Source organism: Coturnix japonica, chromosome 6 (genome assembly GCF_054131305.1).
Source record: "Coturnix japonica strain WE chromosome 6, WE-NBRP24, whole genome shotgun sequence".
Taxonomy (NCBI): Eukaryota; Metazoa; Chordata; class Aves; order Galliformes; family Phasianidae; genus Coturnix; species Coturnix japonica.
This window is the reverse complement of record NC_140668.1, coordinates 1,601,110-1,882,678: the sequence shown is the minus strand read 5'-3', so window position 1 is coordinate 1,882,678 and position 281,569 is coordinate 1,601,110. Positions and strand designations below refer to the sequence as shown.

General features: G+C 48.4%; 13 protein-coding genes, 5 long non-coding RNA genes and 4 pseudogenes across 69 annotated transcripts; 11 read left to right on the top strand and 11 right to left on the bottom strand.

The window, feature by feature from the left end:
• Positions 1 to 56,231: 56,231 nt before the first annotated feature.
• LOC146760229 (uncharacterized) lies at positions 56,232 to 75,734 on the bottom strand. The gene is made up of 3 exons (XR_014947378.1): positions 75,627 to 75,734; positions 74,896 to 75,096; positions 56,232 to 56,345 (listed from the first exon to the last, which is right to left on the bottom strand). It is a non-coding gene; the product is annotated as an uncharacterized LOC146760229 (long non-coding RNA).
• LOC146760231 (uncharacterized) lies at positions 63,287 to 65,433 on the bottom strand. Its single transcript, XM_085550749.1, has 2 exons — positions 64,254 to 65,433; positions 63,287 to 63,881 (listed from the first exon to the last, which is right to left on the bottom strand). Exons 1-2 carry the CDS (start codon positions 65,431 to 65,433, stop codon positions 63,784 to 63,786), a joined length of 1,278 nt encoding a protein of 425 aa, XP_085406875.1. The 3' UTR covers positions 63,287 to 63,783.
• LOC146760230 (negative elongation factor E-like) lies at positions 65,052 to 68,729 on the top strand (annotated as a pseudogene). The gene is made up of 7 exons (XR_014947367.1): positions 65,052 to 66,065; positions 66,286 to 66,358; positions 66,584 to 66,730; positions 67,193 to 67,267; positions 67,367 to 67,401; positions 67,844 to 67,898; positions 67,973 to 68,729. The product of XR_014947367.1 is annotated as a negative elongation factor E-like (transcript).
• Positions 75,735 to 80,981: 5,247 nt separating the features above from the next.
• LOC107324645 (uncharacterized) lies at positions 80,982 to 86,790 on the bottom strand. 10 transcript variants are annotated; one of them, XR_014947369.1, is made up of 8 exons: positions 85,254 to 85,347; positions 84,924 to 85,026; positions 83,422 to 84,570; positions 83,059 to 83,248; positions 82,878 to 82,985; positions 81,731 to 82,761; positions 81,486 to 81,555; positions 80,982 to 80,996 (listed from the first exon to the last, which is right to left on the bottom strand). It is a non-coding gene; the product is annotated as an uncharacterized LOC107324645 (long non-coding RNA). The 10 variants fall into 10 exon arrangements; XR_014947368.1 differs by having other exon boundaries at positions 81,486 to 82,761; XR_014947372.1 differs by lacking the exons at positions 80,982 to 80,996; positions 81,486 to 81,555 and having other exon boundaries at positions 81,838 to 82,761; positions 83,422 to 83,600; positions 84,398 to 84,570.
• On the top strand, positions 85,350 to 93,528 carry LOC146760228 (negative elongation factor E-like). Its single transcript, XM_085550750.1, is given in 10 exon segments — positions 85,350 to 85,559; positions 85,807 to 85,845; positions 85,848 to 85,878; positions 86,105 to 86,232; positions 86,234 to 86,251; positions 86,714 to 86,788; positions 86,888 to 86,922; positions 87,365 to 87,419; positions 87,494 to 87,596; positions 87,684 to 93,528. Coding segments are annotated over 10 exon segments (693 nt in total). The 5' UTR covers positions 85,350 to 85,484; the 3' UTR covers positions 87,818 to 93,528.
• Positions 93,529 to 107,667: 14,139 nt separating this feature from the next.
• Positions 107,668 to 110,596, bottom strand: LOC146760227 (negative elongation factor E-like; annotated as a pseudogene). Its single transcript, XR_014947365.1, has 8 exons — positions 110,467 to 110,596; positions 109,763 to 109,835; positions 109,391 to 109,537; positions 108,854 to 108,928; positions 108,720 to 108,754; positions 108,202 to 108,256; positions 108,025 to 108,127; positions 107,668 to 107,937 (listed from the first exon to the last, which is right to left on the bottom strand). The product of XR_014947365.1 is annotated as a negative elongation factor E-like (transcript).
• On the top strand, positions 110,540 to 114,190 carry LOC146760226 (superkiller complex protein 2-like). 5 transcript variants are annotated; one of them, XM_085550746.1, is made up of 7 exons: positions 110,540 to 110,773; positions 111,001 to 111,104; positions 111,248 to 111,630; positions 112,428 to 112,606; positions 112,780 to 112,969; positions 113,043 to 113,150; positions 113,267 to 114,190. In XM_085550746.1, exons 1-3 carry the CDS (start codon positions 110,540 to 110,542, stop codon positions 111,255 to 111,257), a joined length of 348 nt encoding a protein of 115 aa, XP_085406872.1. In that variant the 3' UTR covers positions 111,258 to 111,630; positions 112,428 to 112,606; positions 112,780 to 112,969; positions 113,043 to 113,150; positions 113,267 to 114,190. The 5 variants fall into 5 exon arrangements, with proteins under 5 accessions (XP_085406872.1, XP_085406870.1, XP_085406871.1 ...); XM_085550748.1 differs by having other exon boundaries at positions 110,704 to 110,773; positions 111,458 to 111,630; XM_085550744.1 differs by lacking the exon at positions 111,248 to 111,630.
• A 7,335-nt stretch (positions 114,191 to 121,525) lies between these two features.
• Positions 121,526 to 129,800, bottom strand: LOC146760225 (negative elongation factor E-like; annotated as a pseudogene). Its single transcript, XR_014947364.1, has 6 exons — positions 129,683 to 129,800; positions 129,313 to 129,459; positions 128,776 to 128,850; positions 128,642 to 128,676; positions 128,145 to 128,199; positions 121,526 to 128,070 (listed from the first exon to the last, which is right to left on the bottom strand). The product of XR_014947364.1 is annotated as a negative elongation factor E-like (transcript).
• A 17-nt stretch (positions 129,801 to 129,817) lies between these two features.
• On the top strand, positions 129,818 to 136,031 carry LOC146760224 (superkiller complex protein 2-like). Of its 16 annotated transcripts, none has more exons than XR_014947352.1 (11): positions 129,818 to 129,929; positions 130,160 to 130,789; positions 131,587 to 131,765; positions 131,939 to 132,128; positions 132,202 to 132,309; positions 132,426 to 133,188; positions 133,375 to 133,456; positions 133,632 to 133,701; positions 134,215 to 134,451; positions 135,349 to 135,494; positions 135,746 to 136,031. XR_014947352.1 is itself a non-coding variant. In XM_085550743.1 (3 exons), exons 1-3 carry the CDS (start codon positions 129,911 to 129,913, stop codon positions 130,719 to 130,721), a joined length of 228 nt encoding a protein of 75 aa, XP_085406869.1. In that variant the 5' UTR covers positions 129,818 to 129,910; the 3' UTR covers positions 130,722 to 131,496. The 16 variants fall into 16 exon arrangements, 1 of the variants encoding a protein (XP_085406869.1); XR_014947354.1 differs by having other exon boundaries at positions 135,349 to 135,502; XR_014947353.1 differs by having other exon boundaries at positions 133,636 to 133,701; positions 135,349 to 136,031.
• A 1,304-nt stretch (positions 136,032 to 137,335) lies between these two features.
• Positions 137,336 to 138,670, bottom strand: LOC146760223 (uncharacterized). Of its 3 annotated transcripts, none has more exons than XM_085550740.1 (2): positions 138,620 to 138,670; positions 137,336 to 138,270 (listed from the first exon to the last, which is right to left on the bottom strand). In XM_085550740.1, the coding sequence occupies exons 1-2, from the start codon at positions 138,623 to 138,625 to the stop codon at positions 137,716 to 137,718; spliced, it is 561 nt and encodes a 186-aa protein (XP_085406866.1). In that variant the 5' UTR covers positions 138,626 to 138,670; the 3' UTR covers positions 137,336 to 137,715. The 3 variants fall into 3 exon arrangements, with proteins under 3 accessions (XP_085406866.1, XP_085406867.1, XP_085406865.1); XM_085550741.1 differs by having other exon boundaries at positions 138,551 to 138,623; XM_085550739.1 differs by having other exon boundaries at positions 138,573 to 138,623.
• Positions 138,634 to 141,628, top strand: LOC146760222 (uncharacterized). Its single transcript, XM_085550742.1, has 2 exons — positions 138,634 to 139,451; positions 139,896 to 141,628. Exon 1 carries the CDS (start codon positions 138,649 to 138,651, stop codon positions 139,009 to 139,011), a length of 363 nt encoding a protein of 120 aa, XP_085406868.1. The 5' UTR covers positions 138,634 to 138,648; the 3' UTR covers positions 139,012 to 139,451; positions 139,896 to 141,628.
• A 5,081-nt stretch (positions 141,629 to 146,709) lies between these two features.
• LOC146760220 (uncharacterized) lies at positions 146,710 to 200,970 on the bottom strand. 4 transcript variants are annotated; one of them, XM_085550735.1, is made up of 38 exons: positions 200,241 to 200,823; positions 199,178 to 199,292; positions 198,751 to 198,924; positions 198,533 to 198,639; positions 197,965 to 198,102; positions 197,072 to 197,220; positions 194,213 to 194,263; positions 191,819 to 191,852; positions 191,669 to 191,738; positions 190,373 to 190,427; positions 189,823 to 190,007; positions 180,981 to 181,128; positions 180,184 to 180,245; positions 179,340 to 179,442; positions 177,597 to 177,658; positions 176,477 to 176,579; positions 174,737 to 174,798; positions 173,617 to 173,719; positions 172,021 to 172,049; positions 171,856 to 171,919; positions 171,731 to 171,766; positions 168,825 to 168,910; positions 166,446 to 167,360; positions 165,376 to 165,593; positions 163,614 to 163,797; positions 161,881 to 162,027; positions 160,340 to 161,296; positions 159,948 to 160,100; positions 158,505 to 158,680; positions 158,243 to 158,309; positions 156,924 to 157,001; positions 154,350 to 154,462; positions 153,801 to 153,942; positions 152,741 to 153,034; positions 151,819 to 152,051; positions 151,187 to 151,431; positions 149,215 to 149,260; positions 146,710 to 147,706 (listed from the first exon to the last, which is right to left on the bottom strand). In XM_085550735.1, exons 1-36 carry the CDS (start codon positions 200,441 to 200,443, stop codon positions 151,188 to 151,190), a joined length of 6,060 nt encoding a protein of 2,019 aa, XP_085406861.1. In that variant the 5' UTR covers positions 200,444 to 200,823; the 3' UTR covers positions 146,710 to 147,706; positions 149,215 to 149,260; position 151,187. The 4 variants fall into 4 exon arrangements, 3 of the variants coding, with proteins under 3 accessions (XP_085406861.1, XP_085406862.1, XP_085406863.1); XR_014947347.1 differs by lacking the exons at positions 146,710 to 147,706; positions 149,215 to 149,260; positions 151,187 to 151,431; positions 151,819 to 152,051; positions 152,741 to 153,034 and adding an exon at positions 155,382 to 155,516 and having other exon boundaries at positions 153,918 to 153,942; positions 200,241 to 200,865; XM_085550736.1 differs by lacking the exons at positions 146,710 to 147,706; positions 149,215 to 149,260; positions 151,187 to 151,431; ... (1 more) ...; positions 152,741 to 153,034; positions 153,801 to 153,942 and having other exon boundaries at positions 156,868 to 157,001; positions 200,241 to 200,864.
• Positions 181,653 to 184,123, top strand: LOC146760221 (uncharacterized). Its single transcript, XM_085550738.1, has one exon. The coding sequence runs from the start codon at positions 182,290 to 182,292 to the stop codon at positions 184,120 to 184,122; it is 1,833 nt and encodes a 610-aa protein (XP_085406864.1). The 5' UTR covers positions 181,653 to 182,289; the 3' UTR covers position 184,123.
• A 24,247-nt stretch (positions 200,971 to 225,217) lies between the features above and the next one.
• LOC146760219 (negative elongation factor E-like) lies at positions 225,218 to 227,233 on the bottom strand (annotated as a pseudogene). The gene is made up of 7 exons (XR_014947651.1): positions 227,119 to 227,233; positions 226,749 to 226,895; positions 226,212 to 226,286; positions 226,078 to 226,112; positions 225,581 to 225,635; positions 225,404 to 225,506; positions 225,218 to 225,316 (listed from the first exon to the last, which is right to left on the bottom strand). The product of XR_014947651.1 is annotated as a negative elongation factor E-like (transcript).
• Positions 227,234 to 227,323: 90 nt separating this feature from the next.
• Positions 227,324 to 230,804, top strand: LOC146760218 (superkiller complex protein 2-like). Of its 3 annotated transcripts, XR_014947335.1 has the most exons (7): positions 227,324 to 227,388; positions 227,620 to 227,723; positions 228,077 to 228,249; positions 229,047 to 229,225; positions 229,399 to 229,588; positions 229,662 to 229,769; positions 229,886 to 230,804. XR_014947335.1 is itself a non-coding variant. In XM_085550733.1 (4 exons), the coding sequence occupies exons 1-3, from the start codon at positions 227,370 to 227,372 to the stop codon at positions 228,179 to 228,181; spliced, it is 228 nt and encodes a 75-aa protein (XP_085406859.1). In that variant the 5' UTR covers positions 227,324 to 227,369; the 3' UTR covers positions 228,182 to 228,222; positions 229,047 to 229,185. The 3 variants fall into 3 exon arrangements, 1 of the variants encoding a protein (XP_085406859.1); XR_014947336.1 differs by lacking the exon at positions 228,077 to 228,249; XM_085550733.1 differs by lacking the exons at positions 229,399 to 229,588; positions 229,662 to 229,769; positions 229,886 to 230,804 and having other exon boundaries at positions 228,077 to 228,222; positions 229,047 to 229,185.
• Positions 230,805 to 232,091: 1,287 nt separating this feature from the next.
• LOC146760217 (uncharacterized) lies at positions 232,092 to 234,698 on the bottom strand. Its single transcript, XR_014947345.1, has 3 exons — positions 234,573 to 234,698; positions 233,847 to 233,897; positions 232,092 to 232,225 (listed from the first exon to the last, which is right to left on the bottom strand). It is a non-coding gene; the product is annotated as an uncharacterized LOC146760217 (long non-coding RNA).
• Positions 234,699 to 234,981: 283 nt separating this feature from the next.
• Positions 234,982 to 236,356, bottom strand: LOC146760216 (uncharacterized). 3 transcript variants are annotated; one of them, XM_085550729.1, is made up of 2 exons: positions 236,274 to 236,356; positions 234,982 to 235,924 (listed from the first exon to the last, which is right to left on the bottom strand). In XM_085550729.1, exons 1-2 carry the CDS (start codon positions 236,277 to 236,279, stop codon positions 235,370 to 235,372), a joined length of 561 nt encoding a protein of 186 aa, XP_085406855.1. In that variant the 5' UTR covers positions 236,280 to 236,356; the 3' UTR covers positions 234,982 to 235,369. The 3 variants fall into 3 exon arrangements, with proteins under 3 accessions (XP_085406855.1, XP_085406857.1, XP_085406856.1); XM_085550731.1 differs by having other exon boundaries at positions 236,227 to 236,300; XM_085550730.1 differs by having other exon boundaries at positions 236,205 to 236,294.
• An 87-nt stretch (positions 236,357 to 236,443) lies between these two features.
• LOC146760215 (uncharacterized) lies at positions 236,444 to 239,308 on the top strand. The gene is made up of 3 exons (XM_085550732.1): positions 236,444 to 237,137; positions 237,569 to 237,869; positions 239,041 to 239,308. The coding sequence occupies exons 1-3, from the start codon at positions 236,971 to 236,973 to the stop codon at positions 239,053 to 239,055; spliced, it is 483 nt and encodes a 160-aa protein (XP_085406858.1). The 5' UTR covers positions 236,444 to 236,970; the 3' UTR covers positions 239,056 to 239,308.
• Positions 239,309 to 240,730: 1,422 nt separating this feature from the next.
• LOC146760214 (uncharacterized) lies at positions 240,731 to 242,235 on the top strand. Its single transcript, XR_014947346.1, has 2 exons — positions 240,731 to 240,975; positions 241,806 to 242,235. It is a non-coding gene; the product is annotated as an uncharacterized LOC146760214 (long non-coding RNA).
• A 2,154-nt stretch (positions 242,236 to 244,389) lies between these two features.
• Positions 244,390 to 256,400, bottom strand: LOC146760213 (ankyrin repeat domain-containing protein 26-like). Of its 5 annotated transcripts, none has more exons than XM_085550726.1 (11): positions 256,184 to 256,400; positions 255,899 to 255,971; positions 255,528 to 255,674; positions 254,551 to 254,684; positions 252,033 to 252,145; positions 251,484 to 251,625; positions 250,427 to 250,720; positions 249,505 to 249,737; positions 248,871 to 249,117; positions 246,899 to 246,944; positions 244,390 to 245,388 (listed from the first exon to the last, which is right to left on the bottom strand). In XM_085550726.1, the coding sequence occupies exons 1-10, from the start codon at positions 256,256 to 256,258 to the stop codon at positions 246,903 to 246,905; spliced, it is 1,500 nt and encodes a 499-aa protein (XP_085406852.1). In that variant the 5' UTR covers positions 256,259 to 256,400; the 3' UTR covers positions 244,390 to 245,388; positions 246,899 to 246,902. The 5 variants fall into 5 exon arrangements, with proteins under 5 accessions (XP_085406852.1, XP_085406853.1, XP_085406851.1 ...); XM_085550727.1 differs by having other exon boundaries at positions 254,607 to 254,684; positions 256,184 to 256,374; XM_085550725.1 differs by lacking the exon at positions 255,899 to 255,971 and having other exon boundaries at positions 256,184 to 256,390.
• Positions 256,401 to 256,420: 20 nt separating this feature from the next.
• On the top strand, positions 256,421 to 259,953 carry LOC146760212 (superkiller complex protein 2-like). Of its 7 annotated transcripts, none has more exons than XR_014947337.1 (7): positions 256,421 to 256,490; positions 256,721 to 256,824; positions 257,176 to 257,348; positions 258,199 to 258,377; positions 258,551 to 258,740; positions 258,814 to 258,921; positions 259,038 to 259,953. XR_014947337.1 is itself a non-coding variant. In XM_085550734.1 (3 exons), exons 1-3 carry the CDS (start codon positions 256,472 to 256,474, stop codon positions 257,278 to 257,280), a joined length of 228 nt encoding a protein of 75 aa, XP_085406860.1. In that variant the 5' UTR covers positions 256,421 to 256,471; the 3' UTR covers positions 257,281 to 257,786. The 7 variants fall into 7 exon arrangements, 1 of the variants encoding a protein (XP_085406860.1); XR_014947338.1 differs by having other exon boundaries at positions 256,966 to 257,348; XR_014947341.1 differs by lacking the exon at positions 256,721 to 256,824.
• LOC146760211 (uncharacterized) lies at positions 259,952 to 261,413 on the top strand. Its single transcript, XR_014947344.1, has 3 exons — positions 259,952 to 260,068; positions 260,244 to 260,313; positions 260,827 to 261,413. It is a non-coding gene; the product is annotated as an uncharacterized LOC146760211 (long non-coding RNA).
• Positions 261,414 to 281,569: the final 20,156 nt, after the last annotated feature.

The following is a 281,569-nucleotide window of genomic DNA, read 5'->3' as shown; positions in this document are numbered from 1 at the left end:
TGCCACCTCCTGCCCAAAACCTGCCACCTCCCTCCCTACAATGCCACCTCCTGCCATATTAATGCAGCCTCCTGCCCCACAAGTGCAAACTCCCGCCCCAAAAGTGCCACTTCCTGCCCCTCTATCGCCACCTCCTGCCCCAGAAGTTCCACTTCCTGCACCACAAGTCACACCTACAGCCCCACAATTTCCACCTCCTGTTTTACAAGTTCCACTTCCGCCCCACAACGACCACCTCCTGCCCCACATCATCCACCTCCTTCCCCACAAGTTCCAATTCCTGCCCTACAAGTGCCACCTCATTCCCCTGAAGTGCCAGCTCCTGCCCCACAAGTGCCACATTTTGCAACACCACTGCCACCTCCCTTCCCAAATAATCCACCTCCTGCCCCACAAGTGTCACTGACCGCCCAGCTTCCTCCTCCTGACACACAAGTGCAACCTCCTGCCCCACAAGTGCCAGCTCCTGCCCGACAAGAGCCACTTCCTGCCCCACAAGTACCTCTTCCCTCCCAACAAGTTAAAAATTCCGCCCCACAAGTGCCAACTCCTGCCCCACAAGTGCCACCTCCCGCCCAACAATTGTGGCCACATGACAAACAAGTTCCACTTCCGCCCCACAAGTGCCTCCTCCTGCCCAACAAGTGCCATTTCTTACCCCACAGGTTCCAAATCCTACCCCACTGGTGCCATTTCCTGCCCCACAAGTGCCATTTCCCCCCCCACATGTGCCAACTCCTGCCTTACAAGTTTCACCTCCCACCCCACAAATTCCACCTCCCACCCCACAAGTTCCACCTCCTGCCCCAAAAGTGCCAATTCCTGCTTCACAAGTGCCAGCTCATGCTTCACAAATGCCAGCTCATGCCCCACATCAACTTCCTGCCCCACAAGTGCCACCTCTAACCCCACAAAGACAGCCTCCTGCCCCACATCATCCACCTCCTGCCCCACAAGTGACAATTCCTGCCCCACAAGTGCCAGCTCATGCCCCACAAGTGCCACCTCCTACCCCACAAACACCACCTCCTGCCCAACATCATCCATCTCCTCCCCCACAAGTGACAATACCTGTTCCACAAGTGCCACCTCCCGCCCCACAACTTCAACATCCCGCCACACAAGTGCCGACTCCTGGCAACGTGTGCCACATCCTGCCCCACAAGTGCCAGCTCCTGCCCCACATGTTCCACCTACCACCCCACAAATTCCACCTCATGCCCCACAAGTGCCAACTCCCAACCCACAAATGCCAAATCCTGCAATGCAACTTCCACATCCTGCTCCACAAGTGCCACCTCCTGCCCCACATCGTCCACCTCCCACCCAACAAGTGCCACCACCTGCCCCACAAGTGCCAATTCCTGCCCCACAAGTGCCACCACCTGCCCCACAAGTGCCACATTTGTCCACACCACTGCCACCTCCCCCCCCAAATAATCCACCACGTGCCCCACAAGTGTCACTGACTGACCAACTTCCTCCTCCTGACCCACAAGTGCCAGCTCCTGCCCCACAAGAGCCACTTCCTGCCCCACAAGTACCTCTTCCCTCCCAACAAGTTCCAATTTCCGCCCCACAAGTGCCACCTCCTGCCCCACATCATCCACCTCCCGCCCCACAAATGCCACCTCCCGCCCCACAAGTGCCACCTCCTGCCCCACAAGTGCCACCTCCTGCCCCACATCGTCCACCTCCCACCCAACAAGTGCCACCACCTGCCCCACAAGTGCCAATTCCTGCCCCACATGTGCCAGCTCATGCTTCAAAAGTGCCAGCTCCTGCACTACGTCATCCACTTCCTGCCCCACAAGTGCCACCTCCTGACCGACAAAGACATCCTCCTGCCCCATAAGTGCCAATTTCTGCCCCACAAGTGCCAGCTCATTCCCCTGAACTGCCACATTTGTCCACACCACTGCCTCCTCCCCCCCAAATAATCCACCTCCTGCCCCACAAGTGTCACTGACTGACCAACTTCCTCCTACTGACCCACAAGTGCCAGCTCCTGCACCACAAGTGCCAGCTCCTGACCCACAAGAGCCACTTCCTGCCCCACAAGAGCCACTTCCCTCCCAACAAGTTCCAATTTCCGCCCAACAAGTACCACCTCCTTCTGCACAAGTTCCACCTCCTGCCCTAAAAGCTCCATTTCCTGCCCCAGAAGTGCCACCTCCCGCCCCACAAGTGCCACCTCCTGCCCTACAACTTCCACCTCCCGCCCCACAAGTGCCACCTCCCGCCCTACAACTGCCAAACCCTGCCCCAAAACTTCCACCTCCTGCCCAACAATTTCCAACTCGTGCCCCACAATTGCCACCTCCTGCCACACAAATGCCACCTTCTGCCTCAAAATGCCACCTCCTGCCCAACAACTCCAACCTCCCGCCCCACAAGTACCACCTCCTGCTCCACAAGTTCCACCTCCTGCCCCACAAGTTCCACCTTACGCCCCACAAGTGCCATCTCCTGCCCCAAAAGCTCAATTTCCTGCCCCATCAGTGCCACCTCCCGCACCACAAGTGCCACCTCCTGCCCCATAAGTGCCAATTTCTGCCCCACAAGTGCCAGCTCATGCTTCACAAGTGCCAGCTCCTGCCCCTCATCATCCACCTCTTGCCCCACAAGTGCCACCTCCTGACACACAACATCAATCTCCAGCCCCACAAGAGCCGCCTCCTGCCCGCAAGTTACACCTGCTACAAGTTCCACAAGTGCCACCTCCCTGCTCACGAGTGCCACCTCCCGCCCCACATGTACCACCTCCTGCATCACAACTTCCACCTCCCGCCCCACATGTACCACCTCCTGCATCACAACTTCCACCTCCCGCCCCACATGTACCACCTCCTGCATCACAACTTCCACCTCCCGCCCCACATGTACCACCTCCTGCATCACAACTTCCACCTCCCGCCCCACATGTACCACCTTCTGCATCACAACTTACACCTCCCGCCCCACATGTACCACCTCCTGCATCACAACTTACACCTCCCGCCCCACAAGTTCCACCTCCTGCATCACAACTTACACCTCCCGCCCCACATGTACCACCTCCTGCATCACAACTTACACCTCCCGCCCCACATGTACCACCTCCTGCATCACAACTTACACCTCCCGCCCCACATGTACCACCTCCTGCATCACAACTTACACCTCCCGTCCCACATGTACCACCTCCTGCATCACAACTTACACCTCCCGCCCCACATGTACCACCTCCTGCATCACAACTTACACCTCCCGCCCCAAGAATGCCACATCGTGCCCCACAAGTGTCACCCCCCCCCACAAGTGCCACCTCCCACGCACAAGTGCCACATCCTGACCCACAAGTGTCACCTCCTGCCCACAAGTGCCACCTTCCGCCCCACAACTTCCACATCCCGCCCCACAAGTGCCCCACCTGACCCACAAGTGCCAACTCCTGCCCCACTAATACAACTACCTGCTCCACAAGTGCCAACTCGCGCCCCACAAGTGCCAACTCCTGCCCCACAAGTTCTACCTCCTGCCTTACAAGTGCCACCCCCTGCCTCACAACTTCCACCTCCCGCCCCACAAATGCCACCTCCTGCCCTACAAGTGCCACCTCAGGCCCCACAAGTGCCCCCTCCCGCTCCACAAGTGCCACGTCCTGCCCCATAAGTGCCACCTCCTGCCCCACAAGTTACACCTCTTGCCCCACAACGTCGACCCCCGCCCCACATGTGCCACCACCTGACCCACAAGTGCCAACTCCTGCCCCACAAGTGCCATTTCCTGCACCACATTTGTCGCATCCTGCCCCACAAGTGCCGGCTCCTGCCCCACAAGTGCCGGCTCCTGCCCAACAAGTGCCACCTCCCGCCCCACAAGTGCCACCTCCCGCCCCACTACTTCCACGTCACACCCCAAATCTTCTTACCTTCCACCCCACAAGTGCCACCTCCTGCCCCAAACCTTCAACCTAATGCCCCACAACTGCCACTTCCCACCCAGCAATTGCCACCCCCCGCCCCACAAGTGCCTCCTCCCACCCCACAAGTGCCAACCCTTACCCCACAAGTGCCAACTCCTGCTCCACATCATCCACCAACCGCCCCACAAGTGTCACCTCCTGCACCACAAGTGCCACCTCCCGCCCCACAACTTCCAGCTCCCGCCCCAATAGTGCCAGCTCCCGGCCCACAATTGCCACCTCCTGCCCCACAACTTCCATCTCCCACTCCACAAGTGCCACCTACTGCACAACAAATACCATCTCCTGCCCCATAAGTGCCACCTCCTGCCCCACAACTGCTACCTCTTGCCTCATATCATTCACCTCCCGCCCCACAATTTCCACCTCCTGCTCAACTAGTGCCACGTGCTGCCCCACAAGTTCCATTTCCCGCCCCACAAGTGCCACCTCCCGCCCCACAACTGCCACCTCCCGCCTTAAAAGTGCCACCTCCCGACAAACAAGTGCCTCCTCCTGTCCCACAGTTGTCACCTCCCGCTCCACAAGTTACACCTCACCCCCCACAAGTTCTACCACCCACCCCACAAGTGCCACCTGCAGCCCCAGAAGTGTCAAATCCTGCCACACAACTTCCACATCCAGCCCCACAAGTGCCACCTCCCACCCCACAACTTCCACTTCCCGCCCAACAACGGCCTCCTCCTGCCCCCCAAGTGCCACCTCCTGCCCCACAAGTGCCTCCTCCTGCCCCACAAGTGCCACCTCCTGCCCCACAAGTGCTACCTACTTTCCCACAAGTGCCACCTCCTGCCCCACATCATCCACCTCCTGCCTCACAAATGCCTCCTCCTGACCCACAATTGCCACCTGCCGCCCCACAACTTCCACCTCACGCCCCACAAGTGCCACCTCCTGACCCACATGTGCCACAACCCGCCCCACAAATCCAACTCCTGCTTCACAAGTGCCACCTCCCGACCCACATATGCCAACTTCTGCCCCACAAGTGCCAGCTCCTGCCCCTCAAGTGTCACCTCTTCCCCACAAGTGCCACCTTCTGCTCCACAAGTGCCACTTCCTGCCGCACAAGTGATACCTCCAGCCCCACAACTTCCACCACCCGCCCCACAACTTCCACCTCCCGCCTCACAAGTGCAACCTCCAGGCTCAAAAGTGCCACCTCCAGATCCACAAGAATTAACTCCTGCCCCACAAGTGCCACCTCCTGCCCTTCAAGAGCCACTTCTTGCCCCACAAGTAACATTTCCTGCCCCGCAAGTGCCAACCTCTGCCCAACAAGTGCTATGACCCAGCCCACAAGTGCCAACTCCTGCCCCACTAGTGCCACCTCCCGCCCCACAAGTGCCATCTCCCGCCCCTCAAGTGCCATCTCCTGCCCCACAGGTGCCACCTAATGTTCCACATCATCCACCTCCTTCCCCACATCATCCACCTCCTGTTCCACAAATGTCACCTCCTGACCCACAACTTCCACATCCTGCTCCAAAATTGCCACCTCCTGCCCCACAAGTGCCACCTTCCACCCAACAAGTGCCACCTCCAGCCCCACCAGTTCCACCGCCCGCCCCACAAGTACCACCTCCTGACCCACAAGTGCCACTACGTGACCCACAATTGCCACCTCCCGTCTCACAATTGCAACTCTCGCCCAACAAGTGCCACCTCCTGCCCCACAATTGCCACCACCCCCCCAACAAGTGCCACCTCCCGCCCCACAAGTACCACATCCCACCCCACAAGTGCAACCTCCTGCCCCACAAGTGCCAACTCTCGCCCCACAAGTGCCAATTCCTGCCTCACAACATCCACCTCACGCTCCAAAAGTGCCACCTCCTGCCCCACAAGTGCTACTTCCTGCCTTACAAGTGCCACTTCCCGCTGCACAAGTGACACCTCCAGCCCCACAGCTGCCACAACCCGCCCCACAACTTCCACATCCCGCCTCACAACTGCAAGCTCCTGCCCCACAATTGCCACCTCCTACCACACAAGTGCCACCTCATGTCCCTCAATTTTCACCTTATGCCCCAAAAGTGCCACCTCCCGCCCAACAAGTGCAACATCTCGCCCCACTAGTGCCACGTCCCGGCCCAAAATTGCTACCTCCTGCCCCACATCATCCACCTCCTGTTCCACAAATGTCACCTCCTGACCCACAACTTCCACATCCTGCCCCACAAGTGCCACCTTCTGCCTCACAAGTGCCACCCCTTGCCCCACAAGTGCCACATCCCACCGCACAATTTCCACCTCTTGTTACACAAGTCCCACCTCCCGCCCAACAACAGCCTCCTCCTGCCCCACAAGTGCCACCTCCTGCCCCACAAGTGCCACCTCCCACCCCACAAGTGCCACGTCCTTCCCAATTGCCACGTCCTGTCCCACAAGTGCCACCTCCTGCCGTACAAGTGCCACCCTCTGCCCCACAATTGCCACTTCTTGCCCCACAATTGCCAATTCTTGCCCCACAACTTCCACCTCCCACCCCATAACTTCCACCTCCCGTCCCACAGCTTCCACATCCTGCCCCACAAGTGCCCGATCCTGCCCCAGAAGTACCACCACCTGACCCACAAGTGCCAACTCCTGCCCCACAAGTGCCACCTCGCATCCCGCAAGTGCCACATCCCGCCCCACAAGTTCCACCTCCTGCCTTACAAGTTCCAATTCCTGCCCTACAAGTGCCAGCTCATTCCCCTGAAGTGCCAGCTCCTGCCCCACAAGTGCCACATTTTGCCACACCACTGCCACCTCCCCCCCCAAATAATCCACCTCCTGCCCCACAAGTGTCACTGACCGCCCAACTTCCTTCTCCTGACACACAAGTGCAACCTCCTGCCCTACAAGTGCCAGCTCCTGCCCGACAAGAGCCACTTCCTGACCCACAAGTACCTGTTCCCTCCCAACAAGTTCCAATTTCCACCCCACAAGTGCCACCTCCTGCCCCACAAGTTCCACCTCCTGCTTTACAAGTGCCAATTCCTGCTTCACAATTGCCAGCTCATGCTTCACAAATGCCAGCTCCTGCCCCACATCATCTACTTCCTGCCCCACAAGTGCCACCTCCAACCCCACAAAGACAGCCTCCTGCCCCACATCATCCACCTCCTGCCCCACAGGTGCCAATTCCTGCCCCACATCATCCACCTCCTGCCCCACAAGTGCCAGCTCTTGCCCCACAAGTGCCAGCTCTTGCCTCACAGGTGCCACCTCCTGCCCCACAAGTGCCAACTCCTGCCCCACAAGTGCCAACTCCCGCCAAACAACTGACACCTCCTGCCCCACAAGTGCCACCTCCCACCAAACAACTGACACCTCCTGCCCCACAAGTGTCACCTCCTGCCCAACAAGTTCCACCTCTTGACCTACAAGTGCCACCTCCTGCCCCATAAGTTTCACCTCTCGCCCAAAAAATGCCACCACCTCCCCAAAAAGCGCCACCTCCTGCCCCACAGGTGCCATTTCCTGCCCCACAACATCCACCTCCCACGCACAAGTGCAACCTACTGCCCCACAACTTCCACCTCCGGCCCCACAAGTGCCAACACCTGCCCCACAAGTGCCAACACCTGCCACACAAGTGCCACCTCCTGCCCCACAAGTTCCACCTCCTGCCCCACAAGTGCCACCTTTCACCCTGCAAGTCCAGCTCCTCTCGCCCCACAAGTGCCAGCTCACGCTTCACAAATGCCAGCACATGCCCCACATCATCAACTTCCTGCCCCACAAGTGCCACCTCCAACCCCACAAAGACAGCCTCCTGCCCCACATCATCCACCTCCTGCCCCACAAGTGCCAATTCCTGCCCCACAATATCCAGCTCATGCCCCACAAGTGCCAGCACCTGCCCCACAAGTGCCACCTCGTGCCCAACAGGTGCCACCTCCTGCCCCACAAATGCCAACTCCTGCCCCACAACATCCACCAACCGCCCCACAAGTGTCACCTCCTGCCCCACATCATCCACCAACCGCCCCACAAGTGTCAGCTCCTGCACTACGTCATCCACTTCCTGCCCCACAAGTGCCACCTCCTGACCGACAAAGACATCCTCCTGCCCCATAAGTGCCAATTTCTGCCCCACAAGTGCCAGCTCATTCCCCTGAAGTGCCACATTTGTCCACACCACTGCCTCCTCCCCCCCAAATAATCCACCTCCTGCCCCACAACTGTCACTGACTGACCAACTTCCTCCTTCTGCCCCACAAGTGCCAGCTCCTGCCCCACAAGTGCCTCTTCCCTCCCAACAAGTTCCAATTTCCGCCCAACAAGTACCACCTCCGTCTGCACAAGTTCCACCTCCTGCCCTAAAAGCTCCATTTCCTGCCCCAGAAGTGCCACCTCCCGCCCCACAAGTGCCACCTCCCGCCCTACAACTGCCAAACCCTGCCCCAAAACTTCCACCTCCTGCCCAACGATTTCCAACTCGTGCCCCACAATTGCCACCTCCTGCCACACAAATGCCACCTTCTGCCTCAAAATGCCACCTCCTGCCCAACAACTCCAACCTCCCGCCCCACAAGTACCACCTCCTGCTCCACAAGTTCCACCTCCTGCCCCACAAGTTCCACCTTACGCCCCACAAGTGCCATCTCCTGCCCCAAAAGCTCAATTTCCTGCCCCATCAGTGCCACCTCCCGCACAACAAGTGCCACCTCCTGCCCCGTAAGTGCCAATTTCTGCCCCACAAGTGCCACTACCCGCCTTACAAATGCCACCTCCTGCCCCACAAGTGCCACCTCCCGCCCCACAACTTCCACCCCCTCCCCTCAAGTTACATCTCCTGCCCCACAAGTGCCAACACCTGACCCACAAGTGCCACCTCCTGCCCCACAAGTGCCACCTCCCGCCCCACAACTTCCACCCCCTCCCCTCAAGTTACATCTCCTGCCCCACAAGTGCCAACACCTGACCCACAAGTGCCACCTCCTGCCCCACAAGTGCCACCTCCCGCCCCACAACTTCCACCCCCTCCCCTCAAGTTACATCTCCTGCCCCACAAGTGCCAACACCTGACCCACAAGTGCCACCTCCTGCCCAACAATTGCCATTTCTTACCCCACAGGTTCCAAATCCTGCCACACAGGTGCCATTTCCTGCCCCACAATTGCCACCTCCTGTCCCACATGTGCCATCTCCTGCCCCACAACTTCCACCTCCCGCCCCAGAAGTGCCAGTTCCTGTCCCACAAGTGCCACCTACCACGCCACAAATTCCACCTCCTGCCCCACAAGTTCCACCTCCTGCCCCACAACGACCACCCCCTGCACCACAAGTGCCAATTCCTGCCCTACAAGTGCCAGCTCATTCCCCTGAAGTGCCAGCTCCTGCCCCACAAGTGCCACATTTTGCCACACCACTGTCACCTCCCCCCCAAATAATCCACCTCCTGCCCCACAAGTGTCACTGACCGCCCAGCTTCCTCCTCCTGACACACAAGTGCAACCTCCTGCCCCACAACTTCAACATCCCGCCACACAAGTGCCGACTCCTGCCCAACGTGTGCCACATCCTGCCCCACAAGTGCCAACTCCTGCCCCACATCGTCCACCTCCCACCCAACAAGTGCCACCTCCTGCCCCACAAGTGCCAATTCCTGCCCCACATGTGCCAGCTCATGCCCCACAAGTGCCAGGTCCTGTCCCACATCATCCACCTTCTGCCCCACAAGTGCCACCTCCTGCCCCACAATGACCACCTCCTGCCCCACATCATCCACCCCCTGCACCACAAGTGCCAATTCATGCCCTACAAGTGCCAGCTCACTCCCCTGAAGTGCCAGCTCCTGCCCCACAAGTGCCACCTCCTGTCCCACATGTGCTAACTCCTGCCCCACAAGTGCCATTTTCTGCCCCACAACTTCTACCTCACGGCCCACAAGAGCCAGTTCCAGCCCCACAAATGCCACCTCCCGCCCCACAACTTCAACATCCCGCCACACAAGTGCCACCTCCTGCCCCACAAGTGCCAAATCCTGTTCTGCAACTTCCAACTCCTGCTCCACAAGTGCCACCTCCTGCCCCACATCATCTACCTCCCACCCCACAAGTGCCACCTCCTGCCCCACAAGTTACATCTCCCGCCCCACAAGTGCCACCTCCTGCCTCACAACTTCCAACTCCCACCACAACAATTTCCACCTCCTGTCTTACAAGTTCCACTTCCGCCCCACAAGTGCCACCTCCAGCCCCATAAGTGCCTAATCATGCCCCACAACATGCACCTGTGCCCTACAAATTTCCGGCTCCACATCATCCAACTCCAGTCCCACAAGCGCCCCCTCCTGCACAAAAAGCTCCACCCCAAGCCCCACAGGTGCCACCTCCCGCCCCACAACTTCCACCTCCCGCCCCACAATTGCCACCTCCTGCCCCACAAGTGCCACCTCCCGCCCAACAATTGTGGCCACATGACAAACAAGTTCCACTTCCGCCCCACAAGTGCCACCTCCTGCCCAACAAGTGCCATTTCTTACCCCACAGGTTCCAAATCCTACCCCACTGGTGCCATTTCCTGCCCCACAAGTGCCATTTCCCCCCCCACAGGTGCCACCTCCTGCCCCACATCATCCACCTCCTCCCCCAAAAGTGACAATACCTGTTCCACAAGTGCCACCTCCCGCCCCACAACTTCAACATCCCGCCACACAAGTGCCGACTCCTGGCAACGTGTGCCACATCCTGCCCCACAAGTGCCAGCTCCTGCCCCACATGTTCCACCTACCACCCCACAAATTCCACCTCATGCCCCACAAGTGCCAACTCCCAACCCACAAATGCCAAATCCTGCAATGCAACTTCCACCTCCTGCTCCACAAGTGCCACCTCCTGCCCCACATCGTCCACCTCCCACCCAACAAGTGCCACCACCTGCCCCACAAGTGCCAATTCCTGCCCCACATGTGCCAGCTCATGCTTCACAAGTGCCAGCTCATGCTTCACAAGTGCCAGCTCCTGCACTACATCATCCACTTCCTGCTCACAAGTGCCACCTCCTGACCGACAAAGACATCCTCCTGCCCCATAAGTGCCAATTCCTGCCCCACAAGTGCCAGTTCATGCCCCACAAGTGCCACATTTGTTCACACCACTGCCTCCTCCCCCACAAATAATCCACCTCCTGCCCCACAAGTGTGTCATGGTTTAATAATGTTGTCATTTTGCTATCAGTATTCCTCATCATAACATCATATAAAGCATGAATAATTTTACTGAATCTGCAACTTACAGAAGAAGACTACATCTCCCAGGGAACAACACGATAGGTCATGGGACCTGGACTCTATATTAACTCTGTCGCAGAACAGACTGACGTCTTTCGAGTTCTGGCGTTCAGGGCAGTGTGTGGGAGCCTTCAGCCGTTCGCCCAGATTCACAGTAGGCCTCGGTTACGGGACTCATTCTCTCTCCTATTTTGCTTGATTCATTAGCTCAATTTTCAATTATATTGTATTCTATTGTGTTATCCTGTATTTTGATATAGTATTTAGTAAATAAGTGTGCCTCCTTACATCGTTGCCGCTGTTTTCTTTTCCTAATTAATTTTTTCCTTTCGGCCCAGGGCCCCTCCGGGGCCCACGGCCCCTGTCACGGACGCAGGTGGATTTTTAGTTCAAACCGTGACAGATTTTGGTGGAGATGCCGGGGAAATTGAGTTGCTGTTTTTCTGTGTTTTCTTCTGTTGCTCTTTTAGCTTTTAACAGAGCTACGAGTTTTTTTTCCCTGTTAAGGAGCTATCTCATGTTTGCAGTTCTGCACCTGCGAGCTTGACCTTGAAAGTCCAGGCGGACTGCCAATACTTTGGTATATTTTATAAACATTGCTGAGCTTTGTTTTCTTTTACTTTTTTCTCTCTATTGGAAAAAAAAAAAAAAAAAAGTTTTCTCTACTAAATTTGTTTTACCAGGGACTGTGTGCCATTGGTTCCTTTTTTGAGACGCTCCGAACATATTGGGTCATGTTTAAGCTAGCCACTTTTTCTTATGGAGCTATACAATTGTATAACGGATTGAAAGCATGGTTAGCAATGCTCACTTCGTATCTGTATACAGCTCCAGAGGGAGCAACTAATGCAACTAATTATACAGAAATGGTGATTTTTAAGCGTGCTCCTCTTTCTTTCTATGAATCCTTTATGCAGTTTTTGAATGATCAGTGGGCCAAACTCTTAATCTCCCTGATCTTACTGTTGATTATTGTAATAATCTCACTCAGTATCTGGATTTATAACATCCGGAGGAAGTCTTCCCTAGAACCAGAGAATACTGAGTGGCAGGGAGTGTGGAGAGGCTTTGAAGAGATTCTCAAAGGACAGACATCTTCAGTGTTATGGAGCTTCACTCCTGAACACTTGAAGAATCCTGAGAGTTTGATTGCATATTTGAGGCAGGAATGTTGTGGCTCAGGCAGATCTCAGGAGGCACAAATGATTTTGGGCCTAGCTAATGCTTATCGGGCCTTAGTCAATACCATTCCTGAGAGGGAAGTTTTTGAAGCTGAGAGAGAGAGTCTCAGGGCCGAGAAGGAGAGTCTTAGAGCTGAGGCAGAAAAACTTTGGACTGAGAAGGTAGAGAGAGAAAAAGCTTTTGAAGCTGAGAGAAAAGATCTCCTGTACCAACGAGACTCAATCTGGTACGAGAAAGAGAGTCTTAGAACTGACGCAGAAAAACTTTGGGATGAGAAGGTAGAGAGAGAAAAAGTTTTTGAAGCTGAGAGAAAAGATCTCCTGTACCAACGAGACTCAATCTGGTACGAGAAAGAGAATCTTAGAGCTGATGCAGAAAAACTTTGGGATGAGAAAAGCTCCCTGCAATCCCAACTCAACACTCTCCAGTCCGAGCACAGCGTCCTCCGGTCCGAGTACAACACTCTCCAGACTGAGCGCGATGCCCTCCGGACCGAGCACTATGCCCTCCAGACCGAGCACAACACTCTCCAGTCCAAGTATGACGCCGTCCAGTCTGAGTGCGGCACCCTCCAGGCCAAGCACGATGCCTTCCAACCCAACTGCGACACCCTCCAGTCCGAGCACAACACTCTTCAGTCTGTGCATAACGCCCTCCGGTCCGAGCATAACGCTCTTCAAACTGAATACAATGCCCCCCGGACAGAGCACAATACTCTCCAGACTGAGCACAACGCTCTCCGGTCCGGGTACAATACTCTCCAGTCCAAGTATGACGCCCTCCAGTCTGAGTGCGGCACCCTCCAGCCTAAGCACGATGCCCTTCAACCCAATTGTGACACCCTCCAGACCGAGCACAACACTCTTCAATCCGAGCATAATGCCCTCCAGTTCGAGCATAACGCTCTTCAGACCGAGCACAATGCCCTCCAGACCAAGCTCAACACTCTCCAGACTGAGCACACTGCCCTCCAGGCCGAGCATAACGTCCTCCGGTTCGGGTACAACACTCTCCAGTCCAACTACAACAGCCTCCAGACTGAGCTTGGTGCCGTTCAGTTTGAGCGGAACGCTCTCCGAGACCAGCTATGTGCCCTCCAGGGTGAGTTGAATATATTTAACCAACTACCAGGGGCACATGTAGTCCAATTGGGCCAGCCACTGGGGGCGCATGTAGTCCAATTGGGCCAGCCACTGGGGGCGCATGTAGTCCAATCTGACCAGCCACCGGGGGCACATGTAGTCCAATTGGACCAACCATCCGGGACACCAGATACAATGTTGGTTGCCCCTGTAAGAGGGCGAAAGACAAAACAAGTTTCAACTCAGTTAGAGAAAATGCAGAAGGAGTTAGAAGAGCGGAGGGAGTTAGGAGAGCAGGACTCAGGAGACTCAGGGGACTCGGGAGAGCAGGGGAAGTCAGAAGACCAGAAGAAGTTGGAGGAGCAGAGGATGTTAGAGGGGTATAAGAAGATGATAGAGGAGCAGAAGATGATAGAGGAGCAGAAGATGATAGAGGAGCAGAAGAAGTTAGAGGAGCAGAGAAAGTTAGGAGGGAGGAAAAAGAAGGAGGGTTACCTGGAGGAAATAACACAAGCATCAGGGTCAGGGTCAGAGTCAGAAGAGGAGCCAAAAGCTACTTTTTCTTTACGAGAATTTCTCAAGTCCAAACTTGTAGACGGGGCAGCCTCATCAACACAGTTGCCACCATCAACACCTGGGACTCTTGATAGAGCAAAAGGTGAGCAAAGTATTACGACCATTATTGATCGATCTTTTAAACTGAGTGAAATTCGAGATCTAAGAAAGGATTACACACGTCAGCCAAAAGAAAATATGGTCACTTGGTTACTTCGCTGCTGGGACAATGGTGCCAACAGTGCATGGCTCGATGGCAGTGAAGCTCGCCAACTGGGTAGCATTTCCAGGGACCCACGTGTGGACAGAGGTATTGGCACATGCCAAAATCGGTCCTACACCCTCTGGAAGCGGATGTTGATAGCGGTAAGAGATAGATTCCCCTTTAAACGGGACTTGGAGCCTGAGAGAAAGAAATGAACTGATATTGAGAAAGGTATCCAATTTTTGAGAGAAAGTGCTCTGGTGGAAATGCTATACAGCCGCGAGTTCAATCGTAATGATCCAGACCAATTACATGATCCTGAAGCAGTCCGCGTTCCACGACAAATGTGGCGTGACTTTACAAAGGCAGCTCCAGAAAAGCATGCCAGTGCACTTGCATTAGTATATGGCAAAGGGGACAGGAAACCCTTTGTGAATGAACTAATTGGCAGACTTCAGGAACTTGAATTATTTATAAGCGCCACAGAAGTTAATCTGTATACTTCAGCCATTGTCAAAATTGTGGAAAGGTTAAACGAAGTGGAGGGAACACAAAATGATATTATTGACAAATTGGCTAATGTGCCTGATGTAGATGAATCCACGGTGGTACAAGATGATGGAAACCAGGATTTCCACAATCGCCTATTGAGGAAGCTAAACAGCATGAGTTCCTCTCGACCTGTATCATCGAAAATCTCAACCATTAAAAAGAGACGTCCTCGTATTCAAGCAAATGACGATGATAAGTCACCTCGAATCAACAATGAGACTACACGTCTTGCCTTGTTGCTTTTCCTCTGTAGTCATGGGGAGGACATGAAGAAGTGGTGTAATTCATCCACTTCTGCACTTCAGGCACGAGTGAAAGAATTACAAGGTGAAACAACTACCAAGGTGAACTCTTCCAAAAAGGGGAGAGTTCCAGTTGCTGCAAGTCAACGAGGTAAACAATAGAGGGGCCCTGCCCCCAGCCAGGGGGGGGAAAGGGACAACAGAGTATACTGGACTGTGTGGATTAAGTGGCCTGGCACATCTCAACCACAGAAATATAAAGCTTTGGTGGACACTGGTGCACAATGCACCCTAATGCCCTCAAGTCACCAAGGGACACAACCAATATATATCCATGGAGTGACTGGGGGTTCCCAAGAATTGACTATGTTGGAGGCCGAAATAAGCCTCACTGGTAAAAACTGGCGAAGGCACCCTATTGTGACTGGTCCAGAGGCTCCATGTATACTGGGAATCGATTACCTTATGATGGGATATTTCAAGGATCCCAAGGGGTATCGATGGGCCTTTGGGATAGCTGCTGTAAACACAAACGGTGTTAAGCAGCTGTCAACTTTACCTGGTCTGTCAGATGATCCTTCTGCTGTGGGGTTGCTCCAGGTAAAAGACCAAGAGGTACCAATTGCCACCAAAGTGGTTCACAGACGGCAGTACCGCACCAATAGGGACTCATTGCTCCCCATTCACAAGCTAATTCGCCAATTAGAAAATCAGGGAGTGATTAGCAAAACGCACTCGCCTTTTAACAGCCCCATATGGCCAGTGCGTAAAACCAGTGGGGAATGGAGGCTGACGGTAGATTACCGTGGCCTGAATGAAGTTACACCTCCATTAAGTGCTGCTGTACCAGACATGCTAGAACTCCAGTATGAACTGGAGTCAAAAGAAGCTAGGTGGTATGCCACCATTGACATTGCTAATGCCTTCTTTTCCATCCCATTGGCTGCAAAATGTAGGCCACAGTTTGCTTTTACCTGGAGAGGTATTCAGTATACCTGGAACCGTTTACCCCAGGGGTGGAAGCACAGCCCAACAATTTGCCATGGATTAATCCAAGCTGTTTTGGAACAGGGTAATGCTCCTGAACACTTGCAGTATATTGATGACATTGTAGTGTGGGGCCATACAGCAGCAGAGGTTTCCAAGAAAGGGAAACAGATAATCCAAATTCTTTTGAAAGCTGGTTTTGCCATTAAGCGCAGCAAGGTGAAGGGGCCTGCCCAGGAAATCCAGTTCTTAGGTATAAAATGGCAAGATGGACGTCATCACATCCCAGCAGATGTGATTGACAAAATCACTGCTATGTCTCCGCCCACAAATAAAACAGAGACCCAGTCTTTTCTGGGAGTAGTGGGCTTTTGGAGAATGCATGTCCCAAACTACAGCCACATAGTGAGCCCTCTCTATCAGGTAACACGGAAGAAGAATAATTTCTCATGAGGTCCTGAGCAGCAGCAGGCTTTTGAGCAGATAAAACAAGAAATAGCCCGTGCCGTGGCCTTGGGACCAGTACGGACAGGACAGGATGTGAAGAACATCCTCTACACTGCAGCTGGAGAGAAAGGTCCCACCTGGAGTTTGTGGCAAAGAGCCTCAGGAGAGACCCGAGGGCAACCCCTAGGATTTTGGAGTCGAGCATATAAAGGGTCTGAGGAGCGCTACACTCCGACTGAGAAGGAGATCTTAGCCGTGTATGAGGGGGTTCGGGCTGCTTCTGAAGTAGTTGGGACAGAGGTTCAGCTTCTTCTAGCACCTCGCTTGCCAGTAATAAACTGGATGTTTAAAGGACAGGTTCCCTCCACCCATCATGCTACTGATGCCACTTGGAGTAAGTGGATTTCATTAATTACTCAACAAGCTCGAATGGGAAAACTCAGCCGTCCTGGAATTCTAGAAGTGATCATGGACTGGCCTGAGAGTAAAAAAATTGAAAAACCACCTACAGAAGAGGTATCACGTGCTAAAGAGGCACCACCATACAATGAGCTACCAGAAAACGAAAAGAAATTTGCCCTATTCACAGACGGATCATGTCGTATTGTAGGGAAGCATCGCAGATGGAAAGCTGCTGTATGGAGCCCCACACGACAAGTTGCAGAGGCCACTGAAGGTAAAGGAGAATCAAGTCAATTTGCAGAGGTAAAGGCTGTTCAGCTGGCTTTAGATGTGGCTGAACGGGAGAGGTGGCCAATGCTTCATCTTTATACTGATTCATGGATGGTGGCAAATGCCTTATGGGGGTGGCTGCAACAGTGGGAAGATGATAATTGGCAACGAAAAGGGAAACCTGTTTGGGCTGCTGAACTGTGGAAAGACATTGCTGCCCGAATAAGGAACATTGTTGTAAAGGTGCGCCATGTAGATGCTCATGTGCCTAAAAGTAAGGCTACTGAAGAACATAAAAATAACCATCAAGTTGATCGAGCTGCCAAAATTGAGGTGGCTCAAATAGACTTGGACTGGCAGAACAAGGGTGAATTATTCCTAGCTCGGTGGGCCCATGAGACTTCAGGTCATCAAGGAAGGGATGCAACATATAAGTGGGCCAGAGACCAAGGGGTGGACTTAACTATGGACGCTATTGCTCAAGTTATTCATGATTGTGAAACATGCGCCATAATTAAACAAGCCAAGAGGATGAAACCTTTTTGGGGGGAAGGGCGATGGCAAAAGTATAAATATGGGGAGGCATGGCAGGTTGATTATATCACCTTGCCACGATCTCGCAATGGTAAGCGTTATGTACTCACCATGGTGGAGGCAACCACTGGGTGGCTCGAAACATACGCAGTACCCCATGCTACCGCCCGAAACACCATATTAGGGTTGGAAAAGCAAATCCTGTGGCGGCATGGCACTCCAGAAAGAATTGAATCAGATAATGGGACCCATTTTAAAAATTCCCTTGTAACCACTTGGGCCAAAAATCATGGCATTGAGTGGATTTACCATATTCCCTATCATGCACCAGCTTCTGGTAAGATTGAACGATTCAATGGGTTGTTGAAAACTATGTTGAAAGCAATGGGTGGCGGAACGTATAAAAATTGGGAGAACCATTTAGCAGAAGCCACCTGGTTGGTCAACACTCGAGGATCTAGTAATCGCAATGGTCCTAACCAATCCAGCTCCCTACGTACCGTGGAGGGAGATAAGGTTCCTGTAGTACACATAAAGAGCGTGTTGGGAAAGACGGTTTGGGTCCTTCCAGCGTCTGGAAAGGGCAAACCTCTCCGGGGTACTGTCTTTGCCCAGGGACCTGGGTGCACGTGGTGGGTGATGGACAAAAATGGGAATGTCCAATGTGTACCACAAGGGAATTTGATGTTGGGGGAGTGCAGCCAATGATTTTCCTGTAAATATATAGGTAGAGTCTCAGAAAATATTTCAATTAGGTACAGAATAGTTCAATTAGGTATAGGACTTAAGATAGAGTGGATTAATGTTAAGGAAACACTTTTTCTCTATATACCTTAATTAGGCATTCTGTAAGCAAGTTTTCCATCTGGACTCTATATCCTGCACTGGCCATGCATGTGTAGAGCACACATGGAAAGAAGTATAAGTCAAAAGGAAATCTGCTGTGGTGGCTGAGAAAGGATGAGTGCACCTTGATGTGGGGGATGCCCTACTAGCGCTGCCTTTCCCCTCTACCGCTGACACGTTTTCCTTTTTCTGGCAGTTTTGCCATTTTCTCAAAATTAATAAATAGTAGGTTAGGTTATAGAGTTTTGTTCTCAACTTAGGGATTTGTATGGAATAAATATAAATTGTTGAGAAAAAAATAAGGTTGCTGATTATTCACAATTATACATATGAGTGTGTATGTATGTATAAACATAATGTAATGATGTAGAATAAGGGGTGGAATGTCATGGTTTAATAATTTTGTAATTTTGCTATCAGTATTCCACATCATAACATCATATAAAGCATGAATAATTTTACTGAATCTGCAACTTATAGAAGAAGACTACATCTCCCAGGGAACAACACGATAGGTCATGGGACCTGGACTCTATATTAACTCTGTCGCAGAACAGACTGACGTCTTTCGAGTTCTGGCGTTCAGGGCAGTGTGTGGGAGCCTTCAGCCGTTCGCCCAGATTCACAGTAGGCCTCGGTTACGGGACTCATTCTCTCTCCTATTTTGCTTGATTCGTTAGCTCAATTTTCAATTTTCAATTATATTGTATTATATTGTGTTATCCTGTATTTTGATATAGTATTTAGTAAATAAGTGTGCCTCCTTAGATCGTTGCCGCTGTTTTCTTTTCCTAATTAACTTTTTCCTTTCGGCCCAGGGCCCCTCCGGGGCCCACGGCCCCTGTCACGGACACAGGTGGATTTTTAGTTCAAACCGTGACAAAGTGTCACTGACTGACCAACTTCCTCCTCCTGACCCACAAGTGCAACCTCCTGCCCCACAAGTGCCAGCTCCTGCCCGACAAGAGCCACTTCCTGCCCGACAAGTACCTCTTCCCTCCCAACAAGTTCCAATTTCCGCCCCACAAGTGCCACCTCCTGCCCCACAAGTGCAACCTCCTGCCCCACATCGTCCACCTCCCACCCAACAAGTGCCACCACCTGCCCCACAAGTGCCACATTTGTCCACACCACTGCCACCTCCCCCCCCAAATAATCCACCTCCTGACCCACAAGTGTCACTGACTGACCAACTTCCTCCTCCTGACCCACAAGTGCAACCTCGTGCCCCACAAGTGCCAGCTCCTGCCCCACAAGAGCCACTTCCTGCCCCACAAGTACCTCTTCCCTCCCAACAAGTTCCAATTTCCGCCCAACAAGTACCACCTCCTTCTGCACAAGTTCCACCTCCTGCCCTAAAAGCTCCATTTCCTGCCCCAGAAGTGCCACCTCCCGCCCCACAAGTGCCACCTCCTGCCCTACAACTTCCACCTCCTGGCCCACAAGTGCCACCTCCCGCCCTACAACTGCCAAACCCTGCCCCAAAACTTCCACCTCCTGCCCAACAATTTCCAACTCGTGCCCCACAATTGCCACCTCCTGCCACACAAATGCCACCTTCTGCCTCAAAATGCCACCTCCTGCCCAACAACTCCAACCTCCCGCCCCACAAGTACCACCTCCTGCTCCACAAGTTCCACCTCCTGCCCCATAAGTTCCACCTTACGCCCCACAAGTGCCAATTCCTGCCCCAAAAGCTCAATTTCCTGCCCCATCAGTGTCACCTCCCGCACCACAAGTGCCACCTCCTGCATCACAACTTCCACCTCCCGCCCCACATGTACCACCTCCTGCATCACAACTTCCACATCCCGCCCCACATGTACCACCTCCTGCATCACAACTTCCACCTCCCGCCCCACATGTACCACCTCCTGCATCACAACTTACACCTCCCGCCCCACATGTACCACCTCCTGCATCACAACTTACACCTCCCGCCCCACAAATGCCACCTCCTGCCCTACAAGTGCCACCTCAGGCCCCACAAGTGCCCCCTCCCGCTCCACAAGTGCCACGTCCTGCCCCACAAGTGCCGCCCCCAGCCCTGCAACTGCCACCCCATGCCCCACAATTTCCACCTCCCACCCCACAAGTGCCATCTCCTGCCCCACAGGTGCCACCTACTGTTCCACATCATCCACCTCCTTCCCCACATCATCCACCTCCTGTTCCACAAATGTCACCTCCTGACCGACAACTTCCACATCCTGCCCCACAAGTGCCACCTCCTGCCCCACATAATCCACGTCCTGCTCCAAAATTGCCACCTCCTGCCCCACAAGTGCCACCTCCAGCCCCACCAATTCCACCGCCCACCCCACAAGTACCACCTCCTGACCCACAAGTGCCACTACGTGACCCACAATTGCCACCTCCCGTCTCACAATTGCAACTCTCGCCCAACAAGTGCCACCTCCTGCCCCACAATTGCCACCACCCCCCCAACAAGTGCCACCTCCCGCCCCACAAGTACCACATCCCACCCCACAAGTGCAACCTCCTGCCCCACAAGTGCCAACTCTCGCCCCACAAGTGCCAACTCCTGCCCCACAACATCCACCTCACGCTCCAAAAGTGCCACCTCCTGCCCCACAAGTGCTACTTCCTGCCTTACAAGTGCCACTTCCCGCTGCACAAGTGACACCTCCAGCCCCACAGCTGCCACAACCCGCCCCACAACTTCCACATCCCGCCTCACAACTGCAAGCTCCTGCCCCACAATTGCCACCTCCTACCACACAAGTGCCAACTCCTGCCCCACAAGTGCCACCTCATGTCCCTCAATTTTCACCTTATGCCCCAAAAGTGCCACCTCCCGCCCAACAAGTGCAACATCTCGCCCCACTAGTGCCACGTCCCGGCCCAAAATTGCTACCTCCTGCCCCACATCATCCACCTCCTGTTCCACAAATGTCACCTCCTGACCCACAACTTCCACCTCCTGCCCCACAAGTGCCACCTTCTGCCTCACAAGTGCCACCCCTTGCCCCACAAGTGCCACATCCCACCGCACAATTTCCACCTCTTGTTACACAAGTCCCACCTCCCGCCCAACAACAGCCTCCTCCTGCCCCACAAGTGCCACCTCCTGCCCCACAAGTGCCACCTTCTGCCTCACAAGTGCCACGTCCTTCCCAATTGCCACGTCCTGTCCCACAAGTGCCACCTCCTGCCGTACAAGTGCCACCCTCTGCCCCACAATTGCCACTTCTTGCCCCACAATTGCCAATTCTTGCCCCACAACTTCCACCTCCCACCCCATAACTTCCACCTCCCGTCCCACAGCTTCCACATCCTGCCCCACAAGTGCCCGATCCTGCCCCAGAAGTACCACCACCTGACCCACAAGTGCCAACTCCTGCCCCACAAGTGCCACCTCGCATCCCGCAAGTGCCACATCCCGCCCCACAAGTTCCACCTCCTGCCTTACAAGTGCCCATTCCTGCTTCACAAGTGCCAGCTCATGCTTCACAAATGCCAGCTCCTGCCCCACATCATCAACTTCCTGCCCCACAAGTGTCACCTCCAACCCCACAAAGACAGCCTCCTGCCCCACATCATCCACCTCCTGCCCCACAAGTGCCAATTCCTGCCCCACAAGTGCCAGCTCATGCCCCACAAGTGCCAGATCCTGCCCCACAAGTGCCAGCTCTTGCCTCACAGGTGCCACCTCCTGCCCCACAAGTGCCACCTCCCGCCAAACAACTGACACCACCTGCCCCACAAGTGCCACCTCCCACCAAACAACTGACACCTCCTGCCCCACAAGTGTCACTTCCTGCCCAACAAGTTCCACCTCTTGACCTACAAGTGCCACCTCCTGCCCCATAAGTTTCACCTCTCGCCCAACAAATGCCACCACCTCCCCCAAAAGCGCCACCTCCTGCCCCACAGGTGCCATTTCCTGCCCCACAACATCCACCTCCCACTCACAAATGCAACCTACTGCCCCACAACTTCCACCTCCTGCCCCACAAGTGCCAACTCCTGCCCCACAAGTTCCACCTCCCGCCCCACAAGTGCCACCTGTCACCCTGCAAGTCCAGCTCCTCTCGCCCCACAAGTGCCAGCTCATGCTTCACAAGTGCCAGCTCCTGCCCCACATCATCAACTTCCTGCCACACAAGTGCCACCTCCAACCCCACAAAGAAAGCCTCCTGCCCCACATCATCCACCGCCTGCCCCACAAGTGCCAATTCCTGCCCCACAATTGCCAGCTCATGCCCCACAAGTGCCAGCACCTGCCCCACGAGTGCCACCTCTTGCCCAACAGGTGCCACCTCCTGCCCCACAAATGCCAAATCCTGCCCTGCAACTTCCAACTCCTGCCCCACAAGTGCCAACTCCTGCCCCACAAGTTCCAGCTCATGCTTCACAAGTGCCAGCTACTGCCCCACATCATCCACTTCCTGCTCACATGTGCCACCTCCTGTCCGACAAAGACCACCTCCTGCCCCACATCATCCACCCCCTGCCCCACAAGTGCCACCTCCTGCCCCACATCATCCACCCCCTGCCCCACAAGTGCCACCTCCTGCCCCACAACGACCACCCCCTGCACCAAAAGTGCCAATTCCTGCCCCATAAGTGCCAGCTCCTGCCCAACAAGAGCCACTTCCTGCCCCACAAGTACCTCTTCCCTCACAACAAGTTCCAATTTCCGCCCCACAAGTGCCACTACCTGCCCCACAAATGCAACCTCCTGCCCCACAAGTGCCACCTTTCGCCCCACAAATGCCACCTCCCGCTCCACAACTTCCACCTCCTGCCCCACAAGTGCCACCTCCCGACCCACAAGTGCCACCTCACGCCCAACATCTACCACCTCCCACCCCACAACTTCCATCTCCTGGCCCACAAGTGCCACTTCCTGCCTCAAAAGAGCCACCTCCCGCCTAACAACTTCCACGTAACGTCCCATAAGTTCCACCTCCTGCCCCACAAGTGCCAGCTGCTGCTCCACATCATCCAACTCCCCCCCCACAATTGCCATGTCCAGCCCCACAACATCTGCCTCCTGCCCCAAAAGTGTCAATTCCTGCCCCATAAGTTCCATATCCCGCCCCACAAGTGCCACCTCCCACCCCCCAAGTGCCACCTCCTGCCCCACAAGTTCCAACTCTCGTCTAACAAGTGCCACCTCCTGCCCAACATTTACCACCTCCCGCTCCACAAGTGCCACCTCCTGCCCAACAAGTGCCATTTCTTACCCCACATGTTCCAACTCCTGCCCCACAGGTGCCATTTCCTGCCCCACAAGTACCACCTCCTGTCCCACATTTACCAACTCCTGCCCCACAAGTGCCATTTCCTGCCCCACATCTGTTGCATACCACCCCACAAATTCCACCTCCCGCCACACAACTTCCACATCCTGCCCTACAAGTGCCACCTCCCGCCATAAAATGCCACCTCCCGTCCCTCTATCACCACCTCCTGCCCCACAAGTTACACCCCCACCCCTCAGGTACCACCACCTGCCCCACAAGTACCACCTCCTGCAAACAAATCCCATTTCTTAAACCACAGGTCCAAACTCCTGCCCCACAAGTGCCACCTCCTGTCTCACAAGTGCAACCTCCCGCCCCACAACTTCCACAACCTGCCCCACAAGTGCCACCTCCCGTCACTCAACTTCCAACTCCCGCCCCACAAGTGCCACCTCCCGCCCTACAACTTCCACCTCCCGCACCACAACTTCCACCTCCTGCCTCACAAGTTCCACATTCTCCCGCCCCACAACTTCCAACTCCTGGCCCACAAGTGCGACCTCCTGCCCCACCATTACCACCTCCTGCCCCACAATTTCCACCTCCTGCCCCACAAGTGCCACAACCTGCTCCACAATTTCAACGTCCTGCCTTACAAGTGCCACATTCTGCCCCACAAGTGTAGGCTCCTGCTCCACAAGTGCCACCTCCCGAAACACAACCTCAACCTCTGGCCCCACAAGTCCCACCTCCCGCCTCACAAGTGCCACATCCCGCCCCACAAGTGCCACCACCCGCCCCACAAGTGCCACCTTCTGTTCCATAACTTCCACCTCCTGCCCCACAAGTGTTGCATTTTGCCCCACAAGTGCCACCTCCCGCCTCACAAGTGCCACCTCCCGACCCACAAGTGCCAACTCCTGCCCCACAACTTCCATCTCCTGCTCCACAAGTGCCACCTCGAACCGCACAATTGCCACCTCCTTCCCCATATCAACCACCTCCCATCCAACAAGTGCCACCTCCTGCCCCACAAGTGCCAATTCCTGCCCCACAAGTGCCAGCTCATGCTTCACAAGTGCCAGCTCCAGCCCCTCATCATCCACCTCCTGCTCCACAAGTGCCACCTCCTGCCCCACAATGACCACCTCCTGCCCCACATCATCCACCCCCTGCACCACAAGTGCCAATTCCTGCCCTACAAGTGCCAGCTCATTCCCCTGAAGTGCCAGCTCCTGCCCCACAAGTGTCACTGACCGCCCAACTTCCTCCTCCTGACACACAACTGCAACCTCCTGCCCCACAAGTGCCACCTCCCACCCTACAACTTCCACCTCCCGCTCCACAACTTCCACCTCCTGCCCCACAAGTGCCACCTCCCACCCTACAACTTCCATCTCCTGGCTCACGAGTTCCACCTCCTGCCTAAAAAGAGCCACGTCCTGCCCCACAACTTCCACGTAACGTCCCATAAGTTCCACCTCCTGCCCCACAAGTGCCAACTCCTGCCCCACAAGTGCCACCTCCTGCCCAACAAGTGCCACCACCCTCCCCAAAATGCCAACTCCCGCCCCACAAGTGCCACGTCCCGCCCCACAACTTCCACCTCCTGCCCCAAAAGTGTCAACTCCTGCCCCATAAGTTCCATATCCCGCCCCACAAGTGCCACTACCTGCCCCACTAGTGCCATCTTCATTTCCATAGGTGCCACCTCCCGCCCCACAACTTCCACGTAACGCCCCATAAGTTCCACCTCCTGCCCAACAAGTGCCACCTCTCGTCCCACAAGGACCACCTCCTGCCCCACAAGTGCCAGCTCATGCTTCACAAGTGCCAAATACTTCCCCACAACTTCCACCTTCTGCCGCACTAGTGCCAACTCCAATTCCACAAGTGCCACCTCCCACACCACAAGTGCCACCACCTGACCCACAAGTGCCAACTCCTGCCCCAAAAGTGCCATTTCTTGCCCCACAAATGCCACCTCCTGCCCCACAAGTGCCATTTCCTGCCCTACAACTTCCACCTCCTGCCCCACAAGAGCCAGTTCCAGCCCCACAAATGCCACCTCCTGCCCACAACTTCAACATCCCGCCATACAAGTGCCACCTCCTGCCCAACGTGTGCCACATCCTGCCCCACAAGTGCCAAATCCTGCCCCGCAACTTTTACCTCCTGCTCCACAAGTGCCAACTCCTTCCCCACATCATCCACCTCCTGCCCCACAAGTGCCACCTCCAGCCCCACAAGTGCCACATCCCTCCCCACAAGTGCCACCTCCTGCCCCACAAGTGCCACCTCCCGCCCCACAAGTGCCACCCCCTCCCCTCAAGTTACATCTCCTGCCCCACAAGTGCCAACACCTGACCCACAAGTGCCACCTCCTGCCCCACAACTTTACATTCCGCCCCACAATTTCCACCTCCTGTCTTACAAGTTCCACTTCCTGCCCCACAAGTGCCAGCTCAGGCTTCACAAGTGCCAGCTCCTGCACCACATCATCCACTTCCCGCCCCACAAGTGCCACCTCCTGCCCAACAATTGCCATTTCTTACCCCACAGGTTCCAACTCCTGTCCCACATGTGCCAACTCCTGCCCCACAAGTGCCATTTCCTGCCCCACAACTTCCACCTCCCGCCCCAGAAGTGCCAGTTCCTGTCCCACAAGTGCCACCTACCACGCCACAAATTCCACCTCCTGCCCCACAAGTTCCACCTCCTGCCCCACATCATCCACCTCCTGCCCCACATCATCCACCTCCTGCCCCACAAGTGCCAATTCCTGCCCTACAAGTGCCAGCTCATTCCCCTGAAGTGCCAGCTCCTGCCCCACAAGTGCCACATTTTGCCACACCACTGCCACCTCCCCCCCCAAATAATCCACCTCCTGCCCCACAAGTGTCACTGACCGCAACTTCCTCCTCCTGACCCACAAGTGCAACCTCCTGCCCCACAACTTCAACATCCCGCCACACAAGTGCCGACTCCTGCCCAACGTGTGCCACATCCTGCCCCACAAGTGCCAACTCCTGCCCCACATCGTCCACCTCCCACCCAACAAGTGCCACCTCCTGCCCCACAAGTGCCAATTCCTGCCCCACATGTGCCAGCTCATGCCCCACAAGTGCCAGCTCATGCCTCACATCATCCACCTCCTGCCCCACAAGTGCCACCTCCTGCACCACAAGTGCCAATTCATGCCCTACAAGTGCCAGCTCACTCTCCTGAAGTGCCAGCTCCTGCCCCACAATGCCACCTCCTGTCCCACATGTGCTAACTCCTGCCCCACAAGTGCCATTTTCTGCCCCACAACTTCTACCTCACGGCCCACAAGAGCCAGTTCCAGCCCCACAAATGCCACCTCCCGCCCCACAACTTCAACATCCCGCCACACAAGTGCCACCTCCTGCCCAACATTTACCACCTCCCGCTCCACAAGTGCCACCTCCTGCCCAACAAGTGCCATTTCTTACCCCACATGTTCCAACTCCTGCCCCACAGGTGCCATTTCCTGCCCCACAAGTACCACCTCCTGTCCCACATTTACCAACTCCTGCCCCACAAGTGCCATTTCCTGCCCCACATCTGTTGCATACCACCCCACAAATTCCACCTCCCGCCACACAACTTCCACATCCTGCCCTACAAGTGCCACCTCCCGCCATAAAATGCCACCTCCCGTCCCTCTATCACCACCTCCTGCCCCACAAGTTACACCCCCACCCCTCAGGTACCACCACCTGCCCCACAAGTACCACCTCCTGCAAACAAATCCCATTTCTTAAACCACAGGTCCAAACTCCTGCCCCACAAGTGCCACCTCCTGTCTCACAAGTGCAACCTCCCGCCCCACAACTTCCACAACCTGCCCCACAAGTGCCACCTCCCGTCACTCAACTTCCAACTCCCGCCCCACAAGTGCCACCTCCCGCCCTACAACTTCCACCTCCCGCACCACAACTTCCACCTCCTGCCTCACAAGTTCCACATTCTCCCGCCCCACAACTTCCAACTCCTGGCCCACAAGTGCGACCTCCTGCCCCACCATTACCACCTCCTGCCCCACAATTTCCACCTCCTGCCCCACAAGTGCCACAACCTGCTCCACAATTTCAACGTCCTGCCTTACAAGTGCCACATTCTGCCCCACAAGTGTAGGCTCCTGCTCCACAAGTGCCACCTCCCGAAACACAACCTCAACCTCTGGCCCCACAAGTCCCACCTCCCGCCTCACAAGTGCCACATCCCGCCCCACAAGTGCCACCACCCGCCCCACAAGTGCCACCTTCTGTTCCATAACTTCCACCTCCTGCCCCACAAGTGTTGCATTTTGCCCCACAAGTGCCACCTCCCGCCTCACAAGTGCCACCTCCCGACCCACAAGTGCCAACTCCTGCCCCACAACTTCCATCTCCTGCTCCACAAGTGCCACCTCGAACCGCACAATTGCCACCTCCTTCCCCATATCAACCACCTCCCATCCAACAAGTGCCACCTCCTGCCCCACAAGTGCCAATTCCTGCCCCACAAGTGCCAGCTCATGCTTCACAAGTGCCAGCTCCAGCCCCTCATCATCCACCTCCTGCTCCACAAGTGCCACCTCCTGCCCCACAATGACCACCTCCTGCCCCACATCATCCACCCCCTGCACCACAAGTGCCAATTCCTGCCCTACAAGTGCCAGCTCATTCCCCTGAAGTGCCAGCTCCTGCCCCACAAGTGTCACTGACCGCCCAACTTCCTCCTCCTGACACACAACTGCAACCTCCTGCCCCACAAGTGCCACCTCCCACCCTACAACTTCCACCTCCCGCTCCACAACTTCCACCTCCTGCCCCACAAGTGCCACCTCCCACCCTACAACTTCCATCTCCTGGCTCACGAGTTCCACCTCCTGCCTAAAAAGAGCCACGTCCTGCCCCACAACTTCCACGTAACGTCCCATAAGTTCCACCTCCTGCCCCACAAGTGCCAACTCCTGCCCCACAAGTGCCACCTCCTGCCCAACAAGTGCCACCACCCTCCCCAAAATGCCAACTCCCGCCCCACAAGTGCCACGTCCCGCCCCACAACTTCCACCTCCTGCCCCAAAAGTGTCAACTCCTGCCCCATAAGTTCCATATCCCGCCCCACAAGTGCCACTACCTGCCCCACTAGTGCCATCTTCATTTCCATAGGTGCCACCTCCCGCCCCACAACTTCCACGTAACGCCCCATAAGTTCCACCTCCTGCCCAACAAGTGCCACCTCTCGTCCCACAAGGACCACCTCCTGCCCCACAAGTGCCAGCTCATGCTTCACAAGTGCCAAATACTTCCCCACAACTTCCACCTTCTGCCGCACTAGTGCCAACTCCAATTCCACAAGTGCCACCTCCCACACCACAAGTGCCACCACCTGACCCACAAGTGCCAACTCCTGCCCCAAAAGTGCCATTTCTTGCCCCACAAATGCCACCTCCTGCCCCACAAGTGCCATTTCCTGCCCTACAACTTCCACCTCCTGCCCCACAAGAGCCAGTTCCAGCCCCACAAATGCCACCTCCTGCCCACAACTTCAACATCCCGCCATACAAGTGCCACCTCCTGCCCAACGTGTGCCACATCCTGCCCCACAAGTGCCAAATCCTGCCCCGCAACTTTTACCTCCTGCTCCACAAGTGCCAACTCCTTCCCCACATCATCCACCTCCTGCCCCACAAGTGCCACCTCCAGCCCCACAAGTGCCACATCCCTCCCCACAAGTGCCACCTCCTGCCCCACAAGTGCCACCTCCCGCCCCACAAGTGCCACCCCCTCCCCTCAAGTTACATCTCCTGCCCCACAAGTGCCAACACCTGACCCACAAGTGCCACCTCCTGCCCCACAACTTTACATTCCGCCCCACAATTTCCACCTCCTGTCTTACAAGTTCCACTTCCTGCCCCACAAGTGCCAGCTCAGGCTTCACAAGTGCCAGCTCCTGCACCACATCATCCACTTCCCGCCCCACAAGTGCCACCTCCTGCCCAACAATTGCCATTTCTTACCCCACAGGTTCCAACTCCTGTCCCACATGTGCCAACTCCTGCCCCACAAGTGCCATTTCCTGCCCCACAACTTCCACCTCCCGCCCCAGAAGTGCCAGTTCCTGTCCCACAAGTGCCACCTACCACGCCACAAATTCCACCTCCTGCCCCACAAGTTCCACCTCCTGCCCCACATCATCCACCTCCTGCCCCACATCATCCACCTCCTGCCCCACAAGTGCCAATTCCTGCCCTACAAGTGCCAGCTCATTCCCCTGAAGTGCCAGCTCCTGCCCCACAAGTGCCACATTTTGCCACACCACTGCCACCTCCCCCCCCAAATAATCCACCTCCTGCCCCACAAGTGTCACTGACCGCAACTTCCTCCTCCTGACCCACAAGTGCAACCTCCTGCCCCACAACTTCAACATCCCGCCACACAAGTGCCGACTCCTGCCCAACGTGTGCCACATCCTGCCCCACAAGTGCCAACTCCTGCCCCACATCGTCCACCTCCCACCCAACAAGTGCCACCTCCTGCCCCACAAGTGCCAATTCCTGCCCCACATGTGCCAGCTCATGCCCCACAAGTGCCAGCTCATGCCTCACATCATCCACCTCCTGCCCCACAAGTGCCACCTCCTGCACCACAAGTGCCAATTCATGCCCTACAAGTGCCAGCTCACTCTCCTGAAGTGCCAGCTCCTGCCCCACAATGCCACCTCCTGTCCCACATGTGCTAACTCCTGCCCCACAAGTGCCATTTTCTGCCCCACAACTTCTACCTCACGGCCCACAAGAGCCAGTTCCAGCCCCACAAATGCCACCTCCCGCCCCACAACTTCAACATCCCGCCACACAAGTGCCACCTCCTGCCCAACATTTACCACCTCCCGCTCCACAAGTGCCACCTCCTGCCCAACAAGTGCCATTTCTTACCCCACATGTTCCAACTCCTGCCCCACAGGTGCCATTTCCTGCCCCACAAGTACCACCTCCTGTCCCACATTTACCAACTCCTGCCCCACAAGTGCCATTTCCTGCCCCACATCTGTTGCATACCACCCCACAAATTCCACCTCCCACCACACAACTGCCACCTCCCGCTTCACAACTTCCACATCCTGCCCTACAAGTGCCACCTCCCACCATAAAATGCCACCTCCCGTCCCTCTATCACCACCTCCTGCCCCACAAGTTACACCCCCACCCCACAGGTACCACCACCTGCCCCACAAGTACCACCTCCTGCAAACAAATGCCATTTCTTAAACCACAGGTCCAAACTCCTGCCCCACAAGTGCCACCTCTAGTCCCACATGTGCCACCTCCTGCCCCACAAGTGCCACCTCCCGCCCCACAATTGCCACCTCCTGCCCCATAAGTGCCACCTCCCGCCCAACAATTGTGGCCACATGACAAACAAGTTCCACTTCCGCCCCACAAGTGTCACCTCCTGCCCAACAAGTGCCATTTCTTACCCCACAGGTACACCCTACCCCACTGGTGCCATTTCCTGCCCCACAAGTGCCACCTCCTGCCCCACAACGACCACCTCCTGCCCCACAAGTGCCAATTCCTGCCCTACAAGTGCCAGCTCATTCCCCTGAAGTGCCAGCTCCTGCCCCACAAGTGCCACATTTTGCCACACCACTGCCTCCTCCCCCCCAAATAATCCACCTCCTGCCCCACAAGTGTCACTGACCGCCCAACTTCCTCCTCCTGACGCACAAGTGCAACCTCCTGCCCCACAAGTGCCAGCTCCTGCCCGACAAGAGACACTTCCTGCCCCACAAGTACCTCTTCCCTCCCAACAAGTTCCAATTTCCGCCCCACAAGTGCCACCTCCTACCCCACAAGTGCAACCTCCTGCCCACAAGTGCCACCTTTCGCCCCACAAATGCCACCTCCCGCTCCACAACTTCCACCTCCTGCCCCAAAAGTGCCACCTCCCGCCCTACTACTTCCATCTCCTGGTCCACAAGTGCCACCTCCTGCCTCAAAAGAGCCACCTCCCGCCCCACAACTTCCACGTAACGCCCCATAAGTTCCACCTCCCGCCCAACAAGTGCCACCTCTCGTCCCACAACTTCCACCTCCTGCCCCACAAGTGCCACGTTCTGCCCCACAAGTGTAGGCTCCTGCCCCACAACTGCCAATTCCTGCCCCACATGTGCCAGCTCATGCTTCACAAGTGCCAGCTCCTGCACCACATCATCCACTTCCTGCCCACAAGTGCCAATTCCTGCCCCACAAGTGCCAGTTCATGCCCCACAAGTGCCAGTTCCTGCCCCACAAGTGCCACATCCTGCCCCACAAGAGCCACCTCCTGCCCCACAAGAGCCACCTCCCGCCAAACGACTGACACCTCCTGCCCCACAAGTGCCACCTCCTGCCCTACAAGTGCCACCTTCTGTTCCACAACTTCCACCTCCTGCCCCACAAGTTATAACTCCTGCCCCACAAGTGTTGCATTTTGCCCCACAAGTGCCACCTCCCGCTCCACAAGTGCCACCTCCCGACCCACAAGTGCCAATTCCTGCCCCACATCATTCACCTCCTGCCCCACAAGTGCCACCTCCCGACCCACAAGTGCCATCTCCTGCCCCGCAACTTCCATCTCCTGCTCCACAAGTGCCACCTCGAACCGCACAATTGCCACCTCCTTCCCCATATCAACCACCTCCCATCCAACAAGTGCCACCTCCTGCCCCACAAGTGCCAATTCCTGCCCCACAAGTGCCAGCTCATGCTTCACAAGTGCCAGCTCCTGCCCCACATCATCCACCTCCTGCCCCACAAGTGCCACCTCCTGCTCACGAGTGCCATATCCCGCCCCACATGTACCACCTCCTGCATCACAACTTCCACATCCCGCCCCACATGTACCACCTCCTGCATCACAACTTCCACCTCCCGCCCCACAAGTTCCACCTCCTCCCCACAAGTGCCACCTCCTGCCCCACAAGCGCCACCTCCCTCTCCACAAACTCCACCTCTCACGCACAAGTGCCACATCCTGCCCCACAAGTGTCACCTCCTGCCCCACAAGTGCCACCTTCCGCCCCACAAGTGCCACCTCACACCCCAACAGTGTCAACTTCCGCCCCACAAGTGACACCTCATGCCCCACAACTTCCACATCCCGCCCCACAAGTGCCACCACCTGACCCACAAGTGCCAACTCCTGCCCCACTAATGCATCTACCTGCCCCACAAGTGCCAACTCGCGCCCCACAAGTGCCAACTCCTGCCCCACAAGTGCCAACTCCTGCCTTACAAATGCCACCCCCTGCCTCACAGCTTCCACCTCCCGCCCCACAAATGCCACCTCCTGCCCTACAAGTGCCACCTCAGGCCCCACAAGTGCCCCCTCCCGCTCCACAAGTGCCACGTCCTGCCCCACAAGTGCCATCTCCCGCCCCACAAGGGCCAAATCCTGCCACGCAACTTCCACCTCCTGCCCCACATCATCCACCTCCCACCCCACAAGTGCCACCTCCTGTGGCACAAGTGCCAATTCCAGCCCTAAAAGTGCCAGCTCATGCTTCACAATTGCCAGCTCCTGCCCCACATCATCCACCTCCTGCCCCACAAGTGCCACCTCCTATCCCACATGTGCCAACTCCTGCCCCACAAGTGCCATTTCCTGCACCACATTTGCCACCTCCTGCCCCACAAGTGCCACCTCCTTCCCCACAAGTGCCACCTCCCACCCCACAAGTTTAACCTCCAGACACACAAGTGCCATCTCCCGCCCCACAAGTGCCAAATCCTGACGCGGAACTTCCACCTCCTGCTCCACAAGTGCCACCTGCCGCCCCACATCTTCCACCTCACGCCCCACAAGTGCCACCTCCCGCCCCACAAGTGCCACCACCCTCCCCACAACTTCAACCTCCTTCCCCAAAACATCCACCTCCCGCCCCACAGGTGTCATCATCTGCCCCACAACTGCCACATCCCGCCCCACAAGTGCCACCCCCTGCCCCACAAGTGCCACCTCCCGCCCCTCAAGTGCCACACACTGCCCCACAAGTGCCGCCCCCAGCCCCACAAGTGCCACCCCTTGCCCCACAAGTGCCACATCCCACCGCACAATTTCCACCTCTTGTTACACAAGTCCCACCTCCCGCCCAACAACAGCCTCCTCCTGCCCCACAAGTGCCAGCTCCTGCCCCACAAGTGCCACATTTTGCCACACCACTGCCTCCTCCCCCCCAAAATAATCCACCTCCTGCCCCACAAGTGTCACTGACCGCCCAACTTCCTCCTCCTGACGCACAAGTGCAACCTCCTGCCCCACAAGTGCCAGCTCCTGCCAGACAAGAGACACTTCCTGCCCCACAAGTACCTCTTCCCTCCCAACAAGTTCCAATTTCCGCCCCACAAGTGCCACCTCCTGCCCCACAAGTGCAACCTCCTGCCCACAAATGCCACCTTTCGCCCCACAAATGCCACCTCCCGCTCCACAACTTCCACCTCCTGCCCCAAAAGTGCCACCTCCCGCCCTACAACTTCCACGTAACGCCCCATAAGTTCCACCTCCCGCCCAACAAGTGCCACCTCTCGTCCCACAACTTCCACCTCCTGCCCCACAAGTGTCAACTCATGCTCCACAAATGCCACCTCCTGCTCCACAAGTTCCACCTCTTGCCCCACAAGTGCCAAATACTTCCCCACAACTTCCACCTTCTGCCCCACTAGTGCCAACTCCAATTCCACAAGTGCCACCTCCAGCCCTACAACTGCCACTTCCAGCCCCACAAGTGCCACCTCCCGCCCAACAACTTCAACATCCCACCACACAAGTGCCAACTCCTGCCCGTGTGCCACATCCTGCCCCACAAGTGCCAACTCCTGCCGCACAACTGACAATTCCTGACCCAAAAGTGACAGCTCATGCTTCACAATTGCCAGCTCCTGCCCCACATCATCCACCTTCTGCCCCACAAGTGCCACCTCTCGCCCCACAAGTGCCACATCCCGCCCCACAAGTGCCACCTCCTGCCAAACTAGTGCAACCTCCTGCCCCACAAGTGCCTTATCTCGCCAGACAATTTACAGCTCCTGCCCCACAAGTGCTACATCCTGCACCACAACTTCAACCTCCTGCCCCACAAGTGCCACGTTCTGCCCCACAAGTGTAGGCTCCTGCCCCACAACTGCCAATTCCTGCCCCACATGTGCCAGCTCATGCTTCACAAGTGCCAGCTCCTGCACCACATCATCCACTTCCTGCCCACAAGTGCCAATTCCTGCCCCACAAGTGCCAGTTCATGCCCCACAAGTGCCAGTTCCTGCCCCACAAGTGCCACATCCTGCCCCACAAGAGCCACCTCCTGCCCCACAAGAGCCACCTCCCGCCAAACGACTGACACCTCCTGCCCCACAAGTGCCACCTCCTGCCCTACAAGTGCCACCTTCTGTTCCACAACTTCCACCTCCTGCCCCACAAGTTATAACTCCTGCCCCACAAGTGTTGCATTTTGCCCCACAAGTGCCACCTCCCGCTCCACAAGTGCCACCTCCCGACCCACAAGTGCCAATTCCTGCCCCACATCATTCACCTCCTGCCCCACAAGTGCCACCTCCCGACCCACAAGTGCCATCTCCTGCCCCGCAACTTCCATCTCCTGCTCCACAAGTGCCACCTCGAACCGCACAATTGCCACCTCCTTCCCCATATCAACCACCTCCCATCCAACAAGTGCCACCTCCTGCCCCACAAGTGCCAATTCCTGCCCCACAAGTGCCAGCTCATGCTTCACAAGTGCCAGCTCCTGCCCCACATCATCCACCTCCTGCCCCACAAGTGCCACCTCCTGCTCACGAGTGCCATATCCCGCCCCACATGTACCACCTCCTGCATCACAACTTCCACATCCCGCCCCACATGTACCACCTCCTGCATCACAACTTCCACCTCCCGCCCCACAAGTTCCACCTCCTCCCCACAAGTGCCACCTCCTGCCCCACAAGCGCCACCTCCCTCTCCACAAACTCCACCTCTCACGCACAAGTGCCACATCCTGCCCCACAAGTGTCACCTCCTGCCCCACAAGTGCCACCTTCCGCCCCACAAGTGCCACCTCACACCCCAACAGTGTCAACTTCCGCCCCACAAGTGACACCTCATGCCCCACAACTTCCACATCCCGCCCCACAAGTGCCACCACCTGACCCACAAGTGCCAACTCCTGCCCCACTAATGCATCTACCTGCCCCACAAGTGCCAACTCGCGCCCCACAAGTGCCAACTCCTGCCCCACAAGTTCTACCTCCTGCCTTACAAATGCCACCCCCTGCCTCACAGCTTCCACCTCCCGCCCCACAAATGCCACCTCCTGCCCTACAAGTGCCACCTCAGGCCCCACAAGTGCCCCCTCCCGCTCCACAAGTGCCACGTCCTGCCCCACAAGTGCCATCTCCCGCCCCACAAGGGCCAAATCCTGCCACGCAACTTCCACCTCCTGCCCCACATCATCCACCTCCCACCCCACAAGTGCCACCTCCTGTGGCACAAGTGCCAATTCCAGCCCTAAAAGTGCCAGCTCATGCTTCACAATTGCCAGCTCCTGCCCCACATCATCCACCTCCTGCCCCACAAGTGCCACCTCCTATCCCACATGTGCCAACTCCTGCCCCACAAGTGCCATTTCCTGCACCACATTTGCCACCTCCTGCCCCACAAGTGCCACCTCCTTCCCCACAAGTGCCACCTCCCACCCCACAAGTTTAACCTCCAGACACACAAGTGCCATCTCCCGCCCCACAAGTGCCAAATCCTGACGCGGAACTTCCACCTCCTGCTCCACAAGTGCCACCTGCCGCCCCACATCTTCCACCTCACGCCCCACAAGTGCCACCTCCCGCCCCACAAGTGCCACCACCCTCCCCACAACTTCAACCTCCTTCCCCAAAACATCCACCTCCCGCCCCACAGGTGTCATCATCTGCCCCACAACTGCCACATCCCGCCCCACAAGTGCCACCCCCTGCCCCACAAGTGCCACCTCCCGCCCCTCAAGTGCCACACACTGCCCCACAAGTGCCGCCCCCAGCCCCACAAGTGCCACCCCTTGCCCCACAAGTGCCACATCCCACCGCACAATTTCCACCTCTTGTTACACAAGTCCCACCTCCCGCCCAACAACAGCCTCCTCCTGCCCCACAAGTGCCAGCTCCTGCCCCACAAGTGCCACATTTTGCCACACCACTGCCTCCTCCCCCCCAAAATAATCCACCTCCTGCCCCACAAGTGTCACTGACCGCCCAACTTCCTCCTCCTGACGCACAAGTGCAACCTCCTGCCCCACAAGTGCCAGCTCCTGCCAGACAAGAGACACTTCCTGCCCCACAAGTACCTCTTCCCTCCCAACAAGTTCCAATTTCCGCCCCACAAGTGCCACCTCCTGCCCCACAAGTGCAACCTCCTGCCCACAAATGCCACCTTTCGCCCCACAAATGCCACCTCCCGCTCCACAACTTCCACCTCCTGCCCCAAAAGTGCCACCTCCCGCCCTACAACTTCCACGTAACGCCCCATAAGTTCCACCTCCCGCCCAACAAGTGCCACCTCTCGTCCCACAACTTCCACCTCCTGCCCCACAAGTGTCAACTCATGCTCCACAAATGCCACCTCCTGCTCCACAAGTTCCACCTCTTGCCCCACAAGTGCCAAATACTTCCCCACAACTTCCACCTTCTGCCCCACTAGTGCCAACTCCAATTCCACAAGTGCCACCTCCAGCCCTACAACTGCCACTTCCAGCCCCACAAGTGCCACCTCCCGCCCAACAACTTCAACATCCCACCACACAAGTGCCAACTCCTGCCCGTGTGCCACATCCTGCCCCACAAGTGCCAACTCCTGCCGCACAACTGACAATTCCTGCCCCAAAAGTGACAGCTCATGCTTCACAATTGCCAGCTCCTGCCCCACATCATCCACCTTCTGCCCCACAAGTGCCACCTCTCGCCCCACAAGTGCCACATCCCGCCCCACAAGTGCCACCTCCTGCCAAACTAGTGCAACCTCCTGCCCCACAAGTGCCTTATCTCGCCAGACAATTTACAGCTCCTGCCCCACAAGTGCTACATCCTGCACCACAACTTCAACCTCCTGCCCCACAAGTGCCACGTTCTGCCCCACAAGTGTAGGCTCCTGCCCCACAACTGCCAATTCCTGCCCCACATGTGCCAGCTCATGCTTCACAAGTGCCAGCTCCTGCACCACATCATCCACTTCCTGCCCACAAGTGCCAATTCCTGCCCCACAAGTGCCAGTTCATGCCCCACAAGTGCCAGTTCCTGCCCCACAAGTGCCACATCCTGCCCCACAAGAGCCACCTCCTGCCCCACAAGAGCCACCTCCCGCCAAACGACTGACACCTCCTGCCCCACAAGTGCCACCTCCTGCCCTACAAGTGCCACCTTCTGTTCCACAACTTCCACCTCCTGCCCCACAAGTTATAACTCCTGCCCCACAAGTGTTGCATTTTGCCCCACAAGTGCCACCTCCCGCTCCACAAGTGCCACCTCCCGACCCACAAGTGCCAATTCCTGCCCCACATCATTCACCTCCTGCCCCACAAGTGCCACCTCCCGACCCACAAGTGCCAACTCCTGCCCCGCAACTTCCATCTCCTGCTCCACAAGTGCCACCTCGAACCGCACAATTGCCACCTCCTTCCCCATATCAACCACCTCCCATCCAACAAGTGCCACCTCCTGCCCCACAAGTGCCAATTCCTGCCCCACAAGTGCCAGCTCATGCTTCACAAGTGCCAGCTCCTGCCCCACATCATCCACCTCCTGCCCCACAAGTGCCACCTCCTGCTCACGAGTGCCATATCCCGCCCCACATGTACCACCTCCTGCATCACAACTTCCACATCCCGCCCCACATGTACCACCTCCTGCATCACAACTTCCACCTCCCGCCCCACAAGTTCCACCTCCTCCCCACAAGTGCCACCTCCCGCCCCACAAGCGCCACCTCCCTCTCCACAAACTCCACCTCCCACGCACAAGTGCCACATCCTGCCCCACAAGTGTCACCTCCTGCCCCACAAGTGCCACCTTCCGCCCCACAAGTGCCACCTCACACCCCAACAGTGTCAACTTCCGCCCCACAAGTGACACCTCATGCCCCACAACTTCCACATCCCGCCCCACAAGTGCCACCACCTGACCCACAAGTGCCAACTCCTGCCCCACTAATGCATCTACCTGCCCCACAAGTGCCAACTCGCGCCCCACAAGTGCCAACTCCTGCCCCACAAGTTCTACCTCCTGCCTTACAAATGCCACCCCCTGCCTCACAGCTTCCACCTCCCGCCCCACAAATGCCACCTCCTGCCCTACAAGTGCCACCTCAGGCCCCACAAGTGCCCCCTCCCGCTCCACAAGTGCCACGTCCTGCCCCACAAGTGCCATCTCCCGCCCCACAAGGGCCAAATCCTGCCACGCAACTTCCACCTCCTGCCCCACATCATCCACCTCCCACCCCACAAGTGCCACCTCCTGTGGCACAAGTGCCAATTCCAGCCCTAAAAGTGCCAGCTCATGCTTCACAATTGCCAGCTCCTGCCCCACATCATCCACCTCCTGCCCCACAAGTGCCACCTCCTATCCCACATGTGCCAACTCCTGCCCCACAAGTGCCATTTCCTGCACCACATTTGCCACCTCCTGCCCCACAAGTGCCACCTCCTTCCCCACAAGTGCCACCTCCCACCCCACAAGTTTAACCTCCAGACACACAAGTGCCATCTCCCGCCCCACAAGTGCCAAATCCTGACGCGGAACTTCCACCTCCTGCTCCACAAGTGCCATCTCCTGCCCCACAAGTGCCACCTCCCGCCACAAAAGTGCCACCTCCCGCCCCTCTATGGCCACCTCCTGCCCCACAAGATACACCTCTTGCACCACAAGTTACACCTCTTGCACCACAACGTCGACCCCCGCCCCACATGTGCCACCACCTGACCCACAAGTGCCAACTCCTGCCCCACAAGTGTTACCTCTCGCCCCACAGCTTCAACCTCCAGCCACACAAGTGCCAACTCCTGCCCAACAAGTGCCACCTCCCGCCCCACAAGTGCCACCTCCCGCCCCACTACTTCCACGTCACACCCCAAATCTTCTTACCTTCCACCCCACAAGTGCCACCTCCTGCCCCAAACCTTCAACCTACTGCCCCACAACTGCCACTTCCCACCCAGCAATTGCCACCCCCCGCCCCACAAGTGCCTCCTCCCACCCACAAGTGCCAACCCTTACCCCACAAGTGCTAACTCCTGCCTTACATCATCCACCAACCGCCCCACAAGTGCCTCCTCCCACCCCACAAGTGCCAACCCTTACCCCACAAGTGCCAAATCCTGCCCCACATCATCCACCAACCGCCCCAATAGTGCCACCTCCTGCACCACAAGTGCCACCTCCTGACCCACAACTTCCAGCTCCTGCCCCAATAGTGCCAGCTCCCGGCCCACAATTGCCACCTCCTGCCCCACAACTTCCATCTCCCACTCCACAAGTGCCACCTACTGCACAACAAATACCATCTCCTGCCCCATAAGTGCCATCTCCTGCCCCACAGGTGCCACCTACTGTTCCACATCATCCACCTCCTTCCCCACATCATCCACCTCCTGTTCCACAAATGTCACCTCCTGACCCACAACTTCCACCTCCTGCCCCACAAGTGCCACCTTCTGCCCCACAAGTGCCTCCTCCTGCCACACAAGTGCCACCTCCTGTCCCACAAGTGCCACCTACTTCCCCACAAGTGCCACCTCCTGCCCCACATCATCCACCTCCTGCCTCACAAATGCCTCCTCCTGACCCACAATTGCCACCTGCCGCCCCACATCTTCCACCTCACGCCCCACAAGTGCCACCTCCCGCCCCACAAGTGCCACCACCCTCCCCACAACTTCAACCTCCTTCCCCAAAACATCCACCTCCCGCCCCACAGGTGTCATCATCTGCCCCACAACTGCCACATCCCGCCCCACAAGTGCCACCCCCTGCCCCACAAGTGCCACCTCCCGCCCCTCAAGTGCCACACACTGCCCCACAAGTGCCGCCCCCAGCCCCGCAAGTGCCACCCCTTGCCCCACAAGTGCCACATCCCACCGCACAATTTCCACCTCTTGTTACACAAGTCCCACCTCCCGCCCAACAACAGCCTCCTCCTGCCCCACAAGTGCCAACTCCTGCCCCACAAGTGCCACCTCGCATCCCACAAGTGCCACATCCCCCCCCACAAGTTCCACCTCCTGCCTTACAAGTGCCAATTCCTGGCCTACAAGTGCCAGCTCATTCCCCTGAAGTGCCAGCTCCTGCCCCACAAGTTCCACATTTGTCCACACCACTGCCACCTCCCCGCCAAAATAATCCACCTCCTGCCCCACAAGTGTCACTGACTGACCAACTTCCTCCTCCTGACCCACAAGTGCAACCTCCTGCCCTACAAGTGCCAGCTCCTGCCCGACAAGAGCCACTTCCTGCCCCACAAGTACCTCTTCCCTCCCAACAAGTTCCAATTTCCGCCCCACAAGTGCCACCTCCTGCCCCACAAGTGCCACCTCCTGCCCCACAAGTGCCACCTCCTGCCCCACAAGTGCCACCTCCTGCCCCACAAGTGCCAAATACTTCCCCACAACTTCCACCTTCTGCCGCACTAGTGCCAACTCCAATTCCACAAGTGCCACCTCCCACACCACAAGTGCCACCACCTGACCCACAAGTGCCATTTCCTGCCCTACAACTTCCACCTCCTGCCCCACAAGAGCCAGTTCCAGCCCCACAAATGCCACCTCCTGCCCCACAACTTCAACATCCCGCCATACAAGTGCCACCTCCTGCCCAACGTGTGCCACATCCTGCCCCACAAGTGCCAAATCCTGCCCCGCAACTTTTACCTCCTGCTCCACAAGTGCCAACTCCTTCCCCACATCATCCACCTCCTGCCCCACAAGTGCCACCTCCAGCCACACAAGTGCCACATCCCTCCCCACAAGTGCCACCTCCTGCCCCACAAGTGCCACCCCCTCCCCTCAAGTTACATCTCCTGCCCCACAAGTGCCAATACCTGACCCACAAGTGCCACCTCCTGCCCCACAACTTTACATTCCGCCCCACAATTTCCACCTCCTGTCTTACAAGTTCCACTTCCTGCCCCACAAGTGCCAGCTCAGGCTTCACAAGTGCCAGCTCCTGCACCACATCATCCACTTCCCGCCCCACAAGTGCCACCTCCTGCCCAACAATTGCCATTTCTTACCCCACAGGTTCCAACTCCTGCCCCACAGGTGCCATTTCCTGCCCCACAAGTGCCACCTCCTGTCCCACATGTGCCAACTCCTGCCCCACATATGCCATTTCCTGCCCCACATCTTCCACCTCCCGCCCCAGAAGTGCCAGTTCCTGTCCCACAAGTGCCACCTACCACGCCACAAATTCCACCTCCTGCCCCACATCATCCACCTCCTGCCCCACATCATCCACCTCCTGCCCCACATCATCCACCTCCTGCCCCACATCATCCACCTCCTGCCCCACAAGTGCCAATTCCTGCCCTACAAGTGCCAGCTCATTCCCCTGAAGTGCCAGCTCCTGCCCCACAAGTGCCACATTTTGCCACACCACTGCCACCTCCCCCCCCAAATAATCCACCTCCTGCCCCACAAGTGTCACTGACCGCCCAGCTTCCTCCTCCTGACCCACAAGTGCAACCTCCTGCCCCACAACTTCAACATCCCGCCACACAAGTGCCGACTCCTGCCCAACGTGTGCCACATCCTGCCCCACAAGTGCCAACTCCTGCCCCACATCGTCCACCTCCCACCCAACAAGTGCCATCTCCTGCCCCACAAGTGCCAAATCCTGCCCTACATGTGCCAGCTCATGCCCCACAAGTGCCAGGTCCTGTCCCACATCATCCACCTTCTGCCCCACAAGTGCCACCTCCTGCCCCACAACGACCATTTCCTGCCCCACAACGACCACCTCCTGCACCACAAGTGCCAATTCATGCCCTACAAGTGCCAGCTCACTCCCCTGAAGTGCCAGCTCCTGCCCCACAATGCCACCTCCTGTCCCACATGTGCTAACTCCTGCCCCACAAGTGCCATTTTCTGCCCCACAACTTCTACCTCACGGCCCACAAGAGCCAGTTCCAGCCCCACAAATGCCACCTCCTGCCCCACAACTTCAACATCCCGCCACACAAGTGCCACCTCCTGCCCCACAAGTGCCAAATCCTGTTCTGCAACTTCCAACTCCTGCTCCACAAGTGCCACCTCCTGCCCCACATCATCTACCTCCCACCCCACAAGTGCCACCTCCTGCCCCACAAGTTACATCTCCCGCCCAACAAGTGCCAACTCCTGCCTCACAACTTCCAACTCCCACCACAACAATTTCCACCTCCTGTCTTACAAGTTCCACTTCCGCCCCACAAGTGCCTCCTCCTGCCCAACAAGTGCCATTTCTTACCCCACAGGTTCCAAATCCTACCCCACTGGTGCCATTTCCTGCCCCACAAGTACCATTTCCCCCCCCACATGTGCCAACTCCTGCCTTACAAGTTTCACCTACCACCCCACAAATTCCACCTCCCACCCCACAAGTTCCACCTCCAGCCCCACAAGTGCCAATTCCTGCTTCGCAAGTGCCAGCTCATGCTTCACAAATGCCAGCTCATGCCCCACATCATCAACTTCCTGCCCCACAAGTGCCACCTCTAACCCCACAAAGACAGCCTCCTGCCCCACATCATCCACCTCCTGCCCCACAAGTGCCAATTCCTGCCCCACAAGTGCCAGCTCATGCCCCACAAGTGCCACCTCCTGCCTCACAAGTGCCACCTCCTGCCCCACAAGTGCCACCTCCTGCCCCACAAGTGACAATACCTGTTCCACAAGTGCCACCTCCCGCCCCACAACTTCAACATCCCGCCACACAAGTGCCGATTCCTGGCAACGTGTGCCACATCCTGCCCCACAAGTGCCAGCTCCTGCCCCACATGTTCCACCTACCATCCCACAAATTCCACCTCATGCCCCACAAGTGCCAACTCCCAACCCACAAATGCCAAATCCTGCAATGCAACTTCCACCTCCTGCCCCACAAGTGCCAATTCCTGCCCCACAAGTGCCAATTCCTGCCCCACAAGTGCCAGCTCATGCTTCACAAGTGCCAGCTCCTGCACTACGTCATCCACTTCCTGCCCCACAACTGCCACCTCCTGACCGACAAAGACATCCTCCTGCCCCACAAGTGCCAATTTCTGCCCCACAAGTGCCAGCTCATTCCCCTGAAGTGCCACATTTGTCCACACCACAGCCTCCTCCCCCCCAAATAATTCACCTCCTGACCCACAAGTGTCACTGACTGACCAACTTCCTCCTCCTGACCCACAAGTGCAACCTCCTGCCCCACAAGTGCCAGCTCCTGCCCCACAAGAGCCACTTCCTGCCCCACAAGTACCTCTTCCCTCCCAACAAGTTCCAATTTCCGCCCAACAAGTACCACCTCCTTCTGCACAAGTTCCACCTCCTGCCCTAAAAGCTCCATTTCCTGCCCCAGAAGTGCCACCTCCCGCCCCACAAGTGCCACCTCCTGACCTACAACTTCCACCTCCTGGCCCACAAGTGCCACCTCCCGCCCTACAACTGCCAAACCCTGCCCCAAAACTTCCACCTCCTGCCCAACAATTTCCAACTCGTGCCCCACAATTGCCACCTCCTGCCACACAAATGCCACCTTCTGCCTCAAAATGCCACCTCCTGCCCAATAACTCCAACCTCCCGCCCCACAAGTACCACCTCCTGCTCCACAAGTTCCACCTCCTGCCCCATAAGTTCCACCTTACGCCCCACAAGTGCCATCTCCTGCCCCAAAAGCTCAATTTCCTGCCCAATGTATTCCTATGGGTACCTATGGGTTTCAATGTGGTCCCTATGTGCCTCTATGGGGTCTATTATGGGTCTCAGCGAGGTCCCTATGTGTCTCTATGGGTCTCACTGTCCCCCACTGAAATCCATGGGGTCCCTATGTGTCCCAATGTCCCCCTATTGGTCCTAGTGTCAGCCTATGGGTCACAATGTGTCCCTATGTGTCCCAATGTCCCTCCTATGTGTTGCTAAGTGTCTCCATGGGGTCTCTTATGAGTATCTCTGGGCCAAAAAATCTACCTATTGGTATCCATAGGTTACATTACGTCCCTATGTGCCTCTATGGGGTCTCTTAAGGGTTACAGCGAAGTCCCTATGTGTCTCTATGGGTCTCACTGTCCCCCACTATATTCCATGGGGTCCCTATGTGTCCCAATATACCCCTATGGGTCCCAGTGTCTCCCTATGGGTCACTATTTGTTCCTAAGTGCCGAATGTCCCCCCTATGTGTCCCAATGGCCCACTTTGGGGTTTCTATGGGGACTCTTATTGGTATCTCTGGGCCCAAATGTCTTACTATGGGTATCTATGGGTTTCAATGAGGTCCCTATGTGCCTCTATGGGGTCTCTTATGGGTATCAGTGGAGCCCCTATGTGTCTCTACGGGTCTCACTGTTCCCCACTGTAATCCATGGGGTCACTCTGTGTCCCAATGTCCACACTATGGGTTGCTATGTACCTCTATGGGGTCTCTATGTGGTCTCTTATGGGTATTTCTGGGCCCAAATGTCTTCCTATGGGTATCTATGGGTTTCAATGTGGTCCCTTTGTGCCTGTATGGGTCTCACTGCCCCCACATTAATCCATGGGATCTCTATGTGTCCCAATGTCCCCCTATGGGTCCCAGTGTCTCCCTATGGGTCACTTTGTGTCCCTATGTGTCCCAATGTCCCCCCTATGGGTTGCAATGTGCCTCTTTGGATTCTCTATGGGGCGCTATGGGGTGCCTATGGAGCTCTATGGAGTACTATGGGGCGTTCTGAGGTTTCTATGGGGTGTCTATGGAACGCTATGGTGTGTCTATGTGGCAAAATGAGTTTCTATGGGTGGCTATGGGAGATCTATGGAGCACAATGGGTTACCTATGGGGCTCTATGGGATGTCTATGGGGCTCTATGGCGCGGCTATATATCCTTATGTGGTGTCTATGTGGCACTATGTTGTGCTATGGGGTGCTGTGAGGCACTATGGGGTGCTATGGGGCTCTATGGAGCAGTATAGGGTGTCTATGGGTCCCTATGGGGTGCAATGGGGCGTTGTGGGGCATAAGGGAGTGTCTATGAGGCTCCATGGGCTGCTATGGGGCACTGTGGAGTAGCTATGGGATGATTTGGGGTCTCTTTGTGCCCCTATGGGGCGCTATGGGTCACTATGTGGTGTCTATGGGGCTCTATGGGGTGGCTATGCGGTGCTGTAGGGTGGCTATGGGTTGCTTTGGGGTATCCTTGGGTTCCTATGGGGCACTATGGGTGACTATGGGGTGCTATGGTTTGCTATGGGGCTCTATGCGGAAAAATGGGTCTCTATGGGGCGCTATGAGGTCCCTATGGGGCTCTATGGGGAGTCTATGGGGTGTCTTTGGGGATCTATGGGTTGTCTGTGGGGCTCTATGGGGTCTGCATGGGGTCTGTATGGGGTTCAGTGGGTCTCTATGGGGCTCTATGGGGTGTCTACAGGCACTATGGGGCGATATGGGGTGTCTATGTGGTTCAATTGGGCTCTATGGTGTGGCTGTAGGGCCTTATGTGGTGTCTATGGGGCACTGTGGGCTGCTATGGGGTGCTGTGGGGAACTATGGGGTGTCTATGGGGCTCTATGGAGCAGTATGCTGTGTCTATGGGTCCCTATGGGGTGCAATGGGGTTATGTGGGGCACAATGGAGTGTCTATGAGGCTCCATGGGCTGCTATGGGGCACTATGGAGTAGCTATGGGGTGCTCTGGGGTCTCTTTGGGCCCCTATGGGTCACTATGGGGTGTCTCTGGGGCTCTATGGGGTATCTTTGTGTTCCTATGGGGCGCTATGGGTGACTATGGGGTCGCTATGGGTTTCTTTGAGGCACTATGGGTCTCAATGGGGTCTCTATGGGTCTCAATTTATCCTTATGGCTCCCAATGACTGTCTATGGGTCTCTATGTGTCCCTATGGGTCCCAGTGTCTCTCTATGTGTCCCTATGGGTCCCAGTGTCTCTCTATGGGTCCCAATGTCTTCCTCTGGATCTCTATGGGTCCCTAGGGGTCCCAGTGTCTCTCTATGTCCCCCTGTCTAGGTGGTAACTATACAGATGGTAACAAAGATGGTAACAAATGTACAGAGGTTCTAAGCGAGAGAGAAACTCACCAGTGGTGATGCCTTCGCTGAGGAAGCTGGGGCGGTCTTCACTGCAGAGCGATGTCCAAGAGATGCTGCCTCACAGAATCACAGAATTCTCAAGGTTGGAAAAGGGCTGCCAGCTTTTGCAGGAGAATAGCATGGGAGACAGTTGTGAAGGCTTTGCTGAAGTCCAAGTAGAGCACATCAACAGCCTTTCTTTCTTTCCTTCATCCATCAGATGGGTCACAGGATCGTAGAAGGAGATCAGATTGGTCAAGCAGGAGCTGCCCTTCACGAACCCATGCTGGCTAGGTCTGATCTCCTGCTCATCCCACACCTGCCGCATCTGTCATCTCCCTCAAGACAATTCGTTCCATTCCCTTCCCTGGCACCGAGGTCAGGCTAACAGGCCTGGAGTTGCCCGGATCCTCCTGACAACCTTGCTTGGAAATGGGAGTCACGTTGGCAAGCCTCCAGTCTTCTGGGACCTCACCCGGTAACAGGGAGCTCGGAAAGATAATGGAAAGCGGCTCGAGTGAGGGTCAGCCCTTAAATGAGGTCTCAGAGGAGGTGGAGTCGAGCTCCAGCCCTCCCGGGAGCACAGCTCCATTACTCTCACCTGTGCTCCCGCAGCTGACCCCACACTTGCCTCAGCTGATTAATCAGAGGTTCAGGCTGTGATTACCAATCTCCCACACAGCCCCTGTGGGTCCCAATGTTTCCCTATGGATCTCTGGGTGTCCCTATAGGACTCTATGGGGTTATTATGCCTCTAAATGGGTCCCTATGTGTCTCTATGTCTCTCTATGGGGTCCCTATGTGTCCCAATGTCCCCCTATGGATCTCTATGTATCCATATGGGTCCCAGTGACTCCCTTTGGGTCACTAATGAGTCACTATGTGTCCCAACGTCTCCCCTATGGGTTGCTATGTGCCTCTGTGGGGTCTCTTATGGGTATCTCTGGACCCAAATGTATTCCTATGGGTACCTATGGGTTTCAATGTGGTCCCTATGTGCCTCTATGGGGTCTCTTATGGGTCTCAGCAGTGTCCCTATGTGTCTCTATGGGTCTCACTGTCCCCCACTGTAATCCATGGGATCCCTATGTGTCCCAATGTCCCCCTATGGGTCACTATGTGTCCCTATGTGTCCCAATGTCCCCCCTATGGGTTGCTATGTGCCACTATGGGGTCTCTATGGGGTCTCTATGGGGTCTCATGGATATCTCTGGGCCCAAATGTCTTCCTATGGGTATCTATGGGTTTCAATGAGGTCCCTATGTGCCTCTATGGGGTCTCTTATGGGTATCAGTGGAGCCCCTATGTGTCTCTATGGGTCTCACTGTTCCCCACTGTAATCCATGGGGTCACTCTGTGTCCCAATGTCCACACTATGGGTTGCTATGTACCTCTATGGGGTCTCTATGTGGTCTCTTATGGGTATCTCTTCGCCCAAATGTCTTCCTATGGGTATCTATGGGTTTCAATGTGGTCCCTATATGCCTCTATGGGTCTCACTGTCCCCCTTCCTGGGGGTGGCCAAGAGCGCCAGCAAGAACGGATGGGGATTTTCTATTTTGCTTCAACTAATATGCCACAGGAGGACGACCACATTAACCCAGCTGTATTTGTTGTTGTTGTTTATCTACAGATGAAGCATTTCACTTGGAAAGTCTCTGCTGCCACTCATCGTACAACAGACTTAAAGCACAGCACTTGGCACCTAGCAGTGCTGTGAAGGGTTGGAAAGGCAGCGCACCATTGTGCTGAGGGCCAAGAGACGGTTCAGACAACAGAAGCATTTGTCCACATTTCTGACATGAAGGCTGTCGCCTCCCTAACCGGCGACAAATCAAGGCTGCTGTGTGAAAGTACCGTGCCTCCACACACGGGAACGGACGGGACTCACACACAGCGTGTAACACCGAATGTACCAGCTTAATGCCACACCACAAACCTACCCAATGCCCAACAGGGGGGACCAGTCAATGCTGCTCATCAGCCATCAACCCCAGATGCTGGAGAAGGCAGACCATGTTGTGGTGCTGGAGCATGACACCATGGCTGAGATAGGGACACCCACCGAACTGAGGACCCGCGGTGGACCCTACAGCCGGCTGCTGCAGCACTGAGGACCACAGGGCAGCTGGAGTGGGATGCGATGGGACATGGGGAGCTGTGGCTGTCTCCGCTCCCCGCTGCAGGATGGGAAGAGTGGGATGCTCTGGGATTTGTATGGAATAAAGTGGAGATGTTTTGTAGAGGAGCAGGTTGGGATGTGGGGTGTGGGCAGCTCAGCCTCAGTGCATGGTTGGTTATGGAAGCTGGGTGTCTGCCCTCAGAATGTGGCTGTGGCAGCACTGTGGGTTATGGGGGGGAAGCACAGCTCAGCCCAATACTGGATGAACTTTACAGTCACGTCTTCATGCCAAAGCGGTGCAGATAGCACAGGGAGTGCAAAGACTGTAACTGAACTGCCAGCCTCACCTGGCTGTGGTGCTGAGCATGCTGGGCTGCCTGGCCCTGCTCTCAGCAGCACTGTGTCCTCCCTCCCAGCCCCCACAATTCCACCTATACAGTTATGTCTGTTAGAGAGATTCACACTGCGTGGAATGTGCCACGGCCAATAGCAACTGAAGGCTTCAGAGCCAAATAAGTGAGAGGAGGCCGTGCTGGAGCTCATCTCTTCCATGGAGCTCATAACAGCAGCACAGCAGTAACCCTGGTGGCAGCAGCACCAGGATGTTGTTGGAGCAGCACTCCTGACTCCCCTCCTGCTCCCTCCAAGAGCTGCAGGCAGACGTACAGCACTGCTGTCCTGTGCCAGGTTTATTTAAAAACACAGCTGAGATCCGCTGGCACAGAGGAGCCTGACTATGTCCATACAATATCTTAAATAGAAGGCAAATACAAAAGGAAAGGATAAAATATTTACAGTAACAATGGCAGACACGACATGGGCACAGTCCCACCCAGAGGCAGCAGAAAACCACTCAATACCCTGCTGAAGCTCAGAGTTACCACGGCGTCCTCCAGCAGGGCCAGGGCTGCACTGTGCCCTCAGCAGGACTGGGATGGCTGCACACTGAACTGAGACAAGTGAAGCGCACACGTGTTGGCTTCCAGAAATCATCAGCACAGCATCGCGCTCTGCCAGCAAACAGCACTGGAAGTCCAGAAAAAGGGAAAGGGGGGAATAACGCAGCTGTGGCATGCACCTCCTGCTTCTCACACTGCTGCTGCATCACTGCTGATAAGTGGAAAGCAGGGGGCACCCCCATCATTGGTGGCACATTTGGTCCAAAACACCAGAATAATTCTGCTCCCTCCCACCCCCACGTTGTCATTAAGTTGCCTTAAAGGATTCAAGTCAAAAACAAAAGCATACACCAACAAAACTCAAGAGCTGGCAGAACTCCAAGCTAGACATAGGGACTACACAAGAAATGGGAGCACCGAAGAAGCTTCCAGCTGCACCCAACGCTGAGCATGGCCAAGGGAGGAGGAAGGAAGGAGCTTGAGGTTGAAGCCTTCGCAGCGTCACTGGATCAGGAGATCAATTGCCAGGCACTGCAGCACACAGATGGACGTCCTTCTGGGCTGTCACAGAACTGCTTTGTCCTCTTGCTGCTGAAAGGAGCCAACCAGGATCAGGGAATGGATGCACAGGACCTCAACTCTGACCAGCAGGAAAACTCAGGACAATGGAATGTAGTCTGCCAATCTTTTACCAGTTCAGCTGTGCTTTAAGACTCATTGTGAAGCCTTTTAAAATATTTATTTTTATATATATATACTACAAGACTACTCAGATATACTATCAATCATCTCAGAAAGTTCAAGATGGAGTTCATCCACGTCCTTCTCCAGCTCCAAGTCATATTGTCCTTCCATTTCCTCTAAAAATTCTAAGATGAACTTTTCGATGTCATCTTCTTCTACAGCCTTGGTGAGCAGGCTGACCTCTGGCAGGGCTGGACCAGAAGTCTGGAAAGAAGGAAGACAAAGTCAGTGATTGCTCAGGAGATCCTTCCTCTGCAGCGCTTCTCCTTCAGCACTGCTGAGCCTTAACCCAACATGGGGGCCAAGGGGCTCCTGAAGGACGTTAACAGTAAGCCTGACCAGGACAGCACTGACACTTCCTCCCCTCCTTACCAAAGCTGCTATTTTAGCTTTTTTAGCTGGAGGCTCCTCTTCTTCAGTGCTTCTCTGAGGATTCACAGCTGCCACAGCAGAAGGAGAGATCTCAGCAGCCTTCCGCTTCCTTGCTCTCTTTATGGGGCTGCTGGCTTTGCCATCCCAAGGCTTCTCACACACGTTGCACTTGGCTTCCAGTTCCCCTGCTAAGATTTCTGAGATGAACTTTTCTAAGTCATCTTCTTCTACAGCCTTGGTGAGCAGGCTGACCTCAGGCAGGGCTGGACCAGCAGTCTGGGAAGAAGGAAGACAAAGTCAATAATTGCTCAGGAGATCCTTCCTCTGCAGCGCTTCTCCTTCAGCACTGCTGAGCCTTAACCCAACACGGGGGCCAAGGGGCTCCTGAAGGACATTAACAACCACGTGAAGGCTTCAGAGCACCTCAGGTCTTTTTAAGAATGCAACAATAATGGACAAATTCCTTCACACCACAAAGGAATCACAGGGCTGCAGAGCATTGTGCACACACTGCCATTCATCCAGCATCCAGCACACAGCGATTGCTTTGAAAGGAAACCTGCAGAACATTTCAGTTCTCCACACTTTCTGCAGCAGTTGTATCTCAGTATCAGCCTGACCAGGACAGCACTGACACTTCCTCCCCTCCTTACCAAAGCTGCTATTTTAGCTTTTTTAGCTGGAGGCTCCTCTTCTTCAGTACTTCTCTGAGGATTCACAGCTGCCATAGCAGAGGGAGAGATCTCAGCAGCCTTCCTCTTCCTTGCTCGCTTTATGGGGCTGCTGGCTTTGCCATCCCAAGGCTTCTCACACACGTTGCCCTTGGCTACAGGAAGAAGAGAGAGCTGGTACAATTGTGCCTTGAGAGGAGTCCAGGTTGTCCTGTCATTCCCACAGCTCTTCTCCACAGTTAAATACATCTGGCCAGCAAAATTACATTCCTCTTTCCACAAATCTCAGCAGTATCTTCCACAGTAAGTGCTTCATACCAACAGTCCAACCAAAGGAACAAAGAAACTGCACAGCTACACCATATTATAACCCAGACAAGGGAAACAGCCATACAGCAGGAGAAAGCAAGACATGGTCCCTCTAGAGAAAGGAAAAAGCAGGAGCTACAGACAAGAGTGTGCAACCAGACGCTGTGCAAGCCACAACAGACCCACAAAATACATCCAGGGGTTTATCACACAGGTAAGTCTGCAGCTCAGTGCCACTGTCTGTCCCTCGTTCTCAAGCTGAAGTCTGGCTGGAAGGAACACAAGTGAACTAAGAAAATAAGCATTTCCCTTTCTAGCACTAAGCAAAGGCACGCACCCACCATGAGCACTCAGGTCCCTTTACTTCCGAGGACCACCTCACACTCAACACTCATTCATAGTTCTCTGCTCCTGAGGTTGGGCTGATGGTTTCCCTGGCAATGCTGTTGCCCACCGTGCTGAGATTTCACTTAGGCCTTTGCAAGCTGATAAGCTGACCATGAAGGGTGGATTCAGGACTGCTAAGCTCTGCACTTTTACCTTTGACTGTTTCTTCAGCAGCAGCCGGCACAGCAGCCACTTCCTTCTTCAGCTTCTTTGGTTGTCTCAGCTGCAGCTTCTCCTTTATTGCCCCCTCAAGGCTCTTTGCTTGAGCTCTAGAATCTGGTGTACTCTGATCCCAGGGCTAAAAAGAAATAAAGTAAGTGCAAAATCAGAACAAACACCAGGGGGAGTGTATGAAGGAAATCACATTGGAGATATTGCAAAAACGGCTGCACCTGGAACAGTACATTCCTGTCACTTGGGTCACTGACCATTTCATAAACGCCTGCATATAACAAGATCCATGCTTTGCTGTGAAAACACTGTTTCAAACGTGTGCAATTAACAAAGCAAGCTCGTTTAAATCAGCACAGTACTGGAGTTGTTACCTACCACATTCTATCTGAGCAACAGAAAGTCATTCCTGTTCCCCTACACAACATCCACCCACAGTCTGATTTCCCTGAGCACGAAGCCGTCGTGGCCTTTTTGTATCCAGTGCCCCCCACGTTAACCTCACAAGTTGTACCTGGTGCCAGCAGGGTTACTGCCTCACTGCCAGATACAATCAGATCAATTCTGAGTTTGAGGAGTGCAAAGCTGTCTGGGAAAGCCATTGAAAGTATCAGGATTGTGAAACATGGCTGCAGCTCTTCACCAAAGGCAGGAAGGTAGGAATGCACTCATGATGGTGGCACATGGTGAGCAGTGAGACATGAGAACATGTGAAGATGTGTCCATTGTGTCAATGTGTCCATCTTCAGAAGGGACTCACCTCTGTGGGTGCAGAGACAGCTTTGGGAGCAGCCCTGCTCCACTCTGCAGTCTTTTTCTCTTCTCTTCCAGCTGCTTTAAAACAAGGAAAAAGAAAATCATTTGGTCAACAGCAAGCATAGAAAGAAACCTGAGTGCCAGTGTTTCCTCCATGCGCTTATTTCCTCACATTCAATAACAAAGCACAGACAGAGGTGACATCACGCAGTCCATGCAGTATCCAAGCTCTTCCCTCCTTCACATGCTGTCTCATCACAAAGCCTTTCACCTCCCTAATGAATAACTCACCCCCCCTGACCTTTCTGACAGAGGATGGCCCCCATGTTGAGGAGTCAATCCATGCTTTTCAAATACATTTACATATCTAACTAAGCAACACACGCCAAAGATGAAGACAACCTTGGCATCAACACACAGAACATGCCACACCAAAAACATGGCAGAAAAAAAAAAATGTAGAAGAGAAACTGAATTACAAAACCTCACAGCGAATGAATTTTCCAGAATGAAGCAGGCAGACACCACGGATTCAATGGAAAAACACATGGATGGACATCCTGGCACTTCCTGCCTTTGCATGTTGTAAGAAACAGCCCAGGCAATTCTAAGCAAACTCCATTTGCTTGACAGGGGAAGCACTTCGGCAGAGCAGACAGTGAAGCACCTCCTTACCTGCTGGCTTTGCGATCTGCTGCATCCGCAGGGCTTTCTCCTGCTTGATTTCTTCCAAAGTTTTAATATGAATTTCTTCCAATCTCTTGATTTTACGCCGTGGCTCTTCCAGTTTCACGTTACCCGGCCCAGGTGGAGGGAAAATTCTCTTGTTCTTGCATTTACCCTCAGCTCTCTTGTCAGTAAGAAGCTCTTCTACTTTTTGCTTCTCTTCCTCCAGTCCTTTGTGTTTCCTTTCAGCCAGGGCTTCCGAGGAGGTTTTAATGTGAAGTGCAGGGGAAGGCCTCACCCTGGAGCTGGGATCCTCCACCTTACAGCACCCTTCTGCCTGGGGGGCAGCTGGGGTTTCTCCTCTCTGATTCGCTCTCTCAAGACGGATCTCTTCCAGAGTCTTGACATGGATCTCCCCTGCTGGCTTGGCACCGTTCTCTGCCATCATCAAGAAAGGAGAAGCATAATGATTAAATGAGAGTCCAACGAGAGCTTAAGTTTCCAGATTTGTCATAATATTACAGAATATACGTGTTCCCAACAACAACGCTCCTGAGAAAGAATAAGCAGAAAGCCTAGAGAATCTGTGCAGCAAACACCAATGACCATTTACCTCTCCTTGGTGCTCTGTCAATCTTGATCTTCTTCCCCAGCCTTTCTGCAAGGCTGCGTTTCAGCGGAAGGCCACTGACATCAGCTACAGAGAGAAAACAACAACATTCCTAAGATAATTCCTTTGGAGAAAGATTTTTACAAGTCAACCACAAACTTTGGTTTCTCCAAGTGTATGTTCTCAAATTCACCTTCCAGCTGCTACACTTGTGTGCCACTTGGAGTCATCACAGACCCACGACACACTTTCCTCCCTCCTGCTTCAGCAGTGCCCTCCCATTTACATGGAGGCAGCCAAACAGCAGCTCACAAGCAGCCCTTACCTACAGAGAATTCCTGTTTTCCAGGTTTATCAGCAATATTCAGTCGAATCACAGGCGCCTCCCCTAAAACAAAGAAAAACAAAGTGCTTATTTGACAGAAACCAACAGAATTACTGACCTGTGAGCTCATTTCCCACCCAAAACAAAGACACCACTTTGACAGCCCTGACAGAAAATAATATTGCAACTGTAATGCACTCAGGGTAAGTCCCAATTGTAATTTATCCATTCCACTTAGGAGCCACCAAATGCAAACAAAGGTACTCATCATTACCCTGCTTTGCAGACAGCGTCACAGTTCTGACCAGTGTCCGCACATTCTCCTTCTTAGGCACAGGAACAGTCTGAGATTGGAGCAGATGAGCAGGAGCTCCTGAAGGCCCTTCTGATCCAAGTGAACAAACAGACAGTGTTTACAACAAGAAAAAGAAAAGCCACTGCCAACAACAAAAACAAACCTGACAGAACCGTCACAAAGACCAAAGCGCATTTGTTACTCACTACTGTCCAATGTGCAACAACCACTGCACAGCTCTATTCCCCAACACAGTGCCAGCTATTTGAGTATTATCAGAAGGATAACAAAGTAGGGCATATGAACTCACCACTTTGTTGTTTGGTTTTATCCTTTAGTTTCTTCAGTCTGATTTCTTCAAGTGTTTTTATTCCAAAATTCAGACTGTCATCTGGGAACACAGAGCAGTGAATGAGACTGAAGGACAGAGGCACACGCTGAGGACCACAGCTCTGCAAACTGCCTCCTGCTCAGAAGCATGCAGAACAAACCCTGTCAGCTCTCCCCACAGCTAAGAGCACCATGGACCTGATGTCTGTCTGCTGCCCTCCTTTCATCCTTCTGGATATTAAAAGTAGGCTTTATCTCTTACTTTATCCCATCCACATGACATTAGATTCCTCTATCAGCAAATGTGGCTTTCACCACTGGTTGAAAAGATGCACATACAGGCACTTAAACTCCATGCTGTGGCCTCGTCGTGCTCTAATGCTGTAAACAAAGGAGTTTACCTTCCTAATCTGAAAGGCACATGAAGTTACGATGTAGGAACAAGATCATGGAAATAGCCGAGTCCATTCAGCAACCCTATGTTCTGTTGTGTTTGTACAATAAATTGCTTTGGAGTTAATTGGCAAGTGCTTCTGATTAATCCTGGAATACCTTGTTTGGTATCAGCATTAGATTTCCTGATGGAAATGATCCGCGATCCATGATGGTTTTCTTCAGCTGGTTGCTGGACTGGTGTTTTTATTTCTTCTCCCGTCTTAGAAAGCTGGTCTGTACAAGGAAAGAAAAACTCAGTCTCTTCAGTTATGCGGTAGGAATTCAATCAGATTTCTCACATTTATGTAGCTCATACAATGACACTTCAGCCCACAGTTTATATTCTTACGTACAAATGGAAGTGACTACAGATGGGTTCTTTATTTAAACAGCTACACATACCTGGTATACCCATAGAAGCAGCCTAAGTGAATAGAGTACCTACTAGAGAACCAGGAAATCAACCACACTCACCATCACCTTTGTCGTCATCTGCAGAACTGATGACAACGGGAGGATGTGTCGGGCTTGGGACATTCTCTGAGCTTTCCACTTCCATCACTTCCAATGACTGTGGAAAGGGATCGGAGTGCACAGAAAGCTTGCTCTGCTGCACTGTTATCTGAGCTGCCCTCGGATCGTCACCTGCAGACTCTGGTGGACTCGGCAGAGTAGCTACAGGAAGAAAAGGATCAATTTAAAACTTTGATCCTAACCTTACAACCACTGCACAAAGATGGCAGGCAAGGCTGAAAACCCACACAGATAAATGCTGAGTCTCCAGTTGCCCATCCAACTGGCTACTGGGTGAACAAAGAAATCCCCCCCTACACAACATTCACCCAGTATAAGCTTAAATTCAGGAAAACAACCTGCAAGGCAAAGGCCACAGGAGCAAAAAGAAGCTGAGCATGCAAGAAAAAACTGAAATATCAGAAGCACACAAAGTTGAGCTGTGCTCCTATCTATCATCTTCCCAGCTTTTTTCTCTTCATTCTATCAGCCTCTCAGGAGCAGTTGTTTCAAAACATTGCCCTCCTCAACACTGGTCAAACTCTAGTAACATCACCCTGACTCAGCACAGAGCCCCTGGGCTGCATGGCTGCAAGCCCTCCAATGGAGCCCCTCCTTCAACACCACGAGTGACAGCAGTGAGTAACCCCAACACATTTGTCTGACCGCTGCAGGTCTTCAAGCTCACCCACCTGGACAACCTCAGCAAAGACAGCGATCTTCCAAGCCTTGCAGTTCACTTCTCCTGTAGGCCGAACCAACACTGAATCCGTCAATTAAGAATAACGGGGTAGGAAGAATTTTCCTCCTCACTTTGCCAATGTCAAATTCTGTACGTTGGAATTTCTGGTCTTCAAGGTTTCTTCACCTATGAAGAAAACACTAAAACCTTCCCCTGTCTTTGTTACCTGTACAGCAAAAGCATGCCAGTGCGTATCGATACACAAATCCACACACATGTGCCTGAATACTGTAACTCAGCACTGCATGGAGCTGCAGCACGTTCTGCTCAGCCACAACAAGGGTTTGGGTTGGTTTTTTTTAATTTTCTGATGTAGAAATCAAATATTTTGGCATTTTACGTTTGTTTTGCTGTTTGTTTTTTTTTTTTTTTTTAAGGTATCAAATGCAGTAAAACCTACAACCAGGACAGACAGAAGATCAAATTCAAGTGATTCGGAACTCTTTCATTAAAGTGCTGCACTTTTCTGTGCTAAGCATTTCCTACAGTCAGTAAGGAAAGGCTGGAAACTTTTACTCACACAAACACTAGTGAATTTTCCAAAAAATATTTTTCTTTTTCATGGAATTTTCCCAAATCTAAACTAAAGAGAGGAGTCGGGTTCTCAAGTTAGTTGCTGGACTGACTGCATGACAAAGGGAACAAAAACAGCAGTTAAGGACAAAGTTTCCTTCCCTCCTATAATACTGATAGAAATGCTGCCTTTTTACCTTTAGTACCTTCACAACAGATTGGCAGATTCCTACGTTCCTAAAGACCTCAATGCTGCTCAGCACAGACACCGGGCACCAACTGCCACTGGAGTCTGCACTGTGGAACACGCACACAGCTCAGCACTTCTTCCTCACAATTGGAAGGGTTCTAGAATCTAGAACCGCCCCATCAGATACTTGTGACCTCCCTGACTCCAGCCCTGGTGCACGCAGGCACCACCTGCCCAATACCCAACATCTCCCCCCTCTTTATCATCTCCAGCCCCTGTAAAGGTTCCTCCACGTACTCCTTGTTACTCCAAAGGTGATTCGCACCTTTAAGGCTATTCCGCAAATGAATCAAACATTAAACATATGCGAAAAACAATTAAGCTGTCATAATAACATACCAAAGTGATGCAGCTGTAGTGCCTACAATCCTGAAAGCACACAACAGCAATCTGCCTAACAATTGTGAAATGCTGTATGGCAACACTTAGTCAACTTGTAGAGAACAGTGCATTCAAGTACAAGATAACAGCACAGTACACAATGGAGTTACAACTTTTCCAAGTTCAGTGTAACACTATTGTACAGAATCTTCGTGGCATTCCAGTTCTGTCCAGTGTGCATTATAATGTCACAGTCCATAACCAAATAACAAGACAAAAACATATTGGCTGTGCAGAATCGTTCTGAATGTCCACTACTGGGGCATTATCCAGGAACAAGGTCTCCCCCGCTCACGAACTATCAGTCCGGCATGAAGGCTGGATTCCCAGTTCGGACCTTCAGGCACATTGGGAGCAACGCAGTCTCATGTGCCGTTACCAGCAGCCGCTGCCCAGTGCTGACGTCAAATCACTGGCTGCACTGGAGACATTAACCAAGGAGTTGTTGACCAAAACCGGTGCTAAGATGTTCGGATCCTCACGGTGCACAGGATGGCTCGTCGTTTGGTGCCGGCTTAACCCAACGTGCCGGCAGCCAGCAGGGCCCACTTGGGGTCCCGACACAGGCGTATCCCCTGCCCATGACGAGGAGCGGCATAGGGTCTGGGAGCCATGGCCCTGCGTCAGGTCTGATCAGGACCTGACCTATTGGTGTCCATTCGGTCAGCTGATGGTCTCCCATCCGATTCTCTCACGCAGGAGGACAGCGTGTGGGCACAGCTCAGGCCCCTGCAGCCCTCCCCCCTCTTTAAGCGCACGAAGATGCCCCTTCAAGGTCTGATGTGCACACTCCATAATAGCCTGGCCGGTGCTGCTGCCGGGAATGCTGAAGATATGCTTCATGCCCCAAGCTGTGCACCAGCGTCCAAAACATGCACTTCTATATCCTGGGTCATTGTCAGTCTTTAACTCATGAGGTGCACCCATGACAGCGATGGCCATGCACAACGCTTTTATGTAATGCATGGCGGTCTGTCCAGATTGTGCCACAGCCCAGAGAAAACCACTGCATGTGTCAGTTGTGACATGCAAGTGACGGAAACACCCAAACTCTGGGAAGTCTGTGACATCCATCTGCCAAACCTCATTTGGTCTCAAACCTGTGGGGTTCACCCCTGCAGGAAACAGGTTAGCCATAACTCTAGCTCCTCCTTGGCCGATTCAGTTAACTTTCTATGAGCACCAAGGGCGGGTAGCAGCTTCTGCGCCTCTTTGTCCCCTGCACAAGCTCACAGAACTCCATGCTGGCTTTCTCTAATGCTAACCGACTGACACAGTGAGAAGCTTCATCAGCCAGACCTCTCTGCATTATGCACTTAATAAGCAGGGAGGCTTATTAAGTCCAGAAAAAGGGAAAGGGGGGAATAACGCAGCTGCGGCGTGCAGCTCCCGCTTCTCACACTGCTGCTGCATCACTGCTGATAACTGGAAGGCAGGGAGCACCCCCATCCTTAGTGGCACATTTGGTCCAAAACACCAGAATAATTCTGCTCCCTCCCACCCCCACATTGTCATTGAGTTGCCTTAAAGGATTCAAGTCAAAAACAAAAGCATACACCAAAAAAACTCAAGAGCTGGCAGAACTCCTAGCTAGACATAGGGACTGCCCAAGAAATGGGAGCACCGAAGAAGCTTCCAGCTGCACCCAACGCTGAGCATGGCCAAGGGAGGAGGAAGGAAGGAGCTTGAGGTTGAAGCCTTCGGAGCGTCACTGAATCAGGAGATCAATTGCCAGGCACTGCAGCACACAGATGGACGTCCTTCTGGGCTGTCACAGAACTGCTTTGTCCTCTTGCTGCTGAAAGGAGCCAACCAGGATCAGGGAATGGATGCACAGGACCTCAACTGTGACCAGCAGGAAAACTCAGGACAATGGAATGCAGTCTGCCAATCTTTTACCAGTTCAGCTGTGCTTTAAGACTCATTGTGAAGCCTTTTAAAATATTTATTTATATATATATACTACAAGACTACTCAGATATACTATCAATCATCTCAGAAAGTTCAAGATGGAGTTCATCCACGTCCTTCTCCAGCTCCAAGTCATATTGTCCTTCCATTTCCTCTAAGAATTCCGAGATGAACTTTTCGAGGTCATCTTCTTCTACAGCCTTGGTGAGCAGGCTGACCTCCGGCAGGGCTGGAGCAGCAGTCTGGAAAGAAGGAAGACAAAGTCAATGATTGCTCAGGAGATCCTTCCTCTGCAGCGCTTCTCCTTCAGCACTGCTGAGCCTTAACCCAACATGTGGGCCAAGGGGCTCCTGAAGGACGTTAACAGTAAGCCTGACCAGGACAGCACTGACACTTCCTCCCCTCCTTACCAAAGCTGCTATTTTAGCTTTTTTAGCTGGAGGCTCCTCTTCTTCAGTGCTTCTCTGAGGATTCACAGCTGCCACAGCAGAAGGAGAGATCTCAGCAGCCTTCCGCTTCCTTGCTCTCTTTATGGGGCTGCTGGCTTTGCCATCCCAAGGCTTCTCACACACGTTGCACTTGGCTTCCAGTTCCCCTGCTAAGATTTCTGAGATGAACTTTTCAAAGTCATCTTCTCCTACAGCCTTGGTGAGCAGGCTGACCTCAGGCAGGGCTGGACCAGCAGTCTGGGAAGAAGGAAGACAAAGTCAATGATTGCTCAGGAGATCCTTCCTCTGCAGCGCTTCTCCTTCAGCACTTCTGAGCCTTAACCCAACACGGGGGCTAAGGGGCTCCTGAAGGACGTTAACAGTAAGCCTGACCAGGGCAGCACTCATGCTTCCTCCCCTCCTTACCAAAGCTGCTATTTTAGCTTTTTTAGCTGGAGGCTCCTCTTCTTCAGTACTTCTCTGAGGATTCACAGCTGCCACAGCAGAAGGAGAGATCTCAGCAGCCTTCCGCTTCCTTCCTCGCTTCGTGAGGGTGCTGGCTTTGCCATCCCAAGGCTTCACACACACATTGCCCTTGGCTACAGGAAGAAGAGAGAGCTGGTACAATTGTGCCTTGAGAGGAGTCCAGGTTGTCCTGTCATTCTAACAGCTCTTCCCCACAGTTAAATACATCTGGCCAGCAAAATTACATTGCTCTTTCCACAAATCTCAGCAATATCTTCCACAGTAAGTGCTGCATACCAACAGTCCGACCAAAGGAACAAAGAAACTGCACAGCTACACCATATTATAACCCAGACAAGGGAAACAGCCATACAGCAGGAGAAAGCAATACACGGTCCCTCTAGAGAAAGGAAAAAGCAGGAGCTACAGACAAGAGTGTGCAACCAGACGCTGTGCAAGCCACAACAGACCCACAAAATACATCCAGGGGTTTATCACACAGGTAAGTCTGCAGCTCAGTGCCACTGTCTGTCCCTCGTTCTCAAGCTGAAGTCTGGCTGGAAGGAACACAAGTGAACTAAGAAAATAAGCATTTCCCTTTCTAGCACTAAGCAAAGACACGCACCCACCATGAGCACTGAGGTCCCTTTACTTCCGAGGACCACCTCACACTCAACACTCATTCATAGTTCTCTGCTCCTGAGGTTGGGCTGATGGTTTCCCTGGCAATGCTGTTGCCCACCGTGCTGAGATTTCACTTAGGCCTTTGCAAGCTGTAAGCTGACCATGAAGGGTGGATTCAGGACTGCTAAGCTCTGCACTTTTACCTTTGACTGTTTCTTCAGCAGCAGCCGGCACAGCAGCCGCTTCCTTCTTCAGCTTCTCCGGTTGTCTCAGCTGCAGCTTCTCCTTTATTGTCCCCTCAAGGCTCTTTGCTTGAGCTCTAGAATTTGGTGTACTCTGATCCCAGGGCTAAAAAGAAATAAAGTAAGTGCAAAATCAGAACAAACACCAGGGGGAGTGTATGAAGGAAATCACATTGGAGATATTGCAAAAACGGCTGCACCTGGAACAGTACATTCCTGTCACTTGGGTCACTGACCCTTTCATAAATGCCTGCATATAGCAAGATCCATGCTTTTCTGTGAAAACACTGTTTCAAACGTGTGCAATTAACAAAGCAAGCTCATTTAAATCAGCACAGTACTGGAGTTGTTACCTACCACATTCTATCTGAGCAACAGAAAGTCATTCCTGTTCCTCTACACAACATCCACCCACAGTCTGATTTCCCTGAGCACGAAGCCGTCGTGGCCTTTTTGTATCCAGTGCCCCCCACGTTAACCTCACAAGTTGTACCTGGTGCCAGCAGGGTTACTGCCTCACTGCCAGATACATTCAGATCAATTCTGAGTTTGAGGTGTGCAAAGCTGACTGGGAAAGCCATTGAAAGTACCAGGATTGTGAAACATGGCTGCAGCTCTTCACCAAAGGCAGGAAGGTAGGAATGCACTCATGATGGTGGCACATGGTGAGCAGTGAGACATGAGAACATGTGAAGAAATTGTGTCAATGTGTCCTGCAGCGACTCGGCACGGACTCAGATGTGAACGATCCAAATCGTTTATTACAAGTTCTCACATCCCTTATATACCTTCACAAGGTGTTATTTTCTAACTTTCCCACCCGCCCTTACAACTTTCCCAAACACCTTACATGTCAACAAAGCATTCTACAAAACACTTTTCAACTGTCCATGCAGGCACATAACCAATCAGAGCTGTGAGACTCTTCTTCTCCTTGCAGAGGTGTCCTTGGTTCCCATGCTGTTTATCTTGCTCCACAGCTGCTGCTCTGAACAGCTTTTCTTGTATTCCCACAATTCCCCCTTTTTTGTTTATTGACAAGCTACTACCATACTATAAATTAATAACACTAATTATATTAATAACATAATCATTATAACTCAATCAAGGCCTCGATTGACAATACTCTAAAAGTGAAAAAAGAGACAAGTCAAATACAACATAACAACATTACTGTTAAACCCACTAAAAAGAACAAACATGTTTGTACTGCAACCTAAGTTTCTGCAACCTGAAAATAAATCCATGAGGGTCCCATTGTGTTAATCTGTAACTGATCAGGAAAAGTCTTCAATTTTTATATACTCTGATACATTGATTTTTAATGACCGCTAAAATTTGTGCAATAAATGCTTTTAAGATGTTCATAACCATGCTCTACTGACTGAGTTATCCGGGCTAATAATTGATTAATGATCGCACAATTTAATGGAATAGCATGTCTAATAGAACCAATTTTAGAGGACAAATGTACTAGAGTATCACTAGGGGCATTAATACTTATTGACCCTTGAGAAACAGCAAGCCATGTTGGTGGTGGATGTGACAGGTAGTGCCAGCAGGGCGTCCCCTGCTTCAAGGTGCACATTTCCTCTCTCACCCATCACAGATTCTCTCCTGCATTCAGGGTCTGAAGGATTTCTTCCAGTTGTACACCACATCCGCATGGCCAGTGCGTGATATAGAGCCCAAGTGGAACACCTGCTTGGAAAACAGAATAAACCATCAAATTTAGTTCTATTAGCGTGCACTTTTGTCTAAAATGATGCATGGTTATATTTTCAGATCCCAATTAATTGGATGTAAAAGAGGTATCCGTTCTATGATACAGGGTCATCTCTTTGCCTGGGATTCCTTTCCAGGTTTTGTCTTTGCAAATTAAGAAAAGCTAATTAATAGGATAATAACATCATAACCAAACAGTACTAAAACATTAAAAGAGCTATTCCTGTAGACTCTAGCATTGATTAGATCAAATCCTGTTTAATACACATCTGATCTATTACTAAAATAGAAGAAGCACACAACATCCTAGCTAATGCCTTAAACTCTAAATCTTGAGACTGCATTCACCTGTATGTGCTGTGGAAAATACGTAAGAAGAATGAGTATCTATTGTTACAGGTGCATATTTTAGACGGCCAAATTCAGGAACGTGAGTGACATCTGTCTGACACAGCTGAAGAGGTGCTGTGCCACATGGATTTGTCCGAGTCGGAGGCAAAGAGGTATCAGTCAAATTATGTAGCTGATATTCAGTCATAAACACGGTGTATTGCATAGGAGAGAGGATCATTCTTAACACAGTTTTCCAGTCATGAGGGGTCATAGCGTAACTGTCACTGTTTGCAACCAAAAGATTGTATGTAAAGGCTGACTGAACTCCGAATGTTCTCACTGACTCCCTTAGCTCCTTCACTGCCTCATAAGGCAGAGATTCCAAACGGGGGAACTGATTAGGAAAGGTCTGCAACGTGTCAGCATCACCCCTTAATATTGTTTCTTTTTTGCATTGCTCTAAGACATCACAGTACGCTGTAGGGAAATTTGTCATTCCTGCTTCCTTCAAAGTATCATCAGGAGGAAATGCGTCCGATTCTCTTTCTGGATCTTCTGGACCGGGGTCACAACGATCCCCTGGTTTCGATCCGTCCGTGTCTTTATCCACGTTACACGCCGGCTGCACAGACGCAGCAGCGCATGACGTGGGGGGGGAGGAGGGCAGAAGCGGCGCGACGAGCGTCGTAGGCGGAGCGAAGGGCGAGGGCGCCGTAGAGGGCGGCAACGCGGCGAACGTCGGGGGAGGAGCCAACGGCGGGAGCGCGAGGGGGGGCGGTTTTTCGTCTCCCCGAATCGCGGGGGGGTCGGAGCCGCCAGTCGGATCCGGGCACGGGCCGCTTCCCGCAGCGAGAGGCAGCGGCGGGGTTGGGACGGAGGGCGGCAGGGAATGGTCGGAATAAATTCTTTCCCGTCGTGATTGCTTAATCCCTTCCATTATCCGGCTCCAAACGGGCAACAGCTTAGCAGCCGTTCTGTCTTTAGCGAGAGAAGCCTCGTAGAGTTTTGAGCCGATTTTGTCCCAAAGTTCTCCATCGAGAGAGAACTCAGTTTTTGGAAATTCAGGGACATTTTTGCTTATCCATTTAAGAAGAGTAGCTAATGCTTTAGTAGACACAGTCTTATCCTGATACGGTAACACTGACCGCAATACTTCGAGATTTACTTTCTGCTCCTTCGTTAGTGAGCTCCCCATAGTTCCCGACTGCTCACCTTCTGTCCTGCAGAACGGTGCGGGTGCGCGCGAAACAGTCTCTCCGAAGTTCAGTCGGGCGACGCTGCTGGACCGGGCTCGCTCAGCCGCGGGTTGATTTGCTCCACGTTGTGGGCGCCATTTGCAGCGACTCGGCACGGACTCAGATGTGAACGATCCAAATCGTTTATTACAAGTTCTCACATCCCTTATATACCTTCACAAGTTGTTATTTTCTAACTTTCCCATCCGCCCTTACAACTTTCCCAAACATCTTACATGTCAACAAAGCATTCTACAAAACACTTTTCAACTGTCCATGCAGGCACATAACCAATCAGAGCTGTGAGACTCTTCTTCTCCTTGCAGAGGTGTCCTTGGTTCTCATGCTGTTTATCTTGCTCCACAGCTGCTGCTCTGAACAGCTTTTCTTGTATTCCCACAGAGCGGAAGGGCTGCAGCTGAGCACTACTGCCGTTGCCAAGGAGACCGAGCACCCCGCGGCCTGTAGGGCCCCCGTATCCACAGAGCGACCCCACAGGGATCCCCCATTCCCCGCCATGTTGACGCTGCCGCCGGCTCTGACGGAGGAGGAGCAGGCCCTGCAGAAGCGTTTCGCCAAGCTACGCAAGAAGGTTTCGGCCTGGAACAACCCGGGACACCCAACCTCCCCTCATTGCCTCGCCCCATAACCCTAATCCTAATCCTATCCCTATCCCTAACCCTAACCATAACCCTAACCCTAACCGTAACCCCATCCTAACCCTACCCTAACCCTACCCTAACCCTACCATAACCCTACCCTAACCCTATCCCCCCCCACCCCCCAATGACCTGAATGCCGTTTCCCCGCAGAAAAAGGCGCTGCTGGCACTAAAGAAGCAGCAGAGTAACACCGGGCCCGGCAGTCAGGGGGGCATCAAGCGCTGTGAGTCGGGGTGGGGGGGTCCAAAGGGGAGGGGGGAAGCTTGGGGCCTAGCAAGGCCATAGGGATGCAGGGGGGGGGATGCGGTGGAGGGAAGTGTGGTTAATGTGGGGTTAATGTGGGGTTAATGGTATTTTGAGGGTGTTGGGGGGTTGGGGGTTGTTTTTATTTGGGGAGGGGTGAGGTTGTATCCCCCCTCACCCCTCCCTAAACACACACACATTGCAGCCATGTCGGACCAACCCCCTGTGGACACTGCCACGGCCACGGAGCAGGCCAAGCTGCTGGTGAAATCCGAAGCCATCAGTGCCATCAATGCTGAGACCAAGAACTCAGGCTTCAAACGGTCCCGCACACTTGGAGGGGAAGCTGAAGGTGAGGGGTGTGAAGGTGAACCCCTCCAAAAAGCCCCCCTAGAGCCGAAGTGCCCCTAGAGCCCCACACAGACCCACGGAGCTCACCCCAAATCTTACAGAAACATCCCTAAAACATCACGGTTCCACAAAAACTCCTCCAAAATGCCACAAATTCCATAAAAAATCCCAGATCTCACTAAGAATTCCAGAAAAATAGCCCCCAGAACGCCACAAATACAGCAGAAAGGCCCTAAAATGCCACAAAACACTCAAAAACTATCCAAATCCTCCCAAGCCATCTCATATCACCTCCATTTTGTCTTACATTCCCTTTATTTCCAGCCAGATCCCACCCCAAATAGCGTAACAACTCCTGAGCTTGCCCTAATCCTACCCAACCTCTCCATTTTTCTCAAACCCGCTCAAAATTCCCCCAGTTACCCCTCTTCCTTTACCTCTTTATTCTTTATACCCCTCCCAGGATCCTGAGAAGGGCCCAGCCCCCACCTTCCAGCCTTTCCAGCGCAGCGTTTCAGCTGATGATGACACCACTGAGGTACTGCGGGGGGCAGGGAGGCACAGTTATTAAAGGAGGTGGAGGGGGGGCAGGATCCCCAACATGGGGATCCCATTGTAACCTCCCACACCCCTGCAGTCACGGCGACCCCAGAGAAAATCACTCTATGAGAGGTGAGTGCCACCCCCTCCCATTCTTTATTGCCCCCACCTCATTATTTGTGGTTCCTATCCCTTTATTTTCTTCTCCCCCTATATTTGAGCCCTCTCTCTTTGTTTATTTTGCTCCTCCCATTTTTTAACCCCAGTTTCGTCGACAGCCCGCGCAAGTGGGCAGGGCTAAAGAGCAGGGGGCGGGGCTAATGGGTGTGGGTGTGGTCATGGAGTCAATGGTGGGGGTGGGGGATGGGATTGGGTGTGGCTGGGGCAAAGCTAATGCGGGTGGGTGTGGTCATGGGTGGGCCCCGTTAATTGGGGAATGGGCTAAAGGGGATGGGATGGGCAGAGGGGCAGGGGGCGTGCACAAAGCTGTGGGTGGGTCAGTGATGTGTGGGTGCATCTGTTGTGGGGTGGTGCTGAATGGGGTGGAAGCTGTGCTGACCTCACCCCCCCACAGCTGTGCCTTTGTCACCTACGAGAAGATGGAATCAGCTGACCAGGCCATGGCCGAGGTGGGTGCTGTGTGGGAGCTGTGGGCGGATACAAGGGCTGCTCCCAAGTGCTGACCCCTCTCCCAACCCCACAGCTGAACGGCGCCGTGGTGCAGGACATGCATCTCCGTGTCAGCATCGCCCGCAAGCAGCCGCTGCTCGATGCCGCCACTGGGAAATCACTGTGGGGATCCCTGGGTGAGCTGGGGGGCTCTGGGGGGGCACAGGGACGGTGTGGGGGTGCCAGCAGTGCGGAGTGCCTGCCCCCATCCTGTGCCCCAACAGCCATGAAGAACAGTGCCAAGGGCTCACACCGCGACAAGCGGGCGCAGGTGGTGTACAATGAGGACCTCTTTGGGGGGAATGAAGGTTTAGTGCACACAGCAGTGGTGTGGCAGGGTGACAATGGGACAGTGTGAGAACAGGGATGGGGGAATTGTGGGACACGGGGAGCTGCAATGGGGGAGGCTGAGTGGTGACCAGCTGCACACACACCTGTAACTGAACTGCCAGCCTCACCTGGCTGTGGTGCTGAGCATGCTGGGCTGCCTGGCCCTGCTCTCAGCAGCACTGTGTCCTCCCTCCCAGCCCCCACAATTCCACTGATACAGTTATGTCTGATAGAGAGATTCACACTGCATGGAATGTGCCACGGCCAATAGCAACTGAAAATAGCGAATAGCGTCCTCCAGCAGGGCCAGGGCTGCACTGTGCCCACAGCAGGACTGGGATGGCTGCACTCTGAACTGAGACAAGCGAAGCGCACACGTGTTGGCTTCCAGAAATCATCAGCACAGCACCGCGCTCTGCCAGCAAACAGCACTGGAAGTCCAGAAAAAGGGAAAGGGGGGAATAAAGCAGCTGCGGCGTGCAGCTCCCGCTTCTCACACTGCTGCTGCATCACTGCTGATAAGTGGAAAGCAGGGGGCACCCCCCATCCTTGGTGGCAAATTTGGTCCAAAACACCAGAATAATGCTGCTCCCTCCCACCCCCACACTGTCATTAAGTTATCTTAAAGGATTCAAGTCAAAAACAAAAGCATACAGCAACAAAACTCAAGAGCTGGCAGAACTCCAAGCTAGACATAGGGACCACCCAAGAAATGGGAGCACCGAAGAAGCTTCCAGCTGCACCCAACGCTGAGCATGGCCAAGGGAGGAGGAAGGAAGGAGCTTGAGGTTGAAGCCTTCGGAGCGTCACTGAATCAGGAGATCAATTGCCAGGCACTGCAGCACACAGATGGACGTCCTTCTGGGCTGTCACAGAACTGCTTTGTCCTCCTGCTGTTGAAAGGAGCCAACCAGGAGCAGGGAATGGATGCACAGGACCTCAACTCTGACCAGCAGGAAAACTCAGGACAATGGAATGTAGTCTGCCAATCTTTTACCAGTTCAGCTGTGCTTTAAGACTCATTGTGAAGCCTTTTAAAATATTTATTTTTATATATATACTACAAGACTACTCAGATATACTATCAATCATCTCAGAAAGTTCAAGATGGAGTTCATCCACGTCCTTCTCCAGCTCCAAGTCATATTGTCCTTCCATTTCCTCTAAGAATTCCGAGATGAACTTTTCGAGGTCATCTTCTTCTACAGCCTTGGTGAGCAGGCTGACCTCCGGCAGGGCTGGAGCAGCAGTCTGGAAAGAAGGAAGACAAAGTCAATAATTGCTCAGGAGATCCTTCCTCTGCAGCGCTTCTCCTTCAGCACTGCTGAGCCTTAACCCAACATGGGGGCCAAGGGGCTCCTGAAGGACGTTAACAGTAAGCCTGACCAGGACAGCACTGACACTTCCTCCCCTCCTTACCAAAGCTGCTATTTTAGCTTTTTTAGCTGGAGGCTCCTCTTCTTCAGTGCTTCTCTGAGGATTCACAGCTGCCACAGCAGAAGGACAGATCTCAGCAGCCTTCCTCTTCCTTGCTCTCTTTATGGGGCTGCTGGCTTTGCCATCCCAAGGCTTCTCACACACGTTGCACTTGGCTTCCAGTTCCCCTGCTAAGATTTCTGAGATGAACTTTTCTAAGTCATCTTCTTCTACAGCCTTGGTGAGCAGGCTGACCTCCGGCAGGGCTGGACCAGCAGACTGGGAAGAAGGAAGACAAAGTCAATGATTGCTCAAGAGATCCTTCCTCTGCAGCGCTTCTCCTTCAGCACTTCTGAGCCTTAACCCAACACGGGGGCTAAGGGGCTCCTGAAGGACGTTAACAGTAAGCCTGACCAGGGCAGCACTCATGCTTCCTCCCCTCCTTACCAAAGCTGCTATTTTAGCTTTTTTAGCTGGAGGCTCCTCTTCTTCAGTACTTCTCTGAGGATTCACAGCTGCCACAGCAGAAGGAGAGATCTCAGCAGCCTTCCGCTTCCTTGCTCGCTTCGTAGGGCTGCTGGCTTTGCCATCCCAAGGCTTCTCACACACGTTGCCCTTGGCTACAGGAAGAAGAGAGAGCTGGTACAATTGTGCCTTGAGTGGAGTCCAGGTTGCCCTGTCATTCCCACAGCTCTTCTCCACAGTTAAATACACCTGGCCAGAAAAATTACATTCCTCTTTCCACAAATCTCAGCAGTATCTTCCACAGTAAGTGCTTCATACCAACAGTCCGACCAAAGGAACAAAGAAACTGCTCAGCTACACCATATTATAACCCAGACAAGGGAAACAGCCATACAGCAGGCGAAAGCAAGACATGGTCCCTCTAGAGAAAGGAAAAAGCAGGAGCTACAGACAAGAGTGTGCAACCAGACGCTGTGCAAGCCACAACAGACCCACAAAATACATCCAGGGGTTTATCACACAGGTAAGTCTGCAGCTCAGTGCCACTGTCTGTCCCTCGTTCTCAAGCTTAAGTCTGGCTGGAAGGAACACAAGTGAACTAAGAAAATAAGCATTTCCCTTTCTAGCACTAAGCAAAGGCACGCACCCACCATGAGCACTCAGGTCCCTTTACTTCCGAGGACCACCTCACACTCAACACTCATTCATAGTTCTCTGCTCCTGAGGTTGGGCTGATGGTTTCCCTGGCAATGCTGGTGCCCACCGTGCTGAGATTTCACTTAGGCCTTTGCAAGCTGATAAGCTGACCATGAAGGGTGGATTCAGGACTGCTAAGCTCTGCACTTTTACCTTTGACTGTTTCTTTAGCAGCAGCCGGCACAGCAGCCACTTCCTTCTTCAGCTTCTTTGGTTGTCTCAGCTGCAGCTTCTCCTTTATTGCCCCCTCAAGGCTCTTTGCTTGAGCTCTAGAATCTGGTGTACTCTGATCCCAGGGCTAAAAAGAAATAAAGTAAGTGCAAAATCAGAACAAACACCAGGGGGAGTGTATGAAGGAAATCAGATTGGAGATATTGCAAAAACGGCTGCACCTGGAACAGTACATTCCTGTCACGTGGGTCACTGAACCTTTCATAAATGCCTGCATATAGCAAGATCCATGCTTTGCTGTGAAAACACTGTTTCAAACGTGTGCAATTAACAAAGCAAGCTCATTTAAATCAGCGCAGTACTGGAGTTGTTACCTACCACATTCTATCTGAGCAACAGAAAGTCATTCCTGTTCCCCTACACAACATCCACCCACAGTCTGATTTCCCTGAGCACGAAGCCGTTGTGGCCTTTTTGTATCCAGTGCTCCCACGTTAACCTCACATGTTGTACCTGGTGCCAGCAGGGTTACTGCCTCACTGCCAGATACAATCAGATCAATTCTGAGTTTGAGGAGTGCAAAGCTGTCTGGGAAAGCCATTGAAAGTATCAGGATTGTGAAACATGGCTGCAGCTCTTCACCAAAGGCAGGAAGGTAGGAATGCACTCATGATGGTGGCACATGGTGAGCAGTGAGACATGAGAACATGTGAAGAAATTGTGTCAATGTGTCCATCTTCAGAAGGGACTCACCTCTGCGGGTGCAGAGACAGCTTTGGGAGCAGCCCTACTCCATTCCACAGTCTTTTTCTCTTCTCTTCCAGCTGCTTTAAAACAAGGAAAAAGAAAATCATTTGGTCAACAGCAAGCATAGAAAGAAACCTGAGTGCCAGTGTTTCCTCCATGCGCTTATTTCCTCACATTCAATAACAAAGCACAGACAGAGGCGGCATCACGCAGTCCATGCAGTATCCAAGCTCTTCCCTCCTTCACATGCTGTCTCATCACAAAGCCTTTCACCTCCCCAATGAATAACTCACCCCCCCTGACCTTTTTTACAGAGGTTGGCCCCCATGTTGAGGAGTCAATCCTTGCTTTACAAACACATTTACATAACAAACTAAGCAACACACGCCAAAGAGGAAGGCAACCTTGGCATCAACACACAGAACATGCCACACCACAAACATGGCAAAAAGAAAATACAGGAGAAACTGAATTACTAAACCTCACAGCGAATGAATTTTCCAGAATGAAGCAGGCAGACACCACGGATTCAATGTAAAAACACATGGATGGACATCCTGGCACTTCCTGCCTTTGCATGTTGTAAGAAACAGCCCAGGCAATTCTAAGCAAACTCCATTTGCTTGACAGGGGAAGCACTTCGGCAGAGCAGACAGTGAAGCTCCTCCTTACCTGCTGGCTTTGCGACCTGCTGCATCCGCAGGGCTTTCTCCTGCTTGATTTCTTCCAAAGTTTTAATATGAATTTCTTCCAATCTCTTGATTTTACGCCGTGGCTCTTCCAGTTTCACGTTACCCGGCCCAGGTGGAAGGAAAATTCTCTTGTTCTTGCATTTACCCTCAGCTCTCTTGTCAGTAAGAAGCTCTTCTACTTTTTGCTTCTCTTCCTCCAGTCCTTTGTGTTTCCTTTCAGCCAGGGCTTCCGAGTAGGTTTTGATGTGATGTGCAGGAAAAGGCCTCACCCTGGAGCTGGGATCCTCCACCTTACAGCACCCTTCTGCCTGGGGGGCAGCTGGGGTTTCTCCTCGCTGATTCGCTCTTTCAAGACGGATCTCTTCCAGAGTCTTGACATGGATCTCCCCTGCTGGCTTGGCACCGTTCTCTGCCATCATCAAGAAAGGAGAAGCATAATGATTAAATGAGAGTCCAACGAGAGCTTAAGTTTGCAGATTTGTCATAATATTACAGAATATACGTGTTCCCAACAACAACGCTCCTGAGAAAGAATAAGCAGAAAGCCTAGAGAATCTGTGCAGCAAACACCAATGACCATTTACCTCTCCTTGGTGCTCTGTCAATCTTGATCTTCTTCCCCAGCCTTTCTGCGAGGCTGCGTTTCAGCGGAAGGCCACTGACATCAGCTACAGAGAGAAAACAACAACATTCCTAAGATAATTCCTTTGGAGAAAGATTTTTACAAGTCAACCACAAACTTTGGTTTCTCCAAGTGTATGTTCTCAAATTCACCTTCCAGCTGCTACACTTGTGTGCCACATGGAGTCATCACAGACCCACGACACACTTTCCTCCCTCCTGCTTCAGCAGAGCCCTCCCATTTACGTGGAGGCAGCCAAACAGCAGCTCACAAGCAGCCCTTACCTACAGAGGATTCCTGTTTTCCAGGTTTATCAGCAATATTCAGTCGAATCACAGGCACCTCCCCTAAAACAAAGAAAAACAAAGTGCTTATTTGACAGAAACCAACAGAATTACTGACCTGTGAGCTCATTTCCCACCCAAAACAAAGACACCACTTTGACAGCCCTGACATAAAATAATATTGCAACTGTAATGCACTCAGGGTAAGTCCCAATTGTAATTTATCCATTCCACTTAGGACCCACCAAATGGAAACAAAGGTACTCATCATTACCCTGCTTTGCAGACAGCGTCACAGTTCTGACCAGTGTCCGCACATTCTCCTTCTTCGGCACAGGAACAGCCTGAGATTGGAGCAGATGAGCAGGAGCTCCTGAAGGCCCTTCTGATCCAAGTGAACAAACAGACAGTGTTTACAACAAGAAAAAGAAAAGCCATTGCCAACAACAAAAGCAAACCTGACAGAACCGTCACAAAGACCAAAGCGCATTTGTTACTCACTACTGTCCAATGTGCAACAACCACTGCACAGCTCTATTCCCCAACACAGTGCCAGCTATTTGAGTATTATCAGAAGGATAACAAAGTAGGGCATATGAACTCACCACTTTGTTGTTTGGTTTTATCCTTTTGTTTCTTCAGTCTGATTTCTTCAAGTGTTTTTATTCCAAAATTCAGACTGTTATCTGGGAACACAGAGCAGTGAATGAGACTGAAGGACAGAGGCACACGCTGAGAACCACAGCTCTGCAAACTGCCTCCTGCTCAGAAGCATGCAGAACAAACCCTGTCAGCTCTCCCCACAGCTAAGAGCACCATGGACCTGATGTCTGTCTGCTGCCCTCCTTTCATCCTTCTGGATATTAAAAGTAGGCTTTATCCCTTACTTTATCCCATCCACATGACATTAGATTCCTCCATCAGCAAATGTGGCTTTCACCACTGGTTGAAAAGATGCACATACAGGCACTTAAGCTCCATGCTGTGGCCTCATCTTGCTCTAATGCTGTAAACAAAGGAGTTTACCTTCCTAATCTGAAAGGCACATGAAGATACGAGGTAGGAACAAGATCATGGAAATAGCCGAGTCCATTCAGCAACCCTATGTTCTGTTGTGTTTGCACAATAAATTGCTTTGCAGTTAATTGGCAAGTGCTTCTGATTAATCCTGGAATACCTTGTTTGGTATCAGCATTAGATTTCCTGATGGAAATGATCCGCAATCCATGATGGTTTTCTTTAGCTGGTTGCTGGACAGGTGTTTTTATTTCTTCTCCCGTCTTAGAAATCTGGTCTGTACGAGGAAAGAAAAAATCAGTCTCTTCAGTTACGTGGTAGGAATTCAATCAGAATTCCCACATTTATGTAGCTCATACAATGACACTTCAGCCCACAGTTAATATTCTTAAGTACAAATGTAAGTGACTACAGATGGGTTCTTTATTTAAACAGCTACACTTACCTGGTAAACCCATAGAAGCAGCCTAAGTGAATAGAGTAACTACTAGAGAACCAGGAAATCAACCACACTCACCATCACCTTTGTCATCATCTGCAGAACTGATGACAACGGGAGGATGTGTCGGGCTTGGGACATTCTCTGAGTTTTCCACTTCCATCACTTCCAATGACTGTGGAAAGGGATCGGAGTGCACAGAAAGCTTGCTCTGCTGCACTGTTATCTGAGCTGCCCTCGGATCGTCACCTGCAGACTCTGGTGGACTCGGCAGAGTAGCTACAGGAAGAAAAGGATCAATTTAAAACTTTGATCCTAACCTTACAACCACTGCACAAAGATGGCAGGCAAGGCTGAAAACCCACACAGATAAATGCTGAGTCACCAGTTGCCCATCCAACTGGCTACTGGGTGAACAAAGAAATCCCCCCCTACACAACATTCACCCAGTAAAAGCTTAAATTCAGGAAAACAACCTGCAAGGCAAAGGCCACAGGAGCAAAAAGAAGCTGAGCATGCAAGAAAAAACTGAAATATCAGAAGCACACAAAGTTGAGCTGTGCTCCTATCTATCATCTTCCCAGCTTTCTTCTCTTCATTCAATCAGTCTCTCAGGAGCAGTTGTTTCAAAACATTGCCCTCCTCAACACTGGTCAAACTCTAGTAACATCACCCTGACTCAGCACAGAGCCCCTGGGCTGCACGGCTGCAAGCCCTCCAATGGAGCCCCTCCTTCAACACCACGAGTGACAGCAGTGAGTAACCCCAACACATTTGTCTGACCGCTGCAGGTCTTCAAGCTCACCCACCTGGACAACCTCAGCAAAGACAGCGATCTTCCAAGCCTTGCAGTTCACTTCTCCTGTAGGCTGAACCAACACTGAATCCGTCAATTAAGAATAACGGGGTAGGAAGAATTTTCCTCCTCACTTTGCCTATGTCAAATTCTGTAAGTTGGAATTTCTGGTCTTCAAGGTTTCTTCACCTATGAAGAAAACACTAAAACCTTCCCCTGTCTTTGTTACCTGTACAGCAAAAGCATGCCAGTGCGTATCAATACACAAATCCACACACATGTGCCTGTATACTGTAACTCAGCACTGCATGGAGCTGCAGCACGTTCTGCTCAGCCACAACAAGGGTTTGGGTTGTGTTTTTTTTTTTCTTTTCTGATGTAAAAATCAAATATTTTGGTATTTTAGGTTTGTTTTGTTGGTGTTGTTTTTTTTTTTTTTTTTTCAGTTATCAAATGCAGTAAAACCTACAACCAGGACAGACAGAAGATCAAATTCAAGTGATTCGGAACTCTTTCATTAAAGTGCTGCACTTTTCTGCGCTAAGCATTTCCTACAGTCAGTAAGGAAAGGCTGGAACCTTTTACTCACACAAACACTAGTGAATTTTCCAAAAAAAAAATGTTTTTTTCAGGGAATTTTCCCAAATCTAAACTAAAGAGAGAAGAAGTCGGGTTCTCAAGTTAGTTGCTGGACTGGCTGCATGACAAAGGGAACAAAAACAGCAGTTAAGGATAAAGTTTCCTTCCCTCCTATAATACTGATAGAAATGCTGCCTTTTTACCTTTAGTACCTTCACAACAGATTGGCAGATTCCTACGTTCCTAAAGACCTCAATGCTGCTCAGCACAGACACCGGGCACCAACTGCCACTGGACTCTGCACCGTGGAACACGCACACAGCTCAGCACTTCTGTTCTCACAATTGGAAGGGTTCTAGAATCTAGAACCGCCCTATCAGATACTTGTGACCTCCCTGACTCCAGCCCTGGTGCACGCAGGCACCACCTGCCCAATACCCAACATCTCCCCCCTCTTTATCATCTCCAGCCCCTGTAAAGGTTCCTCCACCTACTCCCTGTTACTCCAAAGGTGATTCGCACATTTAAGGCTATTCCGCAAATGAATCAAACATTAAACATATGCGAAAAACAATTAAGCTGTCATAATAACATGCCAAAGTGATGCAGCTGTAGTGCCTACAATCCTGAAAGCACACAACAGCAATCTGCCTAACAATTGTGAAATGCTGTATGGCAACACTTAGTCAACTTGTTGAGAACAGTGCACTCAAGTTCAAGATAACAGCACAATACACAATGGAGTTACAACTTTTCCAAGTTCAAGGTAACACTATTGTACAGAATCTTCTTGGCAATCCAGTTCTGTCCAGTGTGCATTATAATGTCACACTCCATAACCAAATAACAAGACAAAAACATATTGGCTGTGCAGAATCATTCTGAATGTCCACCGCTGGGGGATTATCCAGGAACAAGGTCTCCCCCGCTCACGAACTATCAGTCCGGCATGAAGGCTGGATTCCCAGTTCGGACCTTCAGGCACATTGGGAGCAACGCAGTCTCATGTGCCGTTACCAGCAGCCGCTGCCCAGTGCTGACGTCAAATCACTGGCTGCTCTGGAGACATTAACCAAGGAGACATTGACCAAAACCGGTGCTGAGATGTTCGGATCCTCACGGTGCGCAGGATGGCTCGTCGTTTGGTGCCGGCTTAACCCAACGTGCCGGCAGCCAGCAGGGCCCACTTGGGGTCCCGACACAGGTGTATCCCCTGCCCATGACGAGGAGTAGGGTCTGGGAGCCATGGCCCTGCATCAGGTCTGATCAGGACCTGACCTATTGGTGTCCATTCGGTCAGCTGATGGTCTCCCATCCGATTCCCAGCCCTCCCCCCTCTTTAAGCGCACGAAGACGCCCCTTCAAGGTCTGATGTGCACACTCCATAATAGCCTGGCCGGTGCTGCTGCCGGGAATGCTGAAGATATGCTTAATGCCCCAAGCTGTGCACCAGCGTCCAAAACATGCATTTCTATATGCTGGGTCATTGTCAGTCTTTAACTCATGAGGTACACCCATGACAGCGATGGCCATGCACAACGCTTTTATGTAATGCATGGCGGTCTGTCCAGATTGTGCCACAGCCCAGAGAAAACCACTGCATGTGTCAGTTGTGACATGCAAGTGACAGAAACACCCAAACTCTGGGAAGTCTGTGACATCCAGCTGCCAAACCTCATTTGGTCTCAAACCTCTGGGGTTCACCCCTGCAGGAAACAGGTTAGCCATAACTCCCGCTCCTCCTTGGCCAATTCAGTTAACTTTCTAAGAGCACCAAGGGCAGGTAGCAGCTTCTGCGCCTCTTCGTCCCCTGCAAAAGCTCACAGAGCTCCTTGCTGGCTTTCTCTAATGCTGACCGACTCACACAGTGAGAAGCTTCATCAGCCAGACCTCTCCGCATCATCCGCTTAATAAGCAGATCGAGGTCCTCATCACACACTCTGTGCCATCTCTTGTCAGCATGTCCTGTCCCATCCCTGGCTCTCCAGCAGGACTGTAATGCTGGGGTGAGCAACACTGGGCACTGTCAGTGTGTTTTTCTTGCAAGCATCTTCCAGGGAAACACGTGCAGGCGTTCCCCACTCCTGGCCGTATCTCTGCAGTGCTGGGTCCTGTGTGAGCAGAGCTCTCTGCCCCAGAAGCCAAGTCACTGCTGTGCAGAGCTCAGCCTCAGGCTGAATGTGCTCCTGAGTTTGTCCCAGCGCAAGGACAACCTTCTCATTGCCCTTTAGGAGCACCTCTGGTGCTGATGGGTGCTCTGCTCTCAGCAACCACTGGATACACGGCTCCGGGCGCGTGTGTGCTTTGTCACCTTGGGCTGTTTGCTCTGATCGCATCTCACCCTGGGGAGCCGGGATTTCCCTTTGGTCTCGGTGTCACTTCGAGGCCAGTAGCAACACTAGGGGTCAGAGGAGAGCTGCTGAATGTGTGAGCACAGCTGCTAATTGAGAAGGAGGTCGCACTCCTGTGACTTGGAAACCCGAATTAATGAGCTTACCTTCACCCTCCTAACTAATGCAGACCTCATGCAGCCCCGGGCCTGCCCTTCTCCAGCCTCCTGCCTTCTTTTGCCTACTCATAGGAAAAGATTTAGCACAGCTCAGAGCCCCAGGCGGCGCTTGGAATGCCAGCAGGAAAGAGCTGGCAAAGCTCAGGACTGCAGCAGTGGGGCTGCTGGACCTCAGTGTTCTGAACGCTCTGATGTGGAAGTGATTGGCAGATGCTGTGGCCGGAGGGATGAGGTGCCTGCAGGGCGTCCCTTGGAAGAAGGTTTGGTGAGGATGGATCCTCTGAGCCAGCATCGGGAACAGGGTGCTGGATGCAAATGCCAGTGCTGCCCCCTGTCATCCTGTTGGTTTTAAAGGAGTACAGCTCCATTTCCAAACGTTGCCAACCACAGGCTGGCTGGCAGCTTGAAGGAACTGCCATGAAATAGGTCTAATGAAGCGTTCCTGGCAGAGCTTCAGGATGGAGAAAGTGCAGTTTGTCCTCAACTGAGCTGAGGTCCAATGAGCTGGGTTTCCTGGCTCAGAGCAGAGGCCGTGAGCATCACGACTCACAGTCTGTGTCACCTGGGCAGAGCCGTTAGGCAGGGGCTGCTAGTGGGGAGATGCCAAGGTTTTCCATGAAGATGATTGCTCAGATATTCCTGAGTTCAGATGGTGGGGCCCATTGCCCTACCAGGAAGTGGAAGATGCTTGGGGGTGAGGCAGCTCGTGCTTTCCCATGCCTGTAGGACCTTACAGTGCTGTGCCTTTCCACATACCTACCCCACCTTCTTTCTTTCCCATGCAGGGGGCATCATTAATCCAGTGGGTGGCACCAAGAATGCCCGGACAGCCCCACTGCAGTGCGTCTCTGTGGCAGAAGGACACACCAAGCCTGTGCTCTGCCTGGATGCCACTGATGAACTGCTTTTCACTGCCTAAAAAGGTATATGTTGGACAGAACAGGTGTGGGGGCTGCTGGCTTTTTATGCGCTATTCTCATAGATCTCCCCAGGCTGGCGTGGGGAATTGGGGTGCATGGCAGGGATGGCTCCTTCTGGGCTGCTCCCCTGTCCCTGCCTTCTGATGTCCAGGTGCTGGAGCAGGCTGGCTCCATTGCCCTGGAGAGGAGCTGTGTGTGGTGGGAGGCAGCGCTTGGGAAGGAGTCGGTGCCTCCACGCCACGGAGGAACTCCCCAGCCCAACTCTCTCAGGCACGTTCTTCTTCCTACAGACCAGAGCTGTAAGATGTGGAACTTGGTGACGGGTCAGGAAATTGCTTCCCTCAAGGGTCACCCAAATAATGTCGTTTCCATCAAGTACTGCAGCCACACGGGGATGGTGTTCACCCTGTCCACGTTGTACATCAAAGTGTGGGACATCCGGGACTCAGCGCGCTGCATCCGCACCCTGACGTATGTAGTGGGAAGAGTGGCTGTGGGGGACTGTGGGCAGCTCTGGCTATGCAGAAGATGGTGTGAGGAACTCCTGGGGTCCCACAGGCTGGAAACAGAGCCCAGCTGTTTTAGGATCAGTGCCTACAGCTGTAGGAAACAGGGAGGCTTAGGGAGATCTTGGAATGGAATCTGTGGGGACCCTCTGCAGCAAAGGCTCATAGGAAAGGACCTGGAAGAGCTTTTCAGCCCTTCCTGGGGGTGGCCAAGAGCACCAGCAAGAAGGGATGGGGATTTTCTATTTTGCTTCAACTAATATGCCACAGGAAGACGACCACATTAACCCAGCTGTATTTGTTGTTGTTGTTTATCTACAGCATGAAGCATTTCACTTGGAAAGTCTCTGCTGCCACTCATCGTACAACAGACTTAAAGCACAGCACTTGGCACCTAGCAGTGCTGTGAAGGGTTGGAAAGGCAGCGCATCATTGTGCTGAGGGCCAAGAGACGGTTCAGACAACAGAAGCATTTGTCCACATTTCTGACATGAAGGCTGTCGCCTCCCGATCCGGCGACAAATCAAGGCTGCTGTGTGAAAGTACCGTGCCTCCACACACGGGAACGGACGGGACTCACACACAGCGTGTAACACCGAATGTACCAGCTTAATGCCACACCACAAACCTACCCAATGCCCAACAGGGGGGACCAGTCAATGCTGCTCATCAGCCATCAACCCCAGATGCTAGAGAAGGCAGACCATGTTGTGGTGCTGGAGCATGACACCATGGCTGAGATGGGAACACCCACCAAACTGAGGACCCGTGTTGGACCCTACAGCCGGCTGCTGCAGCACTGAGGACCACAGGGCAGCTGGAGTGGGATGCGATGGGACATGGGGAGCTGTGGCTGTCTCCGCTCCCCGCTGCAGGATGGGAAGAGTGGGATGCTCTGGGATTTGTATGGAATAAAGTGGAGATGTTTTGTAGAGGAGCAGGTTGGGATGTGGGGTGTGGGCAGCTCAGCCTCAGTGCATGGTTGGTTATGGAAGCTGGGTGTCTGCCCTCAGAATGTGGCTGTGGCAGCACTGTGGGTTATGGGGGGGAAGCACAGCTCAGCCCAATACTGGATGAACTTTCCAGTCATGTCTTCATGCCAAAGCGGTGCAGATAGCACAGGGAGTGCAAAGGGGAGGAGGAGAGCAGCAGTGTGAAATGGAGCAATGGGCAAAGAGTGTGGGGTGGGGGGAGGAGGGATGAGGGGAGGTCCCCTCATCCACCCCAAAACCAAGCACGGCACAGAGCAGAATGCAGGCAGGCTGAGCACAGAGAAGCAGCACAGGCAAAGCATAACAGCATAGGAAGCAGAGGGAGATGTGAGAGGTAGAGGGGATGGGGCTGTGTTCATCACCGACCCCAAATGCTCGTGTGGCCAGTTGGCCCCTTGCAGGCTGAAGCACAGCACTCAGACGGTTTGGTTACTTCCTGTGTGAAGAAGAAGAGATGGTGTCCCATAGGGCCACGTCCACATCCCAACCCTCAGCTCCCTGCAGAGTCCCAGCCCAGCCCTGGTGCAGCACCACAAGGAGCACAAGGAGCACAGGGACCCCTTCCAACCCCCAGCCCCACACCGCCGCTGTGCTCGAGTTGCTGGTTCCACCTTCCTGGCCTGTAAGGTAAGAAGAGCCATTGTCTCAGCCCAGGTTGTAGGAGGGAGGCAAGGTTCTTTGATATACGTATACGTGGTGTGAGATTAAGAAACAACGGTTCAAACATTGGTCCGACCAGTTTATTACAAGACATTATCAGGGAGATGGGGAAGGGGAGGACGGACGCTATTATGGTGTAGGGTGATGGGGAAGGGAATGCAGTAAAAATATGAAATAGAAGCAAGGAGTCTCTGTAGGAAGCAAGAGGGAGATATTCACCACCATGGATCCATCGAGGTTTGTAGTTCAGTCATTGGTCTTCACTAGTGGTGGGTCGTCAGGCGTTGTTCTGTTAATGGTGACCACGATGACAATTTCCAATGGTAGCACCAACTTATTTATATGTCCAAAGTGGTCAAGTCAGCTCTCTTTGGAGTGACAGCTCAAATCCAAAGCAGTTGAGTCAGCTCTCCTTGGAATGGAAGCTTCTGGCTCTGGGATCTTAGCAGAAATTCCTTTGTTCCCATCTTCTGAGCCTTGCCAGCAGATAAGAGGGAGCAGGGATACCCATCCGCATCCTGTTTTTCACAGGGCACGATGGCTTCATTACCCAGTTTTCCCACACCAAGCTGGAGCTATTTAGTCCCGGGCCAGATCTTCCGCTCATAAACAGTCCTAAGCACTCTTCTGGAGGCAAACAGCTCTGAGGGAAGGTGCTTTCAAATATTCAAATACCCACAAAGTGATATTGATTGTCACACAGTAGCACCCATTACTTGCCACTTCAATAAATCATTGAGAGTCTTCTCACAAGAAACACCTCAGGAAGCAAGCTTGGAGCCAGAAAACAAGGAAGGACTCTCACAGCCATGAGCCCCAGCCCTGTTCTTGCTGTGGGGCATGGAGCAGCTCCGAACACCAGGAAGGGGAACCCTGGGAGAAAGCAGGGACCCCAATGCTGCCCTGGCACCGGGCAGAGGTGGGGGACAGCACTGCCCTCATCACTCACTGGGCGTCGCATTGTAGCCTTTCTCCTTCTTCCCTGAAGACAGAGAGATGCATCAGCACAGGTTCACATCACAGCCAGGCTGAGGGCTCCTGAGGGAGCCTCAAATCCCCCACAGCCCCCACTGTCCTCCTACACCCCTCCACTTTTACCTGCATGGCGTCTGTAGATGATGAATCCAACGCCAGCCATGATGGCAATGGCCACAATGGCAACAACCACCCCCACCACGTTGGGCACCAGGCTGGACTGTGACCGCTCTGGAGGAAGGCAGGGCTGTCAGCAGGGGAAGGGGCAGCCCAGAGCCCCCCAGCCCCACGTCCCCTCACTCACCCCATGAGTAGAGGCTGGGCTGGCGCAGGCTGGCGTGCTCCACGCAGCACTGGTACTTGTCCCCGTCCCCTGGCAGCGCGTCGATGGTGACTCAGGTGTGGTAGGTGCCGTAGCTGTTGGGCACGATGTCCCCCGAGTGGGTGTCCTGGCCCAGCACCACGCTGTCCTTCACCCAGCTGACAGTGATGGGCTGTGGGTAGAAGCCGTGAGCGTGGCAGGACAAGGTCAGGATCCCGTCGGCCTTCTTCCCCCACACTCACACCTCAGGTTGCTCTGAAGGTGGGCGGCAGTGAGGGCCGGGCTGAGCTCCCCACACTGAGCCCCCGCCCCACCTGCAGCCTCACACCGCAGCCTCCCCCTCACCTGTCCTCCCCAGCTCTGCCTTCCCGTTCTCTACATGTCTCCGCAGCCACTGCACACAGGTTTCCTCCAGGTAATGTTTCCGTCTCTCAGCATAACCAGGTTGTAGTGCACGAAGATTTCGCCATCCACGTACACCACTTCAAAGAACCAGGGCAGTCTGGGGCCGGGATCCGTCATCCCTGTTTCAAAGTACCGCATGGAGTGGAGCTCTGCAGGGTCGGAGCGCGGCGACCCCCCCTTTTTTATTAATTAGCAAGCTACTGCCTATAGAATAACAACACTACTTATATTAATAACATAACCATTATAACTCAATCAAGGCCTCGATTGACAATACTCTAGAAGTGAAAAAAGAGACAAGTCAAACACAGCATAACAACATTACTGTTAAACCTACTAAAAAGAACAAACACGTTTGCTCTGCAACCTAAGTTTCTGCAACCTGGAAATAAATCCACGAGGGTCCCATTGTGTTCACCTGTAACTAGTTAGGAAAAGTCTTCAACTTTCATATACTCTGATATATTGATTTTTAAAATTTGTGCAACAAATGCTTTTAGGATGCTCATAACCATGCCTTTGGGCTAATAATTGATCACTGAACTGTATGAAGTTGCATGTCAAATAGAACCAGTTCTAGAGGACAAATGTGCTGGAGTATCACTAGGGGCATTATTACTTACTGACCCTTGACATTCTTCAATGTATTTATTTTGTATTCCTTATTTTTGGAGATAACAAAGTCCCACATATGGTCAACTATTTCTCGCCATTTGGCTACAGTGAACATCAGTGCCACCTCCTGAAGGTGTCCACTCATATGAGCCCATTTTACCGGCTCGTATATGCATTTAGGAGATATCTGCTCCGCTCTCTTAGAGAGAATACATTTGAGCAGTTCCTCCACAGCTTCCCACAACATCGTGGATGGCAGAGAACGGGATGGTACCCTGATACCAGCTACCGCAACACTTACATGCTAGAGGAAGATGAACACATTTACCCAGCTGTATTTGTTGTTGTTTATCCACAGCATGAAGTATCTCACCTGGAAAGTCTCTGCTGCCACTCATCGTACAACAGACTTAAAGCACAGCACTTGGCACCTAGCAGAGCCATGAGGGGTTGGAAAGGCAGCCCACCATTGTGCTGAGGGCCAAGAGAGAAGGTTGAGACAATAGCAGCATTTGTCCACATTTCTGAAATGAACGCACTTCTAAAGTATTGCTTTCATGAAGAAAAATCCCTCAGTCTTCTGCAGACACTCTGGGCTCACATTTTGGAGTCCACTCCCTTCTTCCAGGCAGCAATGGTCTGGAAGAGGGATCAGGAGGGTCCCTTGGGAACGGTTAGTAGGATCTGGGGGGCGGGGAGGAGGGGTCAATTGGGTGAAGTCTGAGGTGGTCACAGGCTCTGAGGGGTTACGGGGGTCCCTGGGGAGGCGGACCCACAACGTCCTTTATGGGGCTCAGATGGGGTCGGGGGGGTCGGCAGGATCTCACCGTGCTGCGGGGCGGGGCGGGACCCGGCAGGAGTTCATAGCGACCGGCACAGCCCAACTCCAACAGCGCCAGGGGGAGGTGCAGCGGGCCGGGGGGGGCAGCGCTATGGGGGGAGAAAGAGCAAAATAACACAGAGGAGAATCAGAGCCCCATAGAACAGTGCAGCCCCTCCAGGCCCCACAGAGGCCCATACACAGGCTCCACAGGCCCCACAGGTCCTCACAACCCCCACAGGGCCCACAGACCCGCCCCCTCCCCATTACAACCCTCCCTTCCCCATTACAGACCCCCCTCCAGCCCCCCCCCCTTCATTATAGCCCCCATCCCCACCGATGCGCTCCAGCTCCATCCCGCAGCTCCGCCGGACGCTGATCCCGGAAGCGTTCCCCACCCTGCCCTCAGCTCAGAGCGGAACTTCCGGCTGCTGACCGGAACTTCCGGCTGCCGAGCGGAAGGGCTGCAGCTGAGCACTACTGCCGTTGCCAAGGAGACCGAGCACCCCGCGGCCTGTAGGGCCCCCGTATCCACAGAGCGGCCCACAGGGATCCCCCATTCCCCGCCATGTTGACGCTGCCGCCGGGTCTGACGGAGGAGGAGCAGGCCCTGCAGAAGCCTTTCGCCAAGCTACGCAAGAAGGTTTCGGCCTGGAACACCCCGGGACACCCAACCTCCCCTCATTGCCTCGCCCCATAACCCTAATCCTAATCCTATCCCTATCCCTAACCCTAACCATAACCCTAACCCTAACCCCATCCTAACCCTACCCTAACCCTACCATAACCCTATCCCCCCCCACCCCAACCCTACCCTAACCCTACCATAACCCTACCCTAACCCTATCCCCCCCCCCCCACCCAATGACCTGAATGCCGTTTCCCCTCAGAATAAGGCGCTGCTGGCACTAAAGAAGCAGCAGAGTAACACCGGGCCGGCAGTCAGGGGAGCATCAAGCGCTGTGAGTCGGGGCGGGGGGGTCCAAAGGGGAGGGAGGAAGCTTGGGGCCTAGCAAGGCCATAGGGATGCAGGGGGGGGGGATGCGGTGGAGGGAAGTGTGGTTAATGTGGGGTTAATGTGGGGTTAATGGTATTTTGAGGGTGTTGGGGGGTTGGGGGTTGTTTTTATTTGGGGAGGGGTGAGGTTGTATCCCCCCTCACCCCTCCCTAAACACACACACATTGCAGCCATGTCGGACCAACCCCCTGTGGACACTGCCACGGCCACGGAGCAGGCCAAGCTGCTGGTGAAATCCGGAGCCATCAGTGCCATCAAGGCTGAGACCAAGAACTCAGGCTTCAAACGGTCTCACACACTTGGAGGGGAAGCTGAAGGTGAGGGGTGTGAAGGTGAACCCCTCCAAAAAGCCCCCCTAGAGCCGATGTGCCCCTAGAGCCCCACACAGACCCACGGAGCTCACCCCAAATCTTACAGAAACATCCCTAAAACATCATGGTTCCACAAAAACTCCTCCAAAATTTCACAAATTCCATAAAAAATCCCAGATCTCACTAAGAATTCCAGAAAAATAGCCCCCAGAACGCCACAAATACAGCAGAAAGGCCCTAAAATGCCACAAAACACTCAAAAACTATTCAAATCCTCCCAAGCCACCTCATATCACCTCCATTTTGTCTTACATTCCCTTTATTTCCAGCCAGATCCCACCCCAAATAGCCTAACAACTCCTGAGCTTGCCCTAATCCTACCCAACCTCTCCATTTTTCTCAAACCCGCTCAAAATTCCCCCAGTTACCTCTCTTCCTTTACCTCTTTATTCTTTATACCCCTCCCAGGATCCTGAGAAGGGCCCAGCCCCCACCTTCCAGCCTTTCCAGCGCAGCGTTTCAGCTGATGATGACACCACTGAGGTACTGCGGGGGGCAGGGAGGCACAGTTATTAAAGGAGGTGGAGGGGGGGCAGGATCCCCAACATGGGGATCCCATTGTAACATCCCACACCCCTGCAGTCACGGCGACCCCAGAGAAAATCACTCTATGAGAGGTGAGTGCCACCCCCTCCCATTCTTTATTGCCCCCACCTCATTATTTGTGGTTCCTATCCCTTTATTTTCTTCTCCCCCTATATTTGAGCCCTCTCTCTTTGTTTATTTTGCTCCTCCCATTTTTTAACCCCAGTTTCGTCGACAGCCCGCGCAAGTGGGCAGGGCTAAAGGGCAGGGGGCGGGGCTAATGGGTGTGGGTGTGGTCATGGAGTCAATGGTGGGGGTGGGGGATGAGATTGGGTGTGGCTGGGGCAAAGCTAATGCGGGTGGGTGTGGTCATGGGTGGGCCCCGTTAATTGGGGAATGGGCTAAAGGGGATGGGATGGGCAGAGGGGCAGGGGGCGTGCACAAAGCTGTGGGTGGGTCAGTGATGTGTGGGTGCATCTGTTGTGGGGTGGTGCTGAATGGGGTGGAAGCTGTGCTGACCTCACCCCCCCACAGCTGTGCCTTTGTCACCTACGAGAAGATGGAATAAGCTGACCAGGCCATGGCCGAGGTGGGTGCTGTGTGGGAGCTGTGGGCGGATACAAGGGCTGCTCCCAAGTGCTGACCCCTCTCCCAACCCCACAGCTGAAGGGCGCCGTGGTGCAGGACATGCAGCTCCGTGTCAGCATCGCCCGCAAGCAGCCGCTGCTCGATGCCGCCACTGGGAAATCACTGTGGGGATCCCTGGGTGAGCTGGGGGGCTCTGGGGGGGCACAGGGACGGTGTGGGGGTGCCAGCAGTGCTGAGTGCCTGCCCCCATCCTGTGCCCCAACAGCCGTGAAGAACAGTGCCAAGGGCTCACACCGCGACAAGTGGGCGCAGGTGGTGTACAATGAGGACCTCTTTGGGGGGACTGAAGGTTTAGTGCACACAGCAGTGGTGTGGCAGGGTGACAATGGGACAGTGTGAGAACAGGGATGGGGGAACTGTGGGACACGGGGAGCTGCAATGGGGGAGGCTGAGTGGTGACCAGCTGCACACACACCTGTAACTGAACTGCCAGCCTCACCTGGCTGTGGTGCTGAGCATGCTGGGCTGCCTGGCCCTGCTCTCAGCAGCACTGTGTCCTCCCTCCCAGCCCCCACAATTCCACTGATACAGTTATGTCTGATAGAGAGATTCACACTGCATGGAATGTGCCACGGCCAATAGCAACTGAAAATAGCGAATAGCATCCTCCAGCAGGGCCAGGGCTGCACTGTGCCCACAGCAGGGCTGGGATGGCTGCACTCTGAACTGAGACAAGCGAAGCGCACACGTGTTGGCTTCCAGAAATCATCAGCACAGCACCGCGCTCTGCCAGCAAACAGCACTGGAAGTCCAGAAAAAGGGAAAGGGGGGAATAACGCAGCTGCGGCGTGCAGCTCCTGCTTCTCACACTGCTGCTGCATCACTGCTGATAAGTGGAAAGCAGGGGGCACCCCCATCCTTAGTGGCACATTTGGTCCAAAACACCAGAATAATGCTGCTCCCTCCCACCCCCACACTGTCATTAAGTTATCTTAAAGGATTCAAGTCAAAAACAAAAGCATACACCAACAAAACTCAAGAGCTGGCAGAACTCCAAGCTAGACATAGGGACTGCCCAAGAAATGGGAGCACCGAAGAAGCTTCCAGCTGCACCCAACGCTGAGCATGGCCAAGGGAGGAGGAAGGAAGGAGCTTGAGGTTGAAGCCTTCGGAGCGTCACTGGATCAGGAGATCAATTGCCAGGCACTGCAGCACACAGATGGACGTCCTTCTGGGCTGTCACAGAACTGCTTTGTCCTCCTGCTGTTGAAAGGAGCCAACCAGGAGCAGGGAATGGATGCACAGGACCTCAACTCTGACCAGCAGGAAAACTCAGGACAATGGAATGTAGTCTGCCAATCTTTTACCAGTTCAGCTGTGCTTTAAGACTCATTGTGAAGCCTTTTAAAATATTTATTTTTATATATATATACTACAAGACTACTCAGATATACTATCAATCATCTCAGAAAGTTCAAGATGGAGTTCATCCACGTCCTTCTCCAGCTCCAAGTCATATTGTCCTTCCATTTCCTCTAAGAATTCCGAGATGAACTTTTCGAGGTCATCTTCTTCTACAGCCTTGGTGAGCAGGCTGACCTCCGGCAGGGCTGGACCAGCAGTCTGGAAAGAAGGAAGCCAAAGTCAATGATTGCTCAGGAGATCCTTCCTCTGCAGCGCTTCTCCTTCAGCACTGCTGAGCCTTAACCCAACATGGGGGCCAAGGGGCTCCTGAAGGACGTTAACAGTAAGCCTGACCAGGACACCACTGACGCTTCCTCCCCTCCTTACCAAAGCTGCTATTTTAGCTTTTTTAGCTGGAGGCTCCTCTTCTTCAGTGCTTCTCTGAGGATTCACAGCTGCCACAGCAGAAGGACAGATCTCAGCAGCCTTCCGCTTCCTTGCTCTCTTTATGGGGTTGCTGGCTTTGCCATCCCAAGGCTTCTCACACACGTTGCACTTGGCTTCCAGTTCCCCTGCTAAGATTTCTGAGATGAACTTTTCAAAGTCATCTTCTCCTACAGCCTTGGTGAGCAGGCTGACCTCAGGCTGGGCTGGACCAGCAGTCTGGAAAGAAGGAAGACAAAGTCAATAATTGCTCAGGAGATCCTTCCTCTGCAGCGCTTCTCCTTCAGCACTGCTGAGCCTTAACCCAACACGGGGGCCAAGGGGCTCCTGAAGGACATTAACAACCACGTGAAGGCTTCAGAGCACCTCAGGTCTTTTTAACAATGCAACAATAATGGACAAATTCCTTCACACCACAAAGGAATCACAGGGCTGTAGAGCATTGTGCACACACTGCCATTCATCCAGCATCCAGCACACAGCGATTGCTTTGAAAGGAAACCTGCAGAACATTTCAGTTCTCCACACATTCTGCAGCAGTTGTATCACAGTATCAGCATGACCAGGACAGCACTGACACTTCCTCCCCTCCTTACCAAAGCTGCTATTTTAGCTTTTTTAGCTGGAGGCTCCTCTTCTTCAGTACTTCTCTGAGGATTCACAGCTGCCACAGCAGAGGGAGAGATCTCAGCAGCCTTCCTCTTCCTTGCTCGCTTTATGGGGCTGCTGGCTTTGCCATCCCAAGGCTTCTCACACACGTTGCCCTTGGCTACAGGAAGAAGAGAGAGCTGGTACAATTGTGCCTTGAGAGGAGTCCAGGTTGCCCTGTCATTCCCACAGCTCTTCTCCACAGTTAAATACATCTGGCCAGCAAAATTACATTCCTCTTTCCACAAATCTCAGCAGTATCTTCCACAGTAAGTGCTGCATACCAACAGTCCGACCAAAGGAACAAACTGCTCAGCTACACCATATTATAACCCAGACAAGGGAAACAGCCATACAGCAGGAGAAAGCAATACATGGTCCCTCTAGAGAAAGGAAAAAGCAGGAGCTACAGACAAGAGTGTGCAACCAGACGCTGTGCAAGCCACAACAGACCCACAAAATACATCCAGGGGTTTATCACACAGGTAAGTCTGCAGCTCAGTGCCACTGTCTGTCCCTCGTTCTCAAGCTGAAGTCTGGCTGGAAGGAACACAAGTGAACTAAGAAAATAAGCATTTCCCTTTCTAGCACTAAGCAAAGGCACGCACCCACCATGAGCACTCAGGTCCCTTTACTTCCGAGGACCACCTCACACTCAACACTCATTCATAGTTCTCTGCTCCTGAGGTTGGGCTGATGGTTTCCCTGGCAATGCTGTTGCCCACCGTGCTGAGATTTCACTTAGGCCTTTGCAAGCTGATAAGCTGACCATGAAGGGTGGATTCAGGACTGCTAAGCTCTGCACTTTTACCTTTGACTGTTTCTTTAGCAGCAGCCGGCACAGCAGCCACTTCCTTCTTCAGCTTCTTTGGTTGTCTCAGCTGCAGCTTCTCCTTTATTGCCCCCTCAAGGCTCTTTGCTTGAGCTCTAGAATCTGGTGTACTCTGATCCCAGGGCTAAAAAGAAATAAAGTAAGTGCAAAATCAGAACAAACACCAGGGGGAGTGTATGAAGGAAATCACATTGGAGATATTGCAAAAACGGCTGCACCTGGAACAGTACATTCCTGTCACTTGGGTCACTGACCCTTTCATAAATGCCTGCATATAGCAAGATCCATGCTTTGCTGTGAAAACACTGTTTCAAACGTGTGCAATTAACAAAGCAAGCTCGTTTAAATCAGCACAGTACTGGAGTTGTTACCTACCACATTCTATCTGAGCAACAGAAAGTCATTCCTGTTCCCCTACACAACATCCACCCACAGTCTGATTTCCCTGAACACGAAGCCGTAGTGGCCTTTTTGTATCCAGTGCCCCCCACGTTAACCTCACAAGTTGTACCTGGTGCCAGCAGGGTTACTGCCTCACTGCCAGATACAATCAGATCAATTCTGAGTTTGAGGTGTGCAAAGCTGACTGGGAAAGCCATTGAAAGTACCAGGATTGTGAAACATGGCTGCAGCTCTTCACCAAAGGCAGGAAGGTAGGAATGCGCTCATGATGGTGGCACATGGTGAGCAGTGAGACATGAGAACATGTGAAGAAATTGTGTCAATGTGTCCATCTTCAGAAGGGACTCACCTCTGTGGGTGCAGAGACAGCTTTGGGAGCAGCCCTACTCCATTCCACAGTCTTTTTCTCTTCTCTTCCAGGTGCTTTAAAACAAGGAAAAAGAAAATCACTTGGTCAACAGCAAGCAATGAAAGAAACCTGAGTGCCAGTGTTTCCTCCATGCGCTTATTTCCTCACATTCAATAACAAAGCACAGACAGAGGCGGCATCACGCAGTCCATGCAGTATCCAAGCTCTTCCCTCCTTCACATGCTGTCTCATCACAAAGCCTTTCACCTCCCCAATGAATAACTCACCCCCCCTGACCTTTCTGACAGAGGTTGGCCCCCATGTTGAGGAGTCAATCCATGCTTTTCAAATACATTTACATATCTAACTAAGCAACACACGCCAAAGATGAAGGCAACCTTGGCATCAACACACAGAACATGCCACACCAAAAACATGGCAGAAAAAAAAAACATGTACAAGAGAAACTGAATTACAAAACCTCACAGCGAATGAATTTTCCAGAATGAAGCAGGCAGACACCACGGATTCAATGGAAAAACACATGGATGGACATCCTGGCACTTCCTGCCTTTGCATGTTGTAAGAAACAGCCCAGGCAATTCTAAGCAAACTCCATTTGCTTGACAGGGGAAGCACTTCGGCAGAGCAGACAGTGAAGCTCCTCCTTACCTGCTGGCTTTGCGACCTGCTGCATCCGCAGGGCTTTCTCCTGCTTGATTTCTTCCAAAGTTTTAATATGAATTTCTTCCAATCTCTTGATTTTACGACGTGGCTCTTCCAGTTTCACGTTACCCGGCCCAGGTGGAAGGAAAATTCTCTTGTTCTTGCATTTACCCTCAGCTCTCTTGTCAGTAAGAAGCTCTTCTACTTTTTGCTTCTCTTCCTCCAGTCCTTTGTGTTTCCTTTCAGCCAGGGCTTCCGAGTAGGTTTTGATGTGATGTGCAGGAAAAGGCCTCACCCTGGAGCTGGGATCCTCCACCTTACAGCACCCTTCTGCCTGGGGGGCAGCTGGGGTTTCTCCTCGCTGATTCGCTCTTTCAAGACGGATCTCTTCCAGAGTCTTGACATGGATCTCCCCTGCTGGCTTGGCACCGTTCTCTGCCATCATCAAGAAAGGAGAAGCATAATGATTAAATGAGAGTCCAACGAGAGCTTAAGTTTCCAGATTTGTCATAATATTACAGAATATACGTGTTCCCAACAACAACGCTCCTGAGAAAGAATAAGCAGAAAGCCTAGAGAATCTGTGCAGCAAACACCAATGACCATTTACCTCTCCTTGGTGCTCTGTCAATCTTGATCTTCTTGCCCAGCCTTTCTGCGAGGCTGCGTTTCAGTGGAAGGCCACTGACATCAGCTACAGAGAGAAAACAACAACATTCCTAAGATAATTCCTTTGGAGAAAGATTTTTACAAGTCAACCACAAACTTTGGTTTCTCCAAGTGTATGTTCTCAAATTCACCTTCCAGCTGCTACACTTGTGTGCCACTTGGAGTCATCACAGACCCACGACACACTTTCCTCCCTCCTGCTTCAGCAGTGCCCTCCCATTTACGTGGAGGCAGCCAAACAGCAGCTCACAAGCAGCCCTTACCTACAGAGGATTCCTGTTTTCCAGGTTTATCAGCAATATTCAGTCGAATCACAGGCACCTCCCCTAAAACAAAGAAAAACAAAGTGCTTATTTGACAGAAACCAACAGAATTACTGACCTGTGAGCTCATTTCCCACCCAAAACAAAGACACCACTTTGACAGCCCTGACAGAAAATAATATTGCAACTGTAATGCACTCAGGGTAAGTCCCAATTGTAATTTATCCATTCCACTTAGGAGCCACCAAATGGAAACAAAGGTACTCATCATTACCCTGCTTTGCAGACAGCGTCACAGTTCTGACCAGTGTCCGCACATTCTCCTTCTTAGGCACAGGAACAGTCTGAGATTGGAGCAGATGAGCAGGAGCTCCTGAAGGCCCTTCTGATCCAAGTGAACAAACAGACAGTGTTTACAACAAGAAAAAGAAAAGCCACTGCCAACAACATAAACAAACCTGACAGAACCGTCACAAAGACCAAAGCGCATTTGTTACTCACTACTGTCCAATGTGCAACAACCACTGCACAGCTCTATTCCCCAACACAGTGCCAGCTATCTGAGTATTATCAGAAGGATAACAAAGTAGGGCATATGAACTCACCACTTTGTTGTTTGGTTTTATCCTTTTGTTTCTTCAGTCTGATTTCTTCAAGTGTTTTTATTCCAAAATTCAAACTGTCATCTGGGAACACAGAGCAGTGAATGAGACTGAAGGACAGAGGCACACGCTGAGGACCACAGCTCTGCAAACTGCCTCCTGCTCAGAAGCATGCAGAACAAACCCTGTCAGCTCTCCCCACAGCTAAGAGCACCATGGACCTGATGTCTGTCTGCTGCCCTCCTTTCATCCTTCTGGATATTAAAAGTAGGCTTTATCCCTTACTTTATCCCATCCATATGACATTAGATTCCTCTATCAGCAAATGTGGCTTTCACCACTGGTTGAAAAGATGCACATACAGGCACTTAAACTCCATGCTGTGGCCTCGTCGTGCTCTAATGCTGTAAACAAAGGAGTTTACCTTCCTAATCTGAAAGGCACATGAAGTTACGAGGTAGGAACAAGATCATGGAAATAGCCGAGTCCATTCAGCAACCCTATGTTCTGTTGTGTTTGCACAATAAATTGCTTTGGAGTTAATTGGCAAGTGCTTCTGATTAATCCTGGAATACCTTGTTTGGTATCAGCATTAGATTTCCTGATGGAAATGATCCGCAATCCATGATGGTTTTCTTTAGCTGGTTGCTGGAAAGGTGTTTTTATTCCTTCTCCCTCCTTAGAAAGCTGGTCTGTACAAGGAAAGAAAAAATCAGTCTCTTCAGTTACGTGGTAGGAATTCAATCAGAATTCCCACATTTATGTAGCTCATACAATGACACTTCAGCCCACAGTTAATATTCTTACGTACAAATGTAAGTGACTACAGATGGGTTCTTTATTTAAACAGCTACACTTACCTGGTAAACCCATAGAAGCAGCCTAAGTGAATAGAGTAACTACTAGAGAACCAGGAAATCAACCACACTCACCATCACCTTTGTCATCATCTGCAGAATTGATGACAACGGGAGGATGTGTCGGGCTTGGGACATTCTCTGAGCTTTCCACTTCCATCACTTCCAATGACTGTGGAAAGGGATCGGAGTGCACAGAAAGCTTGCTCTGCTGCACTGTTATCTGAGCTGCCCTCGGATCGTCACCTGCAGACTCTGGTGGACTCGGCAGAGTAGCTACAGGAAGAAAAGGATCAATTTAAAACTTTGATCCTAACCTTACAACCACTGCACAAAGATGGCAGGCAAGGCTGAAAACCCACACAGATAAATGCTGAGTCTCCAGTTGCCCATCCAACTGGCTACTGGGTGAACAAAGAAATCCCCCCCTACACAACATTCACCCAGTAAGAGCTTAAATTCAGGAAAACAACCTGCAAGGCAAAGGCCACAGGAGCAAAAAGAAGCTGAGCATGCAAGAAAAAACTGAAATATCAGAAGCACACAAAGTTGAGCTGTGCTCCTATCTATCATCTTCCCAGCTCTCTTCTCTTCATTCTATCAGTCTCTCAGGAGCAGTTGTTTCAAAACATTGCCCTCCTCAACACTGGTCAAACTCTAGTAACATCACCCTGACTCAGCACAGAGCCCCTGGGCTGCACGGCTGCAAGCCCTCCAATGGAGCCCCTCCTTCAACACCACGAGTGACAGCAGTGAGTAACCCCAACACATTTGTCTGACCGCTGCAGGTCTTCAAGCTCACCCACCTGGACAACCTCAGCAAAGACAGCGATCTTCCAAGCCTTGCAGTTCACTTCTCCTGTAGGCTGAACCAACACTGAATCCGTCAATTAAGAATAACGGGGTAGGAAGAATTTTCCTCCTCACTTTGCCTATGTCAAAATCTGTAAGTTGGAATTTCTGGTCTTCAAGGTTTCTTCACCTATGAAGAAAACACTAAAACCTTCCCCTGTCTTTGTTACCTGTACAGCAAAAGCATGCCAGTGCGTATCAATACACAAATCCACACACATGTGCCTGAATACTGTAACTCAGCACTGCATGGAGCTGCAGCACGTTCTGCTCAGCCACAACAAGGGTTTGGGTTGGTTTTTTTTCTTTTCTGATGTAAAAATCAAATATTTTGGTATTTTAGGTTTGTTTTGTTGTTGTTTTTTTTTTTTAAGGTATCAAATGCAGTAAAACCTACAACCAGGACAGACAGAAGATCAAATTCAAGTGATTTGGAACTCTTTCATTAAAGTGCTGCACTTTTCTGTGCTAAGCATTTCCTATAGTCAGTAAGGAAAGGCTGGAACCTTTTACTCACACAAACACTAGTGAATTTTCCAAAAAAAAAATGTTTTTTTTCAGGGAATTTTCCCAAATCTAAACTAAAGAGAGGAGAAGTCGGGTTCTCAAGTTAGTTGCTGGACTGACTGCATGACAAAGGGAACAAAAACAGCAGTTAAGGATAAAGTTTCCTTCCCTCCTCCATTACTGATAGAAATGCTGCCTTTTTACCTTTAGTACCTTCACAACAGATTGGCAGATTCCTACGTTCCTAAAGACCTCAATGCTGCTCAGCACAGACACCGGGCACCAACTGCCACTGGACTCTGCACCGTGGAACACGCACACAGCTCAGCACTTCTGTTCTCCTCACAATTGGAAGGGTTCTAGAATCGGGAGCATGAAGCAGACTAGAAATACCTCACATCCCTCTGCTCCTTACGAGCCCTTCCATTTTAAAACAAGATAACCCCAGACACATCTGTTAGCACAGCAGCCCAAATGCTAACCAGAACACACAGTGTGTAACGCCGAAAGTACCAGTTTAATGCCATGCCACAAACCCTATTTAATGGTGCAGGTGACCGCCCCTATCAGATACCCGTGACCTCCCTGACTCCAGCCCTGGTGCACGCAGGCACCACCTGCCCAATACCCAACATCTCCCCCCTCTTTATCATCTCCAGCCCCTGTAAAGGTTCCCCCACGTACTCCCTGTTACTCCAAAGGTGATTCGCACATTTAAGGCTATTCCGCAAATGAATCAAACATTAAACATATGCGAAAACCAATTAAGCTGTCATAATAGCATGCCAAAGTGATGCAGCTGTAGTGCCTACAATCCTGAAAGCACACAACAGCAATCTGCCCAACAATTGTGAAATGCTGTATGGCAACACTTAGTCAACTTGTAGAGAACAGTGCATTCAAGTTCAAGATAACAGCACAGTACACAATGGAGTTACAACTTTTCCAAGTTCAATGTAACACTGTTGTACAGAATCTTCGTGGCATTCCAGTTCTGTCCAGTGTGCATTATAATGTCACACTCCATAACCAAATAACAAGACAAAAACATATTGGCTGTGCAGAATCGTTCTGAATGTCCACCACTGGGGGATTATCCAGGAACAAGGTCTCCCCCGCTCACGAACTATCAGTCCGGCATGAAGGCTGGATTCCCAGTTCGGACCTTCAGGCACATTGGGAGCAGCGCAGTCTCATGTGCCGTTACCAGCAGCCGCTGCCCAGTGCTGACGTCAAATCACTGGCTGCACTGGAGACATTAACCAAGGAGACATTGACCAAAACCGGTGCTGAGATGTTCGGATCCTCACGGTGCGCAGGATGGCTCGTCGTTTGGTGCCGGCTTAACCCAACGTGCCGGTAGCCAGCAGGGCCCACTTGGGGTCCCGACACAGGCGTGTCTCTTGCCCATGATGAGGAGTGGCATAGGGTCTGGGAGCCATGGCCCTCCGTCGGGTCTGATCAGGACCTGACCTATTGGTGTCCATTCGGTCAGCTGATGGTCTCCCATCCGATTCTCTCACGCAGGAGGACAGCGTGTGGGCACAGCTCAGGCCCCTGCAGCCCTCCCCCCTCTTTAAGCGCACAAAGACACCCCTTCAAGGTCTGATGTGCACACTCCATAATAGCCTGGCCGGTGCTGCTGCCGGGAATGCTGAAGATATGCTTAATGCCCCAAGCTGTGCACCAGCGTCCAAAACATGCACTTCTATATCCTGGGTCATTGTCAGTCTTTAACTCATGAGGTGCACCCATGACAGCGATGGCCATGCACAACGCTTTTATGTAATGCATGGCGGTCTGTCCAGATTGTGCCACAGCCCAGAGAAAACCACTGCATGTGTCAGTTGTGACATGCAAGTGACGGAAACACCCAAACTCTGGGAAGTCTGTGACATCCAGCTGCCAAACCTCATTTGGTCTCAAACCTCTGGGGTTCACCCCTGCAGGAAACAGGTTAGCCATAACTCTAGCTCCTCCTTGGCCGATTCAGTTAACTTTCTAAGAGCACCAAGGGCGGGTAGCAGCTTCTGCGCCTCTTTGTCCCCTGCACAAGCTCACAGAGCTCCTTGCTGGCTTTCTCTAATGCTGACCGACTGACACAGTGAGAAGCTTCATCAGCCAGACCTCTCCGCATCATCCGCTTAATAAGCAGATCGAGGTCCTCATCACACACTCTGTGCCATCTCTTGTCAGCATGTCCTGTCCCATCCCTGGCTCTCCAGCAGGACTGTAATGCTGGGGTGAGCAACACTGGGCACTGTCAGTGTGTTTTTCTTGCAAGCATCTTCCAGGGAAACACGTGCAGGCGTTCCACACTCCTGGCCGTATCTCTGCAGTGCTGGGTCCTGTGTGAGCAGAGCTCTCTGCCCCAGAAGCCAAGTCACTGCTGTGCAGAGCTCAGCCTCGGGCTGAATGTGCTCCTGAGTTTGTCCCAGTGCAAGGACAACCTTCTCATTGCCCTTTAGGAGCACCTCTGGTGCTGATGGGTGCTCTGCTCTCAGCAACCACTGGATACACGGCTCCAGGCGCGTGTGTGCTTTGTCACCTTGAGCTGTTTGCTCTGATCGCATCTCACCCTGGGGAGCCGGGATTTCCCTTTGGTCTCGGTGTCACTTCGAGACCAGTAGCAACACTAGGGGTCAGAGGAGAGCTGCTGAATGTGTGAGCACAGCTGCTAATTGAGAAGGAGGTCGCACTCGTGTGACTTCGAAACCCGAATTAATGAGCTTACCTTCACTCTCCTGACTAATGCAGACCTCATGCAGCCCTGGGCCTGCCCTTCTCCAGCCTCCTGCCTTCTTTTGCCTACTCATAGGAAAAGATTTAGCACAGCTCAGAGCCCCAGGCGGCGCTTGGAATGCCAGCAGGAAAGAGCTGCTGGTGTCCACAAAGCTCAGGACTGCAGCAGTGGGGCTGCTGGACCTCAGTGTTCTGAACGCTCTGATGTGGAAGTGATTGGCAGATGCTGTGGCCGGAGGGATGAGGTGCCTGCAGGGTGTCCCTTGGAAGAAGTTTTGGTGAGGATGGATCCACTGAGCCAGCATCGGGCACAGGGTGCTGGGTGCAAATGCCAGTGCTGCCCCCTGTCATCCTGTTGGTTTTAAAAGGAGTACAGCTCCGCTTCCAAACGTTGCCAACCACAGGCTGGCTGGCAGCTTGAAGGAACTGCCATGAAATAGGTCTAATGAAACGTTCCTGGCAGAGCTTCAGGATGGAGAAAGTGCAGTTTGTCCTCAACTGAGCTGAGGTCCAATGTGCTGAGTTTCCTGGCTCAGAGCAGAGGCCGTGAGCATCACGTCTCACAGTCTGTGTCACCTGGGCAGAGCCGTTAGGCAGGGGTTGCTAGTGGGGAGATGCCAAGGTTTTCCATGAAGATGATTGCTCAGATATGCCTGAGTTCAGATGGAGGGGCCCATTGCCCTACCAGGAAGTGGAAGATGCTTGGGGGTGAGGCAGCTCGTGCTTTCCCATGCCTGTAGGACCTTACAGTGCTGTGCCTTTCCACATACCTACCCCACCTTCTTTCTTTCCCATGCAGGGGGCATCATTAATCCAGTGGGTGGCACCAAGAATGCCCGGACAGCCCCACTGCAGTGCGTCTCTGTGGCAGAAGGACACACCAAGCCTGTGCTCTGCCTGGATGCCACCGGATTTCACCAGCAGCTTGGCCTGCTCCGTGGCCGTGGCAGTGTCCACAGGGGGTTGGTCCGACATGGCTGCAATGTGTGTGTGTTTAGGGAGCATTGAGGTCTTTAGGAACGTAGGAATCTGCCAATCTGTTGTGAAGGTACTAAAGGTAAAAAGGCAGCATTTCTATCAGTATTGGAGGAGGGAAGGAAACTTTGTCCTTAACTGCTGTTTTTGTTCCCTTTGTCATGCAGCCAGTCCAGCAACTAACTTGAGAACCCGACTTCTTCTCTGTTTAGTTTAGATTTGGGAAAATTCCCTGAAAAAAACATTTTTTTTTTGGAAAATTCACTAGTGTTTGTGTGAGTAAAAGGTTCCAGCCTTTCCTTACTGACTGTAGGAAATGCTTAGCACAGAAAAGTGCAGCACTTTAATGAAAGAGTTCCGAATCACTTGAATTTGATCTTCTGTCTGTCCTGGTTGTAGGTTTTACTGCATTTGATACCTTAAAAAAAAAAACACCAACAAAACAAACCTAAAATACCAAAATATTTGATTTTTACATCAGAAAAGAAAAAAAAACAACAACCCAAACCCTTGTTGTGGCTGAGCAGAACGTGCTGCAGCTCCATGCAGTGCTGAGTTACAGTATTCAGGCACATGTGTGTGGATTTGTGTATTGATACGCACTGGCATGCTATTGCTGTACAGGTAACAAAGACAGGGGAAGGTTTTAGTGTTTTCTTCATAGGTGAAGAAACCTTGCAGACCAGAAATTCCAACTTACAGAATTTGACATTGGCAAAGTGAGGAGGAAAATTCTTCCTACCCCGTTATTCTTAATTGACGGATTCAGTGTTGGTTCGGCCTACAGGAGAAGTGAACTGCAAGGCTTGGAAGATCGCTGTCTTTGCTGAGGTTGTCCAGGTGGGTGAGCTTGACGACCTGCAGCGGTCAGACAAATGTGTTGGGGTTACTCACTGCTGTCACTCGTGGTGTTGAAGGAGGGGCTCCATTGGAGGGCTTGCAGCCGTGCAGCCCAGGGGCTCTGTGCTGAGTCAGGGTGATGTTACTAGAGTTTGACCAGTGTTGAGGAGGACAATGTTTTGAAACAACTGCTCCTGAGAGGCTGATAGAATGAAGAGAAGAGAGCTGGGAAGATGATTGATAGGAGCACAGCTTAACTTTGTGTGCTTCTGATATTTCAGTTTTTTCTTGCATGCTCAGCCTCTCTTTGCTTTTGTGGCCTTTGCCTTGCAGGTTGTTTTTCTGCATTTAAGCTTTTACTGGGTGAATGTTGTGTAGGGGGGAATTTCCTTGTTCACCCAGTAGCCAGTTGGATGGGCAACTGGTGACTCAGCATTTATCTGTGTGGGTTTTCAGCCTTGCCTGCCATCTTTGTGCAGTGGTTGTAAGGTTAGGATCAAAGTTTTAAATTGATCCTTTTCTTCCTGTAGCTACGCTGCCAAGTCCACCAGAGTCTGCAGGTGACGATCCGAGGGCAGCTCAGATAACAGTGCAGCAGAGCAAGCTTTCTGTGCACTCCGATCCCTTTCCACAGTCATTAGAAGTGATGGAAGTGGAAAGCTCAGAGAATGTCCCAAGCCCGACACATCCTCCCGTTGTCATCAATTCTGCACATAGTGACAAATGTGATGGTGAGTGTGGTTGATTTCCTGGTTCTCTAGTAGGTACTCTATTCACTTAGGCTGCTTCTATGGGTTTACCAGGTAAGTGTAGCTCTTTAAATAAAGAACCCATCTGTAGTCACTTCCATTTGTACGTAAGAATATAAACTGTGGGCTGAAGTGTCATTGTATGAGCTACATAAATGTGAGAAATCTGATTGAATTCCTACCGCATAACTGAAGAGACTGATTTTTTCTTTCCTTGTACAGACCAGCTTTCTAAGACGGGAGAAGAAATAAAAACACCAGTCCAGCAACCAGCTGAAGAAAACCATCATGGATCGCGGATCATTTCCATCAGGAAATCTAATGCTGATACCAAACAAGGTATTCCAGGATTAATCAGAAGCACTTGCCAATTAACTCCAAAGCAATTTATTGTACAAACACAACAGAACATAGGGTTGCTGAATGGACTCGGCTATTTCCATGATCTTGTTCCTACCTCGTATCTTCATGTGCCTTTCAGATTAGGAAGGTAAACTCCTTTGTTTACAGCATTAGAGCACGACGAGGCCACAGCATGGAGTTTAAGTGCCTGTATGTGCATCTTTTCAACCAGTGGTGAAAGCCACATTTGCTGATAGAGGAATCTAATGTCATGTGGATGGGATAAAGTAAGGGATAAAGCCTACTTTTAATATCCAGAAGGATGAAAGGAGGGCAGCAGACAGACATCAGGTCCATGGTGCTCTTAGCTGTGGGGAGAGCTGACAGGGTTTGTTCTGCATGCTTCTGAGCAGGAGGCAGTTTGCAGAGCTGTGGTTCTCAGCGTGTGCCTCTGTCCTTCAGTCTCATTCACTGCTCTGTGTTCCCAGATAACAGTCTTAATTTTGGAATAAAAACACTTGAAGAAATCAGACTGAAGAAACAAAAGGATAAAACCAAACAACAAAGTGGTGAGTTCATATGCCCTACTTTGTTATCCTTCTGATAATACTCAGATAGCTGGCACTGTGTTGGGGAATAGAGCTGTGCAGTGGTTGTTGCACATTGGACAGTAGTGAGTAACAAATGCGCTTTGGTCTTTGTGACGGTTCTGTCAGGTTTGTTTTTGTTGTTGGCAGTGGCTTTTCTTTTTCTTGTTGTAAACACTGTCTGTTTGTTCACTTGGATCAGAAGGGCCTTCAGGAGCTCCTGCTCATCTGCTCCAATCTCAGACTGTTCCTGTGCCTAAGAAGGAGAATGTGCGGACACTGGTCAGAACTGTGACGCTGTCTGCAAAGCAGGGTAATGATGAGTACCTTTGTTTCCATTTGGTGGCTCCTAAGTGGAATGGATAAATTACAATTGGGACTTACCCTGAGTGCATTACAGTTGCAATATTATTTTCTGTCAGGGCTGTCAAAGTGGTGTCTTTGTTTTGGGTGGGAAATGAGCTCACAGGTCAGTAATTCTGTTGGTTTCTGTCAAATAAGCACTTTGTTTTTCTTTGTTTTAGGGGAGGTGCCTGTGATTCGACTGAATATTGCTGATAAACCTGGAAAACAGGAATCCTCTGTAGGTAAGGGCTGCTTGTGAGCTGCTGTTTGGCTGCCTCCACGTAAATGGGAGGGCACTGCTGAAGCAGGAGGGAGGAAAGTGTGTCGTGGGTCTGTGATGACTCCACGTGGCACACAAGTGTAGCAGCTGGAAGGTGAATTTGAGAACATACACTTGGAGAAACCAAAGTTTGTGGTTGACTTGTAAAAATCTTTCTCCAAAGGAATTATCTTAGGAATGTTGTTGTTTTCTCTCTGTAGCTGATGTCAGTGGCCTTCCGCTGAAACGCAGCCTCGCAGAAAGGCTGGGGAAGAAGATCAAGATTGACAGAGCACCAAGGAGAGGTAAATGGTCATTGGTGTTTGCTGCACAGATTCTCTAGGCTTTCTGCTTATTCTTTCTCAGGAGCGTTGTTGTTGGGAACACGTATATTCTGTAATATTATGACAAATCTGGAAACTTAAGCTCTCGTTGGACTCTCATTTAATCATTATGCTTCTCCTTTCTTGATGATGGCAGAGAACGGTGCCAAGCCAGCAGGGGAGATCCATGTCAAGACTCTGGAAGAGATCCGTCTTGAAAGAGCGAATCAGCGAGGAGAAACCCCAGCTGCCCCCCAGGCAGAAGGGTGCTGTAAGGTTGAGGATCCCAGCTCCAGGGTGAGGCCTTGTCCTGCACTTCACATTAAAACCTACTCGGAAGCCCTGGCTGAAAGGAAACACAAAGGACTGGAGGAAGAGAAGCAAAAAGTAGAAGAGCTTCTTACTGACAAGAGAGCTGAGGGTAAATGCAAGAACAAGAGAATTTTCCTTCCACCTGGGCCGGGTAACGTGAAACTGGAAGAGCCACGGCGTAAAATCAAGAGATTGGAAGAAATTCATATTAAAACTTTGGAAGAAATCAAGCAGGAGAAAGCCCTGCGGATGCAGCAGGTCGCAAAGCCAGCAGGTAAGGAGGAGCTTCACTGTCTGCTCTGCCGAAGTGCTTCTCCTGTCAAGCAAATGGAGTTTGCTTAGAATTGCCTGGGCTGTTTCTTACAACATGCAAAGGCAGGAAGTGCCAGGATGTCCATCCATGTGTTTTTCCATTGAATCCGTGGTGTCTGCCTGCTTCATTCTGGAAAATTCATTCGCTGTGAGGTTTTGTAGTTCAGTTTCTATTGTACATTTTTTTTTTTCTGCCATGTTTTTGGTGTGGCATGTTCTGTGTGTTGATGCCAAGGTTGCCTTCATCTTTGGCGTGTGTTGCTTAGTTCAATATGTAAATGTATTTGAAAAGCATGGATTGACTCCTCAACAAGGGGGCCAACCTCTGTCAGAAAGGTCAGGGGGGTGACTTATTCATTGGGGAGGTGAAAGGCTTTGTGATGAGACAGCATGTGAAGGAGGGAAGAGCTTGGATACTGCATGGACTGCGTGATGCCGCCTCTGTCTGTGCTTTGTTATTGAATGTGAGGAAATAAGCGCATGGAGGAAACACTGGCACTCAGGTTTCTTTCTATGCTTGCTGTTGACCAAGTGATTTTCTTTTTCCTTGTTTTAAAGCACCTGGAAGAGAAGAGAAAAAGACTGTGGAATGGAGTAGGGCTGCTCCCAAAGCTGTCTCTGCACCCGCAGAGGTGAGTCCCTTCTGTAGATGGACACATTGACACAATTTCTTCACATGTTCTCATGTCTCACTGCTCACCATGTGCCACCATCATGAGCGCATTCCTACCTTCCTGCCTTTGGTGAAGAGCTGCAGCCATGTTTCACAATCCTGGTACTTTCAATGGCTTTCCCAGTCAGCTTTGCACACCTCAAACTCAGAATTGATCTGATTGTATCTGGCAGTGAGGCAGTAACCCTGCTGGCACCAGGTACAACTTGTGAGGTTAACGTGGGGAGCACTGGATACAAAAAGGCCACGACGGCTTCGTGCTCAGGGAAATCAGACTGTGGGTGGATGCTGTGTAGGGGAACAGGAATGACTTTCTGTTGCTCAAATAGAATGTGGTAGGTAACAACTCCAGTACTGTGCTGATTTAAACGAGCTTGCTTTGTTAATTGCACACATTTGAAACAGTGCTTTCACAGCAAAGCATGGATCTTGCTATATGCAGGCATTTATGAAAGGGTCAGTGACCCAAGTGACAGGAATGTATTGATCCAGGTGCAGCCGTTTTTGCAATATCTCCAATGTGATTTCCTTCATACACTCCCCCTGGTGTTTGTTCTGATTTTGCACTTACTTTATTTCTTTTTAGCCCTGGGATCAGAGTACACCAGATTCTAGAGCTCAAGCAAAGAGCCTTGAGTGGACAATAAAGGAGAAGCTGCAGCTGAGACAACCAAAGAAGCTGAAGAAGGAAGTGGCTGCTTTGCCGGCTGCTGCTAAAGAAACAGTCAAAGGTAAAAGTGCAGAGCTTAGCAGTCCTGAATCCACCCTTCATGGTCAGCTTATCAGCTTGCAAAGGCCTAAGTGAAATCTCAGCACGGTGGGCAACAGCATTGCCAGGGAAACCATCAGCCCAACCTCAGGAGCAGAGAACTATGAATGAGTGCTGAGTGTGAGGTGGTCCTCGGAAGTAAAGGGACCTGAGTGCTCATGGTGGGTGCGTGCCTTTGCTTAGTGCTAGAAAGAGAAATGCATATTTTCTAAGTTCACTTGTGTTCCTTCCAGCCAGACTTCAGCTTGAGAACGAGGGACAGACAGTGGCACTGAGCTGCAGACTTACCTGTGTGATAAACCCCTGGATGTATTTTGTGGGTCTGTTGTGGCTTGCACAGCGTCTGGTTGCACACTCTTGTCTGTAGCTCCTGCTTTTTCCTTTCTCTAGAGGGACCATGTCTTGCTTTCTCCTGCTGTATGGCTGTTTCCCTTGTCTGGGTTATAATATGGTGTAGCTGTGCAGTTTCTTTGTTCCTTTGGTCGGACTGTTGGTATGCAGCACTTACTGTGGAAGATATTGCTGAGATTTGTGGAAAGAACAATGTAATTTTGCTGGCCAGATGTATTTAATTGTGGAGAAGAGCTGTGGGAATGACAGGACAAACTTGAATCCTCTAAAGGCACAATTGTACCAGCTCTCTCTTCTTCCTGTAGCCAAGGGCAATGTGTGTGAGAAGCCTTGGGATGGCAAAGCCAGCACCCCCACGAAGCGAGCAAGGAAGCGGAAGGCTGCTGAGATCTCTCCTTCTGCTGTGGCAGCTGTGAATCCTCAGAGAAGCACTGAAGAAGAGGAGCCTCCAGCTAAAAAAGCTAAAATAGCAGCTTTGGTAAGGAGGGGAGGAAGCGTCAGTGGTGTCCTGGTCAGGCTTACTGTTAACGTCCTTCAGGAGCCCCTTGGCCCCCATGTTGGGTTAAGGCTCAGCAGTGCTGAAGGAGAAGCGCTGCAGAGGAAGGATCTCCTGAGCAATCATTGACTTTGTCTTCCTTCTTCCCAGACTGCTGCTCCAGCCCTGCCGGAGGTCAGCCTGCTCACCAAGGCTGTAGGAGAAGATGACTTTGAAAAGTTCATCTCAGAAATCTTAGCAGGGGAACTGGAAGCCAAGTGCAACGTGTGTGAGAAGCCTTGGGATGGCAAAGCCAGCAGCCCCATAAAGAGAGCAAGGAAGCGGAAGGCTGCTGAGATCTCTCCTTCTGCTGTGGCAGCTGTGAATCCTCGGAGAAGCACTGAAGAAGAGGAGCCTCCAGCTAAAAAAGCTAAAATAGCAGCTTTGGTAAGGAGGGGAGGAAGCGTCAGTGCTGTCCTGGTCAGGCTTACTGTTAACGTCCTTCAGGAGCCCCTTGGCCCCCATGTTGGGTTAAGGCTCAGCAGTGCTGAAGGAGAAGTGCTGCAGAGGAAGGATCTCCTGAGCAATCATTGACTTTGTCTTCCTTCTTTCCAGACTGCTGGTCCAGCCCTGCCAGAGGTCAGCCTGCTCACCAAGGCTGTAGAAGAAGATAACCTCGAAAAGTTCATCTCGGAATTCTTAGAGGAAATGGAAGGACAATATGACTTGGAGCTGGAGAAGGACGTGGATGAACTCCATCTTGAACTTTCTGAGATGATTGATAGTATATCTGAGTAGTCTTGTAGTATATATATATAAATAAATATTTTAAAAGGCTTCACAATGAGTCTTAAAGCACAGCTGAACTGGTAAAAGATTGGCAGACTACATTCCATTGTCCTGAGTTTTCCTGCTGGTCACAGTTGAGGTCCTGTGCATCCATTCCCTGCTCCTGGTTGGCTCCTTTCAGCAGCAAGAGGACAAAGCAGTTCTGTGACAGCCCAGAAGGACGTCCATCTGTGTGCTGCAGTGCCTGGCAATTGATCTCCTGATTCAGTGACGCTCCGAAGGCTTCAACCTCAAGCTCCTTCCTTCCTCCTCCCTTGGCCATGCTCAGCGTTGGGTGCAGCTGGAAGCTTCTTCAGTGCTCCCATTTCTTGGGTGGTCCCTATGTCTAGCTTGGAGTTCTGCCAGCTCTTGAGTTTTGTTGGTGTATGCTTTTGTTTTTGACTTGAATCCTTTAAGATAACTTAATGACAGTGTGGGGGTGGGAGGGAGCAGAATTATTCTGGTGTTTTGGACCAAATTTGCCACCAAGGATGGGGGGTGCCCCCTGCTTTCCACTTATCAGCAGTGATGCAGCAGCAGTGTGAGAAGCGGGAGCTGCACGCCGCAGCTGCTTTATTCCCCCCTTTCCCTTTTTCTGGACTTCCAGTGCTGTTTGCTGGCAGAGCGCGGTGCTGTGCTGATGATTTCTGGAAGCCAACACGTGTGCGCTTCGCTTGTCTCAGTTCAGAGTGCAGCCATCCCAGTCCTGCTGTGGGCACAGTGCAGCCCTGGCCCTGCTGGAGGACGCTATTCGCTATTTTCAGTTGCTATTGGCCGTGGCACATTCCATGCAGTGTGAATCTCTCTATCAGACATAACTGTATCAGTGGAATTGTGGGGGCTGGGAGGGAGGACACAGTGCTGCTGAGAGCAGGGCCAGGCAGCCCAGCATGCTCAGCACCACAGCCAGGTGAGGCTGGCAGTTCAGTTACAGGTGTGTGCAGCTGGTCACCACTCAGCCTCCCCCATTGCAGCTCCCCGTGTCCCACAGTTCCCCCATCCCTGTTCTCACACTGTCCCATTGTCACCCTGCCACACCACTGCTGTGTGCACTAAATCTTCATTCCCCCCAAAGAGGTCCTCATTGTCCACCACCTGCGCCCGCTTGTCGCGGTGTGAGCCCTTGGCACTGTTCTTCACGGCTGTTGGGGCACAGGATGGGGGCAGGCACTCCGCACTGCTGGCACCCCCACACCGTCCCTGTGCCCCCCCTGAGCCCCCCAGCTCACCCAGGGATCCCCACAGTGATTTCCCAGTGGCGGCATCGAGCAGCGGCTGCTTGCGGGCGATGCTGACACGGAGCTGCATGTCCTGCACCACGGCGCCGTTCAGCTGTGGGGTTGGGAGAGGGGTCAGCACTTGGGAGCAGCCCTTGTATCCGCCCACGGCTCCCACACAGCACCCACCTCGGCCATGGCCTGGTCAGCTGATTCCATCTTCTCGTAGGTGACAAAGGCACAGCTGTGGGGGGGTGAGGTCAGCACAGCTTCCACCCCATTCAGCACCACCCCACAACAGATGCACCCACACATCACTGACCCACCCACAGCTTTGTGCACGCCCCCTGCCCCTCTGCCCATCCCATCCCCTTTAGCCCATTCCCCAATTAACGGGGCCCACCCATGACCACACCCACCCGCATTAGCTTTGCCCCAGCCACACCCAATCCCATCCCCCACCCCCACCATTGACTCCATGACCACACCCACACCCATTAGCCCCGCCCCCTGCCCTTTAGCCCTGCCCACTTGCGCGGGCTGTCGACGAAACTGGGGTTAAAAAATGGGAGGAGCAAAATAAACAAAGAGAGAGGGCTCAAATATAGGGGGAGAAGAAAATAAAGGGATAGGAACCCTTTAAGGGTTTTTTATATTTAAGGATAATGAGGTGGGGGCAATAAAGAATGGGAGGGGGTGGCACTCACCTCTCATAGAGTGATTTTCTCTGGGGTCGCCGTGACTGCAGGGGTGTGGGAGGTTACAATGGGATCCCCATGTTGGGGATCCTGCCCCCCCTCCACCTCCTTTAATAACTGTGCCTCCCTGCCCCCCGCAGTACCTCAGGGGTGTCATCATCAGCTGAAACGCTGAGCTGGAAAGGCTGGAAGGTGGGGGCTGGGCCCTTCTCAGGATCCTGGGAGGAGTATAAAGAATAAAGAGGTAAAGGAAGAGGGGTAACTGGGGGAATTTTGAGAGGGTTTGAGAAAAATGGAGAGGTTGGGTAGGATTAGGGCAAGCTCAGGGGTTGTTAGGCTATTTGGGGTGGGATCTGGCTGGAAATAAAGGGAATGTAAGACAAAATGGAGGTGATATGAGGTGGCTTGGGAGGATTTGGATAGTTTTTGAGTGTTTTGTGGCATTTTAGGGCCTTTCTGCTGTATTTGTGGCGTTCTGGGGGCTATTTTTCTGGAATTCTTAGTGAGATCTGGGATTTTTTATGGAATTTGTGGCATTTTGGAGGAGTTTTTGTGGAACCGTGATGTTTTAGGGATGTTTCTGTAAGATTTGGGGTGAGCTCCGTGGGTCTGTGTGGGGCTCTGGGGGCACTTCGGCTCTAGGGGGGCTTTTTGGAGGGGTTCACCTTCACACCCCTCACCTTCAGCTTCCCCTCCAAGTGTGCGGGACCGTTTGAAGCCTGAGTTCTTGGTCTCAGCCTTGATGGCACTGATGGCTCTGGATTTAACCAGCAGCTTGGCCTGCTCCGTGGCCGTGGCAGTGTCCACAGGGGGCTGGTCTGACATGGCTGCAATGTGTGTGTGTTTAGGGAGGGGTGAGGGGGGATACAACCTCACCCCTCCCCAAATAAAAACAACCCCCAACCCCCCAACACCCTCAAAATACCATTAACCCCACATTAACCCCACATTAACCACACTTCCCTCCACCGCATCCCCCCCCCTGCATCCCTATGGCCTTGCTAGGCCCCAAGCTTCCCCCCTCCCCTTTGGGCCCCCCCACCCCGACTCACAGCGCTTGATGCCCCCCTGACTGCTGGGCCCGGTGTTACTCTGCTGCTTCTTTAGTGCCAGCAGTGCCTTTTTCTGCGGGGAAACGGCATTCAGGTCATTGGGGGGGGGGGGGGGGGGGGATAGGGTTAGGGTAGGGTTAGGGTAGGGTTAGGATTGGGGTTAGGGTTAGGGTTATGGTTAGGGTTAGGGATAGGGATAGGATTAGGATTAGGGTTATGGGGCGAGGCAATGAGGGGAGGTTGGGTGTCCCGGTGTGATAAAATGTTTGCTCATTAAGACCGGGATGTGGTAGCATTGTGGTGGAGTGCTTGTTCATTAGGACCGGGATGTGATGGTGGAATATGGAGGCCACAAGGGTTGCAGAACACTCTAATTTTATGGGTAGATTGTGTACTCTGCATAGTTACAGGCAAAGCGTGCCCCGATGGATACAAAGTTTCACGGAAGGACCAACCAAGGAACGACACACCAAGTGGCACGATCACGACCGACCAATTAAAGGACAATACACTCGGGATGGACCTTACAAAAGAAGTTGCAAGGGACGGGAAGGCGCGGCAGTTGGAGGAATGATAATCCCCCTGTCGTCCAGCGCTGAATTGCCTTTTTGTTTTACCCGCTACAATTAATAAAAGTTTCGAATTGGAACATTATTGGCTCATTGCTTATAAATTGATGACACCGGGTTGTTCCAGGCCGAAACCTTCTTGCGTAGCTTGGCGAAAGGCTTCTGCAGGGCCTGCTCCTCCTCCGTCAGACCCGGCGGCAGCGTCAACATGGCGGGGAATGGGGGATCCCTGTGGGGTCGCTCTGTGGATACGGGGGCCCTACAGGCCGCGGGGTGCTCGGTCTCCTTGGCAACGGCAGTAGTGCTCAGCTGCAGCACTTCCGCTCGGCAGCCGGAAGTTCCGGTCAGCAGCCGGAAGTTCCGCTCTGAGCTGAGGGCAGGGGGGGGAACGCTTCCGGGATCAGCGTCCGGCGGAGCTGCGGGATGGAGCTGGAGCGCATCGGTGGGGATGGGGGCTATAATGAAGGGCGGGGGGCTGGAGGGGGGTGTGTAATGGGGAAGGGAGGGTTGTAATGGGGAGGGGGCGGGTCTGTGGGCCCTGTGGGGGTTGTGAGGACCTGTGGGGCCTGTGGAGCCTGTGGAGGGGCCTCTGTGGGGCCTGGAGGGGCTGCACTGTTCTATGGGGCTCTGATTCTCCTCTGTGTTATTTTGCTCTTTCTCCCCCCGTAGCGCTGCCCCCCCCCGGCCCGCTGCACCTCCCCCTGGCGCTGTTGGAGTTGGGCTGTGCCGGTCGCTATGAACTCCTGCCGGGTCCCGCCCCGCCCCGCAGCACGGTGAGATCCTGCCGACCCCCCCGACCCCATCTGAGCCCCATAAAGGACGTTGTGGGTCCGCCTCCCCAGGGACCCCCGTAACCCCTCAGAGCCTGTGACCACCTCAGACTTCACCCAACTGACCCCTCCCCCCCGCCCCCCAGATCCTACTAACCGTTCCCAAGGGACCCTCCTGATCCCTCTTCCAGACCATTGCTGCCTGGAAGAAGGGAGTGGACTCCAAAGTGTGAGCCCAGAGTGTCTGCAGAAGACTGAGGGATTTTTCTTCATGAAAGCAATACTTTAGAAGTGCGTTCATTTCAGAAATGTGGACAAATGCTGCTATTGTCTCAACCTTCTCTCTTGGCCCTCAGCACAATGGTGCGCTGCCTTTCCAACCCCTCATGGCTCTGCTAGGTGCCAAGTGCTGTGCTTTAAGTCTGTTGTACGATGAGTGGCAGCAGAGACTTTCCAAGTGAGATACTTCATGCTGTGGATAAACAACAACAAATACAGCTGGGTAAATGTGTTCATCTTCCTCTAGCATGTAAGTGTTGCGGTAGCTGGTATCAGGGTACCATCCCGTTCTCTGCCATCCACGATGTTGTGGGAAGCTGTGGAGGAACTGCTCAAATGTATTCTCTCTAAGAGAGCGGAGCAGATATCTCCTAAATGCATATCCGAGCCGGTAAAATGGGCTCATATGAGTGGACACCTTCAGGAGGTGGCACTGATGTTCACTGTAGCCAAATGGCGAGAAATAGTTGACCATATGTGGGACTTTGTTATCTCCAAAAATAAGGAATACAAAATAAATACATTGAAGAATGTCAAGGGTCAGTAAGTAATAATGCCCCTAGTGATACTCCAGCACATTTGTCCTCTAGAACTGGTTCTATTTGACATGCAACTTCATACAGTTCAGTGATCAATTATTAGCCCAAAGGCATGGTTATGAGCATCCTAAAAGCATTTGTTGCACAAATTTTAAAAATCAATATATCAGAGTATATGAAAGTTGAAGACTTTTCCTAACTAGTTACAGGTGAACACAATGGGACCCTCGTGGATTTATTTCCAGGTTGCAGAAACTTAGGTTGCAGAGCAAACGTGTTTGTTCTTTTTAGTAGGTTTAACAGTAATGTTGTTATGCTGTGTTTGACTTGTCTCTTTTTTCACTTCTAGAGTATTGTCAATCGAGGCCTTGATTGAGTTATAATGGTTATGTTATTAATATAAGTAGTGTTGTTATTCTATAGGCAGTAGCTTGCTAATTAATAAAAAAGGGGGGGTCGCCGCGCTCCGACCCTGCAGAGCTCCACTCCATGCGGTACTTTGAAACAGGGATGACGGATCTCGGCCCCGGACTGCCCTGGTTCTTTGAAGTGGTGTACGTGGATGGCGAAATCTTCGTGCACTACAACCTGGTTATGCTGAGAGATGGAAACATTACCTGGAGGAAACCTGTGTGCAGTGGCTGCGGAGACATGTAGAGAACGGGAAGGCAGAGCTGGGGAGGACAGGTGAGGGGGAGGCTGCGGTGTGAGGCTGCAGGTGGGGCGGGGGCTCAGTGTGGGGAGCTCAGCCCGGCCCTCACTGCCGCCCACCTTCAGAGCAACCTGAGGTGTGAGTGTGGGGGAAGAAGGCCGACGGGATCCTGACCTTGTCCTGCCACGCTCACGGCTTCTACCCACAGCCCATCACTGTCAGCTGGGTGAAGGACAGCGTGGTGCTGGGCCAGGACACCCACTCGGGGGACATCGTGCCCAACAGCTACGGCACCTACCACACCTGAGTCACCATCGACGCGCTGCCAGGGGACGGGGACAAGTACCAGTGCTGCGTGGAGCATGCCAGCCTGCCCCAGCCCAGCCTCTACTCATGGGGTGAGTGAGGGGACGTGGGGCTGGGGGGCTCTGGGCTGCCCCTTCCCCTGCTGACAGCCCTGCCTTCCCCCAGAGCGGTCACAGTCCAGCCTGGTGCCCAACGTGGTGGGGGTGGTTGTTGCCGTTGTGGCCATTGCCATCATGGCTGGCGTTGGATTCATCATCTACAGACGCCATGCAGGTAAAAGTGGAGGGGTGTAGGAGGACAGTGGGGGCTGTGGGGGATTTGAGGCTCCCTCAGGAGCCCTCAGCCTGGCTGTGATGTGAACCTGTGCTGATGCATCTCTCTGTCTGCAGGGAAGAAGGAGAAAGGCTACAATGCGACGCCCAGTGAGTGATGAGGGCAGCGCTGTCCCCCACCTCTGCCCGGTGCCAGGGCAGCATTGGGGTCCCTGCTTTCTCCCAGGGTTCACCTTCCTGGTGTTCGGAGCTGCTCCATGCCCCACAGCAAGAACAGGGCTGGGGCTCATGGCTGTGAGAGTCCTTCCTTGTTTTCTGGCTCCAAGCTTGCTTCCTGAGGTGTTTCTTGTGAGAAGACTCTCAATGATTTATTGAAATGGCAAGTAATGGGTGCTACTGTGTGACAATCAATATCACTTTGTGGGTATTTGAATATTTGAAAGCACCTTCCCTCAGAGCTGTTTGCCTCCAGAAGAGTGCTCAGGACTGTTTATGAGCGGAAGATCTGGCCCGGGACTAAATAGCTCCAGCTTGGTGTGGGAAAACTGGGTAATGAAGCCATCGTGCCCTGTGAAAAACAGGATGCGGATGGGTATCCCTGCTCCCTCTTATCTGCTGGCAAGGCTCAGAAGATGGGAACAAAGGAATTTCTGCTAAGATCCCAGAGCCAGAAGCTTCCATTCCAAGGAGAGCTGACTCAACTACTTTGGATTCGAGCTGTCACTCCAAAGAGAGCTGACTTGACCACTTTGGACATATAAATAAGTTGGTGCTACCATTGGAAATTGTCATCGTGGTCACCATTAACAGAACAACGCCTGACGACCCACCACTAGTGAAGACCAATGACTGAACTACAAACCTCGATGGATCCATGGTGGTGAATATCTCCCTCTTGCTTCCTACAGAGACTCCTTGCTTCTATTTCATATTTTTACTGCATTCCCTTCCCCATCACCCTACACCATAATAGCGTCCGTCCTCCCCTTCCCCATCTCCCTGATAATGTCTTGTAATAAACTGGTCGGACCAATGTTTGAACCGTTGTTTCTTAATCTCACACCACGTATACGTATATCAAAGAACCTTGCCTCCCTCCTACAACCTGGGCTGAGACAATGGCTCTTCTTACCTTACAGGCCAGGAAGGTGGAACCAGCAACTCGAGCACAGCTGCGGTGTGGGGCTGGGGGTTGGAAGGGGTCCCTGTGCTCCTTGTGCTCCTTGTGGTGCTGCACCAGGGCTGGGCTGGGACTCTGCAGGGAGCTGAGGGTTGGGATGTGGACGTGACCCTATGGGACACCATCTCTTCTTCTTCACACAGGAAGTAACCAAACCGTCTGAGTGCTGTGCTTCAGCCTGCAAGGGGCCAACTGGCCACACGAGCATTTGTTCAGTTCGGTTCAGTTACAGTCTTTGCACTCCCTGTGCTATCTGCACCGCTTTGGCATGAAGACATGACTGGAAAGTTCATCCAGTATTGGGCTGAGCTGTGCTTCCCCCCCATAACCCACAGTGCTGCCACAGCCACATTCTGAGGGCAGACACCCAGCTTCCATAACCAACCATGCACTGAGGCTGAGCTGCCCACACCCCACATCCCAACCTGCTCCTCTACAAAACATCTCCACTTTATTCCATACAAATCCCAGAGCATCCCACTCTTCCCATCCTGCAGCGGGGAGCGGAGACAGCCACAGCTCCCCATGTCCCATCGCATCCCACTCCAGCTGCCCTGCGGTCCTCAGTGCTGCAGCAGCCGGCTGTAGGGTCCACCGCGGGTCCTCAGTTCGGTGGGTGTCCCCATCTCAGCCATGGTGTCATGCTCCAGCACCACAACATGTTCTGCCTTCTCCAGCATCCGGGGTTGATGGCTGATGAGCAGCATTGACTGGTCCCCCCTGTTGGGCATTGGGTAGGTTTGTGGCATGGCATTAAGCTGGTACATTCGGTGTTACACGCTGTGTGTGAGTCCCGTCCGTTCCCGTGTGCGGAGGCACGGTACTTTCACACAGCAGCCTTGATTTGTCGCCGGTTAGGGAGGCGACAGCCTTCATGTCAGAAATGTGGACAAATGCTTCTGTTGTCTGAACCGTCTCTTGGCCCTCAGCACAATGGTGCGCTGCCTTTCCAACCCTTCACAGCACTGCTAGGTGCCAAGTGCTGTGCTTTAAGTCTGTTGTACGATGAGTGGCAGCAGAGACTTTCCAAGTGAAATGCTTCATGCTGTAGATAAATAACAACAACAAATACAGCTGGGTTAATGTGGTTGTCTTCCTGTGGCATATTAGTTGAAGCAAAAAAGAAAATCCCCATCCCTTCTTGCTGGTGCTCTTGGCCACCCCCAGGAAGGGCTGAAAAGCTCTTCCAGGTCCTTTCCTTTGAGCCTTTGCTGCAGAGGGTCCCCACAGATTCCACTCCAAGATCTCCCTAAGCCTCCCTGTTTCCTACAGCTGTAGGCACTGATCCTAAAACAGCTGGGCTCTGTTTCCAGCCTGTGGGACCCCAGGAGTTCCTCACACCATCTTCTGCAAAGCCAGAGCTGCCCACAGTCCCCCACAGCCACTCTTCCCACTACATACGTCAGGGTGCGGATGCAGCGCTCTGAGTCCCAGATGTCCCACACTTTGATGTACGACGTGGACACGGTGAACACCAACCCCGTGTGGCTGCAGTACTTGATGGAAACGACATTATTTGGGTGACCCTTGAGGGAAGCAATTTCCTGACCCGTCACCAAGTTCCACATCTTACAGCTCCAGTCTGTAGGAAGAAGAACGTGCCTGAGAGAGTTGGGCTGGGGAGTTCATCCGTGGCATGGAGGCACCGACTCCTTCCCAAGCGCTGCCTCCCACCACCCACAGCTCCTCTCCAGGGCAATGGAGCCAGCCTGCTCCAGCACCTGGACATCAGAAGGCAGGGACAGGGGAGCAGCCCAGAAGGAGCCATCCCTGCCATGCACCCCAATTCCCCACGCCAGCCTGGGGAGATCTATGAGAATAGCGCATAAAAAGCCAGCAGCCCCCACACCTGTTCTGTCCAACATATACCTTTTTAGGCAGTGAAAAGCAGTTCATCGGTGGCAACCAGGCAGAGCACAGGCTTGGTGTGTCCTTCTGCCACAGAGACGCACTGCAGTGGGGCTGTCCGGGCATTCTTGGTGCCACCCACTGGATTAATGATGCCCCCTGCATGGGAAAGAAAGAAGGTGGGGTAGGTATGTGGAAAGGCACAGCACTGTAAGGTCCTACAGGCATGGGAAAGCATGAGCTGCCTCACCCCCAAGCATCTTCCACTTCCTGGTAGGGCAATGGGCCCCTCCATCTGAACTCAGGAATATCTGAGCAATCATCTTCATGTTAAACCTTGGCATCTCCCCACTAGCAGCCCCTGCCTAACGGCTCTGCCCAGGTGACACAGACTGTGAGACGTGATGCTCACGGCCTCTGCTCTGAGCCAGGAAACTCAGCTCATTGGACCTCAGCTCAGTTGAGGACAAACTGCACTTTCTCCATCCTGAAGCTCTGACAGGAACGCTTCATTAGACCTATTTCATGGCAGTTCCTTCAAGCTGCCAGCCAGCCTGTGGTTGGCAACGTTTGGAAACGGAGCTGTACTCCTTTAAAACCAACAGGATGACAGGGGGCAGCACTGGCATTTGCATCCAGCACCCTGCGCCCGATGCTGGCTCAGAGGATCCATCCTCACCAAACCTTCTTCCAAGGGACGCCCTGCAGGCACCTCATCCCTCCGGCCACAGCATCTGCCAATTACTTCCACATCAGAGCGTTCAGAACACTGAGGTCCAGCAGCCCCACTGCTGCAGTCCTGAGCTTTGTGGACACCAGCAGCTCTTTCCTGCTGGCATTCCAAGCGCCGCCTGGGGCTCCGAGCTGTGCTAAATCTTTTCCTATGAGCAGGCAAAAGAAGGCAGGAGGCTGGAGAAGGGCAGGCCCAGGGCTGCATGAGGTCTGCATTAGTCAGGAGGGTGAAGGTAAGCTCATTAATTCGGGTTTCGAAGTCACAGGAGTGCGACCTCCTTCTCAATTAGCAGCTGTGCTCACACATTCAGCAGCTCTCCTCTGACCCCTAGTGTTGCTACTGGCCTCGAAGTGACACCGAGACCAAAGGGAAATCCCGGCTCCCCAGGGTGAGATGCGATCAGAGCAAACAGCTCAAGGTGACAAAGCACACACGCGCCTGGAGCCGTGAATCCAGTGGCTGCTGAGAGCAGAGAACCCATCAGCACCAGAGGTGCTCCTAAAGGGCAATGAGAAGCTTGTCCTTGCGCTGGGACAAACTCAGGAGCACATTCAGCCCGAGGCTGAGCTCTGCACAGCAGTGACTTGGCTTCTGGGGCAGAGAGCTCTGCTCACACAGGACCCAGCACTGCAGAGATACGGCCAGGAGTGGGGAACGCCTGCACGTGTTTCCCTGGAAGATGCTTGCAAGAAAAACACACTGACAGTGCCCAGTGTTGCTCACCCCAGCATTACAGTCCTGCAGGAGAGCCAGGGATGGGACAGGACATGCTGACAAGAGATGGCACAGAGTGTGTGATGAGGACCTCAATCTGCTTATTAAGCGGATGATGCGGAGAGGTCTGGCTGATGAAGCTTCTCACTGTGTGAGTCGGTCAGCATTAGAGAAAGCCAGCAAGGAGATCTGTGAGCTTGTGCAGGGGACAAAGAGGCGCAGAAGCTGCTACCCGCCCTTGGTGCTCTTAGAAAGTTAACTGAATTGGCCAAGGAGGAGCGGGAGTTATGGCTAACCTGTTTCCTGCAGGGGTGAACCCCAGAGGTTTGAGACCAAATGAGGTTTGGCAGATGGATGTCACAGACTTCCCAGAGTTTGGGTGTTTCCGTCACTTGCATGTCACAACTGACACATGCAGTGGTTTTCTCTGGGCTGTGGCACAATCTGGACAGACCGCCATGCATTACATAAAAGCGTTGTGCATGGCCATCGCTGTCATGGGTGTACCTTACGAGTTAAAGACTGACAATGACCCAGGATATAGAAGTGCATGTTTTGGACGCTGGTGCACAGCTTGGGGCATTAAGCATATCTTCAGCATTCCCGGCAGCAGCACCTGACAGGCTATTATGGAGTGTGCACATCAGACCTTGAAGGGGCATCTTCGTGCGCTTAAAGAGGGGGGAGGGCTGGAGGGGCTTGAGCTGTGCCCACACGCTCTCCTCCTGCGTGAGAGAATCGGATGTGAGACCATCAGCTGACCGAATGGACACCAATAGGTCAGGTCCTGATCAGACCTGACGCAGGGCCATGGCTCCCAGACCCTATGCCACTCCTCGTCATGGGCAGGGGATACGCCTGTGTCGGGACTTCAAATGGGCCCCGCTGGCTGCCGGCACGTTGGGTTAAGCCGGCACCAAACGACGAGCCATCCTGCGCACCGTGAGGATCCGAACATCTCAGCGCCGGTTTTGGTCAATGTCTCCTTGGTTAATGTCTCCAGTGCAGCCAGTGATTTGACGTCAGCACTGGGCAGCGGCTGCTGGTAACGGCACATGAGACTGCGTTGCTCCCAATGTGCCTGAAGGTCCGAACTGGGAATCCAGCCTTTTTGCCGGACTGATAGTTCGTAATCCCCCGGTGGTGGACATTCAGAACGATTCTGCACAACCAATATGTTTTTGTCTTCTTATTTGGTTATGGAGTGTGACATTATAATGCACACTGGACAGAACTGGATTGCCACGAAGATTCTGTACAATAGTGTTACATTGAACTTGGAAAAGTTGTAACTCCATTGTGTACTGTGCTGTTATCTTGAACTTGAATGCACTGTTCTCTACAAGTTGACTAAGTGTTGCCATACAGCATTTCACAATTGTTAGGCAGATTGCTGTTGTGTGCTTTCAGGATTGTAGGCACTACAGCTGCATCACTTTGGTATGTTATTATGACAGCTTCATTGTTTTTCGCATATGTTTAATGTTTGATTCATTTGCGGAATAGCCTTAAATGTGCGAATCATCTTTGGAGTAACAGGGAGTACGTGGGGGAACCTTTACAGGGGCTGGAGATGATAAAGAGGGGGGAGATGTTGGGTATTGGGCAGGTGGTGCCTGCGTGCACCAGGGCTGGAGTCAGGGAGGTCACGGGTATCTGATAGGGGCGGTCACCTGCACCATTAAATAGGGTTTGTGGCATGGCATTAAACTGGTACTTTCGGCGTTACACACTGTGTGTTCTGGTTAGCATTTGGGCTGCTGTGCTAACAGATGTGTCTGGGGTTATCTTGTTTTAAAATGGAAGGGCTCGTAAGGAGCAGAGGGATGTGAGGTATTTCTAGTCCGCTTCATGCTCCCGATTCTAGAACCCTTCCAATTGTGAGGAGAACAGAAGTGCTGAGCTGTGTGCGTGTTCCACGGTGCAGAGTCCAGTGGCAGTTGGTGCCCGGTGTCTGTGCTGAGCAGCATTGAGGTCCTTAGGAACGTAGGAATCTGCCAATCTGTTGTGAAGGTACTAAAGGTAAAAAGGCAGCATTTCTATCAGTATTGGAGGAGGGAAGGAAACTTTGTCCTTAACTGCTGTTTTTGTTCCCTTTGTCATGCAGTCAGTCCAGCAACTAACTTGAGAACCCGACTTCTTCTCTCTTTAGTTTAGATTTGGAAAAATTCCCTGAAAAAAAAAACTTTTTTTTTTGGAAAATTCACTAGTGTTTGTGTGAGTAAAAGGTTCCAGCCTTTCCTTACTGACTGTAGGAAATGCTTAGCACAGAAAAGTGCAGCACTTTAATGAAAGAGTTCCAAATCACTTGAATTTGATCTTCTGTCTGTCCTGGTTGTAGGTTTTACTGCCTTTGATACCTTAAAAAAAAAACACCAACAAAACAAACCTAAAATACCAAAATATTTGATTTTTACATCAGAAAAGAAAAAAAAACAACAACCCAAACCATTGTTGTGGCTGAGCAGAACGTGCTGCAGCTCCATGCAGTGCTGAGTTACAGTATTCAGGCACATGTGTGTGGATTTGTGTATTGATACGCACTGTCATGCTTTTGCTGTACAGGTAACAAAGACAGGGGAAGGTTTTAGTGTTTTCTTCATAGGTGAAGAAACCTTGAAGACCAGAAATTCCAACTTACAGAATTTGACATTGGCAAAGTGAGGAGGAAAATTCTTCCTACCCCGTTATTCTTAATTGACGGATTCAGTGTTGGTTCGGCCTACAGGAGAAGTGAACTGCAAGGCTTGGAAGATCGCTGTCTTTGCTGAGGTTGTCCAGGTGGGTGAGCTTGAAGACCTGCAGCGGTCAGACAAATGTGTTGGGGTTACTCACTGCTGTCACTCGTGGTGTTGAAGGAGGGGCTCCATTGGAGGGCTTGCAGCCGTGCAGCCCAGGGGCTCCGTGCTGAGTCAGGGTGATGTTACTAGAGTTTGACCACTGTTGAGGAGGGCAATGTTTTGAAACAACTGCTCCTGAGAGACTGATTGAATGAAGAGAAGAAAGCTGGGAAGATGATAGATAGGAGCACAGCTCAACTTTGTGTGCTTCTGATATTTCAGTTTTTTCTTGCATGCTCAGCTTCTCTTTGCTTTTGTGGCCTTTGCCTTGCAGGTTGTTTTTCTGCATTTAAGCTTTTACTGGGTGAATGTTGTGTAGGGGGGAATTTCCTTGTTCACCCAGTAGCCAGTTGGATGGGCAACTGGAGACTCAGCATTTATCTGTGTGGGTTTTCAGCCTTGCCTGCCATCTTTGTGCAGTGGTTGTAAGGTTAGGATCAAAGTTTTAAATTGATCCTTTTCTTCCAGTAGCTACTCTGCCAAGTCCACCAGAGTCTGCAGGTGACGATCCGAGGGCAGCTCAGATAACAGTGCAGCAGAGCAAGCTTTCCGTGCAGTCCGATCCCTCTCCACAGTCGATGGAAGTGATGGAAGTGGAAAACTCAGAGAATGTCCCAAGCCCGACACATCCTCCCGTTGTCATCAATTCTGCAGATGATGACAAAGGTGATGGTGAGTGTGGTTGATTTCCTGGTTCTCTAGTAGTTACTCTATTCACTTAGGCTGCTTCTATGGGTTTACCAGGTAAGTGTAGCTGTTTAAATAAAGAACCCATCTGTAGTCACTTACATTTGTACTTAAGAATATTAACTGTGGGCAGAAGTGTCATTGTATGAGCTACATAAATGTGGGAAATCTGATTGAATTCCTACCGCATAACTAAAGAGGCTGATTTTTTCTTTCCTTGTACAGACCAGCTTTCTAAGGAGGGAGAAGAAATAAAAACACCTGTCCAGCAACCAGCTAAAGAAAACCATCATGGATTGCGGATCATTTCCATTAGGAAATCTAATGCTGATACAAAACAAGGTATTCCAGGATTAATCAGAAGCACTTGCCAATTAACTCCAAAGCAATTTATTGTACAAACACAACAGAACATAGGGTTGCTGAATGGACTCAGCTATTTCCATGATCTTGTTCCTACCTCGTAACTTCATGTGCCTTTCAGATTAGGAAGGTAAACTCCTTTGTTTACAGCATTAGAGCACGACAAGGCCACAGCATGGAGTTTAAGTGCCTGTATGTGCATCTTTTCAACCAGTGGTGAAAGCCACATTTGCTGATAGAGGAATCTAATGTCATGTGGATGGGATAAAGTAAGGGATAAAGCCTACTTTTAATATCCAGAAGGATGAAAGGAGGGCAGCAGACAGACATCAGGTCCATGGTGCTCTTAGCTGTAGGGAGAGCTGACAGGGTTTGTTCTGCATGCTTCTGAGCAGGAGGCAGTTTGCAGAGCTGTGGTCCTCAGCGTGTGCCTTTGTCCTTCAGTCTCATTCACTGCTCTGTGTTCCCAGATAACAGTCTGAATTTTGGAATAAAAACACTTGAAGAAATCAGACTGAAGAAACAAAAGGATAAAACCAAACAACAAAGTGGTGAGTTCATATGCCCTACTTTGTTATCCTTCTGATAATACTCAGATAGCTGGCACTGTGTTGGGGAATAGAGCTGTGCAGTGGTTGTTGCACATTGGACAGTAGTGAGTAACAAATGCGCTTTGGTCTTTGTGACGGTTCTGTCAGGTTTGTTTTTGTTGTTGGCAGTGGCTTTTCTTTTTCCTGTTGTAAACACTGTCTGTTTGTTCACTTGGATCAGAAGGGCCTTCAGGAGCTCCTGCTCATCAGCTCCAATCTCAGACTGTTCCTGTGCCGAAGAAGGAGAATGTGCGGACACTGGTCAGAACTGTGACGCTGTCTGCAAAGCAGGGTAATGATGAGTACCTTTGTTTGCATTTGGTGGCTCCTAAGTGGAATGGATAAATTACAATTGGGACTTACCCTGAGTGCATTACAGTTGCAATATTATTTTCTGTCAGGGCTGTCAAAGTGGTATCTTTTGGGTGTCTTTGTTTTGGGTGGGAAATGAGCTCACAGGTCAGTAATTCTGTTGGTTTCTGTCAAATAAGCAGTTTGTTTTTCTTTGTTTTAGGGGAGGTGCCTGTGATTCGACTGAATATTGCTGATAAACCTGGAAAACAGGAATCCTCTGTAGGTAAGGGCTGCTTGTGAGCTGCTGTTTGGCTGCCTCCACATAAATGGGAGGGCACTGCTGAAGCAGGAGGGAGGAAAGTGTGTCGTGGGTCTGTGATGACTCCAAGTGGCACACAAGTGTAGCAGCTGGAAGGTGAATTTGAGAACATACACTTGGAGAAACCAAAGTTTGTGGTTGACTTGTAAAAATCTTTCTCCAAAGGAATTATCTTAGGAATGTTGTTGTTTTCTCTCTGTAGCTGATGTCAGTGGCCTTCCGCTGAAACACAGCCTCGCAGAAAGGCTGGGGAAGAAGATCAAGATTGACAGAGCACCAAGGAGAGGTAAATGGTCATTGGTGTTTGCTGCACAGATTCTCTAGGCTTTCTGCTTATTCTTTCTCAGGAGCGTTGTTGTTGGGAACACGTATATTCTGTAATATTATGACAAATCTGGAAACTTAAGCTCTCGTTGGACTCTCATTTAATCATTACGCTTCTCCTTTCTTGATGATGGCAGAGAACGGTGCCAAGCCAGCAGGGGAGATCCATGTCAAGACTCTGGAAGAGATCCGTCTTGAGAGAGCGAATCAGCGAGGAGAAACCCCAGCTGCCCCCCAGGCAGAAGGGTGCTGTAAGGTGGAGGATCCCAGCTCCGGGGTGAGGCCTTGTCCTGCACTTCACATTAAAACCTACTCGGAAGCCCTGGCTGAAAGGAAACACAAATAACTGGAGGAAGAGAAGCAAAAAGTAGAAGAGCTTCTTACTGACAAGAGAGCTGAGGGTAAATGCAAGAACAAGAGAATTTTCCTTCCACCTGGGCCGGGTAACGTGAAACTGGAAGAGCCACGGCGTAAAATCAAGAGATTGGAAGAAATTCATATTAAAACTTTGGAAGAAATCAAGCAGGAGAAAGCCCTGCGGATGCAGCAGGTCGCAAAGCCAGCAGGTAAGGAGGTGCTTCACTGTCTGCTCTGCCGAAGTGCTTCCCCTGTCAAGCAAATGGAGTTTGCTTAGAATTGCCTGGGCTGTTTCTTACAACATGCAAAGGCAGGAAGTGCCAGGATGTCCATCCATGTGTTTTTCCATTGAATCCATGGTGTCTGCCTGCTTCATTCTGGAAAATTCATTCGCTGTGAGGTTTTGTAATTCAGTTTCTCTTGTACATTTTTTTTTCTGCCATGTTTTTGGTGTGGCGTGTTCTGTGTGTTGATGCCAAGGTTGCCTTCATCTTTGGCGTGTGTTGCTTAGTTAGATATGTAAATGTATTTGAAAAGCATGGATTGACTCCTCAACAAGGGGGCCAACCTCTGTCAGAAAGGTCAGGGGGGTGAGTTATTCATTGGGGAGGTGAAAGGCTTTGTGATGAGACAGCATGTGAAGGAGGGAAGAGCTTGGATACTGTATGGACTGCGTGATGCCGCCTCTGTCTGTGCTTTGTTATTGAATGTGAGGAAATAAGCGCATGGAGGAAACACTGGCACTCAGGTTTCTTTCTATGCTAGCTGTTGACCAAATGATTTTCTTTTTCCTTGTTTTAAAGCAGCTGGAAGAGAAGAGAAAAAGACTGTGGAATGGAGTAGGGCTGCTCCCAAAGCTGTCTCTGCACCCGCAGAGGTGAGTCCCTTCTGAAGATGGACACATTGACACAATTTCTTCACATGTTCTCATGTCTCACTGCTCACCATGTGCCACCATCATGAGTGCATTCCTACCTTCCTGCCTTTGGTGAAGAGCTGCAGCCATGTTTCACAATCCTGATACTTTCAATGGCTTTCCCAGACAGCTTTGCACTCCTCAAACTCAGAATTGATCTGATTGTATCTGGCAGTGAGGCAGTAACCCTGCTGGCACCAGGTACAACATGTGAGGTTAACGTGGGAGCACTGGATACAAAAAGGCCACGATGGCTTCATGTTCAGGGAAATCAGACTGTGGGTGGATGTTGTGTAGGGGAACAGGAATGACTTTCTGTTGCTCAAATAGAATGTGGTAGGTAACAACTCCAATACTGTGCTGATTGAAACGAGCTTGCTTTGTTAATTGCACACATTTGAAACAGTGTTTTCACAGCAAAGCATGGATCTTGCTATATGCAGGCATTTATGAAAGGGTCAGTGACCCAAGTGACAGGAATGTACTGTTCCAGGTGCAGCCGTTTTTGCAATATCTCCAATGTGATTTCCTTCATACACTCCCCCTGGTGTTTGTTCTGATTTTGCACTTACTTTATTTCTTTTTAGCCCTGGGATCAGAGTACACTAGATTCTAGAGCTCAAGCAAATAGCCTTGACGGGACAATAAAGGAGAAGCTGCAGCTGAGACAACCAAAGAAGCTGAAGAAGGAAGTGGCTGCTGTGCCGGCTGCTGCTGAAGAAACAGTCAAAGGTAAAAGTGCAGAGCTTAGCAGTCCTGAATTCACCCTTCATGGTCAGCTTATCAGCTTGCAAAGGCCTAAGTGAAATCTCAGCACGGTGGGCACCAGCATTGCCAGGGAAACCATCAGCCCAACCTCAGGAGCAGAGAACTATGAATGAGTGTTGAGTGTGAGGTGGTCCTCGGAAGTAAAGGGACCTGAGTGCTCATGGTGGGTGCGTGCCTTTGCTTAGTGCTAGAAAGGGAAATGCTTATTTTCTTAGTTCACTTGTGTTCCTTCCAGCCAGACTTCAGCTTGAGAACAAGGGACAGACAGTGGCACTGAGCTGCAGACTTACCTGTGTGATAAACCCCTGGATGTATTTTGTGGGTCTGTTGTGGCTTGCACAGCGTCTGGTTGCACACTCTTGTCTGTAGCTCCTGCTTTTTCCTTTCTCTAGAGGGACCATGTATTGCTTTCTCCTGCTGTATGGCTGTTTCCCTTGTCTGGGTTATAATATGGTGTAGCTGAGCAGTTTCTTTGTTCCTTTGGTCGGACTGTTGGTATGAAGCACTTACTGTGGAAGATACTGCTGAGATTTGTGGAAAGAGGAATGTAATTTTGCTGGCCAGATGTATTTAACTGTGGAGAAGAGCTGTGGGAATGACAGGGCAACCTGGACTCCTCTCAAGGCACAATTGTACCAGCTCTCTCTTCTTCCTGTAGCCAAGGGCAACGTGTGTGAGAGGCCTTGGGATGGCAAAGCCAGCAGCCCCATAAAGCGAGCAAGGAAGAGGAAGGCTGCTGAGATCTCTCCCTCTGCTGTGGCAGCTGTGAATCCTCAGAGAAGTACTGAAGAAGAGGAGCCTCCAGCTAAAAAAGCTAAAATAGCAGCTTTGGTAAGGAGGGGAGGAAGCGTCAGTGGTGTCCTGGTCAGGCTTACTGTTAATGTCCTTCAGGAGCCCCTTGGCCCCCATGTTGGGTTAAGGCTCAGCAGTGCTGAAGGAGAAGCGCTGCAGAGGAAGGATCTCCTGAGCAATCATTGACTTTGTCTTCCTTCTTCCCAGACTGCTGCTCCAGCCCTGCCGGAGGTCAGCCTGCTCACCAAGGCTGTAGGAGAAGATGACTTTGAAAAGTTCATCTCAGAAATCTTAGCAGGGGAACTGGAAGCCAAGTGCAACGTGTGTGAGAAGCCTTGGGATGGCAAAGCCAGCAGCCCCATAAAGAGAGCAAGGAAGCGGAAGGCTGCTGAGATCTCTCCTTCTGCTGTGGCAGCTGTGAATCCTCTGAGAAGCACTGAAGAAGAGGAGCCTCCAGCTAAAAAAGCTAAAATAGCAGCTTTGGTAAGGAGGGGAGGAAGTGTCAGTGCTGTCCTGGTCAGGCTTACTGTTAACGTCCTTCAGGAGCCCCTTGGCCCACATGTTGGGTTAAGGCTCAGCAGCGCTGAAGGAGAAGTGCTGCAGAGGAAGGATCTCCTGAGCAATCATTGACTTTGGCTTCCTTCTTTCCAGACTGCTGCTCCAGCCCTGCCGGAGGTCAGCCTGCTCACCAAGGCTGTAGAAGAAGATGACCTCGAAAAGTTCATCTCGGAATTCTTAGAGGAAATGGAAGGACAATATGACTTGGAGCTGGAGAAGGACGTGGATGAACTCCATCTTGAACTTTCTGAGATGATTGATAGTATATCTGAGTAGTCTTGTAGTATATATATATAAATAAATATTTTAAAAGGCTTCACAATGAGTCTTAAAGCACAGCTGAACTGGTAAAAGATTGGCAGACTACATTCCATTGTCCTGAGTTTTCCTGCTGGTCAGAGTTGAGGTCCTGTGCATCCATTCCCTGCTCCTGGTTGGCTCCTTTCAACAGCAAGAGGACAAAGCAGTTCTGTGACAGCCCAGAAGGACGTCCATCTGTGTGCTGCAGTGCCTGGCAATTGATCTCCTGATTCAGTGACGCTCCGAAGGCTTCAACCTCAAGCTCCTTCCTTCCTCCTCCCTTGGCCTTGCTCAGCGTTGGGTGCAGCTGGAAGCTTCTTCAGTGCTTCCATTTCTTGGGTGGTCCCTATGTCTAGCTTGGAGTTCTGCCAGCTCTTGAGTTTTGTTGGTGTATGCTTTTGTTTTTGACTTGAATCCTTTAAGATAACTTAATGACAGTGTGGGGGTGGGAGGGAGCAGCATTATTCTGGTGTTTTGGACCAAATTTGCCACCAAGGATGGGGGGTGCCCCCTGCTTTCCACTTATCAGCAGTGATGCAGCAGCAGTGTGAGAAGCGGGAGCTGCACGCCGCAGCTGCGTTATTCCCCCCTTTCCCTTTTTCTGGACTTCCAGTGCTGTTTGCTGGCAGAGCGCGGTGCTGTGCTGATGATTTCTGGAAGCCAACACGTGTGCGCTTCGCTTGTCTCAGTTCAGAGTGCAGCCATCCCAGCCCTGCTGTGGGCACAGTGCAGCCCTGGCCCTGCTGGAGGACGCTATTCGCTATTTTCAGTTGCTATTGGCCGTGGCACATTCCATGCAGTGAGAATCTCTCTATCAGACATAACTGTATCAGTGGAATTGTGGGGGCTGGGAGGGAGGACACAGTGCTGCTGAGAGCAGGGCCAGGCAGCCCAGCATGCTCAGCACCACAGCCAGGTGAGGCTGGCAGTTCAGTTACAGGTGTGTGCAGCTGGTCACCACTCAGCCTCCCCCATTGCAGCTCCCCGTGTCCCACAGTTCCCCCATCCCTGTTCTCACACTGTCCCATTGTCACCCTGCCACACCACTGCTGTGTGCACTAAACCTTCATTCCCCCCAAAGAGGTCCTCATTGTACACCACCTGCGCCCGCTTGTCGCGGTGTGAGCCCTTGGCACTGTTCTTCACGGCTGTTGGGGCACAGGATGGGGGCAGGCACTCCGCACTGCTGGCACCCCCACACCGTCCCTGTGCCCCCCCAGAGCCCCCCAGCTCACCCAGGGATCCCCACAGTGATTTCCCAGTGGCGGCATCGAGCAGCGGCTGCTTGCGGGCGATGCTGACACGGAGCTGCATGTCCTGCACCACGGCACCGTTCAGCTGTGGGGTTGGGAGAGGGGTCAGCACTTGGGAGCAGCCCTTGTATCCGCCCACAGCTCCCACACAGCACCCACCTCGGCCATGGCCTGGTCAGCTGATTCCATCTTCTCGTAGGTGACAAAGGCACAGCTGTGGGGGGGTGAGGTCAGCACAGCTTCCACCCCATTCAGCACCACCCCACAACAGATGCACCCACACATCACTGACCCACCCACAGCTTTCTGCACGCCCCCTGCCCCTCTGCCCATCCCATCCCCTTTAGCCCATTCCCCAATTAACGGGGCCCACCCATGACCACACCCACCCGCATTAGCTTTGCCCCAGCCACACCCAATCCCATCCCCCACCCCCACCATTGACTCCATGACCACACCCACACCCATTAGCCCCGCCCCCTGCCCTTTAGCCCTGCCCACTTGCACGGGCTGTCGACGAAACTGGGGTTAAAAAATGGGAGGAGCAAAATAAACAAAGAGAGAGGGCTCAAATATAGGGGGAGAAGAAAATAAAAGGATAGGAACCACAAATAATGAGGTGGGGGCAATAAAGAATGGGAGGGGGTGGCACTCACCTCTCATAGAGTGATTTTCTCTGGGGTCGCCGTGACTGCAGGGGAGTGGGAGGTTACAATGGGATCCCCATGTTGGGGATCCTGCCCCCCCTCCACCTCCTTTAATAACTGTGCCTCCCTGCCCCCCGCAGTACCTCAGGGGTGTCATCATCAGCTGAAATGCTGAGCTGGAAAGGCTGGAAGGTGGGGGCTGGGCCCTTCTCAGGATCCTGGGAGGAGTATAAAGAATAAAGAGGTAAAGGAAGAGGGGTAACTGGGGGAATTTTGAGAGGGTTTGAGAAAAATGGAGAGGTTGGGTAGGATTAGGGCAAGCTCAGGGGTTGTTAGGCTATTTGGGGTGGGATCTGGCTGGAAATAAAGGGAATGTAAGACAAAATGGAGGTGATATGAGGTGGCTTGGGAGGATTTGGATAGTTTTTGAGTGTTTTGTGGCATTTTAGGGCCTTTCTGCTGTATTTGTGGCGTTCTGGGGGCTATTTTTCTGGAATTCTTAGTGAGATCTGGGATTTTTTATGGAATTTGTGGCATTTTGGAGGAGTTTTTGTGGAACCGTGATGTTTTAGGGATGTTTCTGTAAGATTTGGGGTGAGCTCCGTGGGTCTGTGTGGGGCTCTGGGGGCACTTCGGCTCTAGGGGGGCTTTTTGGAGGGGTTCACCTTCACACCCCTCACCTTCAGCTTCCCCTCCAAGTGTGCAGGACCGTTTGAAGCCTGAGTTCTTGGTCTCAGCCTTGATGGCACTGATGGCTCCGGATTTCACCAGCAGCTTGGCCTGCTCCGTGGCCGTGGCAGTGTCCACAGGGGGTTGGTCCGACATGGCTGCAATGTGTGTGTGTTTATGGGGAGTGAGGGGGATACAACCTCACCCCTCCCCAAATAAAAACAACCCCCAACCCCCCAACACCCTCAAAATACCATTAACCCCACATTAACCCCACATTAACCACACTTCCCTCCACCACATCCCCCCCCCTGCATCCCTATGGCCTTGCTAGGCCCCAAGCTTCCCCCCTCCCCTTTGGGCCCCCCCACCCCGACTCACAGCGCTTGATGCCCCCCTGACTGCCGGGCCCGGTGTTACTCTGCTGCTTCTTTAGTGCCAGCAGCGCCTTTTTCTGCGGGGAAACGGCATTCAGGTCAATGGGGGGGGGGGGGGGGGGATAGGGTTAGGGTAGGGTTATGGTAGGGTTAGGGTAGGGTTAGGGTAGGGTTAGGATGGGGTTAGGGTTAGGGTTCCGCTTCCGGGATCAGCGTCCGGCGGAGCTGCGGGATGGAGCTGGAGCGGATCGGTGGGGATGGGGGCTATAATGAAGGGGGGGGGGGCGCTGGAGGGGGGTCTGTAATGGGGAAGGGAGGGTTGTAATGGGGAGGGGGCGGGTCTGTGGGCCCTGTGGGGGTTGTGAGGACCTGTGGGGCCTGTGGAGCCTGTGGAGGGGCCTCTGTGGGGCCTGGAGGGGCTGCACTGTTCTATGGGGCTCTGATTCTCCTCTGTGTTATTTTGCTCTTTCTCCCCCCATAGCGCTGCCCCCCCCCGGCCCGCTGCACCTCCCCCTGGCGCTGTTGGAGTTGGGCTGTGCCGGTCGCTATGAACTCCTGCCGGGTCCCGCCCCGCCCCGCAGCACGGTGAGATCCTGCCGACCCCCCCGACCCCATCTGAGCCCCATAAAGGACGTTGTGGGTCCGCCTCCCCAGGGACCCCCGTAACCCCTCAGAGCCTGTGACCACCTCAGACTTCACCCAATTGACCCCTCCCCCCCGCCCCCCAGATCCTACTAACCGTTCCCAAGGGACCCTCCTGATCCCTCTTCCAGACCATTGCTGCCTGGAAGAAGGGAGTGGACTCCAAAGTGTGAGCCCAGAGTGTCTGCAGAAGACTGAGGGATTTTTCTTCATGAAAGCAATACTTTAGAAGTGCGTTCATTTCAGAAATGTGGACAAATGCTGCTATTGTCTCAACCTTCTCTCTTGGCCCTCAGCACAATGGTGCGCTGCCTTTCCAACCCCTCATGGCTCTGCTAGGTGCCAAGTGCTGTGCTTTAAGTCTGTTGTACGATGAGTGGCAGCAGAGACTTTCCAAGTGAGATACTTCATGCTGTGGATAAACAACAACAAATACAGCTGGGTAAATGTGTTCATCTTCCTCTAGCATGTAAGTGTTGCGGTAGCTGGTATCAGGGTACCATCCCGTTCTCTGCCATCCACGATGTTGTGGGAAGCTGTGGAGGAACTGCTCAAATGCATTCTCTCTAAGAGAGCGGAGCAGATATCTCCTAAATGCATATCCGAGCCGGTAAAATGGGCTCATATGAGTGGACACCTTCAGGAGGTGGCACTGATGTTCACTGTAGCCAAATGGCGAGAAATAGTTGACCATATGTGGGATTTTGTTATCTCCAAAAATAAGGAATACAAAATAAATACATTGAAGAATGTCAAGGGTCAGTAAGTAATAATGCCCCTAGTGATACTCCAGCACATTTGTCCTCTAGAACTGGTTCTATTTGACATGCAACTTCATACAGTTCAGTGATCAATTATTAGCCCAAAGGCATGGTTATGAGCATCCTAAAAGCATTTGTTGCACAAATTTTAAAAATCAATATATCAGAGTATATGAAAGTTGAAGACTTTTCCTAACTAGTTACAGGTGAACACAATGGGACCCTCGTGGATTTATTTCCAGGTTGCAGAAACTTAGGTTGCAGAGCAAACGTGTTTGTTCTTTTTAGTAGGTTTAACAGTAATGTTGTTATGCTGTGTTTGACTTGTCTCTTTTTTCACTTCTAGAGTATTGTCAATCGAGGCCTTGATTGAGTTATAATGGTTATGTTATTAATATAAGTAGTGTTGTTATTCTATAGGCAGTAGCTTGCTAATTAATAAAAAAGGGGGGGTCGCCGCGCTCCGACCCTGCAGAGCTCCACTCCATGCGGTACTTTGAAACAGGGATGACGGATCCTGGCCCCAGACTGCCCTGGTTCTTTGAAGTGGTGTACGTGGATGGCAAAATCTTCGTGCACTACAACCTGGTTATGCTGAGAGACGGAAACATTACCTGGAGGAAACCTGTGTGCAGTGGCTGCGGAGACATGTAGAGAACGGGAAGGCAGAGCTGGGGAGGACAGGTGAGGGGGAGGCTGCGGTGTGAGGCTGCAGGTGGGGCGGGGGCTCAGTGTGGGGAGCTCAGCCCGGCCCTCACTGCCGCCCACCTTCAGAGCAACCTGAGGTGTGAGTGTGGGGGAAGAAGGCCGACGGGATCCTGACCTTGTCCTGCCACGCTCACGGCTTCTACCCACAGCCCATCACCGTCAGCTGGGTGAAGGACAGCGTGGTGCTGGGCCAGGACACCCACTCGGGGGACATCGTGCCCAACAGCTACGGCACCTACCACACCTGAGTCACCATCGACGCGCTGCCAAAGGACGGGGACAAGTACCAGTGCTGCGTGGAGCACGCCAGCCTGCCCCAGCCCAGCCTCTACTCATGGGGTGAGTGAGGGGACGTGGGGCTGGGGGGCTCTGGGCTGCCTCTTCCCCTGCTGACAGCCCTGCCTTCCTCCAGAGCGGTCACAGTCCAGCCTGGTGCCCAACGTGGTGGGGGTGGTTGTCGCCGTTGTGGCCATTGCCATCATGGCTGGCGTTGGATTCATCATCTACAGACGCCATGCAGGTAAAAGTGGAGGGGTGTAGGAGGACAGTGGGGGCTGTGGGGGATTTGAGGCTCTCTCAGGAGCCCTCAGCCTGGCTGTGATGTGAACCTGTGCTGATGCATCTCTCTGTCTGCAGGGAAGAAGGAGAAAGGCTACAATGCGACACCCAGTGAGTGATGAGGGCAGCAATGTCCCCCACCTCTGCCCGGTGCCAGGGCAGCATTGGGGTCCCTGCTTTCTCCCAGGGTTCACCTTCCTGGTGTTCGGAGCTGCTCCATGCCCCACAGCAAGAACAGGGCTGGGGCTCATGGCTGTGAGAGTCCTTCCTTGTTTTCTTGCTCCAAGCTTGCTTCCTGAGGTGTTTCCTGTGAGAAGACTCTCAATGATTTATTGAAGTGGCAAGTAATGGGTGCTACTGTGTGACAATCAATATCACTTTGTGGGTATTTGAATATTTGAAAGCACCTTCCCTCAGAGCTGTTTGCCTCCAGAAGAGTGCTCAGGACTGTTTATGAGCGGAAGATCTGGCCCGGGACTAAATAGCTCCAGCTTGGTGTGGGAAAACTGGGTAATGAAGCCATCGTGCCCTGTGAAAAACAGGATGCGGATGGGTATCCCTGCTCCCTCTTATCTGCTGGCAAGGCTCAGAAGATGGGAACAAAGGAATTTCTGCTAAGAGCCCAGAGCCAGAAGCTTCCATTCCAAGGAGAGCTGACTCAACTACTTTGGATTTGAGCTGTCACTCCAAAGAGAGCTGACTTGACCGCTTTGGACATATAAATAAGTTGGTGCTACCATTGGAAATTGTCATCGTGGTCACCATTAACAGAACAACGCCTGACGACCCACCACTACTGAAGACCAATGACTGAACTACAAACCTCGATGGATCCATGGTGGTGAATATCTCCCTCTTGCTTCCTACAGAGACTCCCTGCTTCTATTTCATATTTTTACTGCATTCCCTTCCCCATCACCCTACACCATAATAGCGTCCGTCCTCCCCTTCCCCATCTCCCTGATAATGTCTTGTAATAAACTGGTCGGACCAATGTTTGAACCGTTGTTTCTTAATCTCACACCAGGTATACGTATATCAAAGAACCTTGCCTCCCTCCTACAACCTGGGCTGAGACAATGGCTCTTCTTACCTTACAGGCCAGGAAGGTGGAACCAGCAACTCGAGCACAGCTGCGGTGTGGGGCTGGGGGTTGGAAGGGGTCCCTGTGCTCCTTGTGCTCCTTGTGGTGCTGCACCAGGGCTGGGCTGGGACTCTGCAGGGAGCTGAGGGTTGGGATGTGGACGTGGCCCTATGGGACACCATCTCTTCTTCTTCACACAGGAAGTAACCAAACCGTCTGAGTGCTGTGCTTCAGCCTGCAAGGGGCCAACTGGCCACACGAGCATTTGGGGTCGGTGATGAACACAGCCCCATCCCCTCTACCTCTCACATCTCCCTCTGCTTCCTATGCTGTTATGCTTTGCCTGTGCTGCTTCTTGTGAAATACAGTGTTGGGCTGTTCTGTGCTCAGCCTGCCTGCATTCTGCTCTGTGCCGTGCTTGGTTTTGGGGTGGATGAGGGGACCTCCCCTCATCCCTCCTACCCCCACCCCACACTCTTTGCCCATTGCTCCATTTCACACTGCTGCTCTCCTCCTCCCCTTTGCACTCCCTGTGCTATCTGCACCGCTTTGGCATGAAGACATGACTGGAAAGTTCATCCAGTATTGGGCTGAGCTGTGCTTCCCCCCCATAACCCACAGTGCTGCCACAGCCACATTCTGAGGGCAGACACCCAGCTTCCATAACCAACCATGCACTGAGGCTGAGCTGCCCACACCCCACATCCCAACCTGCTCCTCTACAAAACATCTCCACTTTATTCCATACAAATCCCAGAGCATCCCACTCTTCCCATCCTGCAGCGGGGAGCGGAGACAGCCACAGCTCCCCATGTCCCATCGCATCCCACTCCAGCTGCCCTGTGGTCCTCAGTGCTGCAGCAGCCGGCTGTAGGGTCCACCGCGGGTCCTCAGTTCGGTGGGTGTCCCCATCTCAGCCATCGTGTCATGCTCCAGCACTACAACATGGTCTGCCTTCTCCAGCATCCGGGGTTGATGGCTGATGAGCAGCATTGACTGGTACCCCCTGTTGGGCATTGGGTAGGTTTGTGGCGTGGCATTAAGCTGGTACATTTGGTGTTACACGCTGTGTGTGAGTCCCGTCCGTTCCCGTGTGCGGAGGCACGGTACTTTCACACAGCAGCCTTGATTTGTCGCCGGATCGGGAGGCGACAGCCTTCATGTCAGAAATGTGGACAAATGCTTCTGTTGTCTGAACCGTCTCTTGGCCCTCAGCACAATGGTGCGCTGCCTTTCCAACCCTTCACAGCACTGCTAGGTGCCAAGTGCTGTGCTTTAAGTCTGTTGTACGATGAGTGGCAGCAGAGACTTTCCAAGTGAAATGCTTCATGCTGTAGATAAACAACAACAACAAATACAGCTGGGTTAATGTGGTCGTCTTCCTGTGGCATATTAGTTGAAGCAAAATAGAAAATCCCCATCCCTTCTTGCTGGTGCTCTTGGCCACCCCCAGGAAGGGCTGAAAAGCTCTTCCAGGTCCACAAGGAGCAGTAGCAAAGCCCTCACCCAGCAAGGCCACGCACTGGTACGTCTCCAGCATCATGTCCTGGTATAGTACTCACAGTGCAGGGTCCAGCAACGCTCACTCTTGCTCCTTGCCCTCTTTTGGCTGTTTCCCTTAGCCCCTGCCCGAGATGGATGTGCCGTGGCTACTTGCTGCTCTGCTGCAGGCTCATATTAAACTGGAGCCTGCTGGGACAAGAGAAACAGCAGGAGAGGTGTGAGGGAACGCAGCAATCCCTGCTCAACCCCCACCCTCACAAGCCCACCTGCAGGGCATTTCCTGGGGGTAAAAACCAGCTGGGACTCAGATCAGCAGCACTGCTCTTACCAGCCTTCCTTCCCAGCAAAGCCAGTGTGATGGTGTTCTCCTTCCTCAGCCTTTCTTTCTTCCTTTCTCCCCCCTTCCTCCCTCAGCCTGGCATAGGAAGACGGCGAGCAACACTCCTAGCTAAATCAGATTAAGGATCACAAAACTGACTCAAACTGGGAGGCTGAAAGAACTGACAGCGGACTTCTGCCTCGAAAACTGAGGGCCACTTGAGCATGTGCCTAAAAACAAAGTACGACAGTGAGTCAATCATCTTACCACCAAAACAGAGCAGCACAAGCACCTCTTAAGCTCTCCTGCACAGCAGCAGGCTGCAGGACAAGCTCTCCCCTTGAGCAGGGATGCCTCTTGAGGTCACACCTACACAGAGATCCTTTCTAACTTGATATCAAGATACCTCGCTCATATGGATCCTTAGCAAGCAACTAACAGCTTGGTTTGAGCTTTCTTAGCTTTGCTAAGGTTTTATCTTTGTGCACACAGGATCTCTTAGACGCAAACTCTTGAACGCGTCTGGGACTACGAGCGGATTCAGCTGTGCTGAGGATCCTTACCTCTGTGGTTTGAAGAGGTCAGACGGCAATGGGGTCTGCTCTCATCCTCATGACACAGCAGGAGAGTGAACTGTAGGTGACTGTTTAACCCAGTCCTTCTATGTGGAAAATAACCAAGCGTATCCTGCCATCTCCAGTCTTGTTATATCACCCTTATATACTGAAGTACAGTATAGGTACCTAACATCAATAAACACATTCCTACTTCCCCCTTAGGAGTGTGCATTGTAGCTGTATCCGAAACGACAGAACTTACAAACACAGGAGTTAACATCCTCATAGAATCCTACACTCTAATAACCTCGTAGTAACGCTACAGTATTGAATTGCCACATTTTGTTTCCTCACTCCCACAGAGGGAAGCCTCTGTAGGAGCATACTCACAATTGATGGTATCAGTCAGCATCACCCAGCACTCCTCATGGAACAGCTTATCTAGAATATCAAAACACTGACAGTTACAAGTGCTCAGAGGTTCTTCCTCAAAAGATGAATACCATTTAATACCATTTTTCATTCTGGTTTGGACACAGGAAGGGAACTGAGGTCTAGAATCCTTACGAAAGGAATCTAACACCACAATGCCCTTCATAAAACCTCTTCCCTTTGCCACAACACAGGGGAATGAGGAAAGTGAACCTTCATCCTGGTTTTCCACTACCCCTCAGGTCAGTCCCTGGGGACATCTGGGACCCTCCTGGAGACACCAGGAGTCCCCAGGACCCTCACTGGGCCCGCCCCAGGCATTTTGATGCCACAAGCCCACTAGCACCCAGGGTGTATCTCTAGTATCCCACAGAGGGTGAGAGCCCAGGCAGGATGCAGTGTGATAGACCCACGTGGCTCCATTGTGTGTCATGTGTGCTTCTCACTGTTCCTGGTTTAAGTTCTCAGAGGGGCACACAGAGCTAATAGCAGGCTGAGGACATGGCCAAGGGGCACTCAGGGTGACAGGATGTAGCCACAGCTTGGGGACAGTGGTCAGGTGCCGGGGACATTCATACGGCAGGAAAAGACACAACCACAGCTTGGGGACATGGGGGGCAACAAAAGGGACCTTGCTCTGACCACTGGGAGCACGGTGCCACGGGTGAACACACTGCCTCCCACCTAGTGAAAGTCACGTCCTTGCTGCAGCTGCGCCTCCAAAGGGCTTTATTCAGTGCCACAACCCACAGATCCCCTGAACAGGCAAAAACCACAGAATTCTGGACCAAGCAATTGTCAGGAGCTTCCATTCGGTGACAGCGTTACTGTGAGGCCAAGGTTTCCACAGGCCACGAGACACAGGAACACTGCTGAGACACTGAGTGATCAGTAGCGGTGCTGCTGATGGCAGCATCAACTCAAGGGGACACTGCGCCAGAAAGGCAGCGACAATAAGAACGCCATCAGTGACAACCTGCCACGGGTTACTTAGATTTACCTATGCCCGTGACAGGGGAAGCCACCCCGCGGGCCCCCCCCCGGGGCCCGGAAAGGAGGGGGAAAAGGGGAGTGGGATAAAACAGCGACAATCTAAGGAGGAAAAACTTATTTTACTAAATATGATATCGAAATACAAGATAACACAATATAATATAATTAAGGCTAACAAATCGAACGAAACAGAGAGAGAGAATCTCCGAAAACCGAGAGGCCTATTGTGAACTCTAGGCGACACGGCTGGAACGCTTCCCACTCTCCGAGAAGTTCGAGAGAAGAAGGAGGGCACTCCAGCCTGGGAACGAGATTATATAGAGTCCTGGTCCCGTGACTTATTGTTACTCCTGTTGTTCTCTGGGATATGTAGTCTTCTTCTGTGGACTGCACATTCAATAGAAGTATCCATACTTGACATGATGTTATGATGTGGAATACTGATAGCAAAATTACAAAACCATGACACAACCACAACCCTCAAGTCCACCGGACACAGCGCTGGAGGTTACCGGCAGTAACACAGCGACAACGAAGCCAGGAGCTCCCCACGGCTGCCAGCACTGCCCCACCGGGGTCCTCACTCTCACAGCACCCCACAGATGTCAGGCGGCAGGTGGTGACGGTGGCTACGGTGGCAGCCACAGCACGCAGATCACGGCGCACCAGGCACAGGCAGTGTGCGGTAGCAGCTGCCCCAGCTTGAGCTTGGCCCAGGGGTCCCCCGAGGCCTTCCAGCAGCCGCGCAGCCCCACTGAAACCGCGTCCCAGCGCCTCAGCCATCGCACCCCGCAGCCGCCCCTCTCCCGCCCCCAGCCGCTGCTGCAGCAGTGAGGTGCCCCCCCGGGACACCCCCGGCAGTGGCACTCGGGACACGCCGTCCTCTTCCTCCTCCTCCTCAGTCTCCGACGCCTCCCCAGGAACCTTCAGCCCCACCGCACGGGTCCCGGCTGCGGTCCCCCCCGGCTCCGGCTCCGAGTCGCTCTCCGAGGCCTCGCCCAGCACCACCGTGGGGGACAGAGGGGCAGCCATGGTCTGCAAGAGCAGAACGAAAGGGAGGAGGGGGAATCGCGGGGAGAACAGCCCCGTCGGGCACGGAGACCCCCGGCCCCTTCTCCCGAGTCTCAGGGGAATACCCCGCATAACAGCCCCGCATAACAGCCCCGCGCTCCCCCGGCCTCACGAGACCCCCCGCTTCCCCGCCCCCCTCCCAGCCCCACGCGGACCCCAAACACGTCCAGGCACCCGCAGCTCCATCGGAACGCCTCGCAGTCCCTTCCCAGCCCTACGGGACCCCCCACGCCCCGTAACGCACCGCCAGCCCCGCAACCACTCACTCCCCTCAGCCCCGCACCGCCGCGGCCCCGGGTCACGTGACGCTCACCCCCATCCACCGCGCCTCCACGCGCCCGGATGAAGGGCGCGCCAATAATAGGCAGCAGTGAAAACCAATCAGATGGCCGAACGGGGAAGGGCTGGCCAATAGGAGGGGCGGAGGGGAGGGGCGTGCAGGAGGCCGTGCAGGGCCGGAGCCTGTGCCTGCCGTGCGTTCGTGTGGTCCGGCGGTGCCGCCCGGTGTCCGCTGCTGCTCGGGGCGGCGTGTGCCAGGGCCCTCGTCGGGAAACACTGCGTCCTTCTATGGAAGCCGCCGAGCGCCTCGGCCTGCACTCTGTACATAAGGACGCGGCGATGACCGACTTGGTGTGCGCAGGGCGACGAGTCCGCTGCTGGGACACTGTCAGGGCGCGTAAGAAGTCGCGGTCCCTCCGTGTGTGAGCTCCCTCCGAGGACGAGAAGGCCGCCATCAGGTCTCCCCAGAGCCTTCTCCGGGCCGCACGAGCACAGCCATCTCAGCCCTTCCTGTCGGGAGAGGCTGTTCCTGGGCAATGGGGCGCAAAGCCAGGAGTCGGATGCAACGGGGGCATCCCCTGATGTTCCGATCCATTGCCCCGTGCTACCCAGAAGCGAGCAGGGGCGAGGGAAGAGGAGAGCCTCCACTTCTTGTCTGAGGAGAAGAGGTGCACCGAGAGGCCTGAGAGAAGGGGGAGAATGTGGGGTGCGGGAGTTGCACCGCCACAGTTGACGCAGGCACTCCAGGCTTTAGGTGACGACTGCCCGAGAAATCCAAACACCAAACCTTCCTTCCAAATGAGCCCCACGCTGAGTTTTACCAAGCAGAGCGAGGAAGGAAGAAGCATGACATTTGGGCCTTGCAGGTGGGCATCTTTCTGTGCCAGAAGTTCTTTGTCCTCTTAATTAGTGAAGGGAGTGACGTGCGGAATCAAACTCTATAACCCACGTAAGCTTATAAAGCAGCTATGCTCGTCATGGCGCCAGATGCGAGGGGGATATCTCCTCCTCCAAGAGGACTCGCACTCCAAGAAAAGCTCTAGGTACATATTTACAGACAGAACATTTACATATTCATTACGTTTCACAGAAATGGGCTGGAATTCTGAGAAATTATTAACATATTGTCCGACTCTCTTGAACATGCGTCCTAAAAATGGGGTGGGGGTCTCCGGTGGTCATTGGATGAAGGCTAGTAGTCTACCCCGCTGTGAACTTCCAACCTTTTAGTGGGGGGTAGTCCAAACCAGCTCGTACTGGTGTTTTGTTGAGCCGAGGCATCTGTTTCACTCTCCCATCTTCTACAACAGGAGTCCATTCTTCTTTCTTATTGTTGATGGGCGGCAAGTTTCCGTGGACTCTGCATTCTGTTCTTCAGCTTACGTGCCCGCAAGCGTCTTGTCCTTCAGCGTGGACCCACTCCAGCTCTGTGAAAAGGCTGTTCTCACAATTTGGAAAGGCTGTTCTCATGGTTTGGGAGACAGCCAGGGCTGGGGAATGGATGCATGGCACCCTAACTCTGTCCAGCAAGGGAACGAGAATGGAAATGCAGACACTGCCAACTTCTACCAGTTTAAATCTGCTTCCAAACTGTTGTGGTTTGGTAATTTGGTTGGTGTTGCTATTCCACATCAGAACATCATGTGGGATAACGGGAGTAAAGGACACAAGTTTTTTATTTCTTTCTTTTTCTGTGGACAGCCTTAAATGGGCATGGGGGGAGGGAAGCGGCAGCGGAGGGGAGGCCACCCTGCCCCATACATGCCCCCCCACCCCATAACTCCCCCCACCCCACATATGGCCACCCCTCCACCCCATAGAAGCTCCCCCTGCCCCACAGAAGGCCCCCTGCCCCATATAAGCCCACCTCCACCCCACATATGGCTGCCACCCCGCCCCACAGAATAGCTCATGAAGCTTCTTTAGAGCAATACAGTTTATTCAGTCTAAATGAACATGTGAACTTAATTACTCCACCATACAGTAAGCCTAGGATGAGGAATTAAATAGATCCCTTTATGGGTCATATGAGTGGAGTTTTGGCAAGTTGTGCAATTTTTTATGATCTTTAGTGGGTTTTGTTGTTTCTTTTTTCCTTCCTAAATTAAAAACAAGAGCATCTTTCCTTCTGATACAGATTATGCCTCAATCTGTAAGTGTAAATCAGAGGCAGACTTCAGGCACAGGAAGGCAGTAAACATACACAGTTATAAATTCAAGTACATTTGGACTTGATAAAAGCACAGTAATCCACTGTTAACTGAGAAAGCCGCTTGGCATTCTGATCTGCTCATCATCATGGGAATCTTGCTACCCTTCTGGAGATGTCTTACTTTTGAACTCAGTCCTGTCCTGTTTCTGTCTAGTTCTTCGTAAATACTGATGCATCAGGAAGGAGAAATACTAGGGATTACTAGGAAGAACAATAGAACAGCAGGCATCATTGTGTCATTGCGTAAATACCTGGTATGCCTTGAATTTCAGAGGGCTGCAGTAGGAAAATGCACAATGAGCAGAAGTTAGAATAACGAGAGGTATGAAATGTTATATGTCAAGGAAAACCTGAATAGACAAAGGTTTATCAGTGTGGAAAAGGCACAGCTGTAGAGTCAGCTGATTGCTGAAATGGTACAATGAGGTGGGAGATTACCACGAGAATTTGGCATTTAAGTGATAGAGCTCTACAGTTAAATTTAAGCAATAAAAACAAAACTAAGTCTTCACTTTCTAGGTTTGCATCAGAGGATTTTAACAATTGGTAACTTGTTTTTTGTTACAGTGCTGTCATTGGTGAGATCAATGAAGAGACAGATTCAGCTCTTGACTTAGGGAATATTCGAGCAGAACCCTTAGGTTCAGTTGTGCATTGAAAAGAAGAGAATGCACAAGGACTTTGTAAGTCTTTGGTTGTACAGACCTATTTAACAATGTTCAACAGTTTTTACAAATTGTGCGTAACTTGTCTAGTCACCAGTTGTTTTTTTTTTTTATTATGAATATGTTGTAGTTTCGCTTGTAAATTAAAGTTTCTACATTTTACTAAGTATGTTTTTGTTGGATTTACTTTGGACATTTCATGCTGTGTAATTTCACTATGAATAATGGGAAACTCAAGCAGTATCAGGACAGGGGGCTCTGGCATAGAGTTCAAAGAAGGTAATGCATCTCTATTCACAGGCTGACATAGATGTAGGTGCTAGAGCATTCTTGGAGAAGCTGAGAAAGGTGATTTCAGACTCTTTCAGAAAAGACTGCTGACAAAAACTGGCAGCACAAAGCCCTATTAGGTTGATAGGCTGTGCATTGTTGAACTGACTCTTCTTCAACAAGGTAGGCAAAGGATGGTCTGCTTACGGGTCTGGTTAGAATTTCAGACTGCAATTCAGTGCTGCCAGGAGGGAGACTACTCAGAAGCCAAGTTCTGTGTGACAGCTTAAACTGTCAGCTGTGAAGTTTGGTTACCTAAACATGTAGACAGCAGCAATGTTAAGATTATTTTTTACTTTTGGATTGCATTCAAATTTTCTGTTTCAACAGCAGATTTTATTTCAGTTTTGATGCCATTGGTTTTGGTCTGGATTTGACCAAAGACTGTGCTGGTTACACTGGTGAAGAAATCGGAGAGAGAAGAACTGGTAACAAAGGGGTTCTTTAAATCAAACAGAAGGCCCACTACCCTTCTAAAAACTACAAAGGTGAAATCATAGCCTAATAAAGTTACACTCTACAGTGGATTGTTAGGTCTTAATTAGAGCTTGATTTTGAGAGAAGTTTCGTTCTCAGATGTTGGAAGAAGTCTGGGAGAGGAAAAAGGGAACCACAAGCCGTTATTGTTTTGGACAGGGCTGTGCCAGTTGCTGTGTGCCATTTGGCTGGCTGCTAAGATTCCTGTGGTTTCCCACTCTGTACGGATGTAGAAAAGAAAGTGTTTCCTAGGAGATAAGTGGTAATTTCTGCAAAAGATGTCCTTTCTCTCACTGAAGGAAAGAAAAAAGTACTCAACGAAGAACAATTCTCAGGCTTGAAGGTACTCTCAGTACGGACTGCTGGTCTTAAGACTGTCAGATGGTTCCTCAGTACATGGAGAGTCCTACTGAAATACATATAAGGTGTCAGTTCACAGTGTTCTTGAAAAGCGGCTTTTCCTGCCAAGAGCCAAAATCAAGAGTATGATAAATAACAAGAAACTGAGTAAAATTCAATGCGTCCTTGCAAATTAGCAAACTGATTTTACAAAAATGAGCAGGGCAGAGAAAGATGATGCTGAGGACAAAAGGAAGTAACACTGAATTGGAGGTAATCGTCATAATCCACTACGTTTCCTGTGTTGCCTGACGTTGGTCGCTTCCTCCTTTTGTTTATTTAAAAGACATCTTGGAGTTAAGGGACAAATCTTGGCTAACACTGGAAAAGGATGTCTCCAGTGAAAGGACTGAGCTGGCTTATAAAAAGATGTGTTGAATTCATTTGGTGTGCTTGAAGCAAAACAAAAGCCATCTTTGTAGTCAAAGAGCAAGTTCCTTAATTGCAGTCCGTGTGCAGAGCCTTCGTGTCCACACATCTGCAAAATTCTTCAAACATTAGTTGGTCAACCCATAGGTTGAAGGAATGTGGATTCTGTTTTGAGGACTTAGTCTGATAAGGAAGGCTTTCTGTCCAGCTCATCCCTTGCTATCAGCTACAGCCTGTTATCCTTAGGCCTTGGACTTGGTGAGTATCAAACATGCTGAGCTAGATGTGGAGACTCATCAGGTAGTGTGATGTATCTAGTACGATTCCATCAGTATACTACCTTCCCAACAAACATACCAGTTCTGTATGTGTGAATAGATGCTTTTCCACCTATTAGCTTCTGATGGGTGAAGCTGTTCTCCACTGAGAATTTTACTCTGCAGGTAAAATGATCCTAAATACCTGGCTGGTGTTCTCAATGCCTTGCTGAGAGGTGATTTAGTTGATTCCATGGCTGACAGTTCATGGCTTGGTATTTTGTCATGTTCCTTTAGGAACTGAATGACCTTGAAGGCACTTCTCAACACAATGAAAGCCTCTCAGAAGAGACTCAAACTCCAAATGGGAGTAATGCCACTGTAACTACATGGTTTATGCTTGCAAGGTTTATTTGGTCTGTAGTATTTCTGAACACATCTGCCTCTTTCGCATCCTTCAGGCTGTGGGTTTAAGGAGTGACAGTGACAACCAAAGGAAGTGTGAGCCATGGAGCCAGACATAGCAGCCCTGCCTTCATGTCTGGCAGCACTGTATGCAACTTGGCTAATTTTTAGTAATTGTATTTTCATTCCTACCTTCCAGCTGTGTGTTCTGCTTAGTGATTAGAACCATGAAAGTCCATAAGTTTTCTTTGAGTGGAAGAGGGTTCTTCAGTCTCAATTGCTGTCCAGTCAATGAGGGGAAACTTGTACCAGGTTTAGTTTAACTACATGTGGCAGAAGGTAATGAGTCAGGTGTTTGCCTTGAAAATCCCACACTTGCCTCTAATACTCTTTTAAGGATTTATTTATTTATTTATTTATTTACAGTGATTTTTACAGCAACTACAGAAACTGTGACATTTCTTCCAGTAGTAGAATCTTCCCTGAAGAAAATAAAAGCTCTGCTGACGAAGGTAGAAATCAAAAGTGAAAACAATAGCAGTCAGACTCCTGCCAAGAGCCACTTGCCTGCACTGTGAGCCTGATCTTATCCGGGCAGTAATATCTTCCTTCCTGGACCTTGCAGCATGTTCCAGGAACTCGGGGACTTGTGCTGAACAACGTGTTGCTGCTGTTAGTCTGACATCAGTAAAGCTGGCCCTGAATGGGTGCCAAGAAACGTCACTCCACAATGAACTCCTCCACTTGCACTGTTATATAAACGGTGTTGGTTTCTCCTGGGGACACGAGGGCAGGAGGAGGGCAGTCCCTGTACGATTTTTGTTCTCTGAAACATCAGTAGTGGTTGTTCCCCACACCTCCTTGTCATCATTGTGTCATGGTTTTGTAATTTTGTAATTTTGCTATCAGTATTCCACATCATAACATCATGTAAAGTATGGATACTTCTATTGAATGTGCAGTCCACAGAAGAAGACTACATATCCCAGAGAACAACAGGGGTAATGATAAGTCATGGGACCAGGACTCTATATAATCTCGTTCCCAGGCTGGAGTGCCCTCCTTCTTCTCTCGGACTTCTCGGAGAGTGGGAAGCGTTCCAGCCGTGTCACCTAGAGTTCACAGTAGGCCTCTCTGTTTTCGGGGACACTCTCTCTCTGTTTCGTTCGATTTGTTAGCCTCAGTTATATTATATTATCGTGTTATCTTGTATTCCGATATCATATCCGCAGGCACTGAACCCCAAGGGGCCGCACGCGCTCCGCCTCACTGCTCTGGCGGCCCAACTCTAACTCGGTCCGGTCCCGGGCTCAGCGCAGCTGCTAGTCCGATGGCAATGGAAATTATAATAATTGATCACAGTCCATTACAGATTTCTTTGTTCTTTCTCCACACCCACTGCTGCATTTGACTAGTCTTTAAAAAATCTGTCACGGGTTACTTAGATTTACCTATGCCCGTGACAGGGGAAGCCACCCCGTGGGCCCCCCCCGGGGCCCAGAAAGGAGGGGGAAAAGGGGAATGGGATAAAAACAGCGGCAATCTAAGGAGGAAAAACTTATTTTACTAAATATGATATCGAAATACAAGACTCCTCACAAATTGAGGTTTTCCCCTGCAGTTTCCTTAAATGACAGCATTCCCTGTCCCTTTTCTATCACAAGGAACTATCCACTCCCTGCACTGAATCTAGTTTAAAGCACTGGTAATCAATCCAACCAGCTTGCTCCCCAGCATGCTTTTGCCCCACCTGCTCTGTCACATTCTGTCTGATGTCCACATACCTGGTCCCTCAAAGGCCTGCCCAAGATCACAGTAACCAAAACCTTGATCCTGACACCATTACCTGAGCCAGTAATTTACCTGACCCATTCTCCCTCTTCATTTCTCAGCCCCCAGTCAGCAGTACAGAGAAGACTACTTGTGTTCCTGCTCCCTTTGACATCTTCCCAAGGGATTCAAAGTCCCTTTTAATATTCTGTAATTTCCTTTTTGCAGCCTCCTGGGACCCTACTTGAATGAGACCTTGAGTGGGTAGTAGCCTTCTATTTTATCAGAGGCAGTAGAGTCTTCTTAACATCTGTGACATGTGCCCCCAGATAACAGCAAACTGCTCTGGAGAGGTTATTTTTGGTGGCAAATTCGGGGCCTCAGTGCCTCCCAGCAAGGAGTCCCAATTGCCAAGGCTCGTCAGCTGTTTTTGGTGGCACTAGTTTTAATAGGACTCCTTGGTTGGCCCTGCCCCGCATGCTTGTTGTATGCAGTGGAAGCAGGGACAGGTAGCTGGGAAGGGGCCAGGGATGCTGTCTGGACATGCATGGGATCAGGAAGGCTGAGGCACAGATGGAACTGAACTTGGCGAGGGATGTAAAAATAACCAGAAGGGAGCCTACAGGTGCACTGGGCAGAAGTGACAGACCTGGGAGAGTGCACTCCCTCTGATAAATGAGGAGGGAGAACTGGCTTTAACCAACATGGAGAAGCGCAAGGTACTCTATGAGTGCTTTGCTGTCTGGATTCTGCTGGAGATATTCTTCCACCTGGCTCCTGCCTTGTACCAGCTGGAGAGAGCACAAAGGGCCACCAGAAGTTATCTCATAAAGGAATGGCCAACCTGCAGAAAAGGCTCCAAAGATCCCCCTCCCAAGCATGGCCAGGTTTACAACAGAGACTTTACCCTCGGCTTCCTGTTAATGAATCACCACCGAAGACCTGAAAGTGGTTCAGCACACCCATTAAAATCACAACCGTCCACACTTGTTTCAAGCATATACCCCTTAATTTCTATGATGACAAACCTTATGACATATAGTAGCTGTTTGCCCCACTGCTTCAAGTACCCAGGAGGAAAAGGACACAAATGCATGCTGGTCATTTGTCTGATCTCAGGGCAGACTGAAGGCACCAGAAGGAGAGATGGAAGTGAGCAGAGGAGGACTGTAGCAAGTCATAGAGGCAAGGAATGAGGTGGAAAGCAAGTCAAGAAGGCCAACAGAATAAAACAAAGATGTACCAGATACGAAAGTTTATTAAATAATTATGTTCCAAGTTGGAACATAAATATCTGGAATTAAATATAGCATATTAGTGTCACAAAATACATTCATATAAAAAGGTGCAGTACCAATTGGACAGAAGGTTGAAATATTAATTTTCCTTCTTCCACTATGAACCGCTTCAGGTTCATCATGTGTTCATCTACCAACTGTGAATGTCTTAAGATGAGTCAAATTCTAACGCAAAATCCAACAAGGATATAAAGTCAGAAATATCAAAAAGGTCACATTAAAGCTTTCTTGGCACTGCTACACACGCACAGTATTTTTAAACCTAAGGTGCGTGAAAGTGACAGCAATGTAAAGTGCATTCTTCTCCAGCTTAATCACTGGTAAAACTTCCACTTAACCAGCAGAAATATTCACAGCATCAGGATGGAAACAGCTGGCAGGAATCCAATCAAAATCTCCTATGCGTTAAAATAACACTGGAGACTACCACAAACAGTGGAAGGGTTAAATAGAACCAAAGGAATGCTTCTGGTAAAACCTTTAACAAAAAACGTGGAGCAAAATAATGTGTCAAAAACATTTTGACAGTTCCGTCAAGTTCAAGAACCAACCTTATTCAGTCTGATAGTAAGAAAAAATAGATATGGTTCTTATCCTGAGTGCAAAATAAACTGGCTACCCCTCGGTGACCAACAGGTAAGTGCAGAGTGTCAACCTATTTAATACATTTAAAATTTATATTCAAACCGCAGTAAAGATGTTTCCACACTAAGCTGCAGGATGGGAAGTCACAGACCTCCTATGTAAACAAATGATCTCCAGTACTTTTCCCTTTGCATTTTAAATAAAAATATATTTAGATCAGGTAATTTTGGTTTAAAACATCCCGGTACTCCTGTACCGCTCTGCAAAGGGGATCCTGGTCAACATTGAGATTTTTTGAAGATCCATGAGTAGATTCCATTGGAGAAGCTCTAGCAGTTTCAAGCTCAGCGGTGGCTGGAAAGAAAAGAAACAAGATTCACGATATTACTTTTACAGTAGATTGAGTCAAATCAGTCACTGTAAAAACATTACTGATAACTGATCAGGCTACGCTCTAGAGAAATATTTAAAAACTTCCAAGGAAAACACAAATCAAAAAGGACAGGCATAAAGGAAGAAACATTTTTCCACATTCAATGATCAGCCAATACAATTTTTAAAGCTAGTTAAAGAAATTCCAGGTTTTAGAAACACAGAATGGTTTGGGCTGGAAGGGACCTTTTAAGATCACCCAGTTCCAATCTCCCTTCTATAGGCAGGGACAGCTCCCTCTAGACCAGGTTCCTCAGAGCCCCATCCGGACTGGCTCTGAATGCCTGCAAGATGGGGGCTATGCACAGCATCTCTAAGCAACCTGTTCCAGAGTCTCACCACCCTTACATTAGGAAGTAAAGAGTGTCTTCCTAATATCTAGTCTAAATCTACCTACTTTCAAGTTTACAGCCATTTCTCCGCCTCCTGTTATTACATGCCCATATATATATATGAAAGTTTCAGCCTTAACTTTAACTGCCAGGGATGTCTTAACTTTCCCTGGCTAAACCCTCTTTCGTTCATGGAAACACATCTTCGATGGAAGCAGAAAAGGATTTTCAGTACTTCCATCCATCAGCCTTTTCCAGACAAGATCCCCAGACCAAGCAAATACTACGGCTCCTACTACACATGTAATTATGTTTGAATATGCAAATGGGCACATGGCAATGGGTTTCTGTCTATTCAGGGAAATTGGAAGAGCTGTGAAGCAACAGCTGGATTCTCAAGGGCTCCCTGCTTCAAAATAACTCTAGGAACAGCAGCAGTGACTCTGGCAGAATGCTAATTGTGAAACAGTATGAATTCTTCTCTGAAGACCTGGCCTTTTATTATAGAACAGGCTTTACACTGCATATTAAAAGCAACCAGTTCATGCTGTGTTTGTCTATATATTGCTGAATGACTTTTACCTAAAGAAAGGCTATCTTTTCCACTGATTCTTCTTTATCCAAAGACAAGTAAGACAACATGTCAGGTACAAACAAAAGCAATGAAAAAGAGCGAGCAAAAATTAAGAACACCAGAAAATGTATATGGTATATTTGAAGTGCTGAATGCAATGAATGTATGCAGAAAGAGAAGTAGTGACAGAAGTCCATAAAAATCTTATTTCTGGGCTTTTTTTTTTTTTACATTTGATGTTTGTGCCTGAGGATGAAAGTTGACTTCAGCTTAAGCCAAGTGTATCTGTGTGGGGGAGATGGTTTGCTCTCCGTGCTTTTTCTCAAAAGTAGCTGCAGAACATTCTGAAGAGTATATTGGTTAGCAGGAAGTTTTCCATTAAAACTCTCTAAGTTAGAGTTAAAAACAACCCCACACTGTGCTTCAAACAGCACAAATCTTGACAACTTTTGAAAATAATTACACAGAAGTTACGAACAGTCATCATCTTCCTTAAAAACACTGATATCAGAGTAGCATATTACCTTGCTAAAGTTCCTTATTGATTTTTTTCTCCAATTCCTTCTGTACCTAGAATTATAAATAACACATGCATTATAAATAACACTGCACATTTTATTAAGTAACAGAAACCAGCTTGGATCGCTAGAAAGGAGCATTTACCCCTCGCTCCCCCAGGAGATGTTTATTTACTGTCATTTATTCTGAATGCAAAGTTTTCATAAGGAGAAATTAGACCTTTTAAAGGGCCACAGTCCAAACACCGTATGCGATCATTTACATATGAAGATATTTGCGACTCCTGTGTTATTTTCCATCAGGTCTTTAACGCATAGAAGTAATTGTCAAAACAGACAGCATATAGCTTCCAGACTCATGTCATTAGCAAATACAGTTAAGTGCTTGGAGCATGTGGCTTATGTGGAGAGGCTGAGAGCATCAGGACTGTTAAGCCTGGAGAACAGAAGGCTTGTGGTCTCACCTACAGGTGTAATTATCTGACTGTGGGATGCAGCATAAAGAAGACAGAGCAAGACATTTCTCGGTGGTGCCAAGTAAAAGAACAAGAGGAACAGGCAGAAGCCAAAAGAGTGGAAATTTATAAGACTGCTAAAAATCAGGAGTGCAGACAGGAAATAAAATCAGAAAGGAAACAGAAACTGAGAGACGGAATGGGAAGTAGGTGTTCCCTTTCTTATGCTACCAGTAGGAAAACTGGTTTCATGAATTCATGCACTCACGCTGGTTGCAGCTAGCAGAAGTCACTATTATTTCCTGCACCCACTTTTCAGAGCTGCATTTCTTTCTCTTGTTTGCAATCAGTGCAATTTGTTTCTTCAAACAGTTGCATGGACAAAGTAATTGATACCAGCATTTTGAATAATGGCGGCGTGAAGTATTTTCAGCTTCTTATCCTTGAAGCTTTATCAAAGCTTTTGCAAAACCAAAGCCAAAATCTACACGAGCTTCCTCGTCCCAGGAGATGCTCACACTCTACTTCAGATAACCTCCCTTACTTTGAAAAACACCAAATGTGCACTGAGAGCTTTAAATAAAAACAAAAGTGCAAGATGACTACACGAGGCAAACTCTAATTTAAGTTCCTTAGTTTCCAGTTATTATGAACTTTACTGTCAGGAGAACTTGTAATCTCCTCCATCCAAGAAGGCAGCACTTAGTTTGAATTTAATGGCAATACAGAGGTGGTTTTTTTTTGTTGTTGTTTTGTTTTTTTCCCAATAGAAGGAAACAGATTACTGGAAAAATCTGAGGTATAACTGAAGCAAAGACAAGGCTCAGAGTCAGGTAAACTCATGTCTTTTTAAGTAGCCTGGTGAACAGGCCAAGTACTAAGCAGCACAACTGGCAAAGTACTTCAGAGCTATTGCAGAAGTTGCAATCATGTATAAATTGCTGCAAAATATTATAAAGCTGTGAAGACTTGAAGAGTAGGTTGTTGTTTTCTCAGGTAATAATACATAGCAGGAAGCACAAAAAGAAATGTTTCCTAGGCACAGCATGCATCCCACAGCAAACTGTATAGTAAGAAGCAAAGCAATCATACTCACATCATCCTAGTTTTAAAGGATGTCTTTGTTAGTATTAATGTACTAAAAGAAACTAAAAATGAAGATCAGTAAGGAAAAAAACAACATGGCTTGACCAGAGATGTCTGATGGGCTGAGCAAAGATGTCAAAGTTATCCATTTCAAGTACGTCATACACTTATGCACATTCTATACAATAAAGTTTAATAAATAGCTTAGCTGGGAACTTCCAATGCCACAGCAGCTGCTTATTAAATTTTCTCTAGTTGAAAAAAAAGAAAAAAAAACCAACACAAAAACCTTACATAAGTACATAGTTATGTGTATATACAGTTAGATAGTTCATCATTTAGATGTCAGTATTTTTGGTGTCTGAGCACTCTAGGAATTCTGTACAATCTTAATGACCTAAAGTCTTCATCACTGAAGAGTATTTCACAATGCTTACCTTATCCAAGTAGACTGCAAATTTTTCTTGACAGTAATGCAGTCCCAGCTGCATCTAGGAAGCATTCCACTTGGCTGAAGCTTCTGTTCAGTGCGGAATTGTGGCTGAGATTTCCCAGTTCAGCTGAATATTTTCCTGGACTTGCTACAAAACCTCCACTGACAGTGCTGCTTGCAATTAAAGATTTGTTTCTTAGGCGTTCCTCAAAGAGCTTACAATTGGCTTCTGCAAGTCTCTCGGTTGTTCTGAAATATTTAAAAACACACAAAGAATTATCTTTGGTAATATTTTTGCAGAGTCACTTCTTCCAGGTCTTTGACTACTATTCAGCTTTTGAAAAGAGAAGGCATTAGAAGTCCAAAATGAGAGGGGCCCAAAGGCCATGTGTTAAAATGCTATCAACTTCAAACACGGGCCAGTGATGCCATGACTAGTGGTGTGACTGCTAGAACACTGAAGTGAAATGATGGTGGTTCCAAAAATAAAGGGGAAAGGTTTTAGAGGGTTACGCTTACATCCATAGTGCTGACAAGACACAGAAAAAGGATTTTAGGAGGAAACAGTACAAGGTTTTTCATGCAAGCTACTGCTACTTCACGTCTTGTTACCACTCCAAAAAAGCATGCACTTACCTTTCCAGCTTATTTGCTAGCCTTATTCTCATTTTCATTTCTTCACGATAGAGCTCTTTGTATTTTTCCACTTCCGCAAGCATAGATTCGTTTTGAAAAATATTGTCTTTGGTATTTTTTATTTTGTCCAACTCACATTCAAGCTCTTTTATTCTGCACTTCAGCTGGTCTCTCAGCGAGGCATGATGATTTTCTCTGATTTGTTCTATCTTGTCTTGTGAGGCTGCCTGGACCTGAAGCAGATAATACAATTTCAACCACTGCAAAGAAAAAGTGAACTGCATCTCCCCATACGGTTGCCCATAACCAATTTAAAGGGCCCAGTTTTACTCAACTGAGTCAACTGGACCTTCTCACTACTATCAGCAATCAAGGCAAAACCCTGGAACCAACACGTTAAATAACTGTTTTCATCCACACAGATCTGCTCTTAGCAATATTACTTATGAGAGCAGCTACTAAAAGAATGCTATGGCTGTAGGACAGGGCACACAAAAAGGATTCTACAAAGAAATTATGAGAATCCCATCCCTACTCTTTCTGCCCCACGGTAACTTCAGTGACTTCTTCCCTGAGCATTTTATCCTGTACAATGATAAAACACAACCTGTACGTACGGCCAAGCCATCTCTAAGTTATAGCATTCATGTGATGAACAGCAATAACAAGATGACCAGATGGCCATAGCTTCTTCTAAGAACTGCAAATCAGAAGTCTGTCAAGGGAAGGCTATTAGCTTGGGGACCTGCAGGCAAATTACACACACAAAAGCACTTTCGACAAACAATTTTCCATTCTTCCACTTCCCTTCAGGAAATACAGAAGTATGGCACTAACACAAAAAACCAAAGTACGAACAAGAAATGACAAAAACCAAAGTTACATAATAAAAACTACAGACATACACAACAAATTCATTTACCTCCAAAAAAAAATTGACTTCTTGCAGTTTTTGATTTATTTCTTGTGCAGCTCGCTCTTCCACTTCTTTCTTGTATCGTTCGATTTGGTTGTAAGTCATCCTGTGCACATTGTGGACAGCCTCCAGATGTTGTCTCAGGTTTGCCAACTCTTCTTTCAGCTGGCATATGGTCTTCTCTAGTTTTTCATGTTTTTTCATGTTTAGAGCCAGCTCTTCTTGCAAATCATGCTTTTGTCTTTGTAGTTGGACACATTTTTTACACTCTAAATCCAGCTGATGAGAAAGTTCAGCAACCTACAGACAGTAATAAAATGAACTTAGAGGGGTGTAAAATTATTCTCTGAAAATTTATGAAGGGGAAGACCATCAAGTCTGTAACTGTCATCTGCTGACTCAGTACCCGAGTCAAAGGAAAGACAAGATCATCTTTTAAGAGAAGAACAACTTTTAAGTTCTTGCCAATAGGGTTCCATGACTTACAACCTTCCTCAGTTCTGCAGCAAGTAAAAGATCAACAAGTAGCAAACTAGCAGAATTTCACTTACGGGAGTGTGCTGAAAGGCACTAGGGCCATTCTTTTGTGCACTGCTCTACTGCTTGATGGAAATCAAACCACTCTACCCAGACAGCAGAAAGAATGCCTATCATGCTTCAGGGGGAATGTTCCAGTACACAGTTAACTGGGCACAGGAAACAAGTACTCCTCCTGCCATTGCTCTTGAAAGCTTTGTAAACAGTGCTTCAAAAAGCAGCTTCCACAGCAGTGGTAAAGGAAGGTATTTTCTCTCTAGGTCAAATCCAGTGTCTGGTTGCAAGAGTATGTACAAAATATGAGATGTTTCAGTACTTTCCAAGGTCAACTGTGAAGCCAATTTTCTCTCCCAGAAATATAACTTTTCCATACCTACTGAAAAGAATATTACAAGTCTCTAGAAATTAACATGACCCAAAGAAAAAAACCACCACCAACAACAAAACAAACAAACAAACAAAAACAAAAACAAAAAAACAAACAAAAAAAAACCAGCAAAAAGAACAAAAAGAAACAACAAGAACTTGCCTTTGTTCTTAATTTTTCAACTTCATTCACCATTTCAGAATACCTGTTCTTCATTTCTCCCTGGAAATTAAATTGGGAGTCTCTTTCTTTGGCTTCATGCATCTTTAGTTTTTTCACAGCTTTCTTCAGAAGCCTCTTGAACCTGCACAACAAATCAGTCAAGAAAATAAGCAAAGCAACTAGGTATCTATTTGTCACGCTTGTACAAGAAAAGCATAGCTATGGCTTGCTTCATTTTTAACATGCTCAACAGGCCAAAAGTTAATAAGAAAAACCAGCATTTCAATGCAGTAGATCACCTGGAGGGTCCAAATTTCACCTCAACAGAGGAAAAAAAGACTTCCCTCCCAGAAGTGCAAGGCAGCCTACATTTGCTCTTCTTACGGCAGCTACAGAAAATCATAGGCTCATGTACCAGAACTGTCTTGCAAGAACTGATGTGAGATCTGAATTTGTTCAGAGTTAAACACACCTACTTTTACATTCAAGTTCCTTAAAGCCTGACTTCTAACCTACATGAGCTCTCTTTCAAGTACTAGTGAACCATACCTGTCACGTTCCTTCTGCAGTTCAGTATTTCTTTCCCTTTCCTGGTCAAGACATGCTTCAAGTGGTCGTTTCAATTCTATCGGCTTCTTCACCTGCTTTCTTTCATTCTCACACTTTCAAAAAACAAACAAACAAAAATACATGATACACTCAGCACAGGACAGTACACATAGCAACTCCAGATAGCACATATCCATCCCTTTGCCACATTCAGCAGAACACTGAGGCACAGGATTCTTGTAAACATTTAAATCACTTCAGGCTTCACACAAGCGGGCCAAGAGCTAGGGATACCAATTAACGCCCCTGCTGAAGCAAATGCCCCTCTGCCCCCTTATTGGGCTTCGTCCCAAATAGCTGGAAAAAAGATGCTAGAGAACAGCTTCCGCAGTTCCTCTGCTAATAGGTCAGCTTGCACAGGTAGCCACAGCCCTGGAGAACACTGCACACTCTACAGCATTCATTCCAATGACCAGCAGGCTCTTGTGGAAGAGTCTGCTTTTCTGGAATTCACCAGTGTCTTCTCAGTCATTACTTCCATATCTTATTTGTGGGTGTTTACTAATTTAGTTGCTGTTCCTCATGGTGTTTTTTCAGACAAACCACAGGAGAGCTGGCAACTAGTTCTGTAGTTTGCATTTGCACCTTATTTATTCTGCAAGGGTTTTAAGCTCCTGTTATTCTGAAAACATGCAGCAGTTCCTCCATACACTGCACTGAAAATAAGGGGTGTTTTAATCCTGCTTGGAAATCAAGGGGTCAGACAATAACCAGAAGGAAATCAAATAAAGAACACAGGAACTGCTGCCTTGCTCCATGTGCTCAACTGGTATCAAACCACACCGTCTTTCTGATAGCACAACTCCGAGATATTCTCTTGGCTTTTATTCAATTCCTTCATGACTCCCAAATCACAATAGTACTCAGGGCCTGAGTAGCAGGGATATAAAATCAGAGTATGTAAGAACTAAAGAAAATGTCAGCATTGCTCTGGGTATTGGCTAGGTGTTAGGGACTGTTTTCTGGGCTCACTTCTTCTAAAAGCTCAGCATTTTCCCTACTCAGTTTAGCAATATGGTCTTCAAGGTGGGCTCTCGACTTTCAATCTTCCTCGCACATCATGCGTGAGCCTCTGGATGTCATAGCCAACATATTCTGATTTTGTATCTATGGAAACAACAATGACAAAGGGAATGCCAAGATAACCAGAGAGACAACACTGCACATGAACTGCATTACAAACTAGTAACTCAAATGGAGGCAGGGCTAAGCTCTCACCACTAAGGATCTATAGTGAATGTTACACTGAGTTTATAAAAGATGGCTTGAGAAGCACCGTCAAGAACAGCACTTAATGCTAGTGGAAAAAGTGAATGCTCTCTATACGATAAAATGAGGTTACATCATTTGGAGATAAGAAGACACACATACAACATTAACCCACAATTTTCTTCATGAAATTCTCCAGATTTCATAATGATACAAAAATGACTACATTTATAACTGTGCCCACCACTTAAAATTCCCTACACTCACTGACTGTGAAATAACTGCAGATCTCCTCAGAGCAAGAAAATGTTTTCAGAACAGCAATGTTACTTATCCTTTTACACAAAGGAGCAAAGATTTGCATCACAGATGCATTTGTGTGTAAACAAGTTTGCTTACTCAGTTCCCTTTGTAAAGAATGAAAGTTGCCTACATGCTTTGAATAGCACATTTTAAGAAAAAGAGAGACATCCCTGACCTACAGAAGGACATAAAAACCTGACCTTAAAGGCTTATACAACAAACTCATAAAACTTCCTCATGTGTCTTTACAGGATATGTTAAATGTCGGTTCTCTGTATGTGACAATGTATGGGTAAAATACAGAAGTGTTAAAAATGTTAAAAACCTTCTAATTGGTATATCACCAAAAGAAGATGACAGAAAAGGAACCTGGAAAAGAACTCAGACTTTTCTGGTGCAGATAATCAACAGCTTTTCCCTTCCACTAGATCCTTCTTATTCTCCCTATAGCAGCTTAATTTTCCAACAGCAAACTAATTAAAGAATATTCCAAGGTTACACAAGATGCTAAGCCATGCATGGGCACCAGCTACTTCCCAGCTGCCTGCCACTGACTGCACAGCATTACTTCACCTAGTTGTTCTTTCCTTACCTCAGCCCCCTGCGGGGCAGTAAAGTACCAACACATATTCACAAATGGAAAAAGAACCTAATGAGCTCAGGTGGAAACTATGACAAAGCTCTGAAGATAAAATAGATTTCTCACATCCAGGTTTCCCCTCCCAGATCTGAACCACACATCTCCCTCCTGCTGACATTGTCCATCCTATCCATCAAAAGAATCATGCTGATTAACACAAACATTTTCATACTACTGCAAAGATAGAAATGGCAGCAGTGAAAGGTGGAGATTTACAACCTTTACCTTTGAAGGTGTCTTGCCCTGAAACCAATTTTGTCAGTTTACTTGTACTTTACAGCACACCCAATCTTTCCAATCAATTACCTGCACACAAGAAATAAAAAGAGTAAACCAGTTCTTTGCAGAAGTCATTGAGATACCTGCTGATGTTGATATTCTTCTACAACAGTCTGTACTGTACGTAATCCGGTTATCAAATCCTCTAGATGACTGTGAACCTAAGAAAGCATCAAAAGAAGGAAGAAGACACTGTCTTTCTAGACCAAAGTTCACATTTCATTATCAAAAAAAAAATTTATGCATATCTTTCCAGCTCTCTACTCTTTTCATACTTACCCTCGTCATCAGTCATGAGAAATACCAATGCTATGATAAAACTGTTAGCAAATATCACCTCTGCCATTTGGCTTCAAGGAGGCAACTGTGCAGAATACAAAGAATGTCCAATCATAGGATCATAGAATTGCTCAGGTTGGAAAAGATCTTCAAGTCCAACTGCAAGCTAACCATGCTACCCTAACTCTAACAGTGAACAAAGTACCTTCTCCCATCCACCATACATTTGAAAACCATACTTTCTTAACCAAGGGGGAAGAATAAGCACTTCTTTATTCTTCTGCCAGTGTCGGTACAGCACAAAGTTCAACATTCATGTAGAGTTATTTTCAGAATCTCTTCAACATTATTTAACAACCACAGGTATAACAAGGCCCCCAGTTCATTGTTTAGATAGAATACAAAAATAATTTGCCTCATATAAACCACAGGTGAAATCATCTTATTTCTGCTAATATCAATCACCTTATTTATGGCAATACCACTGAACAGGGGCAAGTTGCAAGCCTTTCACCAAGCTCTGCAAATAATACCACAGGGATTCCTCTTTACCATTTCATAGAAACAAATACACATCGAGCAGCCAAAGGAAAAGCAATGCCACACAGCAAAATCTCTGAGGAATATAATTCTTGTCCCACAGCCTGATGATGTCAGTCAGGTCTCTGGTATGAAGCTCTTGGAACTGTCACACATGTAAAATCTGTCATTTAATGCCATGACTGGCATAAAGAATGAAATATTTAAACCAGCTCACTAGTGTCAAAATCTCACCATATATATATATATATATATATATATAACCCTATATATATATATAGGGTTAAGTATACAACTTAACAACTAAATAACAACTATATATATATATATATATATATATACATACATATAGGGTTTAGTAAGACTTGTTATATTATTATGGGAAAACTCTCAAAACTGGAGAATAGACCATCAGGATTTTCAGAGTACCCTACAGTCACACCACAGCTCAGATGACTCAGCTCCCCTATGATCCCCAGGAAAACCACATAAATTCCCCATGAAAAATATCTAAATAGGCTCAGAAGCTCACAAAAAAAATTAAAAAATAAGTAAATAAAAGGGAAGTTTATGACTGGCTTACTGATGCTTCAGTTCTCTTGTCCTGGTGTTGCGCAGCAGCTTCCACTCTGGCATTTTCCATTTCAAGCCTTAAAGAGAAGCACAGATCTTATTAGACAAATCCATAATAGCACACACTGCAAAAGAATGGTGTGAAAGAATGCTATTTAAAGCAAGAGCTTCTTTTAAAATCATGTATTACACTGATGATGCAACAAGGCAATTCTGATGTTTTCAGAGAATCCCAGAAAGCAAAACCTTGCTTCACTCTGTTATTTTCTTACCGTTGGACATGTTCTTCCAGCTGCTTTATTGTAGAAATGCTTCTGGAAGCTGCTAACAGAAGGTCTTTCATTTTTTGGTTAGAAGCTGATATTTGTCTTTCCTTATTATCTAGGTCAGTCTTCAAATCTTGAATGCAACGCTCAGATTGAATACGCTGTTGTTCAGACTCATGTAACTGTAAAATAGCAATGAGAATCCTCAGCAGCCAGGTTAGGTTCAGTATAGAGAGCTCAGTGAGCACTGAAGAATTTGAATATTGCATGTATCTACATACACCCCCTACCCAAAGTACTGGAATCGTTTCCAATTCATTCAAGCCTTCATTTCTCTTAGCAAATGAACAATAACAGATGATATTTCATCATCTGTGACACTGGCCTCTCCCATCTGTACAAAGGATTTTCTATAACACCATTATGAGCATTGACACTGCCAATCCTACCTTCTCAGTGACTTGTGACATCCTGAAACTACTTGTTTGCAATTCTATCGAAAATATTAACCAAAAAACCTCATCCTTTTCCTAAAGTGATTTCACAGCTCATTAGTACATTATTATGGTAGATGTTTCAGAAAAAAACCCACAACTCTCACAGAGAGCAAAAAAGAAACTCAAATTCAGCTGTCCAGTATTTCTACTTTTTCTCAGAAATCAGACACCAATCTTGGCCAAACCAAAAGCGATAACCTGCTGAGACACCAGGTCATTTTGCAAAGCAGCTTATCAAATACAGATCTTCTCCAGCTAAAGACATAATGACCTCGTGCCGAAGACCACCCAGTCATGGACACCAAGTGCACAGAACAATGCAGTTCATATACTTGTCTTTAAATCTATACCCCTGAATTTATTTCTACGATAGGAGGACATTTGCTTATACTTTGAACTCTCTGCTCTGATTTGGCACAGGCATGACTGTGATCACAGATGACAAGGGGCAAGTTGAGAAGACTAAGGGGATAAAGACCACCTTATAGTGTTTACAACCAACCTTATAAGACACAGAAAAACAATTTGTAAATTCAGAGCACCTGTGTGATGTTGCTTCAGATAGTTGGTAGTTTGTACACATCCCATCCACAAATAAATTCTTAATTGTGTTTGACACCAGGAGAGGGAAGTAAGTTGGGAAAAGAAAGAACACTGCTACAACACCCTGGAGCCACAAGAAGAACTTTAGCTGTGGGGCTGAAGAACGGCTCCTACTTGCAAAAGAAACTAGTTGGCTTTTTGATGATTCTAGTAACACTTATCTTTCACTACAGAGGAGGAGGCCAGCTGGCAAAGATTTCACCAGCTTCATGAATTATGACAGGGTATCACTGCTAACCTCCTTAGCTCTCTCTGGTACTTGCTCTCAGAACATTATTTTTCTCTTCTTCACCAGAAACAGGGAAAAATCACCCTCAGATTTTATGTGTAAGTTACAGCCTCTCTGTACCTTAGCTTTAATCCTGTCCAGTTCCTTCTGCAAGTGCAATTTGTCTTCCTCAAGGTCACTGCGGTAGCGTGTAGTAACTTCAAGGGAAGCTTCTGACATAGACTGCTTTTTAAGAGCATCAGCAAGCTCCTGCTGCAGCTGTCTGACCAAACCCTAAGGAAACAGATAAACATGAGGAAAAACATGAAACCTGACTTTACTCCTTTAAACTGACTATATTATACAGTTCAGCCATTTACCGGTCCTCCTTAATTCTAAGAGAAAAAACAATGAACCACAACAAAACAACACAATTTGGTCCTATGTGTAAAACTTACACCTGATGCATTTTAGAAATACAAAATCATTTTATGAATTGAAACATTTTAATTTATTCTAATTGTATAGCTTACCTCTCTTTCTTCTTTGTCAGTCTCATATTTAAAGACTTGTTCCCTTAAATCAGTACACTTGGTATTTAATTCCTTGTTTCTCTCTTCCATGAGGTAAACCTGCTTTTCACTGTCAGCTCTGAGTTTATTGAACATATCATGAAATCTGTCCTGGACATCATTCACAACCTTTTCTTTGATGATCTCCTTTTTCTGCAAATCTTCCAGCTGCTGACGGAGTAAAAGGTTTTCACTTTGGAGCTGGGACAATCGTTCCTGCATAGATTCGTGCTTTATCATAAATTTACTGACTTGATCTTTCTCAAGTTGCCACGCATGCTCATTTTCTTTTGCTTGACACTGGGCTTGATTTAAGTCTTTTTGTGTCATTTCTAAAAGCAGTGTTTTTTCTCGAAGTGTTTGTTTCAACTGGTGAAGCTCGTTTTCTAGACTATTAACTTTGCTTTCCGTTTTACTCAGCTGCTGAGACAAGCTCTTGTTGCTCTCTCGCACCTCAGAGAGCTCACGATGGAGCTTGTCTTGTAAACGAAGCCATTCATCACGTACTCTCTGAAATGTTCGTTCGGCATCACTTTTCAATGACTGATGACGTTCGAGATCTTGAACCACTGCATTCAAGCGGGAACAGAATGATTCAATCTCTGTTTCCAGTCTGTCTTTGCTTTCTTTTTTCTGTTCAGGCTTGGAAGTTAGCATTGCAGATTCGGTCCTGAGTAAATTCAGCTGTCCATTGTACTGAAATACTGTCTGTGTTAAGGTTTCCTCACTCAGTTTAAGTTCCTTCTGAAGAGAATCATTCTTTTCTTTCAAAGACTCATTTTCCTCTAAGTATTTTCCTTCATCCTCCTGGTGCTTAAGTTTTACTTGATCGAGTTCTAGTCTTAGCATAGCAATCTCTTCTTGCAGTAACTGATTTCTGTGTACCAGATCCTTTTCTCTGTCATTAGTGTCAGATTTCTGTGTGATAAAGGACAATAATGAATAGTTAGTTGGGAAATAAATTCAGGTTTAACCCATCAGGCAGCTAGGCACCACACTCTCATCACTATGTGGGATGAGGGAGAGAACAGGAAACAAAACAGAACTCATGGGCTGTGATAAAAATAATTTATTAAGCAAAAAGATGAAGGACATGGAAACAAGAAAGTGATGACAGTATAATAACGAATTCAAAAGCCAAGTAATAGGATCACAAACAGCCTCAGCCAGCTTCTTTCCTAGTTAATCTCCAGATATCTGGACATTTCATGGGTAGAAACCTTAGAAATGATTGTAACAACTATACAGTGAAGAACAGCAGGCAGTTTAAGAGACTGGGAACACAATGTCTTATTTTCCAGTGGCTTCCTACTTCCACATGCAATTCAGGTCTATGTGGGATTGATGATGCTATTCAGAGTTTTTAGACAACAGTAACAAAATTTGGTTATATTGATAAACTGTAGATAATCCACCAAAAGGCACAAAAGGTTATTTTTCTTAAGGTTTTAGAATGAGCACAGTGAAGTATAACCAAATTAATTAGGAATGGAACTGCTTACCTCTGAATTTTTCCCGATAGTTTTTCTTGTCTCTTCTTCCAGCTCCTTCTGTCTCCACAGGTGGTTGCTCAAAATTCCTTCTTGCAGAGCTCTAGCACTCCTTTCATTAGAGAGCTGTCTCTGTGTTTCATCACGCTCTTCTTCAACCTACAGTAATATAGTTGAACTTGTGAATCTTGAACAAAATCAGAATTAGCAATACCTTCCTATTTCATTCTTTTTATTCTTACATTCTATTAATTCTAGTAAGAGTCATTTATCATAAAATCATAGAATGACCTGCATATCAATTTTCCATGTTTGCAAACAAACATCTTTAGATTTATCTGAATTGAAAGTTATAAGGATAGTGTGAGTCCTCTGCACAAATCAGCATCATAGAAGTTTTATACTTAATGAATCTCCCTCTATAACACAAGAAAAAAACAAACAAACTAGAACTACTATTCTTGAAAACATACAGAGTTTAAGTAGAAACCCAAGTTATCTTTCTAACAAACTATATATACATACTAAAACCAGAGATGGACACTCATATGCTTACAGTCAAAGATTTAAAAACATCTATTCATCAATATGAGCACTAACACTAAGAACTGCAGAAAACAAATGACTAAGATTTCCAAAAGCACAATAACTACACTTACTTTACCCCACTGCAAGGTCTTAAGTCTACATCTCTTCTACTAATATTTAGAAATGCTTCAGAAAATGTGCCAATCCATTTTCAGTTTACCAAAATCTAGCAATACTGCTGGATAAATTGAGTTGTATGAGATTTCCAAAGGCTATTAATGAAGTGAGACACAGAAGAGGACTGACCAGCTGAACAGCAGACCAGGAGGTAAACTAATGCCAATGATGTCCCTGTTAAATCCAGGCAGACTGAAAGAGGTGATGCTAACTACTTACTGCTTCTGCCAGAGCAACGTGGCCACTGAGGATCCCTAATGACCACTTTCACATGTTCTTAATATGTTTGCAAATACAAGTTCTGAAAATTTGAGGCTTACTATTTATGGGGAAAAATACAACAGAACAGACGGAATTTCCAAGGTATATTTCAAACTGCGTAGAACCATGACAGGAATGCTGAAAAGTAGGTAAAGGCCAGTGAAAAGACCCTCAAAACTGTATGTAAGAACTGAAGAATTCATGCAGGTTGTGTACAGTGAGAACATCATCATCTCAATTGCATTTAATAAGCCACTAAACTTGTAATAAAAATAAAGGTGAGAGTTTTTCTGGATTCAGTCTTGATTGTAAGCAATTGAGGCAATTTACAGATTATCAGGTAAACAGTAACATTTAGGCCTAAATTTAAATTCATGTAAGTATACTTGAAAGAATACTACAAACAGTAACTGTAATTTCCTTCTGAAGAAAAAAAAACAATAATAATAAAAACATTATATATATATATATATACACATATAATATATATATAGATATATATATATAGACATACATATACACACACGCGCACAGAGTTCTGTAGTAATTAGGAAAAATAACTCAAAGAGAAGCTTTGCCTGAAGCACAAACCAAACTATAATTCTGAAAAATGTGAAAAGGTATCATGAACTTGTTTGTTCACGCTGGTTTCATGACAATGGTCCTCAAAATGCACCAAGATAATTACCTAATGTCTCTTTCACCAACAAGTTGAACATATTAGCATAAAATATCAGTTTGAAAGAAACAGAAAAACAGAAGATATATATTTAATATACCTGTTTCTTGAGCTGTTTCAGCGTTATTAACTCTGTTTCTAAATTCCTTACACGAAACTCAAGTTGTTGTTTTTCCTCTGTCTCTCTAGAATATTGATCCTCTTCCCTCTTTAGTTGCTTTCTTGTTTTTTCATATCGCATTTCAGCTCTATGTCTCTTTTCCTCTTCTTCTTTCACAGAAAATCTGGGATTTAAAAGAGAGTATTTGAGGAATTAAAGCACTGACAAAAAAGTAAATATGCCACATCATGAACCAGGAGAAACAACTTAAAACTGTAGAAATGTCACACTTTTTCAAATATAGAAGTTTTTCTGCAATTTTAAACTTTTAACATCACTCTAATTTCATTCCATTAGTGGTGGAAGACACCTTATACATGAGCTGCACAAGACTGACAAATAAGCCCTTAAGTGATGTACAAAATTCATCATGTATTTCCATGTCGACATAGGTAAACATGAACAGTAAACCATGAACTTTTACTAACAAAAATACACTGTTTTTAATATGTTGATCATCACCTATATAGTACAGATTCATTAATGACTGCAAGTAATACCGATAAAACATCACATCACTTATCTAAGACAAATCAAAAACTTTTAAGAAGCCTTCCCTAAGACTATAACAACTGCTTACCATGTGTGGATGAACCTTTTCATTTCTTTTAATAAATTAAAGGATAAGGATAGTGTTCAAAAAAAGATTTGAATATCAGCAACCACTAACAAGTAGTTCAAAACATTGGCTGTAACATCAGTATTGAAGCAGCTTATTCTAAAGGAGAAAGATTTACATGTAGTCTTTAGCTTCCCAAAAAGTACAGCTTTTACTCATGTATAGCTAATACTGTTTTGAGATTTTACATAAAAGAAAAAATTAATTCCTTCTATTTACAGATGTTTGGGAATTCTGAAAAATGTTTAGAATCAAATCCAGGCCAAATCAGGAACGGCTTTGTCTTACTCACAATCCCCTTCCACGTACTGGGAGACTGCTGGCACATCCTGAAGTTTATTTCCCTCAGCTTATTCTCACAGAGTTTCATGCTCTGTGATCAGCCTGGAAAGCCTCTACTGAACTCACACATGTTGACTACGATCTCTTGAAGGCCATAAAAAGAAATGCACACAAGTACTTGGAGGCCAAAAGTTGGACCCAGTGCTCCAGACACAGACACAGACACAGACCAACTAGACTCCTCCCTTCAGCTTCTTGACTCTGCAACCCAGGATGCTGCTGGCCTTCTCAGCTGCAAGATCATTCTGACTCACGTTGCACTTAATCTCTGCCAAAGCCCCCGGAGGCTTCTCAGCGAATCAGCTCACCAGCCAGAGCATTTCACTGTGTACACAAGGGGTTCCTCCATCCCATGTGCAAGGGCTTTGAATTCGTTCTTGATTAATTTATTAGGCATAGGAGGTAAGATTCCAAAGACACGATTAGAGTCAGTGTTAAGGAAGAAATTCTCTGGGAAGCCTGGTCTGGTGGTTGGTGACCCTGCACATAGCAGGGGGGTTGAAACTAGATGATCATTGTGGTCCTTTTGAACCTGGGCCATTCTATGATTCTGTGATTAAGACCTCTATCACCTCCAGCAAAATTGATCTGAACCTCCACTGTGCATTTAGTTCTTCGAAAAATATACTTTTAAAACAGTTTGGGAAGCAGGGGACTACTCAGCATAGCTTTCAATGAGGAAAGTGCTTCAATTACAAGATTTAAAACAATCTAATTCTACGGATTATTTTATTAGCTTACCCTTTTACTGGCATTTCAAGTAATTTTGGTCTCTCCTCAGATGAAGAATTCTTTGTGTGTTTTTCTTCTATCATTTTTTCGTTCTTCCTTAGAGCAAGCTTTTCTTTTACTGGTTGATGGGTAATATTGCTTGCTGGTGTATTTGATTTATCAAGACTTTCCTGTTTCTCCACTGCTTGCATTTTGAAATGTCTCCGCTTCCTTTTTTCCTTCTCAACCTATGAAGAGAAAATTAAGCTTCATATATTCTTCTGATTCTAAAGGAGATCCAAGACCAAATAATCTAAGCTTGACTTTTAAAATAATGTAAAATAAAAAAGATTTTCCCCAAAAATTACTCTACAAAATGTACCAAGTCAACAAATATACTCTGAATTCACTCTTGATTTGAAGTATAACAATCAAACAAAAACAAAAAAGCAAAGCAGCCCTTAGGAAACAAACGATAAAAGCATTACTAATGGATAAGAAATCAGATGGACTACACAACAGTAGTTGTAGAAACACAAAGTATGAGTGGATGTATGATGTCGTACTTCCTTAATGATGAGGAAAAAAGCAAACTGAACTCAAAAGCAGAAACAGCTTCACAGCAATCAGGAATTTTAGTGAGAGGCAATGAAGGCACACCATGCACAAACCACAGCAATCGAAGAGATAAATCAAGACCCTGTTCAGAAGCTATTTTCATTCCTTGATCGACAATCAAAACTGGTGTACTTGTATGAATTTCTTTTGATGGTAATGAGGTGATAACTACTTACACTGCAACTGACTGCCACTTATTGTCAAAGTGAAACAATACGTTTTGCTTTCTCAAAACCTTCTGATTACGTTATGGGGAAAAGCACAGTTCTCCACTGCTTTCCTTATTTATGAGCAACGTTCTTCTCTTAAGACAAAAAAAAACAATTTGCACAAAGCACCTTCTTTTAATGATCAATAGCTAACATGAACAGGACCACTGATACTGAGAAAGACTAAAGGAACAGCAGGTGAACTTCTACCTCTTTTTGTAGCTCTACCTTCTCTTTTTCCAAAGCCAGGAATACCATTTGCAGCATTCCTACCTTACTCTTAAATCTTTCCACATCTTGTTTTAGTTCTTCATCCAGATTCCTTTTCAGCATGCCACAAGGTTGCTGAGCATGCGGGAAAAGATTTTCGATTTCTGTTTCTCCTATTTCCTTGCTTTTGATTAGGCAGTCTCTGGGAACACTGTCACTAAGACAGATGTCCTTGCCAATTTTCTTCTCGCTTATAAAGCCAAGTGTACTTTCACCATTTGTGGAAACAGGTCTTATATTAGGAAGATTATTAGAAATGTCATCCCAAATATTTGTTTTTAAACAATGTCTCAGGGAATACTCAGGACTTCCCTCTACATTCCTACTAATCCCATTCTCATTCTCTTCCATTTCCTCTGCTTTTGATAGATGTACTTTTGTATTATCTGTGTAATTAGCGCAGCCTTCTTCATCTGGTATTCTCCAGGTATTTTCCATGCTCGCATTTAAGTTACTGTGATCAGGAAGGACACAGAGACTCGGAATAACTATTTCAGGTTTGGATTCTTTTAGGTCTACGTTAAGTTTCACATCTCCAAATTCACCTTTACTTTCTAACTTATCACTTGATTCTGTCACACAAGATGAAACACAAAGACTCTTCCATTCTTCAATGAGGTCATCTTCTGCCACTTCTGCCACAAGGGATGGAGCTTTCTCAGATTCATTAATTTCACCAAACAGCTGCTTCAGCTCTGCTGTAATGTTTGTAAAATTTCTTTTCAACTCCCTTTTCTCTTTTTCAATCCACATCCTTTTGTATCTTTCTTCCCACAGCTTTAGACTTAACTGCTTGTCAGCACTGTGGGATTCCTCATTTTCTGCTAGGGCTTCCTGATGAGAAATTTCTGCTTTGTCAGTCTGCTTTTCATGTGCTGTATTTTCTATCAAGTTGGTAGTTTCTAAAACATATTTATCCTTAAGTAAGCAGGTAAAGACAGAAAAATTACCAAGAAAAATGAAATTACCGTTAAGCCATATAATTTACATTGCAAACTCATCCCATCATACAACAACAACAAAACAAGGATACCTTATTTATTTTTTCCTCAAAACAGAAGGATCTAGTTTAGAAACATAAACCAATCAAACAGATCAAAACCAATCAGTAACAACAGAAAACACAACTGCCCAAATTTTCCCATACTCCATTACTTTCTACTGACTGTCCCTTTAAACCCCCTGTTGGTGAGCATTCATAACAAGCGTGAGTGATCATAACAAGCTTTTTTACTAACCACCACAAGGGACTGGCTACATTACAATCACTTATGCTCCTCAGAGTCAGAATTATTAAATTCTATTCCAAGCTCCCAAGACAAATATTTAAAAGGAATACCTGTTCATTCCTGCCCTCAGCCCAAAATCAAGAACTGAGACATCTATCCAAACGGTACCATGCCTCAAGCTCACTGACCAGCTCCTCTCTCCAGCCTTCTCACTATCTCTGACTTCACAGTCCCTGCAAAGTTGCCCTTGGTTTGTGTTCCCTTCTGAACAAGGTCTGCAGCCTTGGCATCCCAAGGAACCACAACTATTGTCCTTCTTACTCTGGTTATAGAGGCCCTTTTCTCCTTCCACATCGTAACTCCACAAAAATCTTTCACAATGGAGAGCATCTCAGTCACCACCTGTCTCAGCCACTTCATTTCCAAGCTCCATTCACTTTGCACATCCGCTACCACCTTCCAATACTCAAGTTCTGCTCTCTACCTGCTGAAATGAATCACATCCCTCTTCCACAGTGCCTTGGATGTATGATGATATTACTTCCTCCACTTCCCTTGAGGTATTACAGAAGACTCCAGACACTCAATGAAGATCCCTACCCAGTCCTGTATGCTCAATACAAACAGGACGCCTAGCCTATATTCCTCCATAATGACCTTCAAAAAATATTTTCGAACACTTACTAACTTGATCAGACAAGGAGATATTTTGCAGAGGCAGAGAAAGCACTGACAGATCATATTTCAGGTTTTTACTTAATCTTTCTAATACACAGAGGAAAATCTGGCGTGTTTAGTCAAAGAAATAATCACATGATATAAAATTTTGCTCCCAAATGAGTATGTATTTTGCATAGGAAAAAACAAAAAACCCACCACATGACTGCACTGTTTCTCAGAATTGCACGCAAGGAAAAACAGTGGTCAGTGTTTAAGCAAACCAGCTGGAAACATACCAGGACAATGGTATGTATTCATCACAACAGCAAGCATTTTATACAGCCATGAGAAGACAATATCTAACTTCAGATGATACAAACTTCATGTGCAAGATGCTTTTTTCAGAACCACTTACTGACTGGTAAGCTTTCTTTTAACTTACAATACAGTTTATCAATTCAGATTATAATTCACAATATTTGGTTTCACATACCTGCCTCCCAAAGTTTTCAGTGGCATCCTTGACCATCTCTTTTTTAGCTGATGACGACACATGAACGGTAGATTCTGAGTGCTCACCTACAGTGAAAAAATTACATCTTTATAACGAACATGACTTATTACAAATTAATTATACCTAGAGTACATCCTGAATCATTGCATTTGTGAGAAAATAGCACAAACTAACACAGCCTCTCAAGCGTATTATTATTTACGATTTGAACATAATATTACAAAACAGTTTGAAGATGCCTCTGTGCGAACTAATCCCTCTCAGGGCATTTTCCCTTTCATTCCTAAGGGAAATTTGATGAAAATCAGTCAGAAATACACCTTTAAGAATCTCAAATGGTTTACATGTAGAACTATATTTATACATACATGACACACTGTATGCTATACAGCAATCGGCTAGATTCCTCTAGCTACTTTCATTTCTCCTTGTTTTGTGCCACAAAGGGTCTTGTTTAACCCTTTTAGAGTTAGAAATACTTGTACCATAGGAATTATAACACTCTGCAGAAGAAATACAGCTTGCTGAAACCCAAACATAGGAGTTTGAGACAAACTTTCACATATATTTCTTAATACCTGATCTTTGAGCAAATACATGGATTATAGAAAAAAACCAGACACGAGGAAGGATGAACAGAAAATACATGAAATGATGACATAAAATGAGCTATGAAAAGACTGTTTTTCCTATCTAACTTTGCCACGTCCCACACCATCACTGGACTACATTTCACATGACTACATAAAACAGACAAAACAAGAACTCACAGAATCACAGAAACACAAAGGATGGAAAAGACCTCCAAGATCATGGGTAAATTAGGTTGCTAAGTCACTATCCACCATATTTAAAGAGTTGTGGCAGTCAGGTAAAACCCTTAGTGACAGGAGAAAGGGAAACATCACACTTGTTTTTAAAGAGTTTAAGAAAGGAGGTACTTTCCATGGCCCAGACAACCTTCTATTATGGAGTGACTAGAGTGGAGGATAAAGAAATAGCAACTGATGTTAGCTACCTAGAGAGCTCATCTCTCTAAATTGGAGAAATATCATGGATGGATTCTTTGGTAGACAGAGAAGTGCTGCCAAGTGGTGTATCTGATATGTTAGTGAAAAGAGATCGCATTCAGACGGATACTGACAGCCTACAGAAGCAGATCTTATGATGTTCAGCAAGGCCAAGCGCAAGATCCTGCACCTGGGCTGGGAAGTCATCAGCTTCAGCACAGGCTGGACAATGAACAGACTGAGAGCAGTCCTGTGGAAAAGTACTTGGGGATAATGCTGGATGAAGAATTACATATAAGCTGAGAATGCATGCTTGCAGTCCAAAAAGCCAATTGCACCCTGGGCCACAAAAAAAGAAGCACTGCATGGCCAGAAGGCCAAGAGAGGTGGTGTCCCCTTCTACTCCACTCTTTCAAAACCCTACCAGGAGCACCAAGTTCATCTCTGGGGCCCCCAGCACAAAAAATCTCTGGCTAGAGCAGGTCCAGGGAAGGGTCTCAAAAAACAATTTGAGGACTGGAACACTTTTCCTATGAGGAAAGCTGACAGAGTTGGGGAATAGAAGAGTTTGCAGAGACCATATGATGGCCTTTCAATAATTACTGGGGGCTTACACGAAAGACTTTTAACTATGGCCTGTAGTGACAGAGCAAAGGGTAACAGTTTTAAACTAAAAGATCGTTCAGATTAGATATAAGGAATAAATTCTTGATGAGGGTGATGAGGCACTGCAACAGGTTACCCACAGCTGGGAAGTTTCAATTAGGTGATTTTTAAAGGTCCTTTCCAGCCCAATTCTATAATTCAATGATTCTAACCACCTTTTGTGCATCTTACAGAAACAATAGCACTGCAGTAGAGAATCTCCTATTCTTTATGCAAACACACGTACATTTTTTTTCTAGAAAGAAGTTTAACCTCTATTGTCATCAAAAGAAACAGTACCTTTTTTCCCAAGACATGGATGTCAAACAGCTTGGAGCAATTTCCATTCCATACTTAGAAGTTGCAATAGTTTTCTGAACTCTTATCTAATCATCTACTTCATATGCTTGCTTATATAGGTTTTCACCTGATTTGTAATTTTCAGGGCTCGTTGTAGAAATTCTAAGACCTTAATAGGGAACTGTTTTGTATCTTGCTAACAAATACTTAAATTCACATATATCAGAATTAAGAAATTAAGAACCCATTGAGGTTAGATATACTCTCTCCCATGTATAATAAATGATCTAGCTGCTTCACTTTTATTTATCTTTCCCAACCAAAAGGAATACCTGCCAACATACTTCCACTCACTGCCTCCCACCTACACTCTCTTTCCCATGTCCTTCCACTAGCTCTAAACTCAGTGGCCAGTTTAAACAAAACATGAGAGGATGGCTTTGGAAGAGCATACGTAATACATGTTTTCATACAACTGCCAGAGAGGCAAAGAAAAAGCCAGGTAAATAATCAATCATGCTAATGAAGCATAAGCCTGTGAACCACCCATTCTGTCCCACCTGCAGCTCCTGGACAGCTCCATCTGCAGACCCTAGACAGTAATCAGACACAGGACATGACCCCTGTTGCTCCTCTGCAGATCGGTATATTTGGCAATGAGAAGGAAATGAGTAAATGTGGACTGCCTGACAAGGGGTGATGATAGCAGGTATGCTGGAGGAACCTTACACTGTAGAAGGATGTTTACAAATGTTGAATGGAGCTCTAGTGGAGAAAACACCCAAAGATAGAGCCATATTTCATTAAATCTGCTGCTGAAATAACATCTTGCTAGCAAAACATTAATTTAATATGAAGAATTTACAACTACAATGTATCTGCCCACAAAGGGACATGACAAAAAAAAAAACAACAACTATTTATAAATACCTTCAATATCATCTACACTCAATTTCTCCTGTGGATCTGCAAAACAAATGAATCAAATGCTTAATTAAATATGCTTATCAGAAAGATTTTTGAAGCTAAAATCAGAATATAAAAGACATCATTACCTGATTTTTGCTTTTCTGTTTTTGAAGATGTTTCATTCATCTCTAAAACTGCAGAAACCTTTAACTATGAAAGACAAACCAATGAAAAATAAACACCCATACATTCAAAATAACTACATATTCATTAATGAGCAGGACAAGTAGATTTCAATGAAAAGCATTTACCTGCAAATTACTGGGTTTCTCTGAAAGGCCTGGAGGTGAAAAATGAAAGCGTTATTTTATTTAATTGAAGATATCTTTTATTCTTTACAACATTAGTAGGCTCTGTAATTGTTTCTTGCACAAATTACTTCATTGAGAGTGAAATAGCTAATATCCAATTATCTTATCACACAGAACTTGTAGTAGTATATAAGAAATAGAGTAATTCCCATCATCCACCTTTTATTAAAAAAAAAAAAAAAGAATCAAATCACAGAATGACAACAATTCATGTGAAGCATTAAGTTATGTCTATTAAGAGAACAAGATTAAAATATTTTGTTCCTTTTGGAAGCTGAATTCTGCTTTCTGGAAAAATTAATTAGAGCAGATAGCTCTGGCTTCTTAATGACCAATCAAGAAAGAACCCAGCAGAACTATGACTACTTCTATTCTAGCAGTGCATAATGTTGAGGCTACTTTCTCATTAACAGCTTATGGAAAGCAAGGGTAGAGACACAGCAACCTCATACAAACATCATTCAATGAGGTAAAAACAATCTGGTTCTCAACTGACCTCTCTGGATCAGTTTGCAAGGAAATAAATGATACAAACATTGCTTGGTTGTAATGCACAACATGTGCATTATTCCAAACCTTTTTCAAGTTTAGTGTCAAATCTTATTTCCTAACTCTCACAACCTACTGCCCTGTGCTGCAGTCATCTTATACTTTACTACTCCATTCATGAAACAAGCATACAAAATGCTTCTACGAATTGTTCCACAAAAGAATTTTTACATTTAAATAAATACTAAAAACAAATCATCAAGACTTGATTTTCGAACACTAGGTGGTCAAGTAACATGGAAATACATTAGAAAGATTACCACAGTCACCTCTTCCCCCCTCCCACACTGATTTCAAGCTTAGCAGAATTCATAAGAAGCAGACATTAAAGATAATTGGTAAGTTGATTTATGGATTCCAGAAGCTTGCTAATATTTGGTGTCTACTTACAAAAATAAAATTGGACTTGCCTTTTAGGCTATGTCATTGAATCCATATTATAAGCCATATTGCCAAAGCACTCGCAAAGAGATAAAAGCTTAATTCCAATACCAAAAAGACAATCAGGATGGTCATAAAGCAACTGCCAAGAGCTGCAGGTGGAAACCCGCAGCAACATAACAACAATTTGCCCACATATTTTAGTTCTTAAAGAAAAACAGGAAACTAAAAAAAAAATAAATAAACAAACAAAAAGATTAACCAAATGATATTTTCTTCTGCTGATTATCCAGAAATATCCAAATCCTCAGACAGATAAATCTTAAACCAGATACCAATCTCACCACTTTAAGCAACAACTTAAAGCAAAGAAAATAAACAAACACCCAAACACATACATGTCCGAAAAAACCACAATGAACGCAAGAACGTCCTGGACTAATCCAACAGGCCAGCAAGTGCAGTGTTCACTGCTGTTAATTAACAACAGCCAAGCACTTCATTGCTACAGCACATATTCACTGAACAACAGGACTAACAAGGAGAGCAAAAGAAAAATTTCACTTGTCTATAAACACAGACAAATCCAATCTATGAGATATTTACCCTTGTTGTGCTCCCCTGAAACACTCTGCAAGCGTACTCCATGTTCAATTGCAGGTGGGAGAAACACAGGAGGAGATGCTTTCCTCGGACCTTCAGAACACGGCTGTACAATACAGTACATACGCGTAAGAATTTGTACAAAACAATTTTTTTAAAATAAAATCTAACAAAGGTTTTTGCATTTTAAATAAAAGGGCAAAAAATCCTCACAATTCATCTAAACTATTCCATAATGTTGATTAAGGCTGGCAAATCAGAGAGGCACACAAGAAATTAACACAGGAAATCAAGATGTCGATTGTGAACAAGAAGCTGCAGCTCTGTGTTGATTGAACATTTGCATCAAATTTGCGCCTGGCATTCAAATATGAGCCTACATTGCTGGGGCACATGTCCCACAATGTTGAGTGAGTGCATCACTACGTTGCAAAAGCAAGATTTGATCTGCTTAAAGGCCAAAAAGGCAAAGCTGATAGCAATTAAGCTATCTAGAAAGTCTTGTATTTTTAAGAAAGGAGTGGGGAATTAGTTTTTTTCCCAACAACAAAGGCTAGAGGGGAAGTAGCTACAGACCCTGCTCACTCTCATCTTGAGAATTATCAGACAGAAAGGAAAAGCACAGCCAGCACACTTGGTGTCTGCTGAACATGATTTTCAAAATCGGATTAAGTCTATCTAGAGAAGACAGAGGTTCTATACAGAAAAATCTAAATGTCTGGGTTGCTCAATGTATTGGCATCCATTAAACTCTGACTGGATCAGCAGAATAGATCTGAATAGTAGGGAAAAAAAAAATCCTCACAAAAATATGCCTGAGAAGTTCATAAGTTTAAAAGCAGCAATAAACTGCTGTATTAAAACTGTGCTAGAAAATCAACTCCAAAGCCTGCAGCCAGGAGGCCAACGTAAGTAGTTTGACATAACTTTGTCCCAGTACTATCTCAACAGAGAACCTACGCTACAGGTATTTCAATGACCCTCAGATACAGGACATCGAGCAGCAGCAACATGGGGTAAATAAGCCTCACCAGGGGCAGAGCTCAACTCAAAGGCAAGCTCTCACATAGTTCTCATCTGGCTCTCCCACAGACCGGGGAGATGCACATATCACAGAAAGTACCTCAGAATCCCAGGGAGAATCAGACTCTTCCTTTTTCTCTGCTCCTACTGCTGGCAGAGCACCTACAAAAAAATGGACAAAGAGAGACACTGAGAATTTACTGCACTCCACTTTTATACCCCATCAGTCAAACAAAGGATCTGAAAGATGAGTAACAGCACTACAGCAAAGGACAAACCAAGAAATGAGTTACACTCAACGGTAGCTTTACACCCAGTCACATCACAGTATTCTGTTTTCTCCTCTTCATTTCTTTTCCAGCAAAAGATGCATAAGAATCATGGCTGACATGACAATGTCCCTCGTGTTGGGACAACGTTAAGGAAGAAACTCCAGCATGCTTCAGACTCAGCATATGGACACCCTGAGTCATCTTCCCTCTTGCCTACACCTCCATCATCTGGCACTTACTATCACATTCCACTCTACAGGACACACCACAAAAGCACGATACAAAACAACCTCACACTAAGAGGAAGCTGCCAACACACACGGCTCCTTGCTTAGTGCTATCAAGGGATATCTCACCTGACCATGATTCATAATCCTGCAACTTCTGACCAGGTACATACACAAGGACTGACATTTAGGAATGAAACAGAAGCTCACAGCTCCAATACAGTCCAGAACACTGCAAGCATTTTAAATCTTATCACTTCAAAGTCTAGTATCTTCTGACCACCAAACTCCCATCTAGAGCAGACCACAGTCAGTTCTCTCTTCTAAGCTACTCCATTATGTAAAACAAACTCAGGATTGACTCACACAGAAACGCAAGGAAAATTTACAGGAATGAGCCAGACAGGAGCAATGGCGTCCGCTCTGGAAAACCGTAACTGCTGATTCCAGCCTGAGCGCTGACTATTCATGCTTTTCCAAAATAAACTCTTTGCACCTAAAATGCACTAAGAGAAAAGTGAATGCACCGTGAGTGCTGCTTCCACACCTTCTGAGCAACAACTGACCAATAGCTACATGAGCTCTGAAAACATCTACAGCAACAAGATATCCTCTGGAGACGGACATACTATCTTCTGCTCTGAGACCCTGGGGTGAGTACCTAAGCACCCACCTCTCTCTGAGGTCATGCTCTCAAGCATACAAACGAGTAGCGCAGGAGAGATCTCCTACATTTTACAACTGAACAAGGTGAGGCACTGGAAGAGTCTTCTCTGACTTTGAATCACGCCAGCTCTTGGCTGAAGCCCTGAAAAACCACAGCTTTTCAATCTGATAGTACCCATTAGAAAGGGAATCAATAGTGTCACACACAAGACACACTAGACTACCTACTTGTTTTGTGCAGATCAAGGAGAACACAGCAACAAAATTAATAAAGAAACTTGCATCAGACATAATCATTAGGAACCCAGCACCACCATTTGTGACCTTTAGGAAAGAACGAAAAGCAACAAAAGCTGCAGACCTTCTCCACCACAGCAGGCTAGGGTTCACAGCTAAATCTTAAGCCAGATACCACTCCCACCACTTTAAGCAACCACTTAAAGCAAAGAAAAACACCCGAACAAATACATATTCAAAAAGTATACAGAATGAACGCAAGAACCTCCTGGACTAATCAAGCAGGCCAGCAAGTGCAGTGTTCACTGCTGTTAATTAACAGCCAAGCACTTCATTGCTACAGCACATATTCACTGAACAACAGGACTAACAAGGAAAGCAAAAGAAAAATTTCACTTGTCTATAAACACAGACAAATCCAATCTATGAGATATTTACCCTTGTTGTGCTCCCCTGAAACACTCTGCAAGCGTACTCCATGTTCAACTGCAGGTGGGAGAAACACAGGAGGAGATGCTTTCCTCGGACCTTCGGAACACGGCTGTACAATACAGTACATACGCGTAAGAATTTGTACAAAACAATTTTTTTAAAATAAAATCTAACAAAGGTTTTTGCATTTTAAATAAAAGGGCAAAAAATCCTCACAATTCATCTAAACTATTCCATAATGCTGATTAAGGCTGGCAAATCACAGAGCCACACAAGAAATTAACACAGGAAATCAAGATGTCGATTGTGAACAAGAAGCTGCAGCTCTGTGTTGATTGAACATTTGCATCAAATTTGCGCCTGGCATTCAAATATGAGCCTACATTGCTGGGGCACGTGTCCCACAATGTTGAGTGAGTGCATCACTATGTTGCAAAAGCAAGATTTCATTTGCTTAAAGGCCAAAAAGGCAAAGCTGATAGCGATTAAAGCTATCTAGAAAGTCTTGTATTTTTAAGAAAGGAGTGGGGAATTAGTTTTTTCCCAACAACAAAGGCTAGAGGGGAAGTAGCTACAGACCCTGCTCACTCTCATCTTGAGAATTATCAGACAGAAAGGATAAGCACAGCCAGCACACTTGGTGTCTGCTGAACACGATTTTCAAAATCGGATTAAGTCTATCTAGAGAAGACAGAGGTTCTATACAGAAAAATCTAAATGTCTGGGTTGCTCAATGTATTGGCATCCATTAAACTCTGACTGGATCAGCAGAATAGATCTGAATAGTAGGGAAAAAAAAAATCCTCACAAAAATATGCCTGAGAAGTTCATAAGTTTAAAAGCAGCAATAAACTGCTGTATTAAAACTGTGCTAGAAAATCAACTCCAAAGCCTGCAGCCAGGAGGCCAACGTAAGTAGTTTGACATAACTTTGTCCCAGTACTATCTCAACAGAAAACCTACGCTACAGGTATTTCAATGACCCTCAGATACAGGACATCGAGCAGCAGCAACATGGGGTAAATAAGCCTCACCAGGGGCAGAGCTCAACTCAAAGGCAAGCTCTCATGTAGTTCTCATCTGGCTCTCCCACAGACCGGGGAGATGCACATATCACAGAAAGTACCTCAGAATCCCAGGGAGAATCAGACTCTTCCTTTTTCTCTGCTCCTACTGCTGGCAGAGCACCTACAAAAAAATGGACAAAGAGAGACACTGAGAATTTACTGCACTCCACTTTTATACCCCATCAGTCAAACAAAGGATCTGAAAGATGAGTAACAGCACTAAAGCAAAGGACAAACCAAGAAATGAGTTACACTCAACGGTAGCTTTACACCCAGTCACATCACAGTATTCTGTTTTCTCCTCTTCATTTCTTTTCCAGCAAAAGATGCATAAGAATCATGGCTGACATGACAATGTCCCTCGTGTTGGGACAACGTTAAGGAAGAAACTCCAGCATGCTTCAGACTCAGCATATGGACACCCTGAGTCATCTTCCCTCTTGCCTACACCTCCATCATCTGGCACTTACTATCACATTCCACCCTACAGGACACACCACAAAAGCACGATACAAAACAACCTCACACTAAGAGGAAGCTGCCAACACACACGGCTCCTTGCTTAGTGCTATCAAGGGATATCTCACCTGACCATGATTCATAATCCTGCAACTTCTGACCAGGTACATACACAAGGACTGACATTTAGGAATGAAACAGAAGCTCACAGCTCCAATACAGTCCAGAACACTGCAAGCATTTTAAATCTTATCACTTCAAGGTCTAGTATCTTCTGACCACCAAACTCTCATCTAGAGCAGACCACAGTCAGTTCTCTCTTCTAAGCTACTCCATTATGTAAAACAAACTCAGGATTGACTCACACAGAAACGCAAGGAAAATTTACAGGAATGAGCCAGACAGGAGCAATGGCGTCCGCTCTGGAAAACCGTAACTGCTGATTCCAGCCTGAGCGCTGACTATTCATGCTTTTCCAAAATAAACTCTTTGCACCTAAAATGCACTAAGAGAAAAGTGAATGCACCGTGAGTGCTGCTTCCACACCTTCTGAGCAGCAACTGACCAATAGCTACACGAGCTCTGAAAACATCTACAGCAACAAGATATCCTCTGGAGACGGACATACTATCTTCTGCTCTGAGACCCTGGGGTGAGTACCTAAGCACCCACCTCTCTCTGAGGTCATGCTCTCAAGCATACAAACGAGTAGCGCAGGAGAGATCTCCTACATTTTACAACTGAACAAGGTGAGGCACTGGAAGAGTCTTCTCTGACTTTGAATCAGGTCAGCTCTTGGCTGAAGCCCTGAAAAACCACAGCTTTTCAATCTGATAGTACCCATTAGAAAGGGAATCAATAGTGTCACACACAAGACACACTAGACTACCTACTTGTTTTGTGCAGATCAAGGAGAACACAGCAACAAAATTAATAAAGAAACTTGCATCAGACATAATCATTAGGAACCCAGCACCACCATTTGTGACCTTTAGGAAAGAACGAAAAGCAACAAAAGCTGCAGACCTTCTCCACCACAGCAGGCTAGGGTTCACAGCTAAATCTTAAGCCAGATACCACTCCCACCACTTTAAGCAACCACTTAAAGCAAAGAAAAACACCCGAACAAATACATATCCAAAAAGTATACAGAATGAACGCAAGAACCTCCTGGACTAATCAAGCAGGCCAGCAAGTGCAGTGTTCACTGCTGTTAATTAACAACAGCCAAGCACTTCATTGCTACAACACATATTCACTGAACAACAGGACTAACAAGGAAAGCAAAAGAAAAATTTCACTTGTCTATAAACACAGACAAATCCAATCTATGAGATATTTACCCTTGTTGTGCTCCCCTGAAACACTCTGCAAGCGTACTCCATGTTCAACTGCAGGTGGGAGAAACACAGGAGGAGATGCTTTCCTCGGACCTTCAGAACACGGCTGTACAATACAGTACATACGCGTAAGAATTTGTACAAGTCAATTTTTTAAAAATAAAATCTAACAAAGGTTTTTGCATTTTAAATAAAAGGGCAAAAAAATCCTTACAATTCATCTAAACTATTCCATAATGCTGATTAAGGCTGGCAAATCACAGAGCCACACAAGAAATTAACACAGGAAATCAAGATGTCGATTGTGAACAAGAAGCTGCAGCTCTGTGTTGATTGAACATTTGCATCAAATTTGCGCCTGGCATTCAAATATGAGCCTACATTGCTGGGGCACATGTCCCACAATGCTGAGTGAGTGCATCACTACGTTGCAAATGGAAGATTTGCTTTGCTTAAAGGCCAAAAAGGCAAAGCTGATAGCGATTAAAGCTATCTAGAAAATCTTGTACTTTTAAGAAAGGAGTAGGGAATCAGTTTTTTTTCCAAACAACAAAGGCTAGATGGGAAGTAGTTATTCTGTTTCACTACTGTGCTAGAAAATCAACTCAAAAGCCTGCAAACAAAGGTTCGATACAAGAAGCTTAAACTAACTTTGTCCCAGTACTATCTCCACACAGAACCTACACTACAAGTATTTCAATGACCCTCAGATACAGGACATCGAGCAGCAGCAATATGGGGTAAATAAGCCTCACCAGGGGCAGAGCTCAACTCAAAGGCAAGCTCTCATGTAGTTCTCATCTGGCTCTCCCACAGACTGGGGAGATGCACATTTCACAGAAAGTACCTCAGAATCCCTGGGAGAATCAGACTCTTCCTTTTTCTCTGCTCCTACTGTGGGTTGGGCTTCTACAAAAAAAAAGGAGAAATAGAGACACTGAGAAATATACTGCACTGCACTTTTATACCCCATCAGTCAAATAAAGGATCTGAAAGACGAGCAGTAATTCTACAGCAAAGAACAAACCAAACAGTGAGTCCCACTCAAGGGTAACTTTACACCCAGTCATATCACAGTATTCTCTTCACTCCTCTTCATCTGTTTTCCAGCAGAAGATGCCCAAGTAGGACAGCTGACATGGCTATGTCCATCAAGTTTGGACAATGTTCTGTGCAGCATCTTACCAATAGCTACACATGCTCTGAAGAAGTCTACTGCAACAAGCAGTGCTCTGGAGTCAGACTGGAAATAGTATCTTCTGCTTTCACACCCTGGGGTCTATGCCAAATTACCTAACCACAGCTTTTCAATCTGATAGTAGCATCGGAAAGGGAAACAATATTGTCACACACAAGATAGATTAGACTAGCTTCTTGTTTTGTTCAGACCGCATCAAGGAGAACACAGCAACAAAATTAATAAAGAAACTTGCATCATACGTAATCATTAGGAATCCAGCACCACCATTTGTGACCGTTAGGTAAGAACAAAAAAACCAAAAGCTGCAGACCTTCTCTACCACAGCAGGCTAGGGTTCACAGGTAACAGGAAAGTTTATCATCTTTGAGGATAATCATCATTTTACTTTATTTACTGAACATTAATACTTATAGAGGAGCAATCAGGATCATATTTAAACTCACTTCTCGCATAAGCTGTGTCTTCTGAAACTTTACGGACTTGATGTTTATTACTAGAAACAGAATGTTTCACATCCCCCAAAACTGTCGTTTGCAACTTCCTTCTAGAATCTTCCTTCTCCTGTTCTTCTTTCCATTTAGGTGACTCCTTCTAAAACAGATTGACCAAAACAGCTGAAAAGCACAGAAATCAATATCTACTTCACCACCCATTAACAACTTGGAAAACGGTTTTCTTGGGTAAGACTTAAATGAAGCAAAGTGCAACATGGTTTCTAAAGGCCTACAATTTTTAGTGGGAATCTGCACAATTAAACTGCAGTGCCTCATGTTGTAAACTTCATCTCTGGCTATGCAAAACCTCTGAGAAGCACTTCCTTGTGTCAATCTAAATGCAGTTTCATTGATATTATTCAGAAAGTCTTCTTTCTGCCTACATATCTCACAATTTCACTAGTTTCCTGCCCTCCATTTCATTCAAAACTTCCTTTTGTTTCTTCATTTCCAGTCATTACTTCATGAATTCTACTAAATGGCTACAACTTCTAATGGATATTATCCATTCCCTCCGTTTTACATAACAGAAAGTGCACAGATTCCAGAAAGAATGAAGTTTCCTGTCTTTCTCCTTCCAAAACTCTCCAATCTCATAATAAAAATATTGAAAATATGTGGAGAGTGTTTATGCAGAATGGCTTCATGAGAAAGGACATGAAGAGATTCCTCTAGTTAAATTGTAAAAGAATGAATGTGATTAAAGACAAAGACGGTTTATCCTAGGGACGGTCACGGGCTAAGCAGCTGTGGAGAAATCAGTATGTGAAAAGACAGGGTATGTAGCTAAAGATGAAATATGTATCTAGAAGCAAGGACGGCCTAAGGGAAAAGCAAGATGTGTAGCAAGGTGTAGACAAAGCTGCAAAGAAAAAGTATCTATAAGACTAACCACAAAGGTCAGATGAAGTAATGTCTAATTCACCAATCCTGAGCTTAACTTTTGCAATATGCATGAACTTATTACTGATTGTATAAATGAGATGCTGTAACACCTAATAAACGAGGCTTGTTGACCATGATAGTATGAGACTTGTCTCCCGCGGTTACTTCCAACAAATGGTGACCCCGACGTGATAAGGAAAAAAGGGCGCCACGGGTGAAGAACTGCGTTGGGTTCGGGTCCGGATTTCACAGCCCGACGGACGACGAAAGAGCTAAAATTGGAGCTCCGCGTCTCGAGTGACCACACAGGTGGGCTCGACCGACACGTGCTGCCGAAGCCTGGAGGGCTGCAACGGTACCGACGTGAGTAAAAATGGACAGGCAAGCAGCATATGATTTATTTTCCGCTTTTCTTAGGCGGAGACAGTTTAAGGGTATAGACTTAGAAAAGGATCTCCCTGCTTTATTGAGCCACGCGGTCTCATATGGCTTTTTTGCAAACCCCCACTTAGTGCATACATTAGAGGAGTGGCGGCGGTATGGGGATAAGTTGTGGGAGTTAGTTTTAGATGATGATAAGTCGGCAAAAAAGATAAGTAAGTTGTGGAAAGCAGTGCATAATGAGTTGTTGATGAGTCAGGCGGAAAAAAGGGCAGCTCAGGAAGCTCAAGCTGCGCAAAAACAGAATCAAGATTATGGGCTGCCATGGGGCACTAGCGTTCCAAACCCCCCTGTTTTTTCTTCCGTTACTCTGCCGTCTGCAGCCGCAGTGCCCTCTGCACCCCCTCGCGAAGTGCAGGCTGACCTAGCAACGGAGCCCGCAGAGGTCTCCTCTAGCCCCCCCTCTTCGCTGTCCGGAGCTCCGCCGTCCGGAGCCGACTCGGCGCCGCTCCCTGTCTCGGCACCGTCTGTGCCGCAGCCGCAGCCGTCCGGCTGCTCTGAGCTTTCGGTAGCTCCGGAGCTGTCAGTTCTGCGCGGGTCGGGTCCGATCTCTGGAGCTGGGTCTGATTTTGTGGGGACTGTTGCAAGGGAAAGACGCAAGTTGTGGTCTATGCTGGCAAGGCGCGGAATAGAGGATGGTGATAATGAATTAGTACAGGCAGCGACTGAGAATCTTGCATTTCCTGTTGTTTATGCTCCCTTGCCGCAGGGAGGAGTTCAGGCTGAGATTCAATCTCTAGACTGGAAGATGTTATCACAGTTGCGAGCTACTGTAGGGTCATATGGAGTGACTAGTGAACCGGCCAGGCAAATGCTAGATTATCTTTTTAGTGCACATATTCTTCTCCCAGCAGATATTAGAAGTATCACGAAATTGATTTATACTCCTCATCAGTTAATATTGTTTAATGCTCATTGGCATCAGTTAGCTGTGGCGTCTGCAGCAGTTCAGAGAGGACCAGGAGACCCCTTAGCAGGTGTAACAATGGAACAATTGTTGGGTCTTGGGGCATGGACTCGAATAGAGGCTCAGGCGATTTCTGACCCTGAAGTTTTGCGAGAAACTATGAATTTAGCCAGGAAAGCTATGGATAGTATAAAAGCTCCGGGAGGAACGCCCATTTACATGGGAATAAAACAGGGACGTGAGGAGCCGCTAGGTAATTTCATAGATAAAGTTGTGGATGCCATTAAGAAGGCTAGTGTTCCGGAATATATGCAAGGGGCTTTGATTAAACAATGTGTGCTTCAAAATGGTAATTCCTCAACCCGATCCCTGGTCAATACATTGCCCGGAGATTGGTCGATCCCTGAGTTGTTAGAAAAGGCTGCTTCGGTTCCAACTGGAACCCAGGCATTCTTAGTGAGTGCTTTGCAGAAAATTAGTGAGGGGTTGCAGGAGCAGGCAAAAGCATTTCAGGAGCAATCAAAATCCTCACATACTCAGGTTCTAGCAGCCCTTGCACCCCTCCAAGCTGCAGTCGCTACAAACCCACGCTCGCAGAACAGCCTCCGTATGAAATGTTTCCGTTGTGGAAAAACTGGACATTTTCGTCGCGATTGCCAAGCCACTGGGATTTGGTGCAGCAAATGTCGATCCAACACTCACAACGCTGCTGCCTGCAGGTCGGGAAACTCGAAAAGCAGCGCGAGCAGCAGCCGCGCTCGGACACAAGTAGCAGCTGCAGTATCGGCAACCCCCAACAGCAACAACCCCAACCTGCCACCAGCGGGAGCCTCGGCTTGGACTTGGCAGCCTCAGTAAATGTTACTATTTTGACTAATCAGCCCTATCGGATTCCTACTGGACTATTTGGCCCTGTCATGATTAATGGACAAGCAGTAGGAGGACTGTTATTGGGAAGATCGTCTGTCAGCATGATGGGACTGTTTGTTTTACCTGGAGTAATAGATGCGGACTATCAAGGGGAAATTATGATCATGGTACACACCCCTTACCCGCCTGTAAAAATACTTAAAGGGCAGCGTCTAGCTCAATTAGTGCCGCTGCCGCAGTTAGCCAAAGGACTGACTCCCCTTAAACAAGAGCCAAGAAAACAGGGAGCATTTGGCTCAACTGGGAAATTAACTTTGCTTACTCTTGATTTATCAACGCGCCCGAAAAAATCGTGCACTTTGCACTACCGTGATCAGAGTATTACTCTGACAGGACTTTTGGATACAGGAGCGGATACATCAATTATCACCCCAGGGGAGTGGCCGTCTGACTGGCCGCTTCAATCTTCAACTACCACAGTGTCAGGGGTCGGAGGAATGACACTGGCAAGCCGAACCCCCATGCTCACAGTGGAAATAGATGGCAGGAGAGCCACAGCAATTTTTTCACTTACACTACTTCCACCTACGGTATCCTGCCTTATCGGCAGGGACGTGCTGGCTCAACTGGGTCTTGTTCTTACCAATGAACACCCTTTAGTATAATGGCCATTGCTTGGACTTTCCCACTACCACTTACATGGACTACAGAAACTCCAGTCATGGTTAAGCAGTGGCCACTAAAAAGGGAAAGTCTTCAGCAAGCACATCAACTTGTGCAGGAGCAGTTTGCCCAGGGGCATTTGAAACTGTCTACTAGCCCTTGGAATACTCCGATATTCGTAATCAAAAAGAAATCTGGAAAATATCGTCTATTGCACGACCTAAGGGCTGTCAACGACCAGATGGAGCCCATGGGGGCGCTACAACCCGGATTACCCAACCCTTCTATGATTCCCGAGAATTGGCCCATCCTCATCATCGACCTGAAAGACTGTTTCTTTACAATTGCCTTACACCCCCAGGATACAAAACGTTTTGCTTTTACTCTGCCAGCGATAAATAGGGGAGAACCCGACAAGCGATTTGAATGGACAGTGTTACCACAAGGAATGCGTAACTCCCCAACCATTTGCCAGCTGTATGTCGATGCAGCACTGCAACCGTTACGCCGAGAAATGCCGGACACTATTATTTATCACTATATGGATGATATTCTTCTGGCTCAAAAGGATCCATTCACAGACTCTCAGATTGAACATATCAAAGCAGTGCTGGCAACCTCCTCTTTAGTTATAGCTCCTGAAAAGGTACAGAAATCCACGCCCTGGAAATATCTGGGATGGCAAATCACCAATAAGCAGGTGAAACCGCAAAAATTAACCATTGCTACAGACATTTCTACCCTTAATGATGCACAAAAACTCCTTGGAGACTTACAATGGCTAAAACCAATAGTAGGTCTCCCAAATGTGCTGCTAGAAAAACTGCTGCCCCTGCTGAAAGGCACGGACCCTTGCACCCCAGTGACTCTTATACCAGAACAAAAGGAGGTGCTACAAAAAATTTCAGACTGTATTACCAAAGGGTTCGTTTCCCGCATGGACCCTACAGTACCATTGACTCTTACCATTTGGAGCAGCGATATGCATCTCCTTGGTGCAGTTACTCAGCATAAAAAGAAAACGGGGGAAAGGGTCCTGGAGTGGATTTCGCCACCTCTTCAAAAACGGAAAACAATAACCACAAAAATTGAAAATCTGGCAGCAGTGGTCAAAAAAGGCCGCATGCGTATATTGGAAATTAGCGGTCTGGAACCACAGACAGTTTATCTTCCCATGGAAAAAGCAACGCTAGACTGGTATTTGCTGAATTCGCCAGATCTAGCTGAAGCGCTTTTAGCCTTGGGAGCTAAAATAGAAACAGGTCCACTTGTTCCACGAGCATTGCAATGGATCGGTGAATGGAGCTGGATTGGCGTGCCTTTGCGAAGGGACAAACCCATCTCGGAAGCTGTAACTGTTTACACTGACGCTGGGAAAAAGACACGCAAAGCAGCTATTGTTTGGCAAAAGAAGGGAATTTGGCAGCAACACACACTGGAGGCGGTCCCTGAAGACAGTTTACAAACACTAGAACTTCTTGCTGTAGTGTGGGCTGTTTCTAATATCACTGAGCCTTTGAATGTGGTTTCAGATTCTCTCTATGTAGTAGGGGTGGCCTCAAGAATTGAGGATGCAATTGTTAAGGAGGTTCAGAACAAGCGATTATATGAGTTATTTTTACAACTCAAGCGAGCCCTCAGGAACAGAACAGAGCCTTACTCCATTATCCATATCAGGAGTCATAAATTAAGCACGGGTTTAGGAGAAGGCAATCAGAGGGCAGATCGGCTGGTATCAGTTGCAGTACCAATGTCACAATTTACTCTGGCAAGGGAAGCTCATGCTACCTTCCATCAGAATGCCAGAGGACTGCAGAGGCAATTTCAGATCTCTCAAACAGATGCTTCTGCCATTGTCAGAAGCTGCCCAGTCTGTGCAAATCACAACAATGGAATGGGTCTGGGAATTGGAGTTAATCCTAGAGGTTTATCAGTCAATGAAATATGGCAAATGGATGTTACCCATGAACCCAGTCTGGGAAGGTTAAAATATGTGCATGTCACCATTGACACCTACAGCAATTTTATCTGGGCAACAGCTCAGGCTGGGGAAAGGGGCATCCATGTAACCCGACACCTCACAGCATGTTTTGCAGTCATGGGAGTATGCAAACAGTTAAAAACAGATAATGGTCCTGCCTACATAGGTCAAAAGGTTCAACGTTTTCTACAACAATGGGGTGTTAAACATATTACTGGCATTCCACACAATCCACAAGGGCAGGCAATAGTTGAACGAGCAAATAGCACCTTGAAAACTTATCTCAAGAAATTCTCAGAAATTCAGGACATGCAGGAAAGGCTTGCTAAGGCACTGTTTGTATTGAATCATTTATGCATAATAGGATCCTCAGATTGTCCTGCAGCCGAAAAACATAAGTTACAGAGCCCAGAATCAGAGAAGCATCTTGAAGAAGAAATGTGGGTTAGGTATAGATGCTTGAAAACTGGGGAATGGAAAGGCCCTGCAAGAGTGCTTTATTTAGGGCGAGGCTACCTTTGTGTTTCAACCCCTACAGGTTCTGAGTGGATTCCTGCTCGTTGGACCAAGCCGGTGACGCCATCGCATCCCGGAGAGCACAGTGAACCTGGATGACTGACTACAGATCGGTGACTGCAGAAAAGTTGGAAGAGTGTCTCCAGCTGATTGAGGAGCCACTCCAGACCTTCATTCGGCATGTTCAGTCAACAGTGACTCAAAATTTCTATGGTCCATATATGGAACTGATACATGCGTTGGTTAACATACGAGGACTGATTCCATCTAATAGATATTACAGGTGTTGGGGATGTGGTGTGCGTGAGCATCAGGCTCAAGCGTTGCTTCTTTGTGGTGGTTGTGGAAAATTGGGTTGGTACCACCAATCAGTCTTTTACATTAACCAACACTTTCTGTGGTGCAGAGAGTGTGATAAAACCTGGTGTGCAGAAGACCAACCGCTAGATTCAGAACCGGAGGATATTTTATCAGTGACCCGTCTTTGCTGGGTGCTTAAGAGATTCGCTCAGAGAGCTCGAGCTGCTAGGAGGTCTCGCATCATAAGCTATCAATGCGGCGGTACAGTCAGAGCTCTTGGGGCCTAACAGCCCTAGGAGTTCTGGTCTGGCTGCAATGCTGTGGTGCATTTTGGGCCCCTCCGCAGCCTAAGGAAAATGTCTGGGTTACGTTAGCCAACAAGACGGGTCAAGATGCCATATGTTTAGCATTGTCATCTCCTGGCAATCCTTTTTCTACCTGCTTGGTAGGCATACCTTTGGACACTCCTCCATGTCCAGAAGGTGTTCTGCCTTGCCAATCAAAAGGTACAAAGGGCTACGCAGACCATTGGGATGCATATATACCACACTTTCCTGTAGCCCCTCTAGAACCACAAGAATTAGAAATTTTGGGATCAGTAAAAGCCGATTGGTGCATATATTTTAATTGGACCGGCAGTTATCGAATTGGGCCTGACAGATCAAAAATCAAACCAAGAAGTGTAAATTCTAGCCTGCTTGTATATAGAAATCAATCAGCATGGTGTAACTATACAAGCACCAGTATATCTGTTTCATCTAACAACCCTATAACATTGCCCTATGGAGTGTTTCTGATATGTGGGGATCGGGCTTGGGCAGGAGTCCCCTCTAAGATAATAGGAGGACCATGCACATTAGGTCGTTTAACACTGCTTACTCCAAATACTTCTATGATCCTCCAAATTCACAGACAGCATTCTAGAGTGAAAAGGGTGACTCATGCCTTTACCCCAGACTGTAAGGATAAGGTACAATTTTGGTCTACAACAGGAAGAATATTTGCCTCTATTTTGTCAGCTAATGTTGCCGCTGCTAAAGCATTAGCCATGCTAAATGGTTTAGGCTGCTGGCTAGCAAAACAAACGAATGCCACCTCAGAGGCATTATCTCAACTACTGATGGATGTGGATTCAGTAAGGCATGCTACACTCCAGAATAGAGCAGCAATTGATTTTCTATTACTAGCACAGGGGCACGGATGTGAGGAGTTCGAAGGCATGTGTTGTATGAACTTATCAGACCACTCCGTGTCTATACATAAACAGATACAAACGCTGCACGCATTAACTAACCGTTTGCAGGTGCAATCTGGTTTTGGTCTTGATGACTGGCTTAGAAGTTTAGGTTTAGGCCCCTGGCTTACTTCTCTACTACAGCATTTGATTACAATCGGTCTGGTACTGATAGCTATCATATTAATAGTTCCTTGCCTCTTTAAATGCTTGCAAAATGCACTAATGAGAATGGTTGACTCAAAATACAATGTATCCTTGGTCGTCCAAAAAGAAAACGGGGGAAATGTGGAGAGTGTTTATGCAGAATGGCTTCATGAGAAAGGACATGAAGAGATTCCTCTAGTTAAATTGTAAAAGAATGAATGTGATTAAAGACAAAGACGGTTTATCCTAGGGACGGTCACGGGCTAAGCAGCTGTGGAGAAATCAGTATGTGAAAAGACAGGGTATGTAGCTAAAGATGAAATATGTATCTAGAAGCAAGGACGGCCTAAGGGAAAAGCAAGATGTGTAGCAAGGTGTAGACAAAGCTGCAAAGAAAAAGTATCTATAAGACTAACCACAAAGGTCAGATGAAGTAATGTCTAATTCACCAATCCTGAGCTTAACTTTTGCAATATGCATGAACTTATTACTGATTGTATAAATGAGATGCTGTAACACCTAATAAACGAGGCTTGTTGACCATGATAGTATGAGACTTGTCTCCCGCGGTTACTTCCAACAAAAATAATGTCTGAGTTTGGCTATGAACAAGATGTTTTCAGTATCAAAATACAATGATTGAATACAGATACGTGATTGAGTATTAACAGGAAAATAGTTTACTGTCACTTACCTGTATTACCCTTAACAAACTCTTCCAATTGAATCATCCCTGTACACTTACTTTTGTGCTTGAGGGAAATGCTGCCCATAGATTTTCCTCACATCTATTTAGGCCCAGGTTTTCACTTTCTTGTTTTAGTGTTTCATGGAATTTATTATGTACCTCTTTGCACTGCCCTTCTTCCTCTTCCACCAATTCATAGTCCTCAAGGTTGCTTGAATCTGAGACATCTTGTTTCAACAACTCTCCACATTCTCCTCTGCTCAGATTTGCACCTGTTGGTTTTTTTTGTTTGAGGCTTTTCTTCTGTGACTTAGGAATTTCAATTCTAGAACTATCACCACCACCTTAAAGCATGAGAAAGGGAAAGAGGAATATGAATCAAATGGGTTATATAAATAGCAGCAGGCATTTTACCCATTAAAAACACAGGAAAGTAGTCATCTGGGACTGTGTGGAAAAGAAGCCAGGTAAGGGCAGGATGGGAGAAGGACACATCAGACACAAAGGCTTAGGAGGGGACTCAGTATGGTCATTTCCATTATCTTACTTATTTTATTCTGACATGACCATCTGTTCTGTTCTTATAACACTACTTTCCTCAATTACTACAGCCAAGTGAAAACAACAACAACAAAAAACGAAATGAAATTATTTAGTAAGTTTACATTTGTATGTCATTGTATTATGAAGTACTTTCCAAATAACTTACCAATATTCCTGAACTTTTGGGGAACATTCATTATCAAGTTTGGCTTCTGTGGCTTCTGCAAATAAAAATACATTTTAAAAGAATTATTTGATCTGTTTTTGTTTGCTTTTTGTTTTAAAGCAAATCCTTTACTTACATCAAATCTTGAACAGTAAATACAACCAGGCTGTCCCCTTTTGAAAGGACTCAGATACTTGCTAGATCCTTCAACTTTAATTACACAAACATTCCTCTCCTCTTGTGTACAAGTCAGTGACTATTCAAAACTATCTGTAAATGCGTAACAATTCTAAAAAGGTATTTTAATCCATTGGTAAAATACAACTACACTCGCGATTACTTACTTGTAAGTATGCACAACTCAAGTATCAATTAAAGTTCCTGAAGCTTGAAGAATAAATTAGTTAATATAACTCCACTTAGTGAAATATCTGTAAATTTCAAAATAATGCTAAAAATTTGAATCACTTCCCCTAAAATCAATGTAAGAAAATAGAAAAAATTTTAAAGTACACATGCTTACATCTCCAGCATTACAGAGTGTGCTGAACTAACAAACTACAGTTCCTAATCACTGCAGAATCCCAGTGCAACAGACTAAATACTCCAGATGCCATTGAAAAAACTGGTAACATGAAAAACTGAAAAAACATTCATAAAAACAGCAGGATAAGCTCATGGAGCTTATAAAGAGAAAAATCCAAATATTCAAAAAATGAAGATAGTCATGCAGTGTGAGATTATATACAAGCACGGAATGTCATCCCACAGAAGGAAAAAAGAAAGAAAGAATAATTATTTGAGCAACTCAAGTATCAAACACTCGAGGAACCTAGTGAGGAAGGAGAGAACCAGGTGATGAACAATTTCACTAGATTTTGATAAATAAATGTTCTTTTTCATTATCGTGTTCTTTTTCATTATTCATCCTATCATGTAAATTAGGGGAAACAATTGTGAAGTTTGAAAGAGAACAGAACAGGTTATTTATTAACTTATCAACTCCTAGGGTTGGCAAATCTCACTCAATGAACAACTAATACAATGTGGTAGTTTATCTTAATATCTACTCTTTTGCCTCAAACCACAAATCTACTGCATGTTCTGCCAAAGTAACAAGTTCTTAGGAAAAACTTACAGCACAAGAAAGGTTGGCAGATGAGAGACTCTTCTTAAGGAGGAAAAAAAAAAAACAAACAAAAGAATTGGCTGGAAAAAGAGTTTCCTTCTATCTCAGAGGAAATTGCCTTCAAATCACTTATTTTACACAACTATTTTCCCATAAAGGCACCATACCTTGGCTGTAAAATCCAGTTCTTCTTCCTCAGAAGTATTGCAGGTGCCATTACTGCCCTCTTTTTCAGAACTTCAAGAACAAAGAAAAGTAAGTACTGGTCCTCTCAAATAATTCCTCAAATAAGCATTTGGTTTTTTTTTAAGACTAACCTTTTTGAGTCTCCTTTGAAAAAGTCATCCATTGCTGTTCAAATATAAATCGACATGTTGAGATTAGATTTTGCATACTAAAAATTAACCAATACAGACATTTAACATGAAAACAGCTCATAAGAGTACAGAAGCTGAAGTGGTCAATTCAATAAGAACAGCATGAAGGAAAGTATTTACAAAACAAATGCTTTTTCAAATTATACTGAAAAACAAATCAGACATATCTACAATATCTACCATTTTTTGCTGCCGTACCTTGCTATGGATTATAAATAAAGTATATTTATAAATACAAAGAAAATCAAAAAGCATACTCAGGAGCTATAGGTTATCCCTAGCTAGAAGAATCACCAGCATTTCTCTACAGTGAATCAAAAAATGATATACTTGAGACAAAAGGAGCTTAGCAGGGCATGCTATACTACACCCCCAAGTTTTTATCAGTTCAGTGAAGGTAGTAACTCACACCTAAGACTATAGGAAAGGTCAGGTCAAAAGGGATCTCTGGAAGTCTCTCAGCCAACTACTTAAAGCCAGCTCAGCTTTGAGATCAGGAAAAGTCGGTCAGGGTTTTATTCAGTCTAGTCTTGAACACCTCCAAGAGAAGGTTCACAACTTCTCTATTTTGCCATCCTTATCATGGCAACACTTTTCATCTCCAGCTAGAAACCATCTTGCTTTCATTTATACCTCTTGCCATCTTCGCTTCCTGTCAAGTACCACAGGGAAGCATCTGGCTTTGTCTTCTCATCTGCATTGGACGCTGCAGTTAGGGCCCTTCAAAGCTGCCTCTTCTTCAGGCTGAGTAAGTCTACTTTCTCAGCCCTCTCTCACAGGGCAAATACTCCTTCAAAAATATGATGGCTCCCTAGAGAATTAGCTTGCTATTGATCGATCGACCTCTCATGTAGAAGGAACTCAAAATTACAGCCAAGGCACAGTCAAGTGAGTGCTAAACAGGGGCTGACAATCGCTTCTCTCAGTCTCCTGGCTTTGCTACTCTTAGCACAGTGCAAGCTGCAGCCCTTAGCTGCCAGAGCACCCTGCTGCCTCATGCTCAGCTTGCCTTCTGACAGGTCTGTGTCCTTTCTCAGCAGAGCTGCTCCCCTGCCATGCAGTCCCATCATGTTTTGTAGGAAGGGGCTTTTCCACCCCAAATGGGTCTTGGTATTTGCCCCCGATGGATTTCTTAAGATGCCTGCCAGTCTATTGCCCTGGCTCATTGAAGTCCCTCTGAATGCCAGCTCTGTGCTGAAGCATATCCAACAATCGCTCTTACTTCAGATCATTAGCAACCCTGATGAGAGCGCCCTGCAGTAAATCCTTCAGGTCACCGTTCTAATGAAAACTGCAGTCTAGGAACACAATTTTTGAAGCGCTAACACCTCTTAACAACTAAAACATAATAGAAGGGCTTTCTGATTCCCAGCACAGAAGGGAAAACAGACATATCTGATCTCCACATAGAAATCATAATTCCTGAAGTTTCTGAACTGTTAAATATTATAACAAAAAGAAGGGTTACTACTAACAGCCTACAAATGAGTGTACAAATTTTGCCTTTCCTAAACACAGTATGCGAGAACATTCCCTGATCTGAACACAGCTTTCTGATGATGCAGTACAGTATAAATGTTCAAAGAAATCTCATGTAGAAAAAAGCTAGAGGCTGAAACTTCCCATCTGAGGGCATCTTAAATGGTTCAAATGCTAACAATCTGATTTTTGATGTTTTCCACTACAGAAAACACAGAATATTCTTAAATGCTAATGGAATCCTGCTGTATGTAAAGCTAAGTAACTAACTCAGTACTATGACTCTATCTGCTAACTTTCCATGCAGAACAGAAAATTGCTGCTGTGTGGAACAATTAAACTCTGGACGAACGACTTCAGTTACATCTTCAATGAGTACCACTAGAAGTAAGGAAAACAGCTCATTAAATTACCTACACTTTTGCTTTCAACATATAAATACTGCCAATGGTCCTGCTATCCTTTAGAAGGCGAGACAGGAATTTGATGAGATAGCTTTCAGCTAGACCAAAACCACAGCCATGATGCACTGACACAGAAATGAGATCTAGTCTCCAGGGACCACTTTAACTGAAGCCTATATCACCATTTCTGAGCAAGAGGAGAACAGATTACAAAACAAACAACCCCAAAACAAACACTATCGCAAGTGATAAAAGCAAATGCTGAATTCAGTAATAAGGGACTCATGCAAAACATGCAAAGAAACAAAAGCTGCCCCAAATCCACTCTAACTCATAGATCTTAAATCATCAAGATACAGATCTGCAAGATAATAAGCACCTATGATGAATAAGTATTTGTCTATCACAAGACATGTGTGGTATTTAAAATACTGCTGTGCAGAATGAATACCTTCACTCGATTCTCCTGTTCTCGGAGTCTGCTCAGGGGACTGTTGCATTTCTATATCCATTAAGGGAAAGGCATGGAAAGGACAGACAACAATGACATCAGAATAAATGCGGAATCTCACAAGTTTGGAAAACACAAAAAGCACACACACAAAGCTACAGCACTGGGAGAATGCGCTGTGACTATGACATGCATTTGCGTGCACGTGTACATCTGTGTGTCAAAAGAGAAACTGTGGAACACTACCTTGACATCAAATTCTTTCACAATAAATCTGTTACTTTTCTCTGGAGCAGAAGGTTGTCCTACTTACATGGATTTTATCACATACACATGCAGTGCTGTGGAAAAACAGCTACTATCAGAAACATACACTTAAGAGAAAGTTTAAAAGAATCACAGGATGGCTTGGGTTGAAAAGAACCTCAAGATGATTTCTCATCCCTTCTGGCTTTTCTCTGTTTCCTTAAGAGGGAATACAGGAAAAGTTTTATCTGACCTCAGGAGATAAAAATCACACAGAAGTGATAATTTACTTTTGTAAAGAGTTTTACAATGCTGAGACAATTCCTCTAATCATAGAAACACTAAGGTTGGAAAAGATTATCAAGTCCAATTGCAAATGACTCAGGGAAACACTGAACAATACACTAGTATGTGCTGCAGAGGCCAAACATACTGTCACTGCGAACATACTAGAAACAGAAATAGCACAACTACTGTTTTCCTCAAAAATAAATTGTTACTTAAAATCTAAGAGATCGGTCATTCAGTATGTTCTGGAAGCCAATCTGTACGTGATTAATAAAAGGGTTCATGTTCTGACACCCAAATAATCATGAGCAAACTTGTTGAAAAATGCTGACCTGTTCAACATTCTTCAGAATCTCCTCTTCTAATTAGAAAGTACAAAAGTAGCAGAAAGGATAAGGTCAAAATTTTAGATAGCAGAAAAATAAAACAGAAGAGCAAAAGACAATAAAAGAATTCCAAAGTGGGTATTTCTCTGGTCTCTCTCTCAACATCCCAGCTTCTCCTCTAAAGGACACTTTTAAGACTGTTACTGTGGCATATTAAAAGGACTCTCATGATTCAGGGTGTAGATGCAATCAGAGACTGCAGAATTAATTCCAATATTGTTTCTACTACGCTACTGAACTTTCTCTCTGCTCCCTCCTACTCCTCTGCTGGGGTCATCTTTAAGAGACTGAGCACAGGGAGAATCACAGAATGGTTTGAGTTGGAACAGACCTTTAATATCATCTAAATCCAACTCCCTGCTATAGGCAGGGACACCTCCCTCTAGACCAGGTTGCTCAAAGCCCCATCCACCTTTGGCTTTGAATGCTTGCAGGGAGGGAGCATTTACAACCTCTCTGGGCAACCTGTTCCAGTGTCTCATCCCCCTCACAGTAAAGAATTTCTTCCTGATATCTAGTCTAAATGTACCCTCTACTTGGAAGAAGAAACCCTCAAATCACATATTTTAAATTAACCCAGGCCTGTTAGTTCTTACAATGGGGTACCAGAGCAACTATCTACGTGCATGGAAGGTAGCAACTGAGTGGATTTGGATAAAAAAAAGTATTTCAATGATTAAACCAACTGTATCGAGCCCCACTGAAAAACAAGCAAACAAAACTTCAAAACCAAGCTACGAAGAAACTTTTTCAACCACTCTCTAGTTCAAAGTAACTGCTCCTAAGTCAAAGGCAACATCACTTGGGTCTAAAATCTATTCTTCCATCTGGGATAAGTCCAGGAAGAAAAAATATGCCATGTATTCTTTGTTCATATTTCTCAGTCTTTATAATAAAAAAGTAATGAATTGTGTTTGAACAGTCTGCTGCCCATCTGACACATGATTCTCACAAAACCCTTAAAAATAAGGAACAAATAAAACCTCGTACATTGGGGCTTGAAACGTAAACTGCAAGGCAATCTCTTTCATACTAAAATAGCAACTTCCTAAGATTCATTTAGGGCAATTTGAGCTTATAAACGCTGCCTGGATTTTACAAATTCATTGAAGGAATGTATTTCTTTTATTTACAAGGCAATGAGAAAATATAACAGTTTTTCTGGATCACAAAGTCTTTCTTGGTTTTTTTTTTTCTTTTTTAAATAAAAGTAATTGAAAAAAACATTACTTTGATTATAAATCAAACCATGTCCAAAAAGATACGGTATATACAAACAATGTACTCTTGTTGCTTATGAAGTTATTTTTCCAAGACAATTTTTGTTATGTCTCCACAACACAAACAAAAGCAATTGTAATTGAAGGTGAGAAATTATGTCTCCCAAAAAAGGAGCTTTATGCAGGTGAAACTATTAAAATTAAAACAGAGTGACAGAAATCCAGTGGTAATCAACAAAAGATGCATCTTCTTGCAATTCATCTGCTGCTTCGCCGCTACAGAAGATAAAACTACTATTTGGGATGAAACTACAGCTTTTGCAATTGGATTTTCTGAATAACAATCTAAATGAGCATCTCGTAAGTAAAACTGCACACCCATAAAACAAGGCCACTTTAACCTATTTTGTTTTTTCTCTTCCCTCCTCCCCCTTGCTAAAGGGACAATTTAAATAAATGGGCAACCTGATGTGCTGAAAGTGACAACTGTATGAGCAGATGGATGTAGTGCACACAAACCACAACTGTCCCCACAGCCTGTGGAGATGCAGTGTAAACTAGCAGCAAGCAAACACATTCATAACACTTCTTATTACAGTCCACCTGATGCTTCCACTGAAGTCCACACTGAGCACGGTGAATTTAAAAGATGCAAACCAACCTAAGGAAGGGGCCAGCACGATTCTGCCCATTAGCTCTACCACGTTTAAGTATCCTACCTCCTCTGCTCGAAGCAGCTGCACCCAACGTAAAGCCAGCAGCTCTTGCCTGGTGAGGAGTCACCGGCACTGGGATGCCTCCTTCAGCACCTGCAGAAGCTTCCCCTGCGTTCTCACGGTCTGCATATTCTGCCAGTTTTTTACTAAGACTATGGAGAGCAAAAAAGGAAATGCATTTGGGAAAAATAATCCCATAGCTACATAAACACTTAATGGGATAATAAGAGCCTTATACTATCCATCCTAAACATAACCATAGCCAAAACAATTTTCATATTCAGTAAGTGTAACATACTTTACTTTTTGCAAACTGTAACATACTCAAATATTCTGGACACATCTATTTTATAGATGCACATCCAGATCTATGAAGTTATTTACTTCTGCTCGGTACCCTTTGCAGTCCAGTTTTTACAAATACAACCACTCTTATGAATGAACAACCACGGATAAAATGCTTATGTGTCGGAGGAGTTAAACTGTTTAGTAATTTAACAAAAGAAATAACAGCTAGATCTCCTCTGAAACAAAACAGGTGGTTCCTGGTCAGTGGAACTGAAGACAGTAATAACAAGGGTTCTGTTTTGAGAAGAATTTACAAACATTTCAGTTTTTCAAGTTGAACTTCTGCGTCTGTGGGCTACAGACACATTTTAATAGTGTATAGCAGGCAGACATCAGCTTAGAAACAAACACTTGAAATCTTACAGAGAATTTTGAGCAGAAGCCCTTTTCTCAACTTTCAAATTAACACCAGACACATGAACAGTACACGTGAGAAGATGTCAACGAACACATCTTCAAAATAGCACCGTTAAACTTGGTGCTGTTACCAAAAAGGTTCAAACTCAACACTGATAACTAAAAACCTAGCAATAAATTTAAAAGTTTACCTAGCATTTCCATGAATAATAGCATAGTCCTCAGCTGTCCATCCATTAACGTCTTTATGGAAAATTTCAGCCCCATAGCGAAGAAGCATTTTTACCAACTTAAGCTCCCCACCGGCTGCTGCAGTCATAAGTGGGGTTCTACAGCATCCAAAATACAAGACAAACCATACAATTTAGTCAGACATTGTAATTATTTTAATTCCCATTTGCTCAATCTCAAAGAAAAATCAAATCACTTTATGAACAGAAAAAAAGCTTCTATATTAACAACACTTGCATACAAACTTGGCATCAATTTGAAAAACTCTCTCTGGCATAACAGCAATGTTGCTGGCACAATGGCAATTTTCCTGCCACAGCAGCTACCATAAACAATGTTTTCTTGCAGTTCTCAATGCAGAAAACATGCAATAATGCATGTCACCTGCCAAGCTGAGACCTGCTTTCGCCAGTCACTCAACGAGCTCTTTCTCTGTGTCTTTCTACTTCAATGCTCATTCCCATCCCTCCCATCAGTCCAACCTGAAGACAACTAAGGTGACCTGCAGAGTTTAGACCATCTCCTCACCTTTCACATGGATCTCGAGTGTGAACATCAGCTCCTTTTTTAAGAAGGAGCTCTACCATTTCTTTGTGATTTTCAGAGATTGCAAGAGTAAGAGGAGTACATCCGTCCTGAAAGAACAGAAATAATTCAAGTTAAAAATCAAAAGAAACAAACAAAAAATCTACAATAAAAATATCAATGCAACTTTTTGAACTTCTCTATTGAATCTCGAAATGTACCTTATTCTGAGCATTAATACGGGCACTGTGCTCAATTAACATCCCTGCTAGAAATCTGTTAGGAGCTACAGCAGCCAAGTGAAGGGCAGTGTTGCCACCAGCATCTGCCAGGTTCGGATCAGCACCGTGCTCTAGCAGGATCACTGCACATCTTTCTTTCTGGCATTGTACTGCCTGGAAACAACACACACACACACAAAAAAAAAAGGTAAAATTTCCAGCAGTCATATTTCACTGTGTCACTACTACTACAACTTCCCATTCCTGGAATATAAAAGCATCTGCCAAGATTAGCTAGCACACGCCAAACCCACACTGATTACTGCATGCATGTTTCTACACAGACTTACTTAAAGAATCTGGAAAGACATCATTTAATACATAATCAATAATTCCTACTTGCAGCAACATAGTATGTTCTACTTACCTTCATCAGTGGAGATCTGTTATCACCGTCCAAAAGATTTAGCTTACACTTGTTTTCTACTAGAAACGTAACGACATCCTCACGTCCATTTGCACAAGCAAGATGCAGTGGTGTCCTAAAAGTGAAACGTGTAAATTGAAACAGACAGCTAAATAAATATTTTCACTCTGTGGTACATGAACGGGGCAAATTGCATTTCTTTATCCCAATTACCTCCCAAAATAAACAAAATAAAATAAAAACAAGCTTATTCCATTACCAGCGTGCACCAAACCATGTCCCTTAGTACAACATCTACATGTTTCTTGAACACCTCCAGGGATGGTGACTTTACCACCAACCTGGGCAGCCCATTCCAGTGCACAACCACTCTCTGGAGAGGCTTATCCTAGCATCCAACGTGAACCTCCCCTGGTGCAAGCTGAGGCTGTTCCCTCTTGTCCTAACAGCTCCCATCATGGGCAGGCTGATGAGTACCCTCCATAAGACCAGCTTCCTCCAAGGCAGAGAAGATGAGGACGAAATAACAGGCAGAACGTCAAATAACTCATCATGCCTTGTCACAGACATGGAACAACTCGAGGGTGACTGTCCCCACTGAGAAATTCCCAAATAAGTATGCAAGATCCTTCACCTCTGAATAGAAGCCTGACAATATTGATCTGAGCACTGTATTTATTATTTATTTAGCACAGTGTACCGCAAAGAGCTCGAATGAGTAACGGAACTGTAACAAACACAACTTTGTGCAGGAGCCCCTCGTCACCCAAAAGCAGCCGTTACCAAGCACTGGGGAATATGACAACCTAAAGGAACCACCATCAGCTTCGCAAGCAAGAAAGCCTTCATGAAGCCAGCAGCCTTATCGCTGCCCTTTCTCACCAGCCCCCAACAGAGCTCTCAGCTCGGAGGAATGCCGAGCAGCGCTACGAGGGAGCCAGGCCAGGAGGGCACATCGGAGCGGCCTCTACCGGCCGTCCCAGCCATGCGCGGCCCCCGTTAACAGCAGCCCTCTGTGCCCAGGTCATGCAGCGGGGATCCCGGCCCGGCCCGCCGCCCTTACCGCTGCGCTTTGTCGCGCTCGTCGATGTCGTGCTTCTTCAGTCCTTGCTGCACCAGGGCCAGGTCTCCCGCAGCGGCCCCTCGGTGCAGCTTGGTCAGCTCCTTCGGGCGGATCTCGTACGCACCGGCGGAGCACGCCGAGGCGGCGCTGCCGGGCGGCGGATCCCGTTTCTTCTTCTTTACGAACCTGAGTATCTTCTTCATGTCGTCTTAAAACTCTGCCGGGCCGAGCCCCGAGCAGGACGCGGAAACAGGGCGCACGCTCAGGAACCGCGGCCCAACCCACAGGCTGCAGGGCAGCCTCAGGCTCCCAGCCGGAGCCGGGAGCCCCACGTATGCGTTATACGTGCGATATTAAGCGACAGTAAGCGATAGTAAGCGATAGTAAGCGATATAAAGAGGATACACACCCGCGGAGAGCAGGAGTGTGCGCGTCTGTAGGCTCGGCTGCCTCAGAAAGCGGTTGGCAACGGTGTGTCCTGGGGCCGTTGCCTTTGGAATAGTCACGGGGATAACCGTCTGCAGGGTTATTTCTTGCCCTACTTGTGGGTATTATTTAATAGGGATCTCAAAGCACGCGTTTTTAACCTGTTACTAAACTAGTTGTCAGCTTTCTGTCTTCAGTTTTCCCATCTTCCCCCCCCTCCTCCCCTCCACCTTTGTTCATACTGTTTATTAAATCTTTAATATGGGTGATTTTGAATAATATTTTTAATTCATTCCTGTTAAAAACAAATAGTTCCATTTATTTTTTTTTTTTCTTCAGAAATTGGTATTTCCTGTCACGGTTCCTCATATTCTCAGTGTGTTCTCTTTGGTAATCTGGAGCTTTCTCTAAGAACCATCAAGTAATTGCTATTCCTATTGCTGTCTGCGTGAGGTGATTCCTGTTCTGTTACCCAGTACAAGATCCACGTAGCACAGTAAGATTTTCAAGTAAGGGCTTAAGTGTGGCTTAAGTGTTGCATAAGCATTGGCATTTGGGTTAGTCTGCTAAAGACTCACCTTTCCTTTGACATAACAATACGGCTGGATAATTTAGCTCACAATCCTCGCAGCTCTGAGGTACAAAATGGCAGTCTAAAAGGTCTCCTTTCGCAGTCTTTATTTTTCCCCTATTAAATCACTGTGTGTATTTTGCTTATTGAAGAGTAACAATGGCAGTAAAGGCTTGTTGGACTGATCACAGTGTGCTGCATGTTGTCTGGTCATAGAATCTTTTAATCATAGAATGGAATGGCCTGGATTGAAAAGGCCCACAATGACCATCTAGTTTCAACCCCCCTGGATATAGCCACATCCAGCCTGGCCTTGAATGTCTCCAGGGATGGGGCATCCTCAACCCCCTTGGGCAACCTGTTTCAGTGAGTTACCAACCTCTGTGTGAAAAACTTCCTCCTAATATCTAACCTAAACCTCCCCTGCCTTAGTTTCAAACCATTCCCCCTTGTCCTATCAGTATCCACAGGTGACTTACTACACCTGATTTGCAGCTGTTGTGTTTACAAGCTGGGAAATCTGGCTGGGCAGATAGCATGTTTCTGCATTGCTTGCTCCAGGGCTTTGAAGAGAACTGGGCAGTTGCAGGTAGAGACTATAGCAGCTCTAGCTCTGTCTAGGTTGGAGAGCTGGAGCTGAGGTGGTGCTTTTGATGTTACACTGCCTGCCCTATGCAACCAATGTGTATGCTTAGATACAGTTTTGCTTGTTCCTGGTCCAGTCTGAAGCTCTCACACTGTATCTCATGCACATGGTCTGTTAATCCTCAGCTGGATTAACAGCTAGTTTCTATTGATAATGCTGAAAGAATTCCTTTTGGCTTACCCTAAATGAAAAAGATGCAGCTATGCTTCCCATTTTAACAATGAAAATTAAGAATAGGTTTCAAGATTGAAAAAAAATATATCATTTATTTGCTTTCTTTATGACTCCATTTTCAGTTGACAGAAATACATGACTTGCAGATTTTCAAATGGAATATATGGAGTTGCAACTAAAAGTTTGATTATGTCTCTCTACCAGACCTCTACAAGTCTCATTTTACCAGAGAGAAATATCCTCCTTCTTACTTGTGTCACCGCTTCTGGCAGTAAATACATTTGTGAGTGACTGTTTTTCAAGGCTGAAGCACAGGAAGAGTAAAATTTCATCAAAACTGTGATGAACACCTGGAGTTCTCACTGAGAATGGCAATCACTGCCATTAAAGCAGCCTCATGTGGTTGTTTCACAGAAACAAGATCACATATCCCACTAGTTTTGTGGGTTTTTTGGTCTCTTTTTTACATGCTTTAATAATGAAGACTAAAAATTAAGTTTTGTTATTTTGTATATGCAGTGTTTCTTCCTGAAGTTCACACCTTACTGCCACTCTTGCCAGTATCAGTACAGCACAGGGCCTGCAGTCATCTCCCTGCCTCCCCAGACCAAATCCAAGAATCATTTGCTTCTCATAGGCCTCAGATGAAAATACTATTTTATAACAACTCTAACCACATTAAGGACAGTGAGACACTTTAAGTCAGTGCTGTGCAGTTCTACAAACTTGGCAAATACCTCTAATGCAGGAGGAATGTCTAATGTGCAGCCTGAGGTCTTCGATACCACAACTAAAGCAGATCTAAACCAGAAAATACTTACACCAGCATGTTAGTGTAAACCTTCTCTAGTGTTAACTACGGTTTGCCATAGCATCATGGCAAGTCTCAAAACCACAAACGTGGGGAAATAACGAATGGCAGGATTTTCAGAGTAGCCTATGGTCAGCACAGCTTGGGAATTCAGCTCTCCTAGGCCCTCCAGGAAAATGTCATCATGCATTTTCCTCACAGAATTACTTAACTAGTCTCAGGAGCTTGCAAAACCCACAGAGGTTTTTAACTAGCTTACTGAAGCAAAGGCTTGAAGGTTGCCCTGAGGGGCTTCATTCGTTTTGCTTTGTGGCTGAGCTGTGGTTTCCAGTCTGTCACTTCCAGCCTTGAGCCTGAAAGAGAGACAGGCCTTGCTGTGGACATTCACAAGAGCACAACTTCTGAAAGAGCAGTCTTTATGGAGGGAAACTGACAACTTCTACTTTCAAAAACTCACGTTACTTCATTGCATTCCCTTCTATTAGAATTCAAAAAATAGCTTTTTGAAAGGAACATGCACACAATTCTCCCAGCATGGAAAAAGCAACTTCTTGATTGGCAGCCCTCCTAATTACAGGTTAGTAAAACAAGGCAACCAACTTTCATATCACTGAATCTACCCTGCTGAAACGATGCTCAGTCTGCTACAGCAACCTGAGCTCATGCCCCCACTGTTACCTTAAGCTGCTCACAGGAGCAGACACGGAATGCAGCAGCCCCATTCCTTCCCAGTCACTGTCACAGCTGAGTGCACGCTGAAGCATCCTGAGCTACAGAAATGTCCCAGAGAAGGAATCAGCTCTCCACTCTGGGTTGTTACAGCAAAGACCTGAGCACCACTCTCTGGGAACTACGTGGAAACTTAGGAAAGACATGGAGAAACCTCAGAGTCCAGAGCTTTGATGTGAGTATATGGCTTGTGTTGTCATGTAATTTGCTGCCTGTTTACATTAAACATCCCCAATATGGCTGCAGTCTTTCATGTGGCTCAAGCTTAGCAAAAGGGCCAATTCACAGTTGGGCGTCGAAGGCAGGAGCTTGGGCTCCTCCTAGAATCAGGGAGGGGGAGAATTCAGAAATACCCATTGCTCATCCACTGTTAGGTTCATGTCAGCTTCAGTGCAGAAACTTGCAGGGGGAGCAAAGTGTTTCTGTGTATCCACTAGAAGGCTGTTTCTAACACACTGCTTTGCCCCTCCAGCTTGTGAAAAGCACCCAGGCCTGCTAGTGGCATTATGTACCTTGAACAGCTGGCCTAGAGCTTAAGTATTTCAAGGTCTCATTGTTCAGAAGCATAAGGCAGAGGCAGCAGCAGAGGGAAGTGGGTCCAGAGGTGACAAGCCTAGAAGTAAGCAAGCCAACAGGGGTCCCTGCACATCCTTCAGAGAAAGTACCTCAGAGTACTGGGGAGATTCAGTCTTCCTCTTGCTCTGCTCCTGCTGCGGGCAGGGCATCTGTGAAGAATGGACAAAGTGAGACACATTCAGTCTCTTGCAGTGAGTTTTCCTAAGTCTGTTAAGCCCTGTCATCAAAGCTTTGCCATGCTCTCTGTGGGGAAGTGCAGCTGCAAGCTTTGTTAAAAATTGGTGTTATCTAGCTTTACAACGTGAGTTTTCCATTTATCATGTTCTGTGTTTTTTTTCAAGATTGTAATAGGGCCCTCTGTCAAAAGAAGCCCAACTCTATGCAGAGAGATGTGCATAATCAGGCAGAGCTTTCTAAAGAACAGCACCTGTTGCAGAACGGCGGGAGAAAAGCAAACGATCACACCTGTCATTGACATATGATCAGCTAATCTCGTTTATTCCTTGGCTGCGTGTACATTTATAATACGGATAATTAGCTCATACATATTGCAAAAGTGGAGCTCATCATTGGTTCCCAATTACATACCATCCCCAAGTATCTTTGCAGCTTCTTGTTATCATCCTGAAAGCTACTCCCTTGCTGAGTTCACAAAACCATGGCTAGTTTCTCACCATCCCAGGGCATCCTGTTGTTCTCACTGTCCTTGCAGGTAGTATGGCTGCTTGATTAACTGCACCGTGTTTACGACCCTTCTCAGCTAACTAGCTGTAAAAAACACTCTCTACATTTCCCCCGTTTTCTTTTAGGCTGAAAAGGCTCCGTTTACCGACCGACTAACCATATTTCACAAACAATTCAGTTCATTTGTTCAATTAGTTCTCATGCTGTTTATCCTGCTCCGTAGCTGCTGCTCTGTGAACTCCTTATCTTGATCCATGGCTGCTGCTCCATAAAATTCTTCTTGTATTACAACAATTTCAAGATACTGCCTATAGAATAACAACACTACTTATATTAATAACATAACTATGATAACTCAATCAAGGCCTTGATAGACAATACTCTAAAAATGAAAAAAGAGACAAGTCAAATACAACATAACAACATTACTGTTAAACCCACTAAAAAGAACAAATATGTTTGTACTGCAACCTAAGTTTCTGCAACCTGAAAATAAATCCGTGAGGGTCCCATTGTGTTAATCTGTAACTGATTTGGAAAAGTCTTCAATTTTCATATACTCTGATACATTGATTTTTAATGACCGCTAAAATTTGTGCAATAAATGCTTTTAGGATGCTCATAACCATGCTCTACTGACTGAGTTATCCGGGCTAATAATTGATTAATGATCGCACAATTTAATGGAATAGCATGTCAAATAGAACCAATTTTAAAGGAAAAATGTACTAGAGTATCACTAGGGGCATTATTACTTATTGACCCTTGAGAAACAGCAAACCATGTTGGTGGTGGATGCAACAGGTAGTACCAGCAGGGCGTCCCCTGCTTCAAGGTGCACATTTCCTCTCTCACCCATCACAGATTCTCTCCTGCATTCAGGGTCTGAAGGATTTCTTCCAGTTGTACACCATATCCGCATGGCCAGTGTATGATATAGAGCCCAAGTGGAACACCTGCTTGGAAAACAGAATAAACTATCAAATTTAGTTCTATTAGTGTGCACTTTTGTCTAAAATGATGCATGGTTATATTTCAAAAATCCCAATTAGTTGGATGTAAGAGAGGTATCTATTCTATGATACAGGGTCATCTCTTTGTCTGGGATTCCTATCCAGGTTTTGTCTTTGCAAATTAAGAAAAGCTAATTAATAGGATAATAACATCATAACCAAACAGTACTAAAACACTGAAAGAGCTGTTCCTGTACATTCTAGCATGGATTACATCAAATCCTTTTTAATACACATCTGATCTACTACTAAAATAGAAGAAGCACACAACATCCTAGCTAATGCCTAAAACTCTAATTCTTGAGACTGCATTGGTAAAACAGAAAATTGCACACTATGTCAAACTATTACTAATATTATCTATAACAAAGAGTTACATATAACTCTTTGTTATATATATATAACTCTTTGTTATATATATACTATAACTCTATACAAAGAGGCTGTTAAGATGTGTAGAGGGAAAATCAGAGAGGCAAAAGCCCAGTTTGAATCTAAGCTGGCCGCTGGGGTAAAAACAAACAAGAAACCCTTTTACAAGTACATCAGCTGTAAGAGGAGGACAAAGGGGAATCTCCATTCTTTACTGGACGAGGCTGGGAATGTGATTACAGAGGGTAAGGAAAAGGCAGAGGTTCTGAATGCCTTCTTTACGTCTGTCTTTAAAAGTCGTCTCGGTCCTTCCCAGGGCTCCCCACACTCTGACCTGGTAGTCTCGGCTGGGGAGCAGACTGAACCCCCTGTGATTCTTGAAGGTCAGGGAATTACTACTCCAACTGGACTGCCACAAGTCCATGGGTCCGGATGAGATTCACCCGAGAGTGCTGAAGGAACTGGCGGAGGTGATCGCTGAGCCGCTTTCTGTTATCTTTCAGTGCTCCCTATTAACGGGTGAGGTGCTGGAAGACTGGAGGCTTGCCAACGTTACTCCCATTTACAAGAAAGGTTGTAAGGAGGATCCGGGGAACTACAGGCCTGTTAGCCTGACCTCGGTGCCAGGGAAGGGAATGGAACAAATTGTCTTGAGGGAGATCACAAGGCAGGTGTGGGATGACCAGGAGATCAAACCTAGCCAGCATGGGTTCGTGACGGGCAGATCCTGCTTGACCAATCTGATCTCCTTCTATGATCCTGTGACCCGTCTAATAGATGAAGGAAAGGCTGTTAATGTGGTCTACCTAGACCTCAGCAAAGCCTTTGACACTGTCTCCCATGCTGTTCTCCTACAAAAGCTGGCAGCCCATGGCTTGGATGAGTACACTCTTGGCTGGGTAAGGAGCTGGCTGGAGGGCTGGGCCCAGAGAGTGGTGGTAAATGGAGTTAAATCCAGTTGGAGACCAGTCATGAGTGGTGTTCCCCAGGGGTCGGTGCTGGGACCTGTCCTCTTCAACATCTTTATTGATGTCTTGGATGAGGGCATTGAGTGCACCCTCAGTAAGATCGTGAATGACACCAAATTGGCAGGGAGTGTAGCGAGGCCCTACCTGAGGGTAGCGAGGCCCTGCAGAGGGATCTGGATAGAGCTGGGCCAAAGCCAACAGGATGAGCTTCAACAAGACCGAATGCTGAGTTCTGCACTTTGGCCACAACAACCCTGGGCAGCACTATAGGCTTGGGGCAGAATGGCTAGAGGATTGTGTTGAGGAAACGGACCTGGGGGTACTGATTGATGCTCAGCTGAACATGAGCCGACAGTGTGCCCGGGTGGCCAAGAAGGCCAACGGCACCCTGGCTTGCATCAAAAACAGTGTTACTAGCAGGAACAGAGAGGTAATTGTCCCCCTGTACTCGGCATTGGTGCGGCCGCACCTTGAGTACTGTGTTCAGTTTTGGGCCCCACACTGCAAGAAAGACATTGCGGCCCTGGAACGTGTTCAGAGGAGGGCTACAAAGCTGGTGAGGGGTCTGGAGCACAGGCCGTATGAGGAGCGGCTGAGGGAGCTGGGATTGTTCATCCTGGAGAAGAGGAGGCTCGGGGGAGACCTTATAGCTCTCTATAACTTCCTGAAGGGGGGTTGTAGTGAGCTGGGGGTTGGCATCTTCTCTTGTGTAATCAGTGATAGAACTAGAGGGAATGGTTTCAAGCTGCGTCAGGGGAGATTCAGGCTGGACATTAGGAAGTATTACTTTTCGGAAAGAGTAGTCAGGCATTGGAATGCACTGCCCAGGGACGTGGTGGAGTCACCGACCATGGGAGTGTTCAAGAAACGCTTGGATGTGGTGCTGAGGAATATGATTTAGCCAGGAAGTATTGGTAATGGTTGGACTAGATGATCTTCTAGGTCTTTTCCAACCTTGATAATTCTGTGATTCTGTGATTCTATAACACAGCAAGTTTCAAAGCAATACCACTAAGTAAGAAACACACAATTACAATTACTATGAAGGCTGGATGCTATTTTCTGCCTTCAGATGAGACTGAACATATCATGCTGGAACCCACATAGGGCCAGTCCCTGTGGAAATACGAGCATATTCACGACCCCAAGTTGTCAGTGGTAGGGGACTGTCCCAAAGTCCTGTGGCCATATTCCAAACATTAACCATAGGCTGTTCCTTTAACACTAGGGAAGCCTCAAAATGACGATCCACATAAGCTGCATCTCTATGAACACGATCCAGAAACTTCAGCACAAGCAAAACAAGCAAAACCTTGCATAATATTTCTTGTAGTGTGTCTCCCATATTCCCTTTTTTGTTTAATAATAATAAGAATGGATTTCAGTGTTTGATAAATGTGCTCAGTGATAGCTTGTTCAGTGGGAGAATGAGCAATGGCTGTAGTATGTTTAACACACCCTTCTTGGAGGAAAGTTCGAGTGGCCTTAGAGGTATACGCAGGCCCATTATCTGCCTTTGTAGTATGTGGGATTCCCATAGCAGCATAAACAGATAACCAGTGTTTACGGGCATTGCAACTGTGTTCACCTGTATGTGCTGTGGCAGATACATAAGAAAAATGAGTATCTATCGTTACATGTGCATATTTTAGACAGCCAAATTCAGGAACGTGAGTGACATCTGTCTGACACAGTTGAAGAGGTGCTGTGCCACATGGATTTGTCCCAGTTTGAGGCAAAGAGCTATCAGTCAAATTATGTAGCCGGTATTCAGTCACAAACACGGTGTATTGCATAGCAGAGAGGATCATTCTTAACACAATTTTCCAATCGTGAGGGGTCATAGCGTAACTGTCACTGTTTGCAACCAAAAGATTGTATGTAAAGGCTGACTGAACTCCGTGTGTTCTCACTGACTCCCTTAGCTCCTTCACTGCCTCACAAGGCAGGGATTCCCAACGGGGGGCCTGATTCGGCTGATACAACACAGGAAAGGCTTGCAACGTGTCAGCATCACCCCTTAATATTGCTTCTTTTCTGCACTGCTCTAAGACATCACAGTACGCTGTAGGGAAAATTGTCGTTCCTGCTCCCTTCAAAGTATCATCAGGAGGAAATGCGTCCGATTCTCTTTCTGGATCTACTGGACCGGGGTCACAACGATCCCCTGGTTTCGGTCCGTCCGTGTCTTTAACCACGTTACACACGGGCTGCACAGACGCAGCCGCGCACGACGAGGGGGGGCGGCACGGCGAGGCGCAGAGAACGACGTGGGCGGAGCAGAGGGCGGGGGCGCGACGAGCGACGTAGGCGGACTGAAGGGCGGGGGGGCCGTAGAGGCCGACAACGCGGCCAGCGACGTGGGGGGGGCGGCAGGCGGCCGCTGGCTGGGAACGGCTGGTTGTGTCGGAGCGCGGCCGCTGTTCTTTCTCGCGCTGGGCTGGAGGTTTCTCGACCGGCGTCGGCAGGTGACGGTGTTGTGGTTGTCCGAGCGGCAGTTCTGGCACCACACACCGACAGCTTGGCAATTCCGTCGCAAATGTCCCTTAACGCCGCACCGGAAACATTTAACAGAGGTGCTTGGGCCTGCACTGGTTACCGCAGACGCTTGGAAGGGTGCAAGAGCTGCTGACACTTGATTCTGAGAAGCCTCAGCCTGTGCCTTTAATCCTGCCCCTAGCTCTTTAATAGCCTCAACTATAAAAGCCTGAGCCCCTGTGGGAACGCTCGATAATCTGTGTAACGCCTCCTCTATTGTCCAGTTACTCCTCAAAGTACTTAGAATGCCACGAGCTGTAGCATTACAATTCTGAAGTGCACAATGTTTTAGCATTATTTCCCTCATGTACTCTGGTACTCCAGCCTTCTCTATGGCTCCGGCTACCTTATCTAGAAACGCTCCAAAATCCTCATTTCTTCCCTGCTGGATTCCCATATAAGACGGCAGCCCACCTGGTGCCTTGATCTTATCCATAGCCTGCCTGGCCAGATACATTGACTCCCTACAGTTAACTGGTCCTAATAAAGCCCGGGCCCCCGTCCGGATGAAAGCACCCACCCCTAAAAGTTCTTCAACGGTTACGTTATACAACGGATCTCCGGGCTGCCTAACTATCGCAACGCTCTGTTGGCACATCTCTTCCCAATAAGCATTAAATAGCAGTTGTTGGTGCTGCGAAAAAATCAACCTAGCTATAGCCCGACAATCAGATGGCAACAAAACCTGAGTACTCCAGATATAATCCAGCATCTGTCTCGCTGGCTCACTTTTAACTCCAAACTGACTGACCGTAGACTGCAATTGTGACAACAACTCTGCTGCTTCCTTTTCTGCCTGATATTGCAGCAAATCATTACAAACCACACACCACCACTTCCCGCATTTTTTAGCCGTCTTCTCCCCATCTATCATTCCCTGAAAAATTGTATCTCCAAATTTACACCACTCAACAAGATCATACACTAAATGCAGATTCTGAAATAACCCTTTAGCATACCCATACACTAATAACTTAGGGAGTTCCTTTTCCAAGTCTATCCCCTTAAACTGTCTCCGCTTAAGAAAAGCGGAAAATAAATTATATGCTGCTTGCCTGTCCATATTTACTCACGTCGGTACCGTTGCAGCCCTCCAGGCTTCGGCAGCACGTATCGGTCGAGCCCACCTCTGTCTCGAGAAAGAGCTCCAAGTTCAGCTCTTTCATCATCCGTCTAGCTGCGGGACCCAAACCCAACGCAGTTCTTCTCTCGTGGCAGCCCTTTTTTCCTTATCATGTCGAGGGTCACCATTTGTTGGAAGTAACCGCGGGAGACAAGTCTCATGCTATCATGGTCAACAAGCCTCGTTTATTAGGTGTTACAGCATCTCATTTATACAATCAGTAATAAGTTCATGCATATTGCAAAAGTTAAGCTCAGGATTGGTGAATTAGACATTACTTCATCTGACCTTCGTGGTTAGTCTTATAGATACTTTTTCTTTGCATCTTTGTCTACACCTTGCTACACATCTTGCTTTTCCCTTAGGCCGTCCTTGCCTCTAGATACATATTCTGTCTTTAGCTACATATCCTGTCTTTCACATCCTGATTTCTCCTCAGCTGCTGCCTCCAGTCACGTACCTTCTCTTACAATTTAACTAGTGGAGTTTCATCATGTCCTATCTCACGAAGCCATTCTGCATAAACACTCTCCACAAAATCGGACTGGTTTTCAAAATATAGGACAGGTGGCTTAGAAGAGAAAACTGCAGAGTGAAGCTGTCCTGTGATGCGCTGTTGGGAACACTCATATTCTGTAATATTATGACAAATCTGGAAACTTAAGCTCTCGTTGGACTCTCATTTAATCATTATGCTTCTCCTTTCTTGATGATGGCAGAGAACGGTGCCAAGCCAGCAGGGGAGATCCATGTCAAAACTCTGGAAGAGATCCGTCTTGAGAGAGCGAATCAGCGAGGAGAAACCCCAGCTGCCCCCCAGGCAGAAGGGTGCTGTAAGGTGGAGGATCCCAGCTCCAGGGTGAGGCCTTGTCCTGCACTTCACATCAAAACCTACTCGGAAGCCCTGGCTGAAAGGAAACACAAAGGACTGGAGGAAGAGAAGCAAAAAGTAGAAGAGCTTCTTACTGAGAAGAGAGCTGAGGGTAAATGCAAGAACAAGAGAATTTTCCCTCCACCTGGGCCGGGTAAAGTGAAACTGGAAGAGCCACGGTGTAAAATCAAGCGATTGGAAGAAGTGCATATTAAAACTTTGGAAGAAATCAAGCAGGAGAAAGCCCTGCGGATGCAGCAGGTCGCAAAGCCAGCAGGTAAGGAGGTGCTTCACTGTCTGCTCTGCCGAAGTGCTTCCCCTGTCAAGCAAATGGAGTTTGCTTAGAATTGCCTGGGCTGTTTCTTACAACATGCAAAGGCAGGAAGTGCCAGGATGTCCATCCATGTGTTTTTCCATTGAATCCATGGTGTCTGCCTGCTTCATTCTGGAAAATTCATTCGCTGTGAGGTTTTGTAATTCAGTTTCTCTTGTACATTTTTTTTTTCTGCCATGTTTTTGGTGTGGCATGTTCTGTGTGTTGATGCCAAGGTTGTCTTCATCTTTGGCGTGTGTTGCTTAGTTTGATATGTAAATGTGTTTGTAAAGCAAGGATTGACTCCTCAACATGGGGGCCAACCTCTGTCAGAAAGGTCAGGGGGTGAATTATTCATTGGGGAGGTGAAAGGCTTTGTGATGAGACAGCATGTGAAGGAGGGAAGAGCTTGGATACTGCATGGACTGCGTGATGTCGCCTCTGTCTGTGCTTTGTTATTGAATGTGAGGAAATAAGCACATGGAGGAAACACTGGCACTCAGGTTTCTTTCTATGCTTGCTGTTGACCAAATGATTTTCTTTTTCCTTGTTTTAAAGCACCTGGAAGAGAAGAGAAAAAGACTGTGGAATGGAGCAGGGCTGCTCCCAAAGCTGTCTCTGCACCCGCAGAGGTGAGTCCCTTCTGAAGATGGACACATTGACACAATTTCTTCACATGTTCTCATGTCTCACTGCTCACCATGTGCCACCATCATGAGTGCATTCCTACCTTCCTGCCTTTGGTGAAGAGCTGCAGCCATGTTTCACAATCCTGATACTTTCAATGGCTTTCCCAGACAGCTTTGCACTCCTCAAACTCAGAATTGATCTGATTGTATCTGGCAGTGAGGCAGTAACCCTGCTGGCACCAGGTACAACTTGTGAGGTTAACGTGGGGGGCACTGGATACAAAAAGGCCACGACGGCTTCGTGTTCAGGGAAATCAGACTGTGGGTGGATGCTGTGTAGGGGAACAGGAATGACTTTCTGTTGCTCAGATAGAATGTGGTAGGTAACAACTCCAGTACTGCGCTGATTGAAACGAGCTTGCTTTGTTAATTGCACACATTTGAAACAGTGCTTTCACAGCAAAGCATGGATCTTGTTATATGCAGGCATTTATGAAAGGGTCAGTGACCCAAGTGACAGGAATGTACTGTTCCAGGTGCAGCTGTTTTTGCAATATCTCCAATGTGATTTCCTTCATACACTCTCCCTGGTGTTTGTTCTGATTTTGCACTTACTTTATTTCTTTTTAGCCCTGGGATCAGAGTATACCAAATTCTAGAGCTCAAGCAAAGAGCCTTGAGGGGGCAATAAAGGAGAAGCTGCAGCTGAGACAACCAGAGAAGCTGAAGAAGGAAGTGGCTGCTGTGCCGGCTGCTGCTAAAGAAACAGTCAAAGGTAAAAGTGCAGAGCTTAGCAGTCCTGAATCCACCCTTCATGGTCAGCTTATCAGCTTGCAAAGGCCTAAGTGAAATCTCAGCACGGTGGGCAACAGCATTGCCAGGGAAACCATCAGCCCAACCTCAGGAGCAGAGAACTATGAATGAGTGTTGAGTGTGTGGTCCTCGGAAGTAAAGGGACCTGAGTGCTCATGGTGGGTGCGTGCCTTTGCTTAGTGCTAGAAAGGGAAATGCTTATTTTCTTAGTTCACTTGTGTTCCTTCCAGCCAGACTTCAGCTTGAGAACGAGGGACAGACAGTGGCACTGAGCTGCAGACTTACCTGTGTGATAAACCCCTGGATGTATTCTGTGGGTCTGTTGTGGCTTGCACAGCGTCTGGTTGCACACTCTTGTCTGTAGCTCCTGCTTTTTCCTTTCTCTAGAGGGACCATGTATTGCTTTCTCCTGCTGTATGGCTGTTTCCCTTGTCTGGGTTATAATATGGTGTAGCCGTGCAGTTTCTTTGTTCCTTTGGTCGGACTGTTGGTATGCAGCACTTACTGTGGAAGATACTGCTGAGATTTGTGGAAAGAGGAATGTAATTTTGCTGGCCAGATGTATTTAACTGTGGAGAAGAGCTGTGGGAATGACAGGACAACCTGGACTCCTCTCAAGGCACAATTGTACCAGCTCTCTCTTCTTCCTGTAGCCAAGGGCAACATGTGTGTGAAGCCTTGGGATGGCAAAGCCAGCAGCCCCACGAAGCGAGCAAGGAAGCGGAAGGCTGCTGAGATCTCTCCTTCTGCTGTGGCAGCTGTGAATCCTCAGAGAAGCACTGAAGAAGAGGAGCCTCCAGCTAAAAAAGCTAAAATAGCAGCTTTGGTAAGGAGGGGAGGAAGCGTCAGTGGTGTCCTGGTCAGGCTTACTGTTAACGTCCTTCAGGAGCCCCTTGGCCCCCATGTTGGGTTAAGGCTCAGCAGTGCTGAAGGAGAAGTGCTGCAGAGGAAGGATCTCCTGAGCAATCATTGACTTTGTCTTCCTTCTTCCCAGACTGCTGCTCCAGCCCTGCCGGAGGTCAGCCTGCTCACCAAGGCTGTAGGAGAAGATGACTTTGAAAAGTTCATCTCAGAAATCTTAGCAGGGGAACTGGAAGCCAAGTGCAACGTGTGTGAGAAGCCTTGGGATGGCAAAGCCAGCAGCCCCATAAAGAGAGCAAGGAAGCGGAAGGCTGCTGAGATCTCTCCTTCTGCTGTGGCAGCTGTGAATCCTCAGAGAAGCACTGAAGAAGAGGAGCCTCCAGCTAAAAAAGCTAAAATAGCAGCTTTGGTAAGGAGGGGAGGAAGTGTCAGTGCTGTCCTGGTACGCTTACTGTTAACGTCCTTCAGGAGCCCCTTGGCCCCCATGTTGGGTTAAGGCTCAGCAGTGCTGAAGGAGAAGTGCTGCAGAGGAAGGATCTCCTGAGCAATCATTGACTTTGTCTTCCTTCTTTCCAGACTGCTGCTCCAGCCCTGCCGGAGTTCAGCCTGCTCACCGAGCCTGTAGAAGAAGATGACCTTGAAAAGTTCATCTCGGAATTCTTAGAGGAAATGGAAGGACAATATGACTTGGAGCTGGAGAAGGACGTGGATGAACTCCATCTTGAACTTTCTGAGATGATTGATATTATATCTGAGTAGTCTTATAGTATATATATATATATATATAAATAAATATTTTAAAAGGCTTCACAATGAGTCTTAAAGCATAGCTGAACTGGTAAAAGATTGGCAGACTGCATTCCATTGTCCTGAGTTTTCCTGCTGGTCAGAGTTGAGGTCCTGTGCATCTATTCCCTGATCCTGGTTGGCTCCTTTCAGCAGCAAGAGGACAAAGCAGTTCTGTGACAGCCCAGAAGGATGTCCATCTGTGTGCTGCAGTGCCTGGCAATTGATCTCCTGATTCAGTGACGCTGCGAAGGCTTCAACCTCAAGCTCCTTCCTTCCTCCTCCCTTGGCCATGCTCAGCGTTGGGTGCAGCTGGAAGCTTCTTCGGTGCTCCCATTTCTTGGGCAGTCCCCATGTCTAGCCTGGAGTTCTGCCAGCTCTTGAGTTTTGTTGGTGTATGCTTTTGTTTTTGACTTGAATCCTTTAAGATAACTTAATGACAGTGTGGGGGTGGGAGGGAGCAGAATTATTCTGGTGTTTTGGACCAAATGTGCCACCAATGATGGGGGGTGCTCCCTGCCTTCCAGTTATCAGCAGTGATGCAGCAGCAGTGTGAGAAGCGGGAGCTGCACGCCGCAGCTGCGTTATTCCCCCCTTTCCCTTTTTCTGGACTTAATAAGCCTCCCTGCTTATTAAGTGTATAATGCAGAGAGGTCTGGCTGATGAAGCTTCTCACTGTGTCAGTCGGTCAGCATTAGAGAAAGCCAGCATGGAGTTCTGTGATCTTGTGCAGGGGACAAAGAGGCGCAGAAGCTGCTACCCACCCTTGGTGCTCATAGAAAGTTAACTGAATCGGCCAAGGAGGAGCGGGAGTTATGGCTAACCTGTTTCCTGCAGGGGTGAACCCCAGAGGTTTGAGACCAAATGAGGTTTGGCAGCTGGATGTCACAGACTTCCCAGAGTTTGGGTGTTTCCGTCACTTGCATGTCACAACTGACACATGCAGTGGTTTTCTCTGGGCTGTGGCACAATCTGGACAGACCGCCATGCATTACATAAAAGCGTTGTGCATGGCCATCGCTGTCATGGGTGCACCTCATGAGTTAAAGACTGACAATGACCCAGGATATAGAAGTGCATGTTTTGGACGCTGGTGCACAGCTTGGGGCATTAAGCATATCTTCAGCATTCCTGGAAACAGCACCTGCCAGGCTACTATGGAGTGTGCACATCAGACCTTGAGGGGGCGTCTTTGTGCGCTTAAAGAGGGGGGAGGGCTGGAGGGGCCTGAGCTGTGCCCACACGCTCTCCTCCTGCGTGAGAGAATCGGATGGGAGACCATCAGCTGACCGAATGGACACCAATAGGTCAGGTCCTGATCAGACCTGACGCAGGGCCATGGCTCCCAGACCCTATGCCGCTCCTCGTCATGGGCAGGGGATACGCCTGTGTCGGGACCCCAAGTGGGCCCTGCTGGCTGCCGGCACGTTGGGTTAAGCCGGCACCAAACGACGAGCCATCCTGTGCACCATGAGGATCCGAACATCTCAGCACCGGTTTTGGTCAATGTCTCCTTGGTTAATGTCTCCAGTGCAGCCAGTGATTTGACGTCAGCACTGGGCAGCGGCTGCTGGTAATGGCACATGAGACTGCTTTGCTCCCAATGTGCCTGAAGGTCCGAACTGGGAATCCAGCCTTCATGCCGGACTGATAGTTCGTGAGCGGGGGAGACCTTGTTCCTGGATAATCCCCCAGTAGTGGACATTCAGAATGATTCTGCACAGCCAATATGTTTTTGTCTTGTTATTTGGTTATGGAGTGTGACATTATAATGCACACTGGACAGAACTGGAATGCCACGAAGATTCTGTACAATAGTGTTACACTGAACTTGGAAAAGTTGTAACTCCATTGTGTACTGTGCTGTTATCTTGTACTTGAATGCACTGTTCTCTACAAGTTGACTAAGTGTTGCCATACAGCATTTCACAATTGTTAAGCAGATTGCTGTTGTGTGCTTTCAGGATTGTAGGCACTACAGCTGCATCACTTTGGTATGTTATTATGACAGCTTAATTGTTTTTCGCATATGTTTAATGTTTGATTCATTTGCGGAATAGCCTTAAAGGTGCGAATCACCTTTGGAGTAACAAGGAGTACGTGGAGGAACCTTTACAGGGGCTGCAGATGATAAAGAGGGGGGACATGTTGGGTATTGGGCAGGTGGTGCCTGCGTGCACCAGGGCTGGAGTCAGGGAGGTCACAAGTATCTGATGGGGCGGTTCTAGATTCTAGAACCCTTCCAATTGTGAGAACAAAAGTGCTGAGCTGTGTGCGTGTTCCACGGTGCAGAGTCCAGTGGCAGTTGGTGCCCGGTGTCTGTGCTGAGCAGCATTGAGGTCTTTAGGATCGTAGGAATCTGCCAGAGAGGAATCTGTTGTGAAGGTACTAAAGGTAAAAAGGCAGCATTTCTATCAGTATTATAGGAGGGAAGGAAACTTTGTCCTTAACTGCTGTTTTTGTTCCCTTTGTCATGCAGTCAGTCCAGCAACTAACTTGAGAACCCGACTTCACCTCTCTTTAGTTTAGATTTGGAAAAATTCCATGAAAAAAAAAATTATTTTTTGGAAAATTCACTAGTGTTTGTGTGAGTAAAATGTTCCAGCCTTTCCTTACTGACTGTAGGAAATGCTTAGCGCAGAAATGTGCAGCACTTTAATGAAAGAGTTCCGAATCACTTGAATTTGATCTTCTGTCTGTCCTGGTTGTAGGTTTTACTGCATTTGATACCTTAAAAAAAAAAAAAAACAAACAACAAAACAAACGTAAAATGCCAAAATATTTGATTTCTACATCAGAAAATTAAAAAAAACCAACCCAAACCCTTGTTGCGGCTGAGCAGAACGTGCTGCAGCTCCATGCAGTGCTGAGTTACAGCATTCAGGCACATGTGTGTGGATTTGTGTATCGATACGCACTGGCATGCTTTTGCTGTACAGGTAACAAAGACAGGGGAAGGTTTTAGTGTTTTCTTCATAGGTGAAGAAACCTTGAAGACCAGAAATTCCAACGTACAGAATTTGACATTGGCAAAGTGAGGAGGAAAATTCTTCCTACCCCATTATTCTTAATTGACGGATTCAGTGTTTGTTCAGCCTACAGGAGAAGTGAACTGCAAGGCTTGGAAGATCGCTGTCTTTGCTGAGGTTGTCCAGGTGGGTGAGCTTGAAGACCTGCAGCGGTCAGACAAATGTGTTGGGGTTACTCACTGCTGTCACTCGTGGTGTTGAAGGAGGGGCTCCATTGGAGGGCTTGCAGCTGTGCAGCCCAGGGGCTCCGTGCTGAGTCAGGGTGATGTTACTAGAGTTTGACCACTGTTGAGGAGGGCAATGTTTTGAAACAACTGCTCCTGAGAGACTGATTGAATGAAGAGAAGAAAGCTGGGAAGATGATAGATAGGAGCACAGCTCAACTTTGTGTGCTTCTGATATTTCAATTTTTTCTTGCATGCTCAGCTTCTTTTTGCTCCTGTGGCCTTTGCCTTGCAGGTTGTTTTCCTGAATTTAAGCTTTTACTGGGTGAATGTTGTGTAGGGGGGGATTTCTTTGTTCACCCAGTAGCCAGTTGGATGGGCAACTGGAGACTCAGCATTTATCTGTGTGGGTTTTCAGCCTTGCCTGCCATCTTTGTGCAGTGGTTGTAAGGTTAGGATCAAAGTTTTAAATTGATCCTTTTCTTCCTGTAGCTACTCTGCCGAGTCCACCAGAGTCTGCAGGTGACAATCCGAGGGCAGCTCAGATAACAGTGCAGCAGAGCAAGCTTTCTGTGCACTCCGATCCCTTTCCACAGTCATTAGAAGTGATGGAAGTGGAAAACTCAGAGAATGTCCCAAGCCCGACACATCCTCCCGTTGTCATCAGTTCTGCACATAGTGACAAATGTGATGGTGAGTGTGGTTGATTTCCTGGTTCTCTAGTAGTTACTCTATTCACTTAGGCTGCTTCTATGGGTTTACCAGGTAAGTGTAGCTGTTTAAATAAAGAACCCATCTGTATTCATTTCCATTTGTACGTAAAAATATAAACTGTGGGCTGAAGTGTCATTGTATGAGCTACATAAATGTGAGAAATCTGATTGAATTCCTACCGCATAACTGAAGAGACTGATTTTTTCTTTCCTTGTACAGACCAGCTTTCTAAGACGGGAGAAGAAATAAAAACACCAGTCCAGCAACCAGCTAAAGAAAACCATCATGGATCGCGGATCATTTCCATCAGGAAATCTAATGCTGATACCAAACAAGGTATTCCAGGATTAATCAGAAGCACTTGCCAATTAACTCCAAAGCAATTTATTGTACAAACACAACAGAACATAGGGTTGCTGAATGGACTCGGCTATTTCCATGATCTTGTTCCTACCTCGTATCTTCATGTGCCTTTGAGATTAGGAAGGTAAACTCCTTTGTTTACAGCATTAGAGCACGACGAGGCCACAGCATGGAGTTTAAGTGCCTGTATGTGCATCTTTCCAACCAGTGGTGAAAGCCACATTTGCTGATAGTGGAATCTAATGTCATGTGGATGGGATAAAGTAAGGGATAAAGCCTACTTTTAATATCCAGAAGGATGAAAGGAGGGCAGCAGACAGACATCAGGTCCATGGTGCTCTTAGCTGTGGGGAGAGCTGACAGGGTTTGTTCTGCATGCTTCTGAGCAGGAGGCAGTTTGCAGAGCTGTGGTCCTCAGCGTGTGCCTCTGTCCTTCAGTCTCATTCACTGCTCTGTGTTCCCAGATAACAGTCTGAATTTTGGAATAAAAACACTTGAAGAAATCAGACTGAAGAAACAAAAGGATAAAACCGAACAACAAAGTGGTGAGTTCATATGCCCTACTTTGTTATCCTTCTGATAATACTCAGATAGCTGGCATTATGTTGGGGAATAGAGCTGTGCAGTGGTTGTTGCACATTGGACAGTAGTGAGTAACAAATGCGCTTTGGTCTTTGTGACGGTTCTGTCAGGTTTGTTTTTGTTGTTGGCAGTGGCTTTTCTTTTTCTTGTTGTAAACACTGTCTGTTTGTTCACTTGGATCAGAAGGACCTTCAGGAGCTCCTGCTCACCAGCTCCAATCTCAGACTGTTCCTGTGCCTAAGAAGGAGAATGTGCGGACACTGGTCAGAACTGTGACGCTGTCTGCAAAGCAGGGTAATGATGAGTACCTTTGTTTCCATTTGGTGGCTCCTAAGTGGAATGGATAAATTACAATTGGGACTTACCCTGAGTGCATTACAGTTGCAATATTATTTTCTGTCAGAGCTGTCAAAGTGGTGTCTTTGTTTTGGGTGGGAAATGAGCTCACAGGTCAGTAATTCTGTTGGTTTCTGTGAAATAAGCAGTTTGTTTTTCTTTGTTTTAGGGGAGGTGCCTGTGATTCGACTGAATATTGCTGATAAACCTGGAAAACAGGAATCCTCTGTAGGTAAGGGCTGCTTGTGAGCTGCTGTTTGGCTGCCTCCACGTAAATGGGAGGGCACTGCTGAAGCAGGAGGGAGGAAAGTGTGTCATGGGTCTGTGATGACTCCACGTGGCACACAAGTGTAGCAGCTGGAAGGTGAATTTGAGAACATACACTTGGAGAAACCAAAGTTTGTGGTTGACTTGTAAAAATATTTCTCCAAAGGAATTATCTTAGGAATGTTGTTGTTTTCTCTCTGTAGCTGATGTCAGTGGCCTTCCGCTGAAACGCAGCCTTGCAGAAAGGCTGGGGAAGAAGATCAAGATTGACAGAGCACCAAGGAGAGGTAAATGGTCATTGGTGTTTGCTGCACAGATTCTCTAGGCTTTCTGCTTATTCTTTCTCAGGAGCGTTGTTGTTGGGAACACGTATATTCTGTAATATTATGACAAATCTGGAAACTTAAGCTCTCGTTGGACTCTCATTTAATCATTATGCTTCTCCTTTCTTGATGATGGCAGAGAACGGTGCCAAGCCAGCAGGGGAGATCCATGTCAAGACTCTGGAAGAGATCCGTCTTGAAAGAGCAAATCAGCGAGGAGAAACCCCAGCTGCCCCCCAGGCAGAAGGGTGCTGTAAGGTGGAGGATCCCAGCTCCAGGGTGAGGCCTTGTCCTGCACTTCACATTAAAACCTACTCGGAAGCCCTGGCTGAAAGGAAACACAAAGGACTGGAGGAAGAGAAGCAAAAAGTAGAAGAGCTTCTTACTGACAAGAGAGCTGAGGGTAAATGCAAGAACAAGAGAATTTTCCTTCCACCTGGGCCGGGTAACGTGAAACTGGAAGAGCCACGGCGTAAAATCAAGAGATTGGAAGAAATTCATATTAAAACTTTGGAAGAAATCAAGCAGGAGAAAGCCCTGCGGATGCAGCAGGTCGCAAAGCCAGCAGGTAAGGAGGAGCTTCACTGTCTGCTCTGCCGAAGTGCTTCCCCTGTCAAGCAAATGGAGTTTGCTTAGAATTGCCTGGGCTGTTTCTTACAACATGCAAAGGCAGGAAGTGCCAGGATGTCCATCCATGTGTTTTTCCATTGAATCCGTGGTGTCTGCCTGCTTCATTCTGGAAAATTCATTCGCTGTGAGGTTTTGTAGTTCAGTTTCTCTTGTACATTTTTTTTTTCTGCCATGTTTTTGGTGTGGCATGTTCTGTGTGTTGATGCCAAGGTTGCCTTCATCTTTGGCGTGTGTTGCTTAGTTCGATATGTAAATGTATTTGAAAAGCATGAATTGACTCCTCAACATGGGGGCCAACCTCTGTCAGAAAGGTCAGGGGGGTGAATTATTCATTGGGGAGGTGAAAGGCTTTGTGATGAGACAGCATGTGAAGGAGGGAAGAGCTTGGATACTGCATGGACTGCGTGATGCCGCCTCTGTCTGTGCTTTGTTATTGAATGTGAGGAAATAAGCACATGGAGGAAACACTGGCACTCAGGTTTCTTTCTATGCTTGCTGTTGACCAAGTGATTTTCTTTTTCCTTGTTTTAAAGCACCTGGAAGAGAAGAGAAAAAGACTGTGGAATGGAGTAGGGCTGCTCCCAAAGCTGTCTCTGCACCCGCAGAGGTGAGTCCCTTCTGAAGATGGACACATTGACACAATTTCTTCACATGTTCTCATGTCTCACTGCTCACCATGTGCCACCATCATGAGTGCATTCCTACCTTCCTGCCTTTGGTGAAGAGCTGCAGCCATGTTTCACAATCCTGGTACTTTCAATGGCTTTCCCAGTCAGCTTTGCACACCTCAAACTCAGAATTGATCTGATTGTATCTGGCAGTGAGGCAGTAACCCTGCTGGCACCAGGTACAACTTGTGAGGTTAACGTGGGGGGCACTGGATACAAAAAGGCCACGACGGCTTCGTGTTCAGAGAAATCAGACTGTGGGTGGATGCTGTGTAGGGGAACAGGAATGACTTTCTGTTGCTCAGATAGAATGTGGTAGGTAACAACTCCAGTACTGTGCTGATTTAAATGAGCTTGCTTTGTTAATTGCACACGTTTGAAACAGTGTTTTCACAGCAAAGCATGGATCTTGTTATATGCAGGCATTTATGAAAGGGTCAGTGACCCAAGTGACAGGAATGTACTGTTCCAGGTGCAGCCGTTTTTGCAATATCTCCAATGTGATTTCCTTCATACACTCCCCCTGGTGTTTGTTCTGATTTTGCACTTACTTTATTTCTTTTTAGCCCTGGGATCAGAGTACACCAGATTCTAGAGCTCAAGCAAAGAGCCTTGAGGGGGCAATAAAGGAGAAGCTGCAGCTGAGACAACCGGAGAAGCTGAAGAAGGAAGTGGCTGCTGTGCCGGCTGCTGCTGAAGAAACAGTCAAAGGTAAAAGTGCAGAGCTTAGCAGTCCTGAATCCACCCTTCATGGTCAGCTTATCAGCTTGCAAAGGCCTAAGTGAAATCTCAGCACGGTGGGCAACAGCATTGCCAGGGAAACCATCAGCCCAACCTCAGGAGCAGAGAACTATGAATGAGTGTTGAGTGTGAGGTGGTCCTCGGAAGTAAAGGGACCTGAGTGCTCATGGTGGGTGCGTGCCTTTGCTTAGTGCTAGAAAGGGAAATGCTTATTTTCTTAGTTCACTTGTGTTCCTTCCAGCCAGACTTCAGCTTGAGAACGAGGGACAGACAGTGGCACCGAGCTGCAGACTTACCTGTGTGATAAACCCCTGGATGTATTTTGTGGGTCTGTTGTGGCTTGCACAGCGTCTGGTTGCACACTCTTGTCTGTAGCTCCTGCTTTTTCCTTTCTCTAGAGGGACCATGTATTGCTTTCTCCTGCTGTATGGCTGTTTCCCTTGTCTGGGTTATAATATGGTGTAGCTGTGCAGTTTCTTTGTTCCTTTGGTCGGACTGTTGGTATGCAGCACTAACTGTGGAAGATATTGCTGAGATTTGTGGAAAGAGCAATGTAATTTTGCTGGCCAGATGTATTTAACTGTGGAGAAGAGCTGTGGGAATGACAGGGCAACCTGGACTCCTCTCAAGGCACAATTGTACCAGCTCTCTCTTCTTCCTGTAGCCAAGGGCAACGTGTGTGTGAAGCCTTGGGATGGCAAAGCCAGCACCCCCACGAAGCGAGCAAGGAAGCGGAAGGCTGCTGAGATCTCTACTTCTGCTGTGGCAGCTGTGAATCCTCCGAGAAGCACTGAAGAAGAGGAGCCTCCAGCTAAAAAAGCTAAAATAGCAGCTTTGGTAAGGAGGGGAGGAAGTGTCAGTGCTGTTCTGGTCAGGCTTACTGTTAACGTCCTTCAGGAGCCCCTTGGCCCACATGTTGGGTTAAGGCTCAGCAGTGCTGAAGGAGAAGTGCTGCAGAGGAAGGATCTCCTGAGCAATCATTGACTTTGTCTTCCTTCTTTCCAGACTGCTGCTCCAGCCCTGCCGGAGGTCAGCCTGCTCACCAAGGCTGTAGAAGAAGATGACCTCGAAAAGTTCATCTCGGAATTCTTAGAGGAAATGGAAGGACAATATGACTTGGAGCTGGAGAAGGACGTGGATGAACTCCATCTTGAACTTTCTGAGATGATTGATAGTATATCTGAGTAGTCTTGTAGTATATATATATAAATAAATATTTTAAAAGGCTTCACAATGAGTCTTAAAGCACAGCTGAACTGGTAAAAGATTGGCAGACTACATTCCATTGTCCTGAGTTTTCCTGCTGGTCAGAGTTGAGGTCCTGTGCATCCATTCCCTGCTCATGGTTGGCTCCTTTCAACAGCAAGAGAACAAAGCAGTTCTGTGACAGCCCAGAAGGACGTCCATCTGTGTGCTGCAGTGCCTCGCAATTGATTCAGTGACGCTGCGAAGGCTTCAACCTCAAGCTCCTTCCTTCCTCCTCCCTTGGCCATGCTCAGCGTTGGGTGCAGCTGGAAGCTTCTTCGGTGCTCCCATTTCTTGGGCAGTCCCTATGTCTACCATGGAGTTCTGCCAGCTCTTGAGTTTTGTTGGTGTATGCTTTTGTTTTTGACTTGAATCCTTTAAGATAACTTAATGACAGTGTGGGGGTGGGAGGGAGCAGCATTATTCTGGTGTTTTGGACCAAATTTGCCACCAAGGATGGGGGGTGCCCCCTGCTTTCCACTTATCAGCAGTGATGCAGCAGCAGTGTGAGAAGCGGGAGCTGCACGCCGCAGCTGCGTTATTCCCCCCTTTCCCTTTTTCTGGACTTCCAGTGCTGTTTGCTGGCAGAGCGCGGTGCTGTGCTGATGATTTCTGGAAGCCAACACGTGTGCGCTTCGCTTGTCTCAGTTCAGAGTGCAGCCATCCCAGTCCTGCTGTGGGCACAGTGCAGCCCTGGCCCTGCTGGAGGACGCTATTCGCTATTTTCAGTTGCTATTGGCCGTGGCACATTCCATGCAGTGTGAATCTCTCTATCAGACATATCTGTATCAGTGGAATTGTGGGGGCTGGGAGGGAGGACACAGTGCTGCTGAGAGCAGGGCCAGGCAGCCCAGCATGCTCAGCACCACAGCCAGGTGAGGCTGGCAGTTCAGTTACAGGTGTGTGTGCAGCTGGTCACCACTCAGCCTCCCCCATTGCAGCTCCCCGTGTCCCACAGTTCCCCCATCCCTGTTCTCACACTGTCCCATTGTCACCCTGCCACACCACTGCTGTGTGCACTAAACCTTTATTGCCCCCCAAAGAGGTCCTCATTGTACACCACCTGCGCCCGCTTGTCGCGGTGTGAGCCCTTGGCACTGTTCTTCACGGCTGTTGGGGCACAGGATGGGGGCAGGCACTCCGCACTGCTGGCACCCCCACACCGTCCCTGTGCCCCCCCTGAGCCCCCCAGCTCACCCAGGGATCCCCACAGTGATTTCCCAGTGGCGGCATCGAGCAGCGGCTGCTTGCGGGCGATGCTGACACGGAGCTGCATGTCCTGCACCACGGCGCCGTTCAGCTGTGGGGTTGGGAGAGGGGTCAGCACTTGGGAGCAGCCCTTGTATCCGCCCACAGCTCCCACACAGCACCCACCTCGGCCAAGGCCTGGTCAGCTGATTCCATCTTCTCGTAGGTGACAAAGGCACAGCTGTGGGGGGGTGAGGTCAGCACAGCTTCCACCCCATTCAGCACCACCCCACAACAGATGCACCCACACATCACTGACCCACCCACAGCTTTGTGCACGCCCCCTGCCCCTCTGCCCATCCCATCCCCTTTAGCCCATTCCCCAATTAACGGGGCCCAACCATGACCACACCCACCCGCATTAGCTTTGCCCCAGCCACACCCAATCCCATCCCCCACCCCCACCATTGACTCCATGACCACACCCACACCCATTAGCCCCGCCCCCTGCCCTTTAGCCCTGCCCACTTGCGCGGGCTGTCGACGAAACTGGGGTTAAAAAATGGGAGGAGCAAAATAAACAAAGAGAGAGGGCTCAAATATAGGGGGAGAAGAAAATAAAGGGATAGGAACCACAAATAATGAGGTGGGGGCAATAAAGAATGGGAGGGGGTGGCACTCACCTCTCATAGAGTGATTTTCTCTGGGGTCGCCGTGACTGCAGGGGTGTGGGAGGTTACAATGGGATCCCCATGTTGGGGATCCTGCCCCCCCTGCACCTCCTTTAATAACTGTGCCTCCCTGCCCCCCGCAGTACCTCAGGGGTGTCATCATCAGCTGAAACGCTGAGCTGGAAAGGCTGGAAGGTGGGGGCTGGGCCCTTCTCAGGATCCTGGGAGGAGTATAAAGAATAAAGAGGTAAAGGAAGAGGGGTAACTGGGGGAATTTTGAGAGGGTTTGAGAAAAATGGAGAGGTTGGGTAGGATTAGGTCAAGCACAGGGGTTGTTAGGCTATTTGGGGTGGGATCTGGCTGGAAATAAAGGGAATGTAAGACAAAAGGGAGGTGATATGAGGTGGCTTGGGAGGATTTGGATAGTTTTTGAGTGTTTTGTGGCATTTTAGGGCCTTTCTGCTGTATTTGTGGCGTTCTGGGGGCTATTTTTCTGGAATTCTTAGTGAGATCTGGGATTTTTTATGGAATTTGTGGCATTTTGGAGGAGTTTTTGTGGAACCGTGATGTTTTAGGGATGTTTCTGTAAGATTTGGGGTGAGCTCCGTGGGTCTGTGTGGGGCTCTAGGGGCACTTCGGCTCTAGGGGGGCTTTTTGGAGGGGTTCACCTTCACACCCCTCACCTTCAGCTTCCCCTCCAAGTGTGCAGGACCGTTTGAAGCCTGAGTTCTTGGTCTCAGCCTTGATGGCACTGATGGCTCCGGATTTCACCAGCAGCTTGGCCTGCTCCGTGGCCGTGGCAGTGTCCACAGGGGGTTGGTCCGACATGGCTGCAATGTGTGTGTGTTTATGGGGAGTGAGGGGGATACAACCTCACCCCTCCCCAAATAAAAACAACCCCCAACCCCCCAACACCCTCAAAATACCATTAACCCCACATTAACCCCACATTAACCACACTTCCCTCCACCACATCCCCCCCCCTGCATCCCTATGGCCTTGCTAGGCCCCAAGCTTCCCCCCTCCCCTTTGGGCCCCCCCACCCCGACTCACAGCGCTTGATGCCCCCCTGACTGCCGGGCCCGGTGTTACTCTGCTGCTTCTTTAGTGCCAGCAGCGCCTTTTTCTGCGGGGAAACGGCATTCAGGTCAATGGGGGGGGGGGGGGGGGGGATAGGGTTAGGGTAGGGTTATGGTAGGGTTAGGGTAGGGTTAGGGTAGGGTTAGGGTAGGGTTAGGGTAGGGTTAGGATGGGGTTAGGGTTAGGGTTCCGCTTCCGGGATCAGCGTCCGGCGGAGCTGCGGGATGGAGCTGGAGCGGATCGGTGGGGATGGGGGCTATAATGAAGGGGGGGGGGGGCGCTGGAGGGGGGTCTGTAATGGGGAAGGGAGGGTTGTAATGGGGAGGGGGCGGGTCTGTGGGCCCTGTGGGTGTTGTGACGACCTGTGGGGCCTGTGGAGCCTGTGTATGGGCCTCTGTGGGGCCTGGAGGGGCTGCACTGTTCTATGGGGCTCTGATTCTCCTCTGTGTTATTTTGCTCTTTCTCCCCCCATAGCGCTGCCCCCCCCCGGCCCGCTGCACCTCCCCCTGGCGCTGTTGGAGTTGGGCTGTGCCGGTCGCTATGAACTCCTGCCGGGTCCCGCCCCGCCCCGCAGCACGGTGAGATCCTGCCGACCCCCCCGACCCCATCTGAGCCCCATAAAGGACGTTGTGGGTCCGCCTCCCCAGGGACCCCCGTAACCCCTCAGAGCCTGTGACCACCTCAGACTTCACCCAATTGACCCCTCCCCCCCGCCCCCCAGATCCTACTAACCGTTCCCAAGGGACCCTCCTGATCCCTCTTCCAGACCATTGCTGCCTGGAAGAAGGGAGTGGACTCCAAAGTGTGAGCCCAGAGTGTCTGCAGAAGACTGAGGGATTTTTCTTCATGAAAGCAATACTTTAGAAGTGCGTTCATTTCAGAAATGTGGACAAATGCTGCTATTGTCTCAACCTTCTCTCTTGGCCCTCAGCACAATGGTGCGCTGCCTTTCCAACCCCTCATGGCTCTGCTAGGTGCCAAGTGCTGTGCTTTAAGTCTGTTGTACAATGAGTGGCAGCAGAGACTTTCCAAGTGAGATACTTCATGCTGTGGATAAACAACAACAAATACAGCTGGGTAAATGTGTTCATCTTCCTCTAGCATGTAAGTGTTGCGGTAGCTGGTATCAGGGTACCATCCCGTTCTCTGCCATCCACGATGTTGTGGGAAGCTGTGGAGGAACTGCTCAAATGTATTCTCTCTAAGAGAGCGGAGCAGATATCTCCTAAATGCATATACGAGCCGGTAAAATGGGCTCATATGAGTGGACACCTTCAGGAGGTGGCACTGATGTTCACTGTAGCCAAATGGCGAGAAATAGTTGACCATATGTGGGATTTTGTTATCTCCAAAAATAAGGAATACAAAATAAATACATTGAAGAATGTCAAGGGTCAGTAAGTAATAATGCCCCTAGTGATACTCCAGCACATTTGTCCTCTAGAACTGGTTCTATTTGACATGAAACTTCATACAGTTCAGTGATCAATTATTAGCCCAAAGGCATGGTTATGAGCATCCTAAAAGCATTTGTTGCACAAATTTTAAAAATCAATATATCAGAGTATATGAAAGTTGAAGACTTTTCCTAACTAGTTACAGGTGAACACAATGGGACCCTCGTGGATTTATTTCCAGGTTGCAGAAACTTAGGTTGCAGAGCAAACGTGTTTGTTCTTTTTAGTAGGTTTAACAGTAATGTTGTTATGCTGTGTTTGACTTGTCTCTTTTTTCACTTCTAGAGTATTGTCAATCGAGGCCTTGATTGAGTTATAATGGTTATGTTATTAATATAAGTAGTGTTGTTATTCTATAGGCAGTAGCTTGCTAATTAATAAAAAAGGGGGGGTCGCCGCGCTCCGACCCTGCAGAGCTCCACTCCATGCGGTACTTTGAAACAGGGATGACGGATCCTGGCCCCGGACTGCCCTGGTTCTTTGAAGTGGTGTACGTGGATGGCGAAATCTTCGTGCACTACAACCTGGTTATGCTGAGAGACGGAAACATTACCTGGAGGAAACCTGTGTGCAGTGGCTGCGGAGACATGTAGAGAACGGGAAGGCAGAGCTGGGGAGGACAGGTGAGGGGGAGGCTGCGGTGTGAGGCTGCAGGTGGGGCGGGGGCTCAGTGTGGGGAGCTCAGCCCGGCCCTCACTGCCGCCCACCTTCAGAGCAACCTGAGGTGTGAGTGTGGGGGAAGAAGGCCGACGGGATCCTGACCTTGTCCTGCCACGCTCACGGCTTCTACCCACAGCCCATCACCGTCAGCTGGGTGAAGGACAGCGTGGTGCTGGGCCAGGACACCCACTCGGGGGACATCGTGCCCAACAGCTACGGCACCTACCACACCTGAGTCACCATCGACGCGCTGCCAGGGGACGGGGACAAGTACCAGTGCTGCGTGGAGCACGCCAGCCTGCCCCAGCCCAGCCTCTACTCATGGGGTGAGTGAGGGGACGTGGGGCTGGGGGGCTCTGGGCTGCCCCTTCCCCTGCTGACAGCCCTGCCTTCCTCCAGAGCGGTCACAGTCCAGCCTGGTGCCCAACGTGGTGGGGGTGGTTGTTGCCGTTGTGGCCATTGCCATCATGGCTGGCGTTGGATTCATCATCTACAGACGCCATGCAGGTAAAAGTGGAGGGGTGTAGGAGGACAGTGGGGGCTGTGGGGGATTTGAGGCTCCCTCAGGAGCCCTCAGCCTGGCTGTGATGTGAACCTGTGCTGATGCATCTCTCTGTCTGCAGGGAAGAAGGAGAAAGGCTACAATGCGACGCCCAGTGAGTGATGAGGGCAGCGCTGTCCCCCACCTCTGCCCGGTGCCAGGGCAGCATTGGGGTCCCTGCTTTCTCCCAGGGTTCACCTTCCTGGTGTTCGGAGCTGCTCCATGCCCCACAGCAAGAACAGGGCTGGGGCTCATGGCTGTGAGAGTCCTTCCTTGTTTTCTTGCTCCAAGCTTGCTTCCTGAGGTGTTTCCTGTGAGAAGACTCTCAATGATTTATTGAAGTGGCAAGTAATGGGTGCTACTGTGTGACAATCAATATCACTTTGTGGGTATTTGAATATTTGAAAGCACCTTCCCTCAGAGCTGTTTGCCTCCAGAAGAGTGCTCAGGACTGTTTATGAGCGGAAGATCTGGCCCGGGACTAAATAGCTCCAGCTTGGTGTGGGAAAACTGGGTAATGAAGCCATCGTGCCCTGTGAAAAACAGGATGCGGATGGGTATCCCTGCTCCCTCTTATCTGCTGGCAAGGCTCAGAAGATGGGAACAAAGGAATTTCTGCTAAGATCCCAGAGCCAGAAGCTTCCATTCCAAGGAGAGCTGACTCAACTACTTTGGATTTGAGCTGTCACTCCAAAGCGAGCTGACTTGACCACTTTGGACATATAAATAAGTTGGTGCTACCATTGGAAATTGTCATCGTGGTCACCATTAACAGAACAACGCCTGACGACCCACCACTACTGAAGACCAATGACTGAACTACAAACCTCGATGGATCCATGGTGGTGAATATCTCCCTCTTGCTTCCTACAGAGACTCCCTGCTTCTATTTCATATTTTTACTGCATTCCCTTCCCCATCACCCTACACCATAATAGCGTCCGTCCTCCCCTTCCCCACCATCTCCCTAATAATGTCTTGTAATAAACTGGTCGGACCAATGTTTGAACCGTTGTTTCTTAATCTCACACCAGGTATACGTATATCAAAGAACCTTGCCTCCCTCCTACAACCTGGGCTGAGACAATGGCTCTTCTTACCTTACAGGCCAGGAAGGTGGAACCAGCAACTCGAGCACAGCTGCGGTGTGGGGCTGGGGGTTGGAAGGGGTCCCTGTGCTCCTTGTGCTCCTTGTGGTGCTGCACCAGGGCTGGGCTGGGACTCTGCAGGGAGCTGAGGGTTGGGATGTGGACGTGGCCCTATGGGACACCATCTCTTCTTCTTCACACAGGAAGTAACCAAACCCTCTAAGTGCTGTGCTTCAGCCTGCAAGGGGCCAACTGGCCACACGAGCATTTGGGGTCGGTGATGAACACAGCCCCATCCCCTCTACCTCTCACATCTCCCTCTGCTTCCTATGCTGTTATGCTTTGCCTGTGCTGCTTCTTGTGAAATACAGTGTTGGGCTGTTCTGTGCTCAACCTGCCTGCATTCTGCTCTGTGCCGTGCTTGGTTTTGCGGTGGATGAGGGGACCTCCCCTCATCCCTCCTCCCCCCACCCCACACTCTTTGCCCATTGCTCCATTTCACACTGCTGCTCTCCTCCTCCCCTTTGCACTCCCTGTGCTATCTGCACCACTTTGGCATGAAGACATGACTGGAAAGTTCATCCAGTATTGGGCTGAGCTGTGCTTCCCCCCCATAACCCACAGTGCTGCCACAGCCACATTCTGAGGGCAGACACCCAGCTTCCATAACCAACCATGCACTGAGGCTGAGCTGCCCACACCCCACATCCCAACCTGCTCCTCTACAAAACATCTCCACTTTATTCCATACAAATCCCAGAGCATCCCACTCTTCCCATCCTGCAGCGGGGAGCGGAGACAGCCACAGCTCCCCATGTCCCATCGCATCCCACTCCAGCTGCCCTGCGGTCCTCAGTGCTGCAGCAGCCGGCTGTAGGGTCCACCGCGGGTCCTCAGTTTGGTGGGTGTCCCCATCTCAGCCATGGTGTCATGCTCCAGCACCACAACATGGTCTGCCTTCTCCAGCATCCGGGGTTGATGGCTGATGAGCAGCATTGACTGGTCCCCTCTGTTGGGCATTGGGTAGGTTTGTGGCGTGGCATTAAGCTGGTACATTCGGTGTTACACGCTGTGTGTGAGTCCCGTCCGTTCCCGTGTGCGGAGGCACGGTACTTTCACACAGCAGCCTTGATTTGTCGCCGGATCGGGAGGCGACAGCCTTCATGTCAGAAATGTGGACAAATGCTTCTGTTGTCTGAACCGTCTCTTGGCCCTCAGCACAATGGTGCGCTGCCTTTCCAACCCTTCACAGCACTGCTAGGTGCCAAGTGCTGTGCTTTAAGTCTGTTGTACGATGAGTGGCAGCAGAGACTTTCCAAGTGAAATGCTTCATGCTGTAGATAAACAACAACAACAAATACAGGTGGGTTAATGTGGTCGTCTTCCTGTGGCATATTAGTTGAAGCAAAATAGAAAATCCTCATCCCTTCTTGCTGGTGCTCTTGGCCACCCCCAGGAAGGGCTGAAAAGCTCTTCCAGGTCCACAAGGAGCAGTAGCAAAGCCCTCACCCAGCAAGGCCACGCACTGGTACGTCTCCAGCATCATGTCCTGGTATAGTACTCACAGTGCAGGGTCCAGCAACGCTCACTCCTCTCTGCTGAAATACACGGCCACCTCTGCAAACGGCACAGGCACCTGCAAGCGCTCCTTGCTGAGCACAGCCAAGGCCCAGGGAAACAGCTTGGAGAGAAACTCCAGTCCCAGCGGCTTCTCTGTTCCCAGCACACAAATGCTGGCTGAGGACACCTCACTCTCCCCCTGCACTGTCATCTCTTGCTCCTTGCCCTCTTTTGGCTGTTTCCCTTAGCCCCTGCCCGAGATGGATGTGCCGTGGCTACTTGCTGCTCTGCTGCAGGCTCATATTAAACTGGAGCCTGCTGGGACAAGAGAAACAGCAGGAGAGGTGTGAGGGAACGCAGCAATCCCTGCTCAACCCCCACCCTCACAAGCCCACCTGCAGGGCATTTCCTGGGGGTAAAAACCAGCTGGGACTCAGATCAGCAGCACTGCTCTTACCAGCCTTCCTTCCCAGCAAAGCCAGTGTGATGGTGTTCTCCTTCCTCACCCTTTCTTTCTTCCTTTCTCCCCCCTTCCTCCCTCAGCCTGGCATAGGAAGACGGCGAGCAACACTCCTAGCTAAATCAGATTAAGGATCACAAAACTGACTCAGACTGGGAGGCTGAAAGAACTGACAGCGGACTTCTGCCTCGAAAACTGAGGGCCACTTGAGCATGTGCCTAAAAACAAAGTACGACAGTGAGTCAATCATCTTACCACCAAAACAGAGCAGCACAAGCACCTCTTAAGCTCTCCTGCACAGCAGCAGGCTGCAGGACAAGCTCTCCCCTTGAGCAGGGATGCCTCTTGAGGTCACACCTACACAGAGATCCTTTCTAACTTAATATCAAGATACCTCGCTCATGTGGATCCTTAGCAAGCAACTAACAGCTTGGTTTGAGCTTTCTTAGCTTTGCTAAGGTTTTATCTTTGTGCACACAGGATCTCTTAGACGCAAACTCTTGAACGCGTCTGGGACTACGAGCGGATTCAGCTGTGCTGAGGATCCTTACCTCTGTGGTTTGAAGAGGTCAGACGGCAATGGGGTCTGCTCTCATCCTCATGACACAGCAGGAGAGTGAACTGTAGGTGACTGTTTAACCCAGTCCTTCTATGTGGAAAATAACCAAGCGTATCCTGCCATCTCCAGTCTTGTTATATCACCCTTATATACTGAAGTACAGTATAGGTACCTAACATCAATAAACACATTCCTACTTCCCCCTTAGGAGTGTGCATTGTAGCTGTATCCGAAACGACAGAACTTACAAACACAGGAGTTAACATCCTCATAGAATCCTACACTCTAATAACCTCGTAGTAACGCTACAGTATTGAATGGCCACATTTTGTTTCCTCACTCCCACAGAGGGAAGCCTCTGTAGGAGCATACTCACAATTGATGGTATCAGTCAGCATCACCCAGCACTCCTCATGGAACAGCTTATCTAGAATATCAAAACACTGACAGTTACAAGTGCTCAGAGGTTCTTCCTCAAAAGATGAATACCATTTAATACCATTTTTCATTCTGGTTTGGACACAGGAAGGGAACTGAGGTCTAGAATCCTTACGAAAGGAATCTAACACCACAGTGCCCTTCATAAAACCTCTTCCCTTTGCCACAACACAGGGGAATGAGGAAAGTGAACCTTCATCCTGGTTTTCCACTACCCCTCAGGTCAGTCCCTGGGGACATCTGGGACCCTCCTGGAGACACCAGGAGTCCCCAGGACCCTCACTGGGCCCGCCCCAGGCATTTTGATGCCACAAGCCCACTAGCACCCAGGGTGTATCTCTAGTATCCCACAGAGGGTGAGAGCCCAGGCAGGATGCAGTGTGATAGACCCACGTGGCTCCATTGTGTGTCATGTGTGCTTCTCACTGTTCCTGGTTTAAGTTCTCAGAGGGGCACACAGAGCTAATAGCAGGCTGAGGACATGGCCAAGGGGCACTCAGGGTGACAGGATGTAGCCACAGCTTGGGGACAGTGGTCAGGTGCCGGGGACATTCATACGGCAGGAAAAGACACAACCACAGCTTGGGGACATGGGGGGCAACAAAAGGGACCTTGCTCTGACCACTGGGAGCACGGTGCCACGGGTGAACACACTGCCTCCCACCTAGTGAAAGTCACGTCCTTGCTGCAGCTGCGCCTCCAAAGGGCTTTATTCAGTGCCACAACCCACAGATCCCCTGAACAGGCAAAAACCACAGAATTCTGGACCAAGCAATTGTCAGGAGCTTCCATTCGGTGACAGCGTTACTGTGAGGCCAAGGTCCCCACAGGCCACGAGACACAGGAACACTGCTGAGACACTGAGTGATCAGTAGCGGTGCTGCTGATGGCAGCATCAACTCAAGGGGACACTGCGCCAGAAAGGCAGCGACAATAAGAACGCCATCAGTGACAACCTGCCACGGGTTACTTAGATTTACCTATGCCCGTGACAGGGGAAGCCACCCCGCGGGCCCCCCCCCGGGGCCCGGAAAGGAGGGGGAAAAGGGGAGTGGGATAAAACAGCGACAATCTAAGGAGGAAAAACTTATTTTACTAAATATGATATCGAAATACAAGATAACACAATATAATATAATTAAGGCTAACAAATCGAACGAAACAGAGAGAGAGAATCTCCGAAAACCGAGAGGCCGACTGTGAACTCTAGGCGACACGGCTGGAACGCTTCCCACTCTCCGAGAAGTTCGAGAGAAGAAGGAGGGCACTCCAGCCTGGGAACGAGATTATATAGAGTCCTGGTCCCATGACTTATCATTACCCCTGTTGTTCTCTGGGATATGTAGTCTTCTTCTGTGGACTGCACATTCAATAGAAGTATCCATACTTGACATGATGTTATGATGTGGAATACTGATAGCAAAATTACAAAATTACAAAACCATGACACAACCACAACCCTCAAGTCCACCGGACACAGCGCTGGAGGTTACCGGCAGTAACACAGCGACAACGAAGCCAGGAGCTCCCCACGGCTGCCAGCACTGCCCCACCGGGGTCCTCACTCTCACAGCACCCCACAGATGTCAGGCGGCAGGTGGTGACGGTGGCTACGGTGGCAGCCACAGCACGCAGATCACGGCGCACCAGGCACAGGCAGTGTGCGGTAGCAGCTGCCCCAGCTTGAGCTTGGCCCAGGGGTCCCCCGAGGCCTTCCAGCAGCCGCGCAGCCCCACTGAAACCGCGTCCCAGCGCCTCAGCCATCGCACCCCGCAGCCGCCCCTCTCCCGCCCCCAGCCGCTGCTGCAGCAGTGAGGTGCCCCCCCGGGACACCCCCGGCAGTGGCACTCGGGACACGCCGTCCTCTTCCTCCTCCTCCTCAGTCTCCGACGCCTCCCCAGGAACCTTCAGCCCCACCGCACGGGTCCCGGCTGCGGTCCCCCCCGGCTCCGGCTCCGAGTCGCTCTCCGAGGCCTCGCCCAGCACCACCGTGGGGGACAGAGGGGCAGCCATGGTCTGCAAGAGCAGAACGAAAGGGAGGAGGGGGAATCGCGGGGAGAACAGCCCCGTCGGGCACGGAGACCCCCGGCCCCTTCTCCCGAGTCTCAGGGGAATACCCCGCATAACAGCCCCGCATAACAGCCCCGCGCTCCCCCGGCCTCACGAGACCCCCCGCTTCCCCGCCCCCCTCCCAGCCCCACGCGGACCCCAAACACGTCCAGGCACCCGCAGCTCCATCGGAACGCCTCGCAGTCCCTTCCCAGCCCTACGGGACCCGCCACGCCCCGTAACGCACCGCCAGCCCCGCAACCACTCACTCCCCTCAGCCCCGCACCGCCGCGGCCCCGGGTCACGTGACGCTCACCCCCATCCACCGCGCGGCGCGTCGCGTCGCGTCGAGCGACGTCCCGCCTCCACGCGCCCGGATGAAGGGCGCGCCAATAATAGGCAGCAGTGAAAACCAATCAGATGGCCGAACGGGGAAGGGCTGGCCAATAGGAGGGGCGGAGGGGAGGGGCGTGCAGGAGGCCGTGCAGGGCCGGAGCCTGTGCCTGCCGTGCGTTCGTGTGGTCCGGCGGTGCCGCCCGGTGTCCGCTGCTGCTCGGGGCGGCGTGTGCCAGGGCCCTCGTCGGGAAACACTGCGTCCTTCTATGGAAGCCGCCGAGCGCCTCGGCCTGCACTCTGTACATAAGGACGCGGCGATGACCGACTTGGTGTGCGCAGGGCGACGAGTCCGCTGCTGGGACACTGTCAGGGCGCGTAAGAAGTCGCGGTCCCTCCGTGTGTGAGCTCCCTCCGAGGACGAGAAGGCCGCCATCAGGTCTCCCCAGAGCCTTCTCCGGGCCGCACGAGCACAGCCATCTCAGCCCTTCCTGTCGGGAGAGGCTGTTCCTGGGCAATGGGGCGCAAAGCCAGGAGTCGGATGCAACGGGGGCATCCCCTGATGTTCCGATCCATTGCCCCGTGCTACCCAGAAGCGAGCAGGGACGAGGGAAGAGGAGAGCCTCCACTTCTTGTCTGAGGAGAAGAGGTGCACCGAGAGGCCTGAGAGAAGGGGGAGAATGTGGGGTGCGGGAGTTGCACCGCCACAGTTGACGCAGGCACTCCAGGCTTTAGGTGACGACTGCCCGAGAAATCCAAACACCAAACCTTCCTTCCAAATGAGCCCCACGCTGAGTTTTACCAAGCAGAGCGAGGAAGGAAGAAGCATGACATTTGGGCCTTGCAGGTGGGCATCTTTCTGTGCCAGAAGTTCTTTGTCCTCTTAATTAGTGAAGGGAGTGACGTGCGGAATCAAACTCTATAACCCACGTAAGCTTATAAAGCAGCTATGCTCGTCATGGCGCCAGATGCGAGGGGGATATCTCCTCCTCCAAGAGGACTCGCACTCCAAGAAAAGCTCTAGGTACATATTTACAGACAGAACATTTACATATTCATTACGTTTCACAGAAATGGGCTGGAATTCTGAGAAATTATTAACATATTGTCCGACTCTCTTGAACATGCGTCCTAAAAATGGGGTGGTCATTGGATGAAGGCTAGTAGTCTACCCTGCTGTGAACTTCCAACCTTTTAGTGGGGGGTAGTCCAAACCAGCTCGTACTGGTGTTTTGTTGAGCCGAGGCATCTGTTTCACTCTCCCATCTTCTACAACAGGAGTCCATTCTTCTTTCTTATTGTTGATGGGCGGCAAGTTTCCGTGGACTCTGCATTCTGTTCTTCAGCTTACGTGCCCGCAAGCGTCTTGTCCTTCAGCGTGGACCCACTCCAGCTCTGTGAAAAGGCTGTTCTCACAATTTGGAAAGGCTGTTCTCATGGTTCGGGAGACAGCCAGGGCTGGGGAATGGATGCATGGCACCCTAACTCTGTCCAGCAAGGGAACGAGAATGGAAATGCAGACACTGCCAACTTCTACCAGTTTAAATCTGCTTCCAAACTGTTGTGGTTTGGTAATTTGGTTGGTGTTGCTATTCCACATCAGAACATCATGTGGGATAACGGGAGTAAAGGACACAAGTTTTTTATTTCTTTCTTTTTCTGTGGACAGCCTTAAATGGGCATGGGGGGAGGGAAGCAGCAGCGGAGGGGAGGCCACCCTGCCCCATACATGCCCCCCCACCCCATAACTCCCCCCACCCCACATATGGCCACCCCTCCACCCCATAGAAGCTCCCCCTGCCCCACAGAAGGCCCCCTGCCCCATATAAGCCCACCTCCACCCCACATATGGCTGCCACCCCGCCCCACAGAATAGCTCATGAAGCTTCTTTAGAGCAATACAGTTTATTCAGTCTAAATGAACATGTGAACTTAATTACTCCACCATACAGTAAGCCTAGGATGAGGAATTAAATAGATCCCTTTATGGGTTTTGACATGAGTGAGGTTTTGGCAAGTTGTGCAATTTTTTATGATCTTTAGTGGGTTTTGTTGTTTCTTTTTTCCTTCCTAAATTAAAAACAAGAGCATCTTTCCTTCTGATACAGATTATGCCTCAATCTGTAAGTGTAAATCAGAGGCAGACTTCAGGCACAGGAAGGCAGTAAACATACACAGTTATAAATTCAAGTACATTTGGACTTGATAAAAGCACAGTAATCCACTGTTAACTGAGAAAGCCGCTTGGCATTCTGATCTGCTCATCATCATGGGAATCTTGCTACCCTTGTGGAGATGTCTTACTTTTGAACTCAGTCCTGTCCTGTTTCTGTCTAGTTCTTCGTAAATACTGATGCATCAGGAAGGAGAAATACTAGGGATTACTAGGAAGAACAATAGAACAGCAGGCATCATTGTGTCATTGCGTAAATACCTGGTATGCCTTGAATTTCAGAGGGCTGCAGTAGGAAAATGCACAATGAGCAGAAGTTAGAATAACGAGAGGTATGAAATGTTATATGTCAAGGAAAACCTGAATAGACAAAGGCTTATCAGTGTGGAAAAGGCACAGCTGTAGAGTCAGCTGATTGCTGAAATGGTACAATGAGGTGGGAGATTACCACGAGAATTTGGCATTTAAGTGATAGAGCTCTACAGTTAAATTTAAGCAATAAAAACAAAACTAAGTCTTCACTTTCTAGGTTTGCATCAGAGGATTTTAACAATTGGTAACTTGTTTTTTGTTACAGTGCTGTCATTGGTGAGATCGATGAAGAGACAGATTCAGCTCTTGACTTAGGGAATATTCGAGCAGAACCCTTAGGTTCAGTTGTGCATTGAAAAGAAGAGAATGCACAAGGACTTTGTAAATCTTTGGTTGTACAGACCTATTTAACAATGTTCAACAGTTTTTACAAATTGTGCGTAACTTGTCTAGTCACCAGTTGTTTTTTTTTTTTTATTATGAATATGTTGTAGTTTCGCTTGTAAATTAAAGTTTCTACATTTTACTAAGTATGTTTTTGTTGGGTTTACTTTGGACATTTCATGCTGTGTAATTTCACTATGAATAATGGGAAACTCAAGCAGTATCAGGACAGGGGGCTCTGGTATAGAGTTCAAAGAAGGTAATGCATCTCTATTCACAGGCTGACATAGATGTAGGTGCTAGAGCATTCTTGGAGAAGCTGAGAAAGGTGATTTCAGACTCTTTCAGAAAAGACTGCTGACAAAAACTGGCAGCACAAAGCCCTATTAGGTTGATAGGCTGTGCATTGTTGAACTGACTCTTCTTCAACAAGGTAGGCAAAGGATGGTCTGCTTACGGGTCTGGTTAGAATTTCAGACTGCAATTCAGTGCTGCCAGGAGGGAGACTACTCAGAAGCCAAGTTCTGTGTGACAGCTTAAACTGTCAGCTGTGAAGTTTGGTTACCTAAACATGTAGACAGCAGCAATGTTAAGATTATTTTTTACTTTTGGATTGCATTCAAATTTTCTGTTTCAACAGCAGATTTTATTTCAGTTTTGATGCCATTGGTTTTGGTCTGGATTTGACCAAAGACTGTGCTGGTTACACTGGTGAAGAAATCGGAGAGAGAAGAACTGGTAACAAAGGGGTTCTTTAAATCAAACAGAAGGCCCACTACCCTTCTAAAAACTACAAAGGTGAAATCATAGCCTAATAAAGTTACACTCTACAGTGGATTGTTAGGTCTTAATTAGAGCTTAATTTTGAGAGAAGTTTCGTTCTCAGATGTTGGAAGAAGTCTGGGAGAGGAAAAAGGGAACCACAAGCCGTTATTGTTTTGGACAGGGCTGTGCCAGTTGCTGTGTGCCATTTGGCTGGCTGCTAAGATTCCTGTGGTTTCCCACTCTGTACGGATGTAGAAAAGAAAGTGTTTCCTAGGAGATAAGTGGTAATTTCTGCAAAAGATGTCCTTTCTCTCACTGAAGGAAAGAAAAAAGTACTCAACAAAGAAGAACAATTCTCAGGCTTGAAGGTACTCTCAGTACGGACTGCTGGTCTTAAGACTGTCAGATGGTTCCTCAGTACATGGAGAGTCCTACTGAAATACATATAAGGTGTCAGTTCACAGTGTTCTTGAAAAGCGGCTTTTCCTGCCAAGAGCCAAAATCAAGAGTATGATAAATAACAAGAAACTGAGTAAAATTCAATGCGTCCTTGCAAATTAGCAAACTGATTTTACAAAAATGAGCAGGGCAGAGAAAGATGATGCTGAGGACAAAAGGAAGTAACACTGAATTGGAGGTAATCGTCATAATCCACTACGTTTCCTGTGTTGCCTGACGTTGGTCGCTTCCTCCTTTTGTTTATTTAAAAGACATCTTGGAGTTAAGGGACAAATCTTGGCTAACACTGGAAAAGGATGTCTCCAGTGAAAGGACTGAGCTGGCTTATAAAAAGATGTGTTGAATTCATTTGGTGTGCTTGAAGCAAAACAAAAGCCATCTTTGTAGTCAAAGAGCAAGTTCCTTAATTGCAGTCCGTGTGCAGAGCCTTCGTGTCCACACGTCTGCAAAATTCTTCAAACATTAGTTGGTCAACCCATAGGTTGAAGGAATGTGGATTCTGTTTTGAGGACTTAGTCTGATAAGGAAGGCTTTCTGTCCAGCTCATCCCTTGCTATCAGCTACAGCCTGTTATCCTTAGGCCTTGGACTTGGTGAGTATCAAACATGCTGAGCTAGATGTGGAGACTCATCAGGTAGTGTGATGTATCTAGTACGATTCCATCAGTATACTACCTTCCCAACAAACATACCAGTTCTGTATGTGTGAATAGATGCTTTTCCACCTATTAGCTTCTGATGGGTGAAGCTGTTCTCCACTGAGAATTTTACTCTGCAGGTAAAATGATCCTAAATACCTGGCTGGTGTTCTCAATGCCTTGCTGAGAGGTGATTTAGTTGATTCCATGGCTGACAGTTCATGGCTTGGTATTTTGTCATGTTCCTTTAGGAACTGAATGACCTTGAAGGCACTTCTCAACACAATGAAAGCCTCTCAGAAGAGACTCAAACTCCAAATGGGAGTAATGCCACTGTAACTACATGGTTTATGCTTGCAAGGTTTATTTGGTCTATAGTATTTCTGAACACATCTGCCTCTTTCGCATCCTTCAGGCTGTGGGTTTAAGGAGTGACAGTGACAACCAAAGGAAGTGTGAGCCATGGAGCCAGACATAGCAGCCCTGCCTTCATGTCTGGCAGCACTGTATGCAACTTGGCTAATTTTTAGTAATTGTATTTTCATTCCTACCTTCCAGCTGTGTGTTCTGCTTAGTGATTAGAACCATGAAAGTCCATAAGTTTTCTTTGAGTGGAAGAGGGTTCTTCAGTCTCAATTGCTGTCCAGTCAATGAGGGGAAACTTGTACCAGGTTTAGTTTAACTACATGTGGCAGAAGGTAATGAGTCAGGTGTTTGCCTTGAAAATCCCACACTTGCCTCTAATACTCTTTTAAGGATTTATTTATTTATTTATTTATTTACAGTGATTTTTACAGCAACTACAGAAACTGTGACATTTCTTCCAGTAGTAGAATCTTCCCTGAAGAAAATAAAAGCTCTGCTGACGAAGGTAGAAATCAAAAGTGAAAACAATAGCAGTCAGACTCCTGCCAAGAGCCACTTGCCTGCACTGTGAGCCTGACCTTATCCGGGCAGTAATATCTTCCTTCCTGGACCTTGCAGCATGTTCCAGGAACTCGGGGACTTGTGCTGAACAACGTGTTGCTGCTGTTAGTCTGACATCAGTAACGCTGGCCCTGAATGGGTGCCAAGAAACGTCACTCCACAATGAACTCCTCCACTTGCACTGTTATATAAACGGTGTTGGTTTCTCCTGGGGACATGAGGGCAGGAGGAGGGCAGTCCCTGTACGATTTTTGTTCTCTGAAACATCAGTAGTGGTTGTTCCCCACACCTCCTTGTCATCATTGTGTCATGGTTTTGTAATTTTGTAATTTTGCTATCAGTATTCCACATCATAACATCATGTCAAGTATGGATACTTCTATTGAATGTGCAGTCCACAGAAGAAGACTACATATCCCAGAGAACAACAGGGGTAATGATAAGTCATGGGACCAGGACTCTATATAATCTCGTTCCCAGGCTGGAGTGCCCTCCTTCTTCTCTCGGACTTCTCGGAGAGTGGGAAGCGTTCCAGCCGTGTCACCTAGAGTTCACAGTAAGCCTCTCTGTTTTCGGGGACACTCACTCTCTGTTTCGTTCGATTTGTTAGCCTCAATTATATTATATTATCGTGTTATCTTGTATTCCGATATCATATCCGCAGGCACTGAACCCCAAGGGGCCGCACGCGCTCCGCCTCACTGCTCTGGCGGCCCAACTCTAACTCGGTCCGGTCCCGGGCTCGGCGCAGCTGCTAGTCCGATGGCAATGGAAATTATAATAATTGATCACAGTCCATTACAGATTTCTTTGTTCTTTCTCCACACCCACTGCTGCATTTGACTAGTCTTTAAAAAATCTGTCACGGGTTACTTAGATTTACCTATGCCCGTGACAGGGGAAGCCACCCCGTGGGCCCCCCCCGGGGCCCAGAAAGGAGGGGGAAAAGGGGAATGGGATAAAAACAGCGGCAATCTAAGGAGGAAAAACTTATTTTACTAAATATGATATCGAAATACAAGACTCCTCACAAATTGAGGTTTTCCCCTGCAGTTTCCTTAAATGACAGCATTCCCTGTCCCTTTTCTATCACAAGGAACTATCCACTCCCTGCACTGAATCTAGTTTAAAGCGCTGGTAATCAATCCAACCAGCTTGCTCCCCAGCATGCTTTTGCCCCACCTGCTCTGTCACATTCTGTCTGATGTCCACATACCTGGTCCCTCAAAGGCCTGCCCAAGATCACAGTAACCAAAACCATGATCCTGACACCATTACCTGAGCCAGTAATTTACCTGACCCATTCTCCCTCTTCATTTCTCAGCCCCCAGTCAGCAGTACAGAGAAGACTACTTGTGTTCCTGCTCCCTTTGACATCTTCCCAAGGGATTCAAAGTCCCTTTTAATATTCTGTAATTTCCTTTTTGCAGCCTCCTGGGACCCTACTTGAATGAGACCTTGAGTGGGTAGTAGCCTTCTATTTTATCAGAGGCAGTAGAGTCTTCTTAACATCTGTGACATGTGCCCCCAGATAACAGCAAACTGCTCTGGAGAGGTTATTTTTGGTGGCAAATTCGGGGCCTCAGTGCCTCCCAGCAAGGAGTCCCAATTGCCAAGGCTCGTCAGCTGTTTTTGGTGGCACTAGTTTTAATAGGACTCCTTGGTTGGCCCTGCCCCGCATGCTTGTTGTATGCAGTGGAAGCAGGGACAGGTAGCTGGGAAGGGGCCAGGGATGCTGTCTGGACATGCATGGGATCAGGAAGGCTGAGGCACAGATGGAACTGAACTTGGCGAGGGATGTAAAAATAACCAGAAGGGAGCCTACAGGTGCACTGGGCAGAAGTGACAGACCTGGGAGAGTGCACTCCCTCTGATAAATGAGGAGGGAGAACTGGCTTTAACCAACATGGAGAAGCGCAAGGTACTCTATGAGTGCTTTGCTGTCTGGATTCTGCTGGAGATATTCTTCCACCTGGCTCCTGCCTTGTACCAGCTGGAGAGAGCACAAAGGGCCACCAGAAGTTATCTCATAAAGGAATGGCCAACCTGCAGAAAAGGCTCCAAAGATCCCCCTCCCAAGCATGGCCAGGTTTACAACAGAGACTTTACCCTCGGCTTCCTGTTAATGAATCACCACCGAAGACCTGAAAGTGGTTCAGCACACCCATTAAAATCACAACCGTCCACACTTGTTTCAAGCATATACCCCTTAATTTCTATGATGACAAACCTTATGACATATAGTAGCTGTTTGCCCCACTGCTTCAAGTACCCAGGAGGAAAAGGACACAAATGCATGCTGGCCATTTGTCTGATCTCAGGGCAGACTGAAGGCACCAGAAGGAGAGATGGAAGTGAGCAGAGGAGGACTGTAGCAAGTCATAGAGGCAAGGAATGAGGTGGAAAGCAAGTCAAGAAGGCCAGCAGAATAAAACAAAGATGTACCAGATACGAAAGTTTATTAAATAATTATGTTCCAAGTTGGAACATAAATATCTGGAATTAAATATAGCATATTAGTGTCACAAAATACATTCATATAAAAAGGTGCAGTACCAATTGGACAGAAGGTTGAAATATTAATTTTCCTTCTTCCACTATGAACCGCTTCAGGTTCATCATGTGTTCATCTACCAACTGTGAATGTCTTAAGATGAGTCAAATTCTAACGCAAAATCCAACAAGGATATAAAGTCAGAAATATCAAAAAGGTCACATTAAAGCTTTCTTGGCACTGCTACACACGCACAGTATTTTTAAACCTAAGGTGCGTGAAAGTGACAGCAATGTAAAGTGCATTCTTCTCCAGCTTAATCACTGGTAAAACTTCCACTTAACCAGCAGAAATATTCACAGCATCAGGATGGAAACAGCAGGCAGGAATCCAATCAAAATCTCCTATGTGTTAAAATAACACTGGAGACTCTACCACAAACAGTGGAAGGGTTAAATAGAACCAAAGGAATGCTTCTGGTAAAACCTTTAACAAAAAACGTGGAGCAAAATAATGTGTCAAAAACATTTTGACAGTTCCGTCAAGTTCAAGAACCAACCTTATTCAGTCTGATAGTAAGAAAAAATAGATATGGTTCTTATCCTGAGTGCAAAATAAACTGGCTACCCCTCGGTGACCAACAGGTAAGTGCAGAGTGTCAACCTATTTAATACATTTAAAGTTTATATTCAAACCGCAGTAAAGATGTTTCCACACTAAGCTGCAGGATGGGAAGTCACAGACCTCCTATGTAAACAAATGATCTCCAGTACTTTTCCCTTTACATTTTAAATAAAAATATATTTAGATCAGGTAATTTTGGTTTAAAACATCCCGGTACTCCTGTACCGCTCTGCAAAGGGGATCCTGGTCAACATTGAGATTTTTTGAAGATCCATGAGTAGATTCCATTGGAGAAGCTCTAGCAGTTTCAAGCTCAGTGGTGGCTGGAAAGAAAAGAAACAAGATTCACGATGTTACTTTTACAGTAGATTGAGTCAAATCAGTCACTGTAAAAACATTACTGATAACTGATCAGGCTACGCTCTAGAGAGATATTTAAAAACTTCCAAGGAAAACACAAATCAAAAAGGACAGGCATAAAGGAAGAAACATTTTTTCACATTCAATGATCAGCCAATACAATTTTTAAAGCTAGTTAAAGAAATTCCAGGTTTTAGAAACACAGAATGGTTTGGGCTGGAAGGGACCTTTTAAGATCACCCAGTTCCAATCTCCCTTCTATAGGCAGGGACAGCTCCCTCTAGACCAGGTTCCTCAGAGCCCCATCCGGACTGGCTCTGAATGCCTGCAAGATGGGGGCTATGCACAGCATCTCTAAGCAACCTGTTCCAGAGTCTCACCACCCTTACATTAGGAAGTAAAGAGTGTCTTCCTAATATCTAGTCTAAATCTACCTACTTTCAAGTTTACAGCCATTTCTCCGCATCCTGTTATTACATGCCCATATATATATATGAAAGTTTCAGCCTTAACTTTAACTGCCAGGGATGTCTTAACTTTCCCTGGCTAAACCCTCTTTCGTTCATGGAAACACATCTTCGATGGAAGCAGAAAAGGATTTTCAGTACTTCCATCCATCAGCCTTTTCCAGACAAGATCCCCAAACCAAGCAAATACTACGGCTCCTACTACACATGTAATTATGTTTGAATATGCAAATGGGCACATGGCAATGGGTTTCTGTCTATTCAGGGAAATTGGAAGAGCTGTGAAGCAACAGCTGGATTCTCAAGGGCTCCCTGCTTCAAAATAACTCTAGGAACAGCAGCAGTGACTCTGGCAGAATGCTAATTGTGAAACAGTATGAATTCTTCTCTGAAGACCTGGCCTTTTATTATAGAACAGGCTTTACACTGCATATTAAAAGCAACCAGTTCATGCTGTGTTTGTCTATATATTGCTGAATGACTTTTACCTAAAGAAAGGCTATCTTTTCCACTGATTCTTCTTTATCCAAAGACAAGTAAGACAACATGTCAGGTACAAACAAAAGCAATGAAAAAGAGTGAGCAAAAATTAAGAACACCAGAAAATGTATATGGTATATTTGAAGTGCTGAATGCAATGAATGTATGCAGAAAGAGAAGTAGTGACAGAAGTCCATAAAAATCTTATTTCTGGGCTTTTTTTTTTTTTTTACATTTGATGTTTGTGCCTGAGGATGAAAGTTGACTTCAGCTTAAGCCAAGTGTATCTGTGTGGGGGAGATGGTTTGCTCTCCGTGCTTTTTCTCAAAAGTAGCTGCAGAACATTCTGAAGAGTATATTGGTTAGCAGGAAGTTTTCCATTAAAACTCTCTAAGTTAGAGTTAAAAACAACCCCACACTGTGCTTCAAACAGCACAAATCTTGACAACTTTTGAAAATAATTACACAGAAGTTACGAACAGTCATCATCTTCCTTAAAAACACTGATATCAGAGTAGCATATTACCTTGCTAAAGTTCCTTATCGATTTTTTTCTCCAATTCCTTCTGTACCTAGAATTATAAATAACACATGCATTATAAATAACACTGCACATTTTATTAAGTAACAGAAACCAGCTTGGATCGCTAGAAAGGAGCATTTACCCCTCGCTCCCCCAGGAGATGTTTATTTACTGTCATTTATTCTGAATGCAAAGTTTTCATAAGGAGAAATTAGACCTTTTAAAGGGCCACAGTCCAAACACCGTATGCGATCATTTACATATGAAGATATTTGCGACTCCTGTGTTATTTTCCATCAGGTCTTTAACGCATAGAAGTAATTGTCAAAACAGACAGCATATAGCTTCCAGACTCATGTCATTAGCAAATACAGTTAAGTGCTTGGAGCATGTGGCTTATGTGGAGAGGCTGAGAGCATCAGGACTGTTAAGCCTGGAGAACAGAAGGCTTGTGGTCTCACCTACAGGTGTAATTATCTGACTGTGGGATGCAGCATAAAGAAGACAGAGCAAGACATTTCTCGGTGGTGCCAAGTAAAAGAACAAGAGGAACAGGCAGAAGCCAAAAGAGTGGAAATTTATAAGACTGCTAAAAATCAGGAGTGCAGACAGGAAATAAAATCAGAAAGGAAACAGAAACTGAGAGACGGAATGGGAAGTAGGTGTTCCCTTTCTTATGCTACCAGTAGGAAAACTGGTTTCATGAATTCATGCACTCACGCTGGTTGCAGCTAGCAGAAGTCACTATTATTTCCTGCACCCACTTTTCAGAGCTGCATTTCTTTCTCTTGTTTGCAATCAGTGCAATTTGTTTCTTCAAACAGTTGCATGGACAAAGTAATTGATACCAGCATTTTGAATAATGGCGGCGTGAAGTATTTTCAGCTTCTTATCCTTGAAGTTTTATCAAAGCTTTTGCAAAACCAAAGCCGAAATCTACACGAGCTTCCTCGTCCCAGGAGATGCTCACACTCTACTTCAGATAACCTCCCTTACTTTGAAAAACACCAAATGTGCACTGAGAGCTTTAAATAAAAACAAAAGTGCAAGATGACTACACGAGGCAAACTCCAATTTAAGTTCCTTAGTTTCCAGTTATTATGAACTTTACTGTCAGGAGAACTTGTAATCTCCTCCATCCAAGAAGGCAGCACTTAGTTTGAATTTAATGGCAATACAGAGGTGGTTTTTTTTTGTTGTTGTTTTGTTTTTTTCCCAATAGAAGGAAACAGATTACTGGAAAAATCTGAGGTATAACTGAAGCAAAGACAAGGCTCAGAGTCAGGTAAACTCTTGTCTTTTTAAGTAGCCTGGTGAACAGGCCAAGTACTAAGCAGCACAACCGGCAAAGTACTTCAGAGCTATTGCAGAAGTTGCAATCATGTATAAATTGCTGCAAAATATTACAAAGCTGTGAAGACCTGAAGAGTAGGTTGTTGTTTTCTCAGGTAATAATACATAGCAGGAAGCACAAAAAGAAATGTTTCCTAGGCACAGCATGCATCCCACAGCAGACTGTATAGTAAGAAGCAAAGCAATCATACTCACATCATCCTAGTTTTAAAGGATGTCTTTGTTAGTATTAATGTACTAAAAGAAACTAAAAATGAAGATCAGTAAGGAAAAAAACAACATGGCTTGACCAGAGATGTCTGATGGGCTGAGCAAAGATGTCAAAGTTATCCATTTCAAGTACGTCATACACTTATGCACATTCTATACAATAAAGTTTAATAAATAGCTTAGCTGGGAACTTCCAATGCCACAGCAGCTGCTTATTAATTTTTCTCTAGTTGAAAAAAAAGAAAAAAAAACCAACACAAAAACCTTACATAAGTACATAGTTATGTGTATATACAGTTAGATAGTTCATCATTTAGATGTCAGTATTTTTGGTGTCTGAGCACTCTAGGAATTCTGTACAATCTTAATGACCTAAAGTCTTCATCACTGAAGAGTATTTCACAATGCTTACCTTATCCAAGTAGACTGCAACTTTTTTTCTTGACAGTAATGCAGTCCCAGCTGCATCTAGGAAGCATTCCACTTGGCTGAAGCTTCTGTTCAGTGCGGAATTGTGGCTGAGATTTCCCAGTTCAGCTGAATATTTTCCTGGACTTGCTACAAAACCTCCACTGACAGTGCTGCTTGCAATTAAAGATTTGTTTCTTAAGCGTTCCTCAAAGAGCTTACAATTGGCTTCTGCAAGTCTCTTGGTTGTTCTGAAATATTTAAAAACACACAAAGAATTATCTTTGGTAATATTTTTGCAGAGTCACTTCTTCCAGGTCTTTGACTACTATTCAGCTTTTGAAAAGAGAAGGCATTAGAAGTCCAAAATGAGAGGGGCCCAAAGGCCATGTGTTAAAATGCTATCAACTTCAAACACGGGCCAGTGATGCCATGACTAGTGGTGTGACTGCTAGAACACTGAAGTGAAATGATGGTGGTTCCAAAAATAAAGGGGAAAGGTTTTAGAGGGTTACGCTTACATCCATAGTGCTGACAAGACACAGAAAAAGGATTTTAGGAGGAAACAGTACAAGGTTTTTCATGCAAGCTACTGCTACTTCACGTCTTGTTACCACTCCAAAAAAGCATGCACTTACCTTTCCAGCTTATTTGCTAGCCTTATTCTCATTTTCGTTTCTTCACGATAGAGCTCTTTGTATTTTTCCACTTCCGCAAGCATAGATTCGTTTTGAAAAATATTGTCTTTGGTATTTTTTATTTTGTCCAACTCACATTCAAGCTCTTTTATTCTGCACTTCAGCTGGTCTCTCAGCGAGGCATGATGATTTTCTCTGATTTGTTCTATCTTGTCTTGTGAGGCTGCCTGGACCTGAAGCAGATAATACAATTTCAACCACTGCAAAGAAAAAGTGAACTGCATCTCCCCATACGGTTGCCCATAACCAATTTAAAGGGCCCAGTTTTACTCAACTGAGTCAACTGGACCTTCTCACTACTATCAGCAATCAAGGCAAAACCCTGGAACCAACACGTTAAATAACTGTTTTCATCCACACAGATCTGCTCTTAGCAATATTACTTATGAGAGCAGCTACTAAAAGAATGCTATGGCTGTAGGACAGGGCACACAAAAAGGATTCTACAAAGAAATTATGAGAATCCCATCCCCACTCTTTCTGCCCCACGGTAACTTCAGTGACTTCTTCCCTGAGCATTTTATCCTGTACAATGATAAAACACAACCTGTACGTACGGCCAAGCCATCTCTAAGTTATAGCATTCATGTGATGAACAGCAATAACAAGATGACCAGATGGCCACAGCTTCTTCTAAGAACTGCAAATCAGAAGTCTGTCAAGGGAAGGCTATTAGCTTGGGGACCTGCAGGCAAATTACACACACAAAAGCACTTTCGACAAACAATTTTCCATTCTTCCACTTCCCTTCAGGAAATACAGAAGTATGGCACTAACACAAAAAACCAAAGTACGAACAAGAAATGACAAAAACCAAAGTTACATAATAAAAACTACAGACATACACAACAAATTCATTTACCTGCAAAAAAAAATTGACTTCTTGCAGTTTTTGATTTATTTCTTGTGCAGCTCGCTCTTCCACTTCTTTCTTGTATCGTTCGATTTGGTTGTAAGTCATCCTGTGCACATTGTGGACAGCCTCCAGATGTTGTCTCAGGTTTGCCACCTCTTCTTTCAGCTGGCATATGGTCTTCTCTAGTTTTTCATGTTTTTTCATGTTTAGAGCCAGCTCTTCTTGCAAATCATGGTTTTGTCTTTGTAGTTGGACGCATTTTTTACACTCTAAATCCAGCTGATGAGAAAGTTCAGCAACCTACAGACAGTAATAAAATGAACTTAGAGGGGTGTAAAATTATTTTCTGAAAATTTATGAAGGGGAAGACCATCAAGTCTGTAACTGTCATCTGCTGACTCAGTACCCGAGTCAAAGGAAAGACAAGATCATCTTTTAAGAGAAGAACAACTTTTAAGTTCTTGCCAATAGGGTTCCATGACATACAACCTTCCTCAGTTCTGCAGCAAGTAAAAGATCAACAAGTAGCAAACTAGCAGAATTTCACTTACGGGAGTGTGCTGAAAGGCACTAGGGCCATTCTTTTGTGCACTGCTCTACTGCTTGATGGAAATCAAACCACTCTACCCAGACAGCAGAAAGAATGCCTATCATGCTTCAGGGGGAATGTTCCAGTACACAGTTAACTGGGCACAGGAAACAAGTACTCCTCCTGCCATTGCTCTTGAAAGCTTTGTAAACAGTGCTTCAAAAAGCAGCTTCCACAGCAGTGGTAAAGGAAGGTATTTTCTCTCTAGGTCAAATCCAGTGTCTGGTTGCAAGAGTATGTACAAAATATGAGATGTTTCAGTACTTTCCAAGGTCAACTGTGAAGCCAATTTTCTCTCCCAGAAATATAACTTTTCCATACCTACTGAAAAGAATATTACAAGTCTCTAGAAATTAACATGACCCAAAGAAAAAAACCACCACCAACAACAAAACAAACAAACAAAAACAAAAACAAAAAAACAAACAAAAAAAAAACCAGCAAAAAGAACAAAAAGAAACAACAAGAACTTGCCTTTGTTCTTAATTTTTCAACTTCATTCACCATTTCAGAATACCTGTTCTTCATTTCTCCCTGGAAATTAAATTGGGAGTCTCTTTCTTTGGCTTCATGCATCTTTAGTTTTTTCACAGCTTTCTTCAGAAGCCTCTTGAACCTGCACAACAAATCAGTCAAGAAAATAAGCAAAGCAACTAGGTATCTATTTGTCACGCTTGTACAAGAAAAGCATAGCTATGGCTTGCTTCATTTTTAACATGCTCAACAGGCCAAAAGTTAATAAGAAAAACCAGCATTTCAATGCAGTAGATCACCTGGAGGGTCCAAATTTCACCTCAACAGAGGAAAAAAAGACTTCCCTCCCAGAAGTGCAAGGCAGCCTACATTTGCTCTTCTTATGGCAGCTACAGAAAATCATAGGCTCATGTACCAGAACTGTCTTGCAAGAACTGATGTGAGATCTGAATTTGTTCAGAGTTAAACACACCTACTTTTACATTCAAGTTCCTTAAAGCCTGACTTCTAACCTACATGAGCTCTCTTTCAAGTACTAGTGAACCATACCTGTCACGTTCCTTCTGCAGTTCAGTATTTCTTTCCCTTTCCTGGTCAAGACATGCTTCAAGTGGTCGTTTCAATTCTATCGGCTTCTTCACCTGCTTTCTTTCATTCTCACACTTTCAAAAAACAAACAAACAAAAATACATGATACACTCAGCACAGGACAGTACACATAGCAACTGCAGATAGCACATATCCATCCCTTTGCCACATTCAGCAGAACACTGAGGCACAGGATTCTTGTAAACATTTAAATCACTTCAGGCTTCACACAAGCGGGCCAAGAGCTAGGGATACCAATTAACGCCCCTGCTGAAGCAAATGCCCCTCTGCCCCCTTATTGGGCTTCGTCCCAAATAGCTGGAAAAAAGATGCTAGAGAACAGCTTCCGCAGTTCCTCTGCTAATAGGTCAGCTTGCACAGGTAGCCACAGCCCTGGAGAACACTGCACACTCTACAGCATTCATTCCAATGACCAGCAGGCTCTTGTGGAAGAGTCTGCTTTTCTGGAATTCACCAGTGTCTTCTCAGTCATTACTTCCATATCTTATTTGTGGGTGTTTACTAATTTAGTTGCTGTTCCTCGTGGTGTTTTTTCAGACAAACTACAGGAGAAGTGGCAACTAGTTCTGTAGTTTGCATTTGCACCTTATTTATTCTGCAAGGGTTTTAAGCTCCTGTTATTCTGAAAACATGCAGCAGTTCCTCCATACACTGCACTGAAAATAAGGGGTGTTTTAATCCTGCTTGGAAATCAAGGGGTCAGACAATAACCAGAAGGAAATCAAATAAAGAACACAGGAACTGCTGCCTTGCTCCATGTGCTCAACTGGTATCAAACCACACCGTCTTTCTGATAGCACAACTCCGAGATATTCTCTTGGCTTTTATTCAATTCCTTCATGACTCCCAAATCACAATAGTACTCAGGGCCTGAGTAGCAGGGATATAAAATCAGAGTATGTAAGAACTCAAGAAAATGTCAGCATTGCTCTGGGTATTGGCTAGGTGTTAGGGACTGTTTTCTGGGCTCACTTCTTCTAAAAGCTCAGCATTTTCCCTACTCAGTTTAGCAATATGGTCTTCAAGGTGGGCTCTCGACTTTCAATCTTCCTCGCACATCATGCATGAGCCTCTGGATGTCATAGCCAACATATTCTGATTTTGTATCTATGGAAACAACAATGACAAAGGGAATGCCAAGATAACCAGAGAGACAACACTGCACATGAACTGCATTACAAACTAGTAACTCAAATGGAGGCAGGGCTAAGCTCTCACCACTAAGGATCTATAGTGAATGTTACACTGAGTTTATAAAAGATGGCTTGAGAAGCACCGTCAAGAACAGCACTTAATGCTAGTGGAAAAAGTGAATGCTCTCTATACGATAAAATGAGGTTACATCATTTGGAGATAAGAAGACACACATACAACATTAACCCACAATTTTCTTCATGAAATTCTCCAGATTTCATAATGATACAAAAATGACTACATTTATAACTGTGCCCACCACTTAAAATTCCCTACACTCACTGACTGTGAAATAACTGCAGATCTCCTCAGAGCAAGAAAATGTTTTCAGAACAGCAATGTTACTTATCCTTTTACACAAAGGAGCAAAGATTTGCATCACAGATGCATTTGTGTGTAAACAAGTTTGCTTATTCAGTTCCCTTTGTAAAGAATGAAAGTTGCCTACATGCTTTGAATAGCACATTTTAAGAAAAAGAGAGACATCCCTGACCTACAGAAGGACATAAAAACCTGACCTTAAAGGCGTATACAACAAACTCATAAAACTTCCTCATGTGTCTGTACAGGATATGTTAAATGTCGGTTCTCCGTATGTGACAATGTACGGGTAAAATACAGAAGTGTTAAAAATGTTAAAAACCTTCTAATTGGTATATCACCAAAAGAAGATGACAGAAAAGGAACCTGGAAAAGAACTCAGACTTTTCTGGTGCAGATAATCAACAGCTTTTCCCTTCCACTAGATCCTTCTTATTCTCCCTATAGCAGCTTAATTTTCCAACAGCAAACTAATTAAAGAATATTCCAAGGTTACACAAGATGCTAAGCCATGCATGGGCACCAGCTACTTCCCAGCTGCCTGCCACTGACTGCACAGCATTACTTCACCTAGTTGTTCTTTCCTTACCTCAGCCCCCTGCGGGGCAGTAAAGTACCAACACATATTCACAAATGGAAAAAGAACCTAATGAGCTCAGGTGGAAACTATGACAAAGCTCTGAAGATAAAATAGATTTCTCACATCCAGGTTTCCCCTCCCAGATCTGAACCACACATCTCCCTCCTGCTGACATTGTCCATCCTATCCATCAAAAGAATCATGCTGATTAACACAAACATTTTCATACTACTGCAAAGATAGAAATGGCAGCAGTGAAAGGTGGAGATTTACAACCTTTACCTTTGAAGGTGTCTTGCCCTGAAACCAATTTTGTCAGTTTATTTGTACTTTACAGCACACCCAATCTTTCCAATCAATTACCTGCACACAAGAAATAAAAAGAGTAAACCAGTTCTTTGCAGAAGTCATTGAGATACCTGCTGATGTTGATATTCTTCTACAACAGTCTGTACTGTACGTAATCCGGTTATCAAGTCCTCTAGATGACTGTGAACCTAAGAAAGCATCAAAAGAAGGAAGAAGACACTGTCTTTCTAGACCAAAGTTCACATTTCATTATCAAAAAAAAAATTTATGCATATCTTTCCAGCTCTTACTCTTTTCATACTTACCCTCGTCATCAGTCATGAGAAATACCAATGCTATGATAAAACTGTTAGCAAATATCACCTCTGCCATTTGGCTTCAAGGAGGCAACTGTGCAGAATACAAAGAATGTCCAATCATAGGATCATAGAATTGCTCAGGTTGGAAAAGATCTTCAAGTCCAACTGCAAGCTAACCATGCTACCCTAACTCTAACAGTGAACAAAGTACCTTCTCCCATCCACCATACATTTGAAAACCATACTTTCTTAACCAAGGGGGAAGAATAAGCACTTCTTTATTCTTCTGCCAGTGTCGGTACAGCACAAAGTTCAACATTCATGTAGAGTTATTTTCAGAATCTCTTCAACATTATTTAACAACCACAGGTATAACAAGGCCCCCAGTTCATTGTTTAGATAGAATACAAAAATAATTTGCCTCATATAAACCACAGGTGAAGCCATATGAGATGGCTTGGGAGGATTTGGATAGTTTTTGAGTGTTTTGTGGCATTTTAGGGCCTTTCTGCTGTATTTGTGGCGTTCTGGGGGCTATTTTTCTGGAATTCTTAGTGAGATCTGGGATTTTTTATGGAATTTGTGGCATTTTGGAGGAGTTTTTGTGGAACCGTGATGTTTTAGGGATGTTTCTGTAAGATTTGGGGTGAGCTCCGTAGGTCTGTGTGGGGCTCTAGGGGCACATCGGCTCTAGGGGGGCTTTTTGGAGGGGTTCACCTTCACACCCCTCACCTTCAGCTTCCCCTCCAAGTGTGCGGGACCGTTTGAAGCCTGAGTTCTTGGTCTCAGCCTTGATGGCACTGATGGCTCCGGATTTCACCAGCAGCTTGGCCTGCTCCGTGGCCGTGGCAGTGTCCACAGGGGGTTGGTCCGACATGGCTGCAATGTGTGTGTGTTTAGGGAGGGGTGAGGGGGGATACAACCTCACCCCTCCCCAAATAAAAACAACCCCCAACCCCCCAACACCCTCAAAATACCATTAACCCCACATTAACCCCACATTAACCACACTTCCCTCCACCGCATCCCCCCCCTGCATCCCTACGGCCTTGCTAGGCCCCAAGCTTCCCCCCTCCCCTTTGGGCCCCCCCACCCCGACTCACAGCGCTTGATGCCCCCCTGACTGCCGGGCCCGGTGTTACTCTGCTGCTTCTTTAGTGCCAGCAGCGCCTTTTTCTGCGGGGAAATGGCATTCAGGTCAATGGGGGGGGGGGGGGAGGGATAGGGTTAGGGTAGGGTTAGGGTAGGGTTAGGGTAGGGTTAGGATGGGGTTAGGGTTAGGGTTAGGGTTAAGGTTAGGGTTAGGGATAGGGATAGGATTAGGATTAGGGTTATGGGGCGAGGCAATGAGGGGAGGTTGGGTGTCCCGGGGTGTTCCAGGCCGAAACCTTCTTGCGTAGCTTGGCGAAAGGCTTCTGCAGGGCCTGCTCCTCCTCCGTCAGACCCGGCGGCAGCGTCAACATGGCGGGGAATGGGGGATCCCTGTGGGGTCGCTCTGTGGATACGGGGACCCTACAGGCCGCGGGGTGCTCGGTCTCCTTGGCAACGGCAGTAGTGCTCAGCTGCAGCACTTCCGCTCGGCAGCCGGAAGTTCCGGTCAGCAGCCGGAAGTTCCGCTCTGAGCTGAGGGCAGGGGGGGGAACGCTTCAGGGATCAGCGTCCGGCGGAGCTGCGGGATGGAGCTGGAGCGGATCGGTGGGGATGGGGGCTATAATGAAGGGGGGGGGGGCGCTGAAGGGGGGTCTGTAATGAGGAAGGGAGGGTTGTAATGGGGAGGGGGCGGGTCTGTGGGCCCTGTGGGGGTTGTGAGGACCTGTGGGGCCTGTGGAGCCTGTGTATGGGCCTCTGTGGGGCCTGGAGGGGCTGCACTGTTCTATGGGGCTCTGATTCTCCTCTGTGTTATTTTGCCCTTTCTCCCCCCATAGCGCTGCCCCCCCCCGGCCCGCTGCACCTCCCCCTGGCGCTGTTGGAGTTGGGCTGTGCCGGTCGCTATGAACTCCTGCCGGGTCCCGCCCCGCCCCGCAGCACGGTGAGATCCTGCCGACCCCCCCGACCCCATCTGAGCCCCATAAAGGACGTTGTGGGTCCGCCTCCCCAGGGACCCCCGTAACCCCTCAGAGCCTGTGACCTCCTCAGACTTCACCCAATTGACCCCTCCCCACACCCCCAGATCCTACTAACCGTTCCCAAGGGACCCTCCTGATCCCTCTTCCAGACCATTGCTGCCTGGAAGAAGGGAGTGGACTCCAAAGTGTGAGCCCAGAGTGTCTGCAGAAGACTGAGGGATTTTTCTTCATGAAAGCAATACTTTAGAAGTGCGTTCATTTCAGAAATGTGGACAAATGCTTCTATTGTCTCAACCTTCTCTCTTGGCCCTCAGCACAATGGTGCGCTGCCTTTCCAACCCCTCATGGCTCTGCTAGGTGCCAAGTGCTGTGCTTTAAGTCTGTTGTACGATGAGTGGCAGCAGAGACTTTCCAAGTGAGATACTTCATGCTGTGGATAAACAACAACAAATACAGCTGGGTAAATGTGTTCATCTTCCTCTAGCATGTAAGTGTTGCGGTAGCTGGTATCAGGGTACCATCCCGTTCTCTGCCATCCACGATGTTGTGGGAAGCTGTGGAGGAACTGCTCAAATGTATTCTCTCTAAGAGAGCGGAGCAGATATCTCCTAAATGCATATCCGAGCCGGTAAAATGGGCTCATATGAGTGGACACCTTCAGGAGGTGGCACTGATGTTCACTGTAGCCAAATGGCGAGAAATAGTTGACCATATGTGGGACTTTGTTATCTCCAAAAATAAGGAATACAAAATAAATACATTGAAGAATGTCAAGGGTCAGTAAGTAATAATGCCCCTAGTGATACTCCAGCACATTTGTCCTCTAGAACTGGTTCTATTTGACATGCAACTTCATACAGTTCAGTGATCAATTATTAGCCCAAAGGCATGGTTATGAGCATCCTAAAAGCATTTGTTGCACAAATTTTAAAAATCAATATATCAGAGTATATGAAAGTTGAAGACTTTTCCTAACTAGTTACAGGTGAACGCAATGGGACCCTCGTGGATTTATTTCCAGGTTGCAGAAACTTAGGTTGCAGAGCAAACGTGTTTGTTCTTTTTAGTAGGTTTAACAGTAATGTTGTTATGCTGTGTTTGACTTGTCTCTTTTTTCACTTCTAGAGTATTGTCAATCGAGGCCTTGATTGAGTTATAATGGTTATGTTATTAATATAAGTATTATATATATATATATATGTAATATATATACTATATATTATATACTATATATATAAGTGTTATTCTATAGGCAGTAGCTTGCTAATTAATAAAAAAGGGGGGGTCGCCGCGTTCCGACCCTGCAGAGCTCCACTCCATGCAGTACTTTGAAACAGGGATGACGGATCCCGGCCCCGGACTGCCCTGGTTCTTTGAAGTGGTGTACATGGATGGCGAAATCTTCGTGCACTACAACCTGGTTATGCTGAGAGACGGAAACATTACCTGGAGGAAACCTGTGTGCAGTGGCTGCGGAGACATGTAGAGAACGGGAAGGCAGAGCTGGGGAGGACAGGTGAGGGGGAGGCTGCGGTGTGAGGCTGCAGGTGGGGCGGGGGCTCAGTGTGGGGAGCTCAGCCCGGCCCTCACTGCCGCCCACCTTCAGAGCAACCTGAGGTGTGAGTGTGGGGGAAGAAGGCCGACGGGATCCTGACCTTGTCCTGCCACGCTCACGGCTTCTACCCACAGCCCATCACCGTCAGCTGGGTGAAGGACAGCGTGGTGCTGGGCCAGGACACCCACTCGGGGGGCATTGTGCCCAACAGCTACGGCACCTACCACACCTGAGTCACCATCGACGCGCTGCCAGGGGACGGGGACAAGTACCAGTGCTGCGTGGAGCACGCCAGCCTGCCCCAGCCCAGCCTCTACTCATGGGGTGAGTGAGGGGACGTGGGGCTGGGGGGCTCTGGGCTGCCCCTTCCCCTGCTGACAGCCCTGCCTTCCTCCAGAGCGGTCACAGTCCAGCCTGGTGCCCAACGTGGTGGGGGTGGTTGTTGCCGTTGTGGCCATTGCCATCATGGCTGGCGTTGGATTCATCATCTACAGACGCCATGCAGGTAAAAGTGGAGGGGTGTAGGAGGACAGTGGGGGCTGTGGGGGATTTGAGGCTCCCTCAGGAGCCCTCAGCCTGGCTGTGATGTGAACCTGTGCTGATGCATCTCTCTGTCTGCAGGGAAGAAGGAGAAAGGCTACAATGCGACGCCCAGTGAGTGATGAGGGCAGCGCTGTCCCCCACCTCTGCCCGGTGCCAGGGCAGCATTGGGGTCCCTGCTTTCTCCCAGGGTTCCCCTTCCTGGTGTTCGGAGCTGCTCCATGCCCCACAGCAAGAACAGGGCTGGGGCTCATGGCTGTGAGAGTCCTTCCTTGTTTTCTGGCTCCAAGCTTGCTTCCTGAGGTGTTTCTTGTGAGAAGACTCTCAATGATTTATTGAAGTGGCAAGTAATGGGTGCTACTGTGTGACAATCAATATCACTTTGTGGGTATTTGAATATTTGAAAGCACCTTCCCTCAGAGCTGTTTGCCTCCAGAAGAGTGCTCAGGACTGTTTATGAGCGGAAGATCTGGCCCGGGACTAAATAGCTCCAGCTTGGTGTGGGAAAACTGGGTAATGAAGCCATCGTGCCCTGTGAAAAACAGGATGCGGATGGGTATCCCTGCTCCCTCTTATCTGCTGGCAAGGCTCAGAAGATGGGAACAAAGGAATTTCTGCTAAGATCCCAGAGCCAGAAGCTTCCATTCCAAGGAGAGCTGACTCAACTACTTTGGATTTGAGCTGTCACTCCAAAGAGAGCTGACTTGACCACTTTGGACATATAAATAAGTTGGTGCTACCATTGGAAATTGTCATCGTGGTCACCATTAACAGAACAACGCCTGACGACCCACCACTACTGAAGACCAATGACTGAACTACAAACCTCGATGGATCCATGGTGGTGAATATCTCCCTCTTGCTTCCTACAGAGACTCCTTGCTTCTATTTCATATTTTTACTGCATTCCCTTCCCCATCACCCTACACCATAATAGCGTCCGTCCTCCCCTTCCCCATCTCCCTGATAATGTCTTGTAATAAACTGGTCGGACCAATGTTTGAACCGTTGTTTCTTAATCTCACACCAGGTATACGTATATCAAAGAACCTTGCCTCCCTCCTACAACCTGGGCTGAGACAATGGCTCTTCTTACCTTACAGGCCAGGAAGGTGGAACCAGCAACTCGAGCACAGCTGCGGTGTGGGGCTGGGGGTTGGAAGGGGTCCCTGTGCTCCTTGTGCTCCTTGTGGTGCTGCACCAGGGCTGGGCTGGGACTCTGCAGGGAGCTGAGGGTTGGGATGTGGACGTGGCCCTATGGGACACCATCTCTTCTTCTTCACACAGGAAGTAACCAAACCGTCTGAGTGCTGTGCTTCAGCCTGCAAGGGGCCAACTGGCCACACGAGCATTTGGGGTCGGTGATGAACATAGCCCCATCCCCTCTACCTCTCACATCTCCCTCTGCTTCCTATGCTGTTATGCTTTGCCTGTGCTTCTTCTTGTGAAATACAGTGTTGGGCTGTTCTGTGCTCAGCCTGCCTGCATTCTGCTCTGTGCCGTGCTTGGTTTTGGGGTGGATGAGGGGACCTCCCCTCATCCCTCCTACCCCAACCCCACACTCTTTGCCCATTGCTCCATTTCACACTGCTGCTCTCCTCCTCCCCTTTGCACTCCCTGTGGTATCTGCACCGCTTTGGCATGAAGACATGACTGGAAAGTTCATCCAGTATTGGGCTGAGCTGTGCTTCCCCCCCATAACCCACAGTGCTGCCACAGCCACATTCTGAGGGCAGACACCCAGCTTCCATAACCAACCATGCACTGAGGCTGAGCTGCCCACACCCCACATCCCAACCTGCTCCTCTACAAAACATCTCCACTTTATTCCATACAAATCCCAGAGCATCCCACTCTTCCCATCCTGCAGCGGGGAGCGGAGACAGCCACAGCTCCCCATGTCCCATCGCATCCCAACCAGCTGCCCTGTGGTCCTCAGTGCTGCAGCAGCCGGCTGTAGGGTCCAACGCGGGTCCTCAGTTTGGTGGGTGTTCCCATCTCAGCCATCGTGTCATGCTCCAGCACCACAACATGGTCTGCCTTCTCCAGCATCCGGGCTTGATGGCTGATGAGCAGCATTGACTGGTCCCCCCTGTTGGGCATTGGGTAGGTTTGTGGCGTGGCATTAAGCTGGTACATTCGGTGTTACACGCTGTGTGTGAGTCCCGTCCGTTCCCGTGTGCGGAGGCACGGTACTTTCACACAGCAGCCTTGATTTGTCGCCGGATCGGGAGGCGACAGCCTTCATGTCAGAAATGTGGACAAATGCTTCTGTTGTCTGACCCGTCTCTTGGCCCTCAGCACAATGGTGCGCTGCCTTTCCAACCCTTCACAGCACTGCTAGGTGCCAAGTGCTGTGCTTTAAGTCTGTTGTACGATGAGTGGCAGCAGAGACTTTCCAAGTGAAATGCTTCATGCTGTAGATAAACAACAACAACAAATACAGCTGGGTTAATGTGGTCGTCTTCCTGTGGCATATTAGTTGAAGCAAAATAGAAAATCCCCATCCCTTCTGGCTGGTGCTCTTGGCCACCCCCAGGAAGGGCTGAAAAGCTCTTCCAGGTCCTTTCCTTTGAGCCTTTGCTGCAGAGGGTCCCCACAGATTCCATTCCAAGATCTCCCTAAGCCTCCCTGTTTCCTACAGCTGTAGGCACTGATCCTAAAACAGCTGGGCTCTGTTTCCAGCCTGTGGGACCCCAGGAGTTCCTCACACCATCTTCTGCAAAGCCAGAGCTGCCCACAGTCCCCCACAGCCACTCTTCCCACTACATACGTCAGGGTGCGGATGCAGCGCGCTGAGTCCCGGATGTCCCACACTTTGATGTACAACGTGGACACGGTGAACACCAACCCCGTGTGGCTGCAGTACTTGATGGAAACGACATTATTTGGGTGACCCTTGAGGGAAGCAATTTCCTGACCCATCACCAAGTTCCACATCTTACAGCTCCCGTCTGTAGGAAGAAGAACGTGCCTGAGAGAGTTGGGCTGGGGAGTTCCTCCGTGGCGTGGAGGCACCGACTCCTTCCCAAGCGCTGCCTCCCACCACCCACAGCTCCTCTCCAGGGCAATGGAGCCAGCCTGCTCCAGCACCTGGACGTCAGAAGGCAGGGACAGGAAAGCAGCCCAGAAGGAGCCATCCCTGCCATGCACCCCAATTCCCCACGCCAGCCTGGGGAGATCTATGAGAATAGCACATAAAAAGCCAGCAGCCCCCACACCTGTTCTGTCCAACATATACCTTTTTAGGCAGTGAAAAGCAGTTCATCGGTGGCATCCAGGCAGAGCACAGGCTTGGTGTGTCCTTCTGCCACAGAGACGCACTGCAGTGGGGCTGTCCGGGCATTCTTGGTGCCACCCACTGGATTAATGATGCCCCCTGCATGGGAAAGAAAGAAGGTGGGGTAGGTATGTGGAAAGGCACAGCACTGTAAGGTCCTACAGGCATGGGAAAGCACGAGCTGCCTCACCCCCAAGCATCTTCCACTTCCTGGTAGGGCAATGGGCCCCTCCATCTGAACTCAGGCATATCTGAGCAATCATCTTCATGTTAAACCTTGGCATCTCCCCACTAGCAGCCCCTGCCTAACGGCTCTGCCCAGGTGACACAGACTGTGAGTCGTGATGCTCACGGCCTCTGCTCTGAGCCAGGAAACTCAGCTCATTGGACCTCAGCTCAGTTGAGGACAAACTGCACTTTCTCCATCCTGAAGCTCTGCCAGGAACGTTTCATTAGACCTATTTCATGGCAGTTCCTTCAAGCTGCCAGCCAGCCTGTGGTTGGCAGCGTTTGGAAACGGAGCTGTACTCCTTTTAAAACCAAAGGGATGACAGAGGGCAGCACTGGCATTTGCACCCGGCACCCTGTGCCCGATGCTGGCTCAGAGGATCCATCCTCACCAAACATTCTTCCAAGGGACGCCCTGCAGGCACCTCATCCCTCCGGCCACAGCATCTGCCAATCACTTCCACATCAGAGTGTTCAGAACACTGAGGTCCAGCAGCCCCACTGCTGCAGTCCTGAGCTTTGTGGACACCAGCAGCTCTTTCCTGCTGGTATTCCAAGCGCCGCCTTGGGCTCTGAGCTGTGCTAAATCTTTTCCTATGAGTAGGCAAAACAAGGCAGGAGGCTGGAGAAGGGCAGGCCCAGGGCTGCATGAGGTCTGCATTAGTCAGGAGGGTGAAGGTAAGCTCATTAATTCGGGTTTCGAAGTCACACGAGTGCGACCTCCTTCTCAATTAGCAGCGGCGCTCACACATTCAGCAGCTCTCCTCTGACCCCTAGTGTTGCTACTGGTCTCGAAGTGACACCGAGACCAAAGGGAAATCCCGGCTCCCCAGGGTGAGATGCGATCAGAGCAAACAGCTCAAGGCGACAAAGCACACACGCGCCTGGAGCCGTGAATCCAGTGGCTGCTGAGAGCAGAGCACCCATCAGCACCAGAGGTGCTCCTAAAGGGCAATGAGAAGGTTGTCCTTGCGCTGGGACAAACTCAGGAGCACATTCAGCCCGAGGCTGAGCTCTGCACAGCAGTGACTTGGCTTCTGGGGCAGAGAGCTCTGCTCACACAGGACCCAGCACTGCAGAGATACGGCCAGGAGTGCGGAACGCCTGCACGTGTTTCCCTGGAAGATGCTTGCAAGAAAAACACACTGACAGTGCCCAGTGTTGCTCACCCCAGCATTACAGTCCTGCTGGAGAGCCAGGGATGGGACAGGACATGCTGACAAGAGATGGCACAGAGTGTGTGATGAGGACCTCGATCTGCTTATTAAGCGGATGATGTGGAGAGGTCTGGCTGATGAAGCTTCTCACTGTGTGAGTCGGTCAGCATTAGAGAAAGCCAGCAAGGAGATCTGTGAGCTTGTGCAGGGGACAAAGAGGCGCAGAAGCTGCTACCCGCCCTTGGTGCTCTTAGAAAGTTAACTGAATTGGCCAAGGAGGAGCGGGAGTTATGGCTAACCTGTTTCCTGCAGGGGTGAACCCCAGAGGTTTGAGACCAAATGAGGTTTGGCAGATGGATGTCACAGACTTCCCAGAGTTTGGGTGTTTCCATCACTTGCATGTCACAACTGACACATGCAGTGGTTTTCTCTGGGCTGTGGCACAATCTGGACAGACCGCCATGCATTACATAAAAGCGTTGTGCATGGCCATCGCTGTCATGGGTGCACCTCATGAGTTAAAGACTGACAATGGCCCAGGATATAGAAGTGCATGTTTTGGACGCTGGTGCACAGCTTGGGGCATTAAGCATATCTTCAGCATTCCCGGCAGCAGCACCTGACAGGCTATTATGGAGTGTGCACATCAGACCTTGAAGGGGCGTCTTTGTGCGCTTAAAGAGGGGGGAGGGCTGGAGGGGCCTGAGCTGTGCCCACACGCTCTCCTCCTGCGTGAGAGAATCGGATGTGAGACCATCAGCTGACCGAATGGACACCAATAGGTCAGGTCCTGATCAGACCTGACGCAGGGCCATGGCTCCCAGACCCTATGCCGCTCATCGTCATGGGCAGGGGATACGCCTGTGTCGGGACCCCAAATGGGACCCGCTGGCTGCCGGCACGTTGGGTTAAGCCGGCACGAAACGACGAGCCATCCTGCACACCGTGAGGATCCGAACATCTCAGCACCGGTTTTGGTCAATGTCTCCTTGGTTAATGTCTCCAGTGCAGCCAGTGATTTGACGTCAGCACTGTGCAGCGGCTGCTGGTAACGGCACATGAGACTGCGTTGCTCCCAATGTGCCTGAAGGTCCGAACTGGGAATCCAGCCTTCATGCCGGACTGATAGTTCGTGAGCGGGGGAGACCTTGTTCCTGGATAATCCCCCAATGGTGGACATTCAGAACGATTCTGCACAACCAATATGTTTTTGTCTTCTTATTTGGTTATGGAGTGTGACATTATAATGCACACTGGACAGAACTGGATTGCCACGAAGATTCTGTACAATAGTGTTACATTGAACTTGGAAAAGTTGTAACTCCATTGTGTACTGTGCTGTTATCTTGTACTTGAATGCACTGTTCTCTACAAGTTGACTAAGTGTTGCCATACAGCATTTCACAATTGTTAGGCAGATTGCTGTTGTGTGCTTTCAGGATTGTAGGCACTACAGCTGCATCACTTTGGCATGCTATTATGACAGCTTAATTGGTTTTCGCATATGTTTAATGTTTGATTCATTTGCGGAATAGCCTTAAATGTGCGAATCACCTTTGGAGTAACAGGGAGTATGTGGGAGAACCTTTACAGGGGCTGGAGATGATAAAGAGGGGGGAGATGTTGGGTATTGGGCAGGTGGTGCCTGCGTGCACCAGGGCTGGAGTCAGGGAGGTCACGGGTATCTGATAGGGGCGGTCACCTGCACCATTAAATAGGGTTTGTGGCATGGCATTAAACTGGTACTTTCGGCGTTACACACTGTGTGTTCTGGTTAGCATTTGGGCTGCTGTGCTAACAGATGTGTCTGGGGTTATCTTGTTTTAAAATGGAAGGGCTCGTAAGGAGCAGAGGGATGTGAGGTATTTCTAGTCCGCTTCATGCTCCCGATTCTAGAACCCTTCCAATTGTGAGGAGAACAGAAGTGCTGAGCTGTGTGCGTGTTCCACGGTGCAGAGTCCAGTGGCAGTTGGTGCCCGGTGTCTGTGCTGAGCAGCATTGAGGTCTTTAGGAACGTAGGAATCTGCCAATCTGTTGTGAAGGTACTAAAGGTAAAAAGGCAGCATTTCTATCAGTATTGGAGGAGGGAAGGAAACTTTGTCCTTAACTGATGTTTTTGTTCCCTTTGTCATGCAGTCAGTCCAGCAACTAACTTGAGAACCCGACTTCTTCTCTCTTTAGTTTAGATATGGGAAAATTCCCTGAAAAAAAAAAACTTTTTTTTTTTGGAAAATTCACTAGTGTTTGTGTGAGTAAAAGGTTCCAGCCTTTCCTTACTGACTGTAGGAAATGCTTAGCACAGAAAAGTGCAGCACTTTAATGAAAGAGTTCCGAATCACTTGAATTTGAGCTTCTGTCTGTCCTGGTTGTAGGTTTTACTGCCTTTGATACCTTAAAAAAAAAACACCAACAAAACAAACCTAAAATACCAAAATATTTGATTTTTACATCAGAAAAGAAAAAAAAACAACAACCCAAACCCTTGTTGTGGCTGAGCAGAACGTGCTGCAGCTCCATGCAGTGCTGAGTTACAGTATTCAGGCACATGTGTGTGGATTTGTGTATTGATACACACTGGCATGCTTTTGCTGTACAGGTAACAAAGACAGGGGAAGGTTTTAGTGTTTTCTTCATAGGTGAAGAAACCTTGAAGACCAGAAATTCCAACTTACAGAATTTGACATTGGCAAAGTGAGGAGGAAAATTCTTCCTACCCCGTTATTCTTAATTGACGGATTCAGTGTTGGTTCGGCCTACAGGAGAAGTGAACTGCAAGGCTTGGAAGATTGCTGTCTTTGCTGAGGTTGTCCAGGTGGGTGAGCTTGAAGACCTGCAGCGGTCAGACAAATGTGTTGGGGTTACTCATTGCTGTCACTCGTGGTGTTGAAGGAGGGGCTCCATTGGAGGGCTTGCAGCCGTGCAGCCCAGGGGCTCCGTGCTGAGTCAGGGTGATGTTACTAGAGTTTGACCAGTGTTGAGGAGGGCAATGTTTTGAAACAACTGTTCCTGAGAGACTGATAGAATGAAGAGAAGAAAGCTGGGAAGATGATAGATAGGTGCACAGCTCAACTTTATGTGCTTCTGATATTTCAGTTTTTTCTTCCATGCTCAGCTTCTCTTTGCTTTTGTGGCCTTTGCCTTGCAGGTTGTTTTTCTGCATTTAAGCTTTCACTGGGTGAATGTTGTGTAGGGGGGATTTCCTTGTTCACCCAGTAGCCAGTTGGATGGGCAACTGGAGACTCAGCATTTATCTGTGTGGGTTTTCAGCCTTGCCTGCCATCTTTGTGCAGTGGTTGTAAGGTTAGGATCAAAGTTTTAAATTGATCCTTTTCTTCCTGTAGCTACGCTGCCGAGTCCACCAGAGTCTGCAGGTGACGATCCGAGGGCAGCTCAGATAACAGTGCAGCAGAGCAAGCTTTCCGTGCACTCCGATCCCTTTCCACAGTCAATGGAAGTGATGGAAGTGGAAAGCTCAGAGAATGTCCCAAGCCCGACACATCCTCCTGTTGTCATCAATTCTGCAGATGATGACAAAGGTGATGGTGAGTGTGGTTGATTTCCTGGTTCTCTAGTAGTTACTCTATTCACTTAGGCTGCTTCTATGGGCTTACCAGGTAAGTGTAGCTGTTTAAATAAAGAACCCATCTGTAGTCACTTACATTTGTACTTAAGAATATTAACTGTGGGCTGAAGTGTCATTGTATGAGCTACATAAATGTGGGAAATCTGATTGAATTCCTACCGCGTACCTGAAGAGGCTGATTTTTTCTTTCCTTGTACAGACCAGCTTTCTAAGGAGGGAGAAGAAATAAAAACACCTGTCCAGCAACCAGCTAAAGAAAACCGTCATGGATTGCGGATCATTTCCATTAGGAAATCTAATGCTGATACCAAACAAGGTATTCCAGGATTAATCAGAAGCACTTGCCAATTAACTCCAAAGCAATTTATTGTACAAACACAACAGAGCATAGGGTTGCTGAATGGACTCGGCTATTTCCATGATCTTGTTCCTACCTCGTAACTTCATGTGCCTTTCAGATTAGGAAGGTAAACTCCTTTGTTTACAGCATTAGAGCACGACGAGGCCACAGCATGGAGTTTAAGTGCCTGTATGTGCATCTTTTCAACCAGTGGTGAAAGCCACATTTGCTGATAGAGGAATCTAATGTCATGTGGATGGGATAAAGTAAGGGATAAAGCTTACTTTTAATATCCAGAAGGATGAAAGGAGGGCAGCAGACAGACATCAGGTCCATGGTGCTCTTAGCTGTGGGGAGAGCTGACAGGGTTTGTTCTGCATGCTTCTGAGCAGGAGGCAGTTTGCAGAGCTGTGGTCCTCAGCGTGTGCCTCTGTCCTTCAGTCTCATTCACTGCTCTGTGTTCCCAGATGACAGTCTGAATTTTGGAATAAAAACACTTGAAGAGATCAAACTGAAGAAACAAAAGGATAAAACCAAACAACAAAGTGGTGAGTTCATATGCCCTACTTTGTTATCCTTCTGATAATACTCAGATAGCTGGCACTGTGTTGGGGAATAGAGCTGTGCAGTGGTTGTTGCACATTGGACAGTAGTGAGTAACAAATGCGCTTTGGTCTTTGTGACGGTTCTGTCAGGTTTGTTTTTGTTGTTGGCAGTGGCTTTTCTTTTTCTTGTTGTAAACACTGTCTGTTTGTTCACTTGGATCAGAAGGACCTTCAGGAGCTCCTGCTCATCTGCTCCAATCTCAGACTGTTCCTGTGCCTAAGAAGGAGAATGTGCGGACACTGGTCAGAACTGTGACGCTGTCTGCAAAGCAGGGTAATGATGAGTACCTTTGTTTCCATTTGGTGGCTCCTAAGTGGAATGGATAAATTACAATTGGGACTTACCCTGAGTGCATTACAGTTGCAATATTATTTTCTGTCAGGGCTGTCAAAGTGGTGTCTTTTGGGTGTCTTTGTTTTGGGTGGGAAATGAGCTCACAGGTCAGTAATTCTGTTGGTTTCTGTCAAATAAGCACTTTGTTTTTCTTTGTTTTAGGGGAGGAGCCTGTGATTCAATTGAATATTGCTGATAAACCTGGAAAACAGGAATCCTCTGTAGGTAAGGGCTGCTTGTGAGCTGCTGTTTGGCTGCCTCCACGTAAATGGGAGGGCACTGCTGAAGCAGGAGGGAGGAAAGTGTGTCCTGGGTCTGTGATGACTCCAAGTGGCACACAAGTGTAGCAGCTGGAAGGTGAATTTGAGAACATACACTTGGAGAAACCAAAGTTTGTGGTTGACTTGTAAAAATATTTCTCCAAAGGAATTATCTTAGGAATGTTGTTGTTTTCTCTCTGTAGCTGATGTCAGTGGCCTTCCGCTGAAACGCAGCCTTGCAGAAAGGCTGGGGAAGAAGATCAAGATTGACAGAGCACCAAGGAGAGGTAAATGGTCATTGGTGTTTGCTGCACAGATTCTCTAGGCTTTCTGCTTGTTCTTCCCTGGGAGCGTTCTCTTTGCGTGCTTGCTGAAGTCTTCATCACTGGGATTTGAAGTTCCTTTCCCTGCCCCGTTCTGAAACGTGAGCACAGAGCTGGCATTTATGCAGCATCCCTGGTTTGTTCCATTCTGTAGTTCAAGGCATGAAGTCTCTGAAGGAGAGACAGGGACATACTTGTGCTCAGATAGATAATAACTAGGTATTACACCTGCTTTCCCCTTTTTCCTTCTCATGAATTTAGACCACTTCCACAGAGCCCTAAATGTTAATTTGAAAGGGAAAAATCGGACTGGTTTTCAAAATATAGGACAGGTGGCTTAGGAGAGAAAACTGCAGAGTGAAGCTGTCCTGTGATGCGCTGTTGGGAACACTCATATTCTGTAATATTATGACAAATCTGCAAACTTAAGCTCTCGTTGGACTCTCATTTAATCATTATGCTTCTCCTTTCTTGATGATGGCAGAGAACGGTGCCAAGCCAGCAGGGGAGATCCATGTTAAAACTCTGGAAGAGATCCGTCTTGAGAGAGCGAATCAGCGAGGAGAAACCCCAGCTGCCCCCCAGGCAGAAGGGTGCTGTAAGGTGGAGGATCCCAGCTCCAGGGTGAGGCCTTCCCCTGCAGTTCACATCAAAACCTACTCGGAAGCCCTGGCTGAAAGGAAACACAAAGGACTGGAGGAAGATAAGCAAAAAGTAGAAGAGCTTCTTACTGAGAAGAGAGCTGAGGGTAAATGCAAGAACAAGAGAATTTTCCCTCCACCTGGGCCGGGTAAAGTGAAACTGGAAGAGCCACGGCGTAAAATCAAGAGATTGGAAGAAGTGCATATTAAAACCTTGGAAGAAATCAAGCAGGAGAAAGCCCTGCGGATACAGCAGATCGCAAAGCCAGCAGGTAAGGAGGAGCTTCACTGTTTGCTCTGCCGAAGTGCTTCCCCTGTCAAGCAAATGGAGTTTGCTTAGAATTGCCTGGGCTGTTTCTTACAACATGCAAAGGCAGGAAGTGCCAGGATGTCCATCCATGTGTTTTTCCATTGAATCCGTGGTGTCTGCCTGCTTCATTCTGGAAAATTCATTCGCTGTGAGGTTTTGTAGTTCAGTTTCTCTTGTACATTTTTTTTTCTGCCATGTTTTTGGTGTGGCGTGTTCTGTGTGTTGATGCCAGGGTTGCCTTCATCTTTGGCGTGAGTTGCTTAGTTCGATATGGAAATGTATTTGAAAAGCATGGATTGACTCCTCAACATGGGGGCCAACCTCTGTCAGAAAGGTCAGGGGGTGAATTATTCATTGGGGAGGTGAAAGGCTTTGTGATGAGACAGCATGTGAAGGAGGGAAGAGCTTGGATACTGCATGGACTGCGTGATGTCGCCTCTGTCTGTGCTTTGTTATTGAATGTGAGGAAATAAGCACATGGAGGAAACACTGGTACTCAGGTTTCTTTCTATGCTTGCTGTTGACCAAATGATTTTCTTGTTCCTTGTTTTAAAGCACCTGGAAGAGAAGAGAAAAAGACTGCAGAGTGGAGCAGGGCTGCTCCCAAAGCTGTCTCTGCACCCGCAGAGGTGAGTCCCTTCTGAAGATGGACACATTGACACAATTTCTTCACATGTTCTCATGTCTCACTGCTCACCATGTGCCACCATCATGAGTGCATTCCTACCTTCCTGCCTTTGGTGAAGAGCTGCAGCCATGTTTCACAATCCTGATACTTTCAATGGCTTTCCCAGACAGCTTTGCACTCCTCAAACTCAGAATTGATCTGATTGTATCTGGCAGTGAGGCAGTAACCCTGCTGGCACCAGGTACAACTTGTGAGGTTAACGTGGGGGGCACTGGATCCAAAAAGGCCACGACGGCTTCGTGTTCAGGGAAATCAGACTGTGGGTGGATGCTGTGTAGGGGAACAGGAATGACTTTCTGTTGCTCAGATAGAATGTGGTAGGTAACAACTCCAGTACTGTGCTGATTGAAACGAGCTTGCTTTGTTAATTGCACACATTTGAAACAGTGCTTTCACAGCAAAGCATGGATCTTGTTATATGCAGGCATTTATGAAAGGGTCAGTGACCCAAGTGACAGGAATGTACTGTTCCAGGTGCAGCCGTTTTTGCAATATCTCCAATGTGATTTTCTTCATACACTCCCCCTGGTGTTTGTTCTGATTTTGCACTTACTTTATTTCTTTTTAGCCCTGGGATCAGAGTACACCAAATTCTAGAGCTCAAGCAAAGAGCCTTGAGGGGACAATAAAGGAGAAGCTGCAGCTGAGACAACCAGAGAAGCTGAAGAAGGAAGTGGCTGCTGTGCCGGCTGCTGCTGAAGAAACAGTCAAAGGTAAAAGTGCAGAGCTTAGCAGTCCTGAATCCACCCTTCATGGTCAGCTTATCAGCTTGCAAAGGCCTAAGTGAAATCTCAGCACGGTGGGCACCAGCATTGCCAGGGAAACCATCAGCCCAACCTCAGGAGCAGAGAACTATGAATGAGTGTTGAGTGTGAGGTGGTCCTCGGAAGTAAAGGGACCTGAGTGCTCATGGTGGGTGCGTGCCTTTGCTTAGTGCTAGAAAGGGAAATGCTTATTTTCTTAGTTCACTTGTGTTCCTTCCAGCCAGACTTCAGCTTGAGAACGAGGGACAGACAGTGGCACTGAGCTGCAGACTTACCTGTGTGATAAACCCCTGGATGTATTCTGTGGGTCTGTTGTGGCTTGCACAGCGTCTGGTTGCACACGCTTGTCTGTAGCTCCTGCTTTTTCCTTTCTCTAGAGGGACCATGTCTTGCTTTCTCCTGCTGTATGGCTGTTTCCCTTGTCTGGGTTATAATATGGTGTAGCCGTGCAGTTTCTTTGTTCCTTTGGTCGGACTGTTGGTATGAAGCACTTACTGTGGAAGATACTGCTGAGATTTGTGGAAAGAGGAATGTAATTTTGCTGGCCAGATGTATTTAACTGTGGAGAAGAGCTGTGGGAATGACAGGACAACCTGGACTCCTCTCAAGGCACAATTGTACCAGCTCTCTCTTCTTCCTGTAGCCAAGGGCAACATGTGTGTGAAGCCTTGGGATGGCAAAGCCAGCAGCCCCACGAAGCGAGCAAGGAAGCGGAAGGCTGCTGAGATCTCTACTTCTGCTGTGGCAGCTGTGAATCCTCAGAGAAGCACTGAAGAAGAGGAGCCTCCAGCTAAAAAAGCTAAAATAGCAGCTTTGGTAAGGAGGGGAGGAAGTGTCAGTGCTGTCCTGGTACGCTTACTGTTAACGTCCTTCAGGAGCCCCTTGGCCCCCATGTTGGGTTAAGGCTCAGCAGTGCTGAAGGAGAAGTGCTGCAGAGGAAGGATCTCCTGAGCAATCATTGACTTTGTCTTCCTTCTTTCCAGACTGCTGCTCCAGCCCTGCCGGAGTTCAGCCTGCTCACCGAGCCTGTAGAAGAAGATGACCTTGAAAAGTTCATCTCGGAATTCTTAGAGGAAATGGAAGGACAATATGACTTGGAGCTGGAGAAGGACGTGGATGAACTCCATCTTGAACTTTCTGAGATGATTGATATTATATCTGAGTAGTCTTATAGTATATATATATATATATATAAATAAATATTTTAAAAGGCTTCACAATGAGTCTTAAAGCACAGCTGAACTGGTAAAAGATTGGCAGACTGCATTCCATTGTCCTGAGTTTTCCTGCTGGTCAGAGTTGAGGTCCTGTGCATCTATTCCCTGATCCTGGTTGGCTCCTTTCAGCAGCAAGAGGACAAAGCAGTTCTGTGACAGCCCAGAAGGACGTCCATCTGTGTGCTGCAGTGCCTGGCAATTGATCTCCTGATTCAGTGACGCTGCGAAGGCTTCAACCTCAAGCTCCTTCCTTCCTCCTCCCTTGGCCATGCTCAGCGTTGGGTGCAGCTGGAAGCTTCTTCGGTGCTCCCATTTCTTGGGCAGTCCCCATGTCTAGCCTGGAGTTCTGCCAGCTCTTGAGTTTTGTTGGTGTATGCTTTTGTTTTTGACTTGAATCCTTTAAGGCAACTTAATGACAGTGTGGGGGTGGGAGGGAGCAGAATTATTCTGGTGTTTTGGACCAAATGTGCCACCAATGATCGGGGGTGCTCCCTGCCTTCCAGTTATCAGCAGTGATGCAGCAGCAGTGTGAGAAGCGGGAGCTGCACGCCGCAGCTGCGTTATTCCCCCCTTTCCCTTTTTCTGGACTTAATAAGCCTCCCTGCTTATTAAGTGTATAATGCAGAGAGGTCTGGCTGATGAAGCTTCTCACTGTGTCAGTCGGTCAGCATTAGAGAAAGCCAGCATGGAGTTCTGTGATCTTGTGCAGGGGACAAAGAGGCGCAGAAGCTGCTACCCACCCTTGGTGCTCATAGAAAGTTAACTGAATCGGCCAAGGAGGAGCGGGAGTTATGGCTAACCTGTTTCCTGCAGGGGTGAACCCCAGAGGTTTGAGACCAAATGAGGTTTGGCAGCTGGATGTCACAGACTTCCCAGAGTTTGGGTGTTTCTGTCACTTGCATGTCACAACTGACACATGCAGTGGTTTTCTCTGGGCTGTGGCACAATCTGGACAGACCGCCATGCATTACATAAAAGCGTTGTGCATGGCCATCGCTGTCATGGGTGCACCTCATGAGTTAAAGACTGACAATGACCCAGGATATAGAAGTGCATGTTTTGGACGCTGGTGCACAGCTTGGGGCATTAAGCATATCTTCAGCATTCCTGGAAACAGCACATGCCAGGCTACTATGGAGTGTGCACATCAGACCTTGAGGGGGCGTCTTTGTGCGCTTAAAGAGGGGGGAGGGCTGGAGGGGCCTGAGCTGTGCCCACACGCTCTCCTCCTGCGTGAGAGAATCGGATGGGAGACCATCAGCTGACCGAATGGACACCAATAGGTCAGGTCCTGATCAGACCTGACGCAGGGCCATGGCTCCCAGACCCTATGCCACTCCTCGTCATGGGCAGGGGATACGCCTGTGTCGGGACCCCAAGTGGGCCCTGCTGGCTGCCGGCACGTTGGGTTACGCCGGCACCAAATGATGAGCCATCCTGTGCACCGTGAGGATCCGAACATCTCAGCACCGGTTTTGGTCAACAACTCCTTGGTTAATGTCTCCAGTGCAGCCAGTGATTTGACGTCAGCACTGGGCAGCGGCTGCTGGTAATGGCACATGAGACTGCGTTGCTCCCAATGTGCCTGAAGGTCCGAACTGGGAATCCAGCCTTCATGCCGGACTGATAGTTCGTGAGCGGGGGAGACCTTGTTCCTGGATAATCCCCCAGTAGTGGACATTCAGAACGATTCTGCACAGCCAATATGTTTTTGTCTTGTTATTTGGTTATGGAGTGTGACATTATAATGCACACTGGACAGAACTGGAATGCCACGAAGATTCTGTACAATAGTGTTACACTGAACTTGGAAAAGTTGTAACTCCATTGTGTACTGTGCTGTTATCCTTTACTTGAATGCACTGTTCTCTACAAGTTGACTAAGTGTTGCCATACAGCATTTCACAATTGTTAAGCAGATTGCTGTTGTGTGCTTTCAGGATTGTAGGCACTACAGCTGCATCACTTTGGTATGTTATTATGACAGCTTAATTGTTTTTCGCATATGTTTAATGTTTGATTCATTTGCGGAATAGCCTTAAAGGTGCGAATCACCTTTGGAGTAACAAGGAGTACGTGGAGGAACCTTTACAGGGGCTGCAGATGATAAAGAGAGGGGACATGTTGGGTATTGGGCAGGTGGTGCCTGCGTGCACTAGGGCTGGAGTCAGGGAGGTCACAAGTATCTGATGGGGTGGTTCTAGATTCTAGAACCCTTCCAATTGTGAGGAGAACAGAAGTGCTGAGCTGTGTGCGTGTTCCACGGTGCAGAGTCCAGTGGCAGTTGGTGCCCGGTGTCTGTGCTGAGCAGCATTGAGGTCTTTAGGATCGTAGGAATCTGCCAGAGAGGAATCTGTTGTGAAGGTACTAAAGGTAAAAAGGCAGCATTTCTATCAGTATTATAGGAGGGAAGGAAACTTTGTCCTTAACTGCTGTTTTTGTTCCCTTTGTCATGCAGTCAGTCCAGCAACTAACTTGAGAACCCGACTTCACCTCTCTTTAGTTTAGATTTGGGAAAATTCCATGAAAAAAAAAATTATTTTTTGGAAAATTCACTAGTGTTTGTGTGAGTAAAAGGTTCCAGCCTTTCCTTACTGACTGTAGGAAATGCTTAGCGCAGAAATGTGCAGCACTTTAATGAAAGAGTTCCGAATCACTTGAATTTGATCTTCTGTCTGTCCTGGTTGTAGGTTTTACTGCATTTGATACCTTAAAAAAAAAAAAAAAAAAAACAACAAAACAAACGTAAAATGCCAAAATATTTGATTTCTACATCAGAAAATTAAAAAAAACCAACCCAAACCCTTGTTGTGGCTGAGCAGAACGTGCTGCAGCTCCATGCAGTGCTGAGTTACAGCATTCAGGCACATGTGTGTGGATTTGTGTATTGATACGCACTGGCATGCTTTTGCTGTACAGGTAACAAAGACAGGGGAAGGTTTTAGTGTTTTCTTCATAGGTGAAGAAACCTTGAAGACCAGAAATTCCAACGTACAGAATTTGACATTGGCAAAGTGAGGAGGAAAATTCTTCCTACCCCATTATTCTTAATTGACGGATTCAGTGTTTGTTCAGCCTACAGGAGAAGTGAACTGCAAGGCTTGGAAGATCGCTGTCTTTGCTGAGGTTGTCCAGGTGGGTGAGCTTGAAGACCTGCAGCGGTCAGACAAATGTGTTGGGGTTACTCACTGCTGTCACTCGTGGTGTTGAAGGAGGGGCTCCATTGGAGGGCTTGCAGCCGTGCAGCCCAGGGGCTCTGTGCTGAGTCAGGGTGATGTTACTAGAGTTTGACCAGTGTTGAGGAGGGCAATGTTTTGAAACAACTGCTCCTGAGAGACTGATTGAATGAAGAGAAGAAAGCTGGGAAGATGATAGATAGGAGCACAGCTCAACTTTGTGTGCTTCTGATATTTCAGTTTTTTCTTGCATGCTCAGCTTCTTTTTGCTCCTGTGGCCTTTGCCTTGCAGGTTGTTTTCCTGAATTTAAGCTTTTACTGGGTGAATGTTGTGTAGGGGGGGATTTCTTTGTTCACCCAGTTGGATGGGCAACTGGAGACTCAGCATTTATCTGTGTGGGTTTTCAGCCTTGCCTGCCATCTTTGTGCAGTGGTTGTAAGGTTAGGATCAAAGTTTTAAATTGATCCTTTTCTTCCTGTAGCTACTCTGCCGAGTCCACCAGAGTCTGCAGGTGACAATCCGAGGGCAGCTCAGATAACAGTGCAGCAGAGCAAGCTTTCTGTGCACTCCGATCCCTTTCCACAGTCATTAGAAGTGATGGAAGTGGAAAACTCAGAGAATGTCCCAAGCCCGACACATCCTCCCGTTGTCATCAGTTCTGCACATAGTGACAAATGTGATGGTGAGTGTGGTTGATTTCCTGGTTCTCTAGTAGTTACTCTATTCACTTAGGCTGCTTCTATGGGTTTACCAGGTAAGTGTAGCTGTTTAAATAAAGAACCCATCTGTATTCATTTCCATTTGTACGTAAAAATATAAACTGTGGGCAGAAGTGTCATTGTATGAGCTACATAAATGTGAGAAATCTGATTGAATTCCTACCGCATAACTGAAGAGACTGATTTTTTCTTTCCTTGTACAGACCAGCTTTCTAAGACGGGAGAAGAAATAAAAACACCAGTCCAGCAACCAGCTAAAGAAAACCATCATGGATCGCGGATCATTTCCATCAGGAAATCTAATGCTGATACCAAACAAGGTATTCCAGGATTAATCAGAAGCACTTGCCAATTAACTCCAAAGCAATTTATTGTACAAACACAACAGAACATAGGGTTGCTGAATGGACTCGGCTATTTCCATGATCTTGTTCCTACCTCGTATCTTCATGTGCCTTTGAGATTAGGAAGGTAAACTCCTTTGTTTACAGCATTAGAGCACGACGAGGCCACAGCATGGAGTTTAAGTGCCTGTATGTGCATCTTTCCAACCAGTGGTGAAAGCCACATTTGCTGATAGTGGAATCTAATGTCATGTGGATGGGATAAAGTAAGGGATAAAGCCTACTTTTAATATCCAGAAGGATGAAAGGAGGGCAGCAGACAGACATCAGGTCCATGGTGCTCTTAGCTGTGGGGAGAGCTGACAGGGTTTGTTCTGCATGCTTCTGAGCAGGAGGCAGTTTGCAGAGCTGTGGTCCTAGGCGTGTGCCTCTGTCCTTCAGTCTCATTCACTGCTCTGTGTTCCCAGATAACAGTCTGAATTTTGGAATAAAAACACTTGAAGAAATCAGACTGAAGAAACAAAAGGATAAAACCGAACAACAAAGTGGTGAGTTCATATGCCCTACTTTGTTATCCTTCTGATAATACTCAGATAGCTGGCACTGTGTTGGGGAATAGAGCTGTGCAGTGGTTGTTGCACATTGGACAGTAGTGAGTAACAAATGCGCTTTGGTCTTTGTGACGGTTCTGTCAGGTTTGTTTTTGTTGTTGGCAGTGGCTTTTCTTTTTCTTGTTGTAAACACTGTCTGTTTGTTCACTTGGATCAGAAGGACCTTCAGGAGCTCCTGCTCACCAGCTCCAATCTCAGACTGTTCCTGTGCCTAAGAAGGAGAATGTGCGGACACTGGTCAGAACTGTGACGCTGTCTGCAAAGCAGGGTAATGATGAGTACCTTTGTTTCCATTTGGTGGCTCCTAAGTGGAATGGATAAATTACAATTGGGACTTACCCTGAGTGCATTACAGTTGCAATATTATTTTCTGTCAGGGCTGTCAAAGTGGTGTCTTTGTTTTGGGTGGGAAATGAGCTCACAGGTCAGTAATTCTGTTGGTTTCTGTCAAATAAGCAGTTTGTTTTTCTTTGTTTTAGGGGAGGTGCCTGTGATTCGACTGAATATTGCTGATAATCCTGGAAAACAGGAATCCTCTGTAGGTAAGGGCTGCTTGTGAGCTGCTGTTTGGCTGCCTCCACGTAAATGGGAGGGCACTGCTGAAGCAGGAGGGAGGAAAGTGTGTCATGGGTCTGTGATGACTCCACGTGGCACACAAGTGTAGCAGCTGGAAGGTGAATTTGAGAACATACACTTGGAGAAACCAAAGTTTGTGGTTGACTTGTAAAAATATTTCTCCAAAGGAATTATCTTAGGAATGTTGTTGTTTTCTCTCTGTAGCTGATGTCAGTGGCCTTCCGCTGAAACGCAGCCTTGCAGAAAGGCTGGGGAAGAAGATCAAGATTGACAGAGCACCAAGGAGAGGTAAATGGTCATTGGTGTTTGCTGCACAGATTCTCTAGGCTTTCTGCTTATTCTTTCTCAGGAGCGTTGTTGTTGGGAACACGTATATTCTGTAATATTATGACAAATCTGGAAACTTAAGCTCTCGTTGGACTCTCATTTAATCATTATGCTTCTCCTTTCTTGATGATGGCAGAGAATGGTGCCAAGCCAGCAGGGGAGATCCATGTCAAGACTCTGGAAGAGATCCGTCTTGAAAGAGCAAATCAGCGAGGAGAAACCCCAGCTGCCCCCCAGGCAGAAGGGTGCTGTAAGGTGGAGGATCCCAGCTCCAGGGTGAGGCCTTGTCCTGCACTTCACATTAAAACCTACTCGGAAGCCCTGGCTGAAAGGAAACACAAAGGACTGGAGGAAGAGAAGCAAAAAGTAGAAGAGCTTCTTACTGACAAGAGAGCTGAGGGTAAATGCAAGAACAAGAGAATTTTCCTTCCACCTGGGCCGGGTAACGTGAAACTGGAAGAGCCACGGCGTAAAATCAAGAGATTGGAAGAAATTCATATTAAAACTTTGGAAGAAATCAAGCAGGAGAAAGCCCTGCGGATGCAGCAGGTCGCAAAGCCAGCAGGTAAGGAGGAGCTTCACTGTCTGCTCTGCCGAAGTGCTTCCCCTGTCAAGCAAATGGAGTTTGCTTAGAATTGCCTGGGCTGTTTCTTACAACATGCAAAGGCAGGAAGTGCCAGGATGTCCATCCATGTGTTTTTCCATTGAATCCGTGGTGTCTGCCTGCTTCATTCTGGAAAATTCATTCGCTGTGAGGTTTTGTAGTTCAGTTTCTCTTGTACTTTTTTTTTTTTTCTGCCATGTTTTTGGTGTGGCATGTTCTGTGTGTTGATGCCAAGGTTGCCTTCATCTTTGGCGTGTGTTGCTTAGTTCGATATGTAAATGTATTTGAAAAGCATGGATTGACTCCTCAACATGGGGGCCAACCTCTGTCAGAAAGGTCAGGGGGGTGAATTATTCATTGGGGAGGTGAAAGGCTTTGTGATAAGACAGCATGTGAAGGAGGGAAGAGCTTGGATACTGCATGGACTGCGTGATGCCGCCTCTGTCTGTGCTTTGTTATTGAATGTGAGGAAATAAGCGCATGGAGGAAACACTGGCACTCAGGTTTCTTTCTATGCTTGCTGTTGACCAAGTGATTTTCTTTTTCCTTGTTTTAAAGCACCTGGAAGAGAAGAGAAAAAGACTGTGGAATGGAGTAGGGCTGCTCCCAAAGCTGTCTCTGCACCCGCAGAGGTGAGTCCCTTCTGAAGATGGACACATTGACACAATTTCTTCACATGTTCTCATGTCTCACTGCTCACCATGTGCCACCATCATGAGTGCATTCCTACCTTCCTGCCTTTGGTGAAGAGCTGCAGCCATGTTTCACAATCCTGGTACTTTCAATGGCTTTCCCAGTCAGCTTTGCACACCTCAAACTCAGAATTGATCTGATTGTATCTGGCAGTGAGGCAGTAACCCTGCTGGCACCAGGTACAACTTGTGAGGTTAACGTGGGGGGCACTGGATCCAAAAAGGCCACGACGGCTTCGTGTTCAGGGAAATCAGACTGTGGGTGGATGCTGTGTAGGGGAACAGGAATGACTTTCTGTTGCTCAGATAGAATGTGGTAGGTAACAACTCCAGTACTGTGCTGATTGAAACGAGCTTGCTTTGTTAATTGCACACGTTTGAAACAGTGTTTTCACAGCAAAGCATGGATCTTGTTATATGCAGGCATTTATGAAAGGGTCAGTGACCCAAGTGACAGGAATGTACTGTTCCAGGTGCAGCCGTTTTTGCAATATCTCCAATGTGATTTCCTTCATACACTCCCCCTGGTGTTTGTTCTGATTTTGCACTTACTTTATTTCTTTTTAGCCCTGGGATCAGAGTACACCAGATTCTAGAGCTCAAGCAAAGAGCCTTGAGGGGACAATAAAGGAGAAGCTGCAGCTGAGACAACCAGAGAAGCTGAAGAAGGAAGTGGCTGCTGTGCCGGCTGCTGCTAAAGAAACAGTCAAAGGTAAAAGTGCAGAGCTTAGCAGTCCTGAATCCACCCTTCATGGTCAGCTTATCAGCTTGCAAAGGCCTAAGTGAAATCTCAGCACGGTGGGCACCAGCATTGCCAGGGAAACCATCAGCCCAACCTCAGGAGCAGAGAACTATGAATGAGTGTTGAGTGTGAGGTGGTCCTCGGAAGTAAAGGGACCTGAGTGCTCATGGTGGGTGCGTGCCTTTGCTTAGTGCTAGAAAGGGAAATGCTTATTTTCTTAGTTCACTTGTGTTCCTTCCAGCCAGACTTCAGCTTGAGAACGAGGGACAGACAGTGGCACTGAGCTGCAGACTTACCTGTGTGATAAACCCCTGGATGTATTCTGTGGGTCTGTTGTGGCTTGCACAGCGTCTGGTTGCACACGCTTGTCTGTAGCTCCTGCTTTTTCCTTTCTCTAGAGGGACCATGTCTTGCTTTCTCCTGCTGTATGGCTGTTTCCCTTGTCTGGGTTATAATATGGTGTAGCTGTGCAGTTTCTTTGTTCCTTTGGTCGGACTGTTGGTATGCAGCACTAACTGTGGAAGATATTGCTGAGATTTGTGGAAAGAGCAATGTAATTTTGCTGGCCAGATGTATTTAACTGTGGAGAAGAGCTGTGGGAGTGACAGGGCAACCTGGACTCCTCTCAAGGCACAATTGTACCAGCTCTCTCTTCTTCCTGTAGCCAAGGGCAACGTGTGTGTGAAGCCTTGGGATGGCAAAGCCAGCACCCCCACGAAGCGAGCAAGGAAGCGGAAGGCTGCTGAGATCTCTACTTCTGCTGTGGCAGCTGTGAATCCTCAGAGAAGCACTGAAGAAGAGGAGCCTCCAGCTAAAAAAGCTAAAATAGCAGCTTTGGTAAGGAGGGGAGGAAGTGTCAGTGCTGTCCTGGTCAGGCTTACTGTTAACGTCCTTCAGGAGCCCCTTGGCCCACATGTTGGGTTAAGGCTCAGCAGTGCTGAAGGAGAAGTGCTGCAGAGGAAGGATCTCCTGAGCAATCATTGACTTTGTCTTCCTTCTTTCCAGACTGCTGCTCCAGCCCTGCCGGAGGTCAGCCTGCTCACCAAGGCTGTAGAAGAAGATGACATCGAAAAGTTCATCTCGGAATTCTT

What these genes read in the sequence shown, in the direction of transcription:
- LOC146760231 (XM_085550749.1), bottom strand. Translation starts at nt 65,433, where the DNA reads ATGGGGAGCTCACTAACGAAGGAGCAGAAAGTAAATCTCGAAGTATTG. An exon ending in ATTTTCCACAGCACATACAG is followed by an intron (nt 63,882 to 64,253) that starts GTGAATGCAGTC and finishes TTTTCCAAGCAG; the next exon opens with GTGTTCCACTTGGGCTCTAT.
- LOC146760226 (XM_085550744.1), top strand. Translation starts at nt 110,540, where the DNA reads ATGGCGGGGAATGGGGGATCCCTGTGGGGTCGCTCTGTGGATACGGGG. An exon ending in GATGGAGCTGGAGCGCATCG is followed by an intron (nt 110,774 to 111,000) that starts GTGGGGATGGGG and finishes CTCCCCCCGTAG; the next exon opens with CGCTGCCCCCCCCCGGCCCG. An exon ending in CCGCCCCGCCCCGCAGCACG is followed by an intron (nt 111,105 to 112,427) that starts GTGAGATCCTGC and finishes ACTTTGAAACAG; the next exon opens with GGATGACGGATCTCGGCCCC.
- LOC146760224 (XM_085550743.1), top strand. An exon ending in CCGCCCCGCCCCGCAGCACG is followed by an intron (nt 130,264 to 130,616) that starts GTGAGATCCTGC and finishes CTTGGCCCTCAG; the next exon opens with CACAATGGTGCGCTGCCTTT.
- LOC146760222 (XM_085550742.1), top strand. Translation starts at nt 138,649, where the DNA reads ATGAAGGGCGCGCCAATAATAGGCAGCAGTGAAAACCAATCAGATGGC.
- LOC146760221 (XM_085550738.1), top strand. Translation starts at nt 182,290, where the DNA reads ATGGACAGGCAAGCAGCATATGATTTATTTTCCGCTTTTCTTAGGCGG.
- LOC146760220 (XM_085550735.1), bottom strand. Translation starts at nt 200,443, where the DNA reads ATGAAGAAGATACTCAGGTTCGTAAAGAAGAAGAAACGGGATCCGCCG. An exon ending in GTATTAATGCTCAGAATAAG is followed by an intron (nt 198,640 to 198,750) that starts GTACATTTCGAG and finishes CTGTTCTTTCAG; the next exon opens with GACGGATGTACTCCTCTTAC. An exon ending in AAGTCAATTTTTTTTTGGAG is followed by an intron (nt 152,052 to 152,740) that starts GTAAATGAATTT and finishes TATCTGCTTCAG; the next exon opens with GTCCAGGCAGCCTCACAAGA.
- LOC146760218 (XM_085550733.1), top strand. An exon ending in CCGCCCCGCCCCGCAGCACG is followed by an intron (nt 227,724 to 228,076) that starts GTGAGATCCTGC and finishes CTTGGCCCTCAG; the next exon opens with CACAATGGTGCGCTGCCTTT.
- LOC146760215 (XM_085550732.1), top strand. Translation starts at nt 236,971, where the DNA reads ATGTGGGGTGCGGGAGTTGCACCGCCACAGTTGACGCAGGCACTCCAG. An exon ending in ATGACATTTGGGCCTTGCAG is followed by an intron (nt 237,138 to 237,568) that starts GTGGGCATCTTT and finishes CTTCTACAACAG; the next exon opens with GAGTCCATTCTTCTTTCTTA.
- LOC146760213 (XM_085550726.1), bottom strand. Translation starts at nt 256,258, where the DNA reads ATGTTGACGCTGCCGCCGGGTCTGACGGAGGAGGAGCAGGCCCTGCAG. An exon ending in CTGCAGAAGGAACGTGACAG is followed by an intron (nt 251,626 to 252,032) that starts GTATGGTTCACT and finishes TTTGTTGTGCAG; the next exon opens with GTTCAAGAGGCTTCTGAAGA. An exon ending in CTAGCAAATAAGCTGGAAAG is followed by an intron (nt 249,118 to 249,504) that starts GTAAGTGCATGC and finishes TAAATATTTCAG; the next exon opens with AACAACCAAGAGACTTGCAG.
- LOC146760212 (XM_085550734.1), top strand. An exon ending in CCGCCCCGCCCCGCAGCACG is followed by an intron (nt 256,825 to 257,175) that starts GTGAGATCCTGC and finishes CTTGGCCCTCAG; the next exon opens with CACAATGGTGCGCTGCCTTT.